The sequence below is a fragment of the Pan paniscus genome, chromosome 9 (assembly GCF_029289425.2).
Source record: "Pan paniscus chromosome 9, NHGRI_mPanPan1-v2.0_pri, whole genome shotgun sequence".
Lineage (NCBI taxonomy): Eukaryota > Metazoa > Chordata > Mammalia > Primates > Hominidae > Pan > Pan paniscus.
This window is the reverse complement of record NC_073258.2, coordinates 58,776,191-59,061,991: the sequence shown is the minus strand read 5'-3', so window position 1 is coordinate 59,061,991 and position 285,801 is coordinate 58,776,191. Positions and strand designations below refer to the sequence as shown.

Here is a 285,801-nt window from a genome sequence, read left to right as displayed (position 1 = left end):
AAGTGATTCTCCTGTCTCAGCCTTCCAAGTAGCCGGGATTACAGGCGTGTACCACCACACCCAACTAATTTTATATTTTTAGTAGAGACAGAGTTTCACCATGTTGGTCAAGCTGGTCTTGAACTCCTGATGTCAGGTGATCCACCTGCCTCAGCCTCCCAAAGTGCTGGGATTACAGGCATGAGCCACCATGCCCCACTGGGAGTTTGACCTTTTTTTTTTTTTTTTTTTTAATTATTATTATTTTTTTTTATTATACTTTAAGTTTTAGGGTACATGTGCACATTGTGCAGGTTAGTTACATATGTATACATGTGCCATGCTGGTGCGCTGCACCCACTAACTCGTCATCTAGCATTAGGTATATCTCCCAGTGCTATCCCTCCCCACTCCCCCCTCCCCACCACGGAGTTTGACCTTTTAACCACACAGCAGTACTTTATTTTGGTCTCCATCTTCAGGAAACAGGAATTTTAGGGTTCATGTCATAATTAGCTCTAACGATCATATTAAATAGTTAAAAAGCCTTTTCAAGCTCAAAATTAACTACTGTAGACTCTTTCTGGGAAGGGAAATGATGACTGCTCTGTGCTCTAGCTCAGTAGCAGAGGTTTTGCACTTTCACAGTGGTGGTCAGGGTTTGATTCCCCACCTAGGAAGTAAGTCGTTTCTGGTTTAATATCTGTGTGACTTTGTCTATTCTCTTCTCCTCCACGGACTGTCTCAAATTTTCCTTTCTCTAAGCACCTGGGAGATTACCTTTGGTAAAGTTCAAAAGCCAGAAATATCAACCATTTGGCCTAAGAAATTCTAAAATTAAAGAGTGCTATGGTTAGAATAAGTTTAATTAAAAGTGGATATTCAAGCTCTAACAGCCTGGACTCCTTGGAGGAAAAAACAGGAGGTACCAAAGACCCCTTTCCTGGCCCTGTTCTTCCAAGGGCTCCAGCTTAACCCAGTAGTCCAATTAAAAAACTTAAAAACTGGCAAATGAAAAACCTTACAACTACTGTAGTCATCTTCTTCTGTCTTTCTATGTAGCTATATATGTGTTGTATGTAATGTTTATATAAAAGAACTCTAATTAATTGGCTTAAACAAAAATATGCACTTAAATATTTTGAAAGCAAAATAAAAACTGTAATGCCTTTTAGTTCATGTGGCTTTAGTAATCTTTAAGAAACAATAACAGCTTTGAAAATTATTGATAAAATAAAAACATTCAGTCTATATTAGGCAGGTCAGATAAGTTTGCTAAATGCTTTAAGGTCATAAACTACTTCTTTAACTTTTAAAAATTGTTCAATTTACCTACTTTGAAGCCATTAGATTCTAGATAAGGCCTGGAAACGTGGAATTAGCCATGCCCCCTGGCTATACAAAGAAGATTATAAAGAAGGAGATTTTATATAAGAAAGGATCTTGTATGATAAATTCTTGTCCTAAAGTAAAATAACTGGTTATTTAAAAGGAGGGATGTTTAGGGCAAGTCAGAAAGTCAAAGAATGTCTCAGATGGTCTGTGTAAGTCGTGAAAGGATTTGTGAAAGGGAATTTATGCAAGAAACGTTGTACAATTCAAAGGTTGTTAGGCCTCCTAAATGCTTCATAAAATGCCACTATGACTCTTACTGTACAACTTGGTTGCTTAAGTAAGGTAAGGCCTGAGGACATGTGGAGTTAGCCACACCCCCTAACTATGATGGAGAGTCAGCCCTTATCTGCCTTTCTGCCTGGTATATCCTGGGTAAGGCTCCACACCTAGTACACAATTAAAATTACTTACTAACCAGGGTTTTCACCAAAGTAAGTTGCTAAAAGTTTAACATTGTCACATATAATTGAGACTACTGAAGAAACAATTTTACATGTAAGGTGTGTAAGGAAAGTAGAATGTACATTTGGTAAAAGATTATAAGAAGGCATAGGAATGTGGATTTTTTTGCCTAAAGAGTTGAAGAATTGTTTTAAGTTAGAATAAAGCTAAGGTTTAAACAAGTTGTGGAAGGTTTAAACAAGTTGTGGAAGGTTTATAAAAATTAATTGTAAGAGATTCTGTGTGTGAACACATTGGCTAAAGTTAAAGGGGTATTATTCAGTTTTTCTGTAAATTAAATAGAATAAAAGCACAACAGGTTTTTCTTAGAGTACTAATCTGCTCTTTCACAAAAAAAATGTAAAGGGTTATAAAGGTTTATAAGAATCTTACCTTATAGTTAAACATTAAAATTGGGTAAATATGTCTAAGGTTTTATTAAAAATTGGGTTTAACATTAATAATACATTAATACAATAATAATAATAATGCAATAATATACAGTCTGAAAAGGGGAGGCATGAATAATCCACCTCTTGTTTAGCTTATCATCAAAAAATAACCATAAAAATGAGCAATCAGCAGCCCTCGGGGCTGCCCATCTATGGAGTAGCCATTCTTTTATTCCTTTACTTTCTTAATAAACTTGCTTTCACTTTGTGCTGCAGACTCACCCTGAATTCTTTCTTGGCATGAGATCCACCAACCCTCTTGGGGTCTGGATCAGGACCCCTTTCCTGTAACACTTCCTTTGTTGGCCTGACAAATCTGTTTTGTCGTTGTTGTTGTGTTTTTTGTTTGTTTTTTGAGACCGCCTCGTTCTGTTGCCCAGGCTGGAGTGCAGTGGTGTAGTCACAGCTCACTGAAGCCTCCACCTCCCAGGCTCAAGCAATCCTACCACCCGGCCTCCTGAGTATCTGAAACTGCAGAGGTGCACTACCATGCCCAATTAATTTTTATATTTTTTGTAGAGATAGGGTTTCATCATGCTGCCCAAGCCAAGAATTCCTGGCCTCGAGCGATCCACCCGCCTCAGCCTCCCAGAGTGCTGGGATTATAAGCGTGAGCCACCACGCCCAGCCCAAATCTCTTTATTATTCTAGTTCCAGCCTAAAGGTAACTTTTTCTGGGAAAACTTCTTCCTCTCTTACAGATAGAGTTCATTTGTGCTCTGGTTTGCCTTTGTTAAAGAAAAAACAAAAAGTTATCAGAAACCAAAGATTGAATGCTGAATGAAAACAAATTTTTTTACTTTCATGCACGAAGCCTGATTCGGCACAGAGTCTAGGAAAGCCACAGATCTGAGGATGCAGGAGGAGAAACAAGGCAATTTTCTAAAGCTAGAAGACCATAAATTGTCTCCTTCCCATGTTAGCAAACCAAAGTCTCTGGGTGTTACTGACTGGCTGCCAACACTTGGGTTTTTAATTAGACCAGATCTGGCTCTGTTACAGGTGGTCTTCTGCAGACACATGAGGTGGTTGGCCCAGGGTTGTGGCATCCGGCAGCCTCAGCTGAGTACGTGCAGTGCCCGAACCAGGGTGGAGTCACCCAGTTAGCCATGTGCAGTGTGCCTCGCGCGACAGCAGCCTAGGAGACCAGACAGGTCGATGACTCATGCTACCTCCATGCTAACACTCACCACGCTGCACTACAAATGCCAGTTTTATGTTCTCTCCCAGTAGACATGAGTGACTAGAGCGTTTCTTTGTCAATGTTATGTCTCCAGTCACCCAGCCCCTGGCCCACTGTTGGAAACAGAAAGTATAAACCAAAAATAAAATTCTAAGCCCTCCAATTGACTGAATAGACGCCCCCTTCTTAGCCTGGGGACCCAAAGAAACCTGAAAAACTAGTTCAGGCCACGATGGGAAGGTGGAGTCAGACATGCCGTATCCTCTTCTCCCTTTGGAGTTCAGGCGCAACTGACCAACATTAACATTAAAACAGAGATCCTCAGACTGACAAAACAGGCTCTCTGTGGCAATAAGATACCAAATTCCAACCCAACTCTAGTATAACATCACATGACAGATAAAAAAGGAAATCACAGTATTTTACCCCAGAATATGTTTTTTACCATATTTTGAGAAATGACCCTACACAGCTATCTTTTGTGGGGGAAAATTTGCATCTGTAAAGAATCTCTGTTAACATAACTAGATCTATTCCCTTCCAGGCCCTTCCCATCCTGAAGAGATTAACTGAGAGTCTAGCACCTTTTAAAGGTCTAAATAGGAAACATTTGCCATCAATTGTCACTAAGGATAGCCACCTAAATACTTTCTCTGGATAATAAGAACCTTGATCCCCACAACCCCTCATCTTAATCCAGACACTCCTCTCTCTTGATTCCAGGTCTTTAGATAATAACTTAACTCTTTTGACCAACTGCCAATTAAAAAAATCTTTAAATCCACCTATGACCTGTAAGCTCCCCAACTCCCACCTCCCCCCACCCCACTTCAAGTTGTTCTGCCTTTCTGGACCCAACTAATGTATATGTCACATGTATTAATTGATGTCTTAATTGTTGCTTGACTAAAATGAGATGACGCAGCGAAGGGTCTGGCATAATGTGTCTGGCACATAAGAGCTGCTCAGCAAATTACAGCTCTCATCCTAGGGTCACATAAGGCTGAATAGTAGGCAGGAATCTTTCTCCCAAGAACAGGGACAGATGCCTCTTCATAAAGCCCAATATAACTGATATAACTGCTACAAAGTGTGCCAGGGCTGCATCTTTCCAGCAAGGAGCTGATACCCCACACCTCCTAATCAGCAAGCTGCACTCATAGCCTTTTTCCCATAGAGACAGCAATCTGGGAGTACCCACTGCCTTGCACCCAGCAGTTCTCCATGGGACAAGCTGTACCTAACTGTGTATGGGCAGTGGGAGCAGGCAGCAGTTCACAGTCTCATCTAATCCTAGGTTTTATTGTTGCCTTTGTTTCCCAGAGGAGGTTGCACAGATAGGAAATTGTAACATCAGGATGCAGCCAGAGCCGGTGGGATCCAGAATACAGGCTCTTTCTCCAGCTCTGGGCAACCCCACTCATCACTCTGAGCCCTAGCTGTCTGTTCCTTTGAAGCCTCACTGCCACTGACTCCTCTTTAAAGCCCATTTTTATTTGTTGTGAGTGTTTGGGTTTTGCACCCCTAGCTAGACTATAAATGCTATGAAGGCAGAGAGTGTGCCTTACAGAGCTGGGGTTTATAATCAGGGCTCAATGAAATCTGGTCAAGGAATTATAGAATGGACCTGTCTAAACACCAACAGTGCTGCTCCCCAGAGACCCGGGTTTCTGCAAGAAATTCAGAGGCAAGTTTTTATTCCCTCTGAGAAAACCCTAGCGGCTCCCACCGGCTTCCTCCCTCAGGTGCTCAACATCTGCTCAACAATCCTGGTTCTGGCCAGGAGCTTCTGGTGAGCTCCAGGACAGCTGCAGAGGGAGGAGGGAGCAAGAAGAAAAGTAGATGGGCAAGGTAAGAGAATAGGGAGGCCCATCCCCTCTGGGCAAATCTCCAAAGAGCCTATCTCCAGCCGGGAGAGGTCTCCGCCAGGGGCGTGGGGCAAGTGATTCACACCTGGGAAGAAATGCTCCGTTTATCTCCACCAGCATGAGTTTAGGCAGGCTCAGGAGCACAGGGGAAGGACCATGAGTCACTGACAATCAAGAAAGAATGGGGGAATGGGACAGGACGGAACAGGTCTCCCCTATTGTGTCAGCATCTCCAGCCTCCCTCCTGACCCCTGTTCAGAGGCAACCAAAGGCCCAAGACCCTTTCTAGACCTCGGTCAGGGTCTCTCAGCCTTGACACTACTGACATATGGGGCCAGATAATTATTTGTGTAGGGCACTGTCCCGTGCACTGTAGAATGTTTAGCAGCATACATGGCCTCTACCCAAGAAGTCAGTAGCACCCTCCCACCAGCTGTGGCAACCAAGCAAGTCTCCAGGCTTTGCCAAATGTCCCCTGGAGATTGGGAGAAATCAGCTGGCTCATTCTTCTTCCCTTCCTTATTCAGAATGTGTGGTGGGGTCTCAGCCTTATCTCCTCTCCTCTAGCTGCCTCTTCTGAGAAATCCCTGAAGATGATCTGTCAGGCCCTTATCACAAAAGGCCTTTGCTGCTGCTTCTTCCAGGGCAGTTGGCAAGAAGTAAATAATGATCATGTAGAAGTAAAAATTTCCAGAACTTAGAGAGGGAAGGAAGAGCCAGGAAGGGAGACAGGAGTCCCCATCTTACGGAAACTGAAAGTCCAGATGGACTGAGGCAGCACTGTCCAACAGAAACATAATGCAGGCCACAAATATGGGCCACATGTGTTCATTTTAAATGTTTTGAGTAGCTGCATTCAAAAAATAGAAACAAGTGAAATTATTTTTGATAATGTATTTAACCCAATATATCCAAAATATTGTCAACATGTAATCAATATTTTAAAATGAGTAATCAAGTATTTACATTCTTATTTTTCCATACTAAGTCTTCAACATCCAAAGTGCATCTTCCATTTACAACTTATCTCAATTTGAACCAGCCACTTTTCTAGTGCTCAAAAGCCACATGCAGCTAGTGGCTACTATATTGGGCAGCACAGGACTGAGGTTTCCTTACAAAAGGTGAAGATCACCCCCACACTTCTCCTAGCACCAAGGGGCTTCCAAAGGCCAAGACCTTAACTACACAGTGGAGCAATCTAGTCTCCAAGTTGATACAGTATTTGTAACTCAGAGAACAAGATACCCATTTCAAGTGCCCACTTCCTCAAACACCATGTCCCCTCCTGGGCAGATAAGGCAGCCTGCAGGTTGTCTCTCTGGTCCTTTTCAGAGACTTGGACCTCAACCATTGTTCCACTTCACACCTCTTGTCAGGAAGAAAGTTATAAATCCCTAGGTTGTAAATTACCCTAACTCCATGCTATACACAGACTGTTGCCTAGGAGTCAAGTACCTCCAACCACCCTGTACACACCCAGTATTTCCCCTGGAGCTGAGTTTGCTCACCACTTCTGTGGATCCTGCCCTGTGTACCATTAACAATTCCCTAACCATTTACTCATATCTACTTCCTGGTAGACAGATAATGTCCTCGATTGAGCTGAGCACCTCTCATAAATTGATAAATCCCTAAGCCTTGCTGACAAATTCTTTAGTTAAGGCACAAGACCTGGGATTGAGACTCTTGATGGAGATTTATAGCCTCTGGTTATGAGAGGGATTCTCTGCTTTCCAATAGTTACTTTTTTGTCAATCATCTTCTTTTCTTCTTTTTTTTTTTTTTTTTTTAAACACAGGGTCTTGCTCAGTTTCCCAGGATGGAGTGCACTGGCTCAATTATGGCTCAATGCAGCCTCAACCTCCTGGGCTCAGGGGATCCTCCCACCTCAGCCTTTCAGTAGCTGGGACTACAGGTGCACAGCACCACCCCTGGCTAATTTTTTTTTTTGTATTTTCGGTAGAGATGGGGTTTCACCATGTTGCCCAAGCTGGTCTCAAACTCCTAAGCTCAAGTGATCCACCCACCTCAGCATCCCAAAATGCTGGGATTACAGGTGTGAGCCACCATGCCTGGCCCACCTTCTTTTCTTGTTCTGCTAGGATGTGCATCTTGAAATCAACTCACCCTGCCTAAAGGGAAGAAATTCCAAAATCTTCCAAAATTTTTCCACTTGTTATGTTTTCAGATAATCATTCAGCAGCTTTTTAAAAAAAATCTTGATACCCCTAGTACATGATGGTGGGCCTATAGCAGGATCTCAATAAATATGTGTATGAATTTGCTGCAGATGGCAAATACAGCTGATACCCTGGGTTGGCAGGGAGATCTCTGAGAGATCTCCATGTTTGAAGCTCAGGAAGGAATGACTCTTTATCTGCACAGTTTCCCAATGCCCTACCCTTTATCCACAGAGGTGTGGGCGGACAGCGAGGTTTATGACTGAAGTCAGTTCCAGCATTCTGCCTGCACCAAGCTGGCAGTCCAGAATCCCCTCCCTTTGTGGATATCAAAGCCACAAGCCCCAGCTGCAAAAACTTACCCATTCCCCTTCTCCTTGGGACCACTGCTTCAAGTTTCACTTACTTTTCTGGCTTTTAAGAGCCTCTTCAGTTCTGGATCTTGGGGACTTTCTTAAGTTTTAAGATCAGTCTATCTTTTGAGTTACTTTTGAATTATTTTGTTATTATTCTTCTGTATTTCTGTGTTTGAAATGGGGAAGGAGTTTCTGTTTCTGCTAAGTTTCCCACACTGACTGAAAGTGCCAAGCTGATGTACTAATGCAAATCTGATCATCTAAATAGGCTTAAATGATTCCCCATTTCCTCAGGGTAGAGTTCCAAGAGCAAAACCTAAACACGTGAAGTCATTCAGGATCTGCCCCAGATTGGTTTCCTGAGTTGTTTCTTGGGCAATCCCACACTCACACCCTTTACTCCAATGTCACTAAAATATTTGCTGTGCCCCCAAATTAGCCATGGTCTCTCACACCTCCTGGCATTTAAATATACTGCCTGTCTGCCTGGAACTTTCTTCCTTCTCCTCACTACTCAACCTTTATAATTTACTGGAGATGTTGTTCTCCACAACCAGCCTCCCTGACATCTACCCTGCAAGCCTAAATTAATCCCCCATTTCCACTTTTGTGTTCTCTTAGTCTGCTCAAATCTCCTCCCACGGTGTGTTAGTTCATTTTCACACTGCTATAAAGATCCAGAGACTGGGTAATTTATAAACAAGAAGTTTAATTGACTCACAGTTCCACGTGGCTGGGGAGGCCTCAGGAAACTTACAATAATGGCAGAAGGTGAAGGGAAAGTAGGCACCTTCTTCACAAGGCATCAGGAGAGTGAGAGAGTGAAGGGGCAGTGCCATACTTTTAAGCCATCAGATCTTGTGAGCACTCACTCACTATCATGAGAACAGCATGGGGAAAATCCACCCCCATGATCCAATCACCTCCCACCAGGTCCCCCTCTTGATGTGTGAGGATTACAATTCGAGATGAGATTTGGGTGGGGACACAGAGCCAAACCATATCACACAGTACACAGTATTATAATTGTCTTTCGCTGTAGGATTTTGTTTTGTTTTGTTTTCTCAGGAAACACCCACGTCATCCACCAGGTGAAGTTTCCAGCAACCATTTTGTTCCACAAGACTCTACCTAGAGGCAAATTTTCCATGAAGCTGACAAACCAAAGGCTTCAAGGCTCCTCACTTGCCCAGACTCCAGGCCCAAGGAAGGCAACAGCTATGTGTTTACATGGCTATTTTTTTTTTTTTTTGTAAAAATTTGTAAAAGAAGCTATCTTAACCACAATTGGTTAAAATAAACCCCTGTATCTTTCTACCTTGATTTCCCCTCCTGAAGCTTTAGAGTGGCTGGAGGCAACAGGAGGTCCAGCTAAGGGGGAGTTGAGGTGTAGATACACTACTTTTGGGGAGATCACCTGAGGTCAGGAGTTCAAGACCCACCTGGACAACATGGCAAAACCCTGTCTCTCCTAAAAATACAAAAATTAGCCAGGTGTGGTGGTGGGCGCCTGCCCACCTACTTGGGAGGCTGAGGCAGGAGAATTGCTTGAACCCGAGAGGCGGCTGTGGCAGTGCGCTGAGATCACGCCACTGCACTCTAGCCTAGGCGACAGAGTGAGACCATTCTCAAAAAAAAAAGAAAAAAAGTGTAGATACACTACTTTTTTTGTATTTATATGGTTTGTAGACACTTTCATATTTAGTTAAATTATTGATAGTCCCCTCAGTGTAGAATGGCTTCCAGGAGCACTGGTATCACCCACTGTACCTGGCATCTTGTTAGAAGTACAAAGCCAGAGTTCAGATCACCATACTCATGTTGCCTGACTCACCTACATGCATATCAGTGGTAGAGGGAAGACAAGGTCTGAAATGCAGTTTGAAGATCGTCTATGGAAACCTCCTCCAACTATCAGAGTTAACTAATACAAACGTTACATCCTTTTTAAAATGTTGTAATGTCTTTGATATTTGTCGGCTTTAGAACATTTTTAATTTGTTGTGATTTATCTTCTCATTCATTCCAAGAAATGATTTTTTGTGAGTAATCTTGTTTTCTTAAAGAAGGATTTCCAAATGGTATAACATTCAAGCCCCACAAAAATTGCACTTGTCCCTGATCCTATCCCCTTATTACAGCTGACCCAGGTTGGAGCCCATATTCTTTCACACTGAAATTTAGATTCCACTCAGAAACTGAAGTTTCTGTGTGGCTAGAACTGTAACACATAAACTTTAAAGCCACAAGGTGACCATGTTTCTGCCTGTGGGTGAAATACTAGAGAAAGCTGGGAGGCAGAGAGGCCAGAGGAAGGGAGTTCTGTCTTCTTCCCAGACTCTGGTTCCTGCCTTCCTTCTTCCCAAGGGGCCTGTTTTAGTTATCTATTGCTGAAAAATAAACTATCCCAAAACTTAGTGTGGCTTATAACAACAAACACTCATTACCTCACAGTATTCTGCAAGTCAGGAATCTGGGAGCAGCTGAGCTGAGTGGTTCTACTCAGGGTCTCTCAGGAGGTTGCAGACAAGTTATCAACCACAACTGTAGTCAGCCTAAGACTCCACCGGGGCTGGAGGAGCAACCTTCAATGTAGCTCGTTCACGTGCCTGTTAGCAGGATACATCAGTTCCCTGCCAAGTGGACTTTGCCACAGGTCAGCTTGAGTGTTCTTGCAACATGGCAGCTGGATTCCCTCAAAGAAGGTGGTCTAAGAAAGAGAGTAAGGAAAAAGCCAAAAGGGCATTTACGACCATAATGCATTGGATTGTGTATTCTCAAAAATCTATATTGAAGTTCTAACCCCCAGTACCTCAGAATGTGACCTTATTTGGAGATAAGGTCTTTAAAGAGGTAATCAAGTCAAAATTAGGTCATTATGGTGGGCACTAATCCAATATTACTAGTGTCCTTATAAAAAGGGGAAGTTTGAACACAAAGACAGACATAAACATGCATACAGGGACAAGATCATGTTAAGATGAAGGCAGAGATCCAGGTGATGCTTCTATAAGCCAAGAAACACCCAAAACTGCCAGCAAACCACAAGAAGCTAGGAAAAAGGAACAGAATAGATTCTCCCTCACAGCCTTTAGAAGGAACGAAGCCTGCCAACACCTTGGTCTTGGATTTCTAACCTCAGGAACGGCGACAATAAATTTCTGTTGTTTAAGCCACCCAGTCTACGGTACCTTGTTACAGCAGCCCTAGCAAACTAATACAATGACCGAGTCTCAGAAGTCACACATCATCACTACTTCCATGTTCTATTTGTTACAAGTGAGCTGCTAAGTTCAGTCCATACTCAAGGGGAGGGGAATTACACTCTATCTCTTTCAAAAAATTTGTGGGCGTATTTTAAAACCACGAACAAGTTCATAAGATACATTTGAAACCTTATGATAAACTCTTCTCTTGTTTAAGCTAACTCCAATTGGATGCAGTAGTTCTTCATTTAAAAGCCTTGTTTTGTTTTGTTTTGTTTTTTGAAAAGTCTTTATTAAGAATTTATCGGGGCCAAGCACTGTGACTCATGCCTGTAATCCCAGCACTTTGGGAGGCTGAGGTGGGGAGATCACATGAGGTCAGGAGTTTGAGACCAACCTGGTCAACATGGCGAAACCCCTTCCCTCCTAAAAATACAAACATTAGCCAGGCAAGGTGGCAGGTGCCTGTAATCCCACCTACTTGGGAGGCTGAGGCAGAATTGCTTGAACCCAGGAGGCGGCAGTGGCAATGAGCTGAGATTGCACCACTGCACTCCAGCCTAGGCTACAGAGTGAGACTCCTTCTCAAAAAAAAAAAAAAAAAAAAGATTTTATTTTTATCGGCCAGGCATGGTGGCTCATGCCTGTAATCCCAGCACTTTGGGAGGCAGAAGTGGATAGATCACTTGACGCTAGGAGTTAGAGACCAGTCTGGCCAACATGGCAAAACCCCCTCTCTACTAAAAATACAAAAATTAGCTGGGCGTGGTGGTGCGTAACTGTGGAACCAACAATTCGAGAGGCTGAGATAAAAGGATCACTTGAGTCTGGAGGTGCAGGTTGCAGTGAGCTGAGATTGCACCACTGCACTCCAGCCTGGGTGATCTGGGTGACAGAGTGAGACCCTGTCTCAAAAAGAAAAAAACAAAACAAAACAAAGAATTTATCATAGACTAAAAATGAAGGCACAGAAAAATATATTCCATGCAAATGGAAACCAAAAAGCAAGATAGAGTAGCTCCACTTATACCAGATAGAATGAACTTTAAGTCAAAAACTCTAAAAAGAGAAAAAGCATCATTATATAATGATAAAGGGATCAATTCAGCAAGAGGATATAACAATTATAAACATATATGCACCCAACACTGGAGGACCAAAATACATAAAGTAAATACTGTTAAATTCAAAGGGAGAGATTATAATACAACAATAATGAGGGACTTCAATGCCCCCATTTTCAGCAAAGGACAGATCGTCCAGTCAGAAAATCAACAAGGAAACATCGTATTTAAAATGCATTCTAGACCAAAGGGACCTAACATACATTTACAAAACATTACATCAAACAGCTGCATAATACACATTCTTCTCAACTGCACATAAAACATTCTTCAGGAGAGATCATATGTTAGGCCACAAAACAAGTCTTAAGAAATTTGAGGCCAGGTGTGGTGGCTCATACCTGTAATCCCAACACTTTGGGAGGCCATGGCAGGTGGATCACTTGAGCTCGTGAGTTCAAGGCTAGCTGGGGCAACTTGGTGAGAATTTATCTCTACAAAAAGTACAAAAATTAGCCAGGCATGGTGGTGCACATCTGTACTCTCAATGATATAGTTTGGCTCTGTGTCCCCACCCGAACCTCATGTAAAATTGTAATCACCACGTTTCAGGGAGGAACCTGGTGGGAGGTGATTGGATCACGGGGGCAGTTTCCCCTATGCTGTTCTCATGACAGTGAGTGTGTTCTCACGAAATCTGATGGTTTAAATGTGTGTGGCACTTTCCCCTCTCCCGCTGTGCCATGGTAAGATGTGCTTGCTTTCTGCCATGATTGTAAGTTTCCCAAGGCCTCCCAGTCATGCTTCCTGGGAAGCCTGCAGAACTGTGAGTCAACTAACCCACTTTCTTCATAAATTACCCAGTCTCAAATAGTTCTTTATAAGCAGTGTAAAATGGACAAATACACCCAGCTACTTGGGAGGCTGAGGCAGGAGGATCACTTGAGCCTGAAGGGTTGAGGCTGCAGTGAACTGTGTTTGAGCCACTGCACTCCAGCCTAGGCAACAAAGTGAAACCTTGTCTCAAAGTAAAAAAGAAATTTAAGAAGAGAGGTCACATCAAGTGTCCTTTCTGAGCACAATGTTATTTAAAAAAAAAAACTGAGTTACAGGAGGAACTTCAGAAATTTTACAAATACACGTAAATTAAACAACATAGTCCTGAATAATCAATGGGTCAATGAAAAAATTAAAAGGGAAGTTTTAAAATGTTTTGAGGCAATCAAAAATGGAAACATACCAAAACCTACAGAACACAGCAAAAGCAGTTCTGAGAGGAATGTTTATAGGAATAGATGCTTACATCAAAAAAGAAGAAAGATCTCAAGTAAACAACCCAATATTGCACCTCAAGTAACTAGGAAAAAAAGAACAAACTAAACTCAAAATTGATAGAAGAAAAAGAAATAATAAAAATCAGAACAGAAATAAATAAAACTGAGGCTAGAGAAGCAATACAAAAGATCCATGAGACAGAGAGTAGGTTTTTTTGAAAATATAAACAAGAAAATATAAACAAAATCAACAAACCCTCAGCTAGACTAAGTAAAAAAGAAAGAAGACTCGAAATCAAAGGTGAAAAAGAAAACATCACAACTGATACCATAGAAATACAAAGAATCATATGAGACTATTGTATTAGTCCGTTTCATGCTGCTGATAAACACACACCTAAGACTGGGCAATTTACAAAAGAAAGAGGTTTAATTAAACTTACAGTTCCATGTGTCTGGGGAAGCCTCACAGTCATGGCAGAAGGCAAGGAGGAGCAAGTCACATATTACATGGTAGCAGCAGGCAAAGAGAAAGAACTTGTGCAGGGGAATTCCCCTTTTTAAAACCATCATATCTCATGAGACTTATTCACTATCACGAGAACAGCATGGGAAAGACTTGCCCCATGATTCAGTTACTTCCCACCAGGTCCCTCCCACAACACGTAGGAAATCAAGGTGAGATTTGAGTGGGGACATGGTCAAACTATATCAACTATTATAAACAATTATATGCTAACAAATTGGATAAAATGGGAATAAATTCCTGGACACACACAATCTACCAAAATTGAATTATAAAGAAATAGAAAATCTGAACAGACCAATAACAAGTGAGAAAATTGAATCAGTAATAAAAAGTCTCCTATTAAAGAAAAACTCAGAACCTGATAGCTGTACTACTAAAATCTACCAAACATATAGAGAACTAATACCAATTATTCTCAAACTATTCCAGAAAATTGGAAAGAAAGAAATACTTTCAAACTCATTCTATGAAGCCAGCATTGCCCTGACACCAAAACCAGACAAGGAAAAAACAAAAAACAAAACAAAACAACAAAAAAAAAACTATAGGCCACTATTCCTGATTAACATAGATGCAAAAATCCTCAACATAATACTAGCAAACTGAATTTAACAGCACATTTAAAAGGTCATTCACTATGTACGTGGGATTCATCCCAGGGATGCAAGGATGGTTCAATATATGCAAATCAATAAATGTGATACATCACATTAGCAGAAAGAAGGACAAAAACCATATGATCATTTCAATAGATGCAGAAAAAGCATTTGATAAAATTCAGCATCCCTTCATGATAAAAATCTCAGCAAACTGAGTACAGAAGAAACATACCTCAAAACAATAAAGGCCATATATGACAAACCCACAGTTAACATCAAATTGGGGAAAAGTTGAAAGCTTTTTCTCTAAGATCTGGAACTAAACAAGAATACCACTTCTATTCAACATAGTACTAGAACTCCTAGCCAGAGCAATTGGACAAAAGAAAGAAATAAAAGGCATCCAAATTGGAAAGGAGAAAGTCAAATTGCCCTTGTTTGCAGATGACATGATCTCATGTATATAAGACCCTAAAGACTTTACCAAAGAACTGTTAGAACTAACAAATGAATTCAGTATAGTTGCAGGATACGAACATATAAAAATCAGTAGTGTTTCTTATGCTGATAGTAAACTACCTGAAAAATAAGCCAAGAAAACAATCCCATTTTTAATAGCCACACAGATAATAAAGTACCTAGGAATAAATTTAACCAAAGAGGTGAGAGATCTCTACACTGAATATTATAAGACATTGATGAAAAAAATTGAAGAGGACACAGATAAATGGAAAGGTATCCTGCATTAATGAACTGGAAGAATTACTATTTTTAAAATGTTCATGCTACCCAAAACAATTTACAAATTCAATGCAATTCTTTTTTTTTTTTTTTTTGGTGGGGCAGGTGTGGGTTGGGGGAGGGAAGCAGAACAGAGACTCACTCTGTTTCCCAGACCGAAGTACTGGAGTACAGTGGAACAGTCTTGGTTCACTGCAACTTCTGCCTCCCAGGTTCAAGTGATTCTCATGCCTCAGCCTCCTGAGTAGCTGGGATTACAGGCATGTGCCACCATGCCCAGCTAAATTTTGTATTTTTAGTAGAGACGGGGTTTCGCCATGTTGGCCAGGCTGGTCTTAAACCCCTGACCTCAGGTGATCTGCCCACCTTGGCCTCTCAAAGTGCTGGGATTACAAGTGTGAGCCACCATGCCCAGCCCGATTCAATGCAATTGTTTTTGAAATACCAATAACATTCTTCCCAGAAATAGAAAAACAAATCCCAAAATGTGTATGGAACTATAAAAAATGACAAATAGACAAAGCTGGAGGCATCACACTACCTGACTTAAAAATGCACTAATAACCAAAACAGCGTGGTGTTGACATAAAAACAGACACATAGACCAAAGAACAGAACAGAGCCCAGAAATAAATTCACACACTTAACAGCCAACTACGTTTGGCAAAGTTGCCAACAACACACAGTGGGAAAGGACAGTCTTGAATAAATGGTGCTGGGAAAACTGGACATCCATATGCAGAAGAATGAAACTAGACCACTTTCTCTCACCATATACAAAAATCAACTCAAAATGGGTTAAAGATTTAAACATAAGATGCAAAACTATGAAATTACTAGAAGAAACCATAGGGGAAACACTTTATGACATTGGACTGGGCAAGCATTTTTTTAATAAGACCTCAAAAGTACAGGCAACAAAAGCAAAAAATAGTCAAATAGGATTAGGTCAAACTAAAACACTTCTACATCACAAAGGAAACAATCAACAAAGTGAAGAGACAACCTGTAGAATGAGAGAAAATATTTGCAAACTACTCATCTGACAAAAAGTTAATATCCAGAATATGTAAGGAACTCAAACCACTCAATAGCAAAAAATAAATAAATAAATGAATACAATTTTAAAGTGGGCAAAAGATCTTAACAGACATTTATCAAAAGAAAACCTACAAATGACTGACAAGTATTTGAAAAAATGCTCAACATCACTAGTCATCAGGAAAAAGCAGATGGAAATCACAAATAGATATCACTCCGCTCCAGTCAGAAGGCTACTATTAGCAAAAAGACAAAAGATAACAAGTGTTGACAAGAATGTGGAGAAAAAGGGAACAATTACATGCTGTTGGAGGGAATGCAAATTAGTACAACCATTATGGAAAACAGTATGGAGGTTCCTGAAAGAACTAAAAATAGGACTACCATACAATCCAGCAATTCCACTACTGGGTGTATATCCAAAGGAAATGAAATCAGTATGTCTAAGAGATATCTGTACTCCCATGTCTATTGCAGCACTATTCACAATAGCCAAGATATGAAGTCAACCTAAGTGTCCAACAGCAGATGAATGGATAATATAACAGATGAATGGATGAATGTGATATATATATGTATATATATACACACACACACATATACATATATATATACGTATATATGTATATATGTATACATATACGTATATGTGTATATATACGTATATATACGTATACATATGTACATATATACGTATCTACACATATACATATATACGTATATATACATATACATATATATACGTATATATACATATACATATATATACGTATATATACATATACATATATATACGTATATATATATACACACACACACACACAATGGAATCTATTAAAAAGTCCTGTCATTTGTGACAACATTGAGAGGACATCATGTTAAGTGAAATAAACCTGACACAGAAAGACAAATACAGCATGTTCTCATCATGAGGAATTTTGAAAAGTTGTTCTCATAGAAGTAGAGAGTAGAACAGTGGTTACCAGAGACTGGAAAGGGTAACAGAAGGGGAGGAATAGGGAGAGGTTGGTCAACAGTCACAATTTGATAAGAGTCACAATTTGATAAGAGTTGGTCAACAGTCACAATTTGATAAGAGTCACAATTTGATACTCTATTGATACACAATTTGATACTCACATGAGGAATTTTGAAAAGTTGTTCTCATAGAAGTAGAGAGTAGAACAGTGGTTACCAGAGACTGGAAAGGGTAACAGAAGGGGAGGAATAGGGAGAGGATGGTCAACAGTCACAATTTGATACTCTATTACATACAGAGTAATTACCATTAGCCATAATGTATTATATATTTCAAAATAGCTAGAACAGTTTGAATGCTCTCACCACAAAGAAATAATAAATGTTTAAGATGATGTATGTCCTAATTACTCTGATTTGATAATTATACAATGTATACATGTATCAAAATATTGCATTGTACACCATAAATATGTGCAATTATTATGTTTTAATTTTTTTTTAATTGAGACAGCGTCTCACTCTGTCAACCAGGCTGGAGTGCAGTTGCACAATCATGGCTCATTGCAATCCCTGCCTCCTGGGCCCAGGTGATCCTCCCACCTCAGCCTCCCGAGTAGCTGGGACTACAAATGCACATCACCACACCCAGATAACTTTTGTTTTTGTTTTTGTTTGTTCATTGGTTTGTAGAGACAAGGTTTCAGCTTGTTGCCCAGGCTGGTCTCGAACTTCTGGGCTCAAGCAATCTGCCCGCCTCTGCCTCCCAAAGTGCTGGGATTACAGGTGTGAGCCACTGTGCCCAGCTAAAAAAAATTTTTAAGAATTTATTTATATGTCACTCTACTCTAATAGGTTCTGGAAGACACTCCAGATTATCTGGAATCTAACCTAGGGCTGGTAACGTTTGTTGTAAACATGAACACATCGATTAATTATGTCAATAAATAACATATTCCATTGGTATATTTTTTTTTTTAATTGGAGTCTCGCTCTGTCGCCCAGGCTGGAGTGCAGTGGCACGATCTCAGTTCGCTGCAACCTCCGCCTCCTGGGTTCAAGCAATTCTCCTGCCTCAGTCTACTGAGTAGCTGGGATTATGGGTGTGCACCACCAAACCCGGCTAATTTTTGTATTTTTAGTAGAGACAGGGTTTCACCATGTTGGCCAGGCTGGTCTCGAACTCCTGACCTCATGATCTGCCTGTCTTGGCTTCCCAAAGTGCTGGGATTGTAGGAGTGAGCCACCACACCCAGCCTCTGCTATCACTTTTTAGACATCATGTAGTGCTTTCCCAGTAGATGTTTGACTTTTGGACCCTTACATAAAGGTATAAAAGTTTTCATACAACTTCATACATTCACGCTTCGAACAAGTATGTATGGAGGGCCCACTATGTCTGCTGGACTAAGCGCAGGAGATATAGTGTGATAATTAAGAAAGTCTGTGCCCTCAGGTAATGTCTAGTCTTGCATTAAAATTCTGTCAGACCATGTGTCCCAAGTTGGCATTCAAAAAACATCTCCGGTGGCTCTGCCTATATCGGCCTCTGCAACCTGGGCCTTACTTGCCAAGCATTTCCATTTTCTGGGCACTGGATGGCACATTGAGGCTAAGAGCCCCTGCCTTTGAGGAGTGGCTGTTTTAACAGGAACCAGATGGTGAGAGAAACACAGTTGCCTGAAGTTTAATTTTAATGTTCTGTGAATACTTTTTTTTTCCCTTTCATGCTGCAGGGGATCTGGGCCAAGGACTGTGAGTGGTGAAGAGGAAGAGAGAAATGAAAAACTAAAAATGACAAACAAGGGAAGCAATGATACATTCTCACTTGAGAAGTAACTGAGAAGACATTGCTGGGGGTTGCTGGGGGTGTATGCAAATGAGATGTAAATGTGACATCCACGCCAGCTCAAAATTTTAGGGCCTTTTTATTTTAAATACTTGGATGTGGGACATTGGGAATATTCTCCTGGAGTCTACTGTGCGAAGTTACTGACTGCTAACCTCATGCACCCTCACTATGTATTTGATCTTGGCTGAAATGTTTCCCCATTCTGGCCCTTTGTACCTCCTCTCACATGACAGAGTTGGATACATAGTCTTTAAGTTTTCATCCAGCTTTTACATAGGTTCCTAGAGAGTAATAATTTCCTTTGCCATCAGTATTTTCAAGAAATCAGCCCCAGAAGTTGAACACTCCTACAAGGCCTAATCATGGTGAAGATTTGTGGCGTGGGGGGGGCGGAGGGTGGGGTGGGAGATGGAGGAAACAGGAAAAGATTGTTTTGGGAAAGAATTAACTACACAGGTCAGAATAGGAGAGACTAGAAAAGATGGGGCTTGCCAGGCGCAGTGGCTCATGCCTGTAATCCCAGCACTTTGGAAGGCCAAGACAGGCAGATCACTTGAGGTCAGGAGTTCAAGACCAGCCTGGGCAACATAGTGAAACCCTGTCTCTACTGAAAATATATATATATATATATTAGCTGGGTGTGGTGGCACATGCCCATAATCCCAGCTACTCAGGAGGCTGACGCAGGAGAATCACTTCAACCCAGGAGGTGGAAGTTGCAGTGAGCCAAAATCAGGCCACTGCACTCCAGCCTGGGCAACAGAGCAAGACTATGTCTCAAAAAAGAAAAGAAAAGAAAAGGCAGGGCTGTGCCCAACACAAAGTTGTGAGAAAGTCCCCATGATTTTTTAGGATCCACAGAGATACAGAAACCATAGGTTATCTGTGTCTTCTTGGCAGGTGCACCTAACACAATGCTCTGTACATATTAGGTTATAAAATTTGTTTAATTTTTGAACTGAGAAAATTTCATAGAATTTATTTTCTTTGTAGCTAGTAAATTCTCTAGTATTAACGGTGTCTGAGCAGAGACTTGATGCCCACCTATGAAGGTTGTTGAAAAAGGTGAATCATGCATTAGTCAATGCCTTTTAGAGTGGTCCTCAATGTCACTTGAAGCCCTGTGATCCTACATTTCTATAAAGTTTAATCAGATTAGATTGAATTGAATCCTCTCAAACTCTCAAATTTTAGGCCTAGCTGCCCCTAAGCCTAATTTTTTTTTTAAGATGGAGTTTTGCTCTTGTTGCCCAGGCTGGCATGCAATGGCATGATCTCTGTTCACTGCAACTTCCGCCTCCCGGGTTCAAGCGATTTTCCTGCCTCAGCCTCCCAAGTAGCTAGGATTACAGGCATGTGTCACCACGCCTGGCTAATTTTGTATTTGTAGTAGAGATGGGGTTTCACCATGTTGGCAAGGCTGGTCTCGAACTCCTGACCTCAGGTGATCTGCCCACCTTGGCCTCCCAAAGTGCTGGGATTACAGGCATAAGCCAACGCACCTGGCCCTGAGACCTAAGTCTAAGTCCTCTTGTAGCCTTCTCTTGCACCAGCACCAACCAATGTTTGGTTATCCCTCCCATCTCTAATCCCCAATCTTTCATTTGGAGCCTAATCTGGGAAAAAATAACAACCTATCAGATTCTCTTATCCTATACCCTTCCTGAGACACCATCAGTCAACTTTCAATTCACTTGTTGGTTCCTTTCATTTCTCCCGAAGTCATTTCCTTCAGCTAGTTATTTATTGGTTATTACTTCAGCCACATATTTATTCAACAAATAAAAATTTATTGAGCACCACTGTGTATCCTGTTACATGTTTGGAGCTATCTAGAATACTGAACATGCAAACAGGCCGGGCACAGTGGCTCACGCCTGTAATCTCAGCACTTTGGGAGGCCAAGGCAGGTAGATCTCTTGAGGTCAGGAGTTCGAGACCAAACTGGCCAACATGGAAAAACCCCATCTCTACTAAAAATACAAAAAATTAGCCAGGTGTGGTGGTTCACACCTGTAATCCAAGCTACTTGGATGGCTGAGGCAGGAGAATTGCTTGAATCCAGGAGGTGGAGGCTGCAATGATCCAAGATCATGCCACTGCACTCCAGCCTGGGTGAAGGAGTGAGACTCTTTCTCAAAAAAAAAAAAAAAAAAGAACGTGTAAACAGCAAACACTTTGGTCCCTGCCCTCCATAGAGGCTAAACTGCCTCATGTTTAGTAATTTTCAAAATGAGCTTAAGGCAGTTTATTACCAAGAGCTAAGTGGCATATCCAGTGTGAAAATGCTGTAGGATTTCAGAAGAAAGAAATACTACTTTCAGTTAGGGTGGTCTGGAGCAAAGGAAGTTTAAATTAGACATTTAAATATGGGAAAGATAAATCTTGATGGGGAGGAACAAGAAGAAGACAGGAATTAGAGCAGTGTGTTACATGCAATGGTCTGACTGGATGGAGCACAGGGGAAACCTACGCTGACAGACATGGGAGATAAGACTGATATTTTTTATACAGAGTAGGAGGCAGCTATAACCATGTTTCTGAAAGCTGTCATCCTCAGCATTACAGTCCTGGAGGCTGTGACCCAGCCCTATTAACACTAGGGGCTATTTACAACTGAAGTAGGAAATGTGAAGTCATCAACCCTGAAAGCCTCATTCCAGCTACTTCCTACACGCAGAACCTTCCTAGGAATGAAGCATGTGTTGGCAGCAGCAAGCATCATTTGCAGGAAGGTCAGCAATCAGCCAGCTGGAAGGGAAGATGGGGTGGGATGTGGAGATTTGAGTGAGAGGGTAGATGTAGGTGGAAGGTTGAGGTGACAGACTGTGAGAAGGGTGGAGAAGAGGAGGTGTACCTGAGATATTGTTAGGAAGCACAGACATGTTGAGATAAAATTACTTGCAACTTTGTCTGCAGCACTGTGCTATTTCAGCACCCTTGTGACTGGACAGCACTTTCCCCCTTTGGCCACTCTGAGTCTGTTATGTGATATCTTCTTCCAATTCTACTTCTGATTCACCTTTTCCCTATTCTTTCCAATGGCCATCTCCACTGCCCTTTACCATCCTCAGCAGGCTGCCTGAATGAATTACTGTCATCTCCTTGGAGATGCCTGCATTCAGCAACCCAAGAAAAATCTATTCTACTAGGATGCAATCAAATGGGTTGATTTTTTTGTCTTTGTTTCCTGGAAGACAAAACTACATTTGGCAATTTTAGTGAATCTAAATTGCAACCCATAATCAGTATAAGCTATCATTCACTGGGAGCTTACTAGGTGCCAGGCACTATGCTGATCTACATACTGTGCATGCTATTTCTTGTTTGATTCTCACAACATTCCTTGTGAGGTAGGAATTTTCAACTCCTCTTTACATAGATGAGGAACCTGGCAATTACAGATATTATGTAGCTTATCCAACACTATACCACCAATAAATATCAGAACCAGGATTTATACCTGGTTTAAGTGATTTCTAAGGCCAAAGTGTGGACGACAGGATTTTAGGTGAAACACAAGTTAACAAATGTATTTCAATAGTTATTGTATTAGTCTGTTTTCACACTGCTATAAAGAACTGCCTGAGACTGGATAATTTATAAAGGAAAGAGGTTTTAATTGACTCATAGTTCAGCATGGCTGGGGAGGCCTCAGGAAACTTACAATCATGGCAGAAGGCAAAGGGGAAGCAAGGCGCCTTCTTCACAAGGCAGCAGGAATGAGAACAAATGCAGGAGAAACTACCAAACACTTATAAAACCATCGGATCTTGGCCGGGTGCAGCAGCTTATTCCTGTAATCCCAGTATTTTGGGAGGCCGAGGCAGGTGGATCACTTGAGGTCAGGAGTTCAAGACCAGCATGGCCAACATGGTGAAACCCCTTCTCTACTAAAACCACAAAAATTAACCAGGCTGGTGTGTGCCTGTAGTCCCAGCTACTCAGGAGGCTGAGACGGGAGAATCGCTTGAACCCGGGTTGTAGTGAGCCGAACTCATGCCACTGCACTCCAGCCTGGGCAACAGAGCAAGGCTCTGTCTTAAAAAAAAAAAAAAAAAAAAAAAAAAAAAAAAAAAAAAAAGATCTCATGAGAACTTACTCACTCACCATCATGAGAACAGCATGGGGGAAACCACCCTTATGATTCAATTACCTCCACCTCGTCTCTCTATTGGGGATTATGGGGATTACAATTCAAGATGAGATTTTGGGTGGGGACATAGCCAAACCATATCAGTTATACATTTATTTTAGTATGCATTAAAGATACAACTGTTGCATTACATCCATGGATTTTAATGAAATTGGCAGGTCTAGACTTAGCTTATTTTTAAATAAGTTGGATTTTTTAAATATTAAGTAAATATTACAACTAGAATGAAAATTGGCAAAAAATATGACTGACTTTTGGAAAACACTGCACTAGGCTAGACTTTGCATATTATTGAGTGATATTTCTGAGAATTTACCCAATCCCCAATCTTGCAAATGCCACTATAGCATATAATTTCCCTATAAAATGCATAGTCAACAAAGGCACACTGATATGCAAATGCTAGGGGTTCTGCTAAATGGACTCACTAGGAAAGTGACTCATTGCAAACACCAGTGGGGCAGTGCAGGTGGTTGAAATTCATAGCTCAGCAAAATTGCAAGTTTTCTTTCTGAAAAATCTTCAAGGTTAATTCGGTGAGTTCCTAGAGTCCCTTGTAATCAGCTCTCACCAAGTACCTATTCCTACTTCATCTATATTGATGTCTCCCAACCTGGAATTTTGGAACTTCTGGAGATCCATAAAGATCACAAGAGAGGTATCTTAGATCTAATATTAATATCTCCAAAAGCTGATGAAAGTGACACTTTAGTAAAGCAACACAGGCTAATTAAAAACATCAAGTGTTGCTGTTTATAATTGGAATAGCATAAACTCTATGCAGTAATTCTAATTATTTTTTTCTTTTTTAGAGATGGAGTCTTGCTCTGTCACCCAGGCTGGAGTGCAGTGGGGCAATCTTGGCTCACTGCAAGCTCCACCTCCCGGGTTCACGCCATTCTCCTGCCTCAGCCTCCTGAGTAGCTGGGACTACAGGCGCCCGCCACCATGCCCAGCTAATTTTTGTACTTTTAGTAGAGACGGGGTTTCACCATGTTAGCCAGGATGGTCTTGATCTCCTGACCTTGTGATCCACCCACCTCAGCCTCCCAAAGTGCTGGGATTACAGGCGTGAGCCACTGCACCCGGCCTAGTAATTCTAATTTTTTAATTTTTATTCAAAACCTGGTTGGTAGTTAGTCTTTAATTTATAAAAATGAGAACTGCTCAGGTAAGGTGGCTCATGCCTGTAATCCCAGCACTTTGGGAGGCCAAGACTGGAGGATCACTTGAGACCAAGAGTTCGAGACCAGCCTGGGCAACGTGGTGAGACCTCATCTCTACAAAAAAATTTTTAAAGTTAGCTGGGCATGGCGATGCATGCCTATAGTCTCAGCTACTGGGGAGGCTGAGGTGGGAAGATCACTTGAAGCTGGGAGTTAGAGGCGATAGTGAGTTGTGATTGCATCACTGCACTACAGCCTGGACAACAAAGCGAGACCCTGTCTCAACAACAACAAAAAATGAGAGCTGCATTACATTAATAAGTGTTTTCGGAGGCAGCCACAATATTTCAGTATATGAAGTTTACAGAATATACTGCTTTGAGGTGAAAGGAGAGAGCCACTCTTGTAAATGATTCCAGGTTTGTTACCTGTTAATGTCCTATTTTGTGCTGCACTTTGCTCTATCCAAGGATTTTTTTGTATGTAAGAAACAGAAAACTATTCAAGTTGAGCTCAAATAAAGAGGAGGTGTACTGCAAAGGCAGCACAATCTTTCAGATGCTAAACACATCAGGCTTCCTAGGACTTGGATCTGGCTTGTATCTGGGAGGCTGTCAGGGATGGAGCCTCCATGCATCTCCCTCTTACTGGAGGTGAATGATGTTGTATCTCTGCTTCTTCTCATATGCCTTTCCCCATCTCTTCACTGCAGTGTGGCCCCCTCTGCTTAGCCATGTTTTCTGCTCCCCACTAATGCAGCTTACACATGGTTCTGGTTGCCATGGTGCCAGCCCCTAGCCTGATTGAAATGGGCTTCTGAGTTTAGCCACCACAAGCACATTTGTTCCCCAGATTCCTGGGAAAGACCAGTTTGGAGATGTCCATTCCTGGTCCAATAAGCCATGCCCAGAGAGGGAGCCATGACATCGTACCCTAGACTATACCTAAGTGGCAGCCTAGACTACATCTCAAACTGAAATGAAAGAGCAGTTCCCAGAGAAAGGGGCTATGGACAGGCAGGCATCCCAACACACATTCACTACATGCTTTTATTTGCAAAAGATATCAAGTCTTCTTGGAAATGGTCACTATATAAATCTTAAAGAATAGTAATTAATATTAACAAGGAACTCATCAGATATTTATTGAGAACCTGTTATGGGCAGCTGTGTGGATGCTACAGTCTGGTTAGGAGGGAAAAGGATATACACACACATAAATGAAAAGTATGTAATTATTGACGTAAGTGTGGCCCCACCAAAAAGCAAGACAGGAAGTCACTAAAGGGAGGAACCAGAGATCAGAATTGCTTGGCAAGCCCAGCACTTCCCCCTCTCAGCCTATTCCTACTGTTTCATCTCGCGGTGACCACCTTTCCTCTCCACCTCTCTTTAACCTGTATCAATGCAAACCCTACCTCCCTACACCACCCCCCAAAAAATCTTTCCTGATTAAACCAGCCAGAAGTAATTTCCGCATTCATAGAACCTTTCACAGCACTTCTAAGCACTTCTTATAGGGCACTTAAACCTTTGTGCTGTTCATTATATAATCATTGAAGTACAGTAATATCTCTTCTACCAGACTGTAACCTCCTTGATAATAAAAACCATGATAGTCAAAGGACCTAGGGCAGCTCCTTGCACATGGTAGACATTTAATTAATATCTATCACATTAATTAATGCATAAAATACCTGCATATAAGCATGAATAAGCGAACAGTAGGTATATGTAGGTAGGACTTGAACATGTGCTACAGAGAGGATATTCAAGGTAAGGTAAGAGAAAGTTTGTTTATTTATTTATTATTTATGGAGGCAGAGTCTCACTGTTGCCCAGGCTGGAGTATGGAGGGCAGTGGTGCGATCTCAGCTCACTGCAGCTTCCGCCTCCTGGGTTCAAGCGATTCTCATGCTTCAGCCTCCTGAGTAGCAGGGATTACAGGCATGCACCACCACCCCCGGCTAATTTTTGTATTTTTAGTAAAGACAGAGTTTCTCCATATTGGCCAGGTAGGTCTTGAACTCCTGGTCTCAAGTGATCCACCTGCCTCGGCCTCCCAAAGTGCTGGGATTACAGGTGTGAGTCACCACGCCCAGTCAGATAAGAGGAAGTTTTTGTTTTTCCTTCACAGTGACAGCAGTTTACATGTAGACACCAAATTCATCCAGGGCACATTTTTTTGAGCCTCACCTGGTATCAGTAGATTAAGTAACCATGCTTGTCTTTCTTACCAATCTAAGCCCACTGTTACAGACTCAACAAAAATGTCTACCCTTTCTCTCTTGACTGCATCAAACTATAGAGGCTTGATAAGCCAATTGCTCTTTCTCAGGCCCTTTGTGGCTAGAAGTGATCATATGATATACATCTGGCCAATGAGCTTTAGGAGAAATCAGCCAGCTGGTTCTTGGCTTCTGCAGAAGACATTTCCTGACAAGCCCACTGCAAAACTTCTTGTAAACAAAGAATAAATATTCTTATAGCTTAAGTCACCTTGCTTGAGTTTTCTGTCACTTGTAGCTGGACAAATGTAATAGACCCATCTAACAAATATTCCATTAATTCAGCAAGTTATTCTTCTAAGCTCCTACTAAAACCTAAGCCCTATTCTCTTCTCACCTTACACAAAGTTTGCCATCCTCGCACATACTCTATTCTTTTTTCTCTCTTTATCTATTGGGAAATGTTGGTCCTTTCTCTCCTCTACTTTACATTTTGTGGGTCCATGAGAAAACACCTGCTTAATTAATTCATTCTATTCCAAAATAGAGAAGGAAGGCAATTAGACTTAACCCATGCTTTACAAACTGACATACCTCTCAGGTGAATCTTTACAACCACACTTTGTGGTATTTTACGCTCATTTTGCAAACAGAAACCTTAGGCTAATTGTAACCGAGGTAAATGTGATGAAGCCAGATTGTCTTTACCTGTTTAATTGCAAAAGCCATGCTCTTTCGGCCTCCTTGGGCTCTCTCCCACCTACTCTCACTTCCATATAAATTGGCTTCTTTGGGCTTATGCTGTTTAAACAATCAACAAAGTCCACACATTCACCTCCATTTCTATGTCTGTATTTGTCCTTCACAGCCAGCACTTGGTTATCAGCATCCATGGGAAGACAGCAGTTGCACAGATACCCCAAACATAACTCAGTCTCAGAAACCCACAAGGTAATGTGTTTTGACAGCAGATTTTCCTTCTAAGTGCTTGTGGAGGCTAACACTAAGAAAAACTGGAGCTTTCTAAATACTCATCCAATGATGGCAAAGTAAAAAAGCCCAGGCTGAGAAAGGCAGCCACCTGGTAGGGTTAGAAATGACAGCAGGTGGGGGCCGGGCGCAGTGGCTCACACTTGTAATCCTAGCATTTTCGGAGGCCGAGGTGGGAGGATCACCTGACGTCAGGAGTTCAAGCCAGCCTGGCCAACATTGTGAAACCCCATCTCTACTAAAAATACAAAAATTAGCCAGGCATTTTGGAGCATGCTTGTAATCCCAGTGACTCGGGAGGCTGAGGCAGGAGAATCGCTTGAATCCAGGAGGCGGAGTTTGCAGCAAGCTGAGATCACACCACTGCACTCCAGCCTGGGCAACAGAGTAAGACTGTCCCAAAAAAAAAAAAAGAAAAAAGAAATGACAGTAGGTGGGGTAGTAGGCCCCATGTAGACAGTGGGAAGTTAGCTACACAATTGTATGTTCAGACTCTGAACTCAGAAATTAATACAGATCAAAAGAAAAGCCATGCTTTTTTGACTTTTTCTAAGGAAATGAGGGAGAAGAGGAGGAAGAAACTAGCAGCAGCTACAATTTACTGAGTATCTGCAATGTGTTCCTGTTCTCTCACAAGCAGTCTATCATTTAACTCTTACAGCAAGCCTGGAAGTCAGGAACCATCACATCCTCTCTTTTTAACATAGAGTTTATCATTTTAACCATTCAAATATACAATTTACAATCTAAGTATATTGCATACAATATAGATTGTACATATACAATTTAAGTGCATTCACAATACTGTGCGAGCATCAACACTGTCCCTTTTCAGAATCTTTCATCATCTCAAACAGAAACTCTGTACCTATTAACAACTTCCCATTCCCTCCCTTCTTCCTCCAGCCCCTCGTCTACTTTCTGTATCTATGAATTTGCCTATTCTAGTTATCTTGTATTTGTCTGTTCTTGCACTGCTATGAAGAAATACATGAGACTGGGTAATTTATAAAGAAAAGAGGTTTAATTTGCTTACAGTTCTGAAGACTGTACAGGTAGCATGGCTGAGAAGCCCTCAGGAAACTTTCAATCATGGCAGAAGGTGAAGGGGAAGCAGGGATGTCTTACATAGCTGGAGCAGGAAGAAGAGAGGTGCCACGCACTTTTTTTTTCTTTTTTTTGAAATGGAGTCTCATTCTGTCACCCAGAGTGCAGTGGCACTATCTCAGCTCACTGCAACATCTGCCTCCTGGGTGCAAGCGATTCTCATGCTTCAGCCTCCCGAGTAGCTGGGATTACAGGCGGGCACCACCACACCCAGCTAATGTTTGTATTTTTAGTAGAGACAGGGTTTCACCACGCTGGCCAGGCTGGCCTCGAACTCCTGATCTCAGGTGATCCACCTGCCTCAGCCTCCCAAAGTACTGGGATTACAGGTGTTAGCCACTGCGCCCAGCCAGATGCCACACACTTTTAAACAACCAGATATCATGAGAACTCACTCACTATCACAAGAACAGCAAGGCAGAAGTCCGCCCCCATGATCCAATCACCTCCCACTATGCCCCTCCTCCAACACTGGGGATTACAATTGGACATGAGATTTGAGTGGAACACAATTCCAAACCATATCATTGTATAAGTGAGATCATGCAACAGTTGTCCTTTTGAGTCTGGTTTACTTCATTTAACATAAAGTGACGGTTCACACATGTTGTATGTAACCAGATACATACTATATACAGTGGAATACTCTATGGTAAAATTATAGTTAAAATGAATGATGAACTATGTTATTAGCATTGGCTGGGCATGGTGGCTCATGCCAGCAATCCCAGCACTTTGGGAGGCCAAGGTGAGAGGATTGCTTGAGGCCAGGAGTTTAAGACCATCCTGGGCAACAAAGAGACACCCCATCTCTATTTTTTTTTAATAACTATATTAACATCCTGAAGAGTTCTTCAAAATATTATGTTGAGAGCAAAACAGCAAATGGCAAACTAATATGTAAACTCTGGGATTAAATCATAGTTCTTCCACTTTCTAACTGTATATAACTGTGGAATTTACTTCTCTGTGTCTGTTTTCCATCTGTAAAATAAGAATAATAATTTGACCTAATGTTGGTGTCGAGGGACTAAATGGACTTAATATGTGCCTTTGCCTTAAAAGAGTGCTGGCACCAATAAATGCTCATGATTATTATTATTACTTATAGATTCACATCAGTAGTAAAATATAGACTTGCTAAAAAAATTATTCTAAACGTGGAAATAATGGGAAAAGGTGTGGGATGTCCTTTCAATATCATATGGGGACATTATTTAATAGATTTAATAGGTCCACCAAGGGTAATTCAGGAGAATATACTTGATTTGACTCACTGCTTCCTATTGACTAAAAGTCTCAAATTTAGTGAAATTACATGCTAACTTACACATTCTTGTTCAGTAGAGATGCAAATAATTTCTGTCTTATAGAAAAGATAGCCCCAAAGTTTACAGTTTATTGCATATAGGACAAGAACCACTTGAATATCCAATCCAATATCTTATTGCTTTAATTTTTTTGAAAATTATGCTTTCCTGCACTGAAGGATGCAAGCCAAATTTATGATAACGGTTGTCTCTCTAGCAAGGGAGAGGCATAGGACTCGGGTAGAATACATAGGGATTTCAATGACCTGTAATGTGTTATCTGATTAAATATTTATGTAGGGCCGGGCACGGTGACTCATGCCTGTAATCCCAGCACTTTGAGAGGCTGAGGCAGGAGGATCACTTGAGGTCAGGAGTTTGAGACCAGCCTAGACAACATGGTGAAACTCCGTCTCTACTAAAAATACAAAAATTAGCTGGGCATAGTGGCACATGCCTGTAATCCCAGCTACTCAGGAGGTTGAGGCATGAGAATCACTTGAACCTGGGAAGTGGAGATTGCAGTAAGCCAAGGTCACACCACTGCACTCCAGCCTGGGCAACATAGTGTGACTCTGTCTCAAAAAAAAAAAAAAAAACAAACAAACAAAAAAAAAACACCTTGTAAACTGGGCACAGTGGCTCACGCCTATAATCCCAGCACTTTGGGAAACTGAGGTGGATGGATCACCTGAGGTCAGGAGTTCGAGACCAGCCTAGCCAATATGGTGAAACTCCCTCTCTACTAAAAATACAAATATTAGCCAGGCATGGTAGTGGGCACCTGTGATCCCAGCTACTCAGGAGGCTGAGGCAGGAGAATCGCTTGAACCTGAGAGGCGGAGCTCGCAGTGGGCCAAGATCGCCCCACTGCACTCTGCTTGGGTGATAAAGCGAGCCTCCATCTCAAATAAATAAATATGTATGTAGGCCAGGCATGGTGGCATGTGCCTGAAGTCCCAGCTATTCAAGACGGTGAGGAGGCAGGAGGATCGCTTGAGCCCAGGAGTTTGAGGCCAGTCTGGGCAACAGAATGAGACCCCATCTCTGAAAAAATTTTTTAATACAAATAAAAAATAAACATATTTGAAACGTATAACAAAAATATTCATGTTTATTAAGTCGAGTGGTAGACACATCTAAATCTTTGTGTTTTCAATTAAAAAAAAATTACCCAAAAAATCAAAGTAACAAAGTACTGAAGCTTCTTGTTAGGGTAAGACAAAAAGCTCTGTGCATTCATTTATGCCAAATTATTGACCAGGCACTCTTCGACAGGATGATGCGACCACGTAAAGATTTGTAGACTGGAATCCAGGAGACACGGGTTACAATTTTGAGTCTAGAACTAATTAGTTGTATGACCCTGGGTAAGTCACTTCTCTTTGAACACCAGCTTTATTTCCTGTTGAGTGCTGAGCTGGGCATGGTGGCTCACGTCTATAATTCCAGCAGCACTGAAAAATTATGTGCATACCACTCCACTTATGAATTTTCTTTTCTTTTTTTTTTTTTTTTAGTCAGGGTCTCCCTATGTCACCCAGACTAGAGTGCAGTGGCACAATCTCAGCTCACTGCAACCTCCACCTCCTGGGTTCAAGAGATTCTCTCACCTCAGACTCCCAAGTAGCTGGGTCTACAGGTGTGCACCACCAAACCCGGTTAATTTTTTTGTGTTTTTAGTAGAGATGGTGTTTCGCCATGTTGGCCAGACTGGTCTCGAACTCCTGGCCTCCAGTGATCTGCCCGCCTTGGTCTCCCAAAGTGCTGGGATTACAGGCTTGAGCCAGTGAGCCCAGCCTCACTTAGGAATTTTCTTTAACCCAGTTCCAAACTGAAAAAAAACTTCAGTATAAGGAATTGCAACAAAGTTTTAATTTTTCTATGATGCTTCGATGTTTTTAAAAATTACCATTAAAAGGTTCAAATATATACCAAAGCAGACAGTATAATAAACTGACTTCCATGTACCTATCACTCAGCCTCAACATTTATCATTTTATAATCAGTTCTTGCTTTATCTTTCCACTCTTCCCAGCCAGATTATTTTAAAGCAAATTCCAACGTTCTATCATTTCCTGGTGCTTTTTTTAAAAATGTCCAAATGAGTTTTTTTTTTTTTTTTTTTTTTTTTTTGATGCGTCTACTTTGCTGGTGCCCCAAGCATGTTCTTGGTCTTCCCATGTTCGGGACTCCAATCCTGCCTCAGGCACTGCTGTACCGTCACATCTCAGCTGAGAGCCCGCCGGACTGGATACTGTGTAATTCCCTTTAGCTGGAACAATCCATTATTCACAGAACCACAACCACCAGCACTCCAGTAGCCTCAGCTGAGCTCGAGACGCAGTCTCAGGACAGCAGAGTCAGCTGACACAGGCGTAAGGAGGAACCCACCCTCCCACCACAAAGCGCCGTCAGAGAGGGAGGAAAGGAGGAGAGAAGCAACAACTGGGAGATGATCAGTCTGTGTGTTCGCTCCTGGTAACAAATCCCTTGGCTCCTCCTTATGCCCATCAGCATTTCCTGTGCTTAGAAGTTAGCTTCATTTCTGGAAGTATCATCTTTTTATTTTTTTATTTTTTGTCTTGTTTTTCCCTTGGATTTTTTTTTTTTTTTTTTTTTTGAGATGGAGTTTCGCTATTGTTGCCCAGGCTGGAGTGCAACGGCGCGATCTCGGCTCACCGCAACCTGTGCCTCCTGGGTGAAAATGATTCTCCTGCCTCAGCCTCCCGAGTAGCTGAGATTACAGGCATGGGCCACCACACCCAGCTAATTTTGTATTTTCAGTAGAGACGGGGTTTCTCCGTGTTGGTCAGGCTGGTCTCAAGCTCCTGACCTCAGGTGATCTGCCCGCCTCAGCATCTCAAAGTGCTGGGACCACAGAAGTGAGCCACTGCACCCAGCAGCATTTTTTTTTAAATATCATATTTTTTAATTGCTAATATAAACTACCCATTCCATTAACAAGTCCCCTAGTGCCTCCTCCGATGAGTCCCCAGTGGGTGAAGCCTAGAGAGCTTCCTGGAAGGGCCCCAGAGTCCCTGCCCTAGTGTGCTCCCAGCTCCCCTCAGTGCTCCGTCACTGCTGGGACCCAGTCTTGAGCAACAGTGACGGAAGTTTATGACGCGAAAAGGGACTTACCTCTAGCCCTGGCCCTAACCCTAGACCACGCTCAGCTCCTCACCAACCTCTGAACTCAGTGTCCCCGATTTGTTTGATCAGTATTGAGGCCCACAACAGACCCTCAATGTTCAGCAAAGAAGGCCCCTTGGGTCATTTAGTCAAAAACCGCATAGACTGTCCCCCAGGTTCCTGTAAGCTCCCAAGGGACAAGATGACTTTTCCTCGTTCAGACTTCAGAATCCAAGGAGGAGGCAGGAAGTCTCCTACCGGCTCGTGCTAAGACTTTCTACTGCCAAGAACGGAGTGACAATGGCTAGGCATCATGGCTCAAGCCTGTAATCCCAGCACTTTGGGAGAATGAGGCAGGGGAATAGCTTGAGCCCAGGAGTTCGAAACCAGCCTGGGGGGCAACATAGGGAAATCCTACCTTAAAAAAAACTAGAACGACAAACTCCATCTCCTCAAGGAGATCCTAACCCCCCTATCCCCGCTGTGCCTCAAGAACAAAACAAATGCCCGAAATCTAGAAGGAGGGATAATCTCTTCTTCCCTGAGGCCTGAACCTCCCAGGTAGGGAGGTGGTGTGTTTCAAGGACCTTCCAGAGCTCTAAGCCTCCAGAGCCACCAGAGATCAAGAGGAGATGAAGCCAGCTTTATAAGCTCTGGGCAGGACCAAGATGCAACCGTAGCTTCAGTCCTGAATGCCACATCCTGTTTGCCTGAGCTGTGTGTCTTATCAAGCCTGAATGTGTGGCTACCCCAGGAACAGCTTTAGAGAGGAGAAATTGAAGATACAGGCTGGAGTGGAAGGGAGTCCCAGAACTACCCCCACGTGGCTGGCCTGGGAGGATCTTGAGTCCCCCCCGCCATTTTGAGGTATATCGGGCTGGGAAGCACCATCTGCTAAGGTTGGTATTTTTCTATTGCAGATTTTACTGCGTTCCACCAGAGCTGATTCAGAAGGCTGAGGTTGCCTGTTCTCTTCCCCTTCCCTTCAAAATCCACACCCACATCATCCCTTACTCTGTCAGCCTTTAAGCATTTCCTGAGATCCCATGGTATTCAACGGTCTTGAGCAATGTTTTCCAGCTCCCCATTCATCAGGTACGCATAATCTAACTTGGTGGAAGTTAATGTACATCAGGTACCTACCTTGTTTCCAGAAGTGTGCTGAGTACAACATTGACACGCATTGTCTTTCAATCCTCACAGAAACTGAGGCTCAGAGAGGTTAAGTAACTCTGCCAAGTTTCCTGACCCCTTCCAATGCACCTTTTGCCCGGTAAATGTTTACTGAGGTTAATTCCCAGTTCCAGGTGATCGCACTTCCCCATCTCCTCCAACTAGCAACACCTTTCTCATTCCTCAAGGCTCAGCCCCGTGCCTCCTGGTCCTGAAGTCTCCCCAGAGCACTCCAAGCTGCAATCACCCTTCCCTCAATGGGTTCCTGCTGGCAGTGGGCTCCACCCAACTTCACTCGTTTTCATGGAAGCAAGTGTGTCTCTTAACAAAATTTTAAGATCTTAAGTGGCCACAGCCGTGTCTTATGCTATTGTTTAAATACTTTGAACAACTATGATGGTTTAAATACTTTGAACAACCATAATTGTTTAAACCCTTTTGAACAACTGCAATTGTTCAAATATTTTCAGATTATAGTAGTTGTTCAAATAGTCACTGACAGCTTCTTATATAGCTTAAAACAGCCTCTGCTCTCAGAAGTTATGTGATAGGGAAGCAAAGCAACACCATGCAGGAGGGAAGAAAGACTTAGAAACATTGACAGACCCTGTTACACAATTCTAAATATGTGTGTGAGTAAAAATCAACTGCCAGATGACAACAGCACACAAAACAAGGACTCACTGGGGAAAGGGAAGTCTTACTAGAGGGACTGAGGGATGGCATTGCAGGATTATAGAGGAAGCCGGAAGGGATGATAGAGGAGACCTGGAGGGATGATAGAGGAGACCTGGAGGGATGCTAGAGGAGACCTGGAGGGATGATAGAGGAGACCTGGAGGGATGCTAGAGGAGACCTGGAGGGATGATTGAGGAGACCTGGAGGGATGATAGAGGAAACCTGGAAATACTCTGCACTTGGGAACCTCAAAGTACACCTGGAAGGCTGTTGCCGAGGTCACAACAATTGAGAATTATTAATAGGTGTGTCTCTGAAGGAATCAAATGGCCATATGGAAGTTGAGATGGGAGCAGTGGAGGATTAGGAGGGGATGCAGTACTGGGCCATGGGAAGATGGTGGAAGAGAGGGATTGGGAAGGTAAACAAGAAACATTATTTGCTGGATTCCAGGAATTCAGCCTAAATATATGGCTGGGCATGGTGGCTCATGCCTGTTATCCCAACACTTTGGGAGGCCAAGGTGGGCAGACCACCTGAGGTCAGGAGTTCAAGACCAGACTGACCAACATGGTGAAACCCTGTCTCTACTAAAAATACAAAAATTAGCCAGGCATAGTGGCAGGTGCCTGTAATTCCAGCTACTCAGGAGGCTGAGGCAGGAGAATTGCTTGAACCCGGGAGGCAGAGGTTGCAGTGAGTCGAGATCATGCTGCTGCACTCCAGTCTGGGTGACAGAGCGAGACTGTCTCAAAAAAAAATTGTTTTAAATAATAATAATGCTGAGTATGACTTTGTGAATGTGTGTGCCTAAGGGACTGGTCTGTCATCCTATCAGAGAAAAATGAAAGCAATAATACTCATTGTAGATCAGAGACTCATGGACATTTAGATTTGAACAGAAGGAAACCCCTAAGAAAGGTAGAAAAGAATAAGCGTAAATGATACATGGGGCATCTGGGTGGAGAAACTGGGGCACAGGCCAGGAGGCTGACTGTGCTAGGTTGAACATCAAGGCTGAATCACAGATAGGATTCTGCCACACCACCAGGACCCTGACTTTTGAGATCACATATTCTGACCTTTCCAGTAAATAGACGGTCATTCTGCGAAGGGCATGGAATGTTTCTTGAATTTTCCTACAGTCACATAATCACAGGCCCATCTCTGGGAGGGAGGGAGGAGAAGCAGCAAGGGCGGAGGCAGGGTCTTGGAGGTTTCAGTAGCCGGCTAGTTCTTCTAAGGCCACAGTCTTCAAATGAGGGTTGGTAGCCCTGAGGGTAAGTGAAGACTCTTCAAAGGGTTCACAGGCAAGACCTTCTAAGGGCACCGGTTTCCAGAACCTCAATGTCCATATCTATGCTTTCCTAAAATGACATGCTTGAGAACACCTCTGTGATGAGAATACTGGACTGCCTCTCATCTCCCCCTTCACAATTGCCCTTCTCCCACTTTTGAAAAGAAATGCATGCTTTTTTTTTTTTTTTTTTTTTTTGAGATGGAGTCTTGCTTGGTCCCCCAGGCTGGAGAGCAGTGGCTTGCTCTCAGCTCACTGCAACCTTCACCTCCCGGGTTCAAGCGATTCTCCTGCCTCAGCCTCTTGAGTAGCTGGGATTATAGGCACACACCACCACGCCCAGCTAATTTTTGTATTTTTAGTAGAAACAGGGTTTCACTATGTTGGCCAGGCTGGTCTCCAACTCCTGACCTCAAGTTATCCACCCTCCTTGGCCTCTCAAAGTGCTGGGATTACAGGCATGAGCCACCACACCCAGCCAAGAAATATATGCTTCTAACCCATGCTGAATCTTATGAGAAGGCATCTCACCAGCATATGCAAATTTCCAGAATACCACACGAAGATATAATTTGATAACTAAGTATTGAAAAAGTAAATAGAGATACTGCTTAGTCCAGAGCCTATTAGCTAGGCTTGTTCTCTCCTTTCGAATCAGAGGTTTCTGCTGCAGACATGCCCCACCAGACCCTTAGTCAGACCAAGAAGAATCCGAGTTTGATATCCTGCTTCATATTTATTGGAGCTGGGAGTACTGGAGCAGCATGGTATGTCTTGTGTCTGGCATCTTTCAGTCCAGATGTTAGTTGGGCCAGAAACAATAACCCAGAACCCTGGAACAAACTGAGTCCCAATGATCAATACAAGTCCTACTCAGTGAATGTAGATTACAGCAAACTGAAGAAAGAAGGCCCAGATTTCTAAATGAAATGCTTCACTGTAAAGCTGCTTAGAATTAGGATCTTCTAGACGCCATCCACACACTTTTCCACTTAACCAGGAAATATTTCTCCTCCACAAACATGAAATCATGCTGGTGTACTGCGTTGGACATTACACTGATGAATAAATAACTGAAACGTGAAAAAAAGGAAAGAAAAAGCAACTAACTTTAGAATGCCTACAAAATCCCTTTTTTGGCTTCTTGTAGAAGGAGCCTTATACTTAACTTGGTGTTTGATATAGTTTGGATGTTTGTCCCCACCAAATCTCATGTTGAAATGTGGTCCCCAGTGTTGGAGGTGGAGGCTGGTGGGAGGTGTTTGGGTCATAGGGGCTGATCCCTCATGAACGTCTTGGTGCCATCCCCACGGTAATGAGTGAGTTCCTGCTCTGTTCACACAAGAGCTGGTTGTTTAAAGGAGCCTGGCACCTCCTCCCCATTCTCTCTTGCTCCCTTTCTTGCTGTGTAACACACCTGCTCCCCCTTCCCCTTCCTCCATGAGTAAAAGCTTCCTGAAGTCCTGACCAGAACAGATGCTGGGGCTATGCTTTTCAACCTGCAGAATCATGAGCCAAATAAATCACTTTTGTTTATAAATTACCTGGTCTCAGATATTCCTTTATAGCAACGCAAAATAGACTCGCAGAAAATTCGTACTGAGAAGTGGGGTGCCGCTATAAAGATACCTGAAAATGTGGAAGTGGCTTTGGAACTGGGTAATGAGCAGAGGCTAGAAGAGTTGGCAGGGCTCAGAAGAAGACAGGAAGACGAGGGAGAGTTTGGAACTTCTTAGAGACTGGTTAATGGTTGTGATCAAAATGCTAATAGAAATATGGACAGTAAAGGCCAGACTGACAAGGTCTCAGAGGGAAATGAGAAATTTATTGGAAACTGGAGTAAAGGTCACCCTTGTTATGCCTTTGCAAAGAGCTTGGCTGCCTTGTGTTCATGCCCTAGAGATTTGTGGAAGGTTGAACTTAAGAATGATGACCTAGGGAGCTGGGTGCAGTGGCTCACATCTGTAATCCCAGCACTTTGGGAGGCCAACGCAGGAGGTTTGCTTGAGTGCAAGAGTTTGAGAATAGCCTGGGCACCCTAGTGAGACCCTGTCTCTAGAAAAAATTTAAAAATTAGCTAGGCATGGTGGCACATGCCTGTAGTCCCAACAACTTAGGAGGCTGAGGTGGGAGGATCTCTTGAGCCTAAGGGGTCGAGGCTGCAGTGAGCCATGATCGGTGCCACTGCACTCCAGCCTGAGTAACAGAGTGAGACCCTGTCTCAAAAAAAAAAAAAAAAATGATGATGACTTAGAGTATCAGGTAGAAAAAATTTCTAAGTAGCAAAGCATTCAAGATGTGGAATGGCTGCTTCTAACACCTATGATCACATACTGAAACTTACTAAAATGTTAGTGCAGTGTAAAAATTTGGAAAATCACAACCTGGCCATGTGGCAGAGAAGAAAAAAGCATTTTCAGGAGAATCCAAGAGGGCTGTGGAGCAACCACTTGCTAGAGAGATTTGCATGAGTATAAGGGAGGCAGCTGCTAATATCCAAGACAATGGGAAAAAGGCTTTGAAGCCATTTCAGAAATCTTTGAGGCAGCCTCTTCTACCACAGGCCCAGAGGCCTGGAGGGGTGGGGGAATGGTTTCAGGAGCAGGGCCCCAGTCCATGCTGCCCTGCTCAGCCTCAGGACACTGCTCCCCTAATCCCAGATGCTACGGCTACAGCTACAGCTGTGTTTCAGAGGGCCCCAGGTTCAGCTCAGGCCACCATTCTAGAGGGCACAAGCCGTAAGCCTTGGTGGTTTCCATGTGGTGTTAAGCCTGCAGGTGTGCAGAGTGCAAGAGTGAAGGAGGCTTGGAAGCTTCTATCTAGATTTCAAAGGATGTATGGAAAAGCCTGGGTGCCCAGGCAGATGCCCCCTGCAGGGGAAATGCCCCCACAGAGAGCCTTTACAAGGGCAGTGTTGAGGGGAAAGATGGTGTTGGAGCCCCCATACAAAGTCTCCACCAGGGCACTGCCCAGTGGAGCTGCAGGAACAGAGCCACTGCCCTCCAGATCCCAGGATGAGCCACTAGCAGCTTGCAAACTCAGCATGGAAAAGCCACTTTAACCCATGAGAACAGCCATGTGGGCCACACCCAGCAAAGCCACAGGGGTGGAGCTTCCCAAGGCTTTGGGAGGCCACCCCTTTCACCAGGATGCAGGACATGGAGTCAAGGATGACTGTGGAGCTTTAAGATTTAATATCTGCCTTGCTGGGTTTTGGACTTGTGTGAGGCCTGTTGCCCCTTTCTTTTCAACAGTTTCTCCCTTGTGGAATGAAATATTTACCCAATGCCTGTACCACTAATGTGTCTTAGAAGTAAGTTACATGATTTTTTATTTTACAGGCTCATAGGTGGAAGGAACTGGCCTGGAGTCTCAGATGACACTTTGGACTTTGGACTTTTCAGCTGATGCTGGTACAAGTTAAGACTTTGGGGGACTATTGGGAAGGCATGATTGTGTTTTGCAAGGGGAAAAGAACATGAGATTTGGGGGGCCAGGGGAAGAATGCTATAGTTTAGATGTTTTCCCCTCCAAATCTCCCCAGCGTTGGAGGTGGGGCCTGGTGGGAGGTATTTGGGTCATGGGGGAAGATCCCTTGTGAATGTCTTACTGCCCCCTCCATGGTAATGAGTGAGTTCTTGCTCTGTTAGTTCATGCAATAGCTGGTTGTTTAAAGGAGCCTGGCACCTCCTGCCCTCTCTTGTGCTCCCTTTCTCACCATGTGTCATGCCTGCTCCCCCTTCGCCTTCCACCATGAGTAAAAGCCTGCTGAGTTCCTGACCAGAACAGATGCTGATGCCATGCTTGCACAGCCTGCAGAACCAGGAGCCAAATAAATCTCTTTTCTTTATAAATTTACCCAGCTTCAGATATTCCTTAATAGCAACACAAAACAGATTGAAATTCTTCCTCATTGTACCTTGCACAGATGTAGACATGCTCAAGTAATACTGTTTGAGTGATTGCCAACTGTAACCTCTGCAGATGACACCTGGAGAACTAGCCCTTGCCAGTGGCAACCACACCCCAGTCACCAAGTTCATCTTACAGGGATTCTCCAATTATCCAGACTTCCAGGAGCTTCTCTTCAGAGCCATCCTGCTCATCTATGCCATAACAGTGGTGGGCAACTTGGGAATGATGGCACTCATCTTCACAGACTCCCATCTCCAAAGCCCAATGTATTTCTTCCTCAATGTCCTCTCGTTTCTTGATATTTGTTACTCTTCTGTGGTCACACCTAAGCTCTTGGTCAACTTCCTGGTCTCTGACAAGTCCATCTCTTTTGAGGGCTGTGTGGTCCAGCTCGCCTTCTTTGTAGTGCATGTGACAGCTGAGAGCTTCCTGCTGGCCTCCATGGCCTATGACCGCTTCCTAGCCATCTGTCAACCCCTCCATTATGGTTCTATCATGACCAGGGGGACCTGTCTCCAGCTGGTAGCTGCGTCCTATGCATTTGGTGGAGCCAACTCCGCTATCCAGACTGGAAATGTCTTTGCCCTGCCTTTCTGTGGGCCCAACCAGCTAACACACTACTACTGTGACATACCACCCCTTCTCCACCTGGCTTGTGCCAACACAGCCACAGCAAGAGTGGTCCTCTATGTCTTTTCTGCTCTGGTCACCCTTCTGCCTGCTGCAATCATTCTCACCTCCTACTGCTTGGTCTTGGTGGCCATTGGGAGGATGCGCTCAGTAGCAGGGAGGGAGAAGGCCCTCTCCACTTGTGCCTCCCACTTTCTGGCCATTGCCATTTTCTATGGCACCGTGGTTTTCACCTATGTTCAGCCCCATGGATCTACTAACAATACCAATGGCCAAGTAGTGTCTGTCTTCTACACCATCATAATTCCCATGCTCAATCCCTTCATCTATAGCCTCCGCAACAAGGAGGTGAAGGGCGCTCTGCAGAGGAAGCTTCAGGTCAACATCTTTCCCGGCTGAGCCCTGCAAGGTGACTTGTTGGAATGAGGAAGGTATAACATCTTCCAAAGCACACTATGAATTAACCTAACCAATCAAGAGCAGCCCTGGTTTTGGAGGAGATAGAAAAAGTAAATGAGAAACAGCAAATATATCTTGTACAGACCATTACAGTTTATAAAGCATCTTCTTACCCATTATCATATCAAATTCTCACCACCATATTGTGAGGCACCCTTTGTTACAATGATCCCATTTTACAAATGAAAGATACATGACTCAGAAAAAATAAATTAATTACCTAAAGTCATGCCATGAGTGAGAGGGTGAGTATCTAAAATCAGGGATTTCACATCACGACCAGAGATAGTTCAATTACACCACGACCACAAGTTGAGTCTTTATTGGCAGCTTATTTTAACTTCCAAGAAACATCAGACAAGGTGCAACACAGTCATTTCTGTTTTGCCACTGATTTCATGAACTGGGAATGGGCAACAAGTGACTTAGTTCTTTTTTCTTGCTCTAAAAGGAGAGATAACCAGGATAGAGATGTCCTTATTTCTTATTGCAACCACATTTTGCTGAACTGTTCCATGATAACCTCCGGATCCAGACAGATCTTTTCTTGTACGTCTGTATCTTAGCCAAATGTGTGTGTGTGTGTATCTCATAATTCTCAAGGGTTTGGTGGCAGGGGGACGTGTATGATGATTAGGCAGTTATTACATCATTATATTAGATACTGTGCTTTGGGAAACTGATGTTTTAAATGTTTATATTTGGCCTATTTTTAAGTGTACATGTCATATGGTGAGCACATGTGTTTTATAGAATCACACAAATGATGAAGCTGACCTTGAAGACCTAATTCAGGGTTGAGCACTGGATTAGAAAGCATACTCTTAAACCAATGCAAAGTCCTAATCTGAATGGAGTTGGTTTCAGCCTGAGATTTTTGGATTACTAAAAAGCTTTTTTTTTTCAGATATACCTCAAGACAATTATTCTAAATACAGAAAATCTTACTATACAAATAGGTCTATCATAGCAGCACACGTGAAAATGAAAAATTGGTAATGACCTAAATGTTCAAAAGAGAAAAGGATTAAATAACTTATTCCCTAGATGTATTATAACATCAACCATTACAAATTATGCTTGTGAAGACTATGTAATAACAGAAAACAGCAGGCCAGAACATCTAGAGTGCAATCACAATAATCTAACAGAAACAAGAAGCCTAAAAATACAAAAAATGTACATTATAGTATTAAAGGAGGAAAAATGTTTTTCTATTTTTCTCAAACATTTTCCAAAACTTTTTTAATGAGTTTTTTGTTTGTTTGTTTGTTTGAGACGGAGTTTTGCTCTTTTTGCCCAGGCTGAAGTGCAATGGCGTGATCTCAGTTCACTGCAACCTCCGCCTCCTAGGTTCAAGTGATTCTCCTGCATCAGCCTCCCAAGTAGCTGAGATTACAGGTGCATGCCACCACACCTGGCTAATTTTGTATTTTTAGTAGAGATGGGGTTTCACCATGTTGGCCAGGCTGGTCTTGAACTCCTGACCTCGGATGATCCACCCACCTCGGCCTCCCAAAGTGCTGGGATTACAGGCATGAGCCATGGCGCCCAGCCTAATAAGCATGTTTAATTTTGATACTTTGTTCTTGTTACTAGTGGTGAATCCATACAGCTCTGTAGCAAATTTGATCCTTGCCTCCTTGGAGGGAAAGAATTCAGCTGAGGGGCAGATGTAGGGTTAAGGAAGAGAGAGAGACTGAGGCAAGTTTTAGAGCAGGAGTGAAAGTTTATGAAAAACTTTTAGAGCAGGAATGAAAGGAAGTAAACTTCGAAGAGGGCCAAGTGGGCAACTTGAGAGATCCAGGTGCCTTGATCAACTCTTGACTTGGGGTTTTATTACATTGGCATGGTTCTGGGTCTTCTTTTCTCCTCCTTTGATTCTTCCCTTGGGGTGGGTCGTGCACATGCTCAGTGGGCCGCCAGCACTTTGCGCAGTGTGTTTACTGAAGCTGTAGGCATGCTCACTTGAGGCATTTTTCCCTTGCCAGTTAAGTGTTCCTGGAAGAAAACCACACAGGCCGGGCACAGTGGCTCACGCCTGTAATCCCAGCACTTCGGGAGGCCAAGGCAGGCGGATCACAAGGTCAGGAGATCGAGACCATCCTGGCTAACACGGTGAAACCCCGTCTCTACTAAAAATGCAAAAATTAGCCGGGTGCGGTGGTGGGGGCCTGTAGTCCCAGCTACTCGAGAGGCTGAGGCAGGAGCATGGCGTGAACCTGGGAGGCGGAGCTTGCAGTGAGCCGAGATAACGCCACTGCAGTCCGGCCTGGGCGAAAGAGCGAGACTCCGTCTCAAAAAAAAAAAAAAAAAGACCACACAGCAATTAAACTTCACCATTTTACCTCTTAGCATGCATGCATGAGCCCACTCACCCAACTCCTGACATCTTATGGGGAAGCTGCTGATCATCAGCTTCAGGTGTTTTTTGAGGGGTTAGGGGTTTAGGTTGTTTTGTTTTGTTTTGTTTTGAGATGGAGTCTCACTCTGTCACCCAGGCTGGAGTGCAGTGGCACAATCTCGGCTCACTGCAACCTCCACCTCTTGGATTCAAGCGATTCTCTTGCCTCAGCCTCCTGAGTAGCTGGGATTACAAGTGCACACCACCACACCTAGCCAATTTTTGTATTTTTAGTAGAGAAGGTGTTTCGCCATGTTGGCCAGGCTGGTCTCAGACTCCTGACCTCAAATGATCAACCCACCTCGGCCTCCCAAAATGTTGGGACTATAGGTGTAAACCACGGTGCCGGGCCCACGTGTTTTCTATCTATTGGAAGACTGTCTCTCCCTGGCACTGGCTGCAACCAGTTATTACTTTAGAGAGACAGTTTAACAACCCCCTGACCATCACTTGATGCTTGCCTGACATTCCTGGAGGGGGGACCTGTCTTGCCCTGATCATGTCTGCCTAACTACCTACCTACCTACTACCTACATTCTAAAAATGAACAATTTAAAAATCCCTTCCAGGAAGCTGAGGGTGAAAATTTCTCATTTTTGTCTTCTTTCATTCAGCAAATCTTTACTAAATTCCTCCTATGCTCCACCTACTTTTAACTTATAAACTAAATTTTTAGTACATTCAGTTGAAGTCAGGACTAGAATCTTATGGTAAAGAGATTTAGTAAAAATTAATCTAATTCATTCATCTCGAAAATATTTATGTGGCAATTAGGTGTAACACAATGTGGTAGGCCCTAGCTTGACAGTCAGAACACCTATTAGGCAGATTGCTTATGCCATAGTAACAAACAAACCCCAAATGTCAGTGACTTCATACCACAAAGCTTTCCACCTATGCTAAATTTGAGACACATCAGGTGACTCTCAGGGAAATTTATCCATCCAGTGTCTCCATATCTGAGCCCCTCTCATCTTGCAATCCTGCCATCTCACCCTTTGACCTCCAAGATCTTAATGGTGGGGGAAATGGTCAAGGTCACACAGCATTTTTAAGCACCTGGCCTGAGGTTGGCTCACATCACTTTGACCCGTGTATCATTGGCCTGAAACCAGTCTTACAGCTAATATATGGCAAAGAAGGCTGGGAAATGCAGTCCTTTTTTCACCCAGAGGAGGAAAAAGAAATGAGATTTAGTAAATACATAGCTTTGTGTGTCACTGGCCAACTGGACATTTGATTAGACCATCATCTGTAAGAAGTAGTAAAACATCACTGGAATAAATCAGAAATAAGGTACTGGTTAACTCATGTTTCTACATAATTGAGGTAGACTGTTTCTTTGGGTGGACATTTTAAAACACTCCTTGCCTGGACTGACCTATCTCTGTTCAGCATTTTTTGAATCACATGCCCAAGTTGTATGGTGCCACTAACAGGCAGTAAAACTAATGATGAGACCAGTCATTTGATGGCTGCCTGAAGCTTCAGGTCACAGTTACCTCCTTGAATTATAAAACTAAATAATGTACAACATAGTGGTATCTACTAAGAGTGATTTTATCTAAGTTTAACCCTGTAATCTATCACCCAAGAAGTGGTACACACACAAACACATACTCTCATGAAGAAAGAAGAAACTACAAAACAAAAACGCATTGGAAAGCATGAAAGTCAGATAAAAATACAAAAGTTGAATGTGCATATCATGTGGCTCAACTGTACAATTTTAACTAGTAGACTATAAGTTGCTATCCACCTCAACTATATAAATATTGAATAAATACTTACAGGCTTTCAATCTGAGAGTGATAAATTATTATCCTGCCCCATCCACTGTTATATCTTCTATGTCTAGAATAATACCTGGCACATGGCAGGCACTCAATAAACATCTGTTCAATAAATGAGTGAATGGGTATCCACATGATTGTTTTCCTTGGACTAGCAGCACTGTCATCACCTGGGAACTTTCAGATGTAGAATCTGGGGCCCCACTCCTGACCTGCTGAATAAGAATCTGCATTTTGGCTGGGCACAGTGGCTCACGCCTGTTATCCCAGCACTTCGGGAGGCCGTGGCGGGCGGATCACCAGAGGTCAGGAGTTCGAGACCAGCCTGTCCAACATGATGAAAGCCCGTCTCTACTAAAAATACAAAAAAAAAAAAAAATTATCCAGGCATGGTGGCAGGTGCCTGTAATCTCAGCTACTTGGAAGTCTGAGGAAGGAGAATAGCTTGAACCCAGGAGGCAGAGGTTGCAGTGAGCCAAGATCTCGCCACTGCACTCCAGTCTGGGCGACAGAGTGAGACTCTGCCTCAAAAAAAAAAAAAAAAGAATTTGCATTTTAACATGATCCCCATATAATTCGCATGCACGTGAAAGTTTGAGAAGCACTGAAACATATGACTCAATCTAGCCCTAAATTTGTGAACAAAGTATGCAATTCTTCTCCTTCCAGAGCTCACAGTTTAGGCCGGGAGAGTGTTCTTAGCAGAGGGAAAAGCATAGCAAAGACCAAGAAGTGAGAAAAGAACAATGTGTCCTCTTCCCTGATCCTCTTTCACCATTGCATGTGACCTACATTAAAATGAGCATTAGGAGGAGAATCAGCATTAACAAAGTCATCATGTTACCTAATGTGGGAAGTGGGATGATAGGAAGGAATAGGTCACTATGGGAATAGTGACCTCTCCCCAGCAAAACTGGCCAAAGTGATATCTAAAAGTAAACTAAGTAATTTTGATAATGGCAAAAAAGTTAAGCAGTTCATATGAGTTCTCACAGCTAGTAAAGATATGAAGGACCTGGTTAGCTAATAAACATGAAAATCTCATTTTTTGAAGTAGCAATTAAAAATCTCAAGATACACTTTCTTGGCTTTTGGTAAGCAATGTGGTTTGTTTTTGTTTAATTTTTTAATTGACGAATAACAATTGTACATATTAATGGGGGCACATACTGATGTTTCGATACACATAATGTACATTGATCAGATCAGGGTAATTAGCTTATCCATCACCTCAAACATTTATCAATTGTTTGTGTTGAGAATGTTCAATATCCTCCCTCTAGCTATTTGAAACTATATATTATTGTTAACTATAGTCATCCTATAGTGGTATAGGACACTAGAATTTATTCCTCCTAACTAGCTGTAATTTTGTAGCCTTTAATCTCTCCCTATTCCTCCCTTTTCCCTACCCATCCCAGCCTCTAGTACCCTCTGTTCTACTTTTTACTCCTATGAGATCAACTTTTTTTAGCTTCTACATATGAGTAAGAACATATGGTTTTTAACTCTCTGTGCCTGGCTTATTTCACTTAACATAATGTCCTCCAGTTCCATCCATGTTGCCAGGAATAACAGGGTTTCATCCTTTTTTTATGGCTGAATAATATTCCATTGTGTATACATACCAATTTTCTTTATCCATTCACCTGTTGTAGAACACCCAGGTTGATTCCATACCAAAATACACTTTTACAGCCACCTAATCTCCAAAAAAATCTGACCAGCCCAGTGTTAGTGGATGTGGAATGTGGGGTGGGGTGTGAATTGGATTGACCACTTTCAACAACAATTTAGCATCAAAATAAACATTGAAGATATATATACGCTATGATCCTGCAGTTCTATTCGTAGGCATATAATCTAGAGAAGTTCTGGCACATTTGCACTGTAAAACATGTACCAGAAATTTGTTTGTCATAGCAAAAAAGTGAAAGCAACCAAATGTCCATCAACAATAGAAATTCATGCATAAGATAGGCCCTATTCATGGCCGAGCGCGGTGGCTCATGCCTGTAATCTCAGCACTTTGGGAGGCTGAGGCGGGTGGATCACCTGAGGTCAGGAGTTCGATACCAGCCTGGCCAACATGGCGAAACCCCATCTCTACTAAAAATACAAAAATTAGCCAGGCATGGTGGCAGGCACCTGTAATCTCAGCTACTAGGGGGGTGCTGAGACAGGAGAATTGCTCGAACCTGGGAGGCGGAGGTTGCAGTGAGCCAAGATCGCGCCATTGCACTCCAGCCTGGGCAATAGCATGAAACTCAGTCTCAAAAAAAAAAAAAAAAAAAAAAAAAGAGGCTATTCATACATCAGAAACTAACAAGTGGCAAAAATTAATGAACTACAGGTCTCTGCATCAACATGAATGTGGCTGTAAAACACAAGATTGAATAAAATAAGCAAGTCACAGAGAATGTACAACTTACTTTTTCATTTGTATAAAATTTTAAAATAGGCAAAACTAAACAGTTATAATGTTTAAAAATGTATTACAGATAAACTATTTAAAATAAAACAAGGAATAATTGATGCAAAATTTAAGAAAGTGTCTACCTCTTATGGAGAGAAAAGGGATAGAATTAGGAGAAGCACACGGGAGCCATCTCAGATCATGCTACTCCACGCGTGATCCTTGGCCCACTGGTATCTGGGTCACTTGGTAGCCTGTTAGAAATACAGAATCTCAGACTCTTTCACACACCTACTGAATCAGAATCCACACTTTAAAATGATCCCCAGGTGATTCATAAGCTATTAAAGATATTTGTAAAGTTCTATTTCTAAGGTGGATGGTACAAAAATGGGTGTTTATTTTAGCAATATTCTTTAAATGCCAGAGGTTTTAATACACCTTTGTATGTATCATATATTTTATAATTAATAATATTTTGAGGCCAGGCACGGTGGCTCACGCCTGTAATCCCAACACTTTGGGAGACCGAGGCAAGTGGATCACTTGAGCCCAGGAGTTCAAGACTAGCCTGGGCAACATGGTGAAACCCCGTCTCTATTATAAATTTTTTAAAAAGAAAAATAATATTTTTGAACTATATAGTTTTAATGATGTTTTATTTTAAAATATGTATAAAGACAGAAACAAAAATGAAGACCACAAAGATGACAAAGAACTGAAACCATTTAGACTCAAAATCCAGGGCTATTCTCACTATAATGATATAATAATGCCCACTATCTTTTTTTTTTTTTTTTTTTTACATCTCTTGTGCTGCATCAGTAAACAGAACTTTGATTAGTTTTATGAAATGCAACATCTAACCCCTTGTTTTCTGGGAAAAAGAAACTGCAATGACTTGGAGATAAGAATGGCCGGGCGCAGTGTTGGCTCAGGCGGGGCACGGTGGTGGCTCATGCCTGTAATCTCAGCACTTTGGGAGGCCAAGGCAGATGGATCACCTGAGGTCAGGAGATCGAGACCAGCCTGGCCAAAATGGTGAAACCCCGTATCTACTGAAAATACAAAAACTAGCCGGGGGTGGTGGCAGGCGCCTGTTATCCCGGCTACTCAGGAGGCTGAGGCAGGAGAATTGCTTGCACCTGCGAGGTGGATGTTGCGGTGAGTGGAGATCGCGCCACTGCACTCCAGCCTGGGCAACAGAGCGAGACTCTGTCTCAAAAACAAAACAAAACAAAAAAAGAATGTAAGAATGTGGATACCACCTCACTCACACACACTCATTCTCAGGCTGTAAAAAAATCCCTCACCCTCCTTCTAGCCGGCAAGCATACAGTACCATTTGGCAAAGGTACAGCAAAGGTGGGCTTGAGACCCAGGCTCCATCTTTCTCCTCAGTAGCAAAGGAATAAGGCCCACTAACTGAGTGTTTGCCCCAAGACAGTAAATGAACAGACTGCAATGAATTTATCCATTTCTTTTCTTTTCTTTTCTTTTTTGAGATGGAGTTGCACTCTTGTTGCCCAAGCTGGAGTGCAATGGCACGATCTTGGCTCCCTGCAACCTCCACGTCCCAGGTTCAAGCGATTCTCCTGTCTCAGCCTCCAGAGTAGCTGGGACTACAGGTGCCTGCCACCACATCCGGCTAATTTTTGTATTTTTTTAGTAGAGGCGGCGTTTCACCAATTTGGCCAGGCTAGTTTTGAACTCCTGACGTCAGGGGATCCGCCCACCTCAGCCTCCCAAAGTGCTAGGATTACAGGTGTAAGCCACCGGGTGCCCCGCCGAATTTATCTATTTCTAATGGTCATGCTGCAACTGGATGGACAAAAGCCCATGATAAAAATCGATAAACTACTAGAAGCTTCAGTGGTTTGATCATTTTCATTGCAATATCCTGGAATGGGGGGTGGGTAGGAAAGCTATTTTCCCATTCAGACGGTCCCTACCTTTAATAATACATAATGCTTTCCTGGAAAATGTTTTGGAAAGTAGAATGCCTGAAATTTGAACTTTATACTTAAATGTTTTATTTGGTGGGGGAAGGAGGAGGAAAGGAGGAAAGGAAGGAATTCAATCCATAGAGCTAGAGAAAAAAATTATGACGTCTCAAACATGATATAAATGCTTAACTTGATTTTACATCTGAATGTTATACACCATATGCAGATAAACTATTAAAAACAGATTGTATTTAATTTTATTTATTTATTTATTTATTTATTTATTTATTTATTTATTTATTGAGACGGGGTCTCGCTCTGTCACCCAGGCTGGAATGTAGTGGCACAATCTTGGCTCACTGCAACCTCTGCCTCCTGGGTTCAAGCGATTCTCCTGCCTCAGCCTCCTGAGTAGCTGGCACTACAGGCGTGTGCCACTACACCCAACTAATTTTTGTATTTTTAGTAGAGACGGAGTTTCACCATGTTGGTTGGGCAGGATGGTCTCCATCTCTTGACCTCGTGATCCGCCCATCTCAGCCTCCCAAAGTGTTGGGATTACAGGCATGTATCCTTGCAACTCAAAATCCTTCTGGTGTATCCTTGCAACTCAAAATCCTTCTGGTGTATCCTTGCAACTCAAAATCCTTGTTCATTCAGTTTACTTGAAATGATATTTGGCATATTCCTTCTCTCAGGGTTCATAAAGTACCAAGGAATAAGAATGGGACAGAGAGGGATACCTGCATATTGGCATTTACCATAACATCTTTATTCCCATTTGGTTTCCAACTGCCAAACCACGTTGATCATATTTATGACTCCATGTCCCAAAAGGAAAGCCTCTCCAGGCTCTCAGCTACTCCTTTTTCCCTCTCAGAGGGCAGTGGACACATCCATCCACTGTCCCATGCCACTCTGGGTTCATAGGAATATTGTCTCAGACCCTCTCTGCCTGGCCCTGCCACACGAACATTTCTTCTCAATGTCTACACTTCAAAAGGCACAGAAGCGGCCGAACGTGGTGGCTCACGCCTGTAATCCCAACGGTTTGGAAGGCCGAGGCGGGTGGATCACAAGGTCAAGAGATCGAGACCATCCTGGCCAACATGGTGAAATCCCATCTCTGCTAAAAGTACAAAAAAAATTAGCTGGGCGTGGTGGTGCATGCCTGTAGTCTCAGCTACTCGGGAGGCTGAGGCAGGAGAATCACTTGAACCCGGGAGGCAGAGGTTGCAGTGAGCCGAGATCGCGCCACTGCACTCAAGCCTGGGTGACAGAGCGAGACTCTTATCTCAAAAAAAAAAAGAAAAACGGAAAAAGGTGCAGAAGCTCTAGCAAGTTGGGCCACTGGATAGATTCCTCCTTAAAGATTCACCAGACTTAGAGCTCACTTCTCCTCTGACTGTCTTCACTTTACAAGTCTAAGGAATTTTTTTCTAGTCTTTAAGAGAAAAGAAGGCACTGGAAAAACTGGCTCTGACTGATCACATATTCTCATGTGCCTGTGGTTAAGGCCTGAGTTTATTCTCTGGGTTATTCTCTGAATTTATTCTCAGGATGGTTCTAGCTTTTGAAGTTCAAAAGCTTTTTAATCACAAAGGTTTTTATCTCTGCCTTGAGTTTCCAAAACATATTTTAAACCTCAAAGGCCAAGGATTGACTTCTTTGGTATCTGCACTATGCTGCAACAACCCTATCCCGAGGCATGGCTGCCAAGAGGTCAAGTTTGAACTGGGAAGGACCCCCAGCTTAAAAAATATATATATTATCTGGAAAAAAACCTGATACATCAAAATAATATTCTGCTACACGTAGTTGTAAAGATCTACACATTTGTTCCATGACTGCACCTTATTTTTAGCCACAAGCTTTGCCAACATACTTATAACATTTTGTACATGTGTTTTAAGTTTGACTGTTTTCTTTTATAATTGAACACAGTTGTCAGATCTGCTTAAATTTGATAAGCATCAAAATTTACTGTTTCTGGCATACTAAATAATAGCTTCCTTTGACACAATTGGAAAATCATTAACATCAGCACTTTATTTTTCCAATTCCACTATACTTTTATAAATAAGGGCAAATATGCAACAAAATCTTCAAATCACTGCACAGACATTGCCATATTTAGATGGCAACACTGCTAAAATGAAACTATTGGCTGGCAGACAACAGTAACATAATGTAACTTGAAATAGTTATTTGTCTACTAAAATAAGAAAGTCAAAATTTGGTATAGAAAAGTTTAGAAGTGTTTATGTGTAATATATGGAAATGATAGTCATGTAAAAGCTAATGACTACCTGAATTTTGATTCATTAATTTTTGTTCATCTTCACCTAGCTCCATATCTCTTAAATATAAACAATTATTTTAAAAAATTATTTGTAACAGCTTTATTTAGATACAATTCACATACCATACATTTCACCCATTTAAAGTATATAATTCAGAGGCCGAGGTGGGTGGATCACTTGAGGTCAGGAGTTCGAGACCAGCCTGGCCAACATGGTGAAACCTCATCTCTACTAAAAATACAAAAATTAGCTGGGCGTGTTGGCGGGTGCCTGTAATCCCAGCTACTCAGGAGGCTGAGCCACGAGAATCGCTTGAACCCAGGAGGTGGAGGTTGCCGTGAGCCGAGATCTGCCATTGCTCTGCAGCCTGGGCAACAAGAGCGAAACTCCGTCTCAAAAAATAAAATAAAATAAAACTAAAGCATACAATTCAATGAATTTTAGTGTATTTACAGAACTGTACAACCATCACCACAATCAATTTTAGAAAATTTTCATTATCCCAAAAAGAAGCCCTGTACTCTTTAGCCACCATCTGCCAATCCCTCTATACCCTGCAGTTCTTTGCAATAATTAGTCTACTTTCTGCCACAATAATTTGCCTATTTTGACATTTTATATAAATGGAATCACAAAAAAATGTGTTAGAGATGGGTTTCTTTCACTTAACAAAATGTTCCTAAGTTTATCCATGAAGTACCTTGTATCAGTACTTCATTCCTTTTTATGGCTGAATAATATTCCATTGTATGGGTATATGGCTAGACTACTCTTTATTTATGTATCAGTTAATAGATATTTGGATTGTTTCTACCTTTCAGCGATTGTGAACAATACCGCTATTAACATTCATGTACAAATTTTTGCATGAACATATATTTTCAATTCTCTTGGTTATATATCTAGGAGAGGAATTTCTAGGCTATAGGGAAACTCTATGTTTAACCTTTTGAGGAATTGTCAGACTGTTCCAAAGTGGCTGCATCATTTTACATTTTCACCAACAGTGCATGAGAGTTTCAATTTCCCCACATCCTCACCAACACTTATTATTTGTCTTTTATTATTATAGCCATCCTAATGAATATGAAGCAGTAGCTCATTGTGGTTTTGATTTGCATGTTCCTGATAACTAAAATCTTGAGCACCTTTTCATGTGCTTACTGGCCATTTTGATATCTTCTTTGGAAACAACTGTCTATTCAGATCCTGTGCTCATTATTAGTTGGGTTATTTGTCTTTTTATTATTGACTTGTAAGAGTTCTTACACAATCTAGATAAAAATCCTTTAACAAATAACATGATTTTCAAATATTCCTCCCATTGAATAGCTTTTCTTTTCATTCTCTCATAATGTCCTTTAATTTTTTTAAGTTTTTCTAGGTTTTCTTTTTATTATTATACTTTAAGTTATAGGGTACATGTGCACAATGTGCAGGTTTGTTACACATGTATACATATGTCGTGTTGGTTTGCTGCACCCATTAACTCGTCAATTACATTAGGTATTCCTCCTAATGCTATCCCTCCCCCGTCCCCCCACCACACGACAGGCCCCGGTGTGTGATGTTCCCTGCCCCGTGTCCAAGTTTTCTCATTGTTCAATTCCCACTTCTGAGTGAGAACATGCGGTGTTTGGTTTTCTGTCCTTGCGATAGTTTGCTCAGAATTATGGTTTCCAGCTTCATCCATGTCCCTACAAAGGACATGAACTCATCCTTTTTATGGCTGCATAGTATTCCATGGTGTACATATGCCACATTTTCTTAATCCATTCTATCATTGATGGACATTTGGGTTGGTTCCAAGTCTTTGCTATTGTGAATATTGCTGCAATAAACATACATGTGCATGTGTCTTTATAGTAGCATGATTTATAATCCTTTGGGTATATACCCAGTAATGGGATCGCTGGATCAAATGGTATTTCTAGTTCTAGATCCTTGAGGAATTGCCACACTGTCTTCCACAATGGTTGAACTAGTTTACACTCCCACCAACAGTGTAAAAGCGTTCCTATTTCTCCACATCCTCTCCAGCACCTGTTGTTTCCTGACTTTTAAATGATCACCATTCTAACTGGTGTGAGATGGTATCTCATTGTGGTTTTGATTTGCATTTCTCTGATGACCAGTGATGATGAGCATTTTTTCATGTGTCTTTTGGTTGCATAAATGTCTTCTTTTGAGAAGTGTCTGTTCATATCCTTTGCCCACTTTTTGATGGGGTTGTTTGATTTTTTCTTGTATATTTGTTTAAGTTCTTTGTAGATTCTGGATATTAGCCCTTTAGATGGGTAGATTGCAAAAATTTTCTCCCATTCTGTTGGTTGCCAGTTCACTCTGATGGTAGTTTCTTTTGCTGGCCAGAAGCTCTTTAGTTTAATTAGACCCCATTTGTCAATTTTGGCTTTTGTTGCCATTGCTTTTGGTGTTTTAGTCATGAAGTCCTTGCCCATGCCTGTGTCCTGAATGGTATTGCCTAGGTTTTCTTCTAGGGTTTTTATGGTTTTAGGTCTAATATTTAAGTCTTTAATCCATCTTGAATTAATTTTTGTATAAGGTGTAAGGAAGGGATCCAGTTTCAGCTTTATACATATGGCTAGCCAGTTTTCCCAGCACCATTTATTAAATAGGAAATCCTTTCCCCATTTCTTGTTTTTGTCAGGTTTGTCAAAGATCAGATGGTTGTAGATGTGTGGTGTTATATCTGAGGCCTCTGTTCTGTTCCATTGGTCTATATCTCTGTTTTTGGTACTAGTACCATGCTGTTTTGGTTACTGTAGCCTTTAGTATATTTGAAGTCAGGTAGCGTGATGCCTCCAGCTTTGTTCTTTTTGCTAAGGATTGTCTTGGCAATGCAGGCTCTTTTTTGGTTCCATATGAACTTTAAAGTAGTTTTTCCAGTTCTGTGAAGAAAGTCATTGGTAGCTTGGTGGAGACGGCATTGAATCTATAAATTACCTTGGGCAGTATGGCCATTTTCATGATATTGATTCTTCCTATCCATGAGTATGGAATGTTCTTCCATTTGTTTGTATCCTCTTTTATTTCCTTGAGCAGTGGTTTGTAGTTCTCCTTGAAGAGGTCCTTCACATCCCTTGTAAGTTGGATTCCTAGGTATTTTATTCCCTTTGTAGCTATTGTGAATGGGAGTTCACTCATGATTTGGCTCTCTGTTTGTCTGTTATTGGTCTATAAGTATGCTTGTGATTTTTGCACATTGATTTTGTATGCTGAGACTTTGCTGAAGTTGGTTATCAGCTTAAGGAGATTTTGGGCTGAGATGATGGGGTTTTCTAAATATATAATCATGTCTTCTGCAAACAGGGACAATTTGACTTCCTCTTTTCCTAATTGAATACGCTTTATTTATTTATCTTGCTTGATTGCCCTGCCAGAACTTCCAACACTATGTTGAATAGGAGTGGTGAGAGAGGGCATCCCTGTCTTGTGCCAGTTTTCAAAGGGAATGCTTCCAGTTTTCACCCATTTGGTATGATACTGGCTGTGGGTTTGTCATAGATAGCTCTTATTATTTTGAGATATGTTCCATCAATACCTAGTTTATTGAGAGTTTTTAGCATGAAGGGCTGTTGGATTTTGTCAAAGGCCTTTTCTGCATCTATTGAGATAATCATGTGGTTTTTCTCTTTGGTTTTGTTTATGTGATGGATTACGTTTATTGATTTGCGTATGTTGAACCAGCCTTGCATCCCAGGGATGAAGCCAATTTGATCTTGGTGGATAAGCTTTTTGATGTGCTGCTGGATTCGGTTTGCCAGTATTTTATTGAGGATTTTCGCTTCGATGTTCATCAGGGATATTGGTCTAAAATTCCTTTTTTTGCTGTGTTTCTGCCAGGCTTTGGTATCAGGATGATGCTGGCCTCATAAAATGAGTTCGGGAGGATTCCCTCTTTTTCTATTGATTGGAATAGTTTCAGAAAGAATGGTACCAGCTCCTCCTTGTACCGCTGGTAGAATTCAGCTGTGAATCCATCTGGCCCTGGATTTTTTTTTGGTTGGCAGGCTATTAAGTATTGCCTCAATTTCAGAACTTGTTACTGGTCTATTCAGGGATTCGACTTCTTCCTGGTTTAGTCTTGGGAGGGTGTATGTGTCGAGCAATTTATCCATTTCTTCTAGATTTTCTAGTTTATTTGCATAGAGGTGTTCATAGTATTCTCTTATGATAGCTTGTATTTCTGTGGGATCAGTGGTGATATCCCCTTTATCATTTTTTATTGCGTCTGTTTGATTCTTCTCTCTTTTCTTCTTTATTAGTCTTGCTAGCAGTCTATCAATTTTGTTGATCTTTTCAAAAACCCAGCTCCTGGATTCATTTATTTTTTGAAGGGTTTTTTTATGTCTCTATTACCTTCAGTTCTGCTCTGATCTTAGTTATCTCTTGCCTTCTGATAGCTTTTGAATTTGTTTGCTCTTGCTTCTCTAGTTCTTTTAATTGTGATGTTAGGGTGTCGATTTTAGATCTTTCCTGCTTTCTCTTGTGGGCATTTAGTGCTATAAATTTCCCTCTACAGACTGCTTTAAATGTGTCCCAGAGATTCTGGTACGTTGTGTCTTTGTTGTCATTGGTTTCAAAGAACATCTTTATTTCTGCCTTCATTTCGTTATTTACCCAGTAGTCATTCAGGAGCAGGTTGTTCAGTTTCCATGTAGTTGAGCGGTTTCGAGTGAGTTTCTTAATCTTGAGTTCTAATTTGATTGCACTGTGGTCTGAGAGACAGTTTGTTGTGATTTCTGTACTTTTATATTTGCTGAGGAGTGCTTTACTTCCAACTATGTGGTCAATTTTGGAATAAGTACAATGTGGTGCTGAGAAGAATGTATATTCTGTTGATTTGGGGGTTGAGTTCTGTAGATGTCTATTAGGTCTGCTTGGTGCAGAGCTGAGTTCAATTCCTGGATATCCTTGTTAACCTTCTGTCTCATTGATCTGTCTAATATTGACAGTGGGGTGTTAAATTCTCCCACTATTATTGTGTGGGAGTCTAAGTCTGTTTGTAGGTCTCTAAGGACTTGCTTTATGAATCTGGGTGCTCCTGTATTGGGTGCATATATATTTAGGATAATTAGCTCTTCTTGTTGAATTGATCCCTTTACCGTTATGTAATGGCCTTCTTTGTCTCTTTTGATCTTTGTTAGTTTAAAGTCTGTTTTATCAGAGACTAGGATTGCAACCCCTGCTTTTTTTTTGCTTTCCGTTTGCTTGGTAGATCTTCCTCCATCCCTTTATTTTGAGGCTATGTATGTCTCTGCACGTGAGATGGGTCTGCTGAATACAGCACACTGATGGGTCTTGACTCTTTATCCAATTTGCCAGTCTGTGTCTTTTAATTGGGGCATTTAGCACATTTACATTTAAGGTTAATATTGTTATGTGTGAATTTGATCCTGTCATTATGATGTTAGCTGGTTATTTTGCCCGTTAGTTGATGCAGTTTCTTCCTAGCATCAATGGTCTTTACAATTTGGTATGTTTTTGCAGTGGCTGGTACCAGCTTTTCCTTTCCAAGTTTAGTGCTTCCTTCAGGAGCTCTTTTAGGGCAGGCCTGGTGGTGACAAAATCTGTCAGCATTTGCTTGTCTGTGAAGGATTTTATTTCTCTTTCACTTATGAAGCTTAGTTTGGCTGGATATGAAATTTGGGGTTGAAAATTCTTTTCCTTAAGAATGTTGAATATTGGCCCCCACTCTCTTCTGGCTTGTAGAGTTTCTTCTGAGAGATCTGCTGTTAGTCTGATGGGCTTCCCTATGCGGGTAACCTGACCTTTCTCTCTGGCTGCCCTTAAAATTTTTTCCTTCATTTCAACCTTGGTGAATCTGACAATTATGTGTCTTGGAGTTGCTCTTCTTGAGGAGTATCTTTGTGGTGTTCTCTGTATTTCCTGAATTTGAATGTTGGCCTGCCTTGCTGAGCTGGGGAAGTTCTCCTGGATAATATCCTGAAGCGTGTTTTCCAGCTTGGTTCCATTCTCTCCATCACTTTCAGGTACACCAATCAAATGTAGATTTGGTCTTTTCACATAGTCTCATATTTCTTGGAGGCTTTGTTTTTTTTAATTCTTTTTTCTCTAAACTTCTCTTCTCACTTTATTTCATTAATTTGATCTTCAATCTCTGATACCCTTTCTTCCACTTGATTGAATCAGCTACTGAAGCTTGTGCATGCGTCACGTAGTTCTTGTGCCATGGTTTTCAGCTCCATCGGGTCATTTAAGGTCTTCTCTACACTGTTTATTCTAGCTAGCTATTCATCTAATCTTTTTTCAACGTCTTTAGCTTCCTTGCGATGGGTTCGAACATCCTCCTTTGGCTCGGAGAAGTTTGTTATTACTGACCTTCTGAAGCCTACTTCTGTTAGCTCTTCAAAGTCATTCTCCATCCAGCTTTGTTCCATTGCTGGCGAGGAACTGCAATCCTTTGGAGGAGAAGAGGCTCTCTGGTTTTTAGAATTTTCAGCTTTTCTGCTCTGGTTTCTCCCCATCTTTGTGGTTTTATCTACCTTTGGTCTTTGATGATGGTGACCTACAGATGGGGTTTTGGTGTGGATGGCCTTTTAGTTGATATTGATGCTATTCCTTTCTGTTTGTTAGTTTTTCTTCTAACAGTCAGGTCCCTCAGCTGCAGCTCTGTTGGAGTTTGCTGGAGGTCCACTCCAGACCCTGTTTGCCTGGGTATCACCAGTGGAGGTTGCAGAACAGCAAATATTGCTGCCTGATCCTTCCTCTGGAAGCTTCATCTCAGAGGGGCACCCATATGTATGAGGTGTCAGTCAGCCCCTACTGGGAGGTGTCTCCAAGTTAGTCTACACAGGGGTCAGGGACCCACTTGAGGAGGCAGTCTGTCCGTTCTCAGAGCTCAAACACCATGCTGGGAGAACCACTGCTCTCTTCAGAGCTGTCAGACAGGGACGTTTAAGTCTGCAGAAGTTTCTGCTGCCTTTTGTTCAGCTATGCCCTGCCCCCAGAGGTGGAGTCTACAGAGGCAGGGGTCCTCATTGAGCTGGGATGGGCTCCACTCAGTTCAAGCTTCCTGGCCACTTTGTTTACCTACTCCAGCCTCAGCAATGGTGGATGCCCCTCCCCCAGCCAGGCTTGCCATCTCGCAGTTCGATCTTGGACTGCTGCATTAGCAGTGAGCAAGGTTCCGTGGGGATGGGACCCGCTGAGCCAGGTGCAGGATAAAATCTCTTGGTGTGCTGTTTGCTAAGACCATTGGAAAAGTGCAGTATTTGGGCGGGAGTGTCCCAATTTTCCTGGTACAGTCTGTCACAGCTTCCCTTGGCTAGGAAAGGGAAATCCCCCAACCCCTTGAGCTTCCCCAGTGAGGCAATGCCCCGCCCTGTTTCAGCTCGCCCTCCATGGGCTGTACCCACTGTCCAACCAGTCCCAATTAGATGAACCAGGTACCTCAGTTGGAAATGCAGAAATCACCCATCTTCTGCATCAATCACACTAGGAGCTGCAGACCGGAGCTGTTCCTATTCGGCCATATTGGAATGCTGCAATGTCTTTTAATTTTTATCTATAAAAATCATCACAATTTATCTACTGCCATGGACTGAATTGTGTCCCCTGCCTCCAAAATGCATGCGTTGAAACCCTAATCCCCAGCATAATGGTATTTGGAGATGGGGCCTTGGGAGATAATTAGATTTAGATGAGGTCATGAGGGTGGAGCCCTCATGATGGAATTAGTGCCTTTATAAGAAGAGACACCAGAGAACTTGCTCGCTCTCTCTCACTCTCTTCACTGTGTGAGGACACAGTGAGAAGGTAGCTGTTTGCAAGCCAGGAAGAAGCCTTCACAAGAACGCGATCATGCTGACACCTGATCTCAGATTTCTAGCCTCCAGAACTAGAAGCCAATACATTTCTGTTACTTAGGCCACCCAGCCTATGGTATTTTGTCATAGCAGCTCACACTAAGACATCTGTTTTTTTCTTTTGTTTCTAATGCTTTTGATGTCATATCCAAAAAGCCATTGCCAAATCTAAGGTCATAAAGATTTACCCCCTGTATTTTCTTCTAACAGTTGTATGGTTTCAGGTCTTACATTTAAGTCTTTGATCCATTTTGAGTTAATGTTTATATACAGTATGAGGTAGGAATCAAATTTCATTATTTTGCATGTGGATATCCAGGTGTCTCAACACAGTTTGTGGAAGAGATTGTTCTCTCTTCATATCAAAAATCAATTGGGGCCGAGTGTGGTGGCTCCCACCTGTAATCCCAGCACTTTGGGAGGCTGAGGCAGGTGGATCACTTGAGGGCAGGAGTCTGAGACCAGCCTGGCCAATATGGTGAAACCGTGTCTCTACAGAAAATGCAAAAATTAGCTGGGAGTCATGGAACACACCTGTAATCCCAACTACTTGGAAGGCGGAAGCAGGAGAACCACTTGAACCTGGGAGGTGGAGATTGCAGTGAGCTGAGGTCATGCCACTGCACTCCAGCCTGGGAGACAGAACAAGACTCCATCTCAAAAAAAAAAAAAAAATGAAGAAAAGAAAAGAAAAAAAATCAATTGGCTGTAAATATATGGGCTTATTTTTTGACTCTTAATTGTATTCCATTCTATATATCTATTCTTATGCCACTTCCAAATTGTCCTAATTACTATAGCTTTGTAGTAAGTTCTGAAATTGGGAAGCATGAGTCCTCCAACTTTCTTTTTCTTTTTCAAGAATGTTGTGGTTACTCTGGATCCTTTGAATTCCCATATGATTTTAGGATTACCTTCTCCATTTCTGCTAAGAAGCCAGCTTGAATTTTGACAGGGACTGTGTTGATCTGAAGATCAGTTTGGGGAGTATTGCCATCTTAAAAATATTAAGCCGGGCATGGTGGCTCACACCTGTAATCCCAGCACTTTGGGAGGCCAAGGCAGGCAGATTGCCTGAGCTCAGGAGTTCAAGACCAGCCTGGGCAACACAGTGAAACCCTGTCTCTACTAAAATACAAAAACTTAGCCAGGCACCACAGGGTGATGGCATGCACCTGTAATCCCAGCTACTTGGGAGGCTGAGGCAGTAGAATCTCTTGAAACTGGGAGCAGAGGTTGCAGTGAGCCGAGATGATGTATGATGTTAGCTGTGGGGTTTTTTGTAGATGTCCTTTATCAGGTTAAGAAAATTATCTTCTATTTCTAGTTTGTTGAGTGTTTTTATCATGAGAGCATGTTAGATTTCTGCAAATTTTTTTTCCTGCATCTATGGGAACACACCTATTATTTTTTGTCCTATTGGTTGATTTTTGGATGTTAAACCAATCTTATAATAGATCGCTAGGGCCAGGTGTGGTGGCTCACGCCTGTAATCCCAACACTTTGGGAGGCCGAGGCAGGCAGATGACCTGAGTTCAGGAGTTTGAGACAAGCCTGGCCAACATGGCAAAACCTGGTCTCTACTGAAAATACAAAACTTAGCTGGGTGCCTGTAATCCCAGCTACTCGGGAGGCTGAGGCATGAGAATCGCTTGAACCCAAGAGGCGGAGGTTGCAGCGAGCCAAGATCATGCCACTGACCTCCAGACTTGGGGATAGAGCAAGGCTTTGTCTCCAAATAAGTAAATCACTGGGATACGTTTAACATGCTCATGGTGTACAAGCATTTTTATATGTTGATATACCCTGTTTGCTAGTATTTTTTTGAGGATTTGGGAGTCTGTCTTCTCATTTGGGTTTTTTTGTTTGTCTGTCTTGGAGAGGGTCTTGAGACAGGGTCTTGCTCTGTCACCCAGGCTGGAGTGCAGTGGTGTGATAACAGCTCACTGCAGCCCCTACCTCCCAGGATCAAAAGATCTTTCCACTTCAGCCTCCCAAGTAGCTGGGACTACTGGTGTTCACCACCACACCCAGCTAATTTTTAATTTTTTTTTGTAGAGATGGGGGTCTCACTATGTTGTGCAGGCTGGCCTTGAACTCCTAGGCTCAAAACCATTCTCTCACCTCAACTTCTAAAAGGGCTGGGATTATAGGTGTGAGCCACCATACCCAGCCAGGGTCTATATTCATAAAGATATTGGTCTGCAGTTTTATTTTTATGTCCTTGTCTGGTTTTGGTATCAGGATAATACTGACCTCATAGAATACACTGAAAAGTATTCATCCTTCTTTTTTTTTTGGATAAGTTTGTAAATATTTCTATTAATTCTTCTTTAAATGTTTGCTACAATTTGCCAGAGAAGAAATCTAGGCCTGAATTTTTGTTGTTGTTTTTGTTGTTGTTGTTGTTGTTGTTGGCAATTTTATATTACTTGTCCAATATTTTTACTTGATAAAGATCTATTCAAACTTTCTATATCTTCTTGAGTCACCTTTGGTAATTTGTCTCTTTCCAGGGATTTATTCACTTTATCTAAATTATCTAATTTATTGGCATACTATTGTTCATAGTATTATTTTATAATACTTTTTATTTCTATTAGGTCAGTAGTGATGTCCCTTTTTCATTTCTGATTTTAGCAACTTGAGTCTTCTCTTTTTCTCTTGTTCAGTCTAGCTAAAATGTTTGTTGATTTTGTTGATCTTTTCAAGGAATTGGCTTTTGGGTTTGATTTTTTTTCTCTATTTTTTAAATTATCTATTTCATTAATTTTCACTCTAGCCTTTATTACTTCCTTTATTCTACTTGCCTGAGGTTTGGTTTGCTCTTCTTTTTCCTTAAGTGTCAGGGTGGAAGTTTAGTTTATTGATTTGAGATTATTCTTCTTTTATAATATAGATGTTTATAGCTAAAAATTTCCTTTAAGTACAGCTTTAGTTGTATACCATAAGTTATTTTTTTTCATTCTTTTTTTTTTTTTTTTTTTCAGACAGGGTCTTACTCTGTTGCCTAGGCTGGAGTGCAGTGGCACAATCATAGCTGCAGCCTCGATCTCCTGGGCTCAAGCAATTCTCCCACCTCAGCCCCCTGAGTAGCTGGGACTACAGGCATGCCCCACCACTGCCCAGCTAAATTTTTTTTTATTTCTGGTGGAAATAAGGTCTTGCTATGTCACCTAGGCTGGTCTTAAACTCCTGAACTCAAGCAATTCTCCCACCTTGGCTTCCCAAAGTGCTAGGATTACAGGCATGAGCCACCACACCTGGCTATTTTTTCTTAGTTTTTATACATCTCAATGAATTTTCTCTTGTATTTTGTGTGTTTTTTGTTGTTGTTGTTTGTTTTGTGTTTGTTTTTAAGACAGGGTCTCATTATGTTACCCTGGCTGACCTCAAACTCCTCAGCTCCAGTGATTCTCCCAACTCAGCCCCCCGAGTAGCTGGGACTACAGGCACACACTGCACTCAGCTTCTCTTGATACTCTTCTTTAACCCATTGCTTTTCAGTGTGTTAATTTCCATGTATTTGTGAATTTCTCTTATTCAGTTGTTGATTTCTCATTTCATTCCATGTAGTTGAAGAACATACTTTGAAGCATTTCAATCCTTTTAAATGTATTGAGGTTTGTTTTATGGTCTAGCATATGGTCTATCCTGAAGAATGTTTCATACGCACTTGAGAAGAATTTATATTCTGCTACTCCTGGAGTATCTGTTAGGATTAGTTTGTTTATAATGGTCAAGTCTTCTGTTTCCTACCGATCTTCCACCTATTTGTTCTATCTATTGCTGAAGGTATTGAAGTCTCCAAGGACTATTATCAAATTGTCATCTCTCCTTTCATTTCTGTCAGTTTTTGTTTCATGTATTTTGGGATGCTGTTAATAGGTGCATATATGTTTATAATTGTTATGTCTTCCTGATAGATTGGCCCCTTTATTATTATAAAATGTCCTTCTTTATCTCTAGTAACATTTTTATTTTAAATTTTATTTTGTCTGACATTGTTATAGCCGCTTCAGATACCTCTGAGGTTCTGTTCATTTTTCTTCATTCTTCTGTCTTTGGATTTCATAATCTCTGCTGATCTATCTTCAAGTTCAATTCTCTCTTCTGCCAGTTCAAATCTACTGTTGAGCCTCTCTAGTGATTTTATTTCAGTTACTGAACTTTTTAACTTCACAAAGTCTACTTGATTCTTTTTTATAGTTTCTACCACTTTACTGATATTCTCTACATAATAAAATATTGTCATCCTATCTTCTTTTACTTCCTTAAGCATGGTTTCCTTACTTTCATAATGGCTACTTTGAAGTCTTTGTTAAGTCTGACATCTGTCCCTCTCACAAGTAGTTTCTGTTGACTGATTTTTATCCTGTGTATAGGTCACACTTTCCTGTTTCCTTGACGTTAGCATAATTTCTGTTGAAAACAAATGCTTCGGATGATATATTGTAGAAGTTCTGGATATCACTCCTCTCCCTCTGATGCCAAGGCTTGTTATTGTTGTATGCCTGTTTGTATATTGTCTGGGTGGATTATTTTAGTGAAGTCTATTTCCTTCACACTGTAAAGCCTCTGATGTTGTTCCTCAGAGGGTGCAACATTGGGCATATGCACGGCCACCCTAGGATGTCAGTAATGTTATTTTAGCAGGGCTCTCTTCTACTGCCTCTTCCCTTGATCACTCCCAGCTCTTATGCTTCACTAATTGTCAGCTGATTGCTCTATTGTTTGTGACAATGTCCTGAGACATAAATTGCTCCACAGCTAATCCAATTAAATTAGGACTCCCTTGCAGGGTTCATTTTTGAGATGCATGTTTAAGGTTTGCTATGTCCCCAGGAGGGCTCTTCTTAGCAATCCTTTTCCCTGATGCTCTCTGGTAAACTAGTTGGTAAGTGGGTTCGCTTGTATCTATCATAAAGCCACCAGCTGCCTCTTAATTGCTTTCTAATGAAACTGCCATTGTTTGAGAGAACCCTTAGACTTGAACTTCCCTACATCCTGTATCTAACGCCATTCCTTATGGGAAGACTTTACATTTATTTGTTTAGAGTCCGCCTCTCCCCCTAGGAAAAATACCAGAGCCACAGTTCCAGAGCTGAGGAGTGGGGATAGAAATCACTGGTGTGCTTCTCTCTAGGTAACAGCTCTGCTTTAGGCAAACTAATTTTTCCATCCTCTGACCTCCCTCACTCTGCTCCTTGACTATAAGTCCCCATTTGTCCTTGTTGTATTCAGAATTGAGCTCAGTTCTACACTGAAGTCTCTTTCCCCTATTGCAGTAGTACTGAATACAATCTGTCCTTACCACCTCTAGTGTCCTGCTCCATTTAACACTCCTCACATTAATATTCCTCACACAGAAGTGAAACCCCACAAAACAATTTTTTGAACACTCTGTCATATATAGTTTCTAAGTTCATAAATCATGGAATTAAAAATTTAGAAATTGTCAAATGTGTTACTTATCACATTGTATTACCAGTATACTTCTAGGGCATTACATAATGTATTACATTCATTCCAAATCCTCATCCTGAGCCCATCTCTCACAAAAGCTTTTCCCTGCGAGTTTTGTTTTTGGGTTTTTTTTGAGATGGAGTCTCACTCTGTTGCCCAGGCTGGAGTGCAGTGGAACGATCTCAGCTCACTGCAACATCTGCCTCCCAGGTTCAAGCAGTTCTCTTGCCTCAGACTCCCAAGTAGCTGGGAGCAATTTATGTCCCAGGACATTGTCACAATGCACCACCATGCCTGGCTAATTTTTTGTATTTTTTTTAGTAGAGACAGGGTTTCACCATGTTGGCCAGGGTAGTCTAGAACTCCTGACCTCAAGTGATCTGTCTGCCTTGGCCTCCCAAAGTGCTGAGATTAGAGGCATGAGCCACTGTGCCTGGCCGTGATTTTAAAGTCCCTGGAATTTTACATGTCTGCTATTATTATCTCTAAAACTTTTCTGTGGGTCTCTTACCTCTCTTCTCAGCACACTATCAGCTATTAGAGGCATAGACATGCAGTTCAACTCATGTTAGTGGTTGGCTCAGCAGCACAACAGTGTCGAGTAAATGAAAACACAGCAAGTATCTCAGACTTACCAATGTGCATGGCATAATCCTGCTCAAAGACAACATTCTAGACCCCCTAACTGAGCTCTGCATTCTTCAATAAATGCTAATAATCCTAGGTAAGCACAGAGAATAAAAATGGAAGCATTACCCCATATAACTCATCACAACTAAAAAAAATGCTACTGTGCTTCTCCCACATATATGCAAAATATAGGCAAAATTATTTTCAATGAAACATTATTTGATGGAGCAGAAATCAGAAACAGCAAAAACATCCATCAATAGGGGAAAGATCAAATAAATTTAGTGTGGCCATATAATAGAGTGCTCTGCACAGGGACTGATATGGGCAGATGTTCAAATCATACTGTTGAGTTGCAGAACAATGCACACAGAATCATCATTCTTTATTTAAAGAAGGAAGGAAAGGAGGGAGGAAGGGATGGAGGCAGGGAGGAAGGAAGAAAGGGAGGGAATGAGGAAAGAAAGAAGAGAGAAAGGGAAGAAGGGAACTGTGCATGTAAAAGTATCTATTTTTATGCCTATAAATATATAGGAGGGGTTTTGAATAAAACTCTTAACAGCAAATATTTTTCTGTGAAAAATGAAAATGGAAGTGGAGATGCAGAGGGAAAGGGAAGGCTTTGATGCTTTATTTACTTCTACGTTGTTTGAATTTCCTATTCATTAAAAAAAAGACTAAATAGCAAAGAAAAGCACTGATATCAGGAAGAACTGTGTTGGAAATTCAGCTCTGCCACCATGTGTCCATTACTCTTACAAGTGCTTTACAGGCTTTCTCTCATTTAAACCAGACAATAACCTTATGAGATAGGCAGCATTATTATCCCTATATTATGGATAAAAATAGAGTCAGAATTTATAATCAAGTTTTCTTTTTTTTTTTTTTTTTTTCTGAGACAAGGTTTCACTCTGTCGCCCAGGCTGGAGTGCACTGGTGTGATCTTGGCTCACTGCAACCTCTGCCACCCGGGTTCAAGTGATTCTCATGCCTCAGCCTCCCCAGTAGCTGGGATTATAGGTATGTGCCACCATGCCCAGCTAATTTTTGTATTTTTAGTAGAGACGAGGTTTCACCATGTTGGCCAGGCTGGTTCGAACTCCTGACCTCAAGTGATCCGCCCTCCTTGACCTCCCAAAGTGTTGGGATTACAGGCGTAAGCCACTGTGCCTGGCCTATAATAAAGTTTTCATGACTCCAAAATTTGCATTCTTAACAACTATGCTTCATTCATTGACATTTTTAAAGACCTTGGCTGGGCACAGTGGTTCATGCCTGTGATCCCAGAACTTTGGGAGGCAGAGGTGGAAGGTTCACTTGAGCCGGGGAGTTCAAGACCAGCCTGGGCAACATAGTGAGACCTGTTTCTACAAAATATAAAAATTAAAAAAATTAGCTGGGCATGGTGGCTCCCACCTGTGGTCTCAGATACTCAGAAGACTGAAGCAGAAAGATTGCTTGGGCCCATGAGGTTGAGGTGGCAGTGAGACACGATTGCACCACTGCTCTCCAGCCTGGGTGACACAGCGAGACCCTTTCTCAAAAAATTTAAAAAATAAATAAAAATAATTTAAAAGACCTCCTGTATCAGCGAATTGCTTTGCCAATTTAGACTCCTCTCAGCCATGTATAAGTAGCTTTTCCAACACATTATTAGACAATAGCATTGAAAATTTTTTGGCTAACTTGATAAGCCCAAAAAGTGGAAATACTTTATTGTTTTATTTGCACTTATTTTATTACTAGCAAGAGTAAACAATTTTCCACATATTTATTTGTTATATAACCACTTTTATTAATTATCTGTTCAAGTCTTCTGGCTATATATATGTATATATATGACATATGTATATGTATATATCAGCTTTTCATATAATGAACACATTTAATGATTTGTCATATCTGCTGAAAATATTTTGCCATTTTTTGAATATCTTATTTTGTTTATGTAGGTAACTTTTAATGCCTGTGTACTCTATCTTTTCCTTCTTGATTTACTCAATCATTTAGAAGTTTGTAAGTTACAAAAATACAAGCCACAGACCGAAAGAAAATATTTGTAGAACACTTATCTGATGGGCCAGGTGCTGTGGCTCATGCCCATAATCCTAGCACTTTGTGTTTGTTTTTTTGTTTTGTTTTGTTTTTTCTAAATGAGCATTGAGTTTATTTATTTATTGACATTTTTCCCTTTCCAACTTTTATTTTAGGTTTAGGGGATACATGTGCAGGTCTGTTGCATGGGTAAATTGTGTGTTGCAGGGGTTTGGTATATAAATAATCTTGTCACCCATTTAATCAGCATAGTACCCAATAGGTAGTTTTTCAGTCCTCACCCTCCTCTCACTCTCCACCCTCAAGTAGGCTCTGGTGTCTATTGTTCCCTTCTTTGTGTCCACAGGTACTCAGTGTTTGGCTTCCACTTGTAAGTAAGGACATGCAGTATTTGGTTTTCTGTTCCTGCATTAATTCTCTCAGGATAATGGCCTCTAGCTCCAGCCATGTTGTCGCAAAAGACATGATTTTGTTCTTTTTTATGGCTGTGTAGTATTCCACAGTGTATATGTACCACATTTTCTTTTTCAAGTCCACTGTTGATGGGCATCTAGATTGATTGTGGCACTATTCACAATAGCAAAGACTTGGAACCAACCCAAATGTCCAACAATGATAGACTGGATTAAGAAAATGTGGCACATATACACCATGGAATACTATGCCGCCATAAAAAATGATGAGTTCATGTCCTTTGTAGGGACATGGATGAAGCTGGAAACCATCATTCTCAGCAAAGTATCGCAAGGTCAAAAAACCAAACACCACATGTTCTCACTCATAGGTGGGAATTGAACAATGAGAACACATGGACACAGGAAGGGGAACATCACACACCCGGGACTGTTGTGTGGTGGGGGTATGGGGGAGGGATAGCATTAGGAGATATACCTAATGCTAAATGACGAGTTAATGGGTGCAGCACAGTATACATATGTAACAAACCTGCACATTATGCACATGTACCCTAAAACTTAAAGTATAATAATAATAAAATAAAAAACTACCATTCAATCCAGCAATCCCGTTACTGGGTACATACCCAAAGGAATAAAAATCATTCTATCATAAAGACACATGCACATGTATGTTCATCTCAGCACTATTCACAATAGCAAAGACATGGAATCCTAGCACTTTGAGAAGCTGAGGCAGCATGATCGCTCAAGCCCAGGAATTCAAGACTAGCCTGGGCAACATAGTGAGACTATAGTCCCAGCTACTCAGGAGGCTGAGACGAGAGGATCCCTTAAGTCCAGGAGGTCAAGGCTGCACTCCAGACTGGTTGACAGAGTGAGACCCTGTCTGGAAAACAGCCGGCCACATTGGCTCACGCCTCTAATCCCAGCACTTTGGGAGGTCAACGTGGGCAAATCACCTGAGGTCAGGAGTTTGAGACCAGCCTGGACAACATGGTGAAATCCCATCTCTACTACAAATACAAGTTAGCCAGTCATGGTGGCACATACCTGTAATCCCAGCTACTCAGGAGGCTGAGGCATGAGAATTGCTGGAACCTAGGAGGCAGAGGTTGCAGTGAGCCGAGATCACGCCACTGCACTCCAGCCTGGGCAATAGAGCGAGACTCTGTTTAAAAAAAAAAAAAAAAAAAATTCCACTTATCTGATAAAGGATTGGTATCCAAAATATATGAACTCTTAAAACTTAATTTAAAAAAATTTAAAAAGGGCAAAAGATCTGAAAACTTTACCAAAGAAGATATAAAGATGATAGATATGCAGATGAAAAGATGCTCAGCACCATGCATAATTAGGAGACTGCAAATCAAGGCAATGATGAGAGAGAAAACAACAAGAACGAGATACCACTACATACCTATTAGAACGACTGAAATCCAAAACACAAACATTTACACCAAGTGCTGGAGAGGATGGGAAACGGCAGGAACTCTTCCTCACTGCTGGAGGAAAAGGCAATTTCAGTTTACAAAGCTAAGCACAGGCTTACCATATGATTCAGGAATTGTGCTCTGTACTAGTCTGTTCTCACACTGCTATAAAGAAATACCTGAAACTGGGTAGTTTATAAAGAAAAGAGGTTTAATTGTCTCATGGTTCTGCAGGCTGTACAGGTTTCTGCTTCTGGGAGGCCTCGGGCAACTTAGAATCATGGCAGAAGGCAAAGGGGAAGCTGGCACATGTTACATGGCTGGAGCAGAAGGAAGACAGTGAAGGAAGAGGTGCTACACATTTTTAAACAACGAGATCTCATGAGAACTCACTCATTTTCATGAGAACAGCAAGGGGGAACTCTACCCCCATGAGCCAATCACCATCCACCGAGCCCCTCCTCCAACACTGGGGATTACAATTCGACATGAGATTTGGGTAGGAACACAAATCCATACCATATCATGCTCCTTGGTATTTACTCAAATTAATTGAAAACTTACATGCTTACAAAAACCTGCACGTGAATGTTTACAGCAGCTTTATTCATAATTGCTAAAATTTAGAAGTACCCAAGATGTTTTTGGATTTGTTTATCCAGGTAAATGGATAAACTGTGGTACAGCCATACAATGGAATATTATTGAGCAATAAGAAGAAATGAGCTATCAAACCATAACATGACAGGAAAGAGCCTTAAATGCTATTTCTAAGTAAAAGAACCCAATCTGAAAAGGCTACATACTCTAATCTTTCTGGAAAATAATTTAGTACTGTATATCAAGAGTCTTAAAAATGTTCATAATTTCTAACCCAGCAATTCCTCTTCTAAGGAAAAAATCCAGAAGAAAAAGTTTAGGTACAAAGATGTTTATTACAGCATATTTATAATACTATACATAGGTATTACACTTAAGTATCCAACAATTGAGCAAAAGTTACATAATGGTATATTTATTTAATTAAATATCATGCAGCCATGAAAAGAAAATACGATTTTGAAGAATTAATTGGGAAATGTTATAAAACAAGGTTAGGCAAAGAAAAGCAGGTAACTGTGTTGTATATATTGTATAATTTCTATTTTTTAAAAAATAGAAAAACACTAGATGGAAGGATGCCAGAATGTTAATAATGGTTGCCTCTGGATGGCAGGAACTAGGATTATAATTGACTTAGCCTCTACTTAAAAAACTAGGATTATAATTGACTTAGCCTCTACTTAAAAAAAAAAAAAAAATTTGCTGTACTTTCTTATCTATTTATTTAAAGATGGGGTCTCACTCTGTCACCCTAGCTATGCAGCAGGTTCAACCTCCTGGGTTCAAGGGAGCCTCCTGCCTCAGTCTGCCAAGTAGCTGGGAGTACAGGTACATGCCACCACACCTGACTAATTTATTTTTTTGTAGAGAAAGGGATCTCACTATGTTGCCCAGGCTGGTCTTGAACTCCTAGGCTCAAGTAATCCTCCCACCTCAGCCTCCCAAAGTGCTGAGATAACAGACATGACCCACTGTGCCTGGCCCCTTCTGAACTTTCTAAATTATTTTCAATTATTACATTTTTTAAATTGTTTATAGCTAGTAAAAATAATAAATTAAGTTACTCAATATGACCTTCTCTGCTCTGTCATCAGTTTGTTGTTTGTTTGTTTGTTTTTGAGACAGAGTCTCACTCACTCTGTCACTCAAGTTGGAGTGCAGTGACATAATCTTGGCTCACTGCAACCTCCACCTCCTGAGCCATTCTTCTGCCTCAGCCTCCCAAGTAGCTGGAAATACAAGCATGCACCACCACACCCAGCTAATTTTTGTATTTTTAGTAGAGATGGGATTTCACCATGTTGGCCAGGCTGGTCTCAAACTCCTAACTTCAAGTAATCTGCTCACCTCGGCCTCCCAAAGTGCTGGAATTGTAGGCGTGAGCCACTGCGCCCAGCCCTGTCATCAGTTTTGTACCTCAAAGAAGTACCTGGACCTGCTGGGATGTAAGCTTAACTCTGCAAACCTTTTTACTATATCCTACTTAGAGGCACTTACAAGGCACTCTAAGTCTGCACCACTGGCTACCACACAGGAATAATAATACACCTGGATGCCAACATGCAGAAGCACAAGACATCTTGTATGGTGGAAAGCAACAACTCCAGAAGAGGGAAAGTTCCAGTCTGAACTGGGGGAAGGTGAGTACAGAAATAATTGATGAGAGATGGACAGAAAGAAGGAGGGAAGTGCAGCTCTCTGGGACATGACTTGGCTTTCTGAATTCAGAACTATACCTGAAAATGAAGAAGACCTGGGCCCACTGTCAGACTCTAGTGCTTCTCCATGAAGGGGCTTCACTTTAGCCCTACAGGAAGGCAGTTGTTCCCTTTAGATAGCAACCAGGACTCCAGAGTTTGAACCCCTGTAGCAGGAGTTAAGTGGCTGGGAGCGGAAGATGAGATAGACTATGAAGATAAGCTGAGTCTTTAGGGCAGAACTTCTCAAATCTTAGTGAACTTTAGAATTACCAGTGAGATTGTTTAAATTGGTGATACTGGCACCAGAAATGCTAGGGTAGGACAAGAAATATCACATATTTTTAAACCAACCAAACAAGCAGCAATAAAGGAATACTGCATTTTTATCAAGAAACTCTCTGCTGTCAAGTCTTCCTGATGCATTTAAATTGCAACGGCTTTAAAATTCAAGAGACTCTCAAATTGTAGGCAAAATACTATGTGTGTGCATTTCTCTGGAGCAGGTCCGTAACAATCATCAGATTCTCAAGGAGTTCCATAATTCAAGAAGGCTAAGATCTTAATGAGCACAAAAAGTAAGAACTAAAGAGGCTTCACTCAAGCATCAAGTCAGAGGGGCAAAGGCAAAGTTAAGAAATATGCGTCCCGCCCACCAGGACATTGTAGACTGAAAGCCAGAGGGATAAAGACACATAAAGATGTACCTAAATGATTTTCACCAAGTCTGGAATGTTTTTTATTTTTAGACAAGATCTAAATGTTATTTTTATTTTTAGACAAGGTCTCACTTTGTCACCCAGGCTGGAGTGCAGTGGCATGATCATAGCTCACTGCAGCCTCAACCTTCCATGTTCAAATGATCCTTCTCCCTCAGCCTCCTGAGTAGCTGGGACTACAGGCATGTGATCCCACACCCGGCTAATTTTTGGGTTTTTTGTAGAGATGGGGCCTCACTGTGTTGCCCAGGCTGGTCTCAAACTCCTGGGCTCAAGCGATCCTCCCACCTCAGCTTCCCAAAGTGTTAGGATTACAGGCACCTAGCAGAGTCTGGAATGTTAATAGTTCATTTTTATTAGCTGTAAGCAGCTTGATGCATGAGTATGTGTCCATGTGTTTTAAAGGCGCAGGGCTCAGTGAGACATTACATTTGAGGGAGATTACTAGGAGGGAAAGTCAGTGGATTTGCCTAGTCAGAGAGACTCTAAGATTTCACAGAAAAGGGAAGAAGAGATGGCTAGTTGTTGGGATCTTACACTCTGGAGTTTAAGCTGCTATAAGAAGGTAGAGTACTGTCAAGTAGATGTGGTGGTGCATACTGAAAGCAGCTATAGTTGAAACAGGAGCAACAATAATAGAAGTGGTCACTGTAAACCCAAACAGCTGGCATCACTCCCTACCTCACCAAATTATCAGTTACGGTGCACAGGAGGACAGACTGGAGACTCTGATCAAAGAAGATGCTGAGACAGTTGTAAGGGAGACGAGTTCTCCGTGTGCTCTGTCAAGAGCCAGATAGAAGAGAAAGGAGCAGGGTTCCAGCCTATTCCCCAGTGGGTGCTAAGAAGGACTGGCTTTCTTGTTACAAGGAGTAAGCATATTTCCACACCCTCTTTGTTTTCTTCCCTAGGAGTATGGCCTGGGAAATAATAATTACAAATATTGTCTTAAAAGGTTTACCTCCTGGGACCAAATCTTCACTGGCTAAATTCCTCTCAAAACAAATGCTTTATTCATTTGCCTCCCAGCTATATTAAAATAGCCTCCCAGCTGATTTCCCTACCTCCAATCTTCTGCACTATGGCTCAAGTGACGGTCTTTAAAATATTCAACCGTTCTCTCAATGGCTATAGAGAAATTTTTTGAAGCCTCAGAATCCCGTTTTTAAACAAAATATTACCTGGAAGCCCAATTTAATAAAAGTTAGAAGCAAAGCTGTTCTTGTTAAAATATCCTAGTATCCCCTCTGTTCAGCTCCTGTCCCCCATCCTTGCTCCAGAGGCTCCACCTCAGAACGCTAGGTCTCCAGGGTGGTGTGAAACTCATTTGCCTGCATGAAAAGAACTTTATAGCCCAAGCACCACCCCTGAGACCCCAACTCCCTTCATAGTCCCATATCCTGCTGCCCTGTATGTCCCTGTGCCTCAGCCACATGGAGCTACTAGATCCCAAATATACCATTTTTTAAAAACTTATTACAGGGAATTCTAATTTTAAATTTTAAATAATATACAGAAAAATCAAACAGAATACTATAATGAAACTTGGTGTACCCATACCCCAGCTTGAATTACCCATAGCCAATTGTGTCACTTATAGCCTCATCTACTCTTCTCCCATACTACTTAGAAGCAAATTTCCTCATCATAACATTTTATCCATTAAAATTTCAGTACATTGCTCGAATTTACAATGAATTAATCATAACCCATGATACCACTGTCATATCTAAAAATAATAATCCCTGAGTAACATCAAATATCCAGTATTCGAATTTCCAATTGTCTCATAAAATGTCCTCTTTATGTTAGAATCCAAATAAGACGCATGCATTGAGACTGATATTTTTTAATTTATAGGTCTGTCTCCACTTTTTTTCTTCTTGCAATTAATTTATTAAAGAAATTGGGTCATTTGTAATTCCTCCCATGTTGCTAGTTACATCCTTATGGTATAGTTAAACATTGCCCCCATCTTCTGTGTTTCCTATAAAATAGTATTTGGATCTACAAGTTTGATCAGACTCAGGCTTGATATTTTTTTAAACTACTTCATAGGTGATACAGATCTCTTTTTGTGATGTTAGCAGCTGTTGATGCTCAATGCCTAAGATCCCTTTATTAGGGATTGCAAAATGATAATATTATATTTCAATCACACCTTCAATTATGAGATGAAATGTTTCTAAAAAGAGAAACTTCCTCTTGCCTATGTGGACACCTAATGAACCGCATTCTTTTTATACCTCTGTACTTTTGCACATTATTCTATCTGACTTGAATGACTTCACACCTTCTCCAACTGATGGAATCCTAATTATCCTTTCAAACGAACCAAAATGTCACCTCAGTGAAGCCTTGCCCTCCTTCCTGGCAGAATTCAACCATCTTCTAAATGTTAAAAAGAAATCATTATAGTAATGCTTACCTCATTAATGAATTTACTGCCTTCATCCCTGGGATCAGAGCTCCTCAAAGACAGGAATAGCCTTAGGCCCTAGCATCTGTATGAAGTAGTTTCCCATCACTAGTGGCATCATAACGGTTGTAGTATCATAACACAATGCATTACTCATGTATTTGTGGTGATACTGGTGTAAACAAACCTACGGCACTGTCAGCCATATAAAAGTATAGCACATACAATTATGTACAGTACATAATACTTGATAATAATGAACGATTATGTTATTGGTTTATGTATTTACTATATTTTATTATTTTAGAGTATATTCCTCCTACTTATTAAAAAAAGTTAAGTATGCCAGGCAGGGTGGCTCACGCTTGAAATGCCAGCATTTTGGGAGGCCAAGGCAGGAGGATTGCTTGAGCCCAGGAGTTCAAGACCAGCCTGAGCCTGGGCAACATGGTGAGACCCCGTCTCTCCAAAAAAAATACAAAACTTAGCCTGGCATGGTGGCATGCACCTGTAGTCCAGCTACTTAGGAGGCTGAGATGAGAGGATCGCCTGAGCCTGAGGAGTTCAAGGCTGCGGTGAGCCAAAATCGTGCCATTGCACTCCAGCCTGGGCGAGACAGCAAGACACTGTTTCAAAAATAAAAAAAGGTTAACTGTAAAATAGCCCCAGGCAGGTCTCTTCAGCAGATCTTCCAGAAGAAAGCATTATTACCATAGATGATAGCTCCATGCACGTTATTGCCCCTGAAGACCTAGTAAGACACAATATGGAGGTGAAAGACAGTGATGATCCTGACCCCTTGTAAGCCTAAGCTAACACGTGTGTGTGTGTCTTAGTTTTTGGCTTCTTTGTGTGATTGATTCATTTTGAGAGACAGGGTCTTATTCTGTCATCCAGGCTGGAGTGCAGTAGCTCACTGTAACCTGGAACTCCTGGGCTCAAGGGACCCTCCTGCCTCAGCCTCCCAAGAAGCTAGGACTACAGGAGTGCATCATTGCTCCCAGCTAATTTTTTCATTTTTTTTGTAGAGACAGGGTTTGCTATGTTTCCCAACCTTGTCTTGAACTCCTGATCTCAAGCTATCCTGCCACCTTGGCCTCCCAAAGTGCTGGAATTATGTCTTAGTTTTTAACCAAAAAAAAAAAAAAATTTAAAGTAAAATAACAAAATGTAAATAGAAAATAGCTATAGAATAAGGATATGGAAGAAGAAAATATTTTTGTACAGCTGTACAATGTGTTTGTCTTAAGCTGTTATTACAAAAGAGTCAAAAGTTTTTTTTAAATTTTTAAAGTTTGTGAAGAAAAGCTATAGTAAGCTAAGGCTAATTTATTACTGAAGAAAAATGGTTTATAAATTTAGTGTAGCCCAAGCGTACAGTAATGTCCTACGCCTTCACATCCACTCACCACTCACTCCCTGACTCACCCAGAGCAATTTTCAGTTCTCAAGCTTCATTCACGTAAGTACCCTATGCAGGTAAACATTCTATGTTTAGACGTGCAAATACTTACCATATTACAATTGCCTACAGTATTCATTATTACTATAATAATGGTACACACATGCTGTACAGGTTTGTAGCCTAGGAGTAGTGGGCTATACCACATAGCCCAGGAGTGTAGTAAATGATACCGTCTAGATTTGCATAAGGACACTCTATGATGTTCCCACAACAATGAAATTGCCTAACGATGCATTTCTTAGAACATATCCTTGTGATTAAGTGATGAGTGACAGTACTGATGGGGTCAGGGTTTCACTTTTTAAGTCAGTTTCGTGTAAGCAACACTATGGAATGCAGGTTACAAAGCAACTGGCAATGAGGTACCATCACAAGAATATGAGTTACCAGAATTCAAGTCACTCTACAGGAAGTAAAAGCGAAGTCAGAGTTGAGATACTGAATGTCCACAGTCAGACATTAGAGAGGCCCAGAAAGGAGAGTTTGGGACCTGATTTCTCCAAAGTACAGAGAAGACATGATGAGAATCAGGTTGAGCCAGGGTCATTCCTGGGAATTCCATCAGAAACAAGTTAGAAGCAGGCTGTAGCCTTCAAATGGCTGGCTAGGACTCAAAGCCAACTGCATTCCACCTCCTTCCTCTGCACTCATTTCACAGTGTCAGGACTGTAGGCTTTGGGATGGCAGGCAGAGCAATCCCTACCTTCAGATAAGATGTAGGTTTAAAAAGCCAAAAATCCTCTGTGTTATGTTCCGAAGGAAGGGGTGGACAGGATACTTAGCATCTCTGCCCAGGGGCACAGAGCAGTAGGAAGCATATTTCCAAATCCTCTGGGGAAGTGAGTTGGAGGCTGATAAGGCTGAATTGTCCAGAGAGGGGGCAAAGCGGCCATACTGTCTGCTCATCCTAACCACAGGATCATGGGCTCTGGACTGAGGTTCCATACTGGGAAAAATGTCTCCTAAGTGGGCTATGGACTTCCATGTTGGCCACAAAAATATTGCCCAGAAGCAGGAAGATACCAGGTCTAAAATGGCATAGACTTATAATGGTAAAATAGGCAATCACGAGGAAAACAAGGAAGACTAACATGCACTATGGTAGAAAGATGTCCATGACATGCTTTATGGGAAAAAAACAAAATTGCAGAATATGTACATCATACATTCCATTAGAAATAAATGTTTGTGGCTGGGCGTGGTGGCTCACACCTGTAATCCCAACATTTTGGGAGGCTGAGGCAGGTGGATCACTTGAGGTCAGGAGTTCGAGACCAGTCTGGCCAACATGGAGAAACCCCATCTCTACTAAAAACAAACATTAGCCGGGCATGGTGGCCCACACCTGTAATCCCACCTACTTGGGAGGCTGAGGCAGGAAAATCACTTGAACCTGGGAGGCAGAAGTTGTAGTGAGCGGAAATCAGCCTGGGCGACAGAGCGAGACTCTGTCTCAAAATAAAAAATAAAAAAGAAGTCTTTGTTGCATAAGCACTTGGAGAAAGATATCTGAAAGGATATGTAACAAATGGTTAAAAGTAGTTATTCCTGGGGAGTGACATAAAAGAGAGGCAAGAATTTTAATTCCGTAATCTGCTGTGTTAAATCATGTTATTTTAAAAAGTCATATAGGGTCTTTTAATTTAAACCAAAATATTAAAAATAATCGATCTATGAGGCAGAATGGGGTCAGGATGAGGCAAGGTGGGGTTGGGGTGTGTGCTGAAGGTCCACTCCACTGTTGCTGGAGGTGGAGACTCCTGGCTGGTGATGGGCTCTGCCAGCAAAGGACACTCATTCATTATCTCAACTATCACTAGTGGTTACTATGTACGCCTATGTTCAGCACCTACTATGCTCTGTTCTTGGCATTTTACTGGCCTTATAGGTAGAGAGCTGCTCAATAAGGACAAATCCCCAGCCCGCACTGGTCCCATCTGACCCCTGAAAGCCTGGGTTTATGTGGCAATGAGTCTGTTGGAATCAGAGTAAGGGACAAAAGCAGACAGAGTAAAGGAGTATATGGGTTCTTAGTCAGTCCTGTCAGTCCTCCAGGACTCAGGACTACCCTAAGTAAGCTGGCAATCTCTGCTCTGCAGGAAGGACTCACCAAGGGGGACCACCTCACATGAAGTAGCTTCCTCCTATAAGTCACAGGGTGGAATATGGCTGTGCCCTATTGGCTATGCTAACCACTCTTTGAGGGACAAACTTTTGAGCAGGAGAAATAAAACCAGATTTGTAATTCTTGATAGGCTGCCTGGTCGTAGAGGTCTGGAGTGGAAGCAACTAGAGAACTAGTGGAAATAAATGAAGAGGAAAGCAAAGAAAGAGAGGGATCAAGGGACAAGCAAGAGAGGAGTAGGGAGAACAGGATGAGGCAGGACAGTCAGACACAGGCCTGATGGTGGGAAGAACTGGAACTATTGCCCATTTTGCCCAATCGGTAAGGTGGCCTTTCTGGATTCTGAATCCTGGTTTTATACCAGAGGGAAGGAGAATTAAATGGAAGACTGACTCCATGCTCTCTAGGGTTCCAGACCCCAAAGATCCAAATATTGTAGGAAGATTGGAAGAAAAATTAAATATCCTCCAACGATGAAACATATCAAAGCAAACCCTACTTTTTTGTTAGTTACTTTGCAATGGGAAGCAGCATTGGCTTCTTAAAAAAAACAAACAGGCCGGGTGTGGTGGTTCAAGCCTCACTTTGGGAGGCCACAGTGGGCGGATCACCTGAGGCCAGGAATTCAAGACCAGCCTGGCCAACATGGCGAAACCCCGTCTCTACTAAAAATACAAAAATTAGCCAGGTTTGTTGGCACGCACTTGTAATCCCAGCTACTTGGGAGGCCAAGGCAGGAGAATTGTTTGAACCCAGGAGGAGGTTGCAGTGAGTTGAGATCGCGCCACTGCACTCCAGCCTGGGCAACAGAGTGAGACTCTCTCTCAAAAAAGAAAAAAAAAAAAGAAAAAAAAGAAAATTTAAAAACAAACAAAAATATTCTCCTAAATCAGACTAGTTCCCTAGTTTTTCAGGGTCTCCTTTCCCTTCTTAAATATTTATGTACCAACAGGGTTCAAATCTAAACTCTCCACTCTTCTCATACTTACACTCCCTGGGCCATCTCATATACTCTTATAGCTTAAAGTACATTGCTTAAAGTAGACCGTCAAATCTTTATTCAGAATCCAGGCCTCTTTTGAGCCCTAGTGTCACATATCCAGCTGCCTATTGGATACTTCCACTTCAGTGTTCCTCAATCACTTCGAAATTTACTTGTAACTAAACTTTTCTCTTCCAACATATCCTTCCACTTGCCACTGTTTCCTGTCTCAATCAGTGGCTGATATCACCCAGATATCAGAAAATCATGCTTTTTTTGTCTTACTTTTTTTAGATGGGGTCTCACTCTGTCACCCAGGCTGGAGTGTAGTGGCATGATCTTGGCTCACTCTAACCTCTGCCTCCCAGGCTTAAGCCATCCTCCCACCTCAGCCTCCCAAGTAGCTGGGACCAGAAGCCCCATGACACCACACCCAGCTAATTTTTTGTATTTTTAGTAGAGAGAGGGTTTCACCATGTTGCCCAGGCAACTCTTCTCCTCACCCTATGTTCTTCTCAACTCTTCTCCTCACCCTATGTTCTACCAATTCTACCTTCTGAAGCAATTTATGTTAGTAGTAAAAGAAAAACCCACAGCATTTCTAATCAAACAAATCTGATCAAAAACAAAAAAATGTTTAACCTTTGTCACTGAGTGTAACCTAAGGCAAGTTACTTAACTGCTGTAAGATGGGGAGAATCACAGAGTTGTGGAAAATATTAAACAAGAATAATGCATATATGGCTGGGCGTGGTGGCTAACGCCTGTAATCCCAGCACTTTGGGAGGCCGAGGGAGGCAGATCACCTGAAGTCAGGAGTTCAAGACCAGCCTGGCCAACATGGTGAAACCCCATTTCTACTAAAAATAGAAAAATTAAGCAGATGTGGTGGTACATGCCTGTAATCCCAGCTACTTGGGAGGCTGAGGCAGGAACTGTTTGAATCTGGGAGGTGGAGGTTGCTGTGAGCCAAGATCACAGTCTCTGCACTCCAGCCTGGGTGACAGAGCATGTGAAGCCTAGCACGAAGGTTAGCCCCAAAATATTTGCTACTATTATATATGTTCATGTCATTCCCCTACGTATAGGGTTCGTGTGATTAAATGTCAATATATTCAAAGTACTTAGAAAGTTTCACACAGCGCTAAATATTACCTGTTAACATTACTGAACTGGAAATATTCTTTTCTTTCTATACTATATGACCTAGTCTAAGCCACCATTATCCCTTGCCTAGAATCTTGCAGCTTCCTCTGATCATCCAGTCTTTTCTTCTCCATACTCTTATCTATAGCTAGTGATCTAAGGACTTCACTACTTGAAACCCTTTGCCCTTGGAGTAATTTACCAAATGTTCCTTGAGGACATGTGCTCACTACATGTCTGTCTATCATAACAAAATACTTAATAAATGTATGTAGCTTTTTATTCATTCTTTCATTCAATTAAATCCCTTCATATCTCTCATGGGTTCTCATGCCCAAAGATTACTCCTTTATCTCTTGGGGTTTCAGACACACAGAAAAACCTTGATATCTTGTGAGGATGTCTTTTCTCATCTTGGTTCTGAGAAGTCTATGTGTTGTCACAAGCACTACCAGAATAAACAGATGCTTCCATGTGGGCGTGCCATAGTAATCTCTAAGCCTTTAACATTCACTTTTGCAAGAATCATTCCTAAAGGTCCTAACACTTAAGCACCTACAACAGAGCCTGGACAAAAGAGGTCTAAGTACCCACCAAAAGACTAAGGCTATCTTTTCCTAATCTAGGGTGTGGACATGTATACCACTTGCTTGTCATTTTGAGTTCCCCTTGAAATCATCCCTGAAGTAGTTGGACATAATAACTGAGCAATCGCATAGCTAATTATATGCATATATATGTAAAAGCACCTGGTGACAAATACAATAGTAATAATACACTATGTGCCAGGTACTGTTTTAAGTCCAATTACATTCATTATCTCATTACATCTTCATAATATGTAGATATTATTCTTCCCATGATGAAGGGTACCAAATGCTTTAGAAATTTGCTCAAGGTCACACAGCTAAAGTAGCACAGCAAGGACTTGAACTCAGACAATTTGGTTCCAGAGCCTGAATTTTGTGCTGAGTAGTTTAATATAAATGATCATTCTAAATCATCTCAAAAATCTGAGCTAGATTTCAGAGTCACTAACCTCGATAAAAAGAAATAAAAAGCCAGGCACAGTGGCTCACACCTGTAATCCTAGCACTTTGGGAGGCCAAGGCGGGAAGATCACCTGAGGTCAGGAGTTCCAGACCAGCCTGGCCAACATGGTGAAACCTCATCTCCACTAAAATACAAAAATTAGAGAGGCATGGTGGCGGGCAACTGTAATCCCAGCTACTCGGGAGGCTAAGGCAGGAGAATCGCTTGAACCCAGGAGGTAGAGGTGGCAGTGAGCAGAGATTGCACCGCTGCACTCCAGCCTGGGTGACAGAGCAAGACTCCGTCTCAAAAGATAAAAATGATAAATAATAAATAAAAGATTAAAGCAAAAGGCATTTGAATAAGACAGTAGATAGTACATCTTGATCCCACATATAAATCTAAGCTTGTTTCACTAGTATAGATATGCTTTAAGTGCACCATAAGGGACAGAGAAATGTCTGTTGCAAATGTGTGACATTGTAATGCACTACCAATTCAAAATTGAATCAATGTCCCTGAGTAAGCCCTTCTTAGTGCCCAGGAAATGATGACCCAGAGATGAGCTTGAATAGCCCAATGCTTCCCTGTGACCTCTCCTACTCTAAAGCCAGTGGTACCTAAAAATGATAACATCTTCATGTCAAAGGGTAGCCTCCAGCTTCAGTCCAGCCCTACTCTGGGTCAAACCCTTTTAGGATATGGGGAGGATACTCAGACAAGTAAGACTTTGCAATTTTTTTTTTTTTTTTTTTTTTTTTTTTTTTTTTTTTTTTTTTTTTTTGAGACAGAGTCTTGCTCTGTCGCCCACGCTGGAGTGCAGTGGTGCGATCTCGGCTCACTGCAACTTCCGCCTCCCGGGTTCACGCCATTCTCCTGCCTCAGCCTCCCGAGTAGCTGGGACTACAGGCGCCCACCACCACGCCCAGCTAATTTTTTGTATTTTTAGTAGAGATGGGGTTTCACTGCATTAGCCAGGATGGTCTCGATCTCCTGACCTCGTGATCCGCCCACCTCGGCCTGCCAAAGTGCTGGGATTACAGAAGACTTTGCAATTTCATCAGCAAAATATGAAAGCATTTGTACTGACTGTGTCTTTAAGCCAGGCTGACCAACTCACTTACCAGCCAATTTTTAACTTTGCTTTTATAGAAATTGTCTTGGAGCTATTCCCTTTGTCCCTATTCTTGTTCTTCACTCTGCTCTTTGCTGCACACATCTACTTAACTTGCCACACGCTATACCCAGTGCTGTGATATAAAGGTGGGGGCTCCACCACTACCTACCACCACTGCCCTGCAGGCTCAGCTTGTTCCATCAGATGCAGCACCAGTACTAACCTTGCCCATACTCCTTTTGCTTTCTTCCCTCTCTACTTGTTTGGAAGTTATATGTCCTATATTCATTCTTTAGTGGTTATTCCAGCTAATATGTATTAGGTTGGTGCAAAAGTCATTGCAGTTCTTGCCATTTCAATGCAATTACTTCTGTACCAATCTAATATATTTAGTTTTTCAAGTCTTATCAGTATCTTTACTTTCCTCCTGAAGAACCCGAAAATTAGTGTTGTAATTGCTCCCTCAACTTTACATGCTATTGTTGTCCAGCATTTTAATTCTAGTCTGTATTTCTCTCCCATAAATTACACACTCCTCTTACAGTGAAGGCTTTAGCAATTTCGTTCAGTGTTCCTTCTTGCATCTGATTCTCCATCTGAGATCATTTTCCTTCCACCTCAAGGACATCCTTTTGTAAGTGGAAACTCTGCTTTTGTCGGAAAATGTTTTTAGTAGCTTTTTAAAAAGTGTCACCTCAGGTAAGCTTTCATAATAAGTTCCTTTTTCTCAACATGATGAAGATAAATTTCACTGTTTCCTGGCTTTCATTGTTGACACAGAAGTCACCATCTGGCTGGTTTTCTACAGGTAGTCTGTATTTTCTCTCCAGATGCCCACAATCTTTTCTTTGGTTTTCTGCATCTCACCCTGATGTACTAGGTAAGTTGGTTTATCTTGCTTGAGATTCACTGGGCTCCCTAAGTCTGAGGTTTGGTGCCTTTCATCCAACCCTAAAAAATTTCTCTTTGAATATTGCCTCCTCCTATCTCCTGATGTTCCAAATAATGTATATTAGATCTTATTCCATTGTTGTCTCAACCTCTTGCCTATTTTCCATTCTCTATCTGGGGTGCATTCTGTATAATTTCTTATCTTCCAATTCACAAATCCTCCTTCAATTTGTCTAATCTATTTAATCCATCCATTGACTTCTTACCTCAAATTTGTATTTTTCACTTCTAATTCAAAAAGTTCATTAATCGTTATTTCATTATAGTCTGTGCAACAATGCCAACATCTGAAGTATTTAAAAGATCAGCTTCTGTGTCTGTCTTTTCACTCATTGTGCCTTATTTCTTTGTTCAGTTTATAATTTTTGGGCAAGAGCACTCATTTGCCTTGAAAGTATATCTATGGGAATTGTTCTGAGGCCTTAGAGGAATTGCATTTGCTTCTGAAAATCACCTGGAAGCATAAACAAATGAGTACCACTTTAAATTCCCCAGTTAAGCTTTTTGGACCACACAGGTAGCCTAAGTTTGGACTGAAAGCCCATAGAAGGCCATTTGTGGTTATAAATCATCAGGGAAAATATTCTGTAGTTTCCATGTGGCACTAAGGTTGAGACAAATGAGTTCCTTGCTGCGCCCTTCTATGGAGTGTTTATTTCTTGTTCACCTTTACACTGAGGGTGTCCAGCTTTATGAGGGAACCTACTAGATTTCTCATTTCCTGTTGCCCATACTTTGTGTAATCACTAAAATAGAAGGTTATGGGCTGCTGAATTTGGCAAAAATTCTGAGGAAAAGCTGGCTTTGGCAGTTACTTCCTAGGATTCCAGCTTTTGCTTCATTTTGAAGAGCCGTAGGCTCCTCACTTTTGTGCCTGCTCAGCAATATGTTTAAAAGTATTTTTTATAAATATATTTACCCAGTATCGTGGTTGCTTCTGCTGAAAGGACTTTTCAGAATTATCTAATCCAGCATACTGCCAAAAACAGAGCCCTGAATTAGTTTCAAATACGCACACCAATGCACTCCCCCTGCCCCGATTCTGCCAACAGCGTGAACTGTAAGACCAAAGCTAAGCCTGCCTTTAAGGTGGAAGGAAAAGAAGAATTGAGGTGAGCCAGGCATGGTGGCTCACGCCTGTAATCACTACACTTTGGGAGGCCGAGGCAGGCAGATCACCTGAGGTTGGAAGTTCGAGACCAACCTGACCAACCTGGAGAAACCCCGTCTCTACTACAAATACAAAATTAGCCAGGCGTGGTGGCGCATGCCTGTAATCCCAGCTACTCCAGAGGCTGAGGCAGGAGAATTGCTTGAACCTAAGAGGCGGAGGTTGCAGTGAGCCAAGATTATGCCATTGCACTCCAGCCTGGGCAACAAGAGCGAAACTTCACCTCAAAAAAAAAAAAAAAAAAAGAATTGAGGTGAAGACAAAAATTGGGTAATTGACTGGAACATCACCACAAATATCCCATATTTCTTTTTCCTCAGGCATAAATGTCTTATGGCACTGTCCATTAGCACTAGAGATACTGGGGGAAAAGACAGCAGGGTAGTAATACTTTTGTGTCCTCAATAAAAGTGGAATAACCTGTCTTTTTTTAAAAATAAAGTAGTATATGGAGATAAGTATAGCACTTTTTCTCAGGTAAAAAAAAATTTTAAAGCTAGTTGCCACATGCTTATAGCTCCTACAATTATAACAAGTGTAAAGCTCTTAGTCCATTCATGGATAGCTATCCATGGTCATTTTACACTGCATAAAAGGAGAAAAATGTCAGGTTAAAATGATGCAGACCAATCAACCTATCTTACCTCCTCCAGCTTTCTCTTCATCCATGTCTGTCTCTAAATCCTGGATGGATCAGTTGAAGAACTAATGCTTTAAGTGACACAGGCAACAGAACAGTCTTAAAGCTGTGTGAACAAAAATTGTTCCTAGCAATTATCTTGTTTCTTTTTTGAGCTTTCCTGAGGTAGCTCTCTCTGGAAGCTACCAGAGTGATTTAAGTTTCCAGATGTGGTCTCCTTGGCTTTAGCCAATGGGGCCACTTGCTCGCCAGTTGAGATACCCTTTGTAGCTAGAAGTGACATTTAAGTCAAAGTCGGCAATTCCAGGGGATTCTCTGTGACCTACAGGACCCCAAATTAAGGGCTAGCTTCCTGCCTCAGCAACCTGAGCATTACCTACATATGATTTTCAGGATGAGAAGCTTCTCCTACCCAGATACCACACACCAACCTATCACTTACCATTATCTCAAACTCTATTGAAAGCAATGCATTCCTTTGAGATAAAGTTTCCTCTATGAATGCTCTCTTAAAATGGTGATCACCACATCATATTGTCTACATTCACCATACTAGTATTACTGCCAGTGGAGTTGAAGCCAGTAATCCTGGGTTCCACTTTGAGGCTATAACCTTAAGCAAGTCACTAGATCAGTCCCTTAAGTCACAGTTAACTGACCACATACATCAGAATAACCTGGATGGGCCAGGCATGGTGGCTTATGCCTGTAATCCCAGCACTTTGGGAGGCCTAGGTGGGTGGATCACCTGAGGTCAGGAGTTCAAGACCAGCCTGGCCAACATGGTGAAACCCTGTCTCTACTAAAAATACAAGTATTAACTGGATGTGGTGGCGGGTGCCTGTAGTCCCAGCTCATCAAGAGGCTGAGGCAGGAGAATCGCTTTAATCCGGGAGGCGGAGGTTGCACTGAGCTGAGATCGTGGCATTGCACTCCAGCCCGGGTGACAAGAGTGAAATTCCGTCTCAAAAAAAAAACAAAAACAAAAACAAAAAAAGGAGGATAACCTGGATGACTTACCATGATTTTAGATTCCTCAGTCCCACCTACTGAATCGATTTTTGGAAATGGAACATGGGACTCTGCATTTTCAACAAGCATACAGGGAATTCTTATGTAACTTGCTCAGATATACAGGGCTAGGTCTAGTCAATTCCATCTATGAAAATATTAAGAACCTTTGCTTCAGATATAAAAATAGACAAAATGAGAAAAAAATGATATGGAAAGACTGGTTCTTAGTTCTTCCTGGGTGAGGTGTTTCCAGTTTGTAGCAAAGAATATTAGTTCAGCAAGAAAAACAAGTGGCCGGCCATGCGCAGTGTCTCACGCCTGTAATGCCAGCACTTTGGGAGGCCAAGAAGGGTGGATCACTTGAGGTCAGGAGTTTGAGACCAGCCTGGCCAACATGGTGAAATCCTGTCTCTACTAAAAATACAAAATTAGCCAGGCGTGGTGGTACACACTTGTAATCCCAGCTACTCGGGAGGCTGAGGCAGAAGAATCGCTTGAATCCAGGAGGCTGAGGTTGCAGTGAGCCGAGATTGTGCCCCTGGGTGACAGAGCAAGACTCTGTCTAAAAAAAAGGTGGCCAAGTGAGGTCCCAGCTTTGACCTCTGTCACAAAGTACATCAGTGTCAAGAAACTTGTGAGATAGGGCCTTTACACATCATTCTGTGTAACATCTCATTGTATTTAGATATGGCACAGAGAGAAGTGTTTTTAAGATCATAGATCTTGTCTATGGCCATATCACCCTGAACGCACACGATCTCGTCTGATCATAGATCTTAGCTATAGAGGATTCTCATGGATTGCAATCTATGAGAAAAGATCCATCTGTTTCACTCTCTAATCTAAACCTAACCTTGACACAACGCTTAGCATATAGGAGGTGCTTGGCAAATATTTATTGAATGAGATAAACAAATGGACCAATCCAGAAGGAAGAGAGAAGAGTAGTAGGGTTTGTATCTAGCTCAATGCCAAAGGATAAGAACATAACAGGGAAATAAAGTGTTGCTGACAAGCAGCCAGGCTTTTCTATATAGATAAAAATCATCTCAAGCAGGGCTATCAAAACTCTTTGGAAAGTAAACTCTTAATAGCTTTTTGGCTTTGTACTTCAACCTCTAATCTAACACTACAATTGTTAGACACAAATCAAGCTTTAAAAGCTAGTTGATTTCCTGGTCTCGCTAGCCCATGAAAGTTTTCATACCCAAGTCCTAGTTCAATAAAACAAGACAGGACCATCATCAGGAGCAGCTATATAATTTTAATCTAAAGATTTGGGCATACAGAAAGCATTTCACATAAATTCTCTTGAGTCTTTAATTATATGACAGGACATAAGGACCTCAGAAAAATAAGTATCTTCCCATAGATCTTAACCCTTGATCTCTGCAGCAGATAGTCCCTGGTAATCCAGGTAATATGGTCTGTAAAATATTAATAAATAGGCCTATTGACTTCTGACTAAAGGACTGCATATAGCCTGAGAAGCAACATTATGGCCCAGTGGTCAGTACTTATATACATGGGCCTTTTGATCCTATATTTTCCTATTAGGTAGTTGGGATTGGTAGTTTCTAATCTTCTAGTCCTAAGTGTTATATTTAAGAGAGCTACGTATTACAGTGGGCCTTATTCAAGGTTAGTTTTGTCAAATGTTGCAGAAGAATTCCAGTAATTAAAGTAAGTCATTAATTCTTTATGCTTCAGTTTCCTATCTCTAAATTAGCAATAAGCTCCCATGTTCAACTTCAGCCACATTCAATTTTTAAGAATCTTCAGAAGAAAAAATGTTTCACATATAGTTAACAAGAATGTTGCTTGATAAAGAGTTGGGGCTGAGCTCAAAATAAATCCTGGTATAACCTCCTTCTGGTTGCTCTGGAAAGGACACTGATACATAAGGAAGTAACAAAGATGCAAAGCAGGGAAGAAATAACAGCTTGAAGTGAAGAAATGACACAGACCCCCCACATACACACTTTAAAAACTTTATTTATATAAAAAACTCATTTGTTTTTAAAAGCATTAACAAGACAGAAAGAAAAGAGAAAAGGTATGGAGCAGAACACAAGCCCCTTAGTAGTGTTCGGTGGGAAGGTGGGATTTTTGGTTCTCTGGAATTGAATGTTTAGTGTTTTTTATAAACGAAAGAGAAAAAAAAAGTTAAAGGTCCCCAAAAGCCCATGGCTGTTCTATTACCCACACCCCACCGAGAAAAAAGAGCACCAGGAAAAGAGCAGAAGAGAACAAGAGAAATCAAGAGTGGAGCCAGGTCTGGATGGGGCAATTTTCCCTGTGCAGTGTGCTCTTAGGGTCACAGAGAGCAAAAGGCTCCTTTTTGCCAGAAAAGGTAGATGAAAGTGGGAAGAAATGGGAAGGGGGAAAAGGGTAAATAAGAAATTTTAATGCACGAGTAAAGGGGGTGGTGGGTTGTGCACTTTTCTCCTACCCCATAGCCTCAATATATAAGGGAAGGGGAAGAGAGGGATAAGGAACTCCAGTTGCATGGAACAGAGCTTTTAGATTAGATTAAGGGGAGTAGAAGGCAAATAAGGAAAAGGATTAGAAATAATAATAATAATCAACCCGCATAGCAGCTGATTTCTCTAGCCCAACCTGCTAATTAATATATGCTAAAGTGAGAGGGGGCAATACTGGAGGGAGGGGAGAATTGGGGAGACCACTTCCCTGTAACTCCTTCAGAGATGATGGTAAATTCTGGGCACCTAAGGAGTAAGAGTCACACCACTCACTTCTCTTACCAGCCTTACTTTGAGATTCATTGGAATAGGATTTTTGCAAAATCCCACCCATATGCTGTTGAGCAAAAGCTTGCTATGACTGAAATCATGGCTATACCAATCCTCAATGAAGAATCTGAGGTTCTCTCGGTCACTTCTCTTCTTTCTGCTATTTAGGGCCAATAGTAGGTAAGAAAGCAACAAAATATAATTTGCAAAATTATGAGAAATGAGACTGCAGAGGCAAAGAAAGGCACATGGAAGGGCGGGAGGAGATGCACCCCAGGCCAAAGGCACAAAGAAGAGGCAAAGCCAGGGGCAATCCCCACCTTGTAAGGGTAAAAGGGACAGGAGTTATGTACATCAAGTCCTTTAGTTTGCCAACCAATCCAGGGCAGAGGCAAGGGACAGGCCTATAAGGATAGGAAAAGGAGAAACGGGCGAGTGGGGAAGCCAGTTTCAGACTAATTGCTTCATGTACATTCCTACTAGCTCCTCCTAGAGGTCTTCTTCTTCCCAAAAACACATCTTTCTGCTCCTTCTCTACCAAAAGTCTTCCTTGACATTCTCCCCTTTCTACAGCCTCTTGGAAATGGCCAGGCCAACTCAGCAGACATATCACAGGGCAGGAGAGGTGGGTTAAGGACAGCCTGTGTTTAAGGGGCAGCAGCAATAGCCCAGGGTTGGCATGAGGCTTGCAGAAGAGATGGAGTCTGTAGGTTCTTGATGGTCCCTGCCTTGGAGATGAGGAGAGCAAGGTTTCTTAATCCCAGTTTTAGGAGACCTTCACTTACTCAAGGGTCCTTTGCCAGGTGGCATGTGCCAATGTTGCCGGCCTTCTTTGCTTCAAAAATAGCCATTAGGAATAAGGGAAGAGCTCACACTTTCCCCTCTCTAAAAGAAAATAAAAGTCCCTTCCCCACCAGGAAAAAAATCTTGATTAAGAATCGTCAGTTTATCAGACTGCTGGACATTGCATATACAGCATGTAACTTCCAATTCTTCCCACGGCTTCTAGTGAAGATTCCTATTCTCTCCATCCCTCCCCTCCACAAAAGGCCAGGAGTTCCAGGGAAAACTGGCAAAAAGAACTAATCTGCAGCAGTTTCTCAAAATATGCAAATAATTGAGTCAGGTTTCTTGGGAGAAAAATGGAGGGAATGGGGGAGGGGGAGGCGTTGAGACAATTAAACTTCACAGGAAGAAGTTGGGAGTTGATGGAAAGAAGGCAGCCACTTAGGGCTGTAAGGGCAGGAGGCAGCCTGGCAGTTGGCACAATAGTCCAGCGAAGAAAAAGGAAAATCATCAGTCAATTTCACCACCAAAAAATAAAAGTACATATAAGCCCAGATGGAACGGAGATAGTGGTGCTAAATCTTCTGCTGTGGAGAAAAAAGAGAAAGAGAGAATGTTAATGGGGTTGGGATTAAGGAGACCCCCCCAAAAAAGTTGAGCAAATCTGGAGAAAGGAAAGCAGCACATAATGGAGAATCAGATCACCAGCTGCATGTCCCAGACTCGTAAGAGGTAATAATCACAAAAGCAGAACCCCTCGAGCCCCATGTGGCTGAGACTACTTAGTCTCTGGCCTGATCAGATTAGCGTGATTGACAAGTTGCTGGCACTCAGGAGCCTCCTTCCTCAAGGACAATCTTGGGGGTGACTGAAGGACATACCATGGAGGGGTAAGACACTTGGCCCCCCTCATCATCCAAAACCAACACATCCAACTCTTCCTCCAGAGATTCCTGCCCCTCGTCCTGCTGTGAACACATGCAATTTGTTAGTATGAGTAGAGACAGGAACCTCATGAGTGTGTGCCAGAGCTAGGGAAACTCTGAAAATTTGTAAACTCAAACAAAACAAGATATAATAGTAAGAGAAGGGAAAAACATGCATAAACAGGGAGGGAGAGGAAAAAGGCAATGTTTGAAAGTAGATCAGTTAGTGTTAGTCATATCAGTAACACTTTTACAGACATGCTTCCCCCATTTTGACCACTGCAGAATAACGGCCCAAGAAATCCCAACATGAGTCAGAACTCTTACTTTTTCCTGAAAACCCCTACCAGAAAAGGATGCGATCTTTCTCTGTACTTTTTTTTGTGTTTCACAAAACACATAGGCTTCAAAATAGAACTAGCCTTAGACAGATAGCAGTATATAAAGAGAATTTACCATCAAGGGTGTTGTTCCCTTCAATGGCTCCATGTCGCCTAGATCCCCCGATCGATCCAGTGTTCTATTGTGGTCTCCTCTCTCATTTGGTGTGGAATAGTTGTTATCTGGTTTAAAAAAAAAAAAAGTACACAGAAATATGACATTCCCCTCTAATGTAAAACGTATATCAAGCAGATAGGTGTAATTAGGCATCACTGTTGGGAACTGAGCTTGTCAAATGCTCCACAAAGGCATTAAGTCTGATGGTCCCCGACTTAAAGAACTTGAATCTGGCTGACCGTGGTGGCTCATGCCTGTAATCCCAGCACTTTGGGAAGCTGAGACGGGCAGATCACTTAAGGCCAGGAGTTCAAGATCAGCCTAGCCAACATGGTGAAACCCCATCTCTACTAAAAATATAAGAATAAGCCAGGTGTGATGGTGTACACTTGTAGTCCCAGCTACTCGGGAGGCTGAGGTATGAGAATCACGCCACTGCACTCCAGCCCAGGTGAACGAGTGAGACTCTGTCTCAAAAAAAGAACTTGAATCTAAGATGGAAGACAATATGTATAAAATACCCAGAATATGACATAATAAAGCTAAACAAGAGGTTTGTCTGAAAAGGTTATGGGAATTAAAAGAAGAGCGAGTGAAATATGCTGCAATTGTTAGGAAGGACCTGACAAGGGAAAACAGGACTTGAGTTAAGCCTTTGGAGATAAAGAGAATTTAGAAAGACAAAAGGGAAGGACATACCAGTAAGAGGTATTACATGAGCAGAATCAAACTATAGAGTGAAAAGATAGAATAGCAAGCAGAATAGTTGGGCAGAAACAGATGTATCCATTCACTCCAGAGAAGGAGACTGGGGTAGGAATATAATGGGCTACAAACTTGAATGTGTAGTAATAGGAGAGGCATAGAAAGATTTCTGAAAACCTTTGAGCATGTAAGAATGTAGAAAAAGTAGACGGATCAGATTTTATTAAATTTCCTTACATCCTTCAAAATGGAAATGATCAGCCAATGCTCTCCCAGGATGGTAAATGGTAAGGGTATTAGAAAAAAAACTATAGAGCTAGACAGCTCTCCTTAGCCCAGTGAAATATTACTCCACATCCTTAGGCAAGAATTAATCACCTACCTAGTGATTTTGTGTTTGATCCCATATTGCTCATCTGAATTTCTTCCCGATCAGGTTTCTTATCTGTATGAAGTCAGAAAGTTATCCATGTCAAAAACAATTCTTCAAAATCTGTACACATCATGAAAATTGCTCTCTGGTCCTCCTTCCTTCCCTTCATTCACACTTCTACTTAGCACCAACTATGTGCACCACAATGCCTGGATAATTTTTAAGCTTTTTGTAGAGATGAGGTCTCACTATGTTGCTCAGGCTGGTCTGAAACTCCTGGGCTCAAGTGATTCTCCCACCTCAGTCTCCCAAAGTACTGGGATTACAGGTGTGAGCCATCACACCTGGCCCCTACAGACTCTTAAATCAAAAAACAATTCCATCTAAACTAGCAGTTTTCAAATTATTTGGTCTCAAGGCCCTTTTACAGTCTTAAAAATTATAAGGATCTAAAGAACCTTCATTGGTGTGAGTTTTATGTATTAATTGTTACCATACTGACAAGTTTAAAGTATCTATTTCACTTAATGGTAAACTTCTTACATGTTATCATAAATAATCTTTAATAACATCCTTTTCATTTTTGTATATCTCTTTGAAATTTGGCTTACATTCTCATACCTGCTTCTGCATTCAATCTTTTGTGATATGTTATTGTAGTTAATGTATATCAAGAAAATCCAGCCTCACACAGATAAAAAGTTGGAAAAGAGGATGATTTTAATAGTCTTTTCAGATAATTGTGGTTATTCTTCTTTAATAGTATACTAATTAGTAGTAGTTTCTTAAAGGTTGACAGTAATGTGGAATCTATAATTAACAATCACTTCATATTCTGTTTAGTTAAAATCCATTGGTCCATCTTGCACTTTTAACGGATCAATTACCTATGTACGATTTTGACATATGTATTTGTCACTTGCAAAATACTGCTTCAAGTTATCCAGATATTCAAAATGCTAACACATAGCATTACACAATATTTTGAAATCACATTCGTTAACATCACTGTTTATTTCATTAGAAAAGTCTTTTTTCATTTTAATCATGTATTTTTTGAGACAGGGTCTTGCTCTGTTGCCCAGGCTGGAATGCAGTAGCACAATCACAGCTCACTGCAGCCTTGACCACCTGGGCTCAAGTGATCTCCCTGCCTCAGCCTCCCAAAGTAATTGGGACTACAGGAATGTGCCACCATGCCTGGCTAATTTTTTTGTACAGATATGGTCTCATTATGTTGCTCAGGCTGGTCTCAAACTCCTGGGCTCAAATGATCCTCCTGCCTCAGTCTCCCAAAGTACTGAGATTATAAGCATGAGACACTACACTCAGCCTAGAAAAGTCCTTTCAGTATTGGGAAGTTACCAGGCTCACAGTGGCAAATAAAAGTTTTTCAAAACTACAATTTCCACTTGAAAGCTCAGGCAGCAAACACTGTGTTATTTTCCTCAAAGCAACAAGCTTATCGCATTCATTTTTGAGAAAATGTCTGCCAAATGCGCACATCTGAATAATCCCTTTGTCTACCACACATTTTTTTCCAAGTAAAAACAGTGTTCCATTAAACAAAGTGGCTAGTGTGGCTGAGCGCCGGATGTAATCCTAACACTTGGCCAAGGCAGGAGGATCGCTTGACCCCAGGAGTTCAAGACCAGCCTGGGTAACACAGGGAGACCCCATCTCAAAATAAATAAATAAACAATTAAAAAGTGGCTAGTCTAACTAGTAACTGAAACAATAACATAAGTACATTTCCTTAAGACAACCATCATGCTTTAATATGCTATTTCATCAGCACAGAATATTAAAAAGATGTATACTCAAGGGTAGAAAAACAATAAAAGTGATTTTTTTTTTCTTTTGATATGGAGTCTCAACTCTGTCGCCCTGGCTGGAATGCAATGGTGCAATCTCGGCTCACTGCAACCTCCGCCTCCTGGGTTCAAGCGATTCTCCTGCCTCAGCCTCCTGAGTAGCTGGGAATACAGGCGTCTGCCACCACACCTGGCTAATTTTTGTATTTTTAGTAGAGACGGGGTTTCACCATGTTGGCCAGGCTGATCTTGAACTCCTGACCTCAGGTGATCTGCCCACCTCAGCCTCCCAAAGTGCTAGGATTACAGGCGTGAGCTACCACACCTGGCCTGATGTTTTTTCTTCTCCAGTTAAGTGAAAATGGCTCTCTGCTTCTACCTATGTGAGTGGCAATGAAGACTACAATGACTCATTCAGCTTTATGTCACTGCCCTGGTTTGTGCTAAGCCACCAGCAAGAAGCATCACTGCTTTCTGTGCCATCAGTACAAATTGTAACAATCTTGGGACTCTCAGACCACACTTTAAGAACCAATAATCAAGGAAAAAGCCAAGTGTGATTAAGATAATAATGGTCACAATATACACTTTATGTGAAAAAGAAAAAATTTACAAAACAAAATATATAATTCATCTCAGAGGAAAAATGTGTTTACTCACATGATAAAAATGTTTTAAAAGATACAAGTGGTTTTCTCTGAATAAAAGAAACAAGTGATTTTTTGTTATTTTTCTGATTGTTTATATTTTGTAATTTTAAAATAGTAACTATCTATTACAATATTAGGTATTAAATGGAAATTTAAAAGGAGAAAAAATAGACAAAACAGACTAGAGTTCACTTTCCAGTGTTTTAAGTTCACAAGCAATGATAAAGGAATCACATTCAGGCTAATTACCTGTTTTGTTTTGATTTCTAATGCTTAAGACCTACCCATTTCTGCGTTAGGATCCTGGAGTGGAAAATTATTCCCCTCCCACAAAAGGCTAGCTAATTCAGAAATAATATATATCCTATTTCTTAGTAAGCCACCTAGAACAGCAAGAGTGGCTAAAAGGAGAGGGTGTGCCTTCTGGATACTGCACCTGATTTTTGGTTCCGGTCAATGAGAGGGAGAGTACTATCATCATATGAATGACTGCTCTGGCTTCGGGAAGCATTGTTTAGATTCACCTAGAGGCAAACACAAATGCGACAATGTGACAGAATACTGAATTCACCCTATCTTATGCTCTAATGGGCATAAACCTCTAGGTTCCTATTCCCAAATAGAATCATGAAAAAGCAACTTATAAGAGTTGAATAAATACCCTAGACAGTGAGACAAACTAGGATATTATGGCTTCTATTTGTGTTCCAGAACAGGAGATTACAAAGGATCCAAATATTGACACTATCAGAAGAAAATACAGTTTCAGAGAATAGTAAAAATTTCCTCAAAGGGCTATGGTAGATTTGGGCAAAAGTCAAAAAGGCCATCATCCTTCATCATCACCTGCACCTAAAGTATGTTATGACATAGAGGGATACCTGAGCTGTGTCGGCAACAAATGAATTGTAGACACATCATCCTTTTGAGGAGTAAACCAAATCTTTTTTTTTTTCTTTTTTTTTTGAGACAGGGTTTAGCTATGTTGCCCAGGCTGGAGTGCAGCAGTGTGATGTCGGCTCACTGCAACCTCCACCTCCTGGGCTCAAGCAATCCTCCCACCTCAGCCTCCTGAGTTGCTGGGACTACTGGCAAACGACACCACGCCTGGCTACTTTTATTTTTATTTTTGGTAGAGACGGGTTTCGCCATGTTTCCCAGGCTGGTCTCACACTCCTAGGCTCAGGCAATCCACCTGCCTCAGCCTCCCAAAGTGTTGGAATTACAGGCGTGAGCCACCACACCTGGCCAAATAATTCCTAATTAAGAAATATGGGTCAAAAATAGATTTAACATGAGGCCAGGTGTGATGGCTCATGCCTGTAATCCTAGCACTTTGGGAGGCCGAGGCAGGTTGCCTAAGCTCAGAGTTCAAGATTAGCCTGGCCAACATGGTGAAACCTCATCTCTACTAAAAATATAAAAAATTAGCTGGGCGTGGTGGCATGCGCCTGTAGTCCCAGCTACTGGGGAGGCTGAGGCACAAGAATCACTTGAACCCTGGAGGCAGAGGTTGCACTGAGCCGAGATTGCGCCACTTCACTCTAGCCTGGGCAACAGAGTGAGACTCTGTCTCCGAAAAAGAAAAAAAAAAAATAGGTTTAGCATGATGGTGAAATGGAAGAAACGAAAGAAAACAGAAGCATTATCCTGGGACCAAGAAAAAAAAAGTAAAAGTCTTGGTCTCAAAAGTTACTATACCTGAAAGTCTGATTTCTTCCATCCTTCTTTTTCCAGTGGCTTCCGCAGTTCCTTATATCCCCAGATTGTCTGTAATACAAGTGCTGCTGCTCGAACTTCTTTTTCTGAGCGGTTCCTTTGGAGGAAAGTAACACCATACGGAATTTGGATATAAAATCAGGAAAAAAGCTTAGATCCTATATCCTCTAATAACATAAGAATATAAATGCCAGGGGCAGGGCACAGTGGCTCCTGCCTGTAATCCCAGCACTTTGGGAGGCCGAGGCAGGTGGATCACCTGAGGTCAGGAGATGGAGACCATCTTGGCTAACACGGTGAAACCCCATCTCCACTAAAAGTACAAAAAATTAGCTGGGCATGGTGGCACGCACCTGTAGTCCCAGCTACTCAGGAGGCTGAGCCAGGAGAATCACTTGAACCCGGGAGGTGGAGGTTGCAGAGACTGCGCCACTGCACTCCAGCCTGGGTGACAGAGCGAGACTCTGCCTCAAACAAACAAAAAAGAATATAAATGCCAAAATGGGTTAAATCAAATTTTTACCAAATCCTGTATTCTATCCCAAATAGCGACACAAGAAAAGTTTGACATGAATCTATTATCAATTTATGGATCAACATTAAGACAGATAATAGAGCAATAGCTCTTCACACATTACATGTAAATAAGGGGAAATTTCCTTTTTCTTAGTAACCAAAAGAGGAAAACAACTCTCCACTCACTCAAATTCTTTTGACTGTAATTTTAGGTGGTAAGCTCACCCTGATTTGTTGATCAACACCAGCTTCTCAATACCCTGTGTCTCTCGAAGCTTTTTGGCAGCCTCCAAGTTCTCAGCAATAACCTCGTTGATAGTGTTCAAAATAGAGATGACAGTGTCCTCAGAGAAATTCCAAGAGGAGTTCTGCTGTCCTCCTGGCAGATTCTTTACCAAGTTAGGAATAGCATGTTTACCTAGTAAGAAAGAATGTATGCAGGGAGAAAAGATCAAGTCAGGTCATGAAGAGCCTTACATTATACTTAATTGCATTAATCATATCAAGTGTAGGTGCTGTCCACATGAATCAACTTCATTATCCTATAGGATTATCATATCAAAAGGGCTAAGGACCTGAAATAGCCATGGATGTACTGTCCTACCTATTCCTTTATTTCTTTTCTACTTCAACCACATTGAAAGTGTAAATACTGTATATTAAATAAGCTACACAGTCCTTTCAGATACTCTAATGAAAATATCTTGAATATTATAATAATGTAATAGAAGAGTTATTATGAATTTAAAATATAAATAAATAACTGCACTCTGCTACTAACTAGCTACATTAACTCTGGGCAATTTACTTAACTTCCATGAGTTATTTCCTTATCCTATTAAAAAAAATGGACCTTTGTAAAGTGGTGAGGATTAAATGGAAACACAGAAGTGTTTAACAACGCTTAGTAACAAAGTAAGTGCTCAATAAATAATAGCAATTATTATTTTATTTTTGAAGAGTTGTCACTTGTTTTCTTTCCAAGAACCATTAAACTAAAACCCTTACCAACTCTTGCATTCATAAACTATGAAGGGGGGGAGGGTCCTTCCCTTCAGTCATTTCAATAAATTCAATAAATTATTAGGCACCTGCTGGACTACAAACACTGTACTAAATTTTGAGGTAACAGTTAGCATTCAACTCCTCACCAATTAATTCTTTGTTGCGAGCATCCACAGCCAGGTTTCTCAGTGCTCCAGATGCAGCTTTCACCACCCGTTCATGTTCATTAGTCAGGAGGTCAGCTATGGCAGAAAGAGCCTTCTCTTGACGCAGAGCAGAGCGGATGTATCGACCATACTAGAACAGCAAATAGAAAGGGGTGGAACAAATTACAAATGGCAGCAAACTAGTTATCTAAGTTTTCCCATCTCCAAATCCCTTTTCTAAAAGGTACCGTCCAGCGCCCAGCACACAAGTTCTGGATAGCTCCAGCTGAGGCTTCTAGGATGGCAGGAGTCTTGCTCTCCTTAAGAAGTGAGATGTATATCCGAACCACCTCTGGCTGAAATAAGAGCTCATAGCCTGCACAAAAGAGAAATAGAAGGCAGAGGGTGCTAATCAGTACCAATAAACCAGGCTCTAGCTGGCTGGAGTCCAGCCTTAGTACTCTCAGTTGATGGATTTATGCTTCTATACCATCAGGTTCCCTAAACTCTCTCACACTCTCTACAGCAAACTTAGAGGCCAAATTCCATGTCTTAAGAATAATGAATCCATGGTAAGAGTAGAACAAATATCAACTCATTATACTCAACTCCTCTCTTTCCTTCCTTCTTGCCTCCTCTCCCATAGCTTTGCCTTTGGTTCTACCATGAGCGCTCAGGGGCTCCATTTAGCTCATTGACAGCACTCAAGGTTAAAAATTCCTCATCTCAAATCAATTATTTCTAACTTAACCCAGTCATTCTTCCCACCTCTGTGATTACTACAAGGGTCCATTATAGATTAAACGTTTACAGTTTTTATATCCATGGAGAGCTGTGAACTTTGGACTCACTGTATTGATGAATATAAAGATCCAAATTTCTTTTAGTAAAGTACAAAAAGTATCTTTTCTTTTCTTTTTTTTTTTTTTTTTTTTGAGACGGAGTCTCTATCTGTCGCCCAGGCTGGAGTGCAGTGGCGCGATCTTGGCTCACTGCAACCTCTGCTTCCCAGATTCAAGCAATTCTCCTGCCTCAGCCTCCAGAGTAGCTGGGATTACAGGCACCCACCATCATGCCCAGCTAATTTTTGCATTTTTAGTAGAGACAGGGTTTCACCATGTTGGCCAGGCTGGTCTCAAACTCCTGATCTCAGGTGATCTGCCCGCCTCGGCCTCCCAAAGTGCTGGGATTGCAGGCATGAGCCACTGTGCCCAGCCTAAAAAGTATCTTTCTTGGTAAAGAAGCTTCTTTTAATAGTGAGGTTTAAGTCTCAGGCACTACAGTGGCCATTTATGGTTCCTAAATTTCTGCTCTATACTACCATCAGGACCTTATTCTATCCTCAAGTAACCTGAATAACTGCCTTAACAAGCAGTCCTTTTTAAGTTACTGCTATAATACTATGCAGCTTCCCAATACTTTCACAATCATTTCAAATCTGTAAGTTGGAAAAGAGAGGACAATAAACGTTATCACATAAAGTCTGCTGTTAGGTTACTAAATATCTTATCTTTGTACTATGTTTATAAGACCTTTGGAGACTGAGAAGATAACTTACCTCGAGCTGGACTCGTTCTTTTAGGGAAATCCACTGTATCGTTTGCTGGATCCTCTATAGGTTTTTTCCCTACAAAAATGAAAAAGGGCGGGAAAAGGGGTAAGCCAGTTTAAAAAAGAAAAGATTCCACCTGGCACATTTTTCATCCTTCAGTCAGAACCTTTTGATCACAGATGCACCACGAGGGGAAAAGGGGCAGGTGAGGGCAACTTGTTCCAGCAGGGGACTATTCAGAAACAAGGATAGAAAACAGGCAGCAGATAGGTAAGATGAGGATGACCACTGTTGATGCTATTGTCCTGAGTTCTGATAATGGGGACTGCTGCCCAGAAACAGCATGCCGTGAGCTATTAGCTCCAAAGAGCTAAACTTGTTTCAGTGTCTTCCTCAACTGAACTTTCCTACATGCATAGACAGGGAAAGGTTAGGCAAGGACATACTAGGGAAGCTAAAATCAAAACATGCAAATTAGAAGTAGATAAGCACCTTAAAAGACTCCACTCACCTCTGGAGAACCACTCATCTTCCAGTGCATCACCCAAGGTAGAAAGCAGAGAAGAGAAATGAAATAAGAAAAATGCAGGAGAAAGATGTCAGCAGAATCATGGGCAAATAAGCAGGGAAGCACAGAGAAGAAAAGAAAAACACAGAAAATGCAAAGGACGTATGGGGAAGAAGGTCCCAGATTAGTTGAGTTCTCATTTTCCACTGCCCCACTCATTGATACCACCACCACCACCACCAACACATCACAACCACCATCCCATCACCACACCTTGAATGAAGCACACAACACAGGGAAAGCAGCAAACCAAAAAGACATCCATAACCAGGCAGACTCCCATACTGTTGCCAAGTATTTTGTACCTTAAGCTAAAGTGTTCCTTCCTTTCCCTATCCCACATTAAAGACTAAGAAACAGGAACCAAGACTCACCTTTGCCCTTCTTGGCCCCAAAGCAACTGGCAGCATGTGGCCCAGTATTGTTGGCAACATTGGGAGCTGCCTCTTGGTAACGCTCTGCCTGTGGGATCTCCCGGTGAACTTGATATGATAAGTTCCGAAGGAGGCAAACACAGTTCTCTACAAGCTTAGGGACATAAAAGGGCCAATGAGAAAAAAGAATGTCTATTGTGATTTCTCCACAAGTACAGGTTTCCATGACTCAGGTATTAAAATGTTGATCTTCAAATGCATAACCCAATCCATAACTTCTCAGGATGCCTCTTAAGTGCTCCAGGCTTCTTGAAATCCCTGTAGCCTCAGGCTAATGGAAGGTCCAACTATGGACTTATTGGCTTCTGCCACTATTTGGTGTGTGACTGAAACTGGATCATCATTCTTACTACTTAGACAATGTACAATTTTGGAAGACAGCTAAGCAGCTTTAAAATACATAGGTGACAGATTTAAAAAAAAGAAAAAAAAGCCGGGCACAGTGGCTCACACCTGTAATCCCAGCACTTTGGGAGGCCGAGGCGGGTGGATCACCTGAGGTCAGGAGTTCAAAACCAGCCTGACCAACCTGGTGAAACCCTGTCTCTACTAAAACACAAAAATTAGCCGGGCATGGTGGCAGGTGCCTGTAATCCCAGCTACTCAGGAGCTGAGGCAGAGAATTGCTTGAACCCAGGAGGGAGAGGTTGCAATGAGCCGAGATCACGGGACTGTACTCCAGCCTGGGACAGAGCCAGACTCCATCTCAAAAAAACAAACAAACAAACAAAAAACATGTTTTAAGTTGAATACCCACTTTAAGGAGTAAGGGCTTGGCTGGGCACAGTGGCTCACGCCTGTAATTCCAATGCTTTGGGAGGCTGAGGCGGGGGGATCACGTGAGGTCAAGAGTTTGAGACCAGCCAGGCCAACATGGTGAAACCCCGTCTCTATTAAAAATACAAAAATTAGCTGGGTGTGGTGGTGCACGCCTGTAATCCCATCTACTTGGAAGGCTGAGGCACGAGAATCGCTTGAACCCAGGAAGCAGAAGTTGCAGTGAGCTGAGATCACATCACTGCACCCCAGGCTGGGCAACAGAGCAAGACTCTGTCTCAAAAATAAGGGGTAGGGGACAGTATAAATATTTAATGTTACTTGAAAGCCTGAGATGATAGGTCTCTGACCTACAGATACTTCATAGTTGTGGTGAATGAAATTCACTCAGCCATTAAAGGTAAGACAGCACTTACCTTGCTGTCTGAATCCTTCTGCCCAATCTCAGCCTGAACAGTGAAAATGAGGGCATCAACTAAACCATCACATTCCCGAAGTTTCCGGCGAGCTTCACTCCTCTCTGAGCTTACATTCCTGAGGGGAAACCAGAAGCTTCAAGATGACTCAAATCCAGAAATCCTCCCTTAAATATCCCTCAACACCTACAAGATTCCTGAATATTTTTTTCTACTCACTGTAATAGTAAATACCTATTATAAGCAAGGTACTGCAGTTGAGAGAAAGTTGATTAACAGTCCCTGCCTTCTGAATGTTTATATCACTGTGGGGTAGGGATTAATGATATGTACCAGATGCAGTAATTCAAGATGGAATATATACTTCTTGTATGGAAGTATAATACATATGTAGAATGGAACACAGCACACAGAGGTGTATTCCAAAGAGAGAAAGATTATATAGCAGCATTTATAGGATATAAAAAGAATTCAGGAAAACTTTAATAAAATAAAGGCACTTGCGTTTAACCACAAAAAGATAAATAAGAAGAGAAAGGCATCACAGAAAGAACAGACCTTCCTCACCCATGCCCTAACCTCCTAGTACTCTGTACCCCTTTTGCTGAATTTATCACAGCCTGACTTGAAATACAAATAACTAGGGCAAGGACATAGACACACACAAGTCCAGGACTAGACCACCTTACATGTGGTAGATGCTGAACAAAAGCTTACCAAAGTAGATGAACAAAGTCAAAGAGGCATAAAAGTGAAGAGGATGTGTGGGGAACAGCAAGAAAACTGATATAGGTACATGTGGTATACATGAGAGAATAGCAAGAAAGAAAGACAGGTTGGAGTTACAGTATGCAATACAGATAGGAATGGAGGCTAAAGAATAGGCTAAAGAATTTTAATTTTTTTTTTTTTTAGGAAATTTAAGTCAGTCCTCAAAAATTCATCTTCATATTCTCAAAGTCCCTACTGTTACCTAAGGCAGCCAGCTGTGTTGGTGAGCACCGATTCCCACTCAATATGGCGTGGCTTACAGTCTTCATTAGGTTCCCGCTCCCAACCAGAATGAGGAATGATCACTTCATCTGTCAAGGCATGCAGTGCATGGTCCACAATCTCCATTTTGATTGAGTCATGGGATGAAAGATTCCACAGGGTTCCTGGAAGAGACAATTCATCAGATGGCTCTTGAGCATTCAAGACAATATGTCTGAAGAACGTCAAAGAGAATCCCCCTATCGTATCACTTCTCAGTCTTCCCCAGTGACCAAATACCTTATAGTAATATTCAAGCTTTGTTTGCGACCCTCACCAAGAAACATATTCTACATTATAGCTCAAAATAAACATACAGATCATGAAACAAACAATGTTTAACTATAAGCAACACTCAGGCTGGGTGTGGTGGCTCACGCCTGTAATCCCAGCACTTTGGGAGGCCAAGGCGGGCGGATCACAAGGTTGGGAGATCAAGACCATCCTGGCTAACACGGTGAAACCCCGTCTCTACTAAAAATACAAAAAATTAGCCGGGCGTGGTGGCGGGCACCTGTAGTCCCAGCTACTCGGGAAGCTGAGGCAGGAGAATGGCGTGAACCCATGAGGCGGAGCTTGCGGTGAGCTGAGATTGTGCCACTGCACTCCAGCCTGGGCGACAGAGCGAGACTCCATCTCAAAAAAAACAAACAAAACAAAACTATAAGCAATGCTCAATGCTCTCCGATCTGTCTATACCAGAGTTTTTCAACCTCAGCACCACTGACATTTTCGGCCAGATGATTCTTTGTTATGAGGAGCTGTCTTGTCTATTGTTGGATGTTTACCAGTACCCCTGGCCTTTACTCACTAGATGCCAGTAGCACTCCCTCTCCCCTGTTCCAAGTTATAACAACCAAAAATATCTCCAACACTGCAAATGTCCAAATGTCCTCAGGGCAGGGCAGGCAAAATGGCCCACAACTGAGAAACAATGGTCTATACTACTTTTTCTTTATTTCTTTCCCTTGGAATGCTGATTATGCTCCACAAAATTTTGTTTTATTCACTAACGGATCACGCAAATAGATCACAACCCGCAATCTGAAAAACTACTGCTCTAAATAAAGCAAGAACCACAAGCTTAAATGTCTATATGGGTCAAGCAGGTGAGTCAAGAGAGGAAGATACTTAAAAGAAATTACAAGCATGTGAAAAAATAGCAGTTGACAGCTCCATGTTTGGGAAACAACTTCCTAAACAGCTGTAGTTGGTCAGATAATAGAATGTGTTGGAGATTAGTGTAAATTAGAGAGCACATGCTCCAATCAGTTCAGACCAAATACTGCTAAGGAAGAAAAGAGATCCATTGTTAACAACTCTTCCACGTTTTTAATAGAAGCCAAGAATCTGGAATTTTAAGTGAAATCTTCTGAATTTTAAACATCAGCAACCAGTTCTTTAAAATTTCAAAAATGCTGTGTGATCCAAACAAATCTGTGAGATGGATTTGACCCACAGCCACCAGTTCACAACCTTTCATCAAAAGTAAAAGGTCTGGAAATCCCTCTAGTTCTCAACATCACTAGAGAGTAACACTGACTTAGCAATTTTCCTTAGGCCTAGAACTCACCGGTAATAACTTCAGTAAGGTCCATATCACGAGCCTTTCGAAGCAATCGCACAAGGGCAGGCACACCATCACAGTTTTTTATGGCAATCTTGTTATCCTGGTCACGTCCAAAAGAGATATTCTTGAGAGCTCCACAGGCTCCAAGGTGCACTTCCTTTTTGGGATGGTCTAACAATCCCACCAGTACTGGGATGCCCTTGAGCTTCCGCACGTCAGTCTTCACCTTGTCATTGCGGTAGCATAAGTGTTGCAGGTATGCAGCTGCATTGGACTTGACAGCATCCAAGCGGAATCCAAGCATGGCGATCACCTCTGGCAGCTCTGGCTGTCTCCAATTAGGAGGTGGAGGCCCTCCTTTGCGCAGGCTATCCAAGCTTGCTAAACTTCCTCGCTCATGCTGGGCCAAAGGAGCCCAATAGTATTGATCCGATGGCACCTCCTCACCAATCATGTCTTCATAGCTCCTGAGAAGTTTTGGAAGAACCAAGAGAATACATCAAGTCATTATGGCTAGCTTCCTGGACATTCCCATTACCCTCATCTGCAAAGGAGGATTAACTGGAGTTTCAGTGTGCTCATCTTATCTCTCCTTTGCATGAATAATATACTGATCAATTTTCCTCAATGGGTTAGTAAAAATAAAAGGTAATAATTTTAAAAACACCTGCAATTTAATTAAAACTACATTTTTTTCTTTGAAGTCTGCAGGCTTAGAAAGTAACAAGCATTCAGGAAAGGCTAATCAAAAAGAAAGAACCAAATCCCTACTACTTATCATTTATTTGAATGATATCTGACAGTTATTAACTTTTCTAGGTAGAGATCAGGATAAACTCTCAGAGAACAGAATTAACCAAAGCAACTGACTCAATGCCACAGAAGTCTGAGAACAGTTCCTTAACCAAACAGGAAATTAGGCATTTACACACAGGAAACAACTGGTAGGATAAGACCTTTAAATACATTTCATATTTAAGCTTCTCCTTATCCTATTTTGGAAATTATAAAAGATGGATTGATAGAGAAAAACTAATAAAGGGCTTCCTGCTACATCACAGGAGGATCTGGCTTTGGTACTGATGAGGTATAAACTTGAAAAGTAATTTTCACAGTCATTCCAAGGTCATGTCTGCTACTCAACAAATGTGTTAAGAGGTAAGATTCCATCCTCCAATTTCTAAAGACAATACCTCCAGCTCTTTCAAAATGAAGGCTATTCACCAACATCACATTTGGGAAGCCCAGCCACTAGGAACAGAGAAAGCAATTGAAAGTAAGAAAAATCAAACCAGGAGACAATTCTTCCTGTTTCAGTACTACCAACAACCACTAGAGGGTGAGTCTGTCACACTATTATTTATTCGTAACTACCAGGAAGGAAGAAACCCATTATCTGTGAGCTCATCTCTTTCTGGCTCCCACAGGAGAGGATAATCTATTGTGTGGAGCTCTCCAAATAAGCCATTGTTTGTTCTACAAAACCACTCCCACTGTCACCAAATACTCAAGGTTGCCCTGAGCAGAAGGCCTGCCTCACAGGTATCAACATCAACTATGCAACAGTGATTCAGATGGACAAAGCATTTAGTAAACCATGACCAAGATGGTCTTAAAATAACACGGAAACAGGACCAGGCATGGTGGCTCACATCTGTAATCCCAGCACTTCGGGAGGCTGCAGTGGGTGGATTACCTGAGGTCAGAAGTTCGAGACCAGCATGGCCAACATGGAAAAATCCCATCTCTACTAAAAATACAAAAATTAGCAGGGCATGGTGGTGGGCACCTGTAATCCCAGCTACTTGGGAGGCAGAGGCAAGAGAATCGCTTGAACCCAAGAGGTGGAGGTTGCAGTGAACTGAGATTGTGCCACTGCACTCCAGCCTAAGTGACAGAGCGAGACTCTATTTCGAAGAAAAAAAAAAAAAGGTCAAGATTAAACCCTTCAAATCAAGAAGGGGGTACTAAAAATGCCCAAACAGCTGGTAAAACAAAATTGGTTGTCTTCTAAACTATTATGCATCACTTTTGCATCCACCCCAACCATAAAAATTTTCTGCTTACTATAAAATTAAGGAAAAGTATTTACTAACATTATAAAATACCATGGAACAAAAAGCCTCCTGGGTATAATACCAGATCGCACCACTGCTCTCCAGCCTGGGTGACAGAGCAAGACTCCATCTCAAAAAAAAAAAAAACACACGGAAACAAAATGAATAGCTTAGATAGCTTAAAAGTAGGCTATTGAGCAGTATGTTAAGATTCCATTTTAGTAGAGGGAAAATAGGATATAGTTACATGTATAATTAAAAAAACTCAAAGGATATGCACCAAAATGTTAACAGTGGTTCTTTATCAATAGGTGGTAATGCTTTTCTGGGTTTTTCAGGCTCCGTATTGAACATGTTTAACCTCTATTATTAATATACAAAATTATATGAACAATTACCATAACCAAAATTTCCAGATAACTCTATCTTATATCCTTTTCTATACAAAGGCAGTGGATTGGACATTCTTTCCTTTGTTTTACAAGAAACAAAGCTGTGCCTGGGAAGACCAAATGACTTGCTTGAGGCTACTTAGCTAGTGGCAAAGGCACAACTAGAACCAAGGTCTCAGGGTTCAGTGCTTTTTCCACTAATCACTGCCTCACTGTTTAAGTTTGACCTTGTATTACTCTTCTAGCCTGGAACAGGAAGCAGCAAATATGCTTGCTAGTCAAGCAGGTTTCCAAGTCCAGTGCTACCCTGGAACAAACCCAAGAACCAGGCCCAAAACTCTATGTGAACTAGCACAACTAGGGACGGCAGAGAATGACCTGGCCACCCACACCCATCTGGGTCCAATCACTCTTTACTAATGAGGAAGTCAGAAAAAGCAGACTTGCAGTAGAGCCAACACCCTGGACAGACTGCTTCAATGAAGGCTGTTATCTACCACTGCTCTAAGTTGCACCAGCCGAGGTCTGGTGCTCCTGTAGGAATAAAAATGAGTCACATGGGAGCTGGATTAGCTATCCAAGACACCTGAAAGGTGAGTGACTCAGTCTTAGATAATGGGGCCTCTACCCCTGGGCCCAGCCCTGTTCACTCTTAACCAAAGCTACCTAATATATGAGGAAAATAAGCACCAAGGCATTTGCTTTAAAAGGTCATGACCCCATATAGAGAAATTCAGCAACAGCTGCTAGGATATCCTTACCATCAAGACAACCGTAAATCATCCCTTGTTTCTTATCATTTCTCTTTACCTGGAAAACACTGTTTCTAATTTATTCTGAAGCAGCATTGGCAGCCCATGGGCCAAACCTGTTTTTGTACACCCCCATAATGCTATTTTTAAAAGATTGTTTGAAAAAAAGAACAACATACGACAATGATACACGGCCTGCAAAGCCTAAAATAGTTCTACGTGGTCCTTTTCAGGGGTCTGTCGACCCCATTCTAAAGCATTCTCTCAAGGCAACAAGGCAAACCATATACCAGTCCAAACATCAATCACTCCTTTTTTCACATCACCAAAGAATCTCCAGGAACAAGTAGTAAAGTCAGAGTAGGCAGGTGCTTAGTGACCTTTCAGAGTGTTGCTAATGTATCCCCTGACCCCCACCCAAGGATGCCACCACAATTTCACTTTACAATCAAATAATAAGACCCTAAGCACAGAATGTCAAGGCCCTTGTGAGGTCAAAGTTTGTTTTTAACTTTGGGATTAAAAACACAAGAAAGTTCTTATACACGTCCTCAACTGTCTCTTTTGGTTCTGAATTCCTAAAACCCTCAACTCTGTTTTGTTTTGGGGTTTTTTTGGCTTTTTTTTTTTTTTTTGAGACAGTCTCATTACGTCACCCAGGCTGGAGTGCAGTGGCAGGATCTCGGCTCACTACAGCCTCTGCCACCCGGGTTCAAGTGATTCTCCTGCCTCAGCCTCCTGAGTAGCTGAGACTACAGGCACGAGCCACCACACCCGGCTAATTTTTGTATTTTTAGTAGAGACAGGGTTTCACTGTGTTAAGCCAGGATGATCTCGATCTCCTGACCTCGTGATCCGCCCAACTCGGCCTCCCAAAGTGCTGGGATTACAAGCGTGAGACACCGTGCCCAACCGACTCTGTTCTTAATACCAAATCAGAAGCTAAAGAAATTCCCAGGAAGAAGTGAGCAAGAATTCCATGGCCCCAGACATCAGAATCCTCTGCCTAACACACCAAAAGGGGGTCACATCTTAGCCAGAAACAGCAAAAACTTCAGCATAGAAGCAGAAGCAAAGTTCACTCTTCAGGACACAGACTAATAACAATCACAAGTTGTTTTCTTTTTTTTCTTTTTTTTTTTTTTTTTGAGGTGGAGTTTCGCTCTTGTTGCCCAGGCTGGAGTGCAATGGCATGATCTTGGCTCACGACAACCTCTGCCTCCCGGGTTCATATGATTCTCCTGCCTCAGCCTCCCGAGTAGCTGAGATTACAGGCATGCACCACTACGCCCAGCTAATTTTGTATTTTTAGTAGAGGCGGGGTTTCTCCATGTTGGTCAGGCTGGTCTTGAACTCCGGACCTCAGGTGATCCACCCACCTCAGTCTCCAAAAGCGCTGGGATTACAGGCGTGAGCCACCGCGCCTGGCCCATATATTCAAATTATAGAAAACAATTTGTGGGCCAGGCGCGGTGGCTCACGCCTGTAATCCCAGCGCTTTTGGAGGCCAAGGCGGGTGGATCACCAGAGGTCGGGAGTTTGAGACCAGCCTGGCCAACATGGTGAAACCCCATCTCTACTAAAAATATAAAAATTAGCCAGGCGTGATGGTGCTTGCCTGTAGTCCCAGCTACTAGGGAGGCTGAGGCACGAGAATCACTTGAACCCGGGAGGCGGAGGTGGCAGTGAGCCAAGATGGCACCCCTGTACTCCAGCATGGGTGAAAGAGCAAGACTCTGTCTCAAAAAAATAAAAAATAAAATTATATTATTTTCATTTAAAAAATTATATATATATTTGTATTATATATATATAGCAAGTCAATACTAAGCCAAGTCAGAAAAGGGAAAAACAGGGTAGCTTTTCACCCCAAAAAAAAGCAGAGGGGAGGAGGCCACGAGTATCTCTGATCCCAAAAAGCTCCTAGAAGTTGAAGGAAAAGCTACCCCTTGTCCCTGGTCTTGGAAAGACCCTTTTCTCTTCCCCTATTCTTGCCTACCTGAGGCGCCGACGAGGGTCAGAGGGTGTCCCAGTCCGACGGGCAGTGCCATAATCAGACATCATACCATAATCCAGGTCATCATAGCCCATACTACGCTGGTCATCCTCTAGCCCATAAGGCTCTGGATGAAAGCGATGCAGATCCACGCTGCTCCCACCTACCCGAACCTGGGGTTGGGGCCCATACACATCCTGTCTACTAGGTGCCCGGTAGCCTTCCATGCTGGGCCTATACCGCTCCTCAATGCGGGTCACCCGGGACAGACTGCCATAGTTATCACTGCCACCTGGATAACCATCTTCATAGTGGCGACTATAACCATCAGGAGGGTAGTGGAAGTTCCTAGGAAGGGTAGCAGTGCCAGCTTGCCCCACATAGGGACCAGGTCCCCCATTGCCATTCTTGCGGAAATCACGACCCAAAGTCTGGATATAGTTGTTAGAAACTGATGAAGCATCCACAGGCAACCCGTCTGGTCCCATAGTGACTGGCTGTACTGTCCGTGTTGTCACAGTCTTCACTACTTTCTTGACCTGCAAGTAGGAAACAAGAAAAAGAAAAACTAATTAAGGAAGTGAGCAATTAAATTCTTTTTTTTTTTTTTTGAGATGGAGTCTTGCACTGTTGCCCTGGCTGGAGTGCAATGGCGTGATCTCGGCTCACCTGCAACCTCTGCCTCCCAGGTTCACGCAATTCTCCTGCCTCAGCCTCCCGAGTAGCTGGTATTACAGGCACACACCACCACACCTGGCTAATTTTTTGTATTTTTAGTAGAGACGGGGTTTCACTATGTTGCCCAGACTGGTCTCAAACTCCTGACCTCGTGATCCGCCCACCTCAGCCTCCCACAGGGCTGGGATTACAAGCGTGACCCACCGCGCCCAGCCATGAACAATTAAATTCTATACCACTCCAAAAGAAACAAACCTTTATATCCCTAGGTCACTTTACCTAGAAATGCCTTAAGGCCTACCATCTATCTTTCTTTCCATCCTATAGGAAGTCCCCAAGCAGGAAAATTGCCCTGACAGTAACTATGCTTATAAGGGAAGCTACTATAGACCTTGATATACCTTCTGTCTTCCCTATCCCATAACATTTTCCCATCTCTTCATCCTTTCTATCTGGCCAGAGATCACTTCATGCAATCAGATCAATAATGGCATATCAGTCCTCCATCTTAATGAAGGGCTTAACCCCTCCCCTAATAGAGAAGAAAAGACCTCTTATCACTTCCAGATCTTACACACGTCTTAGTTTACCGTGGTCTCTGTGCGCCGAGTGGTCCCATCATCTGAGGTCTCCACAGAGACTACAGACATGGCTCCCTCAGGATCCTCCTCCGTGTAGGTCTCCACGATCTGCCCCGGCTCCTGCATCCTGGGGATGGTGCTATATAGAAGGTGACTGTGATCCTATATGCAAAAGAGAAAAGAGAAGAAACTACTATTAAGTGCTATGTATAACAAGCCATCCTAATAAGAAGCATAAGTGGTAACCCTGGAGACAGGGACTCCTCATGCATCTTCTATAGGCCTCAGGATTTTTAGATGGGTGGCTGTCATCTTTTGAACTTGTACAAAAGGACAGTAGACATAATTTCCCAGTTGTAGTCATTTAACAAACATGAACTAACTATAGCCACATCAACATCCAAGTGACAGACAGTAGATTTAACTTCCCAGCTGTGGTCATCTAAGTGAACATGAACTGTGTTAACTGCAGTTTCATCTATATCTGAGTGATCCCTCAAAAGAGCAGCTCACCCAATAAATAAATAACTTTTATTTATTTACTTGAGATAGGGTCTCACTCTATCACCCAAGCTAGAGTGCAGTGGCATGATCATAGCTCACTGGAGTCCCAACCTCCCAGGCTCAAGCAATCTTGCCATTTCAGCCTCCTGAGTAGCTAGAACTACAGGCTCACGCCACCATGCCTGGCTAATTTTATTTTTTTTGTAGAGACAGGGTCTATGTTGCCCAGGCTGGTCTTGAACTCCTGGGCTCAAGCAATCCTCCAGCCTCAGCCTCCCAAAGTGCTGGAATTACAGGAATGAGCAAACCACGCCTGGCCAAAATAAAGAACTTTGTTTTTTTTTTTTTTTTTGAGACAGAGTTTTGCTCTGCCTTGGCCTCCCAAAGTGTTAGATTACAGGCATGAGACACCGTGCCCAGTCTAAAATAAAGAACTTTTTTTTTTTTTTTTTTTTGAGACAGAGTTTTGCTCTTGTTGCCCAGGCTGGAGTACAATGGCATGATCTCAGCTCACCACAATCTCCGCCACCTGGGTTCAAGCAATTCTCCTGCCTCAGCCTCCCGAGTAGCTGGGATTACAGGCATGTGCCACCACGCCTGACTAATTTTGTATTTTCAGTAGAGACGGGGTTTCTCCATGTTGGTCAGGCTGGTCTCCAACTCCCGACCTGAGGTGATCTGCCCACCTCAGCCTCCCAAAGTGCTGGGATTACAGGCATGAGCCACCATGCCTGGCCAAAAATAAAGAACTTTTAAGACAAACCTGAAAATCCCAGTAAGAGCCATCTTTTGACTGGCTTTATGTTACTCTTCAGTTACCGTCTAAAAGGCTCAAGACCAGCCAGATTTTAGGTAGGGTTTTTTGCTGCAAAGTAGAAGCCTACTGTCTCTAGAAAAGAAACTCAGTACTTAGGGATCAAATGGGGTGGCAGTGGGGAGGAGGAATAGTCATAAAGATCAATGGTCATTAAAATTCATTCCAAAACAAAACTGCATATATACTTTGGAGCTCCACTTCTTTGTTTTCGTAAATAAAAGAAACTAATTGACGAGTATGTACAATGTGCCAGGCACCTTACAAGACACAAATATGCTCTTATAGGCTGGGGAAATAAGAAAATATGAATGAAGCAACCCAGGTCTTGAGCCAAAGAATTACCTGGGGTCCGTTGAGTTTCAAATCTGAAAATTTCTGTCTTTCAAGGTCAGCATCGCCCACAAACCGGCCGTTCTGAAACACAGCCCACAAGAAGACAATTCATTTTGTGGCCTTCTTTTGCTCTATCAAATACAAATGATCTTTTTTTCAAACAGGAAAAGGGCTTTCAAGAAGATATGTGTGGCCTGGAGGCCTTGTGTCAGTACTCATAAAAGAACCGTTCACTCTTTAGTCTTAGCACTTTCCTCAAAATTGAAAATCAGGCCTGGAACTCTGGCAGACAGGGTCTCTGGAACATAAGAACGTAAACTCCACGAGGGCAGAGGGTTTTTTGGGATAAGTTTAGTTTAGTCTAGTGCCTTGAACAGTGCCTGGCACATAACAGGTGCTCAAAAACTATTTGCTGAATAAACAGCACAGACCTAGATAATTTCCCTTACATGCAACCTTTTTGGAAAGCCATAAAAATGTAAGGAAAGTTGGAAGGGCTAAGTTGGGGGGTTTCCAAAGAGCTTTATAGTCTCATGAATCTTCATGCAGTACTACCACTGGAAACTCCCATTCCCGGCAGCTTTTTAAAGAAAGAAGCAAGATGGCTATCATGTCCTAATGTAAATAATAGAAATTTAATTAAAGAAAAAAGCAAGAGATACGAGTCTCCCTTTCCAAGTACAAAAACAAGCACCCCAACTCCCCTCAAGAAAACAGAAGGCTCAATATCTTTACCAACAATTATTAGAGCCACAGAATACATTCCAAAATGTCATCCAGAAGTTGCTCTGTCTTAAGCAGCAGGAAATAATCTAATGACATTATACCACATAAAAATGTATTTGCCTGCTCCTCTTCCAGTAGAATAGTGAGATCCAACCACCTTGGGAGACTCTTCCTCCACCCCACTCCCATTACATACAGTGTAATGCTGCAGGGAGAGGAAGTTAAACATTACTTTCAGGAAGAAGGAAGGGTGTGGTTTTACTGCTAAGCAGAAGTTAAAAATAAGAGAGCAACCGCATACTGAATCCTGGAATTCCCCATGACCTCCAAACCTGAGCAGTCCAGCTTTCCCCTTTCAATATAATTTCATCCCTAACTTTCTATTGTAGTTCCTGTAAAAATCCTAGGAACACTGCAAGCATGCTGCCTCCCTCAAATTCCTTGATCCTCCAACTGGAATTCTGTTCTCTCTCAACTGCAAGGCTCCTCAGTATGAGGGACTTTCTCTATCTTAAAAAAAAAAAAAAAAAATTACTCAGCCGGGTGCGGTAGCTCACGCCTGTAATCCCAGCACTTTGGGAGGCCGAGGCAGGTGGATCACGAGGTCAAGAGATCGAGACCATCCTGGCCAACATGGTGAAACCCCATTTCTACTAAAACTACAAAAATTGGCTGGGTGTGGTGGCACACGCCTGTAGTCCCAGCTACTCAGGAGGCTGAGGCAGGAGAATTGCTTGAACCCGGGAGGCGAATGTTGCAGTGAGCCAAGATTGCACCACTGCACTCCTATTTAAATAAATAAATAAAAATTACTCAATGAAAAGGACTATCAGGGCATGAGCACTGTTCTGGTTCCCACTCAGAGATCTCTCGTAAGATGCAATCTATCAGGCAATGTCTACCACACACACACATGCGCGAGTGCGCGTGCACACACACACACACACACACAGAGGAAGACAGACAAAACCTCAGACAGATTACATCACAGCAAAGTCAGACTAGAAAAACCAGAGGAAACACAAGATACTTCTCATTTCTAACACCAACTCTCCCAAGTCACATCACAGAGTCAGCCAACCCAGAGACCACTGGCTCCTGTGGTTATTTGGGTTAAACAGCAGCATGATGCTCCCTCTCCAACTCTAACCAACAGAATTAACAATGACCCCTTCCTCCAACACATGATTTACACAGCCAACAAAAAGAGCACACAAGGACAATATGGAGCAGGAGTACACAATTTATGGATACTGCCACACCTGGGTACAGACTGTTCCCTCAGGGAGACTGAACTAGGGCTGAGAGCACAAGATGCCCAACCATTAAGTGGGCATTTACTTTCCTAATTTTCTGATACCAAGAAAAAAAAATCAGAAAAGAAAAGTAACTTGAGTACAGCTGCAAACTAATCTACCATTACTAGAATTGTAGCCCACCCCAAAAAACCTACTCCAGCAGAACAGGAAGTCAGATGGATGCTTCTAGAGATAGTAACTGCACCCAGCTCAGTCCAGCAGCAATATTCCTTGTCTCTTATCAGCATTTAACACCCCTGGAAAAAAATCCCTGGAAGAACGGGCACTGGACAGCCCATCACCAAAAGGAGAGTAGCTTCCCAAAAAGGATCATAGCCTCTCTGTGACCACGCCAAAGTCCTACCTGCACGTCTGATGGAGAGGGGGGTTACCTGATGCCGGCGGGTGAGTGTGCCGTTGGCCATGAGTGGGTTGGCATCTTGTGGTGAGACCCGGACGCGTTCCAGCTGCGCCGAGACGTGGCGCCGTTCCTCCTCCAGCGCCCGGGTCAGCTTCTCAAACTGGGCCTCTTGTTCCTTCACAGAGGCCAAGATGCTGGCGGTCGACTCCACCTCTGAGTCGTCCATGAAGGTAAGGGGCGGAGCCGCCGCAGGGCAGGGTAAAAAGGAAGGTGAATCACAGAGGAAGGAGAAGGAGGGAGAGAGACCGCCTCACTTCACACTACCGGGAAAGGGTAAGAGAAAGGAGAGAAAAGGTCACAGGTCAGAGAAGACAGATGAATTATTAATCCCAGAGCCAAAGATGCCCTCTCGTGGTTTTACTGCAGTGCAGAAAGCAAGCCACCGCCAAGCCTGGGAGCCCATCACCAGTGTCTGTTCAAGCGGAATCCTTTGCCCACTACGCTTTCTTCAACATCCCACCAGAAATAACTATTGAAAGGAAAGGTGCAATTAAATCTAAGTCTCTACACTGTTAGGAGAGGGAGAATGTGGTGAGGTGCTGTAGTTATGAGATTGGATTCCCTGAAAAAAATCTGCTGGTATCAACTCAATGAAATGTGTAACTCCAATGGTACAGGCAAGCATTCACTATTCTGCAGGGACAAGCCACTTTTAGAGATAATAGGGCAATACAGATCTTACTTAACCTCTCCCACATCTAAACACTAAAACTGCTGAAGTGGCAGCAAATTAAAAAAAAAAAAATTACTATGCTAAACTAAATGCCAATTAAGAAATGAAAAGGCCGGGCGCTGTGGCTTACACCTGTAATCCCAGCACTTTGGGAGGCCGAGGCAGGCGGATCACGAGGTCAGAAGTTCGAGACCAGTCTGGCCAACATAGTGAAACCCTGTCTCTACTAAAAAAATACAAAAAAAGGCCGGGCGTGGTGGCGGGAGCCTGTAATTCCAGCTACTCGGGAGGCTGAGACAGGAGAATGGCGTGAACACGGGAAGTGGAGCTTACAGTGAGCCAAGATCGCGCTATTGCACTCCAGCCTAGGCGACAGTGCAAGACTCCGTCTCAAAAAAAAAAAACAAAACAAAAAAACAACACACACACACACAAAATTAGCCGGGTGTGGTGGCGTACTCCTATAATCCCAGCAACTCGGGAGGCTGAGGCAGGAGAATAGCGCAAATCAGGGAGGCGGAGGTTGCAGTGAGCCAAGATCGCGCCATTGCACTCCAGCTGGGGCGACAGTGCAAGACTCCGTCTCAAAAAAAAAAAAAAAAAAGAAAGAAATGAAGGTAGGTGGCTCACACCTGTAATCCCAGCACTTTACGAGGCCGAGGTCGGTGGATCACTTGAGGTCAGGTTCAGTTGGTCAAGACCAGCCTGGCCAACATGGGGAAACCTTATCTCTACTAAAAACACAAAAATTAGCCAGGCATGGTGGTAGGCACCTGTAATCCCAGCCGAGGCATGAGAATTGCGTGAACCCAGGAGACGGAGGGTGTAGTGAGCCGAGATGGCACCGCTGCACTCCAGGCTGGACAACAGAGTGAGGCTCTGCCTCCAAAACTATAATAATACATTCATAAAAGGGCGTTTCTACTTTCCAAACTATACTACTATAGTTTGTTAAATATTATATTGATGGCAAAACGTGTTCCTTGACTAATGGAGACAACAGAGTAACAGAACCACAAAAAACTCTACGTGTAAAAAAGCACTGTCTTCAGGAAACTTCACCTCCTTGGGAAGTAGGAAAAGGAGTATTAGCCTCAACCTCTGAAAGTGCACCTCACAGTAGTTCATATCCTAACCTCCACACGTCAATGGCTGGAAGTTCCCACATCTCTGTAATCCTGCAGAAACCTCTAACTCAAGCTTGTCCAACCCTTGGCCCGCGGGACGCATGCAGCCCAGGACAGCTTTGAATGCGGCCCAACACAAATTTGTAAACTTTCTTGAAACATTATGAGATTTTTTTTTTTTTGCAATTCTTTTTTAGCTCATTGGCTATCCTTAGTGTACATTATGTATGGCCCAACACAATTCTTCTTCCACTGTAGCCCAGGGAAGCCAAAAGATTGGACGCTCTTGTTTTAAATAGACTATCTTTTTACCCTTTTATTTGTTCTAACTCAGGATAAATATCCAAGTATCTAGAGGGTCTATGTGTGCTATCTATACAATAAAAGATAGTTATATAAAAATGAAGAGTTCTCCATACCATTATATAAACAGGAGGTTTTACAGGCATTAGTGATACTCTGTTGGACTCAATGGGTTTTTTTCTCTCTTATAGCTATGAAAGACTTTATGCCAGTCCAAAATATACAATGTTGAAAGACAGGTTTTGAAATAAATATTCTCCCCAATTCCCACCCTCTCACCAACCCATAAAGAAAAAAGGTATTTAAAAAGATTTTTTTCTGCTATGACATGAAAGGAATAAAAATACATATTTCTTAAAAAGTAAGATTTTTCATTCTTAATAAACATATTTCCATACACACCTGTTAAGAGAAGGTCGCAACTGATTGGTTTAACACAGAGAACAGCCCAGTCTAGATTCAAAAAATCATGGAAGAAGCATCCCAGCCACCACAGCAAGGAGGAAGCAGAAGGAGAGAGCTGCAGAAATATTTGAAGGAAAAATGGGAATGAGAGGAAAATAAAATATACCCAATACATAAAAACCAGAAGAGCAAGGGGCAATATTAGGAATGAAAGGAAGTAATTTAAAATATGACTTGGAATTGCTTAATGTGACAAGTGCCCTTTAGACCTTGTTGTGTTCAGATACCTAGGCCTTGGGTGTCGTTTTCATTAAAACCTGGATTCTACTGTCAAGTGAGAGCTCCTCTACTTGTATTTCCATATATAACCAGGAACAGGTTATAATATGTATAAAAATCCATTTACCCTGTTTCCAGCAACCAAATTGGGGAAAAAGAAAAAAACTGCTGTTGGAATGCCCTTCCCCCTCCCTTCCCACCCCTAAGGCAGAAACCTCAAAGCCCAGTCCCAGCATGCCCACAAAGACATTGAGAAACCAATGCAAAAGTTGTGTGGGGAAGACATGTGGGGACTAGCCTAGGCTGAGCCTTTTGCTTCAGTTCCCTTTCCCACGCTCCCCAGAGCCCCACCAAGCACAAATGCTCGGGCCTGTTTGCCTTAGAGTGTATGCAGAAGTCAGCAAGCAACAGTACCCAAAGGAACTGATAAATAAGTGTCCAATAAACTCCTGAATCAATCCAGTCCCTAAGTTTAAAGAACGTGGTCGCCCTTCCCTAAATTCCTCCTACCCCAGCTCGAAGTTCCCATAATCGCCTATCAACTCTTCTTCCTTTCAGTCCAAAACCCATTGCCACTTTCTCATATTCCCACCCTACATTCCAACAGGCCACTCAAAGGTCTTTCTTGAATAAGCACCCTTATTTAAAAAAAAAAAAAAAAAAAAAGGTGCTCCCCTTTCATCTCTATTTCTTAAGTACTTGCCCTTATCCACTATGTACAATGACCTATGAACCTTCCACACCAAGAGGACTCTGAGCTCAAAAAGAGATTCTTCCAGTTACTGAATTTCAACAGGGTCTGAAGTGCAATTACCACTCCAGCAGCATCCACCCTATAATCTTCTTTGCTAATAAAAGCCCAAATTACTGCTACCACGGGGGATACAGTGACATTCCCTGCTGCAAAGAGAAAGTGTATAGATGGCCATAAATGGCCCTGCAACTTAAATTCAGTGAAGAAGGTTAGGAAGGGAGATAGGAAAAATACTCAGGGCTCTAGGTCAGAAAGCAGTATCTGGAGAAACATTAGCTTCCACCATCTTCACAGCTTTAAAGCTGACCACCTGGCTCTAATTTGGAAAAGAAGACAGCACAATTACACAAAAAGATCAGATTCCTAGGTCTAAAAGCATGGGGAGATACTCTGCCTGAAAAAGGACAGAAGCAGAGGCCATATGGGATAGAACACAACTCAAGAAGACTGGTCCCAGTTCTGGCTCTACTACTACCCAACAATGGCAGTAAACCCTGTCATATTCTCACTTGTAAGATGCCAAATCCATTTGCCCCGTTTCCAGGAACCAAATTGGGGAAAAAGAAAAAAAATTGCTGCTTCCCAGGAGTTAGGAAATTAGCCCGGTCTAACTCAGAGTTGTTGTGAGGATTAGGTGAGACAATGTATGTTATATACAAATGTCAGGTATTAAGTTGTTTCAAAAGTTGGTTTAACACTTCCAATTACATTACTTCACCGTAATGTCTCAGCCTCAAACTATTTTGTGAACTAGTAGATGAAATCAACTGGATCAAAAACATAACTAGGTTCTAAGGAGTGAATGGGCTGGTTTCCCTACTCCTAATCTATTTACTAGAACGTCCCACCTATACCAGTGTTTCTGGGACAAAGGACACTTCTCTAGTGCCTGGAAGTCATCACATCATTACACATCTGTCATAATAAGTTCTTGATTCTGTATTTGAGGCCTTAACAATTTATTACCTTGGAGAAAGGGAATGTGAAACTAATGATTACTGAATGTTTTACATTTACTATCTTGGCAATCCTTACAACAACCCTAAGGAAGTTTTATTGCAAATAAGACTCATGGGTGAAGAAACTACCCAAGGTCTCACAGTTAATAGCAAATTTTGAATTTAAACCCAGGTCTATGCCATTCCAAAGCCTGTGTTCTCTTTCTATGCCATGGTGTCAAGTCCAAATAGAAGTGCAGTCAGTACCAGATGGATGGTCCAGAGCCTCTCCTCTACAACCTTTGAGAGCTTTCTTCTCAACTATCACAGGAAAACAGGGAAAGAAAAGGGTTCTACTTTGTTTTTTTAGGCTCAAGAGTTACCCATAATATCTACATATAAGTGAGAAAACAGAAAAAAAATGGGAGGAAAAGGTATGTATGAGTGGGGAAAGAATGAAGCTGTTAGGCAGGCTACAGTAAATGGTCTCATCGCTTGGAGACTTAAGGAAAAAAGATTCTTCTCCATGCCATATGCATCAAAAAGATCACACTACAAACCTTCAGCTGACTTTGGCAGACAGTCAGGAGTCGTAATTACAAGTCCAGCCCAATACCTTTCCAGCTTTGCCACTTACATTTTTTATTTATTTATTTATTTTTTTTTTTGAGATAGAGTCTCGCTTAGTGGCCCAGGCTGGAGTGCTGTGGTGCAATCTCAGCTCACTGCAACCTCCACCTCCTGGGTTCAGGCGATTCTCCTGCCTCAGCCTCCCGAATAGCTGGGATTACAGGTGCATGACACCACACCGGGCTAATTTTTTGTATTTTTAGTGGAGACGGGGTTTCACCGTGTCAGCCAGGATGGTCTCGATCTCCTGACCTCATGATCCGCCTGCCTCAGCCTCCCATAGTGCTGGGATTACAGGCGTGAGCCACGGCAGCCGGCCTCCACTTACTTAGATTTTTAAATAGACTACATTTCCTCTCACAAAAAAAAAAAATCAAAGAATTCCTAAAGTCAGGGGGTTGAGGAAACATAAAGTGAAACTTGTTATTCCCCCTTAAGACTAGATTTTCTGAGAATACCTAGTTTTACTCTCAATAAGCCATTAAGTCCTACATTACTGGATCCCACCCACACTAGAAAGATATTCCTGCTATTACCCAGAGTCCATAGTCCATAGTAAAGATCCTTCATCCAAGCAATGATAATGATAAAAACTCAGTCTCTTCTGTAAGAACTCCAGACCAAAAGAAGTTAAATTAAATCAAATACCCAGAAGGACCAAACAACTAGACAGTGCTAACCAGATAGGAGGTCCAAAAAACAAAAAAATCACTTACCGGCCGGGCATGGTGGCTCAAGCCTGTAATCCCAGCACTTTGGGAGGCCGAGGTGAGCGGATCACAAGGTCAGGGGTTTGAGACCGGCCTGACCAACATGGTGAAACCCCGTCTCTACTAAAAATAAAAAATTAGCCAGGCTTGGTGGTGCACACCTGTAATCCCAGCTACTCAGGAGGCTGAGGCAGGAGAATCACTTGAACCGGGGAGGCGGAGGTTGCAGTGAGCCGAGATCATGCCGCTGCACTCCAGCATGGGTGACAGAGCTAGACTCAGTACCCACCACACACACACACAAAAAAAATCACCTACCAATAGCACAGTCCCTGGAATGATTTCTTCTACTGTAAACTGACTAAAGAAATACAATTTGGAATTATGATTCTTAAGAGGTTAAGTGTATAGGCTTTGTTATCTGCCTGGGTTTAAGTATAAGATCTATCCTTATTAGCTATATGACTTTGGGCAAAGTATAAACCACTCGAAACTGCAGCTTCCTTTTTTGTAAAATGGAGGAATAAAAATACATAGGGTGGTTGTGAAGATTAAATGAGGCATTTCATGTAAAGTGTTTAGAAAAATGTCTTGACGCACAGAAAGCCAGTAATATTGTTACTACTACAGGGACTAGAGCTTGGGTGTGGTTGGTGGTTTTTGAAGTTTGTAAACCAGCCTCCCCAGGCTCCCCTCTTTCATTTGCAGCAGACCTGAAAACTACAGGAATTATTCACTTTTAGAGGGAAAAACAAAATAAAACTCCAGATTAGGGGTCAAAAGACTGGGGGTCCAAGTCTTGGCTCCTCCAAAAACTAGCTAGGAGACCTTGGAAAAGTTATAACCCCTGTAAACTTCCATTTCTATTACTCTTCATGGTTTAGTTTTAATGAGCTAATATATATAAAACCATAGCCCATAGCCTATGTGAACTCTGAAGTTCACCAATCTTTGGGTTTTTGCAAAAATAATTTTGTCTTCAGAGCCAGTCTCAAAGGCAGCTCTCCTCCTTTCTTCCTATTTATTCATTATAAAATCAAAACCAATGTCACGGCCGGGCACCACGGCTCATGCCTGTAATCACAGCACTTTAGGAGGCTGAGATAGGAGGATCACTTGAGTTCAGGAGTTCGAAACCAGCCTGGTCAACATGGTGAAACCCCATCTCTACTTAAAATACAAAAAAATTAGCCGGGCATGTTGGCACACACCTGTAATCCCAGCTATTCAGGAGGCTGAAGCAGGAGAATCACTTGAACTCAAGAGACAAAAGTTTCAGTGTGCCGAGATTGTGCCACTGCACTCCAGCCTGGATGACAGAGTGAGACTCTGTCTCAAAAACAACAACAACAACAAAACGAGTGTCACAAATTTATGCTCTCCATCTAAAAACAATGACAGGCAAAACTCCATTTCCATGTCGTTCTAGGGAATTTTTTTTTTTTTTTTTTTTGAGACAGGATCTAGCTCTTGTCGCCCTGACTAGAGTGCAGTGGTGTGATCACAGCTCACTACAGCATGGACCTCGTGGGCTCAAGCAATCCTCTTGCCTTGGCCTCCCAAAGTGCAGGGATTGCTGGCATGAGCCACTGTGCCCAGCCATTCTAGGGAATGCAAAGGGCTTTTTTCAAAAGCACACTGGGCTGGGCAAAGTGGCTCACACCTGTAATCCCAGCACTTTGGGAGGCCAAGGTGGGCAGATCACTTGAGCCCAGGAGTTTAAAGATCAGCCTGGGCAACATGGCAAAACCCCACCTCTACAAAAAAATTACAAAAATTAGCTGGGCATGGTGGTGCACACTGTAGTCCCAGCTACTCAGGAGGCTGAGGTGGGAGAATTGCTTGAGTCTAGGAGGTCCAGACCACAGTGAGCCACAATCACTACATTGCCACCTGGGCGACAGAGTAAGACCCTGTCTCAAAAATAGATAAGTAAATAAATAAATAAATAGCATACCAAGCCTCCTACTGCAGAATACTAATCAACAAAATATAGCACCTGTAACACTACAGAACTGTATTACATAACATTCAAGCCAGAAAGGGGCCCTTCAGATACCTAAAAGGCATTTATTTGCCTTAACTGGCACCTGACCCCAAATTTGAAGAAATATTCCGGTTCGACCACAAACAAACTTGCCATTTTGTTTCTAAATCAAAGAAATATATTTTGTCAAGATTTTCTATGGCTTTTTTTTTTTTTTTGAGACGGAGTCTCGCTCTGTCGCCCAGGATGGAGTGCAGTGGCGCGATCTCGGCTCACTGCAAGCTCCGCCTCCCGGGTTCACACCATTCTCCTGCCTCAGCCTCCCCAGTAGCTGGGACCACAGGCGCCCGCCAACACGCCTGGCTAATTTTTTGTATTTTTAGTAGAGACGGGGTTTCACCGTGTTAGCCAGGATGGTCTCGATCTCCTGACCTCGTGATCCACCCGCCGCGGCCTTCCAAAGTGCTGGGATTACAGGCGTGAGCCCGGCCTTTCTATGGCTTCTTATCAGTGCTTGTACCAGAGTCCAAAGTCTAAGTACCCTGCCCTACCTCCACTTGATGTTCCACGTTTTTTTTTGTTTGTTTGTTTTTGAGATGGAGTCTTGCTCTGTCGCCGAGGTGCAATGCCGTCATCTCGGCTCACTGCAACCTCCACCTCCCAGGTTCAAGCAATTCTCCTGCCTCAGCCTCCCAAGTAGCTGGGACTATAGGCATGTGCCACTATGCCTGGCTAATTTTTGTATTTTTAGTAGAGACACGGTTTCACCACGTTGGCCAGGCTGGTCTCGAACTCCTGACCTCAAGTGACCCACCAGCCTTGGCCTCCCAAAGTGCTGGGATTACAGGCGTGAGCCACCATGCCCAACCATGTTCCACCTTCATGCTCAGTCAGAACAGTTCTAGTATTTCTCACTTCACTGGGAAGACTCATCTTCTGTTAATTCCAAGTCCCTGAAGCTGATTTGCATTAAGATTAAAAGGACTGTGCTCACTTCACAATCTCAACTGAGCACTACTCAAGTCACAAAACCTGTATTATTCTGGATATGGCCTTCTCCTAGTGTTCACTCTTTCTATGCTTCCTCATGGATCTGCTTCCTGCTAGGCCCAACTTCTCCATTTAGAAGTGTTAAATCAAGTTTAGCCTAGGCAAGTTTATGCCTCCTTACATCTTTTAAGTTTGGCCTAAAGATTTATCTGTACATAATGAACTATAACCTAAATGGTGGTAGAAATAGACTGTAACCTACTCTTGTGCCAATCACTGAGTTTTGGCCACTCAAAGGGGGCCAACTGTTCAAACCATGATCAAATAAGGCAACTGCCAGCTGAGCCATAACCAATCCAGCTGTTTCTGTACCTCACTTCCATTTTTTGTTCATCACTTTCCTTTTTCTGTCCATAAATCTTCTACCACGTCTGCACTGGAGTCTCTGAGCCTACTCTGGCTCAGAAGGCTCCCCAATTAGTGAACTGTTCTTTGTTCAATTAAACACTGTTAAATTTAATTTAGTTAAGGATTTTATTTTAAAAGAGGGTAAAAGGCTGACCAAAGAAGTCTTATTTTCATGAGGAAAAACTAGGTGTCCACCAGGATCTCTCTGATGAATTAAGGAAGGCTCTGGGCAGACCACCCTCCTCTTAGGAAAGAGTGATACATTCTCTCTGATTGGAACATCAGAGAAAAGAATTTTTTAAAAAACAAAGATATAAACAAGATAATACTCCTTGTTAAAAGGAATTTGAGCTGGCAACCTCTATACATCAACAGGGTACCTTAAACTCCCTTTAGTCTTATAATCCTTACCCAAAGCTACCTGTCAATATTTAAAGTTTTTACTGCAACTTAAAAAAAAAAAAAAAAATCACCTCCACCATCATGACCTCCTAAATTCTGAGACCAAATAAAACATTCTTCTTTTTCTCTCTTTTCCCCTCCCAAGTATTCTGAGAACCCCCTCTAAACCATAACATACTAAAATGGCTTAGTGCTGGGCTGGCTTTGAAGCCAAGGAAGGGTGTGGCTCTCAGCTAGTGAGGGGGCCCAGGACTGAAAGGGTACAGAAAGAAAAAAACCTGCTTCTCTGTGGAGCGTGCATGACGCACACACAGGACTGGTCTAACAAGTCCTGATCTCTCAGGCCAGGCTGCCTCCTTCTCCTCCCCCATTATCCATGTGCCTCTCCAAGGCCCTCCACTGGGACAGTTCACACTGAGTTTTCTCTAATCCTGAGAAGAGACTGAGTTACTTACCTGGATCCCTGTGCAACCTTGCCAAAGACACCTCACCTAGCCTTAAAAGGAGAAAGCAGGGCTTTAGGGAGAGGCCGATAAGGAAACAAAGATAAGAGGGAGGGGCAAAAAAACAGAGGAAGGTGTTAGACTAAAGGAAGGGGAGAGGCCAAATGCCTTTCTCCTTCCTACAAGAGGAGAGAGATCAGGTACACTATGAAAAATAAGAAAAAGCCTCATTGAAATGCAAAGGTATTGTTTAGGTCTCATGTCATAAAAGAGAAATTCTAAAATTAACTAAGACACCTTATATCCTTCCATACCCTAGACTCGGAAAAAAAAAAATATTCATGGAAAAGCTTAACCTTAGAGTTTACTAGGGGTCACCCAACTGTTTGAGCTCACATTCCTTTTTTAAAATAGCAGCTTCTGGCCAGGTGCGGTTGCTCACGCCTGTAATCCCAGCACTTTGGGAGGCTGAGGCGGGTGGATCACCAGGTCAGGAGTTTGAGACTAGCCTGGTCAACATGGTGAAACGCTGTCTCTGCTGAAAATACAAAAATTAGCCTGGCGTGGTGGCAGATGCCTGTAATCTTAGCTACCCGGGAGGCTGAGGCAGGAGAATCACTTGAACCCAGGAGGTGGAGGTTGCAGTGAGCAGAGATTGCGCCATTGCACTCCAGCCTGGGCAATAAGAGTGAAACTCCATCTTGAAAAAGAAAGAAAGAAAGAAAATAGCAGCTTCTCACCAAACTTTCAATCTATGGCATTCCCCCACCTCTTTGCCCATCATTTGAAAATAACTTGGAAAAGGTGGAAGCATGTAATTGAGCCAGATTTACACAGTCCCAATTCCTCAAAACCCTGAAAAGACCAATAAGGCATTCTTTTCATCAAGTTTGGAGTATGTCTTCCTTTTGAGATAAGCAACAGGGAGACAGAGCATGTCAATCTATAAATAAATCAATCAGAAGTGTTAAGGTCCTTTCTTGGCTTTAGGACAGATAGCAGGAGGAAATGTTTCTCCTTATCTGAAAGAAGAAAATCCCACCTTGAAGGGGAAGAAAGTTGTGCATTATTGCTCTTCCCCTTGAAGTCATCATATAATCCTTTCAACACCTGCTGAGGTAATGGCCTCTTTTTATAAATAAGTATACTACCTATATACCAGAAGTATTTAGTATCTTGCCCAAGCTCATCAACTAGTAGTAAGTAGTGAAAACTCCTATTTTATTCCAAGTCCATGCTCCTTCTTGATAAAGTGGAAAGAGTATGAATTTTCTATGCTTCCTGTGGTTAAAAGTCATTCTTCGGGCCAGGAGAGGTGGTTCAAGCCTGTAATCCCAGCACTTTGGGAGGCTGAGGCAGGCAGACTGCTTGAGCTCAAGAGTTTGAGACCAGCCTGGGCAAAATGGCAAGACACCATCTCTACAAAAAATAGAAAAAATTAGCTGGGTGTGGTGGCATGTGCCTGTAGTTCCAGCTACTCGGGAGGCTGAGGTGGGAGGATCACTTGAGCCTGGTGGTTCCAGGCTGCAGTCAGCCAAGATTGTGCCACTGTACTCCAGCCTCAGTGACAGAGTAAGACCCTGTCTCCAAAAAAAAAAAAAAAAAAAAAAAAAGTCATTCTAGTTCCAATTAAGAAGTTAACCCAAAGTTGACATTTTTTTTACGGAGAGGGGAAGGAGGCAAGAGAAGGTGGAATGGAGCCAGCTAGACTTTTGGGTCTTATCTTCACTTTAAAGAACAAAACCTTACTCAATTTGGGAAGAGTAGCTTGCAACCTACTTCAGATTTACCTTCCCTTTTATAAGAACCTAGTACTCAGGAGGAAAGGTGCTAAGAACAAAAGAGGCACTACTCTGTAAAAATCACCTACCTTACCACTGGCAAGCCTGCTCTAGAAAGCTGGCTACATGTCACATTCTCTGATCACCCCCTCAACCCTACCACAAGAAAAAAAATCCAATCCCTACTCTCATTTTTAATGTGACATCTCACTAAGCCAAAAGCAAAGATCAGAGATGGGGTGGGAAACAGAAGGAACTAGAGGCAGTAAAGATTGTGCTAGCCAGCATAAGAACAGAGAAGAAGGATTGTTCTAGTGGTATGTTAGCAATCTGCCTCTAGGGCAGCTGTCCTCCTGGACAATCAAAGGCGGGTTTGTGTGTGTGCTCAGGAACCAGCCAGCTTGGCTCAAAGTTAAGGACTCAGCCACCCAATCCACAAAGTGAGAAAAGATGCCTGTTTCACAGCTGGAATGGAAGGCAGGGAAAACACAAAACAAAGGAGAAAAGAGGGCAGAAAAGAGAGAGGGTATTACAGGTGCTATTTCAGTCTAGACATAGGGAAGAAAAATCCCAGGAAACTACCAACCATTCTCTAGTTATGATCAAACATTAGAGAATTTCTAGTAACTCTTAATACTAAGCGGGTAGGTTTCTCCTGATCTGTATGCAGTAGGGTGCCAATTGGAAGGATGAGATCTAAAATGTAAAGGACCTCAGCATTACCTGTTTCCTTCTGTCCCTTTTAAACCCAACAAGGTACCTGCAACATATACAGCAAATGAACATTACTTAACATCTATTTCCTTCTAGAATTCCTTTCTTAATTAAATCCTAGAGATCCACAAAGAATAGCAGCACACACAAAACTCAGTAAGCTTCCCAGTGCTAAGAGATCAGGGCCATTTATATAACTTAAGTGCTAAAACGCAAAAGGCCACAGTCAGAATTCACACTCTCTAATCCCTCGGAGTAGCTAGATGCTCCGAGACCCATTAGACACACAAAGGCTGCTCTCTTCTCAGCAGAGCTCTGTAGCAGAGCTGCTCTCCAGGGACAAAGAGATTTCACAGGAGAACCACAAAGACATCGACCCTCTCTGTTCCCCCACTCCCAGCTTTCTCACTTCCTGTCACAGTAGCACCAGACCACAGTCTCCCAGAAACAAACAAATACAAAGTGCTGGATTCTGGGCTGCAGGCCAACTGCATTCCAGGGCATCCTGTCTACCAATCACGGGCCAGAGCCCCCACTTTGCCCTGCTCAGCTCCTTATCATGTTCAGGGAAAACAACCCTCCTCTCTGCCCCAAGCCAACACTACGTAGGACAAAGCTCAGGCCTTTAAGAATCAGCAGAAAGACTGTGTGTGGATCTAAAAGTTTGGAGGGGGTGAGGGAATTTTTAAGATTCCTACTTGGCAAGTTTCTTCACTTTGGAGGCACTGCATTAGGGGTTTTAAAGCTACTGATGCTGTTAATTCAGCTCAGCTACATGTGACACATCCCATTATGGCAATTTGATTACCAATCTGGATTCAGTCAATGGAATATTCCCATTTGGAGAACTACTTTAGGAACTTCACCTTCCCTATCATCCACCTCTGTTTTCAGCCTTTCAAACTTTTTCCCTACAAGCATAGAGTTGATTACTAAGACAGGCTCCACAGAGAACAAACAAAGGCAGCGGACTCCACCCTACAAAGAGGCAGTTTAATCAGGTGCTGGGAGCAAAGTTCCCCGTTTCCCTAGAGAATGAGAGGACAACCACTAGGAATTGCACAGAAGCCAAATCCTGGCGGCAAAGAGGTCAAGACAGCAACATCAGCTTTTCCTGCTCACAACCCCCTGAAGTGGGTCAGGGGCTGTAAATTTGGAGCCTAGTCAGAAAAGAAAGGCTCCTCTCCTAATAAAGGTCCTCCACTAACTGCAAGAATGAGATAAATGATACATTTTTCTATTATCTTGTACAACCCATTGGAAATTAGCCCTAAATCACAGAAGCAAAAATGCAAACAGAGGTGAAGCTCTATTAGCTAGAGATTCTTGAAATCCAAAGAAGCAACACCCTTTGCCCAAAGGGCTCAATTCCCTTTGCATAAAATGAGCAAGATGCTCAGCAGAGTCCTCCAACCAGAGGGGCACACCAGGAACTAACTGGTAATATGCTATCACTTCTTGTCTTTTCTTCTCCCTTTATTTTTCCTAGATTCCTTTCATCTTCTTAGATCTGCTAGAAGTAGTATGGGCCGAACCCTGGTCTAAAGCAGCACATGATACAAAGGAACTAAGTCTAAACAGACAACTTAGAAGGATTTAGTCCTTGGCCTGGCACAGTGGCTCAAGCCTGTAGTCCCAGCACTTTGGGAGGCCGAAGCAGGCAAACCACTGGAGGTCAGGAGTTTGAGACCAGGCTGGCCAACATGGTGAAACCCCATCTCTACTAAAAATAAAAAAATTTGCCGGGCATGGTGGAGCACACCTGTAATCCCAGCTACTCCAGGTGGCTAAGGCAGGGGAATCACTTGAACCCGGGAGGCAGAGGTTGCAGTGAGCTGAGATCATGCCACTACACTCCAGCCTGGGTGACCAAAAAAAGAAGGATTTAGACCTTATCTGGATCTGGTATGACCAAGTGGCAAGGGTAGGGCAGTAATATACACAATAGCCATTCTAGGGTTGAATAGAAAAGAATATTTAGCAACACTATGGAACTTCAGCAGCAGAGCCCAGCCATTGCAAACTCTATCACTGAAGCATACACAAAAAAAGTTAACAGTCTCTTACTTGGCATGGAATCAGACTAACTCCCTTTATCTCTCAAGAATACTGAACAATTAGTTATGACTGTTAGTATTCTTATCCAATTCTTCCTTATGCATAGCCCAGGCCAAATAAATGAGTTAATTAAGTACCACGGTGTGAAGTAGATATACTAAAGTAGATAAAAATAGTAGCTTTTAGTAGGGGAGAGTTTTCTGAGATACCAAAAAAAAAGTTGTAAAAGACACACCCCAAGCAGAGAACTGAACACACCCACATCAATGCTGCTAATCCAAAAGGATGCTTGGCAAGTTCTCTGCATCAAATTGAGCAGGTGAGACAGAAAAGGAGTGCTGACTCAGAAATACAGTAATCCTGGGGTGTGAGGGAGGGAAGACGACAAGTATAGCCAACTGATTACAATTCAACTTAACTTCACCAGAGGTCCCAGTTCTAATTGTATCTCAGACTCTTTGCAGACATATTTAGAAAGCCCAACTAAAGGAATAATGAATGGATATGAAGAGAGCCTCTGGAGGGCCCAAGACCTAAGCTGAATACTCAATGGGTAGGAAGGATGAATCTGTTTTGCTGTCTAACTTCCCACACCCCTCTCTCTCCAAAGCAGGCCCAATGCTGAAAGAATTACAGGGAGGCGAGGCACAAGAATGTGACTGGGAAAGGTTTAGCTACATTCCAACTAGCCAACATCCCACATAGCATTAAGAGTGCCTGAGAATTCAAACCCACTACATAAGAGTTGCTGAGACTCTGCTAACACACGTCTAATTCCTGTGCCACCAACCCCCACCCCCAAACACTCTGAAGAGTAATTGAGATAGCTTGATGAAGGCACCAGCTGTTTCCACCACCACCCTCCCTCGCTCCCTCCCCTCCTGAGACCTCAGTTCAAACTCACATCAAACACTTAATACAATTGACTGGTCAGTAGGAAGGAGAAGCCTGAACTAAAATAGCAGTAACAGTGCCAACTGGCCCCACTTAGAAGGAATGCTTTCTTGGCTCAATTCAAAAATAAGAAACCTCTGTCATCCACTCCCCTCTGCCCAATTATGTTCTCCTTTCCACAACTTACCCCGCTCCGTGTCAAATGAGTTTCAGTTTCTTCCCTCCAACTCTTTGGTGTATTTTCAAATGTCAGAAAATACAAGGGAGGTGTATATAAGGTTGAATGTAAAAGTAACGTCTGAGAGATTAGGCTTCCCAGACTAAACTCAAACCTAGTACAGGGCTCCCATATAAGAACAAGGAAACAGGAGCACACACAGCACCCATCTACATGTTTCAAGTAAGGAAAAGAGTAAACCTTAAGCGGCTATACACGAACATTAGTGGTAACACGATTACTAACATAACCAGCCCCTCCCCCACCCATATTCCAAGTTGGCCAGAGTTAACCAAGGAGGAAGGGAAGGAAGCCAGCACTTCCTTTTCAGACAGGAAGTAACATTGGCCCTTCCTGTCCAGTTTTAAACAAATTGTCCAGCTAAATTTCAATGCTAACATCCTCTCCTGAATTTGTTCCACAATTTAAAACCACAGATACAGTCTAAAGTTTTCCCTTCCTCCCAATAGGCGAGTCCTCCATACCATGCTAAGTGTTGGCATAACCCCCAAATCAAGAGGTAACATCTTTAATTCCAAAACAATACAGGACACAGAGGTAAATCACTTCACTTCAAATTAACGACCTTCTCGTCATGTCTACTACAATAAACCATCTTCTGTACTTCTCTTGTTTTGTGTGTGTGTGTGTTTTTTTTTTTTTCGAGACGGGGTCTCCCTATATTGCCAAAGCTGGTGTCAAACTCCTGGGCTCAAGTCTCTCCTTAGCTTCCTAAGTAGCTGAGACCAAAGGCACAGGCCACCGTGCCTGGCTCTACTTCTCACCTTAACTAAATAACCATCCACCTGAGAAATAACATATACATGTAAGCTTAATTCAAATATTCAGGTTTTGTGATCCTCAAACGTGAATGATCAGAATCACCTAGGGAGCTTTTTGAAAAAATTAAATCCCCCCTCTACATCAGTTTCTATAGGGAAGTCTGGGAATTCATGTTTAAAAAAAAAAAAAAAAACCCTCATAGGCTGGGCACGGTGGCTCACACCTGTAATCCCAGCACTTTGGGAGGCTGAGGCAGGCAGATCACCTGAGGTCAGGAGTTTGAGACCAGCCTGGCCAACATGGCAAAACCCCACCTCTACTAAAAATACAAAAATTAAGCAGGTATGGTGGCGCATGCCTGTAATCCCAGCTACTCAGGAGGCTGAGGCACGAGAATCACTTGAACCTGGGAGGCGGAGGTTGCAGCGAGCCAAGATCACGCCACTGCACTCCAGCCTAGGCAACAGAGTAAGACTCCATCTCAAAATAAATAAATAAATAAATAAATAAACCCTCATAGACTCTTATGGCCTGTTGTGAACCACTGTAGTGGCCTATCCCTAACAACCCACTGACTTTCTTGCTAAAAGGGCACTGGTTATAAAATACATTATTTGGGCCAGTTTTACTGCTCACCAGACAGCTCAGATCATTATTCAGTCTAGATTAGAGGCTCTTTGAAAGCATGAATCTAAATATAAGGATGGCTGGAATGGCACAGTCCTAACTCCTGTACTGCAGACTTAGAACCTAGAAGGAAGAACTGTCTCACTTGCCAGCACCATCTTCTCTGGAATCCCGAGTTGCTACATTGTAGGATATCCCTCTGTACACTGCAGATTGGAGAACCCAATTATGTTTAAAACATCTTAGATGGCCTTCAAGGAACAAAGAGCTATGCCAAATTTTCAAAACCTGGTTGCATATTCTATCCCAAAAGAACTCCAAAGTCTTAAATCTACCATTAAAGACCCTAGATAATTCTAAACCACTTGACAACAGAGAGAGAACCAGAAACTCTGGATCCAAGTGGTTACCTCTGACACTTATGCAAGCCACTTTAACTTCTGGTTTGAGTAAGAGCAAGCGAATAGCAAAAGGTCTTTAAAAGAACTAAAAAGTGAAATATTCCCACAAGTAAACGTGTCACCGAAGACTCAGGAAAGAAGAATGGCATTAAAAGACATACTCTCTCCCAGATCCCAAAGTCAAACAATAAAGGTACATTTAAAACAAAACCAAAAAAAAAATTGTTTTGTTTTTTGAGACGGAGTCTCGCTCTGTTGCCCAGGCTGGAATGCAATAGTGCAATCTCAATGCAACCTCCGCCTCCAGGGTTCAAGCCATTCTCCTGCCTCGGCCTCCTGAGTATATGGAACTACAAGTACGCACCACCACGCCCGGCTAATTTTTATTTTTTTTTTAGTAGAGATGAGGTTTTGCTATGTTGGCCAGGCTGGTCTCTAACTCCTGACCTCAAGCGATCCGCCCACCTCAGCTTCCCAAAGTGCTGGGATTACAGATGTAAGCCACTGCACCCAGCCAAAAAAATTTTTTAATTAAAAAAAAAAAAAAAGACATAGCCAGGCGTGGTGGCATGCACCCATAATCCCAGCTACTCAGGAGGCTGAGACAGGAGAATCACTTGAACCCAGGAGGTGGAGGTTGCAGTGAGCCGAGGTCGTGCCATTGCACTCCAGCCTGGGCAACAAGAGCTTAAACTCCGTCTCAAAAAAAAAAAAACATAATCTCAGGTACTCTCAGGCTGGCCACAGTGACTCATGCCTGTAATTACTGCACTTTGGGAGGCCAAAGGAGGAGGATCACTTGAGCCCAGGAGTTCGAGACCAGCCTGGGCAACATATAGAGACCATGTCTCTACAAAAAACACAAAAATTAGCCAGATGTGATGGAGGCTGAGATGGGAGGATCATTTGAGCCTGGGAAGTCAAGGCTGCAATAAATTATGATCATGTCACTGCACTCCAGCCTGGATGACAGAGCAAAGCTCTATCTCAAAAAACTCTCAAGACAACCACAAACATCTCACACCATCTATATATGATGAAGTAATACATATAAACCAGTTGTTTAAAACAATTTCAAAATTTTGGGTAATCTCTGATTGCCTGGATTATTTCCCATGCAAGACGATACAGTTACCTGAACAAAGGAGGAGATGGGAAGAAAAAAAGTATCTTGGTTGAGGTCATCCCTAATATTAAGTAACCAGATGACAACCAGGTAAGCATAATTAAAGGAAAGAACAGAGGGTAACCAGGTTAAGAGCCAGGGCTAAAAACTCCAAAGAGAGAGGAGGAGAGGGGTGAGAGAAAGAGAGAGAAAGAGGGAGAGGGAGAGAGAGAGAGGAGACAGAGTGAGACATAGAAAGAGAGAACGAGACAGAGACTCTCACTGAGGGACAGACCAGCTAAACCAGAAATCTTAAGAGGGAAAGTAACAGTGTGTGATTCAAGACATAGGTATTCAATCAAATATCCTTTTACTTTCGTATATGCATGGAACATCAAATCACTAAATAGTTGGTGCTTCTTCCTCAACTCCAAAGTCAACTAGGTAAAGTGGCTCAGGATGTGCTTTAATAACCTCTCATGCCTAAACAAACATAAGGAAAGTTAGTTTCAGGGATAATCATCTCTCCCAATGTGCAAGACAGAAATACGGATATGGTGACCTATAAAGGGGTCCTCAAAGCCATGAATTCTCAACAATCAGGGCATGGGGAAACAGGAGCTTTTTGGTCAAATGAGCAAAAGGAGAAGCAGCAGACAAGTGGGGCAAGCCTATTTGGTCAAAAGCACATAAACCAAACCAATAAATTTTGTCCTCAAAAGGAAACTGTACAGGTCTAGGCTGTCACTCCTGCTTATAGAAAACTGACTAGTTAGATAAGAAGATGGAGAAATATACAGTATTTCTCTTGGAAAGAAAAATTTGGGGGCTGGGCACAGTAGCTCACACCTGTAATCCCAGCACTTTGGGAGGGCGAGGCAGGCAGATCACTTGAGCTCAGAAGTTTGAGACCAGCCTGGGCAACAGGGAAAAACCCTGTCTCTACCAAAAAAAAAAATATATATATATATATACAAAAATTAGCTGGGTGTAGTAGTGCATGCCTATAGTCCCAGCTACTCAGGAGGCTGAGGTGGGAGGATGGCTTGAGCGTGGGAGGCAGAGGCTGCACTGAGCTGAGATCGTTAACACTGCCGAGACAGACCTTGTATCAAAAAAGAAAAAAAAAAAAGAAAAAGAAAAATTTTGATCCCACTTCCCAAAAACATATCAGCTTATTCTAAGTAGCTGCCTTATTATCATTCTCTAAGACAAGGGTAATCAACCTATGCAAAATCTGCTACTATGCAAATTATCTGCTAACTATACTTTCATGGAGATTCCACAATGGGAGAAATATGGAGGTTGGGTCAGGTGCTACCTCAAGTTACAAGAAAGACACAAAAATTCGGTAACAGCCGTTGTCTCTGGGGTTTGAAGTGGAGATAATTTTTCTTTGTACAATATAGTATACAAGACCCTACATTATTCCCCTTCCCCCAAAATACATTCCCATTGGTCCTCTCTGGACAGGTCTCTTACTTCTCCTTCCCTCCCCTCAATCTCTTTTGTTCATTGGCAATAACCAGCCTCAGGGCCTTTGCACTTCCTACTCCTCATATCTACATGACTCCATCCTCCATTTCTCTTGGTCTCTCTCAAACATACCTTACACATGAGACCCTCCCTGACCACTCTATATAAAATAACCTCACCCCCACCCTGAGACTTCTTTTCCTCCATACTACTCATTCTACTTTACTTTTTTCTCAATAATATTATCACACTCTGACATACTACATATTTACTCGCTTATTATTTGTCTCTCACAACTAGAATGTAAGCTCTTTGAGAACAAACAGTAGGTCTATTTTGTTTATTGTTGTACTTCAGTGCATGGCATACAACAGACTCTCAAATTTCTTTTGAATGGAGATGTTTTACTTCCTTCTTCAATGAATACAAAAAGTTAAATTTTAGGAAAAAAAAACAACTTTCTTTTCTTTTTCTACACTTTTTTTTTTCCAACTGTGATCTTAGTTAGGCCTATGAAGAGGCCTAGGTAGTCTTACCTGCCTATTTGGCTGACCTTCAGCACGGTAGACATCCAAGAGGCCAACTGTGCCCCAGTTAACAAAGTAGTCAATAGACAGCAGAACAGCAATGAGGTTACAGAACTTCCCCCATTCCAACAAAGCAGGAAAGAAATCAGACTGGCACCAATTTCTCTTTTAAAATAGGCTATTTTAAAAGTGTACTGAATATACACCAGCTACTTTATTTCAATGAGATTTACTTCACTTGCAATGAAATGGGAACTGCAGGTGCTTTGATAAAGGTATTGAGAAGTTGACCTAGTTTCTATAACAATGTCTTATGTCCTCAACCATGAGAATATATTTTAGTTTCTTAAAATATGAGCTTCCTAAAGCAAAAATCTTTTCTTTTCTTTTTTTTTTATTTTTTTTTATTTGAGATGGAGTCTCACTCTCTCGCCAGGCTGGAGTGCAGTGGTGCGATTTCGGCTCATTGCAATCTCTGCCTCCTGGGTTCAAGGGATTCTTCTGCCTCAGCCTCCCAAGGAGCTGGGACTACAGGCATGTGCCACCACGCCCAGCTAATTTTTGAAATTTTAGTAGACACAGGGTTTCACCACGTTGGCCAGGATGGTCTCAATCTCTTGACCTCGTGATCCGCCTGCCTCGGCCTCCCAAAGTGCTAGGATTACAGGTGTGAGCCACCGAGCCCAACCGTGTAACAAAAATCTTTCTTTTTTTTTTTTATTTTTTATTTTTGAGACGGAGTCTCGCTCTGTTGCCCAGGCTGGAGTGCAGTGGTGCGATCTCCACTCACCACAACCTCCACCTCGCAGATTCAAGCAATTCTCCTGCCTCAGCTTCCCGAGTAGCTGGGATTACAGGCGCCTGCCACCACGCCCGGCTAATTTTTGTATTTTTAGTAGAGACAGGGTTTCACCATTTTGGCCAGGCTGGTCTCGAACTCCTGACCTCAGGTGATCCACCTGCCTTCGGCCTCCCAAAGTGCTGGGATTACAGGCATGAACCACCACCGCGCCCAGCCACAAAAATCTTTTCACTCCACAAAGATACCTCCTAATGTGCTACTGCACTACAACATAGAACAACATAGAAAGCATAAATAAAACAGATGATTTACTCCGGAGAAAGTAATTTTTTTTTGCTCAACTGTCAACTAAACCAAAATGAGTAATTAATCAAGAAATGCAGATGAAATCTAAAAATCAAAGATAAAACCAATCTGAATCACTAGAAGAGATCAGTCTTCTTGGATTACAATTGTATGCCTAAACTAGATCTAACTGAAATGAAGTGGTATCCTAACAGTTGTACCTTTAGCACATGGGTACAAGAAACAGAAATACTTCTTTATGTTAACTGTTAGTGAGGCAAAGCAACGCCCATGAAGACCTAAGGGAAAACCTAAAGGGAAAAAAAGGAAACCCAACCTAAAAGAAAAAAAAGATAGGGGAGGCAAGAGGAGGCAAAGAGAGACAAAGGAAGACACCACAGAGAACAGGAAAGCAAAAGAAAAGGAGAAAATACAGGAGAATTGGTAGAAGAAATTGTAGGTAAAATAAATGTGAGGAACTGAATGTGGGAGGCTACAGGGTGCCAAAAGAAATTAGCTTAAATAGCCAGGCAAGGTGGTGTGTGCCTGTAGTCCCAGCTACTCCAGGGGCTGAAGTAGGAGAATCACTTGAGCCCAGGAGTTGGAGACAGGGCAACATACCAAGACTCTGTCTCTCTTTTTTTTTTTTTTTTTGAGACGGAGTCTCGCCCTGTCCCCCAGGCTGGGGTGCAATGACATGATATCGGCTCACTGCAACCTCCACCTCCCGGGTCCCGGGTTCAAGCGATTCTCCTGCCTCAGCCTCCCAAGTAGCTCAGATTACAGGCATGCACCACCATGCCCAGCTAATTTTTTTTTTTTTTTTTGTATCTTTAGTAGAGACAGGTTTTCACCATGTTGGCCAGGCTGGTCTCAAACTCCTGACCTCAAGTGATGCGCCTGCCTCAGCCTCCCAAAGTGCTGGGATTACACGTGTGAGCCACCGCGCCCAGCCTCTGTCTCATTTTTAAAATAAAAATGTAAAAAAAAAAAAATTATTCAAAGAAATTGGCTTAAGTACTATTTAGAACACTAGTTTCATGGGTTCTTAAGTATGAAGAAAAGGGAGGAAAAGAGAAGGAAAATTCCTAGGCTGGAATAAACCTGCAAGTTTCTAGGCAAGGTTGTATCTAACACATATGTATTTCCCACAGACCACAGCTTGGCTTTTCCACATATAAAAGCTGACTCCTTTCTTAGAAGCACACTTCTCACAGGAAGCATTCATGAACTCATGTCAGTTTTATAAATGTCCACAAATAAGGGTTGCAAATACAGAATGATGTCTGGCTGGGCTTGGTGGCTCACGCCTGTAATCCCAGCACTTTGGGAGGTCGAGGTGGGCGGATCATGAGGTCAGGAGATCAAGATCATCCTGGCTAACACAGTGAAACCCCATCTCTACTAAAAATACAAAAAATTAGCCAGGCGTGGTGGCAGGCGCCTGTAGTCCCAGCTACTCGGGAGGCTGAGGCAGGAGAATGGCGTGAACCCGGGAGGCAGAGCTTGCAGTGAGCCGAGATCGCGCCACTGCACTCCAGCCTGGGCGACAGAGCAAGACTCTGTCTAAAAAAAAAAAAAAAAAAAAAAAAGAATGATGTCCACAAATCATACAAATCATTCTGTTTATCTTCCTCCCACTAACACTTCACTTTACTAAAGTTATCCATTCTCATACTACTGTTGTTTTGAACCTCACCCACACAACTCTCCAATATCACCTATTACTAATTTTTTCCCATTAAAAAAATTTAAAAGTTAGCTTTACCCACTCAGGAAGCCCATATATTCTGTAATGCAAGCACCTACATCTACCACAGATTCTCAGGTTTTAAGAGACCTTCGGACGGGCATGGTGGCTCACGCCTGTAATCCCAGCACTTTGGAAGGCCGAGGTGGGTGGATCATTTGAGGTCAGGAGTTCGAGACCAGCCTGGCCAATATGGTGAAACCCCCTCCTCTACTAAAAATACAAAAATCAGCCGGGCGTGGTGGCGGGCACCTGTAGTCCCAGCTACTCGGGAGGCTGAGGCAGGAGAATTGCTTGAACCCGGGAGGCAGAGGTTGCAGCAAGCAAAGATTGCACTACTACACTCCAGCCTGGGAGACAGAGCAAGACTCCGTCTCAAAAAAAAAAAAAAAAGACCTTCAAGGGCATTAGTTCAACAAACGAAATTTGAGTTCTTTGAAGCATCCATTCTAATAGCAAACACAAGACATTACTAGGAGCTGTGCATTACTCTATAAAGTTCACATACATTAAATAACTTAAGTGTCACAACAATCCTATAAGATGGTTAATATTATCCCCATTTTACAGACAAGGAGGCCAAGGCAGAGAGAGATTAAGCAATTTGCCCTAGGTTACATGGTTCCTCCGTGGCAGTCTAGCTCCCCATCCATACTCTTAATCATTATGTTATGCTGCCTTGCCTCACCATATTATGGAAGTCTCAGATTGGAAATTCCCTTTTTGGTTAGCATATTTACCAAAAAATATAGAATAAAGCATTTGTGGCAACATGTTAACAAATGATACCTAGGCAAATGAAGAGTATACCAGAGTTACTGTGCTAGAGCAACTTTCCTGCAAGTTTGAAATAAAAAGTTGAGAAGTGCTTTTGTCATCACATCACATCAACCAACCTGGGACATGTTTTGTGAAAGTCATGACCAAATTACCTACTGCTGACCAGCAAGGAAGGCTTTAAGATAAAATTCTGGCCGGGCGCAGTGGCTCAAGACTGTAATCTGGGAGGCCAAGGCAGGCGGATCATGAAGTCAGGAGTTTGAGACCAACCTGGCAAAAATGGTAAAACCCATCCCTACTAAATATACAAAAAATTAGCAGGGCGTGGTGGCGCGCACCTGTAGTCCCAGCTACTTGGGAGGCTGAGGCAGGATAATCGCTTGAAACCGGGAGGCGGAGGTTGCAGTGAGCTGAGATCGTGCCACTGTACTCCAGCCTGGACAACAGAGCAAGACTCCATCTCAAAAAAAAAAAAAAGATAAGAAAATTCTTTGCCTCTTTATAATTCCCCCACTATATGCCTGATCTAAATTGTCCACACCACACCAATCAAACTGAAGGGCTCACTGGAGAAGAAGTGGCCCTAAAAACAGGGAACACTATCCCTGAATAAAGTGGTAAATTCAGGCCCCATTCTCAATGCTTAATATTTAATAATAACATGCAATTCCAAGTAGAATTAGGGAAAAAAATTACTTCCGAAAAATACATTAAACAATTAAATACAAATCAATCCATACCCTAATTTCCCCCTCATTAGTTCTAACCAGAACAGTTGTTCTTGCCTTCTTACAATCTCCCTGCCAGGCTACATCAATGCTCTATTGGAAACCTTGGAGGCAGCTGCATAATTTAGGCAGAGCAATCCCTACTTCAGCTTTGTGTGGCATTTAACCCTTCTTTGAGGGAAGAGAACATGAAAGAATATTTGTAGTTAGTCACATCCTTATTACCTACAGTTCACTCCTGTAGGCAAGTTCCTTGTTAATACCTTTTAAATTACCCAAGAAAACTAATTTCGGTTCTTAAACTCATAAGCTTCCCAATACATGAACAAAATCTAAAGTTTTGTGGCTAAAACAGTGATTTAAAAAATACACTGATATCCAAACATACTTTCTTTGAAACACTGATGTTCAAAACTATCATCCCAAGCTCTTAACGTTTTTATTAACAAGCACAGAAACCATTCACCTCCAACCAGGGCTGAAAGCAGTACTTTTCTGCTGATGTCTTAATATACTCTCCCCTAGAAAATGGCAACATTTAAGGTTTTCAGTGTTGAAGTTCATTATGAAATGAACGGACTAGGATGCTTATTATTTATTTATTTATTTTTTTTTTTTTTGAGATAGGATCTGGCTCTGCAAGCCCAGTCTGGAGGGCAGTGGCATGATCTCGGCTTGCTGCAACCAGTAGCTGGGACTACAGGTACATGCCACCACGCCCAGCTAATTTTTGTATTTTTTGTAAAGAGGAGTCTTCACCATGTTGCCCAGCGATCCACCCACCTGGACCTCCCAAACTGCCGGGATCACAGGCGTGAGCCACCGCACCAGGCCAGATCCTTACTTTTTATACTATTCTTTGTACCACTTGCCAAGAAAGGAACAGGATTAAAGAAAAGCTAAAATTTTAAATCCTCCATTATCTCTAGAAACTTTGCTTAAAAATATAAGGGAGGGCCAGGTGTGGTGGGGCACACCTATAATCCCAGCACTTTAGGAGGCCGAGGTAGGAGGATGGCTTGAGCCCAGGTGTTTGAGACCAGCCTGGACTACATAGAGAGACCCCATCTCCACAAAAATACACAAAAATTAGCCAAGCATAGTGGTGTGCATCCATAGTCCTAGCTACTCAGAAGACTGAGGTGGGAGCACCACTTGAGCCCAGGAGTTTGAGGCTGCAGTGAGCCATGATTTCACCACTGCACTCCAGCCTGGATGACAAGAGCAAGACCCTGTCTCAAAAAAAAAAAAAAAAAAATTAAGGGAGGAGACGCATAAAAGGTTAAAACTACAGACTACAGTAAAAGTTGCAAAAGTACATTGCAATTTGATTAATCTATGTTGTTTTGCTTCCTTTCAAGCCTTCCCCACAAATCAGTCCCTCACTGATTCTCATCAAATGCCTTATTTAACCAAGGCTTACTGAGCACCTCAGCATGTACCAAACACTAAGACAGGTGCTAAAAAGATACAGAGATAAGACAGTACCTACACCCAAGCTGCTCATAGTCTAGAGGGAAAGACAAGAATATCTGAACTACCTCCTACAAGCCTGTCCCTGCAAGTTGATGATATCCTATCATTCCAAACCACATACCTAACAAATTCTCTGGAAGAAGAAATTTTACTGATAATCAAACAACGTGTGACACAATTCCAGGAAGTTTAAGAAATTAGGACAGCAATGGTGGGCATATGGATATGGAAAGATTCTCGTTCTAAAGATTAAAATAATATCCATTCTAGCACATCCAGCTCCCCATGGGCTCTATGGAAAATAGATCTTTTGCATACATTATCCCAACAAGGGTAGTGGGGAGTTGGAGGGAGTTGGAAATTTAAGTGAGTACTGCCCCTGTGCCAAGATGAAACACTCCTGCCTCTAGCAAGGGCTCGTTTTAGTTCGAGCTGTTGTTTCCATTCTCTCTGGAGAATGGCAGTATATTAGTGGTTAAGTCCATGGACTTTGTAGTTAGTCAGACCAGGGTTAATCCTGGCCTCAACCATTTACAGGCAGTGAGATTTTCACCAAACCTCAGCTTCTCTGAGGGTCAAATTCCTTAAAAAACAAAACAAACAAAAAAACCAGTGGTGGGAAATTAATAGTTTATGCAAAATGCTTAGAATACACTAAAAACAAGGTGTGGGGAGGTAGGGGGGAATGAGGGCCTTGGCAGTTACTAACAGGGTACCAAAATAGAAGGAGATAAATTATACAAAGCTAATCATTTTGTTATTCCAATTGATAGTGATCTATGCTTAATTTATTTGCATCCATCCTATCTCATTCATCCCTGGAGAGCAGCTACTTCATAAACCTAAGGCTGGATTGTAATTACTTAGTGCTTTTCTTTTTGTTAATATCTCCAATAGTCTCAATTTTACCCTAGCTCAGAGAACATGTTGGAGCTTCTCTGACTGTCCATGCTGGAACCCTGAGAAAGGTACTAGAACTCCAACCACCTAAAAGAGAACCGCCCCCCCGCCCCGCAATCTGGAACACAGACCACTACCTTACTCACATAACAAAGAAACCAACCGTACATAGGAGGCAAACAAGGAAAGAAATATCTGAACAGCTCATACTTACCTATCATCATTTTTTACCCCAAAACCAAGACAATGAGCAAAACAAAAAATTTAAAAAATAAAAGATTTACTTATCTGCATCCCTTATAATTCCTGAAAGAACCAGTGGAGGTGAGGTAAAAGACAAATCTTCCATCTTATCACCCCAAAGGCTCTGTACTACACACCAGTCAAAACAACCCTTAGTTCGTGGAAATAGTCCTGGACACTAGGTTAACTAGGATGCTCACTTCAGCTACACAAAGCCCACTATTTAAAGCTAGACCCAAATCACCACCACTCAGTCATCCAGAACCTATTTTCAAACTGCCTTTGTACTCCTCCTTCAGATTTCCTCATCCCTCCCCCTAAAGGTTGAGTGGGAAACAGACACTCTGGAAGCAACATGACCAACACTCTAAAGATCCAAGAAACCTCCCCAGGCTGGAGTCAAGGCAGAGAGAACATTTGAAAGAAAATTTGGAAAATATTAAACAAGAACTACAGTTCAACAGCCTATACACATTGTATTTTTTCTTTCTTTTTAACTGTACTTGTTATAATTATGAGATTCAGACATCAAAAATTTCCTGCAGCCTTTGCCTAGGTTATATTTGAAGGAGGAACAAAGTTCTGTTTCCTCCTGAAGCCACAACTTCACAAGGATGAAATCGTCTTTCAAGAAATACCCTCATTCTAGAAAAGAAATTCAAGGAAGTCTAGTCTTAAAAAAATTTGTGGCAGGGGGGTGAGGGGAGAACGAAATCAGATTATTAAAGATCCATACCAGTTTAAAGCTAATGAGCAGCTTACACACTAAAGCCCATCTTGTTACAATTAGGACAGCATCTATAATTTTCAGGCGGATTCGCATTTTCAAAAAGAGAATACCCTAGTTTTTCAGCTACTGATGAGTTGGCTATATAATTATCTAGAATCCGTACTTTTGCAAGAATGTATTTGCAAAAACAAAACAAATCTTAAGATTAAATATAAGATATGAAAGCACAGTCATGGGCCTTCAGCTCTAAGAGATTTCAGATTTCATGGTAAATTAACTAAACAATAAATTCAACTCCAAAAAACAACTTTCAGGTTGGTTTAAAAATAAAAATCTCCCTTGTTTTCCGAAATGTATTTTAAACACTAAACTTTGTATAAATGGTTTTTCTAAACCTAATTTTATTCCACCCTTGGCCCTTTCAGAGTGCAAAAAGCTGAAAATATTTTCAGGTATGTTGCCACTTTACTCAGGTGAAATAAAAAGCATGATTAGAATTTCCTTATCCCTTTAAACACATAAACCAAACGTTATCGTATTTGCAGATTTAACAAACACCTCCACAAATCTTTGCTATCAAAGGTAGTTTAGAAGGAAGAAGGAGATGGCAATTCAGTTAACATGGTTCCATTTGTTTTCTTTTATAAGCCAAAGCAGGGAGACTACATCTAGCAGGAGAATGAGGCTCCCACCCACCGCACCTGGAAAAGTAAGAGGGATCCACCCAGGAACAGCAGGGCTGAAACCGATACGGGCCGTTCAAACTCTCTGGGGGAAAAACAATACCATTTACACTGCAAAGCTCCCTGCAACTTTCCACTTCCACAAATCCAATGATAAAAGAAAAAAAAAAGTTTGAAACATATGAAGAACCATCGGTATAACTGGGTTCCGACACGGACAAATTTCTTTTCCAACCCACATGCAACATGCCAAAAAACCAACTTTTGATTTGGGCTCTGAAAACAGAAATATGTTAGCTTAATCCAGAAAAATAAATAAATAAAATCAAAGAACACACCAAAATGTAAATTTTCAAACCTGCTCTTACCCCTCTGGATCTATTCAGCTTCCTGTATTACAGAGACCTAGAAGTTTGTTTCTAGGTCTTGTATATTTTACCTTTTTAAATATAATAAAATACCAAAATCTCCCCCGCCAAAGTACTGAAAGTAGAAAAGAAAAATAATTGCTTAAAAGTTACTCATCAGCATAACAGACTCTCCCGTTTTTTAATTCCCTCCGGTTACCGTAAGACAAAAATTCGACTTGCTTATCCTCCTTTTCCCGTCAGTACATACATTTTCTTCAAAAGCCACACACCTCAAATGTGGAGTTCTAAAAACCAGTCCTTTAAGAAAGAAACCCAAGGCTTCGCCAAGGTGCTGAGAAAGACAAATCCAGCAGGGCAGTTGATTTTTCGCCACCTCTTCCTCCTTTCGGGATCTTTCCTGCTCTTCTTTCTCTCTCTCTCCCTCTCTCTTTTTTTTCCCCCTCAGATCCAACACCTAAAATGGAAGTTGCACCCAGCCAAAGGCAAGGGAGCCTGGGTGGTGACAAACTGATCTGGCAGCCCTACCCCCTTCGCTTTCCTAAGTGATGTCAGCCCCTGTGAGCTTCCAATAGGAACCAGGCATAAATCAGGGAGCTGACCTTATCCAATAGGAAACTTTATTATAGAAAATTAAAAAAAAGAGAGGAGAGAAAGACAGGGGGAAGTTTATACATATATATTTATATTTATATATTTATATTTAAAGTGGAGAGACTGTACAATCTCTGAGGAATTACTGCAGAGCTGAGGGAGGCGGGAGAGGCAAGGGAGACAAGGAACAAGGGCTTTTTAGAATGGTACGCCTAAGTCTCAGTTCTCTTTGATGATGAGTTCTTGCTCCCTCTTCCGTACTATCCCAGTGGGGAAATAGAAAAGAGCTGATTTTACTTGCCTGCTGCTGTTTGGTTTGTTGCTTCCTACCCCAAAGCATTTCCCTAAAGGAAGACGGGAAAGAAAGGAGAGAGAAATCCTAGAAACAGGACTACTATATGTTGACTGGGATGGTAGGGGATATCTGAGGTAAACTCAGTTTCACTGTTTTGGATTAATTGCATTAGAGCTATTTTTTTTTTTTTTTTTGAGATGGAGTTTCGAGCCCAGGCTGGAGTACAATGGTGTGATCTCAGCTCACCGCAACCTCCGCCTCCCAGGTTCAAGCGATTCTCCTGCCTCAGCCTCCCGAGTAGCTGGGATTACAGGCATGTGCCACCATGCCCAGCTAATTTTGTATTTTTAGTACAGACGGGGTTTCTCTATGTTGGTCAGGCTGGTCTCGAACTCCTGACCTCAGGTGATCCACCCGCCTCGGCCTCCCAAAGTGCTGGGATTACAGGCGTGAGCCACCACGCCCCATCTAGAGCTATTTTTTTTTTTGATGCCTAGACTTGTTAACAGTTTTAATCTCCATACTTTGAATTAGAAGGAAGCAGAATCCACTGGGCTGTTAAAGAAAATCACTGTCTTCCCAATTTGTCCCCAAATCAAAATAATGTGGGTTTGTTGGAAAGAGGAAATGAAATCCAATAAACAAGCAATATATTTAGAGGGAATAACAGCATAGGTAAAGAAAGTAAATCTCATGTCAAGAACATTTTATGCTGGGCGCGGTGGCTCACGCCTGTAATCCCAGCACTTTGGGAGGCCAAGGTGGGCGGATCACCTGAGGTCAGGAGTTCGAGACCAGCCTGATCAACATGGAGAAACCCTGTCTCTACTAAAAATACAAAATTAGCTGGGCGTGGTGGTGCATGCCTGTAATCCCAGCTACTCGGGAGGCTGAGGCAGGAGAATTGCTTGAACCCGGGAGGCAGAGGTTGCGGTGAGCTGAGATTGTGCCATTGCACTACAGCCTGGGCAACAAGAGCGAAACTCTTGTCTCAAAAAAAAAAAAAAAAAAAGAACATTTTATTTCTTTGTGAACTTCAAGCTTAAGATGATCTAGCTTATACATTCTCTTTTTACATTTGACCTAAATAAAGGATTATTGGGGTATTATTTTTCTGAGTTAGGACATATTTTTAAACTGTTAGACCATGATGGACAGAGGCTGGATTTTTTTTTTAACATGCTTGACAAAGATTAGCATTTTATGGTTATTCCCTGATTACTAAAACAAAGACAATGATGAATCAAAGATTTCCTTCTTCTTTCTTACTAATCTAAAACTTATCCTATAGACTGCTGCCAAATGAGTCTTCATGAAGTTATCAAAATCTAGAATAGAAATATGAAACCTTGGCTGGGCACAGTGGCTCACACCTATAATCCCAGAGCTTTGGGAGGCCGAGGTGGGTGGATCACCTGAGGTCAAAAGTTCGAGACCAGCCTGACCCAACATGGCGAAACCCCGTCTCTACAAAGAATACAAAAATTAGCCGAGTATGGTGGTGGGTGCCTGTAATCCCAACTACTCGGGAGGCTGAGGCAGGAGAATCGCTTGAACCCAGGAAGTGGAGGTTGCAGTGAGCCGAGATCATGCCATTGCACTCTAGTGTAGGTGACAAAGCAAAACTCCGTCTCAAAAAAAAAAAAAAAGAAAGAAATATGAAACTTTAAGAGTACAGGTTTTCACAAACTGCCTAGCTTCAAACGCCACCTCTGTAAGTAAGTACACTTACTCAAATATATGTACTATTATGTGACCTTGACCCAAATTAAATAATCTGAACCTCAGTTTCCTTAACTATAAAATGGAGATAACTATATCTCTCTCACAAGACTGTTGTGAGAATTAAAATACACAAAAAGTTCTTTGGGCCAGGCACCGTAGTTTAAGCCTGTAATCCTGGCACTTTAGGAGGCCGAGGCAGGCGGATCACCTGAGCTCCAGAGTTCCAGACCAGCCTAGCCAACAGGGCAAAATCCCGTCTCTACTAAAAATACAAAAATTAGCCAGGCGTGGTGGCGCACACCTGTAGTCCCAGCTACCCAGGATGCTGAGGTGGGAAAATCGCTTGAACCCGGGAGGCAGTGAGCTGAGCTCGTGTCACTGCACTACAGCCTGGGCAACAGAGTGAGACTCCGGTTCAAAACAAAAGTTCTTAATGTATGGCATATAGTATAAACTCACTAAGAATGCATTATCGTTATTTTTATTATTCAGTAACTACCCTGCCCAAAAACCTGCAGTGGTGAGCCACTGCCCAATAATAGCAACCAATGATGAAGTGTCTACCATGTAAGAGGTATTTTGAGCTCAGTACTTCAAACTTCTAAAACATGACCACAGAAATAGTACTACAACCATTCTACAGATGAGGAAATCAAGGTCCAATAAGGTGAAGAAATTTGCCTGATCTCATCTGGCTAAGTGAACCCTCACCAGTCTCACTCCACAGCCCATGCTCTTTCTATTACGTTACACTATGGTCAAGATAAAGGTCAAGAGAAATCCTAGAAACAGGACTACTGTATGTTGACTGGGATGGTAGGGGACTATCATCTGCTTTGAAGGCACCACATTTATTCATTCAGTACATTAAAGTAACACATTATCAACCATAATCTGACCTTTCTTTACCTAGATAAACTAGAATTCAACAACTCAGCATGAATGTGCTTTTAATCATGCTGATGTAGTCATTATCCACTCCCTTATATATACGGTCTATAGTCTCATAGACCTATATTTGGTCTATAGTGGCCAAAAAGGACTTTCCTCAGAAGTGTTGAAAAACCAAACATGCATTACAGCACTTGTTTGATGGGCTTTAAATAAACTACAGCTGAAAATGAATACATTATAACAAAGATATGAACAGCCTTTAAGCCTCATTACCTAAAAATCTTCTCCTTTTATTGTATCACATTTTCTACCTCTATTCCCCATCAATTCCTAGTCCTCCATAGCAAGTTCAAAAGCCAAAGATAATCACCAAAGGAAAACAATCAGCCCAAAAATGTTTGTTGATTCATTGATTCCGAGATCAAAGCCACATACTAGAATGTTACATGATTTTCTACAGACAGATTGGTCTTGTTTGTTGAAGACATCACTGCTCACAACTTGCAAGTATTTTGTCTTCCTTTTTCTTTTGTTTTCATTTGTGTGTATGTATACTTCTGTCTCCCCCATCAGAAGATAAGCTCCATGGGCCGGGCGCAGTGGCTCACGCCTGTAATCACAGCACTTTGGGAGGCCGAGGCAGGCAGATCACGAGTTCAGAAGTTCAAGACCAGCCTGGTCAACATGGTGAAACCCCGTCTCTACTAAAGATACAAAAAATTAGCCGGGCTTGGTGGCACACCACCTGTAATCCCAGCTACTCGGGAGCCTGAGGCAGGAGAATCGCTTGAACCCAGGAGGCAGAGGTTGCAGTGGGCTGAGATTGTGCCATTGCACTCCAACCTGGGTGACAGGGTGAGACTCTGTCTCAAAAAAAAAAAAGTTCCATGAAGAGTGTCTTTTTTGCTCATGGTCTATCCCCAGAGCTCAACCTTGTAACTCATATTTAGCAACAACTAAATGAGTGAATAAAGTCTCTTAGCTTGCTAGTTATATATGCCTGGTCAACGTATTTAAAATTAATGAACATTTAAAATAGGCCGGGTGTGATGGCTCATGCCTGTAATCCCAGCACTTTGGGAGGCCAAGGCAGGTGGATCACTTCAGGTCAGGAGTTCGAGACCAACATGACCAACATGGTGAAACCCCTTCTCTACTAAAAATACACGCGGGGCATAGTGGTGCATACCTGTGGTCCCAGCTAATTTGGGAGGCTGAGGTAGGAGGATTGCTTAAGCCCAGGAGTTCAAGGCTGCAGTGAGCTGTGTTTGTGCCACTGCACTCCAGCCTAGGTGACCACAAAGTGAGACCCTGTCTCAAAAATAAAATAAGGCTGGGTGCAGTAGCTCACACCTCTAATCCTAGCACTTTGGGAGGTCAAGGCAGGTGGATCACCAGAGGTCAGGAGTTCCCAACCAGCCTGACCAACATGCTGAAACTTCATCTCTACTAAAAAAACGAAAATTAGCCAGGTGTGGTGTTGCACCTGTAGTCCCAGCTACTCGGGAGGCTGAGACAGGAGAATTGCTTGAACCCAGGAGGTGGAGGTTGCAGTGAGCCAAGATTGCGCCTGCACTCCAGCCTGGGCGACAGAGTGAGACTCTGTCTCAAAAATAAATAAAATAATAAATAATAAAATAAAATAGGCTAAAACTATAAATGCCAAGAAGAAATTTTAAAAATTCAACTCCAAAAACCCCACTGGTTATCCATACAAAGAAAAACAAAATATTTTTACTCCTTTCCACCCTCTGGTGGTTACACATTACAATCAAAGTTTGTCATTTTTGAAGCCCTGGATAGGATGGCCATTTATCAATCCCTTTAGAAGTTCTTTTTATCTTTTTTTTTTTTTTTTGCTCTGTTGCCTAGGCTGGAGTGCAGTGGTGTGATGTCAGCTCACTGCAACCTCCGCCTACTGGGCTCATGCCAATTCTCCTGCCTCAGCCTCCTGAGTAGCTGGGATTATAGGTGCCCACCACCATGTCTGGCTAATTTTTGTATTTTTAGTAAAGACAGGGTTTCGCCATGTTGGCCAGGCTGGTCCCAAACTCCTGACCTCAAGTGATCTGCCTGCCTCAGCCTCCCAAAGTGCTGGGATTACCAGCCTGAGCCACCTTGACTGCATTAAGAAATTCTACCAACACAAGATTTAACTAAAATGATGTTAGATTAAAAAAAATAAGAAGTCCTCTCCACTTCTTGAAAATTAATTTAATCATCATGGCAATATATTAATGAGAAGACATACATTTATAATTTCCTTACACCTCCACAGAATCATCTATACTGGTACTCTACCTGCCCAATCAAGTCCTGATTCTATAGTAACAGATGCCATAAACAAGGGTTGTTCTGCCTTCTCTTTTGTTTTCCTTGCTTGTTTACGTGTGTGTGTGTGTGTATGTGTGTGTGGTGCTGTTGTTGCTGCTACTGACAACATCTAAAATCTGTTCTCCTTCTGCTAAGTTTTATGTCTTTCACTAATTGCTTCTTCTTCAAAGTAAGACAACGGCAACCAAAAATGTTTTCTGTTCTTTGTTTCTTTCTCCATCTCAACATCACAGGCCTCAGCATAGGGGAAATAGTACTTGACTTGGAAATGCACTCCCCACGCCACCATTTCCACCAACAACCTCAAATCCTTTTTGAAAAGGTGTTAGATATCAATAAAGACATTTGGGCACACTGTGTTTTGTCCCTTTGCACGTTCCCCTTGTCTTAGGCATTTTTCTTCCTTTCTACCTCCAGTTGGCCTCAGTGGGAGCTGGTTCATTTCAATTCACCCCACTTTGTCACCAGCGGCTTTGGATTCAGCCATTCTCACCCAGAGCTAGACATCACAGAGCATCTACTGAGGGGCAATAACTGAAGCCACGGCCCAGGTCCTAACATACACAGGGGAAAGAACTGCTGTCCAGAATTATACCATGGGTTGGCATTCTCTGTAAATATTTAATCTTGAGATAATTAGGCCAGGCACAGTAGCTCATGCCTGTAATCCTAGCACTTTGGGAAGCCAAGGCGGACGGGTCACCTGATGTCAGGAGTTTGAGACCAGCCTGGCCAACATGGTGAAACCCTATCTCTACTAAAAATACAAAAATTAGCTGGGCATGGTGGTGAGTGCCTGTAATCCCAGCTACTTGGAGGCTGGAGAATTGCTTGAACCCAGGAGGCGGAAGTTGCAGTGAGCCAAGATGGTGCCACTGCACTCCGGCCCGGGCAACAGAGGGAGTCTCTGTCTCAAAAAAAAAAAAAAAAAAAATCTTGAGATAATTTAATTTTTAGTATCATCCCTGAAAACAGCTGATTCCAGTCAGGAACTGGGCTAAATAAATTGTGTCTGGTCTGGGCTCGGTGGCTTATGCCTGTAATGCCAGCAGTTTGGGAGGCCAAGGTGGGAGGATCGAGTGAGCCCAGGAGTTTGAGACCAGCCCGGGCAACATAGGGAGACCCTGTCTCTATTTTTTTTGTTTTTTTGAGACGGAGTCTTGCTCTGTCACCCAGGCTGGAGTGCAGTGGCATGATCTCAGCTCATTCCAACCTCTGCCTCCTGGGTTCAAGCCATTCTCCTGGCTCAGCCGCCCCAGTAGCCACCCCAATGTGTGCCACCATGCTCAGCTAATTTTTTTATTTTTAGTAGAGACAGGGTTTCATCATGTTGGCCAGGCTAGTCTCAAACCTCTGACCTCGTGATCCACCTGCCTCGGCCTCCCAAAGTGCTGGGATTACAGGCGTGAGCCACCGCGCCTGGCCGACCCTGTCTCTCTTTTAAAAAAGAAAAAAAAGAACAAAAACAGCTAAAGAATGAAAGAAAGAATGAACGAAAGAAAGAACACACAGAAGAAAGAAGAAAAAAAAGGAAGGGAGGGAGGGGGGGGGCAGAGGAGGGGAGGGAAGGGAGGGAAAAGAAAAAGAAAGGAAAGAAAGCGAACAAGAGAAAGAAAGAAGGAAGGAAGGGAGGGAGGGGGAGGGGAGGGGAAGGGAGGGAGGGAAAAGAAAAAAGGAAAGAAAGCGAACAAGAGAAAGAAGGAAGGGAGGGAGGGAGGGAGGAGGAGGGGAGGGGAAGGGAGGGAGGGAAAAGAAAAAAAAGGAAAGAAAGCGAACAAGAGAAAGACGGAAGGAAGGGAGGGAGGGAGGGGGAGGGGAGGGGAAGGGAGGGAGGAAAAAGAAAGGAAACAAAGCAAACAAGAGAAAGACAGAAAGAAGGAAGGGAGGAAGGGAGGAAGGGAGGGAGGGAAGGGAAAAGAAAAGAAAGAGAAGAGAACAAGAGAAAGACAGAAAGGAGGAAGGAAACAAGGGAGGGAGGGAGGGAAGGGGAAAAAGAAAGAGAAGAAGAAAAAGAAAATCAGTCCAAGTGCGGTAGCTCACGCCTGTAATGCCAGCACTTTGGGAGGCCAGGGTGGGTGGATCACCTGAGGTCAGGAGTTCGAGACCAGCCTGGCCAACATGGTGTAACCCTGTCTCTACTAAAAATACAAAACTTAGCTGGGCATGGTGGCGCATGCCTGTAATCCCAGCTACTCAGGAGGCTGAGGCAGGAGAATTGCTTGAACCCTAAGGTGGAGGTTGCAGTGAGCCAAGATCACGCCTTGCACTCCAGCGTGGACAAGAAGAGCGGAACTCTGTTTCCAAAAAATAAATAAATAAATAAATAAATAAATAAATAAAAGAAAAACAATTAAATCAGCCAGGCATGGTGGCACTTGCCTATAGCCCCAGCTACTTGGGAGGCTGAGGTGGAAGGATTGCTGGAGCTCCAGAGGTCGAGGCTGCAGTGAGCCGGGATCGCGTCACATCCTGGGCAACATTAATTACCTTCTTTTTTTTTTTCTGAGACTGAGTCTTGCTCTGTCACCCAGGCTGGAGTGCAGTGGCATCATCTCGGCTCACTGAAACCTCTGCCTCCCGGGTTCAAACGATTCTCCTGCCTCAGCCTCCCGAGTTGCTGGGATTACAGCACGCGCCACCAGGCCCGGCTAATTTTTTGTATTTTTGTAGAGACGGGGTTTCACCATGTTGGCCAGGCTGGTCTCGAACTCCTGACCTCGTGATCCGCCCCCCTCAGCCTCCCAAAGTCCTGGGATTACAGGCGTGAACCACCGCGCCAGGCCTAATTAACATTTTTTAAAAAAATCATCTCTGTAACGATAATGGAGACCGTTCGCGGGGGCGGGGGGGGGGAATTTCTGCAAAACCCCTGGGTCATTAGTTCTCCAAGATTTGGGGTTGGAGTGGAATCAGTGAAGAAACTGAATTCAGAAACTGCCCAAGGACCTTATTCCATAACATCTCCGGTCTTAGGAGATTTCTAAATTAGCCATATGGGGGACCCGGTGTTACCAGAGCCATCCAGAGACTTCCTCCACGAAGCATGGAGCGCTCCAGGCAGAGCCAAGGGCATCTACTGCCTCTTCAAGGGGAAGACGGACATGACCCTTAACAGCCTTGGTGCCTGCTCTACTACAGCATCCCTACCCTCTTTTTCGGTGTGTTTTCATCGAGTGCTGAGGCAGACGACGGCTTTCACAAGAATTCCTCCCTGACGGGCCCATCCCCCTGCCTCTTGCAGCCCAGCCATCTTCCCTCAGCCCTCAAGTCCCTCGAGACTTAGCCTCCCGCCCAAAGCGCTCCTCCTGCTCTGATTGGTTCTCCCGGGAGCCTTCGGCCAATGGGGATGACGTATGCCGGACGACGTAGGCCCGAGGACTCGGGAGGAGGAGGGGCGTAGGGCTCTGCGACGCGCAGCGCGCTAGGACGGTGGCACGAGGTGTGTGGCGCTGGCCGCGTGGCCTTACAACCCTCGCTATCACTACCACCCAGTGCATGTGGGTGCCGAGGCCCGCAGGGATACAAGGGCGCCAGGGGCTGCCTGCAAAGTCTATGCTGGCGGAGGTGGCCGTGACGGGAAGTCCTGACTTTGGGCCTCCCGGATCCCCACGGTCCATTCCCAGAAACCCTCGCGCCTAGGAGTCTTTCTTCAAAGGAGTTGGGCCAGGGCGCCAAAGCGTGCGGGCCACCCCGCTTTGCAGGGCTCTCCCTGAAGCCCTGCTTTCTCCGCCAACACCGATTCCCTTGCTTCTGGATAGGGAGGTGAAGCACTCAGCCGTTGGCCCACCTGCGCATCTTTGCTCAGCCTCCTGACTCAACGCTGAACATTGAGAGGAAGCAAGGCAGGCTGGACAGAGGACAAGCACAGAGAAGGCAACAGGAGCAAAGTCTACCGAAAAGCTATTTCAGGTTGGGTCTGGAGGCAAGGCCAGGCGCTCGTGGATTGAGAAGCTTCCCCAGGGCCCTTGCAACAGCTGCCATCCTCCATCCACATCTCTCTCACTGGGATGGGAATTTTTTTTTTTTTTTTTTTTTTTTTTTTGAGACGGAGTCTCGCTCTGTCGCCCAGGCTGGAGTGCAGTGGCTCTATCTACAACCTCTGCCTCCCAGGTTCAAGCGATTCTCCCACCTCAGTCTCCCGAGTAGCTGGGATTACAGGCGCCTGCCACCACGCCCGGCTAATTTTCGTATTTTTGTAGAGACGGGGAGTCACCATGTTGGCCAGGCTGGTCTCAAACTCCTAACCTCAGGTGATCCACTCGCCTCGGCCTCCCAAAGTGCTGGGATTACAGGCGTGAGCCACCCCGCCCAGCCAAGCCTGCCTTCTCTTAATTTACCTTTTCATTCTTCTTTCCTGATAGTTTTGACGTGAACTGTTCGGACCCTCAGTGCTACCTGATAGAAAACTGCATTCCAGGAAAGGAACACAGCTGTGCAGTGAGTTGGGGGGTTTCGGAGCTAAAAAGCTGGACATAAGCCTGAAGTCAGAATACTCAGTTTGTTTTGGGAGGGGTAAAATGCTTTACTATCCTTGCTGCATTGTTAGCCTGGTAATTAACTATACAAACGTAAAGGCCAAATTCTTTGCCTACTACCAGGGTCAGTCAGGCTCGCTTTGGTCAAGTACACCCAGCCAAGGGTGGCAACGTCCTTGGTTCTGTGAGAGACCTTCCCGCAGAGTCAGAGGCTTCTCTTCTTTATTGTGCACCCTCTGCTGGTTAGTGTGATACAGTGAGCTCAGAGAAAAGGCGCATACGACTTACTAGAGATAATTTTATACCCAGTAATGTTTCCTTAAAAGTGTTAAATTGAAGATTATACCTATGGAGCTGGGATGTGGTGCTCAGGAAGAATATAAGTAGTCAGCATTGTAGCAGTTGAGTCTCAGTGGTAATGGAAATGAGGAAGGTTGAAGGATAATAATAGTTACCATTTGGGGCTTGGTAGTTATTTTGTGCCAGGCACTCACTGTGCTAAGCAACTTTACCTTCACTGACTCATTTAATCTTTAAAACAACCCTACAAGGTAAGTACTATTATTCTATTTCATGGATAGGAAAGTGAGACTCAGAGAAGTTAGGTCACCTGTGTGAGATTATACAGCCAGGCTAATAAATAGAGCCAAGACCCAAACCTAGGCTTATCTCTGAGCTCCCACATGTAACCACTATGATAATTTTCTTTCTTGAGATATCCTTGGCACAATTTCTGGGCTGATGTTTCCTCAACTCATACTATTATCTCTCACTTTCAAAATTCCCCTGCCATTTCAAAGACAAAAAACAAATTAGATGTAACCATGCCTCTGAAATGTATTATCTCACCTACAGGAGTCTGATCTGTGAAAACCTAGAAGGTTTGTTAAGACTCTTGCCAACATGTGCTCTCCTGCCAGTCCCAAAATCCTATACAGGAACCCCCGGTTCCTCAGGTTAGCTTTTCTGCAGCTTCATCACCAGCAGCAGAGTGATGTGTTCTGTGATGTCCTTCTGCAGGCAGAAGGTAAGAGAGTGGTCGGAATTCAACTGAAAACTCACCATAGAATAAGATAAAATGAGTTCAGGGCCAGAGGGTAAAGGACAAAATCAGCAAAATATTACTGCCTATGACCACTGTAAACTATTTGGTAAAGGGCTGTTTGTTTCTAGGACAATTACTACTGTTTTCAAGAGTGAAATTGTGACTTTGCTTCTTTCTCTTAAATAATGAATCTAATTGTAAAGTTTTATAAGCAGATACATTCTATATAACATGGATAATATTCCAATGGGATGGTTGTGAAGATTAAGAGTTAATGTGGGTAAGCACTTAGAATAGTGCTTTTAATATACTAACCACAATATGTGTTAGATGATACTATTATGTTTTCCTTTTTTTGAGAGTCTCACTCTCTTGCCCAGGCAGGAGTGTGGTGGCACAATCACAGCTACCTGCAACCTCCACCTCCTGGGTTCAAGTGATTCTCATGCCTTAGCCTTCTCAAGTAGCTGAGATTACAGGCATGCGCCACTACGCCCAGCTAATTTTTGTATTTTTAGTAGAGATGAGGTTTTGCCATGATGGCCAGGCTGGTCTCAAACTCCTGGCCTCAAGTGATCCACCCGCCTCGGCTTGCCAAAGTGCTGGGATTATAGGCGTGAGCCACCACGTCCGACCCTTTTCCCATTTTCTTTTTTGTTGTTGTTGTTTTGTTTTTGAGACAGAGTCTCACTCTGTCTCCCAGGCTGGAGTGCAATGGCACGGTCTCAGCTCACTGCAACCTCCACCTCCCACGTTCAAGCGATTCTGCCGCCTCAGCCTCCCGAGTAGCTGGGACTACAGGTGCGTGCCACCACACCCGGAAAATTTTTTGTATTTTTAGTAGAGATGGGGTTTCACTATGTTGGCCAGACTGGTCTTGAACTCCTGACCTCATGATTCACCTGCCTCAGCCTCCCAAAGTGCTGGGATTACAGGCGTGAGCCATGTTGCCCGGCCTGCTTAATTTCTTTAATATTCAAATTGATGACTTTTGTTGTTTGTTGCTAGAACTAAAAATGTATAGGTTATTTCCACCCCTTCACTTCACACTGGAAATGTTAATTCAGCATAAAGTAGACCCTGATATATAATGTACAAGGCCCAAGATTAGGAGTCAGAGTTACTAAGTAGATCCTGATATATAAAGGCCCAAGAAATGGGCAGGTAACTTCATCTCTCTGGGGCTCAATGTCTTCATTTATAAAAAATAATTATGATAACCAATATTGTATACCACTCTACAGTTTGTGGATTACATACAGTATAGTGTCTCATTTGATTTTTTTTTTTTTTTTTTTGAGATTCTTGCGCTGTCGCCCAGGCTGAAGTGCAATTGCGTGGTCTCAGCTCACTGCTGTCTCCGCCTTCTTCTGGGTTCAAGCGATTCTCCTCCCTCAGTCTCCTGAGTAGCTGGGATTACAGGGATATGCCACCACACCCGGCTAATTTTTGTATTTTTTAGTAGAGACCGGGTTTCACCATGTTGGCCAGGCTGGTCTTGAACTCCTGACCTCAGGTGATCCACCTGCCTTGGCCTCTCAAAGTGCTGGGATTACAGGTGTGAGCCACAGCACCCGGCCATGTCTCATCTGATTCTAACAGTCTTGTAAGAGAAGCCTTAGCTATATGGTTCCAATTCTACATATGAATGAGTTGAGGACTACAGTTAAGTGATTTGCCTGCTGCTTCTCTTAGTAAGTGCAGAGTTGAGATTGACTATTTAATTCCAAATAAAGAAAAAAGTATCAGTTGCCTGTTGTATGCTAAACACTGCTACCGTGGTCATACAAAAGTTCCTCTTCTTAAGGAAATCTTATAAGGGGAAGACATTCAAAAATCCAGTGCATTCAAGTAACTGTGCAATATATTAAAAATATAATTGGGTAAGTCATAGGCAGACTTAGGAGGATAAAAAAGGAACATCCTTCACAGACTTGAGGAGACTGGGAGACAAGGGTTAGGGAACTTTTCTTGGAATAACCCCTTAGGTGAGATCTGAAAGACAAACAAGTGGGAGGAAGCAGGGATTTTTCCTGGCAGACAGCAGCACGTATACAGGTTCAGAGATGTGACCACGGGTTTGTTCGTTATTATTAGAGCAGACTATAAAACATGTATTGACCAGAGAGGAAAAGAGAAATTAGTAAACATGTGAGGTCTGAAGTGTCATACAAAGGAAGTAGGTATCTCAGGACACTGGGAAACATACTGAACAGTTTTATGCAGGAGGTTATAATCTAATACCTGCTTTAGAAACAACATTCAGCTTGTTGTTTAGAAACAACATTCAGCCATTATTGGTTACTGAGCCTAGATAGGCAGCTGTTTCATAATCCAGGAGAGAGGGGATGATGATGACCTGAATTAAGGCATTGAGAAGATAAAAATATGAGCTATTAAAGAGAGTTTACAAAAGTTGCTGAAGTGGTTAAGGGCATAGACTCTGTAGCCAGACTTTCTGGCTCAAATTCTTTTTTTTTTTTTCTTTTTTTTCTTTTTAGAGACAAGGTCTCACTGTTTTGCCCAGGTTAGTCTCAAACTCTTGTGCTCAAGTGATCCTCCCGCCTCAGTCTCCCAAAGTGCTAGGATTACAGGTTTGAGCCACTGTGCCCGGCCTTGAATTCAAATCTTGTCCCTGCTACTTTGCAGTTGTAAGCATGTTACTTAACTATGCCTCAGTTTACTCATTTATAATAACAGTAGCTACTTTACAGAGTTACAGTGAAGATTAAATAAATTAATATTGGTAAAACACTTAGAACAATGCCTGATGGCACATAATGACTCAACAAATATTAGCTTTAAAAAAACCTGATATTTAATTAGAGGCTGGGCACAGTTGCTCATGCCTATAATCTCAGCACTTTGGGATGCCAAGGAAGGAGGATCACTTGAGGCAAGGAGTTCAAGACCAGCCTAGGCAATGTACTGAGACCTTGTCTCTAAAAAATAAAAACAGCCGGGTGCAGTTGCAATCCCAGCACTTTGGGAGGCCAAGGCAGACAGATTGTTTTAGCCCAGGAGTTTGAGACCAGCCTAGGCAATATGGTAAAACCCTGTTTCTATTAAAAAATACAATTAGCTGGCTGAGGTGGTATATGCTTGTAGTCCCAGCTACTCAAGAGGCTGAGGTAAGATAATCACCAGAGCCCGGGAGGTTGAGGTTGCAGTGAGCTATGATTGTGTCACTGTGCTCCAGCCTGGTTGGCAGAGCAAGACCCTGTCTCAAAAAACAAAACAACCCTGGCCAGGCGTGGTGGCTCATGCCTGTAATCCCAGCACTTTTGGAGGCCGAGGCGGGTGGATCACCTGAGGTCAGGAGTTCAAGATCAGCCTGGCCAACATGGTGAAACCCTGTCTCTACTAAAAATACAAAAATTAGCCAGGCGCGGTGGCAGGCACCTGGGAGGCTGAGGCAGGAGAATCACTTGAACCCAGGAGGCGGAGGTTGCAGTAAGCCAAGATCGCACCATTGCACTCCAGCCTGGGCCACAGAGTGAGACTCCGCCTCAAAAAACAAAAACAAAGACAAAAAACCCTGATACTTAATTAGATGTGATGGGTAAAGGAGGGAAAATTAAAAATGACTTCTGGTTTTCAAGCTCAGGCAACTGGGTGAATATGATGCCTTACTTTGAAGTAGAAAATGAGAGAGGTTTTTTGGGGTGGGGAATAAGTTCATTTTCTGGAAAAGTTGCATTGAAGGTGCTTGTGCGGCATATATGTAGACATGCCAGCTGTGGTATGTTTACTCCCTCAGGAAAGAGATCTAGGCAGAGGTATGGATCTGGGAATCATCAGCAAGCCTTTTGTAATTAAAGCCATGGAAGAAACAAAGTGAGATTGCCTGGGAAGTACCCATTAAATGAGGTGGCTCAGAACAGACCACTGACTAGTAGGCAGTGGGTAGAGCACAGCAGATCATCCACCTCCATAGCTCTTTCTGTTAGACCACAAGTTGCTTCTATAAAAGTTTTTGAACTCTTGTGTGAGTCAATAAAATTAAATTCAGCAAGAATGATGATCCTTTATTTTGTGTCAGGCACTGAATATATCTCAGTGAGAAAGACAGACGTGGTCCTTGTCCTCACAGTTACAGCCTAGTGAAGGAGATGGATAATTACAATACAGATAGCTAAGTGCCATGATAGCTACAGAGTACCTCTGCCCAGGAACACCTAACTCAGACTTGTGGTGGGGTGGAGGAAGGCTTTTTTTTTTTTTTTTTTTGGAGACAACGTATAACTGTGTTCCCCAGGCTAGCCTCAAAGCCCTGGACTCAAGCAATTCTCCTGCTTCAGCCTACCTAGCAGTTGGGATTTCAAGCATGTGGCACTGCACTCAGCCCCAGGAGGCTTTCTGAAGGAAGTGATGACAAAGGTAGATTTTGAGAATAAAGAAACAAGGTAGCGGGCTGGACACAGTGGCTCACGCCTGTAATCTCAGCACTCTGGGAGGCTGAGGCGGGTGGATCACCTGAGGTCAGGAGACCCGCCTGACCAACAAGGTGAAACCCCATCTCTACTAAAAATACAAAAATTAGCCGGGCGTGGCAGCATGCGCCTATAATCCCAGCTACTTGGGAGGCTAAGACAGGAGAATTGCTTGAACCCGGGAGGCAGAGGTTGCAGTGAGCTGAGATTGCACCACTGCACTCCAGCCTGGGCAACCAAGCGAGACTGTCTCAAAAAAAAAAAAAAAATAGCTAGGCAAAAAGTAATGGCAGAAGGTTCCAGGCAGGCAGAAGAATAATTTTTTTCTTTTACTTGAAGTCCCATGGAAGGAAAATAAAAGAAGGGGCAGTACATTTGGGTAGTAATGTCTATGCTTAGCCCATGAACATGCCAGTCTACCTGATAACAAAAGTATTTGGGTTTCCCTTCAGGTGAGGCAGTTCCAGCTCACTGCTGCATCCTGTCAGCTTGTAGCCCCTTCTTCACAGAGCGCCTGGAGCGGGAGAGGCCAGCTCAGGGTGGGAAGGTGGTGCTAGAGCTGGGTGGCCTGAAGATCAGCACACTTAGGAAGCTGGTGGACTTCTTGTATACCTCAGAAATGGAAGTATCTCAAGAAGAAGCCCAGGATGTGCTATCTGCTGCCCGTCAGCTCCGTGTGTCGGAGCTGGAATCCCTTCAGCTTGAGGGTGGAAAGTTGGTGAAGGCCCCACAGGGCCGAAGGCTGAACCGAGAGTGCTTACAACCAACAAGTGCTGCACCAATCTCTGCCAGAGTGGTGACACCCAGCCACCACCCTCACACCCCACTGCCCACTACTCAAGCTCCTTGTCCTCTTGGGGCAATAAGATTGAAGTCCTTGGGGAAGGAAGAGGGGCCCCAGGAGAACAACCGACAGAATGCAGACAATTTGTCTGGCACTCTTCTGCTCAAGAGGAAGGCCAGAGCCTGCCCAACTCCACAAGAAAAAAACTCTTCACCATCAAGCCATAGTCAAGAGCCTAGAGAGAACAAGAATGACACTGCCCTTGATCCTACAGTGCTCTCCCCACCCAGCTTGTACCCCTCTGTGGACAAACACCTGTTGCCCAGAAAGATCAGGCTCAGTCGCTCAAAGCCGTCTCCTGATATCTGTACATCAAAGCCTTCCAGCATTTTAAGTGGATCTAGCTCAGTGCCTGCAACCCCTGGCCGGCGTCTTTGGCGGCAGAGGAGTGTAAATAAAGAAGCACCAGAGGACAAGCCAAAACCAGGCAGAGCTAGTCCTCTGCAGAGCACCCCAAACCCATCTGGTCTGGGAAAGACAGGTGGGAGCAGGAAGCGGAGCCCTGAAGTCAGGGCACCTAACTCAGACTCTGCAGAGGAGGGGCAGGTTGGGAGAGTTAAACTTAGGAAGATTGTCAATGGGACTTGCTGGGAAGTGGTACAAGAGACTCCTCTCAAAAACACTCAAGATAGCCCCCAGATCCCAGATCCCGGAGGAGACTTCCAAGAGCCTTCAGGAACTCAGCCATTCTCCGGTAATGAGCAGGAAATGTCACCTACTAGAACAGAACTGTGTCAGGACTCCCCCATGTGCACTAAGCTACAAGACATTCTGGTCTCTGCTAGCCACTCCCCAGACCACCCAGTGGTGAAGTCAGAGTTTGAGTCCAGTCCAGAACTGGTAGAGAAGGAACCTATGTTGGCTATTGACTGCAGAGAACCCTATGCATTTGACACAGCTCTGCTGGAGCAGCCCTGTGAGGCTGAGGAGTACCGAATCACAAGTGCTGCTGCCACCAGTGAGCTGGAGGAGATCCTGGACTTCATGCTCTGTGGCTCAGACATTGAACCACCTATAGGGTCTCTGGAGAGTCCAGGGGCTGAGGGCTGCAGAACGCCTACCTACCATCTGACAGAAACAGGAAAGAACTGGATTGAAGGGGAAGAATGGTGTCTACCAGACATGGAACTCTGGCCCAGGGAGCTCACAGAATTGGAAAAGGAACCTGCTGGTGAGAACAGAGAGCCAACTGAGCTCCTTAGCCCCCTTGTCATGCCCTCTGAGGTGAGTGAAGTGCTTTCAGTAGGAGGCCGTTGGACACCAGACCTTGAAATTACCAGCTCCCAGCCACTGGATGGTCAGGAAGACAAACTTCTCCATGTCAGCTCCCTTGATACTCCCCAGAGGTCTTATGGGGAACTCTCACCTCCCTGCTCAAACTGGGTGGAGACTGGGCTGGAAGTCTCCTTGACTACAGATGAGTTATTATACCCTTCTCCCAAGGCAGGCAAGGAGGTATCTGGTCACTCTGAACTACTAGGCTCACTTCCTGCCAGCTCTGAAGAGGAAGAGATTGATGTGGTGGACTGGACAGCAGAGGGGAGGCTGGTACCCACTACTGTTCCCTCCGTGTGGCCTGACCCTTCCTCAGAGTCAGAAACAGAGGTAGATATACTAACATAGTGGAGGGAGGAGGGCAGGTTAGGGGCCTTGGGAGGGTGGGAAATGTTAGCTAGCAAAAGGCTTACTGGCAGAGAAGCTGGCACGTGCCCTCAGCACAAGAGGCAGGTGTACCCTGGCTCTTTGTAGGTCCCTTCCTCCCTTCCCTAAGCCTCAGAAGCCAGGCAGAAGCCAAGGGTACCATAGATAGAAAATTATGAACTTGTACCATCTTATTTGTAATCTATTTTCCGGTTAGTGACAACTGAAACAAACTGTGTGCTCCCCAATTCTGGTGGGTCATAGGTAACAGCCAAGGCCAGATCTCTCAGGTCATAAGGCATCCAGTCACTGGTAATTTAGGAAAAGCTGAGAAAGAACACCCTCCTCTGTGGTGGGGTATTGTTTAAGAAAATGTTCCAGAGGAAGGTGTGAAGCAGTGTTGGGTGGAATACTAAGTGGGTGGGAGTGATGGATGCTGTCCAGCACCCAACGTGGGGCTTATTCACTGCCAGTATTAGGAAGTCTAGCTAAAACCTCTGCAGGGGCCAAGAAGATGTACTTCCATCATTACTTCCAAAAAGTAAGTTGAAAAAGATACAGTTGCTTTTTTAAAAAATAAATTATTTACTTTGCTCCCATAATTTTTACAAGTATTTCTCATGTTTTACCAGAGATCGTAAAAGTTGCAGGTCAGGCCAGGTGTGGTGGCTCATCATGCCTGTAACCCCAGCACTTTGGGAGGTCAAGGCAGGCATATCACTTGAGGTCAGGAGTTTGAGACAAGCCTGGCCAACATGGTGAAACCCCGCCTTTACTAAAAATAAAAATAAAAAAATTAGCCAGGCGTGGTGGTGTGCACCTGTGATCCCAGCTACTCAGGAGACTGAGGCAGGAGTATCGCTTGAACCTGGGAGACAATGGTTGCAGTGAGCCGAGATAGCACCACTATACTCCAGCGTGGGTGACAAAGTGAGACTCTGGCTCTTAAAAAAAATTTTTTTTTTAAAAGTTCCAGGTCACATGGCTATCTTGGGCTATGAAAACACAAGGACTACCAACTCCACAAGGCTGGCTTTGTCCATCCCTTAAGATTAAGTTTTACTCTATTACTCAAATACTTTATTTCAACTTTTATTAAACCAAATCCAGTAACTTTTACAATGCCTTACTAGAGGGTTGCCTCATAACTGAACCTTCATTTCTGGCAGGGAAGAAACCATGGCTTCAGGATCATGACTGAAGTTTGGCCATGTTCCATCATTAATGTTCCAACATCACCAGGGACACAAAGCTGCAAAAATGAGAAGGGAAATAAGGTTAGAGAAAGGATCCGGGCAATCATAAGGACTGAGGAAGACATGTTCCCCAACCCTTGAACTCACAAACCCTGAAGCTCAAGGATTGCATCCTTCCTCCAAATCTCACTCAACATAATAAGTGCAGAACAACATGCCAAAGCACTGTATGAAGCACTAGGGACAAAGACAAGGTCAAAATCCTTGTAACCAAATTTAATGGTATTGTAGTGCAGTGTTAACACGGGACAGTAACAGAACACCCAAGAACCAAACAGAAGAGGGTAGGGATAAGCATAAATGAAGTAACATGAAATAAACTTCCAAATGGAAAACTTGTCCATACCCCCAGGGCAACAGTCAACTACAGTCTCCCAAAGGACATAAATTCCACTTATGGCACACTAGACAGAAAACAATATTGTGTCTTTTTTTTGTTTTTTGTTTTCAAATAGGGTCTCCCTGTGTTGGCCATCCACTCCTGCCTCGACCTCCCAGAGTGCTGGGATTGCAGGCGTGAGCTACCCACGCCAGGTGGGTACTTGTAGCCACACCAAGATCAATACCTTCTCTTCCTCAACAGCGGTCGCGCCCCCCACTTCCCATTTCAAACCTCAGCATGAGGGCTTCTACCCAAATCTCCCTACGACAGGTACTTCTTCAACTCTTCCACCACCTCTTGAGGCTCAGGGAATTTGAGTTTGCGTGGGGGCCCCTTCTTAATCCCAGTCCAGAGCTCCGCACCTGAAAGGCCAGAATGAAGCGAAGTTACAATACTTCGGAACCCACGAGCACGTCTCTGAAGTCATGACACTGCCGTGGTTTCTAAGAATAGCGCTTCCTGTCTTCGGAACCCACGTCCCTTTCCCCCACGTCCCTCTCCCCCACATCCAGGTCCCCACTCACTGCTGCCGTCCGGGCGCAGCAGCGTCACCTCGAAGCTGCCCCTCCGGGGCTTCGTCGGGTTCACCTTTACTGGAAGCTCTGGGGCCTCCAGGCGCAGCGCCTGGCTCAGGGCCGCGGCGTTGCGCCCATAGACGCGTCAGCTAGTGCTAGGGAGAGACGGAGAGGTTAGAAACCGGGGCCCCTGGCCCCGCGGCGCCACTGTTCCCTCTCTCCCGTTACTCTCCAGGCCCCTCACCAATGCTCGATAACAACGGTCGCCTCCTCCATTCCCTCCCCGCCGTTCGCCAGCTTCTCTCGCTTCTCGGCTACGGCGACCACCGCGGCCTCAGCCTTACGCTTCCTCCCGCGGGGAGACATGGCGCCTAGAGCCCGGCCGAGAATGCAGCGGGACTGGTGGGTGGGGGGCGGAGACGCGACCACTGAGCGGAAACTGGGCAACGAAGAGCGCAGCCCGGAAGCTCTGCTCCTACAGCGGAAACCTCTCTCAAAGGAAGGGAAAGCTTGGCCCGCAGCACCCACGTGGCCTGGAGGCGGACCTTGGGGCACAACCACTTTGCAAGCAGGGAGCGGGAAGGTGCGGGAAGCGCCTGACGGAACCCCCCATCGCTTCGGGTGGAGGGGACGGGACGCTGGGATGGTGAACACAGCAGGAAGGGGCGGAGACTAGGTCCGACTGCTAGCCTCGCTTCGCGCAATCTTTTCTGTACCTTTGCATGGCGCTAAATGTTGTGTGCCACCATCTGCCGCCAAACTCTCCTCCCTGGCAACCGCAGGCCAATCCCAAAGTAAACCCACCACCTAACAACATGTGGCCGCTATTCTAGATTTATGGAAACTAGACTTCTCCAACTCTTGCCAGTCCTGGGGATCAATGCCCGGCATTTGGTGAAACCAAATAGGATGGCCTTTGCCCTTAAGATGGGCAATTCCTCTGCAGTTGCCAGGCTTTTCTAATACAGAAACACACAAACGCGCAATCAAAAGGAAATCTCAATCTTTTTATTATGGAAAGCCATCAACTGGGTGTGGGGAGTAGGTCAGAGGGTTAGTGAAAGTCCAGGGGATTTCTCCTCCAAGTCCTACCACACAAAGGAGTCTCAAGCCTCTATTCACCCCTTCTCAATCCCCACAAAATAGGGGGTTGTTCAATATTGTCTTCAATGATAAAAACTTTGTGGTTAAAGGTTTCTCCTTAGGACTAGCGACAAAGTTAGGCTTATACTTTTAATGAAGACCATAAACGAAGCCAGAAGGGCTTAAAGAAGCAAGAGTCCTTGGGGGAAAATTCTTAGCGTTCTATACCCCAGCATCTTACCTTAGGGTTAAATCTAGGTCTAACCAAGCTGTGCAGGTCAACTAAGAAGGAATGATGAAACCACAGAGTTTCATGGAGAAACCATGGAGATGTCTGAATAGCTGATAAGCAGTTAACACACTGACCCAAGCTTGGAGGGAAACCATTTCCCCCTCCATCCTATGAGATCTCTTTCTTGCTCCAGTGAAACAGTTGGCCACAGCATGGCAGGCCTTCCTGTAGGGTGCCTGACAATTCCCTAGATGCCTCTTTAAAATCAGAAGCTGCATGCTGCCCCACCCAGTCACAGCCAAAGGGAAAACATAAATAAAAGGCTGTAGCCTCAGGCTTGTGGTTATGGAAAGAGCCTGGAATTGACAGGAGAGGAAGCACTGCCAAAGTGAGGATCTTATTTATCCTTCTTGTTTTCCCCATCTGACACTGTGGTGGGGGTTGAAGCCGCAGGCTGCTCCTCAGGGATATTGTCTCCAGCCTTTGACAGTTTCTTGGCCCGCTGGTATAGCTCATTTAAGTTAAATTCTCGGATCACATTCTCCTGCACAAAAGAGATGCACACGTCAGGATCTGGGTTGGAAGGGAGAGTAAAGAGCCTGGGAAGTAAGAGGTATTTTACACAAAGTCTGGGAAAGGAAGGAGTAAGCAAAGGACAAAAATCTTCCTTAACCTTCCTCTTTTTTAGGTACCCAGAAAAGTCAACTAATAGTTAAATACCCATTATGTGCCAATCACCGTGCCAAGAATTATACCTAAATTATTTAATGTAATCTGCAAAACAACCCTGTAAGCCAGGGGTTATTACCTCCAATTAACTGACAGGGAACCTAACACCTACAGACAATAGGTGCAGTGGCCTTCGAGACAGAATCTTTTTTTTTTTTTTTCTGATGGAGTCTCTTGTTGCCCAGGCTGGAGCGCAATGGTGCAATCTCAGCTCACTGCAACCTCCACCTCCCGGGTTCAAGCGATTCTCCTGCCTCAGCCTCCCAAATAGCTGGCATTATAGGCATGCGCCACCACACTCGGCTATTTTTGTATTTTTAGTAGACACGGGGTTTCTCCATGTTGGTCAGGCTGGTCTCAAACTCCTGACCTCAGGTGATCTGCCAGCCTCGGCCTCCCAAAGTGCTGGGATTACAGGCGTGAGCCACCGTGCCTGGCCTGAGACCAAATCTTAACTAATGATTGTTACCCAGTACTAGCAGGTCTGGCACATAATATATATTTGCTAAATGAATTAAAACATGAGGTCTAGTAACTAGTCCACACCCTCAAAGCTAATGGGCAAGTGGCGGAGCTGTGAATCAAACCTGGGTAGGGCTTGAAAGCCCACCTACTGTTCTACACCCTTCATGCACCTGCCCTTCCTTTCAGGTACCTCAGAGAAGGTCCATGAGACAGCCCGTCCTTTCTTGTCAATCTGTGGCCGCCGCATTACCTCCTTGCCACCTTGGAACAGGATCAGGGTAGGGAGTTGCTTGGTGAGGGGTGATGTGCTCACTTTGTACCTGCAGGGCCCAGAAAGTTCTCTAAATGTCCCTGTATGTATCACTCAAAGTGATTCCCTGCTCAGACCCTCTGCCCAGGTCTTTACATACCGCGTACTAACATCAGTATAGCGTCCAACATCCACCTTCCCAAAATTTAGCCCTGTACAGTTGTATCTGAAAAGAATATATTATTTAATATGCTGAAAAAAAATAATGGATCAAGGAAAGTGGAAGTATAGATATTTAAGAGGGGAGACGGAGATGCCTTTGGTTACCATGTGTGAAAATCAAGGCCAAAAGAAAAAGAAAAGCCAAAAACAGTGAGAGGGAAGGCACAGCATCTCCATTTCCACCATCCCTCCCTTTGCACTACTCACTTAAGGGAGAGGTCAGCATAGATAGGGGCAAATGATTGGCAGTCATTAGACCAATTGGCAAAGAACTCCACAATCCAAGTGACCCTCTTGTCCCGTTCTAGTTCCTCCTGCCAAATACAGGGAAGAAAAGTCAGCTGGATCCACATAGCCTCCTGGGAAGGTTCAGACTTTAGCATCTAATTCCTCATCCTGGTGTTCCCTCTCCCCCGGCTCTCATAATGAACCACAGTGCCCGTGACATCCATTTTGAAGCACTGTTGTTCCTCCTAGTGAATGGAGAGCACAACTACAAAATCACCCACAAGGGACCCAAGAAACAGAAAGGGGAAAGAGCACTCACATCAATGGTTTTATCATTGAAGTACTTGATATACTCAGGGCCCATATATAGGGGGGGTTTGCACGTCATCAGGAACACTAAATACAGAAAGAAGATGTCGAAGGAAACATAAAAAGCCTTACACAGGGAATTTACTTCCAAACCAACCCAAGGATTTCAGCCCCCAAATAATACACACTTGTGGATATATGTAGACCACCAACACATTCCCTACCTCTACAATAACAGTCTCTGTAACCTGTTATCATCTGAGCTACATATATAATTCATTAGGTATGAGATATGGAAGAAGGGTATGGAGAAACATGTTTGGGATTGCAACTGTTGGGACTGTGGTTTCCACAATCAAGTCTATCAACACTGTCTTACAAAAAAAAAAAAAAGAAAGAAAGAAAGGCAGTCTCCTCACCTATGCAGAGTGTGATGTAAAGTAGGCCCATGCGAATATCCAAGCGGAAGAAAAGAATTGTGTTGGCCACTTTACTAAACATGAAAATGTTGCCTATATGTTGCTCCACAGTGACTGAAACACAGAGATGTCACAGGTCAGGCTGGGCTGTGCACTCCTATATCCCATTCTTTGTCCCTCTTCATGGGGCACTTTGAAATAGGAGACAGGGAGGGGATAGAAGTCCAAGTTCAAATTCAGCCTTGGAATTAAACGTAGGACAAATTTACCAAATGATTGCCACTCTCTTAACATGAAGCAAAGCACCTCCAAAGGGCATTAGATCTAACCTTGAGTCTGAGAAGTGAACTAAACTTACTGGATCTGCGGTTCTTCATCATCACAATGGCACTGAGAAACATCAGGATCTCCACTTCTCTCTGGAACAGAATCGAATTATTATAACAGGAATGCAGTGACTAGAGCTAATTTAGGTGGGAAAGGGAACTAAATATGTAATAAAAACCAATAGCGATCCAAACTGGGAATGGGAACAATAAAGAACTGCAGTTAGGTAAGGTGTACGGGGATAAACATCAGTCAGAAGACCTGGATTCAGGTTCTACTCCTGCCACAAACTTGCTGGTGCTTTTCTTTTTGAGACGGAGTTTCACTCTTGTTGCCCAGGCTAGAGTGCAATGGCGCGATCTCGGCTCACTGCAACCTCCGCCTCCCGGGTTCAAGTGTTTCTCCTGTCTCAGCCTCCCGAGTAGCTGGGATTACAGACACGTGCCACCACACCCGGCTATTTTTTGTATTTTTAGTAGAGACAGGGTTTCACCATGTTGGCCAGGCTGGTCTCAAACTCCTGACCTCAGGTGATCCACCCACCTCGGCCTCCCAAAGTGCTGAGATTACAGGCGTGAGCCACCGTGCCAGGCCTGCGGTGCTTTTCAACAAAGCACTTAATCCCTTAGCTTTGGTTTCCTCAACTGAACAGTATCTATTTCAAAATGCTACTGGGGGATTAAATGAGATAATAGATTAAAAAGAGTTGTATAAAGCATGATATGGTATAAAATCGTAAGATTATTAAAATCAACTCAATGTGACGCTGGTAGAATAAAACTTTTCCAGGTAAGTTTTCTTGATAATAGCCCATTAATATAATATCTAGCTATTCCACGTTTAATTTTTTTTTTTTTTTTTGAGACAGTCTTGCTCCATCGCCCAGGCTAGAGTGCAATGGTGTGATCTCAGCTCACTGAAACCTCTGCCACCTGGGCTTGTGTTTCTCCTGACTCAACCTCCCAAGTAGCTGGGACTACAGGCGCACACTACTGTACCTGGCTAATTTTTGTATTTTTTGTAGAGACCAGGTCTCCCCATGTTGACCGGGCTGGTATGGAACTCCTGAGCTCAGATGATCCGCCCGCCTCGGCCTCCTAAAGTGCTGAGATTACAGGTGTGAGCCACCGAGCCCGGCCCCCATTACTTAATCATTTCTCCCCACCCAATATGCATCGTGATAATCCATGTACTTTTGATATAATTTGAGAGCTGAAAGGGGCTTTCAGAGCTCTCAAAAGCCCTTTTCAATACTCGTCTTACAGTTTTCTCACCTTCTAGAACAACCTTCTTGTCCAACCTGTGGCTCACATGCAGCCCAGGATGGCTTTGAATGGGGTCCAACACAAATTCATAGACTTTCTTAAAACATTATGAGATATTTTTGATTTTTTTTTTTTTTAGCTCATCAGCTATCATTAGGTGTTAGTGTATTTTATGTGTGCCCCAAGACAATTCTTCCAATGTGGCCCAGGGAAGCCAAAAGATTAGATAACCCTGTTGTAGAATGTAACCACCAAGTGAGCAAGTGAGACAGACAATAAACATGACAAAGACACTGAGAAGTAATAGAATTCTAAGCCCTGAAGTGACTGAACAGACTCCCTCTTGGCTAAGGGGACCCCAGAGAAACCTTGAAAACTGAGTTCTCGGCCATGACAGGGTGTGAGGTCAGACACACCTCTTTATACCCCCTCCTTCACTTACCAACATTAGGCTTTCTTAAACAGAAAGTTAAACAGAAACCAGCCCTCTGAAAAGACTTGCTCCACCTGACATCAACCAACTGCCTGACACTGCCCCTCCCTTTTGCAGTTAGGACAAAACAACTAACCAGCATTGCTTCCTGATAAGAGACCAGTGACCATGCAGTGGATCTGGCCAGGCTAAGGAGAATGCATAGTTTCTGTGTCCTCTGCTTCACCTTTTGACTTGAGAGGGCTGAAAACTCCACCTCAGATCATGGTTAACATTACCACTTTTGAACATGGGTCTTATGGACAGATATGAAGCTCAACTGAGCATGCACGTGTTTCTTTCATAAATATTCATGACTCTGCCGATAGCTTATTAAATATGTATATTTGGCCACCCTGCTTAGCATAAACTCCTGTTTCCTTTACCCCTCACTCCAAGTGTCTGTTTTTAGCTTCTGAGCGGAGGCTATGCTTCCCTGCCTGACAGGATAGCCAGCAGGTTGCAACTTTTTATGAGAAATAAAGCTCTCCTGGCCGGGTGCTGTGGCTCAAGCCTGTAATCCCAGCACTTTGGGAGGCTAAAGTGGGTGGATCACCTGAGATTAGAAGTTCAAGACCAGCCTGGTCAACATGGCAAAACCCCGTCTCTACTAAAAATACAAAAAAATTAGCCAGGCACGGTGGCATACGCCTGTAATCAAAGCTACTCAGGAGGCTGAGGCATAAGAATCGCTTGAACCCGGGAGGCGGAGGTTGCAGTGAGCTGAGATCGTGCCACTGCACTCCAGCCTGGGCAACAGAGTGAAACTCCGTCTCAAAAAAAAAAAAAAAAAAGAAAATAGGGGTGAGGGAGCATGACAGACTTTAGTAAATATTATACCTGAGGCAGAAATTAGGAAAGATTTTTTCTTTTTTTTGAGACGGACTCTTGCTCTGTTGTCCAGGCTGGAATGCAGGGGCATGATCTCGGCTCATTGCAACCTCCGCCTCCCAGGTTCAACCGATTCTCCTGCCTCAGCCTCCCGAGTAGCTAGGACTACAGGTGCCCACCACCACGCCCGGCTTTTGTATTTTTAGTAGAGATGGGGTTTCACCACGTTGGCCAGGATGGTCTTGATCTCTTGGCCTTGTGATCTGCCCGCCTCGGCCTCCCAAAGTGCTGGGATTACAGGCATGAGCCACCCTGCCCTGCCAGGAAAGATTTTCATGAATGAAACTAGGTGGGTTAGAATTGGGAATGAAAGTTGTGGAAAGATTAATTTTATTTATTTTTATTTTTTATTTTTTATTTTTTTTGAGACAGAGGAGTCTTGCTCTGTCGCCCAGGCTGGAGTGCAATGCCACAACCTCAGCTCAGTGCAACATTTGCCTCCTGGATTCAAGCAATTCTCCTGCCTCAGCCTCCGGAGTAGCTGGGATTACAGGCGCCTGCCCCCACGCCCGGTGAACTTTTGTATTTTTAGTAGAGATGGGGTTTCACCATGTTGGCCAGGCTGGTCTTGAACTCCTGGCCTCAAGTGATCCAGCTGCTTCGGCCTCCCAAAGTGCTGAGATTATAGGCGTGAGCCACTGTGCCTGGCTGAAAGATGAATTTTAAAAGAGAGTTGTAGTTAACCAGGGGACCAAAGGTAGGACCAAAAGAAATTCTCTAAGGACAGAAAATGGTCTATGGAGGGACTAGCTATTACTACTGCAAACTTCCATTTCTTTTCTTCCCAGGCATACTGCAGCTAGACTCTCTCCCTATCTCTTTGCATCCAGGTAGAACTGTGTGACTGGTACTTGAGAATGGAATGTGAATGAAAGTGATTTACCACTTCTGGGTTCAGGCAATTAAGAAAGTGTGTGCCCTTGCAGTACTTTTTTTTTTTTTTTTTCTTTTTTTGAGACAGGGTCTCTCTGTCACCCAGGCTGGAGTACAGTGGCGCGGTCTCCTCCGCCTCCCAGGTTCACGCCATTCTCCTGCCTCAGCTTCCCGAGTAGCTGGGACTACAGGCACTCGCCACCACGCCCAGCTAATTTTTTGTATTTTTTAGTAGAGACCGGGTTTCTATTATTTTAGCCAGGATGGTCTCGATCTACTGACCTTGTGATCCGCCCGCTTCAGCCTCCCAAAGTGCTGGGATTACAGGCGTGAGCCACCGCACCCGGCCCGCATTCCAGCTTTTTTTCATTTGCTGGCTGGATGATGCTGGGATGACCCAAGGCCACAGGTTGAAGACAGAATGAGCCTTGTGTTCTAGGATGACTCTATAATGCAGAGCCCTTGGTTGTTCTATTTAATTGTTTTAAAACTTTTTATTATGGATAATTTGAAGCATACAGAAGAGAGGATAATTGAATGAACCCCTATTACCCAGCTTCAACAGTAACCAACATTTTGCCACTGTGATTTCCAATTCATATATGCTACCCATTTTTTTTTCTTAGAGAAACTTTAAGCAAATTCCAGCTATATCGTTTCATCTGTAAATTCCTCACTATAGGCTGGGCGCGGTGACTCACGCCTGTAATCGCAGCACTTTGGGAGGCCGAGGCGGGTGGATCACCTGAGGTCAGGAATTCAAGACCAGCCTGGCCTACATGGTGAAACCCGTCTCTACTAAAAACACACAAAAAGTCAGCCAGGCGTGATGGCGGGCGCCTGTAGTTCCAGCTACTAGGAGGCTAAGGCAGGAGAATCACTTGAACCCGAGAGGCGGAGGTTGCAGAGAGCCGAGAAAGCGCTATTGCACTCCAGCCTGGGCGACAAGAGTGAAACTCCATCTCAAAAAAAAAAAAAAAAAAAAATTCCTCACTGTGTCTTACACATGAGGACTTAAAAAAAAAAACACAACCACAGTTACCACTGACACACTGTTATGCTGTGAAATATATAGTCATGTGCCGTATCATGACATTTTGGTCAGCAATAGACCACATATACAACAGTGGTCCCATAAGATTATAATACCATATTTTTATTGTACCTTTTCTGTGTTTAGATATATTTAGATACATAAATACTTACCATTGTGTTAAACTGCTTATTAGTACAGTAACATGTTGTGTAGGTTTGTGCCTGGGAGCAACAGGCTGTGCCATAAAGCCTAGGTGTGTAGTAGGCCATCTAAGTTTGTGTAAGTACACTCTATGATGCTCCCACAAGGACCATATGGCCTAAAGACACCGCATGATTAGCAGGTTAGGACTTTCAGCCCCACCCCACCCCCACCAGGCTGAAAGTTCAGCTGATCACCAATGGCCAATGATTTAATTAGTCACACCTATGTAATGAAGTTCCATAAAAACCCAAAAGGATATGTTCCAGGAACCTTCCTGTGTTTAGCTATCTAGAAGCTCTGAGAACCTAGTCCCAATCAGCAAGGTAAATAGGTGAACCATGAATTTTCCAGAAAAACAAAAATTGGCTATTAACCCTAAGCATTTTTTTAAAATTCTATCAGAGTAAGAATATAAAACTTCCAGCATTTTGCATATTAGATAAGAGTATACAGATAAATGAACTTTATAAAAGGTCTCCTATACTTATTAAAAATCTTTATTACTATCCACTTATATTTTGGGGTCCCATTTTCATTGAAGTGGCATCAAATATCAAATGAAAGATCCTTTGAAATAGCAAGGCTACATTTGAGCTAATTAATTATACAGTTTGGGAAAAAGGAAGCAGGAAAAGGAAGGAGGAAAAAAATAAGGGAGTGGGTTCTGGTAAAGGTAATGACTCATTTTGGGGGCTGGAAAAAGTACAAAAATTCTGGATGATGCGCCTTCATCTGAGCACAGATGTTGCTTATAGGGACAAAGGTAGCCTCCCCTCCACCTTCTAAAGTTTTGCTGAAAATGAGCTGACAAAAGGCAGATTGACATGAGAAAAGGAAAAATTTATCAACGCACATGGAAACACTAGTAAAAAGAAAAAGACACATGAAAAAAGAGACAAAAACCACTTTTGGTCTCCTTTTCCTTTCCAAATTTAAGATTAATGGGAAAAGAACATTTGTATGATTAGTCTTAGGTGTAGCAACTTTGATATGTTTTTGGTATGAATATTCACATTGTCTGATTCTTTTTCTCCCCAAAATAGTCATTTTCTCTTGTTATATCTTCCTGTGTTATTTTGTCATAGAGTAGGGTACCATAAAGTACAACATCAGAATAAAGCCCCTGTAAGCCTATTGGTCAAGCTGGCCCTCCAGACTGGTGGGTGAGTTTTAAAATTCTTATCAGAATGGCATACAAATTGTGCTGTGGGTCCCCAAAATAAAAACCAGATGAGGTTTCCTTCTCATCTTATGTCCTTGGAAGCTTGACTTGTGACCAAGTGGGAGCTTCTTGGTCTCCACCACTTGGAGGCCTTATTTTTGGGTGAAGTCCAGTGGCCAGTGTTGACGAAAAGAGTCAAACTCTGTAAAATATTTTAAGAGATTTATTCTGAGGCAAATATGAGTGACCATGGCCTGTGACACAGCCTTCTGGAGGTCCTGAGAATATGTGCCCAAGGTGCTCTACAGCTTGGTTTTATATATTTTAGGGAAGCATAAGACATCAAATACATTGATTTAATTTTTTTGGTCTCAAAAAAAAAAAAAAAAAAAAAAAAGGCTGGGTGCAGTGTCTCACCCTTGCAATCCCAGCACTTTGGGAGGCTGAGGCGGGCAGATCACCTGATGTCAGGAGTTCAAGACCAGCCTGGCCAACATGGCAAAACTCCGTCTCTACTAAAAATACAAAAATTAGCTGGGTGCAGTGGCGCATGCTTGTAATCCCAGCTACTCGGGAAGCTGAGGCAGGAGAATCGCTTGAACCAGGGAGGCAGATGTTGCAGTGAGTGGAAACTGCACCACTCCACTCCAGCCTGAGCGAGAGCGAAACTGGATCTCAAAAAAAAAAAAAAAAAAAAAAAAAAAAAACGGAAAGAGTGGCACTTTTAAGATATCAATCTGAAGAATGTTAAAGGAAACACATTACAGAATTTAAAAATTTATTGAATTAAAAATAACTCAATATTTGTAATAAAATCTTGTTTTAACTAATTTAAGTTTTGTGTTAGTGAATTTTTTAAATATTAAAGACTAATCTCTAGAAAGATATGATTTTCTTTAATCATAGCCAACCGAATTATACAACCCCTTTAAAAATTCCTTCTTACTAACCGTATTATGACTTACATAGATCATTCACAATGGTTAGGCTGTTTTACCCTAAATGTCTCTCTCTCTCTCAAGCAACCCAGTTATTTTATTTGAGGGCAAAAATTCACTCTACAAGATTCTTGGTTTTTTTGTTTTTGTTTTTCTTTGAGATGCAGTTTCACTCGTTGCCCAGGCTGGAGTGCAATGGTGCGATCTCGGCTCACTGCAACCTCCGCCTCCTGGGTTCAAGCGATTCTCCTGTGTCAGCCTCCCGAGTAGTTGGGATTACAGGCGCCCACCACCAATGCCTGGCTAATTTTTGTATTTTTAGTAGAGACGGAGTTTTGCCATGTTGGCCAGGCTGATCTTGAACTCCTGACCTCAGATGATCTGCCCGCCTCAGCCTCCCAAAGTGCTGGGATTACAGGCATGAGCCACCATGCCTGGACTTTTTTTTTTTTTTTTAAGACAGTTTCACTCTTGTTGCCCAGCCTGGAGTGCAATGATGTGATCTCGGCTCACTGCAACCTCCACCTCCCAGGTTCAAGCGATTCTCCTGCCTCAGCCTCCCAAGTACCTGGGATTATAGGCGCCCACCACCATGGCTGGCTAATTTTTGTATTTTTAGTAGAGAAGGGGTTTCACCATGTTGGCCAGGCTGGTCTCGAACTCCTGACATCAGGTGATCCACCCACCTCGGCCTCCCAAAGTACTGGGATTACAGGCGTGAGGCACCATGGCCACCACATGCATATATATATATATATATATATATATATATATAAATAAAATTATTTTTTTTTGGGGGGGGGGGACGGAGTCTTGCTCTGTTGCCCAGGCTGGAGTGCAGTGGTGTGATCTTGGCTCACCACAACCTCCATCTCCCGGGTTCAAGCGATACTCCTGCCTCAGTCTTAGTAGCTGGGACTACCAGTGCATGCCACCATGCCTGGCTAATTTTTGTATTTTTAGTAGAGACGGGGTTTCACCATGTTGGCCAGGCTGGTCTCAAACTCTTGACCTTGTGATCCAACCTGTCTCGGCCTCCCAAAAGTGCTGGGATTACAGGCGTGAGCCACTGCGCCCTACCCACTTTTATATATTTTTAAGCCAATTAATTAGAGCTCTTTATATATTTTCAGTAGTGAAAATATTGTATACACACACATAAATATATAGACTTATTAGGTATGCCGATAGAAGCACATGGCATAGACTCATAACAACCTCCTTTTTGTTCCGTTTTTTAAAAATCCTACCCTAGGCAGCTGTCAGCTAAACAGCCTTAAATTTGCATATTAAAGGCAACTCAGGTGAAAATCAGATAGCAAAATTTACATCATAAGGTAAGAAGAGAAAGTCTGGTGTGCTAGAGGGAAATTAAAAGGGTTTCAATTGCCAATTGAACGTAAAATTATATGTCTATTATAAAGGCCTTTAAATACACACACACACACAGTTCCCATAGCTATTAATTCAATACTTTTGCCATGAGACAAATACAACTTCACCGACTTGCAAAAAAACAGAGAACAGTGGTTTTTATCTCAGTCGAAAAGTAACAGCTGATCTAAAGCAGGCAGAAAAAAAACAGAACCTAGAACTCTATAGTTTTCAGTTTGACCTTAGGACTCTTTTTTCTTAATGCAAATGTGCACAAAGACCATATTACTTCCATTTTATATCAATTCTGGCAAGTAGAGGTGCCATAAAACCTATGAAGGACCCGAAAAGGGGACATTCTCCTCATTTTCTCCTTAGTCTTAGATTTGTTTCTCGCCTTATTTTTTTCTCCTTAGAGGAGCTGAGCTGTAGCCTAGGGTTCTTGTGTGGTGGATTGATGTGTGGTGGATTGATGCGTGCTGCTTGCAGGCAGGACTCCACAGTGTCACCACTGAGTCGTTTCTGCCCTCTTAAGTATCTCTCTCCAGAGGTCTGTGACCTCTGAGAGGGCTCAAAACGCTGGGTGATCAGCCCTCATGTGCGTTTCCTGGATGAGCCATTTTTTAAATTAATTGTTTTTGGGGATTAATCCCTAAAGGGATTTCCCTTTAGGGCCGCTGTACGTCTTGGGGGTCAACCCCTGGACACTCCCACAAAGCCCCCAGTCACCCAGGGGCACCTTTCAGCTGGGAAGAGCAAACACCCTTTCTCTTCAGAGCTGAAAAACTCAGTCTCTATGAAAGCAACAGTTCAGTTCCTCACACAAATGTACACAGATGAACCGAATCAAGATAAATTTTAGGAGAAAAAGCAATAGAGAATTCCCTTCAGAATGCATATCCAAACTACAATCAGGATCCTTAAACAACAACTTCCTAGCAAAAAACCAGCTCAGAAAAAATCAAGAACCATCAGCCCTTGAAGGGAGGTCCGGGGCTCAGGACGACTTAACAGTTCCACCGAAGGAGAAGCTCGAACTCAGTGGGGCTTCAGTGGGCCCCTGCTGGTACCTTACCTCCAGTTTCGGGCAACTCCTTTGGGGTTCTGAGTCTTCTCTGAGGCCAACGTTGGGAGCCATATTACTGTTGCCAAAAAGAGTCAAACTCACAGTGAAACCCCATCTCTACTAAAAATACAAAAAATGAGCCAGGCATGGTGGCGGGCGCCTGTAGTCCCAGCTACTCGGGAGGCTGAGGCAGGAGAATGGCGTGAACCCGGGAGGCGGAGCTTGCAGTGAGCCGAGATGGCGCCACTGCACTCCAGCCTGGGCGACACAGCGAGACTCTGTCTCAAAAAAAAAAGAGTGAAACTCTGTAAAATATTTTCAGAGATTTATTCTGAGCCAAATATGAGTGACCATGGCCCATGACACAGCCCTCAGGAGGTCCTGAGAACATGTGCCCAAGGTGGTCTGGGTAGAGCTTACTATTTTAGAGAGGCATGAGACATCAATCAAATACATTTAAGAAATACATTGGTTTCGTTCAGAAAGGCAGGACAACTCAAAGCGGGGCTGTAGGTAAATTTAAACATTTTCTGGCAGACAATTGGTTGAGTTTGTCTAAAGACCTGGGATTCACAGAAAGGAATGTTCAGGTTATGATAAAGGATTGAGGAGGCCAAGTTTTATTGTGCAGAGGAAGCTCTCAGCGGACTTCGGAGAGAGCAGGTTGTAAATCGTTTCTTATTGGACTTATAAGGGTGCCTAGCTCTTAGTTGATTATTTCCTGGATCTGAGAAGGAAGGAAAACAAAGGGAAAAGGGGATTCTTTACAGAATGTGGATTTTTCCCAGAAGAGACTTTGTAGGGCAATTTCAAAGTATGGGAAGGAAACAGATTTTGGGGTAAAACATTTTTAGTTTCTTCCTTGTTATGCCAGAGTCAGATAGGAAAGTAAGTCACAATAGATATCCAGGGTTAAATAAAACCCATCTGATGAGAATTTATGGTTTTTAGGGCATGATTACCCAGACCCCTTAGAAAGGAATTTGGGCAAGATAAAAAAAATCATAGCTTAGTCCTCAGTCCCCTCTCTTGGCCAAAAAGCATTCCATAGAATGTATGTGTAGACCAACAAACACCAGCAGGTCCCAACGTGCTAGGAAACTTCATTCCTAGAGTTGTCTGATTTGGCCATCTGGCAGGGTCCCACAGGACTAGGAAGGCTTGTTTCTAGAGTCCTTTGATTTGATGGTAATAGTTTTAAATATTAGCGATTTGGATAATGGGGGGAGGACATGGTCTGACCTGATGTAATAGCCAATTGTTTAAGGGGTGAAATGGAGTCAGGCTTAGTCTAAAAAAAAATCCCGGATCAGATCTATTTTCTGAGCTATTATGATCCGGGTCTTTAACTGTGCCTTTGCCTTTTGCTGTATCTGACATAATATTTACAAGAAATGCCTAATGCTAATATAATAACAAATATCATAAAGACAGTGAAGATTTGGGCACTCAGGGTTATAGGTAGAATCTGAGGGCAGTAAACAACCCAATCAGCCAGGAAAAACCCTGCATGCATCATCATATTCTTTGAATAGACTTACAGTGTGTTTGTACTCCTTAATAAGGGTTATTTGAACCCTGTGATAAATCTTATTTGAAAATTGTGTTACCAATATTAAATTAGAAAGTAATAAATTTAATCTCTCTTTCCACCAATTTATCTCCATAGGTATAGCATCCTGAGGGAGGATATAAATTAAATGGGAGAAATGCCTGGTCCTTGGTGTTTAAATTGTTACAGACTTATTAAAAGTAGAAACCTATTTTTCACACAACTTTTGTATTGCACCATATACTGGTATTTGGGAGAAAAGGTTTTGTCACAGGAGAAGTCATATAATTCTACAGTGTTTTTTCCTTGGCAGGACTCCCTATGGCTGAGGGCCTTAAGAGTCAAAAGACTTATAGTCAATTGTTTTAGGCCATATAGGAATGGATGGGGACAGGCATTCATTACTTCTTAAAATTATTAAGTAAAAAAAAAAGCCAACAATAAACCCAAAAAACAAAGTTACAAGACTGACTTTTTTTTTTTTTAATCTTATTTTTTATGGAGACGGAGTCTGGCTCTGTCGCCCAGGCCAGAGTGCAGTGGCGTGATCTCGGCTCACTGCAACCTCCGCCTCCCGGGTTCAAGCAATTCTCCTACCTCAGCCTCCTGAGTAGCTGGGACTACAGGCGCATGCCACCACGCCTGGCTGATTTTTTGTATTTTAGTAGAGATGGGGTTTCACCATGTTGCCCAGGGTGGTCTCGAACTCCTGACCTCAGGAAATCCGCCCACCCCAGCCTACCAAAGTGCTAGGATTACAGGAGTGAGCCACCACGCCCGGCAGACTGACTTATTTTTAACTTTTATGTGTTGAGCTACTGTAAGCTTGGTTTCTGTTACAGACTTATAGCAATTAGCTATACAAAACATAAGCATCATTCTGAGAAATAATTTAAAATATGTATATATACATATCTATATCTGTAGATATATTTATCTTCACGACTTATAATTTGGAGTATTATAACCAGAAGGCTTTGTTCCATGGTATTTTATAATGTTAGTAAATATTTTTCCTTAATTTTATAGTAAGCAGAAAATTTTTATGGTTGGGGTGGATGCAGAAGTAACACATAATAGTTTAGAAGGCAACCAATTTTGTTTTACCAGCTGTTTGGGCATTTTTAGTACCCCCTTCTTGATTTGGAGGGTTTAATCTTGACCTTTTTTTTTTTCTTCGAGATAAGAGTCTCACTCTGTCGCCCAGGCTGGAGTACAGTGGCACAATCTCAGTTCACTGCAACCTCCACCTCCTGGGTTCAAGCGATTCTCCTGCCTCAGCCTCCCAAGTAGCTGGGATTACAGGTATGTGCCACCACACCTGGCTAATTTTTGTATTTTTAGTAGAGACAGGGTTTCATTCTGTTAGCCAGGCTGGTCTCAAACTCCTGACCACAAGTGATCCACCCGCCTCGGTCTCCCAAAGTGGTGGGATTACAAGCGTGAGCCACCTCGACCAGCCAATCTTGACCTAATTTTATCCCTCAAAACCAGCCCTTATAACCTCATGTGCCCTGGCCCAAAGGGAGGCAGCTTGTATAGTTTTAGCAGCAGAGCATTAGCAGTGAAACAGATCCAGGGTCAGTGGGATACCAAATGAGGGAGATTCATGTTTCTAGTCTTCAGAATACCATGATTTCGGTTTCCTTGGAAGTAAAACAGGGAGAGATAAATAATGGCTTAATCTGCACTTAAAAAGTCAGGGCTTAGTTTTTGCCATCAGCCCCGATAAATGCTCCACACAAAAGGCTATGCAATGGAAGATTTACATGAGCAGATTTACATCTTCAGTTTCACAGTACTAGAAAGGGGAAAACATCCCCCAATAGATGTAGAACCCATTTTCTTTTCTTTTCTTTTTTTTTTTTTTTTTGAGACACAGTCTCACTCTATTGCCCAGGCTGGAGTGCAGTGGCGCGATCTTGGCTCACTGCAACCTCTGCCACCCGAGTTCAAAGTGATTCTCCTGCCCCAGCCTCCCGAGTAACTGGGATTACAGGCGCCTGCCACCACACCCAGCTAATTTTTGTATTTTTAGTAGAGACACGGTTTCACCACCTTGGCCAGGCTAATCTTGAACTCTTGACCTTGTGATCCACCCGCCTCAGCCTCCCAAAGTGCTGGGATTACAGGTGTGAGCCACCATGCCCAGCCTTATAGTACCCATTTTCATAAGACATTTAGGTAAAAGGCGTTACAACTACCTTAGATAAAGCTTGTTTAAACATCTTACATTTCACAGTTCTATTAACCTGTATGTTTTTATGTTCTGGTCCCAGGAAGCCTTTTTTTTTTTTTTTTTTAAATCCCCAGACCATTTTACCTTTTCTGGTACAAAAGGTTTGGGTTCCCAGCATGGGGTTGCATCTGTAAGACCTATGAGGGACAGGATATTTGGTAAGGCTTCTTAAACAGACCTATGATTCTGTAGGAGGGCACCCATGTAAAACGGGCCCTCTTAACCTCCAAATTTACCATGACCTGGGTAATAGACATATTTGGTGGGAGGATATCCCAGTTATCATAAAGCTATGCAACATGGCTTGTATATGAAACATACTAACTGCTTCATCTGGGGTACTTCACTTGGTATTTTAAAGGGAGAGTTGGGCAGTTCCCTTCTCAGGGCAAAGAGACCTTATAATGGCATTATCTGGCCCACTAGGCTGATTGCTTTTTCAAGAATAAACCCCCTTTGTGTTTGGATCATATATACTCAGTGACTGTTCAGTAATGAGTTCTGGGTCCTGCATTAATTCAAACAAGCTCTTAAATTCTGTAGCATTTAAAATTAAGAATTTTGTCCTTAAAGCAGTTATTTTCACAATCCACTAAAGTTTTTTTTTAAAAAAAGAAGCTGAATGATACCAATCTACAAAATGGAACAATTCCTTTACATTACACCCTTTGGTTTTAAATAGTTACTTGGTTTTGCCCTTCCCCTATATTGACTATTTTCTTGGTAACCATAGGGCTCAGAGTTTTGTTGCCCTGGCTTGTTTTGTTTTCCTTTTTTAAAAAAAAAAAATCCATTTAGTTTTATCTGTATAATTTTCTTCATTATAAAGCAACTCTTAGCTTATTATTATTATTATTATTATTATTATTATTATTATTATTTTTGAGACAGAGTCTTGCTCTGTCACCCAGGCTGGAGTGCAGTGGTGTGATCACAGCTCAATGCAACCTCTGCCTGCTGGGTTCAAGCAATTCTCCCATCTCAGCCTCCCGAGTAGCTGGGATTACAGGCACTCGCCACCATGCCCGGCTAATTTTTGTATTTTTTTTAGTAGGACAGGGTTTCACCATGTTGGCCAGGCTGGTCTCGAACTCCTGACCTTGTGATCCGCCTGCCTCAGTCTCCCAAAGTGCTGGGATTACAGGCGTGAGCCACTTAGTTTCTTTCTTTTTTTTTTTTTTTTTTGCGATGAATTTTTTTTTTTTGAGATGGAGTTTTGCTCTTGTTGCCCAGGCTGGAGTGCAATGGCACAATCCTGGCTCACTGCAACCTCCGCCTCCCGGGTTCAAGCAATTCTCCCGTCTCAGCCTCCCAAGTAGCTGGGATTACAGGTGCATGCCACCATACCCAGCTAGTTTTTTTTGTATTGTTAGTAGAGATGGGGTTTCATCACATTGGTCAGGCTGGTCTCGAACTCCTGACCTCAGGTGATCCATCCGCCCTGGCCTCCCAAAGTGCTGGGATTACAGGCGTGAGCCACTGTACCCAGCCCAAGCCACTTAGTTTCTTAACAAAAAAGAAACTTACATTTTTTTGAGAGTTGACATCCGTGTGTTTATTTATTTATTTATTTTCTTTGAGACGGAGTCTTGCTCTATCCTCCAGGGTGAAGTGCATTGGCACAATCTCAGCTCACTGCAACCTCTGCTTTCCGGGTTCAAGGGATTCTCCTGCCTCAGCCTCCCAAGTAGCTGTGATTACAGGAACACGCCACCACGCCCAGCTAATTTTGTATTTTTGTACAGATGGGGTTTTGCCACGTTGACCAGGCTGGTCCCAAACTCCTGAGTTCAGGTGATCCACCCGTCTCAGCCTCCCAAAGTGCTGGGATTATAGGCTTGTGCCACTGTACCCCAGCCAATAAAATTTTAATAAAAGCATATTTTATGTTTCTACTATCTTAACTTCTAGTAACCCAAATTTCCAGTGGGGGAAAAAAAAACTTGAGGGTTTAAACATGACTTTAAGATTTTCAAATCACTGGAGAGTTTTACCAAGGTTATGTAAATTAAAAGGCATCTGAGCTAGCTTTTACCAATGTGATGAGCACTTACATTTTTTAAATTACTTGATTAGAGCTCTTTCATGTAGTTTGGCAGTGAAGTATCACTTCTATATGACACATATAAAGATACAGATATAACAGGCATGCAGAATAAAAGCCATGTTCAAAAGATACTTTATTTGCCTGTTTTCAAAAACAATTTTTCTCCCTTACTTTAGATAATTAGTAAAAGTTACAGGACACAACAAAAGGTGAAGGAGAGAGCCATCTTTCAAGGCCTTTTCAAAAGAGAAAGAGGGCCGGGTGCAGTGACTCACACCTGATTTTACTGTCTCAACTCTTTTATCTTTTTCTTCTCCTTTTAAAAAAATTCCTTCACTGAAGCTGGGCGCGGTGGCTCACACCTGTAATCCTAGCACTTTGGGAGGCTGTGGTGGGAGGATCGCTTGAGCTCAGGAGTTTGAGACCAGCCTGGGCAACACAGTGAGACCTCCTCTCCACAAATGATTTTTAAAAATTAGCTGGGCATGTACATTGGCACGTGCCTGTACTCCCATCTGCTTGACAGGCTCAGGTGGGAGGATGGCTTAAGTGCAGCAGGTTGAGGCTATAGTGAACTGCGACCATGCCACTGCACTGTAGCGTGGGTAAGAGAACAAGACCCTGTCTCCCCCCTCAATTTTTAAAATTAATTTAAAAAATAAATAAATAAAATTACTTCAGTGAGAAGGAAGAAATCTCAACTCTTATTGCCTGGTTAGTCCTGGGCAAGTCCAATCCAGGGAGTGCCTAGCTGGTGTCTCAAATTAATAGGTCTATGATTAGCAGCCCCCCACGTATTGATGGGATACTACAGGAAACACACACATAAACACCATCCTTAACTGTCTATGAAAACAAGAGTCTTTCGCTATCTTAGCCTATTTTTGAAAGTAAATATTTTGGGGGAATGTGAGGGTTATATCATCTGGTATTCTGAACCTAGAAAATTACCTCTGAGACTTTCCATGAAAAAGGCTTATTGGCTTAAGTCACTAAGTAAATTGGCTTTATTTAAAAAACATTTTAGACCAGGCACAGTGGCTTATACCTGTAATCCCAGCACTTTGGGAGGCCGAGGCTGGTGGATCACCTGAGATTGGGAGCTTGAGAACAGCCTGACCAACATGGAAAAACCCCATGTCTACTAAAAATACAAAATTAGCTGGGCATGGTGGCACATGCCTGTAATCCCAGCTACTCAGGAGGCTGAGGTTGTGGTGAGCCGAGACTGAGCCATTGCACTCCAGCCTAGGCAACAAGAGCAAAACTCCATCTCAAAAAAAAAAAAACAAAAACAAAAAAAAAACAAAACCAAAAAAAAAACTTTATTTATTTATTTAAATAAAACATTGATGGATTGATTGATTGGAGATGGAGTCTCACTCTGTCACCTAGGCTGGAGTGCGGTGGCACGATCTCAGCTCACTGCAACCTCTGCCTCCCAGTTCAAGCAATTCTCCTGCCTCAACCTCCCAGGTAGCTGGGATTGCAGGCACACACCACCACACCCGGCTAATATTTTGTATTTTAGTAGAGACGGGGTTTCACTGTATTGCCCAGGCTGGTCTCGAACTCCTGAGTTCAGGCAATCCACACGCCTTGGCCTCTCAAAGTGCTAGGATTACAGGCATGAGCCACCGTACCCGGCCTGAGGGAAAAAAAAAAAAAAACAGCTATCTTTCTAGTACCCATAAAAAGATACAGAAAGAACACAGCCTTAAAAACTCCCTTGGCAAGATTTTTAAAAGACAGAAATCAGATTCAAAACACAAGTTAAAATTCTTTGTACACTCAAACTGCTTGTTTTGGATCCCCTGAAGGGCCTGCAAAAAGGCACTATGATCTGTGGTCTAGTGGCTGGCAATAAACTGGTTAGCTGCTGCAGCGTGGGTTCGATTCCTTGTAAGGTAACAGTCCATTGCAGATGCAAGTCTTTTAACTCAGAGGGAAAAAAAAGAAACACTTATAAAAATTAGTTTGAGGCCAGGCACGATGGCTCACGCCTGTAATCCCAGCACTGTGGGAGGCCAAAGCGGGCGGATGGCTTGAGGCCAGAAGTTCGAGATCAGCCTGACTAACGTGGCGAAACTCTGTCTCCACTAAAATACAAAAATTAGCCGTGTGTGATGGCACACGCCTGTGATCCCAGCTACTCAGGAGGTTGAGGTATGAGAATCGCTTAATCTGGAGGCAGAGGTTGCAGTGAGTAGAGATCATGCTAAAGCACTCCAGCCTGGGCGATAGAGCAAGACTCTGTTTCAAAAAAAAAAAAAAAGTTTTGTTTTGAATTTCCATTTGTTGACTCCTGACTTTTGGGGGTACTCATTCGTTATTGGTACCATATACACAATAAACACATGTATAGACATATACATACATACATAGACACATGTATCGATACAAAAGCCAAAGACTAGAGAGTTTAATTCAAAAGAGAGAAGAGTTTTAAACCTGACATGAACCCATTAGTGACTTTTGGGGCTCTATAAGGAAAACGAGAGGCCCCAAAAGAGAGGGTCAGTGGCACCTTTTTTTTTTTTTGTATTTTTAGTAGAGATGGGGTTTCACCACGTTGGCCAGGCTGGTTTTAAACTTCTGACCTCAGGTAATCCACCTGCTTCAGCTTCCCAAAGTGCTGGGATTATAGGCGTGAGCCACCGCGCCCAACCAGTGGCACCTTTTTTTTGTCTTCCTCAAGGGATCTCAGGGTTGTCAGAAGTCCCATCTAGACCCCTTTAAGGGTTATCAAAGGTGGCAAAAGGAAGAAGTAGAAGTACATGGAACAACCAGTTTTGGAGAAGCCAATTTGGAGAGATTTTAAGCTTCCCCAAAAGGCTAATGAAATTTTACATTTTCAAGGCAGGGTGCAGTAGTTCATGCCTGTAGTCCCAGCACTTTGGGAGGCTGAGGGAAAATGTACCACTTGAGCCCAGGAATTCAAGATCAGCCTGTGCAACATGGTGAAACCCCATCTCTACAAAAAATACAAAAATTAGCTGGGCATGGTGGTGTGCACCTGTAATCCCAGCTACTCAGAAGGCTGAGGTGGAATACTTGAGCCCAGGAGGTCAAGGTTGCAGTAAGGTGACATCTCACCATTGCACTCCAGCCTGGGCAACAGAGTGAGACCCTGTCTCAAAAAAAAAAAAAAAAAAGCCAAAGAAAAAAGAAATTTTACATTTTTCTCAGCAAAGATCATGCCAACAAGAAAGGAAGTGAACACAAGGACTAAACATAATTTTTTTTTAAAGGGGGTTTCAGTCAACTGAAAAAATTTCCCAGGGCATGAGATCCAAAAGATCCAAAAGAGAAAAAGCAAAAAGCCTTTAAAAAATAAAAAAATTGGCCAGGCACGGTAGCTCACGCCTGTAATCCCAGCACTTTGGGAGGCCGAGGCAGCTGGATCACGAGTTCAGGAGATCGAGACCATCCTGGCCAACATGGTGAAAACCCGTCTCTACTAAAAATACAAAAAATTAGCCGGGCGTGGTGGCATGCACCTGTAATCCCAGCTACTCAGGAGGCTGAGGCAGGAGAATCGCTTGAACCCAGGAGATGGAGGTTGCAGTGAGCCAAGATTGTACCACTGCACTCCAGCCTGGGTGACAGAGCGAGACTCTGTCTCAAAAAAAAAAAAAAAAGTATCCTGAATATCAGCTTTTAGTTAAGCCAACTTCTGACCAGAAAGCTCTTTTTAAAAATCCTTTGTGGCTGGGCGCGGCGGCTCACACCTGTAATCCCAGCACTTTGGGAGGCCAAGGCGGGCGGATCATGAGGTCAGGAGTTAGAGACCAGCCAGGCCAACATGGTGAAACCCCGTCTCTACTAAAAATACAAAATTTAGCCAGACGTGGTGGCAGGCACCTGTAGTCCCAGCTTCTCAGGAGGCTGAGGCAGGAGAATTACTTGAACCCAGGAGACGGAGGTTGCAGTGAGCCAAGATCACACCACTCAACTCCAGCCTGGGCAACAGAGTGAGACTCCATCTCAAAAAAAAAAAAAAAAAAGAGGGGGGGTTATTTCAGAATAAATGAATGGAGGAAAACAATGATATAGATAAAACTAAACAGATATAAAAAGTTGGGCAAAGAGGCTTTGCTGCCACCACCAGGAGCCTTCTACTATCAGCCATGGTCAACCCCACCGTGTTCTTCGACATCACCATGGATGGTGAGCCCCTGGGCCGCATCTCCTTCGAGCTGTTTGCAGACAAGGTTCCAAAGACAACAGAAAACTTTCGTGCTCTGAGCATTGGACAAAAAGGATTTGGTTGTAAGAGTTCCTGCTTTCACAGAATTATTCCAGGGTTTATGTATCAGGGTGGTGACTTCACATGCCATAATGGCACTGGTGGCAAGTCCATCTATGGGGAGAAATTTGATGATGAGAACTTCATCCTAAAGCATACAGGTCCTGGCACCTTGTCCATGGCAATTGCTGGACCCAACACAAAAGGTTCCCAGCTTTTCATCTACACTGCCAAGAGTGAGTGGTTGGATGGCAAGCATGTGGTCTTTGGCAAGGTGAAAGAAGGCATGAATATTGCAGAGGCCATGGAGCGCTTTGGGTCCAGGAATGGCAAGACCAGCAAGAAGATCACCATTGCTGACTGTGGATAAGTCTAGTAAGTTTGACTTGTTTTGTCTTAACCACCAGACCATTCCTTCTGTGCTCTCCTCTTAGGAGAGCACCCCTCTACCCCATTTGCTCGTAGTATCCTAGAATCTTTGTGCTCTCACTGCAGTTCCCTTTGGGTTCCGTGTTTTCCTTGTTCCTTTACATGCCTAGCTGGATTGCAGTTAAGTTTATGATTATGAAATAAAAACTAAATAACAACAACAATAAAAAGCTAGGGAAAGAAAATAAAGAATGAAAACAAATTCTAAGAGGTTATAAAAGGTTTATGGAAATTTTGTCTAGTCAAAGCTGATCAAGATTAGACAGATTTGTTTGTAAAGTTTATTAAAATCAGCTTTAGTATTAAAAGCACATTAATACATATATATTATATATAAAATATATTTTTTTAATTTTATTTATTTGTTTATTTTGAGACAGAACTTTGCTCTTGTTGCCCAGGCTGGAGTGCAATGGCACGATCCTGGCTCACTGCAACCTCTGCCTCTCAGGTTCAAGTGATTCTCCTGCCTCAGCCTCCAGAGTAGCTGGGATTACAGGCACCCACCACCACACCCAGCTAATTTTTTGTATTTTTAGTAGAGACGGGGTTACACCATGTTGGCCAGGCTGGTCTCGAACTCCTGAGCTCAGGAAATCCACCCGCCTCAGCCTCCCAAAGTGCTGGGATTACAGATGTGAGCCACCATGCCTGGCCAAGTGTCTTATTTTCAAGGAGGCTCATGGAAAGCATGGGAAGAATGCTGACAAATAAAGGTTTCTGATAACTTTGAAACTGTATCACCGGACTGGGTAAAAATTTCCAAAGTCTAATGAAAATAAAACTGGACTCATAAAATTGCTAACCTCCAGACTAATGTTTTCCGTTTTTCACCCACTCTTCTGACTTAGAATCACTAAAAATTAAAACGGCCTTTTTTAGCTTGGCGCAGTGGCTCACACCTGTAAATCCCAGCTCCTTAGGAAGCCAAGTCAGGAGGATCCCTTGAGCTCAGGAGTTCAAGACCAGCCTGGGCAACATCAAGAGACCCCACCTTGAAAAAAAATTTTTAAAAATTAGCCAGGTGTGTAGTGCATGCCTTTGGTTCCAGCTACCTGGAAAGCTGAGGTGGCAGGATGGCTTTGCCCAGGAGGTTAAGACTACAGTGAGCCATGATCACATCACTGCACTCCCGCTTGGATGACAGAGCAAGACCTTGTCTCAAAAAAAATCCAAAAAACTAAAAACCCTGCCTTTTTCCTAAGGCCTTACCAGCTAAAGCTAGTCAACGTGACTTTGAAAAAAAAAATCACCACAAAAGCTTATATTTGGACAAACTTTACACACAACCTACAATCTAGGAAAATAGATTGCTATTAATCCTCCCAATTGACTGCCCTCCAGACTCTAAAGAAACTAGTTTATAGACTATACCAGATATTAAGCTTTGTTTGTCTTGTTCCATAGAAATGTCTCTTTTATTAAATACCTGTTTGCCTACATCGTATACAGAGGCCTAGCTTTGAGAACTCATCTACAATGCCATCTTCTGAAATGAGACACAACAATTTAATTGAACTGGACTATCCCCCAAAATGAGAAGCTGGTTTAATGGGATCCTTTGCCGCTCAATTACTAGCCCGATTTCTCTCTCCACAGACACCAACTCAGCTTATAGTGAAACTTCTAAGGAAGTTTCAGACAAAGGAAATAAAGAAGACCAGGGACTCACACCCCAAAATATGGCATCCTGTATACTAATCATTTTAAATTAAAGGTCCCTGGATACCAGCAGATACTGGAAGCAGCTTTACTCTGATAACTACCTTATCTGCCTAAAGTCCAGACCCGTCAAAGAAGACAACAATTACTTCTGGTCTCTTCCCTGAGTTTTCATTAACTTACCTCAGTACAAGAAGAAAGATTGAAGCCTGTCAACACACCTGGACAGATTTTTGTCAGAAACCATTGTCTGCTCTGCAGGCCCAACAGTCATTGTCCCAGGCCACTGTATGTTCTCCAGGCCACTGAATCACCCTAAAAATCATTTACGATCCACCTTAAAATCACCCACATTTTCCCATCTCCCATATTCCTATGAAAAAGGGTATATAAGCATCTGTACCCCACTGGGTCATTCTCCTGCAATTCCCTCATGCTATGCACGTTAAAATAAAATTTCTATGCCTTTCTCCTATTAATGTGCCCTTTGTCGGTTGATTTTTCAACAAACCCTCAGAGAGCAAAGGGGAAGCTTTTCCTTGGCCCCTACATGCTATATGGCAGAAGGGAAAGTGCTTTAAGTTCATGTGCCGAGCAGTCCCTCCACCCATACCAAGGAAGCACAGCAAGGAGCTTGGGACACTTCCCAAAGAAATCCCAAAGATTTCTTTACAACGTATTTTTTACAATTCCTTTACAGTAGCCCCCAAATTTTATCCACTTTCGCATCTTCAGGATCAAGCAGAGTGCCTAGAGTGTACACTCTAGAAATGTTTATTGAATTAAAAAGCGGCTGACAGTGTTGTGCAGGTAGTGTGGCCAGAAGAGTAGTTTCAAGTCCCAGGCACTCATTAGTTGTATGACCTGGGGCAAGTCACCTAAATATACCGAGATCCATTTCTTCACCAATGAAACAGGAATATTACTACTTGCCTTGTCTACCTTACTGGCTCCTCAGGAGGTTTTACATAATGAGCGGCACTGTAAAACGTTATACACGTGTATGTACAGTTTTGATAGGGCTGTTTATTAGTCTCAATGGTGAAACAGAAAGAAACCTGGACTCAACAGTCAAAAGCTGTTGGGCCGTTGTGCAGGGGCTACGACTAACATGTTCCGTTTTCCCATCTTAAACACAAAGTTTAGACTCGATGATGGTTTGGACCCTGCACTTAATAGTCTCTAAGTCCGCTACAGGCTCGGAACCTCAGGTGTCCTCAGAGAGGTAAACCCCAGGGTTCCCAGATACACCTGCAAGGGCAGGGACAGTCAAGGTCGCGGGGTACTAACACGCGGGAGGCTCACCCAGTCAAAGTCACACGGGTTACCGTCTTCGCGTTGGGTGGGCAGACCGTGGCAGAGCGGCGGCAGTTTCCTCACGAGTAGGAAGGCAGCAGAGAGCAGGGCCGACAGAAGGTAGTAAGGTTGGGCGAGCCATCGTGAAAGTCGCGGCACCGAATACACGAGAGCAATTAGAGGTGCCAAGACCGCCATCTTTTCGGCCGTAACGGCCACTGCTCGCCGGCGTCGTAGGTCTCGCCCCGCCTCCCCCACCATAACGACTGCTATTGGGCTATATCGCAAACGTACGGCCTCTAAACCCGGATGTAGTTCTCTGAATGCTGTGGTAGGTCAGAACCCAAAAAAGAACTTAATATTTTATTGGTTAGTCTAGTTGTCGCTTTATCCGCCTAAGTCATTTTATTGGACTGTAGCAAGCAGAGCTAGCAGAAGACTCTAATAAGGTTAAATAGCACTTCCTGAACGTTCTCATAAGGCGACGGAAGTAGTTGTTGAAACAAGGTAGGCGGTGCCTGAGGCATCCAATGACAAGCGGCTCCTTGAGAAGGCGGGGGGGTACTTCTTGAAAGCATTGTCCAATGAAAATTACCAACGGCAGACACCGAGACAGCGCCGGGGCGGAGGGTACGATGGAGAATTTCACGGCACTGTTTGGGGCTCAGGCTGACCCACCACCGCCCCCAACCGCACTCGGCTTCGGACCAGGAAAGCCTCCACCCCCGCCACCGCCTCCTGCGGGCGGGGGACCCGGCACGGCCCCGCCTCCCGCCGCGGCCACGGCCCCTCCTGGCGCGGACAAGTCAGGAGCTGGCTGTGGCCCTTTTTACCTCATGAGGGAACTGCCAGGTGAGTACTCGGCCTTGCCAAAGCCAGCCAATCAAATCTTAGAGAGGAGGTGATGGGCGTGGCTCTCAGCCGGCTAGCGGAGGTGCGAGGTAACCTAGGCAACGCATACCCGGACTGTGGAGCCCTAAGTCGGAAGCGCTGTTAGGATTCACAAGCAGAGGGATGACTTGAATTCAACCAGGATGAGTTGAATTCAACCAAAGGGATGAATGGCGGGCAGGGGCGCAGTGCATCTCCGTTACTGTCTTTTGCACCATGTCCAGGCTCTGTCCCTGACATTGGTTTATGTCTCTCTAAAAAATGACCTAGGGCTGGGCGCGGTGGCTCACGCCTGTAATCCCAACACTCTGGGAGGCGGAGGCGGGCGAATCACCTAAGGTCAGGAGTTCGAGACCGGCCTGGCCAACATGATGAAACCCTGTCTCCACAAGAAACACAAAAATTACCTGGGCGTGGTGGCGTATACCTTTAATTCCAGCTACTCGGGAGGCTGAGGCGGGAGAATCGTTTGAACCCCGGGAGGCGGAGGTTGCAGAGAGCCGAGATTGCTCCACTGCACTCCAGCCTGGGCGAGCGAGACTCCGTCTCAAAACAAACAAAATCCAGGGTTTGAGTTTGGAGCTCGAGAGGCCTGATTTAATATCTTTGGGGACCCAAAGTTTTAGTTACAGGTCTCCCACAGACTTGCTATTGGTTTGGGGCAAGTTGCCATTCTTCCTTCTAAGGTTCCGGCATTTCCTGGTCTGATCAAAAAATGGATAAGAATCGAACCAAACTCTTTTCATTCAAAAAATTATTTTGTTGAGTACCTATGTACCAAGCACTTTTCTAAATGCTGGAGACAGTTGTGAACAAGACTGACAAGATGCTTGCCTTTTTTGGGATGTACATTTCAGTGGAGGAGGCATTGTAAACAAGATAATGTCAGAAAGTGGTTAATGCTAGGAAGAGAAAACATGATAAAAATTGAAGGTGGCCAGGTGCGTTGCTCACGCCTGTAATCCCAGCGCTTTGGGAGGCCGAGGCAGAATCCCTTGAGCCCAAGAGTTTGAGACCAGCCTGGGCAACGTGGCGAGACCCAGTCTCTACAAAATATACAAGATTAACCGGGCGTGGTAATGCATGCCTGTAGCCCCAGCTACTCAGGAGGCTAAGGAGGAGAATCGCTTGAACACAGGAGGTCGAGGCTGCAGTGAACCAAGATTGTGCCACTGCACTCCAGCCTGGGCAACAGATGAGACCCTGTCTCTTAAAAAAAAAAAATTGAGGGGCAGAACTACTTTAGCTAGAGTGGCCAGAGATGCTCTCTTCACATAGCTAACATTTGAACTAAAATGTAAGCATAGACAAAGGGCCAGCCATGTATGGACAGGAGGGAGAGACAATTGTAGATACAAGAAATGAGGTCAGAAACCCTGATGTGAGAAAAAGCTTAGAATATCTGAGGGACAGAAAATCAGTTGGACTCCAGTGAAGTGAACAAAAGGAAAGAGTGTTTAGGGAGAGAGATGAAGCTGGGAGAGTTAGGCAGAGGCTTTTATAAAGCAGTAAAGGCATTTAGATTGTAAATACAAAAGGAAGCCATTTAAAAATTTTTTTTATAGACACAAGGTCTCACTGTGTCACCCAGGCTGGACTGCAGTGGTATAATCATAGCTCACTGTAACCTCCAATTCCTAGGCTCATGCTGTCGTCCCACCTCAGCCTTCCAAGTAGCTAGGACTACAGGCATGCACCACCACAGTTGGCTAACTTAAAATTTTTTTGTAGAGACTGGGTCTTACTGTGTTGCCCAAGCTGGTCTTGAACTCCTGGCCAACAGCAGTCCTCCCGCCTTGGCCTCCCAAGTGCTAGGATTATAGGTCTGAGCCACTGTGCCCAGCCAAGGAAAGCCATTTTAACATAGGAAGTTGGTCAAATGTACTTATTTATAATCATTTAAGCAGCCACGTGACAAATAGAAAGTGGGGAAATTAGTCAGAAGTTACTGCTCAGTAGTCCAGGAAAGATAATGGTTTGAACCAGAGCATAGCAGGGCATAGAGAAGTAAATGGATACAGGATGTTAGAGGTAGAGCTGACAGGGTTGAAAAATTGAATACAGGGCCAGGCACTGTGGCTCACGCCAGTAATCCCAGCACTTTGGGAGGCTGAGGTGGGAGGATTGCTTGAGCCCAAAAGTTTGAGACCAGCCTGGGCAACATAATGAGACCCCATCTCTACAAAAAATAAAAATAAATTAGCTAGGGATAGCAGCATGCACCTGTAGTCTCAGCTACCTAGGAAGATGAGGTGGTAGAAATCACTTGAGCCCAGGAAGTTGAGGCTGCAGTGAGCCATGATTGTGCCACTGCACTCCAGCTTGGATGATAGAGGAAGACCCTGTCTCAGTTAAAAATATATATTGTATATAGAAGTGAAGGAAATAGAGGAATTGATGCCTTTTTAAGTTTTCGGCTTGAATAATTGGGTGTATGGGTACGGAGACTTGAGGAAGGAACAAGTTTGAAGAGGTGGAAATCAAGAGTTATTTTGGACATGTTTGGTCTCCAAGATGCCTCTTTTTTTTTTTTTTTTTTTTTTTTAAGCAGAGTTTTGCTCTTGTTACCCAGGCTGGAGTGCAATGGCACAATCTCAGCTCACCGCAACCTCCGCCTCCCAGGTTCAAGCGATTCTCCTGCCTCAGCCTCCCGAGTAGTTGGGATTACAGGCATGTGCCACCACACCCAGCTAATTTTTTATTTTTAGTAGAGACAGGTTTTCTCCCTGTTGGTCAGGCAGATCTCAAACTCCCAACCTCAGGTGATCCGCCCACCTTGGCCTCCCAGAGTGCCAGGATTACAGGCGTGAGCCACTGCGCCCAGCCTCCCAGATGCCTTTCATTGTCTCAAGTCTTATTTCCACATCATGACTTGAGGGAAATAGCAACAAATATTGGTATAGTACTTTGAAGTTCACAACACACTTACATGCAGTATTTAATATAAGTAGTATTTAATACTTAGAATAGCCCTTTGAGGTAGCATTACTGTCTACATTTTATAATTGAAAAAACTGAAACATGGAGAAGTTGACATCCCTTTGATTAGTTAGTGGTTGATGTCCACCAGCGGTTTCTTTTAATCTTTCTTTTGCCTTCCCTATTCTGATTGTAGCTATTTGTATCAGTCAGTTGACAGATATTGAATATATGTTCTGGGCAAATGCTGGGTGTATGAGGCAGGTGAGATGGAGAGAGAGATTAGTAATGCTTGTCATTGCTTTTCAAGGAGTTTAGTTAGGAATGTAAAATTTGTGGTTTAAGGATAGTGACTATATTTCCTGTCAACTCCATCTCATTTTGTGCTCATGCCTCACAACAGCAATTAACAATATCTTAGCCATCAATATTAAGAACTACCTAATGGTTTTCAAAGTATGTTGCTATCCAGAATGACAGTGAGAATAAGATGTCACTTGAGCTAGACCTTGAATAATTCATGTTGGTGAAGAAAAATTAGGAAGAATTTTCCTAAGATGAGATAATGTGAGGGGTGTTTTTTTGAGGCGATAAGGAGATCCATTTGGATGGATCAGAAATTTTCCATAGGAGAGTAGTGGTTGATGAGGCCCCAAAGCTAAGTTGGAGTAAGATGTAATTAGCCTTGAGTGCCAGTCAAAGGAATTTGAGCTTTCTCCTGAGGGCAAAAAGAAACCATTAAGATTTGTGAACTGAGGAGTACTGATTTCCAAAAATATCTGGAACATGTGGGTGCCATGGATTGAAATAGAGAAGCCCTGAGTGATGTTGGCAAGATTTGGAATTTCAAAACAAATTTTTTTTTTTTTTATCTTGTTGGGCAGGGTGGTTCACGCCTGTAATCCTAGCACTTTGGGAGGCTGAGGCAGGCAGATAGCTTGAGTCCAGGAGTTCAAGACCAGCCTGGGCAACATAGGGAGACCCCTGTCTCTACAAAAAATACAAAAAATAGCCTAGCATGGCAGTGTATGCATGTAGTCCCAGCTACCTGGGAGGCTGAGGCAGGAAAGTAGTTTGAGTCCAGGATGCAGAGATTGCAGTGAGCTAAGATTGTGCCATTACACTCCAGCCTGGATGACAGAGCGAGACTGTCTCAAAAAATAAATAAATATAAAAAGTAATCTTTGTAGAATAGTCAAAACTGGAATTTGAACTCTCAAGTTACAGTTTAGAAAAAGCACAGACTGCCTTCTCACCTGAGCCTTAAGGATAACCATCTGGACAGAGGAGAGCTGGCAGAGCAGGGGAAATTCAGAAGATTGTAATGGCAAGAGGCAGTGCCCAGAGTTATGAGGAGAGATACTGTGACATTGGGTCTCCTGCCATTACCCTCGCTCAGTCTTCTGAGTTGTTTGGTAGTAAAGGGAAGGAAAAGGATGAATAAGGCCTAGAGGTATAGAGGGAAAGTGCCTTGTTTATTTAATAAATATTTATTAAGCACCTAATGTGTGTACTGTGCTGGGCACTAGCGATACATGAATGAACAAGACATTGTCTGTGCCTCTAAGGAGCTTACAGTTCAGTACCTCAGTTTTCCCAAGTGAATGATTATAAACAAGCCATTTTTGTCATTTGTACCCTCTGTGTCTATCATAATTACAAATGAAGTTGTAGTTAGCTATTTCTACCCTTGCTACTAGGTCCTTATTAAGTTACTAATAAATGTATATTTTTTAAAAAAGAATCAGCCATGCAATATTTATATGGATAGTGCCTTGCATACATATAATACTTTTTTTTTTTTTTTTTTGAGATGGAATCTGACTCTCCCACCCAGGCTGGAGTGCAGTGTTGCAAACTCAGCTCACTGCAACTTCCACCTCCCGGGTTCAAGCAGTTCTTCTGCCTCAGCCTCCCAAGTAGCTGTGACTACAGGCGCATGCCACCACACCCAGCTAATTTTTGTATTTTTAGTAGAGATGGGGTTTCACCATATTGGCCAGGCTGGTCTCAAACTCCTGACCTCAGGTGATCTGCCTGCCTTGGCCTCCCAAAGTGCTGGGATTACAGGCATGAACCACTGTGCCAAGCCTGATACTTTATGCTTTTCAGCATATTTTCATTTGAACCTTGGGAGAAAATTATGTGTATGTAAGATAGCTATTATTCCATTCCACAGATAAGAGGAAACTGAGGCATGGAAGACAACCAGAATAATTCTAGTTGCCTGACTTGTTTTTTTGTTTTTGTTGTTTTGTTTTGTTTTGTTTTTTTTTGAGACAGGGTCTCACTCTCTTGCCCAGACTGGAGTGCAGTGGCCTGATCTCAGCTCACTGCAACCTCCGCCTCGCAGGGATTACAGGTGTGTGCCACTACTGTCTAGCTAATTTTTGTATTTTTAGTAGAGACAGGGTTTCACCATGTTGGCCAGGCTGGTCTTGAACTCCTGACCTCAAATGAGCTGCCCGCCTTGGCCTCCCGAAGTGCTGGGATTACAGGCGTGAGCCACCGCGCCTGGCCATTAGTTGACTGACTTCTAATCAAACATTCCTTCCTGGATGCGTGCTGTGGCTCACACCTGTAATCCCAGCACTTTGGAAAACCGAGGCGGCGGGGGGTGGCGGATCACTTGAGGTCAGAAGTTCAAGACCAGCCTACCCAACATGGTGAACCCCCTTCTCTACTAGAAAAAAATTAGCCAGGCATGGTGGTGTGTGCCTGTGATCCCAGCTACTTGGGAGGCTGAGGTGGGAGAATCACTTGAACCTGGGAGGCAGAGGTTGCAGTGAGCCAAGATCGTACCCTGCTGCACTCCAGCCTAGGCGACAGAGCAAAACTCCCGTCTCAAAAACAAAAACATTTATTCCTTTTAGGCAAGGCATCATACTCAGTATCACGAGGAAGAATAAAGATGTTGGTAACAAGTTAGGCAGTGGTAGCTAGAAAAAATCTCCCAGTTCTTTTCTTATGTAAAGGTGATTAGTGTTTCTTGCTAGTAAAAAAAAAAAAAGTCCTTGACAAGACCCGTAAGTCACTGGGTCATATTTGGCCCCCTGAGCATGGTTGTAGCTGAGCTGCAAGGTCGTATTTTCCTAGCTGTGTCAGAGAATACAATTTTTCACTAATACATTTTATGAGAAACACTCAGAACAGCATTTACCACGAAGCAAGCATCATGTAAATCAACTCCAGTTAATCTTAAGAGAGTGGAGTGTCTCCTTCATTGGGCTAGAGCAGTTCCTGTCTCTGCCCTATTGGATTTTTGCCTGTTTTTGCCCTTCCCATTGGAACCTACCATTGTGTTGTATTATACTTTTCATGTTATTTACTTTTGCTGTTTTTTTTTTTTTGAGACAGAGTCTCGCTGTTGTCCAGGCTGGAGTGCAGTGGCGCAATCTCAGCTCACTGCAACCTCCACCTCCCGGGTTCAAGTGATTGTCCTGCCCCAGCCTCCTGAATAGCTGGGACTACAGGCACGTGCTACCACGCCTGGCTAATTTTTTGTATTTTTAGTAGAGACGGAGTTTCACCGTGTTGTTAGCCAGGATGGTCTCGATCTCCTGACCTCGTGATCCACCCGCCTCAGCCTCCCAAAGTTCTGGGATTACAGGCATGAGCCACTGCATCCGGCCTGCTCTGTTTCTTTAAAAATAAATTTTAAATTTTAAAATCTGCACTTAAAAAATGTCTTATTTAGGTTAATATATAGTCCTTCACTCCCTGGGTCTACTTTGAAGACTGATCTTTTTTATTTTTATTCTGCGTTGTCTAGGTAGCACAGAGCTGACAGGCAGCACGAATCTGATCACACACTACAACTTGGAACAAGCCTATAATAAATTCTGTGGGAAGAAGGTGAAGGAGAAGCTAAGTAACTTCCTGCCTGACCTGCCAGGGATGATTGATCTGCCTGGTTCCCATGATAACAGCAGCCTCCGCTCTCTCATTGAGAAGCCCCCTATTCTCAGTAGCTCTTTTAATCCTATCACAGGGACCATGCTGGCCGGCTTCCGCCTCCACACTGGCCCGGTGAGTCCTGTTGGAGGAAGAAGGCAAATGGGGAGGCCTAAACATGGAGATGGTTTTTCTCTCCAAGTCTGTTCCTTCATAATGGAGCAGAATGGACGATAAGAGCAGGAGAGATTTCCTCCCTCTACTCACCTGGACCTTCCTTTGGTTCCTTCAGTTGCCGGAGCAGTGTCGTCTGATGCATATTCAGCCTCCCAAGAAGAAGAATAAGCACAAGCACAAACAGAGCCGTACCCAGGATCCTGTCCCCCCAGGTAAGAAGCAGTTCTATTCAAAGCAAAAAAAAAAAAAAAAAACCTGACCTTCTGAATCTGGTTTGAACTTCCATAGGTAAACCCAGTTAAGTTCCGTATGGAGCTCTGGACTCCTAAATTCCCCTGAAGAAGAAACCAATGTACTGTGGTCTCTTGGGACTTGGGACAGGGACTCTAGCAGCACCTCTGTATCCTTTCTGGCCATTTGGACAAAAGCAGTTGCCCCGACTTGGGATTTTCCTGTAGTCTTCAGTGGTTCATAACAGTAGAGGATTTTGAGCTTTACAGGTGATAGGTACCTAATGTCTCCTACAGAAACACCATCTGATTCAGATCACAAGAAGAAGAAAAAGAAAAAAGAAGAGGATCCTGAACGGAAAAGGAAGAAGAAAGAGAAGAAGAAAAAGAAGGTAGAGTAGAGGCCTATTGCCACAACCCAGTGAGTTTCCCCAGATCTCACCCCTGTCCTAAATACCCTAGAGTTCTTTGCCTCAAGTTGGACCCAAGATTGAAAACCCAAGGCAGGTTGCAGGTTTCTCCTGTACAGCCTGATCAAAGCCAAGGCTAGTTCCTAGTTGTTCTTACCCCTGCTTCTTTCTCCCCCAGAATCGACATAGTCCAGACCACCCAGGTATGGGCAGCTCCCAGGCCAGCAGCAGCAGCAGCCTACGCTAACAGGACCACTGGACTCTTTGCCAGGATGGCTTTTCCTGCTGTACTGAACCTGCTGATAAAAGCTGCCTTCCAGGCTCTTGGACACTGCCTTGGGAGCATCCTGCAGCTGGGACAGAGGCCAGCTCCTGTTAGGCTCAGTTGAGACTAAGTAAATTAGGAGAGAGAGGGACATGCTTTTGTAGGCTCATCCCAGTTGGTTTTCTCATGGACATCTCTTCCTCTCCGAGGAAGCTTACAATTTTCTTCTCTTTTGTGCAATTTGTCTGATTTAGGACTTGTTCTGTGTTTTCTTTAAAAAAAAAAAAAATTACATTTATCAAACTGGCTGAAGTGTGACTGCCTGTTAAGAGGTATGTGCCTTTCTGTGAATCAGGATTTAAGACAAGGCATTGCTAAGACTTGAGGGGATTTGGGTCTTGTCATTACATGATCTCACTAGCAGGCAGGGAACCAACCAAAATGAAAAGTGACGCAAGCTTACTAATACTCCACAGCAGACACGTAACACTCTGCCCATTATGTTGAGAACCAAGCGCCTCGGTGATCTCAGGCTCCATCTGAAGAGCTGATCCAGGTAGGGCTCAACAGTGTATTCTAGGTCAATTTTGTGTCGAAAGAGAATAGCCAACTGAAAACACATGGACAGTCACCCATGTGTTTCAACAAGATTGGTTCTTAGGTCAAGCCTGTGATCTTTTGAGATGAACTTCTGGCAAGCAAAGGTAAAGCTTCCCTTCTCTTTACAAGAACTTTTGACCTGCTTCGGTCCTTAGTTAAGACAATAAAGTTATTTAGCTGATGTGAAAACATTTCTAAAACAGCAACAAAATGTAGCCTAAACCATCAAAATGTGAAAAACAAAAACAAAAAACACTTTTAGTTTTTCCAGCTGGTTAGGTAACTGAAAACATCCATGAGAAAACCTGAATTAATGTAATCTGACTTTAAATTTAACACAGCTAAAATCTGTTGCCGTGAAAGCCAAGGTTGTTCCTGAATCAGTGGGTGGAAAACCACTCATTCAGCTGGTTTAAATCCAGGATTTCAGAATAAGAGTTTGCTGGGTTTTTTTTTTTTTTTTTTTTTTTGGAGACGGAGTCTTGCTCTGTTGCCCAGGAGTGCAGTGGCATGATCTCGGCTCATGGCAACCTCTGCCTCCTGGGTTCAAGTGATTCTTGTACCTCAGCCTCCCAAGTAGCTGGGACTACAAGTGCGTGTCACCACACCTGGCTAATTTTTGTCTATATATATATATATATATATATATTTTTTTTTTTTTTTTTTTTAATTTTGGAGAAAGAGTCTTGCTCTGTCGCCCATGCTGGAGTGTAGTAGTGCAATCTCAGCTCACTGCAACCTGCACCTCCTGGGTTCAGGTGATTCTCCCACCTCAGCTTCCCAAATAGCCAGGATTACAGGCACCCATAACCAACGCCCAGCTAATTTTTGCATTTTTAGTACAGACGGGGTTTCACCATTTTGGCCAGGCTGGTCTTGAACTCCTGACCTCAGGTGATCCACCTGCCTTAGCCTCCCAAGGTGCTGGGATTACAGGTGTGAGCTACTGCACCCAAATAAGAGTGTGTATATATATATATATATATATTTTTTTTTTTTTTTTCCCCTGAGACGGAGTCTTGCTCTGTCACCCAGGCTGGAGTGCAGTGGCGTGATCTCAGCTCACTGCAAGCTCCGCCTCCCAGTTCATGCCATTCTCCTGCCTCAGCCTCCCAAGTAGCTGGGACTACAGACGCCCGCACCACGCCAGGCTAGTTTTTTGTATTTTTAGTAGAGATGGGGTTTCACTGTGTTAGCCAGGATGGTCTCGATCTCCTGACATTGTGATCAGCCCGCTTCGGCCTCCCAAAGTGCTGGGACTACAGGCGTGAGCCACCGCTCCCGGCTAAGAGCTTATATTCTTAAATTTTGAGTAATTAAAGGGCTCTGGTCAACTGCTTGAGATTTAGTGTCTAAGGATACCTATTTAAAATTAGAGCACAGCTTTTGTCCAATAAAATGCAATATATCTAATTGAACTGACACCGGTATCTAGTTAACCTGCTTTCAACAGGCTTTCATACCTGTTACTATGTCACCTTTGGCTGTTTCCAAAATTAGCTTCACTTTCCAGAGACTAAATCCTGTATTAAAAAACAACTGTAGCTGGGCATGGTGGCTCATGCCTGTAATCCCAATGCTTTGGGAGGCCAAGGCAGGATTGCTCAAGGCCAGAAGTTCGAGATCAGTCTGGGCAAAATTGGTTGAGAGTCTATCTCTACCAAAAAAAAAAAAATTAGCTAAGCATGGTGGCATGCAACTGTAAGTCCTAGCTTCACAGAAGGCTGAGGTGGGAAGATCCCTTGAGCCCAGGAATTTGAGGATATAGTGATCTGATTGTGCCACTGCCCTCCAGCCTGGGCAACCAGAATGAGGCCCTGTCTCTTAAAAGAAGAAAGAAACAACTTTTAAGAGTTCTCTAAGCTTTCAAATAACAAGCGTTTTGGTGATTTCAAGAGACCTTTTTTCAGGAATTTTTGAATTAAATCACCCAAATAAAAACAGGACCTGTTGTTTTTAGAAATGGAGTCTCTATATTGCCCAGGTTGGTCTGGAACTCCTGGGCTCAAGTGATCCTCTTGCCTCAGCCTCCCTCAGTGCTGGGATTACAGGTATAAGCCACCGCACTGGGTCTCTTTTTTATTTTTTTAGTTGTTAAGTGGCTAATTTCATTATAGTCTTGCCTAAAGATGGGCTGGGACCAGAGAAGTTTATGAGGTTGTCACTGGTAACTTCCCACCAGAGATCGTTCACCCTGTCTCAACCAGACAAAATAACACAAGTCAGGGGGCGCTGGTTAGATCAGGATTTCTTTTTATTCCTCGTTGGTTTAAAATGGCTAATCAGAATAAAAAATAAAAGGGCCTCTTTGTGGAGGCTGGGATCTCCCCTATTTAGAGGTTAGAACCCAGGTATCCCCTCTACCCAGCACCATAGTGAGGTGGGCTGAGGGGTAACCCCCAAGGGACAATCGGAGGGGCCTAGGCCTGCCACTCCTTCTCTCTATCCCCCGTTTTTGGCATGTGATGAAAAATATTGCTTTTTGGATTCTTCTCTCCTGGCCTTGGATTTTAAAATCAAGTTAACTGTGTAAGCTAGGGGAGGCTCCAAGGGGCCAGTAGGAGCACACTCTAATCCCTCTCCCCCAAGGAGGGGATTATCCAATATTGTTTGAGCTAGGCCAAGTTATTTTCCTGATCTCCCACCACCACCAGTGTCTTGAAGTTTTGACCCCTTTCCTAGGGAAACTAAATGCCAATGAGCCTAGAAAACTAATTCTCCTCTCCAAGTCCTTCCCTCTTGTGACCAAAATTCCAGACTCGCCTCTCCCCAGGCTTCTTCCTAATCACACTTAGCACCAGCAGAGGATGCTATTTCCGTAGTTAGTAACTGGGACAAATGAGAGGGAACCACAGGAAAAAGACTGACGTCTCCCCTCTTTTCCTGCTGGTCTGAGGAATGGGAAGAGTAAGATCCCCCTCCGTATATGTATCCCTCCCTCATTTTCCCATCCCAGGATAGATATATAATTTCTTTGATATTTATAATATATATATATATATATTATATGTACACACACACCTGGTAACGCAGAAGAGGAAAAAAATAGAATCCGTAACAATAATAAAAAAAATTATTTCTGGTTTAAAAATGATCTGGTTCCCTCCAGGGCGAGCAATTGCACAAATGTCCACTGAGTCTGGTCCAGGGATCAAGGAAGGGAAGGTCTTAAAAGATAAAAGGGGGGGTTGCTACCCCAGTCTCAGGGCCCCAACTCTCCGACTCCCCAAGCCTACTGCATTTTAGAAAACACTCCTCATCCTCTTGGAATCGGTGGTTTAAAAAATGTCCATGCAGGGGAGGGGAGCCCCTTGAGGGAAGGAAGGTGGCCACCTGGGGCCCTTTGGTGTAGGCGCAGAGGCGTTGGGGAGGGGAGGCGCCGAAGGCTCACACCGAAATCTCATAGGTGGTACCACCAACCCCTGACACCTTCTTGACTCCTCCCCTCGTGGGGCTACTGAGAGGTGGCTGGCCTGGGCCAGGGGAGGCTGAGCCTAAGCTCTTGGGCTGCCCGTTGGATTTGCTGTAGGTGGTCTTCAGCTGTACTTCATCTCTGGAAAGAAGAGACAAGACATAGGTGTCAGGAAATGGGACAGAAAACATTGGAAAGGGAGACAGTTTCAAAGGTTCAGAGAAAAAAATGATGTTCTTTTCTATATCCATACTTTCTTAGCCAAACGTTCCCCTTTATTGCCCTGCTTAAAGTAAGCCTGATTCCCAATCTCTCCTATGTACTACTACTGTCTAGTAACAGCTATCACATGTACTTACTCCCAAGCAAATACTTTTAGGAAGATAGCATTATGGAAAAAGTATTAATCTTCAGTCTCCTAACAGGAATTGCCCATGAAGGCAGGTAGAGTCAAAGTGAAAATAAAGAGCTACCAGGATACCCCTGGGTCCACCTACATTAGGATGTACAACAGAAGTCCTGATAGCTTTTGCAGAGCAGTATGCTAATTTGAAATTGGCTAAGGGTCAGGATAGTACTAATACTTACTTGGGTGTCAGTAATGGCTGCAAGGCCACTTCTTCTGTCTCAGAGACACCAGGTTGGGCTTTTTGGCTGCTGTAAGACATCGATCGGCCCAGGTATGGGGCTGTTGGGCCTGGTTCAGGGGACCCTACTCCCCGGCCCCTTAGCCCATCTGGCTTGCCAAAACGGGGGACAGCTGGGCGTCCCAGTGGAGTCTTGCCCAAAGGTGATCTCTTTGAATCATCTGAGGAGGAACTAGTACGAGGGGCATGGCCTGAGCCTGGTGTTGACTGAATGCCTGAGTCCCCCAAGCCTGGTTCTTCCTCACGGACTGGGAGTGGGGGTGACTGGCGCAGCAACTTCTCTCGTTCCTGGAGAGAGGCCACAATGTGGCGCGACAGATTGTCGTAACGGACTGGTGAGGGCTCTCGGTGTGTTGGGCCAGTTGGCACCAAACGTGGGTGCCTCTCAGCTTCCCGTTGCTGGGCCAGCCTGGCTGACAGGAAGGGAGAGGTATAGCCTAAAGGTGGGTCTGGCTCAGGCCCTGCCTGCACTGACTCAAAATCAGGGCTGTCTGAAGGTGTGAGCAAACTGTCATAAGATAGGCTTCCATTGCGTGTCTGGTTGGCCAGGCTCTTATAGGAGGTGGAGGTGGTGCCCTCTGAACGAATGGATTGCAACTGGCCCAGCTCAAAGCCTGTGCCCTGGGCTGACTTGAGGCTGGAGGAGCGTGAGCCACTGGATAGTGGATCGAAGTGAAAACTTTTGCCAAAGGTAGGAGAACGGAAGCTCTCTGGTTCCAAGCTGGGCTCTGAGCGGTAGCTGGGGTGACGGCTGCTCTCTGCAATTGAGGTTGGCTCCTTCAAGCTGTCCCCACGACTCAACTGAGGAAGAAAGTAAAGCAGGCTCTTAGTGCTCCTTTTGTGACAGAAGCTAGACCCCAGAGCTCAAGGAGTTGGTCAAAAAGAGAATTATGTGCCAATAATATGCTTAGAACTCTTACATGCATTATCTGGGTTAATCCCTCAAGAAAAACTGAATTCAGGCAAACATCATCTCCTTTTCAGATACAGAAAGCAAGACGTAGAAAGGCTGAGTATCTCGCCCGTGGGCAGAACTGGGTTATAAACTCGGATCAAGCACTAATCTATTATGCTATATTGCCCAGTCTGATGAAGGACACAGTATCAAGGAGATTGAGTTCCACGAATGCCAACAATTAGTGAAATGTCCTTTCTTCTGCCTTTTCCTTCCCCTAATCTTCTTTTTTTCCCGTAACAGTTGGCATTTGTTTGTGTGTGTGTGTGTGTGTGTGTGTGTTTTAAGCCCAGGCTGGAGCGTGATGGTGCAATCTTGGCTCACTGCAACCTCAGCCTCCCAGGTTCAAACGATTCTCCTGCCTCAGCTTCCCAAGTAGCTGGGATTACAGGCGCCCCGCCACTACGCCCAGCTAATTTTTGTATTTTTAGTAGAGACAGGGTTTCACCAAGTTGGCCAGGCTGGTCTCAAACTCCTGACCTCGGGTGGTCCGTCTGCCTCAGCCTCCCCAAGTGCTGGGATTACAGGCTTGAGCCACTGTGCTTGGCCTTTTTTTTTTTTTTTTTTTTTTTGAGGTGTAGTCTCACTCTGTCACCAGACTGGAATACAGCAGTGGGAGCTCAGCTCACTGCAGCCTCCGCCTCCCAGGTTCAAGCAATTCTCCTCCCAGGTTCAAGCAATTCTCCTTGCCTCAGCCTGCCAAGTAGCTGGGACTACAGATGCATACCACTGTGCCCAGCTAATTTTTTTTTTTTTTTTTTTTTGAGATGGACTCTCACTCTGTCACCCAGACTGGAGTGCAGTGGTGCAATCTCGACTCACTGCCACCTCCACCTCCCAGATTCAAGTGATTCTCCTGCCTCAGCCTCCCGAATAGCTGGGATTACAGGTGCCCCCCCACCACACCCAGATTTTTTTTTTTTTTTTTTTTTTTTTTGAGATGAGGTCTCGCTCTGCTGCCCAGGCTGGAGTGCAGTGGCATGATCTCGGCTAACTGCAAGCTCCGCTTCCTGGGTTCACGCCATTCTCCTGGCTCAGCCTCCCGAGTAGCTGGGACTACAGGCACCTGCCACCACGCCTGGCTAATTTTTTTGTATTTTTAGTAGAGACGGGGTTTCACCATGTTAGCCAGGATGGTCTCAATCTCCTGACCTCATGATTCACCTGCCTCAGCCTCCCAAAGTGCTGGGATTACAGGCGTGAGCCACTGTGCCCGGCAATTTTTGTATTTTTAGTAGAGATGGGGTTTCACCATATTAGCCAGGCTGGTCTCGAACTCCTGACCTTGTGATCCACCAGTCTCGGCCTCCCAAAGTGCTGGGATTACAGGCGTGAGCCACCACGCCTGGCCTAATTTTTGTATTTTTAGTAGAGACGGGGTTTCACCATGTTGGCCAGGACGGTCTCAATCTCTTGACCTTGTGATCCACCCACCTTGGGCTCCCAAAGTGCTGGGATTACAGGAATGAGCCACTGTGCCCGGCCAGTTGGCATGTTATTACCCCACCTCTTAGAGTACTCAGTACCTTGGCGCTGGAGGAATGCGGCATGGCAGCTGACGTACTGCTGCTACTGTAACCCGGCCGATACTTGTACATGGTAGGTGTCGGGGGGCTGTCCTTGGCCAATAAGCTGCTATCTGCAAGAAAAAAGGCCAAGGGGGCACTATTTTACAAGCAGTTTTTTGGTTTAAGAGACAGGGTCTCACTCTACTGTCCAAGCTAGAGTGCAGTGGCACGATTATAGCTCACTGGAGCCTTGAACTCCTGGGCTCCCACCTCAGCCTCCTGAGTAGCTGGGACTGCAGGCATATGCCACCATGCCCAGCTAACTTTTTTAAATTTTTTGTAGAGACACAGTCTTGCTATGTTGCCCAGGGTGGTCTTGAACTCCTGGGCTCAAGCAATCCTCCTGCGTTGGCCTCCCAAAGTGCTGGGATCACAGGTGTGAGCCACTGCGTCTAGTCTATGAGTTGTTCACTTTATCTGCCTAGGGTTCCTTAAGTACAGGGAGAGGACAAGGTAGGAATAGATATACCCTTCGCTGAAATCAAGACTTTTAAAGACTCACACCAGCCCAGAATTCAGGGTAGGTAAATGCACCAAAAAGGTCCTGTGATGTTCTCTGGTCTGCCTAGAGGCTGACCATTTTCCCGGCAAAAGTCCCATTCACTGCCAATAGCTAAATGGCCTCTCTTCTCTTTCAGTTGCAAAGTAGCACAAGTACCAACTGTTGGGTGTTTAAAGTCACAACACGAGTAATATCTCCCAGCCCTTGCCTGTCTTCCACAGCTCATAAGCAACCTTCTCAATCCTGCCCCTAGTTCTAGTATCTTGCAAATCAAGGCAGCCCTTACCCTCATTAGTAGCCAGGCCAAGGTGTGTTCGCAACCCCGTGTAACGGCTCAGGTCTGGCTTAGGAGGAGGTGGAGGTTCAGCATCTGCAGACTGGCTCTCTGTTATCTCCAGGCTTCCCTTAGACTGGATTGATGGAGGGAAAATCAGATTTAGAAATTGAGCATTATGGCAACTCAAAGTATTAAATTGATATAAGAGGGAGGTATTTGGGAGTCAATTCTCATGTGTTGTTTTTTTTTTTTTTTTGAGACAAGGTCTTACTCTGTTGACCAGGCTGGAGTACAGTGGTACGCATGATCATGGTCACTGCAGCCTGCAACTCCTAGGCTCAAGTGCTCTTCCCACCTCAGCCTCCCAAGTAGCTGGGATTACAGGCACATGCCACCACACCCAGTTAATTTATTTTACTTTATTTTGTAGAGATGGGGGTCTCGCCATGTTGCCCAAGCTGGTCTTGAACCCCTGGCCTCAAGCAATATCACCCCACCTTGGCCACCCTAAATGTTGGGATTATAGACATGAGCCACTGACTATCATATATTTCTCAACTATACTGGAAGACAAGGCACAAGAATCAGTTTGGGTATAGCATTAGATGAAGAAAAGTTGGTTTTTTTTTTTTTTTGAAATGGAGTCTTGCTCAGTCACCCAGGCTGGAGTGCAGTGGCGTGATCACGGCTCATTGCAACCTCTGGTTCGCAGGTTCAAGCGATTCTCGTGCCTCAGCCTCCCAAGCAGCTAGGATTACAGGCATGTGCCACCACGCCTGGCTAATTTTTTTTTTTTTTTTTTGAGATGGAGTTTCACTCTTGTTGCCCAGGCTGGAGTGCAATGGCATGATCTCGGCTCACTGCAACCTCCGCCTCCCGGGTTCAAGCAATTCTCCTGCCTCAGCCTCCCAAGTAGCTAGGACTACAGGCATGCGCCACCATGCCCAGCTAATTTTGTATTTTTAATAGAGACAGGGCGTCTCCATGTTGGTCAGGCTGGTCTCGAGCTCCCAACCTCAGGTGATCCACCCACCTCAGCCTCCCAAAGTGTTGGGATTACAGGCATAAGCCACTACGCCCAGCCAGAAAATTTTTCTATTTTTTATTTTAGTCTATTTTAGAGATGGAGTCTCGCTATGTTGTCCAGGCTGGTCTTGAGCTCCTGAACTCAAGCGATCTTCCCACCTCAGCCTCGCTAAGTGCTGGGATTACAGGCATGAGTTACTGTACCTGGCAGAAGAAAGGGTTTAAAAAAGGTTTTAATTCTGTCACTTATTTGCCCATTTAAACCAACAACTACTTGTTTAGCTCCTACCATCTAGCTGTAAGCTGTTAAGTCCTATGAAGACATGGAAATGAATGAATTCATTTTCTATTGTTAATGAACTTAAAGTCTAATGTAGGGCCGGGTGCAGTGGCTCACACCTATAATCCTAGCACTTTGGGAGGCTGAGGGGGTTGGATCACTTCAGGTCAGGAGTTTGAGACCAGCCTAGCCAACATAGGAAAACCCTGCCTCTACTGAAAATACAAAAATTAGTCAGGCGTGGTGGCGCATGCCTGTAGTCCCAGCTACCCAGGTGGCTGAGGCACGAGAATCGCTTGAACCTGGGAGGCAGAGGTTGCAGTGAGCTGAGATCATACCACTGGAGTCCAGCCTAGGTAACAGAGCAAGACTCCCTCTCAAAAAAAAAAAAATCTAATGTAGAAAACAAGATTTGTATTTAAGTAATTTTAACACAAATTAGTAAGTGATAAACACTGTAAGAAATATGGGCCAGGCGTGGTGGCTCATGCTTGTAATCCTAGCACTTTGGGAGGCCGAGGTGGGCAGACCACCTGAGGTCAGAAGTTCGAGACCAGCCTGGCCAACATGGCAAAACCCCATCTCTACTAAAAATACAAAAATTAGCCAGGCAAGGTGACGGACACCTGTAATCCCAGCTACTCGGGAGGCTGAGGCAGGAGAATTGCTTGAACCTGGGAGGCAGAGTTTGCACTGAGCACCACTGCACTCCAGCCTGGGCAACAGAGCAAGACTGTCTCAAAAAAAAAAAAACCAAAAAAACAAAAAAACAAAGGAAACTAAAGCAAGCTTCCATCTCTTTGCCTTGGGTGAGACTTCCATGTTATCTAGCTTGACTTCTCTAAATTCCTCACCTTTGTTCTCCTCAGCTCTCCCTGGATGCCATTATCCATGATCTTCACAGTTATCTGCCCATCTGAAACTTCTGGTCGAAGGAAGGGAGGTCTGATTACAATTGTCTTCTCTTTCTTTGGTCTCCCCAAATATCTAAGTGTCGAGAGAGAGAGAGACAGAGCGAGAGAGCTTTCATTCATTTATATTTTAAAGTATCTACTGTTTGTGTAAAGCATTTTTATTAGGTTGGTAAAAAAGTAATTGCAGTTTTGGCCATCACTTACTTAGCAATAAACAGAATTGATTCTGTGAAGGACTGCAGCAGGACTAGGCCTTTGTGAGCAGATACCTAGCTCAAGGAAAGCACTTTAGAGTGTATCTTATTCACCCTCAATTCTCAAAGATTTACCTTAATACCTGAAGAATATCAATGGAATTCACAGTGTCCACTAAAGCAGGAGTCCCCAACCCTGGGCCGCAGACCAGTACCGGTTCATGGCCTGTTAGGAACTGGGCCACATAGCAGGAGGTAAGCAGTGGGCCAGCGAGCATTATCACCTGAGCTCCATCTCCTGTCAGATCAGCGGAGGCATTAGATTCTCTTAGGAGCGCAAACCCTAGAACCCTGTTGTAAACTACACATGCAAGCAGTCTAGGTTGTATGTGTGCTCTGAGCTCACTGCAACCTCTGCCTCCTGGGTTCAGGCAATTATCCTGCCTCAGCCTCCCAAGTAGCTGGGATTACAGGTGCCTGCCACCTTGCCCAGCTAATTTTTGTATTTTGAGTAGAGAAGGGGTTTCACCATATTGGCCAGGCTGGACTTGAACTTCTGACCTCAAGTGATTCGCCCACCTCGGCCTCCCGAAGTGCTGGGTGTGAGCCGCCACACCCAGCCATGAGAATCGAATGCCTCATGATCTGAGGTGGAACAGTTTCATCCTGAAACCACCCCACCCCAGCCCCCATCTGTGGAAAAAGTGTCTCCCATGAAACCGGTCCCTGCTGCCAAAAAGGTTAGGGACCACTGCACTAAAGGATGGGCATGTAGGTACTTACCATTCTAAGATAGAGTACTTACCATTCTAAGATAGAGTGGGTACTTAACATTCTAAGATAGAGAACCCTTCCTAAAGGCTCTCACCAGACCCCTCCTTTACCAGAACAAGCCCAAAGAAGATAAAAGTTCTGACCAATGGTAAACACTAGACCAAAGGGATAGGTGTACCTGGGTGCTGGAGAACTGCAGAGAACACGGCTGACATTGTTACAGCAGCCATTGGTGAAGGGGTTCACACCTCCCCGGAATTTACCCGTAACCTAGAGGGAGAAAAAAATTACCAGGTTAGAAGATGAGACCTTGACTTCCAAAGGCCAAAATACAAATCTATTACAAGTTATTGTGCACTCACTATCTGAGGGCTATGCAAATGAGTAAAACACAAGAAATTTATATATGTTATGGTTAAGAGCAGGGAATCTATAGTCAGGGTCCTTAGTTCAAATCCTAGGTCTACCTCATGGTTGCTGACGCAAAACCTCAGTTTCCTCATGTAAAATGGGATAGCTTTCTAAATATTGAAAACTAAGATAAAGAATAAGCAATTAAGGGCTGGGCATGGCAGCTCACACCTGTAATCCCAGCACTTTGGGAGGCTGAGGCAGGTGGATCACCTGAGGTCAGGAATTTGAGACCAAACTGGCCAACATGGCAAAACCCCATCTCTACTATAAAAATATATAAAAACTAGCCGGGCATGGTGTCAGGCACCTGCAATCCCAGCTACTTGGGTAGCTGAGGCAGGAGAATTGCTTGATGCCAGGAGGCAAAGGTTGCAGTGAGCCGAGATCGTGCCACTGCGCCCCAGCCAGTGGGCTCCAGCCACTGGGCTCCAGCCTGGGTGACAAAGCGATTCTCTGTCTCAAAAAAGAAAAAAAAAGCAATTAAGGTTAGCTACTATTATATGCACAAAAATCATTGCTTTCCTGTAAGCAGCACTATAAGCTTCTTGAGGGCTAGCCTAAGTCTTTCACTGTTTCTATAAACTCAGAGCCTAAATTCTCCAGTATCCAGTGGGCATATAGTAAATGTCTGTTAACTAAGAAGTGGCCTCTATTCTTTTTTTTTTTTAGGAAGATCTTAAATATTTATATGTATATGAACATATATGTACATATACATATGTCTTGCTACACTTTAAATTTAAAAATCTATTAATATGATTTTTGACAAACTAAAGAAAGAATATTATTATTTGGATACCAAGTTCTATGGTGAGTATTGTTTAAAAAACTATCATCTTATTCTTTATGCTATATTGTCTAGTTTCAGTTTGGTTTGGGTCTCTCAATTGATATTTCAGGTGATGATGCCAAACCATCCAAGACTTTCTTTGGAGATAGATATTATTTTGTTATAAAATATATTTTTAGGCCGGGCGCAGCGGCTCATGCCTGTAATCCCTGCACTTTGGGAGGCCGAGGTGGGCGGATCACGAGGTCAAGAGATCGAGACCATCCTGGCTAACATGGTGAAACCCCGTGTCTACTAAAATTACAATAAATAAATAAATAAAAGATATTTTAGCACTTTGGGAGGCTGAGGTGGGTGGATCACCTGAGGTCGGGAGTTCGAGACCAGCCTGGCCAACATGGTGAAACCCTGTCTCTACTAAAAATACAAAAATTAGTTGGGCGTGGTGATGCACATCTGTAATCTCAGCTACTTGGGAGCCTGAGGCAGGAGAATCGCTTGAACCCAGGAGGCAGAGGTTGCCGTGAGCCAAGATCACGCCACTGGATGCCAGCCTGGGCGACAGATCAAGACTCTGTCTCAAAAAAATAAAAAATAAAAAAAGATATTTTAGGGCAAAATTCAGCCTTTATCTCTATTGTCTTAGTATCTCTTTGAGAGTATCTTTATTATTATTATACTTACAGCTCTAGGGTACGTATGCACAACATGCAGGTTTGTTACATATGTATACATGTGCCATGTTGGTGTGCTGCACCCATTAACTCGTCACTTACATTAGGTATATCTCCTAATGCTATCCCTCCCCCCTCCCCCTGCCCCACAACAGGCCCCAGGGTGTTATGTTCCCCACCCCGTGACCAAGTGTTCTCATTGTTCAGTTCCCACCTATGAGTGAGAACATGCGGTGTTTGGTTTTCTGTCCTTGCGACAGTTTGCGCAGAATGATGGTTTCCAGATTCATCCATGTCCCTACAAAGGACAAGAACTCATCCTTTTTTATGGCTGCATAGTATTCCATGGTGTATATGTGAGAAATGGCTTCTATTCTTACATGGCCTCTACACTTACATAAGGAACTAGGACTACCTCACTCCCTACCATTAATCTCTACATAATCATGAAAAGTATTCATTAAGCATCTCTTTGTGGAAGCACTACACTGCACACTAATCAGAAGGCTAAAGAGACATGACCTGCTCTTCAGGGGTCTCTCATCACTTCTCTCCATACCTGTTCATTGGTTGTGCGTCCCCTGGCCACCAGCACCACGTGAAATCCCGTGAGGCCAGCTACAGGGATGAAGAATAAGCCAGCCACACACATTACTGCCATTCTGATGCCAAACAATCAAGGAGAACAGAGCAACATGACCTCACTTTCCCCAGCCCCTACTGCAGCCATTTTCCCTTTAGCCCTCATTCCTCCCCCTTCCAATCCCACAATCTAAAAGGCCTTGAAGGATACGTGACAGCCGTGCGGACCCCTGAGAGTTCCTCTATGTGGTAGAGGACATAAAGGAGGCCAAAGCCAAACACACCCATAATGTGGGCTGTCAGGGAAAGGAGGAAAAGGAAAAAATAACGGTAGTTCCGGCGACCAATACAGTTATTCACCCAGGGGCAGTGATGATCAAATTCCTAGGGACAAAGAGAGACAGATGAGAGGCATCCCTGGACCATAGCATTAAATTACTTCTGTCAAGAAGAGAAACAAATGGCAGCTAAGTTTTGGTTTTACTAATTTATGATCATGGTCACCAATTAGTTCAAAATTAAATCCAGTTTATTTTGCTCTATAAATCTGCAAGGGAGACCTTCCAGAGGTTGGTCAAAGGCCAAGGCCAAACCAGGCGTAGTGGTGCACACTTGTAGTCCCAGCTACTTGGGGGGCTGGGGCTTGAGCCCAGGAGTTCAAGGCTGTAGTGAACTATGATGACTGCCTGTGAATAGCCACTGTACTGGGCAACATAGCAAGACCCCATCTCTAAAAAAAAAAAAAAAATTGGCCGGGTGAGGTGGCTCACGCCTGTAATCCCAGCACTTTGAGAGGCCGAGGCGGGTAGATCACGAGGTCAGGAGTTCAAGACCAGCCTGACCAACATGGTGAAACCCCATCTCTACTAAAAATACAAAAATTAGCCAGGCGTGGTAGCGCGTGCCTGTAATCCCAGCTACTCAGGAGGCTGAGGCAGGAGAATCGGTTGAACCCGGGAGGCGGAGGATGCAGTGAGCCGAGATTGCGCCATTGCACTCCAGCCTGGGCAACAGAGCGAGACTCCATCTCGATAAATAAATAAATATATATATATAAAAAAGACCAAGGCCGGCTCTCAACGTTTATCCTATGTGACCAAGGAACTCTAAAAGTGATGAATGTCAGAGGTTTTGCAGAAACATCAAGATTCATAAGAAAAGAGAATTAGAAGGAAGATTTGGCAGGTAACTGCTTATAGCTAAGTGAAAATGGAATGGAAAAAGGACAAGGGATGCAGAAGGACAGGCAGGAAAGGAACTACAACAAATTGAAACACAACAGCATGATTTTCTGGAAGAGAAAATGCAAAGCCAGGATAAATAACCAAAACTGAGCCAATAGATAGAAGGCTAGAACTATAAATCTTGGTGTCAAGAAAGCCTACACCCTGCTGGTGCAATGGCTCATGTCTGTAATCCCAGCACTCAGCACTCTGGGAGGCCAGGGCATGAGGATCACTTGAAGCCAGGAATTTGAGACAGTCCAAGCAACACAGTGAGACCTCATCACTACAAAAAGTAAAAATAAATAAAAAAGAAAGCCTATGCCCATATCGAGTTAAAGCTTCCCTCCTGCAATAATATTTATGCTCTGCCTCTCATGCCATGTCATTATTAACACCATTTGACAGAGCTGGACCATGTGGCCAACGTAGTTAGACAGGACTATACCACATCCGAAGCTAAGAATCTATTATATGGTTAGGATGAAGACAATGAAGGTTAAGCATGAAGTCTTACCCCACCCAGGGTGCTTACCTCCACACAGTTGTCACAGACACTGCAGTGGGAACATCGAGGGGGACGGTAGAAGCGGCAGGTGGCACACCATTTCATGCGCACCTGGATGCCCTTGATCTCCACTGTTTTGTAAAGGGGAGCTCGGAAATCATCTTCCTTGTCTTCATCCTCCTCAGCTGTAGAGAGGAAAAGTCAATTAAAAACAACTATGCCAGAACTGTAGTAAGTGCTAGGGATTCAATGATGTTTAAAATATAGCTTCTGCCTTTGAGGAATTCACAGTCTAATGAGTGAGACTAGGAACTATAAGACTGTGAGGTCAGGTCTTTATACAACACTATGGGAACATGGATGAGGAAGCAATTTATTCTGCATTGGGAAGTGAGGTTCGAGATAAAATGACTCAAGAGGTAGCTCTCGTATGCATCTGCTGGTGTTATTTGGTTTAAGTATATGAATATATTTTAAAGAAATAGTTTACATATCAAAGCACATACATAATGAGTTTGCATAAGAGTTCAGTATCTACATTTATATGAGTGAACTATAGCAATCCAAGAGAGGAACTAACATCAACCTTTTTTTCCAGGCACAAATCCTTTGCCCAGCCAACCATGGTGGCTCACGCCTGTAATCCCAACACTTTGGGAGGCCGAGAAGGGCGGATTGCCTGAGCTCAGGAGTTCAAAACCAGCACGGCCAACATGGTGAAACCTCGTCTCTACTAAAAACACAAAAATTAGCCTGGTGTGATGGCATGCACCTGTAGTCCCAGCTACTCAGGAGGCTGAGGCAAGAGAATCGCTTGAACCCGGGAAGCGGAGGTTGCAGTGAGCTGAGATCACGCCACTGCACTCAAGCCTGGGCAACACAGCAAGACTTCATCTTCAACTTAAAAAAAAAAAAAAAAAAAATCCTTTCCCAAAATGTCTTCCCCTACTCTATGAATTTTCTCTACATATACGTATTTCAGTATTATTTGTTGCACAAGCATAAATGCCCTTTCTCTCAATTTTCAGCTATCAGAAACCCACCATCCCATTTCAAAACTTAAAAGACATTATTTGCCTTCTCATATACAGTTAGCAATTTTTTTTTTTTTTCTTGAGACGGAGTCTTGCTCTATTACCCAAGCTGGAGTGCAAGGGCGTGATCTTGGCTCACTGCAACCTCCGCCTGCCGGGTTCAAGTGATACTTCTGTCTCAGCCTCCCAAATAGCTGGGATTACAGGCACACGCCACTTCGGCAGCTAATTTTTTGTATTTTTAGTAGAGACGGGGTTTTACCGTGTTCCCCAGGCTGGTCTCAAACTCCTGAGCTCAGGCAATCCACCAGCCTCAGCTTCCCAAAGTATTAAGATTACAAGCATGGGCCACCGCACCCAGAGCAATTGTGGGAAGGAAATGTGGGAAGGAAAAATTAAATAGATGATAGTGTGGAATTAAAAATTAAGTTTTCAAATTTTACTGATTTCTTTACATAGCATTTTTTCATATTTACATCACAAGAAATGCTAGGTAAAGAACTGTACAGCCGGGTACGGTGGCTCATGCCTGTAATCCCAGCACTTTGGGAGGCCAAGGAGGGCAGATCACTTGAGGCCAGGAGTTCAAGACCAGCCTGGCCAAAATGGCGAAACCCCATCTCTACAAAAAATATAAAAATTAACCAGGGGTGGTGGCACACGCCTGTAATCCCAGCTACTTGGGAGGCTGAGGCAGGAGAATGGCTTGAATCTGGGAGGCAGAGGTTGCAGTAAGCCAAGATCATGCCACTGCACTCCAGCCTTGGTGACAGAGTAAGACACTGTCTGGAAAAAAACACACACACACACACACACACACAAATATATACTGCAGATACATGGTATACATAAATATACACATATATTTTTTAAGTCTTCAAAATATTGCAAGGATATATACCACAATATAACAGTAGTTAGCTCTGGTCTGTGAAATTATAGGTAATGTTTTGCCTTTTTTGTACTTCGTACATAATGAATGTGCACTACTTATTGAAATCTTTAAATAAAAGATTTTTTCTTTTGGTCAGGCACAGTGGCTCATGCCTGTAATCCCAGCACTCTGGGAGGGTGAGGCAGGTGGATCATTTGAGATCAGGAGTTCCAGAGTAGCTTGGCCAACATGGTGAGACCCCATCTCTACTAAAAATACAAAAATTAGCCAGGCACGGTGGCACGCTCCTGTAATTCCAGCGACTTGGGAGGCTGAGGTAGAATAATTGCTTGAACCCGAAAGGCAGAGGTTGCAGTGAGCCGAGATGGAGCCACTGCACTCCAGCCTGGGCAACAGAGAGTGAGACTCTGTCTCAAAAAAAAAGATTTTTTTCTTTTAAAGGGAAAAAATTCAAATGCTATTTTTCTTTTAAGAGAGTTTTGCTCTATCACCCAGGCTGGAGTGCTGTGCTGCGACCACAGCTCACTGCAGCCCTGAACTCCTGGGCTCAACTGATCCTCCAACCTCAGCCTCCCAAGTAGCTGGAACCGCAGGTGGGCACCAGCATGCCCAGTTGCAATGCTCCTTATTTTGAAATGTCTGATCCTTCTACATCATCATCTACCAGAAGTGATCTCTTTGATTACTCTTACACAATGTATTTGTTTTTTGTTTGTTTGTTTTGAGACGTAGTCTCACACTGTCGCTGGAGTGCAGTGGCGCAATCTCAGCTCACAGTAACCTCCACCTCCCGGGTTCAAGCGATTCTCCTGCCTCAGCCTCCCGAGTAGCTGGGATTACAGGCATGCGCCACCACGCCCGGCTAATTCTGTATTTTTAGTAGAGACAGGGTTTCTCCATGTTGGTCAGGTTTGTCTCGAACTCCCAACCTCAGGTGATCCACTCACCTGGGCCACCCAAAGAGTTGGGATTACAGGCGTGAGTCACCGCATCCGGCCCATGGTGTATTTGTTTATAGAGGTGTCTTCCTATCTTCCTTTCTAGTCTGAGCTATTTGAAAGGAATGACCTTTTTATTTTTTATTTACTTTTCTCCAGATGGAGTTTTGCTCTTATCGCCCAGGCTGGAGTGCAATGGGGCAATCTCGGCTCATCACAACCTCCACCTCCCAGGTTCAAGCAATTCTCCTGTCTCAGCCTTCCAAGGAGCTGGAGTTACAGGCACGTGCACCACCATGCCTGGCTAATTTTTATATTTTTAGTAGAGACGGGGTTTCGCCATGTTGGCCAGGCTGGTCTCGAACTCCTGACCTCAAGTGATCCGCCCTGGCCTCCCAAAGTGCTGGGATTACAGGCGTAAGCCACCACGCCCGGCCAGCAATGACCTTCTTAAAAACCCCAAATGACCATCATAGTGCCTTCCATATTACATCAATAAATATTTGATGAATGAACATTAAAGGCTCATTAAAATAGCCTTTCTTGGCTTTAGGGACACAAAGTTCTTTTCCCTCACCCAATCTTTGAAGGGAAGTCACAAACGAAGCACAATGATGTAGGCTTTGGGAGCACAATGAAGTTCTTTTTTTCTTTCTTTTTGAGACGGAGTCTTGCTGTTGCCCAGGCTGGAGTGCAATGGCACAATCTCGGCTCACTGCAAACTCTGCCTCGCCCACTCAAGCGATTCTCCTGCCTCAGCCTCCCAAGTAGCTGGGATCACAGGCACCCATCACCATGTCGGGCTAATTTTTGTATTTTTCAGTAAAGACAGGGTTTTACCATGTTGACCAGGCTGGTCTTGAACTCCTGACCTCAGGTGATCTGCCCACCTTGGCCTCCCAAAGTGCTGGGATTAAGATGTGAGCCACCACGCCAAGCCTACAGTGAATTTCAGAAAAACTTCATCTCACCAGAGTTGCCAGCCCGAAACTACTTGTCTCACTCTTGCAAAATAACCTCACATTTGAGAGGAAAACTACATGTCATCAGTGACAACCTTTGTCAACTTATTTTCTTTCTACCTTTTAGTCCACTGATGATGGTTCTCTCCCCTCCTATTCCAGAAAGAGCCTACTTCTTCTGCAAGCATAACCTTCAGAAAAGTACTGGAAAGCATCTCCTTCCTCTAAAAGTCCAATTTCAATTATCACCTTTCTTCAACCTCAGCTTCTCTCCTCTGGTTCCATCTCTGCACGCTATAAACAAGCTAAATTCTGTATCCTAAAAAACTCTCTCCTCCCGTAGCAATTCTCCTGCCTCACCCTCCCGAGTAGCTGGGATTACAGGCATGTGCCACCACACCCGGCTAATTTTTTGTATTTTTAGTAGAGATGGGTTTTCTCCATGTTGGTCAGGCTGGTCTCAAACTCCCGACCTCGGGTGATCTGCCCACCTCAGCCTCCCAAAGTGCTGGGATTACAGGCATGAACCACTGTGCCCAGCCAGCTTACTTCTTAAAAGAGTAATTTTGGGCCAGGCGCGGTGGCTCACGCCTATAATCCCAGCACATTGGGAAGCTGAGGCAGGCGAATCACAAGGTCAGGAGTTCAATACCAGCCTGGCCAATATGGAAACCCCATCTCTACCAAGAATAGGTATAGAAAAATTAGCTGTGTGTGGTGGCCCCCGCCTGTAGTCCCAGCAATTCTGGAGGCTGAGGTGGGAGATCACCTGAGCCAGGGGGGTCAAGGCTGCAGTGAGCCGTGACTGCGCCACTGCACTCCAGCCTGGGCAACAGAGTGAGACGCTGTCTCAAAAAAAAAAAAAAAAAAAAAAAATTAATTATTAGTTACCAAAAAAAATGGGAAATTTGAGTTTCCATACTATTGGAGCTCTCTAATTTCTAATACTGCCAACCATCGGCTACTTGATGAATTTTCCTTAGTTCCCACTTTGTTCTATTTCTCCTCCTCCTAACTCTTCTTACTCAATCCTTCTTCATGGCTCTTCCTCCTCCTCTGATCGTTACAAAAATGTCAGTGCTGATCAGGTCTAACCTCAGTTCTTTCATAATCTCACAGTATTTTCTCTGGACAATCTTACTCCTGTTGTTTGAAATACCACATGGATGAAGATTATTAAATCAAGGTCTTCAACACTGACTATTCAATTGCCCACTGGGTAACTCTATCTGGCTGACTCAAGTATATCAAATTCAACATGTCTAAGAGTATTTATTCTCTGTCTTCCCTCCAAACCCGTTTGACATTCTTGTATCTCATATTCAGGTTTATAAAAATCAGTATCCAACTTATCTCCCAGTTATGAACCTTGAAACTACTCTAGATAATTCCTCCACTTTCTCTCTCTTGCCCAATAAAATCATGAAAAGTCATGAAAAATTACTGAGTCTACTACTAAAAAATCTGTAAATCCAGCCTTGAATTCAAGTTCTCATCTGGTTTATTTCCACAGCCTCCCAAAAGGTAGCTGTAATTCTTACAAGAATTATTTTTCTAAAAGGAATTCTGATGTTGAGTCCTCCAATTAAAGACCTCTTCCTATCCAAAGGAAAATGTATGATCTAGTTAACTTAGTATGTAAAGTCCTTGACAATTTGGCTCTGGGTTTACCTCCCATCCCTCTGGTCACACCATGCATAACATCCTCTAGCCCCACTCAGTTTGCCATTTCATGGCTACAAGCTTCTGCATGTGCTGTTTCCTCTGCCTAAAAATGCCCTTCCCTCCTATATTCTACTTGGTAAAGTCTTTCCCACCTATTTTCAGCAGCATTTCCCCAATTTATTTGGGCAAAATATGTTCTCATATTTCTTTGTTCTCAATTTTTTGTATTCTCACAGAACCTTGCTCTTGCCTCCATTATAGTCTGCATCACACTGTCATAACTGTCTTAATTCACTGTGGGTATTACTGTACCTAAAAATAGCATCCAACCCATATGCTTTAAATAAATTTCTGCTGAACAAATCACTAAAACTCAAAGATTTGACCCAAAGTGAATCATAGGACTAGAAGTTATGACATATATTCCTAAAGACCCTGACCTGATTTTCATCATCAGAAAATGATAAAAGTATCCCAAAATCCCCGGACTTTAAGGCCCAAGATCAACTGCGTATGCCCAAATCATTATTTTTCATATCCCAAAATCCCAGGACTCTTAAGGCCCAAGATCAACTGCGTATGGCCAACTCATTATTTTTCAAAGGCAGTGTAAGGTGCTTCTAAGAGAGAAGCAGATCTTACCTCGAGGGAAAATCCCTGGGTCCATGAAGGTGGCCATGCTGAAGTTGGCCAACACAAAGAGAAACATAATTGCATTGTAGATGGGCACTGCAGGTGACACATACAGGCTTAGTCCTGGACACCTGCACAGACAATAAAGAAAATGAGGGGTTGCCTCTAATATTTTGGACACGAACCATACATACAAAAATCTGTAAAGACTTAGCCCCTTACCTATAGATAAATCTTGTGTGGTTTACCTTTGCCATCCCAAATTATTATCTTTATCTTTCCCACTAAGTGAGTCTAGTTTCCTATGGGAACTGCTCACTTTAGATAAAAGTACAAGACTCAGAATCTCTCCCATCTTAACCCGTTGCACTAAGGTCTTTGTGCTTCAGATTCATTCCTACCCTGTGGATCTTGCCACATGTTTTGAGATCTGTCCTTATCTCCTTTCTAACCAGACATGAGAACCAGGTACTGACTATGATATCAGCTACACTCCCTTCTCTGGAGCAGCCTGAGGTTTCTGGATCCCAGCTATGTCCCACTGACCTGCACATTGGCCCAAAGCATGGGATACCACCTACCTTTCTAGCCCCCGCCTCCCCCTTGCCAGGGGACTGAACCACATAAGTGCCTAAAGTATCTTCATTGCATTGGATATGCCTGAGAGTTTACTCAACTACAGGCCAGTTCTTAAGGTTGGGAAATTCTTTTAAAACACACAGATGAGAATGGATATCAAGACACAGAAGTAAACCCTTTGATGTCTAAAAATGAAGCAGGAATGGGGGAGGAGAGAGACTATCAGACCAAAGAAGCCCTCAATTTTGTAGGAAAAAGAAACTACCCAAACATACCCAGTATTCCACAGCAGTCAACTCAAGAGATATGCTTTAAGGTAACTTTTCTTGATCAAAAAAACAATTCTCTAGTCCAGAATTAAACTCAGTTTCTTTCAGGATTTGAATCTACGTAGGAATGCTTCAAGAGCTCTTCCTTTCTCTGCTGATTTCCTGGGAGCTGGAAGTTTTGGAAGAACCTGATGTGCTACTTTTTTGTCAGTAGTATCAAATACTCTCGTCTCAGCTCAGGGAGAACTTCCCACTACCAAGACAGTGGATAAATACTCTAATCTACTTTGTGGCTGAGAACTTAATCTCCAGAATGAGGACAGCATCTGTCCTTGCCCCCTTTATCTGAACCAGTCAAAGCAAAGGAAGAACTCACTGAAGGAAAGGAAGAAGAGGACAGGAGAACAAGACAGCGTATGATTCCAGAGAATTAAACCACAGCAGTCTGGGATTCTGTGAAGAAAAGGTATCTGCACCCACCAAAACAAAAAGCACAGCCCTGAGACTGACTCAGAGCAGTTTGGAGGAACTCAGTTCCTTAACGAGATACAAGCAAATCAAGGTAAGAGACAAAACTGTCACAAAGCATCTCACAAATCTTTACCACCACCATCTATTTATTCAAATTCCATTCAGCCATTCATTTTGAAAAGTTTTTCGTATTTATTATATGCCAGGCTTTTCAGATAGTAAATATCAATTTGCTGTTTGGTTCTCTTGATATGTCAGTACACAATTAGAAGACAAAATAATGAAGCTGGAGCGAGGGCATCAATTTTAGGGACTAAACAGACCTTCAGTCATAGTTCTATACTATCCTCAAAGAAAGCCCCCCATGGAAGCTTCTTCCTCTATGAGTTCTTTGGTTCAGAAAAGATGTCTCCATACATTGGCAGGGTTTGGAGTGGAATATAAGCAAAAAGAAGAGTTCCTGCACGGCCTCACCCCAAAGCCTGACCTCCTAGGTTCCTTAAGAGGGAGGGAGAGAAACTGAAAACCAGTCATCCAGGTCAGAGCCCCTCCCTAGTACTAAGTTGTCACTTCAATTTCCGCCTGGGGAAGAAGAGAAAGGGTGACTCACTTGACTCCTACAGCCTGGGAAGATAATTAGAAGGGAAAAAGAAATTAAATCCTTAGAACACTGAGGTGCCCATGATTTAAAAGTCTCATTCCTACAACTGGCCACTGTGGCCTCTTGAGCTTCTGAAAGAAATATTCACCTTAGTTTCCATCTCTGAGAGAAACTAATGAGAGTAAGAACAAGATATGAAACCTCCTGCAGGCCCATGTCAATCTTTCTGACTCGACTCTTTCTTCAGTTTTGTTTTTTGAGACAGGGTCTCGCTCTCTTGCCCAGGCTGGAGTGTAGTGGCAAGATCACAGCTCACTGCAGCCTCAAACTCCTGAGCTCCAGTGATCCTCCCACCACAGCCTCCTGAGTAGCTGTGACTACAGATGCACACCACCACGCCCGGCTAATTTTTTGTAGAGACAGGGTTTCACCATGTTGCCCAGGCTGGACTCAACTCCTGAGCTCAAAGCGATTTGCCCGCCTCAGCCTCCCAAAGTGCTGGGATTACAGACATGAGCCACCATGCCCAGCCAGTTTCATTTTTAAGCAAAGCAACTCAGTTTCTTGGGGATCCTGCCAACCTATCCCTGGATGATGAACTTTACCCTACAACCTTCTGGATATCAACTTGGTCCAGATAAAGTGTGTAATCCTGGAATGGAATTCCAGTATCTGTTGCCAAAATAAAGTCTGCCCCCACAGTGCCAGAATCTAGAAATGATGCAAATAACAACTTCATGGACAATATTTGCTCCTAGATTCACAGAACCATTGCTTCCAATCAGCACTATAAGGGAACACCCCACCAAGGAGAGGCATGTGTGAGCAGAGCCCGTTCTTGCCATATCCCAAATTCTGCTTGATTTAAGGAGAGGTTTTCCGTTGCTATGGTACTTTGCCAGATTCCTAGGTGACCACCCCAAGTGGCCAGTCTGAATCTGTTGCCTTTGATGGAAGATGAGGCCAGAGCTCAGAACAGGAGTTGTTGGGGCTCGTCCTTAGACTATGGCAATAATCATAAAGCTCTAAAAGCCTAGGGAGTGGCCACAGCCCAGAAGGCTGGCTGACTCATTGACAGGACTACCAGACCTATACCATCTCAGGTAGAACGGGTTCTTCTGCCCATCCATTCAGCACTCCTATTTTCAAGACCAAATAAAATTGGCAGAGTGGGGCCAGGTATGGTGGCTCACGCCTGTAACCCTAGCACTCTGGGACACCAAGGTAAGTGGATCACCTGAGGTCAGGAGTTCGAGACCAGCCTGGCCAACATGGTGAAACTCTGTCTCTACTAAAAATACAAAAATTATCCGGGCATGGTGGTGGGCACCAGTAATCCCAGCTACTCGGGAGGCGAAGCAAGAGAATCACTTGAACCCGGGGGGCAGAGGTTGCAGTGAGCCAAGATCGCGCCACTTCACGACAGCCTGGGCATAAAAGCCAAACTCCGTCTCAAAATATATATACAAAATAAAATAAAAAATAAAAATAAATAAAATTGGGAGAATGGATTCCAATATCCACACTCCTGAAACCCTGTTTCAGAGCACTCCCTAATGCATCCTGTTACAAAAAAATGGTTAAGTTCTTAGAAAGAAACACAAAGTAGGAGTCAAGAATCTTTGGATTTTAATCCTGCCTCAATTAATACTTCTCTATGCAAGGCCTTAGGTAATCCACATGAAACTCTCCAACCTTGTTACTTCAGCTACATAGTACAAACATGAGAATGAAGGAGAAAGATCTTCATTCAAAAGATATTAGAATTCATTTTTTTTGAGACAGGGTCTCGCTCTGTCACCCACGCTTGGCTCGCTAAAATTCCCTCCCAGACTCAAGCAACCCTTCAGCCTTACCCTCCCAAGTAGCTGGGACTACAGGTGCATGCCACCATGACCAGCTGACTTTGCTTATTTTTTGTAGAGACAGGTCTCACTATGTTGGCCAGGCTGGTCTCGAACTCCTGGGCTCAGCGATCCTCTTGCCTCAGCCTCCCAAAGTACTAGGATTACAGGTATGAGCCACTGCTCCCAGCCGCTAGAATTCTTTTTTTTTTTTTTTTTTGAGACAGAGTTTCGCTCTGTCACCCAGGCTGGAGTGCAGTGACGCGATCTCGGCTCACTGCAAGCTCCGCCTCCCGGGTTCACACCATTCTCCTGCCTCAGCCTCCCGAGTAGCTGGGACTACAGGCGCCCGCCACCACGCCTGGCTAATTTTTTTGTATTTTTAGTAGAGAACGGGTTTCACCATGTTAGCCAGGATGGTCTCGATCTCCTGACCTCCTGATCTGCCCGTCTCAGCCTCCCAAAGTGCTAGAATTCTTTTTAAACTAGCTGGTTTGATACTGAGCATTCAGTGGACAGAAGACAAAAGAAAACATTATTAACTATCACCATCATTATCATCATCATCAATTATTCCACCTCTACCTTCCCCTATCTGAAATACTAGGAATTCAAGGACACTTAAAACAGAGACACTAAGCTCCTAAAGAATAGGTCTATGCATTCTGCCCATGCCTAGCATATTGCTTGAGCATATGACTAGTGTTCCTTGTTGATGAGAGAAAGCTAAAATGAATGTTCCACTTCCTGCCCATGGGGATCCTCATTTAGAAATCCTTTCCTCAAGATTCCATGAGAAAACAATTTCTCCCTTTACAGGTGGGCAACCCAGTTTCTCTTAAAACACCTGATTTGTGGTACCCAGACTTTCAACCAGCTGAATGTGAGACGTAGGACCTGGGCACTTATTCCTGGATAAGAAAACAATGTGAGAAGGAAAAGGCACAACCACTGCTCCATTAATGTGCTAAATCACAAGGCTGCTCCCACTCAAATCAGGTGCTAATACCTCTGCAGTTACGGGGGAGGGGGGACCAGAGAGAACTCCATGGAGGTCGGCCAACTTCCTGTGGGTAAAAGGGTTGGAAGAGGACTGAGGCAGAAACTGAAAAGCCGCAAACTATATCATGGATGGGAGCCTGAAAAGACCATCATGGATTTCCATACAACTCTGACTTTATCCTTCCCTTAGATCACGTGAAGTGGCCAGGTGCGGTGGCTCACGACTGTAATCCCAGGACTTTGAGAGGCCGAGGTGGGTGGATCACCTGAAGTCAGGAGTTTGAGGCCAGCCTGGCCATTATGGTGAAACCCCAACTCTACTAAAAATACAAAAATTAGCTGGGCTTAGTGGCAGGCGCCTGTAATTCCAGCTACTCAGGAGGTTGAGGCAGGAGAATCGCTTGAACCCAGGAGGCAGAGGTTGCAGTGAGCCGAGATCACACCACCACACTCCAGCCTGGGCAACAGAGTAAGACTCCATCTCAAAAAAAAAAAAAAAAAAAAAAAAATCACATGAAGCAGAGATCTTATCCTGCCCCCTCCCCACCAGCTTTAGAAATGGATAAAATAGGGACCGGGCGTGGTGGCTCACGCTTGTAATCCCAGCACTTTGGGAGGCTGAGGCGGGCAGATCACGAGGCCAGGAGATCACGACCATCCTGGCTAACACGGTGAAACCCCTTCTCTACTAAAAATACAAAAAATTAGCCGGGTGTGGGGGTGGGTGCCTGTAGTCCCAGCTACTCCGGAGGCTGAGGCAGGAGAATGGCATGAACCCAGGAGGCAGAGCTTGCAGCGAGCCGAGATCGCGCCACTGCACTCCAGCCTGGGCGACAGAGTAAGACTCCATCTCAAAAAAAAAAAAAAAAAAAAAAAAATCACGTGAAGCAGAGATCTTATCCTGCCCCCTCCCACCAGCTTTAGAAATGGATAAAATAAGACCTTAACTGGACTAATTCACAGTTTGATGAGACTTTAAACAAGATACAATTCAAAGTGATTCGAAATGGTGTTACCAGGAGCACTAGGTCTCAGGAGATCCTACAGGGTAAAGAGGCGATACCAAGGGGCTGGGCTCTATATGCCAGCCTCACTTGAACCAGAGCAGCCCTAATTTTTATGTTGGTTTTTTTTTGTATATAAGATTTCATTTGAAAAAGGGTCATGTTGCTTAAACAAACTGCTGTAGGTCAACGTTCTCACTGTAAACAGGAAGAACTTAGGTCCACAAAGGTTAACAGACTTTACCAGAATCAATCTCCTGACCTCCCCCAAAGAGTGCTTATCCCACTTACCTAGGACTGCCCCTCTGCCAGTCAAAAAACAAGATTAAACTAAGATAGATAAGCATCCAAGTAGTTATCCTAAATGAAGTCTAGTAACTAACTGGGAGGTAGAAGGTTACTTCAGCAGACACTCTCCCTCCCAAATAGTGAAAACAGAGAAGAATTAAGACAGGATCCCCACCATTCCTTAGTTTTAGTGCTGGACAAATTCAGGGAATGAGAGGGATTAGAGTTCCAGGAGGAAGGCCTGAACTGTTCTGTTCAAGATTCTCTGGGGCAGATCACTATTTCTTTGATGCAAACTCAACTAGTAATTGCTGCTCATAGCTTTCCCCAACTTAACAAAGAAACATGGAAGGTAAATTGTTCCTAACTAGTTGAAGTCTACATGCCTCCACTAATTATGTCTGTTACCTGAAAGGGACTCTCCCTCCTACTCACATTCCTCTATATCCCAAAGTAATTCTCACCTGGGGCTTCTAATAATGTAGCTAGTTGTAGCCTAGTGAAGAGAATAGGAGGATGATAGAGTAGTTACAGATTTACAGCCCCACATAGGAGCTAGTTCAGAGAGTTTTCCTCTTGCCTCTCCATTTGAAACCCTGAACTCTTTTTTAGGTTGTATGGTTTTAAACAGGGGATTCTCCAGGGAACTGAACCTCGAAAGAGGTAAAATACATGAGAGGATAGTTTTTAAGAACAGTGGTGCCTCAGCCCAGATATATGCTTACAGAGGAAATACTCTAGTCAGATGGAGAAGAGGAGATGAGAATTTCAGAATTACCCGAGCTAGGTGCTAGAGTAAGATAAACAGGATGTTTATGCCCCCACAAGGTGAATACAGGAGATGCTTAGGAAAAGATGGAGCCCAGAAATTGGTCCTGTAGAAACTAGCGCCAGGGGGAAGGAACTCCAGCTACGACTTAGGGTTCTTCTAACTTTGGATGAGAGGCAATAATTCCAAATAAGGTCAATATTGTCCTCCAAAATCCTTTTTCTTAGAGCTAAGAGACCATGGAATAAGGAGGGCTCCTACTTTACTGGCACCAGGGAATGAGAAAGTAGGTTAAACAGCTTCAACTATCAGTTGAGAAAATGCCTATGTCAGGACAACTCTTTGTAGGCAAACTGGTATAACCAGTCAAACACTTCAATGGTTCCAGATTAGCAAATTAAAAACAAGGATTCTGCTTGCTCTATCTCAAGAAGAGGGAGCTTGAAAGACAGAAATCACTTAGTCCCCTCAATTTCCTTCTCCAAAGGCTTTGCCTCTTAAAGGAAAATAGACCCTCCCCAATTGAGCAGAGTTAAGGGTGTCAAACTGGTCTTGTACATACCCCTCTTGACCCAGAACCAAAATTGCTACAGGATACTAAGATATAATATAAATGTCCCTTAGTTAAAATTTTGATTCTACTTCCTGGCCATATTAGCAAAAACCAAAACAAGTTCTGACACCAAAGACTCACTCCTCTTTCTGGTAGTAAATGTATGAAGAAGGACAGAACACTGAACATGTTGAGTTTAAGCAAGAGGAAAAGGTTATGAAGAAAATATTAAGTCAGAGAAAAGCAGCACTGTCTCTAGATCCTTGAGAGACTCCAGCAGGTATGCTCAAGCTCAGAGCTGGGGACCAAAAAATCTACAACTTCTCTGCTTCAGAGGAGGTGAGAAGTAGGATGGTGTTCATGCCTTAGATAGTGATTCTTTCTCTCCTTCTTTAAAAACTAGAGAAATACATCAGTATTACTTTGCTGACTCTTTAGACAATGTGACCCACATTTTTCAGAATATCTTTCGGCTTCTAAAGCTAAATATGGGGAGTTTTCCTTCCCTCCTACCTCAGATTTAATTTCTGTGTATAATTGCCTCCACCCCAACAATCTCTACTTCAATGAGCCCAAGTGTTTTTATTCCCTACCACTTCAATTCACTTCTTCCTCTTTCCAGCAACCTCATGTTGCTCTGAATAACACTTCACAACTAGGTTTGAGCCTGAACCATGACAAAGTAACTTCCCAGAAGATCCAGCATGCTCTGATGATTCCAAGAGCTGCAACTAGAGCACTAAATCAATGACTCAACAGTATAAGGCTCAGAAGCCTGGTACATGTTAATTTATAAACAGGTAACAGCAAGGATGCCTTCCAGATGGTCAAGAGCTTAAAAAAAAAAAAAAAAAAAAAAACTGAGGAAAAAGGGAAGGTTTAAATCACTCAGTCTCTTCCAATAACAAGTAAATGAAGAAAGTCTGAAGATCAAAGCGAGAATGATGCAGATCCTAGATCCTAAATGGGAAATTTTTTCATACCAACTGCTTTTCCCAACAGAACCAAGTAATGGGAAAATTACTGTCATTCCCTCGGCAGAAACTAACATAAAGGAACTCTTTTAGGACTCTCTTCCCAAATACAACTTACCCTTTCCTTTCTCAGTGGCCTTCACTTCTCCAGGCTTCTGCTCTTAAGAGTACAAAGAAAACCATCTGGGTAGCACTAAAAGCCAAAACTCTCTCATTGGTGTATCTTATAAATCAATTCTGAAATTTTCCAGTACTCTCAGTTTCCACAATCTCAAACCTGTTTCAGACATCCTGGAAAAAAGCCATTAGCATTTAAAAAGGCTTTAGTCGGCCCAGCATGGTGGCTCACACCTGTAATCCCAGCACTTTGGGAGGCCAAGGTGGATGGATCACTTGAGGTCAGGAGTTTGAGACCAGCCTGGCCAATATGGTGAAACCCCATCTCTACTGAAAATAAAAAAATTAGCCGGGTGTGGTGGTTGGCACTTTTAATCCTAGCTACTAAGGAGGCTGAGGCAGGAGAATCGCTTGAACTCGGGAGGCGGACGTTGCAGTGAGCCGAGACCACGACATTGCACTCCAGCCTAAGTGACAGAGCAAGAGACGCTGTCTCCAAAAAAAAAAAAAAAAAAAGCCTTTAGTCTAGTCTAGTTCTCTTTCTCATAGAATTGACTGCTTAAACTGCTTTAAGCCTCTCTGGTGGTTTCCTCCCACTTCCTTCCTAGCTTAGGATCATCTAATGATGGAGCTGGGTAGAAAAATATGAAGACTTCTATGATTCCAAAATAAAGGAGGAAAGGGTAGGTAGAAGATTCAGCGAAGTAAAATTGATAACACGACTGAAAGGACAGGCTTTTTCTCATTTTTCTTACATGTCTCTGGGATTTGGATTTACCTGTACCAGACACTGAGCCCTCTCAGTCACTTGGCTTTGCAAAACTCAAGAGAAAGCGTTATCTCCTCACTTCCCATGGAGTATCCACCCACCCAAACACCCCTGCTGGGAGAAAACTCACGTAAAGGCAAAGAAGAGTGTCGTAGCTCCCACTAGGAAGATGGCGGCTGCAGAGACCGGGACATACTTGCTGGGTTTGAATCTCTTTCCAGACTCTGCGGGCATGTTGGAGCTCTGATGGGAAATCTGCCCTGCCGCATAGCCCAGGCCCACACAGCGGCAGAACAGACAAGAAAATGGGAGGAGGGAAGCAACAGAGAGGAGTACAAAAGAAAACCAGGGAAACAGAAAACTTTATCACCCTTCCCCCTCCCAAATAAAGCCAAAGGTCAAAAGATCTCAAATGAAGGAAAGCACATGGGAGGGGGAAAGGTGATTCCAAATGATAAATAACCACCTCCCCAGAACAAGGCAGAAGGGAAGATTAAGAAACACAACTTGTACAGTTTAAAAACTGGAGACAAACAGTAGGCTGTACACATGCAAATGGTTGCAGGTGGAAAACATGGACAGTCAGACAGATCAAGATACAGCTCATGGATGGAAGCAGGTCTTCAAAAGAAGGAGAGAATATCAGGGTATGGCAAAAAAACTTTGGGCAAAGAAAAATTCTTCTGAGATACTACAGTACCTCCACGACTACAGTTCCCATAAAATGTGAGCTGCACCTAAAAGAGGTGTGCCCTGTGTTTCTATTTCTATTTCAATCCAAGAAGGAACCTGAGGCCCCTTCCAACTTTAAAGAGGAGCTTTGTTTACTGCAGTCTTTGTCTCTTTTAGGTAGTCTTCTCAATGCCACCACTCCCACACCCTGACTTCACCAGGGCTTGTAGTCTGGCAATGGTGGTTTAATTTATTTCTCTCTTGATGGCTAAAGCTGGACAACAGCTGTTGTAAGTTTGAGCTGTAAATCCTTTTCTTTGAAGGGGCAAGGAAAACAGGGCAAGCTTCTCTGTCTTCAATCTCTTCTTGTTATTCCCAAGCCCTTTAAGGGCTCTGTTTCCTACAAAGTTCATGTAAAACTAAAGGGAAACTTAAAATCCTTGAAGCCATGTTCTTCCCAATAGGCAGAATAAGATGAAGAAATCAATTCCAATTGATGACACTTCAAAAGTTTACTGTGGATGAAAACGAAGTTCCAAAGATGTCCCTGTTTCCAGACTAGTCAATGTCTCTTATCTTTCTTCAGTCTTCAGCTTTCCAGATGCAGAGTTCAACCGGGTTACTGTGTCTCACCTGGAGAAAAACAAGTATCTTTATCAGAGAATTCTTTCAGGGTATTTCTTAGACACCAAGGCTAAAATTCCACAGGCTGCTGTTAAAAAGTACTTTCTGAAAGAAAGACTGTTTTCCATTTCACTTACATGTATGTGGGTAAGAAGGGACTCTGAATTCAGAGGAAAACTGACTTGAGAATCCTTTGCTCTGTTCAGATTGGAAGCAGAACATGGCTTCACCTGGCCAAAGGACATCAAAGGACTAGCTCTTGTAAGGGGCCCATCTCACCTGACATAGATGGTAGTAACAAATACCAAGAATATCAAAATCACAAACAAGGGCACAGCAGTGAAGGGCAGTCCTAGAACAAAGATTTCTCTTTGGACAAGAAGAGTGTTTATTGTTATAGTGAAAAAAGAAAAAAATTAACCTCGAAATTAGGAAAGCAAGTCTCATTTTCTTTCTCTGTGTGTTTCTTTTGCTCCTCTATGCTTTTTAGTTACAATCCTGAAGAGGTAGAAGCTGAATTTTTGGTCTTCTGGAATCACCCATTAGAACACTGGGTAAGAAATGTTCTTGCAGAGAAAGCCATGATGCCCTCTATGAGAAACTGAATAAGCATAGCATAGGGTTGGTTCTTTTTTCCCAACTCAACAGTTTATTATTCCTATATTGGCCTAAGGTAACTGAGCCCCACCTGCCCCAATATGATTAAAAGTAACAATTATTTCTGTTGATGACAATAACAAACTAACACCAGCACCTTGGGATTTTATAAGATGCTTTTCATCTGGTGATCTAAAAGCACTTTACTCACATTATCTGGTGACGCAGTCCCTTATCCCACTCTTTAAAATTGAAGGCTACAGAATGCCCGAGGACATTCCACTGAATCACCTCAGGTTCAGAACTCAAGAGGTCACATGCCCCTCTGGTGACACAAACCCTTTCTACCTTTTCATCCACTACCTGCCCAGAGATGATAACTTGGAATCTGCAAGCCAAAAATTTTAAGTTAGAATTTTAAAAGAAAGTAGTTTTATTCCCTTCTCTACTAAAAATACAAAAATTAGCCGGGCGGGCGCCTGTAGTCCCAGCTACTCAGGAGGCTGAGGCAGGAGAATCACTTGAACCCAGGAGGCGGAGGTTGCAGTGAGCCACTGCACTCCAGCCTGGGCAACAGAGCAAGACTCTGTCTCAAAAAAAAAAAAAAAAAATCAGAAGATTCAGATAACAAAATATAAATGTGCCCTATAATGTATCACTTCCTCTCTCACCTATGGCATGGAAGGCAAAGGTGCCTTCCCTTATGATTCATTTCTCTCTTTAAAATTAGGGTTTCAGAGGGCCAAACAGCAGTATTAGAATACAGTGAGCGCCAAAAGATTCTAAGAAACTGTTATAGTCCTAGAAAACATAAATCCTCTCTAGTCCCTGATTTAATGATTATTTAACTCTCAGTTTCCTACAGGAATGGAAGCCTAACTAACATTTGGAATGTAGGCCTCAGTAACTTTGTTAACAAAAGCAAATTCTTGATTTGTAGACAATATGTACTTTTTTTTTTTTTTTTTGAAACACAGTTTCCCTCTGTCACCCAGGCTGAAGTGCATGGTGTGATCTCAGCTCACTGCAACCTCCGAGTCCCGGATTCAAGCAATTCTCCTGTCTCAGCCTCCCGAGCAGCTGGGATTACAGGAGGGCACCACCACACCCAGCTAATTTTGTATTTTTAGTAGAGATGGGGTTTCACCATGTTGCCCAGGCTGGTCTCGAACTCCTGACCTCCAGGTGATCTGCCTCCTCACCCAAAGTGCTGGGATTACAGGTGTGAGACACTCTGCCCAGCCAATACGTACTATTAAAGCAAACTTTTCCCTCAAAATCCCAAAGACTAGAAAAGATGGAAAATTATACTACTTAAATTTTATCTAGAGTAGAATATCATTTAGATACTATATATTATTTCATATATTTTCCACAGGAAAAAAGTCACATGGACTAATACTGACATAGTAATACAGAGTCATGAAAGGCCATGCAATTTTGGGAGTATAATACTGGGAATACAAAAGAGAACAGCACCTGAGATGCTTGGGGGCTACACAGTAGAAGGGAAATCAAAAACCTAAGAATTTATTGGGTATAAATAAAGATGAACCAATTCTTAGCAAAATAATGTGCTGCAGATACTAGGATGAAACCACAAGGGTGAGTATGGTTCATCAGAGTCAACAGTTTGAATCCATACTAGTATCAAAAAAGTATACAAGACTATGTATGCCAGCTGGGCACGGGGGCTCACGCCTGTAATCCCAGCACTTTGGGAGGCCGAGGCGGGTGGATCATTTGAGGTCAGGAGTTCGAGACCAGCCTGGCCAACATACCAAAACCCTGTCTCTACTAAAAATACAAACAAATGAGCAGGGCGTGATGGGGCATGCCTGAAATCCCAGCTACTAGGGAGGCTGAGACACGAGAATCGCTTGAACCCGGGAGGTGGAAGTTGCAGTGAGCCAAGATAGCAGCCACAGCACTCCAGCCTGGGCGACAGAGCCAGACTCCGTCTCAAAAATGAGAAAAAAAGTAATATGTATGCCATATTGAGGCACAGAGTAAACTATTAAATGGAAATATGTATATGTAAAACAAACAATACAGGATATGTGGTTTGAAGGCTTTAATAAGGTTTAATACAGGTATTTCCTTAAATAGGTGGATACCAGCAGTACCACGGACAACACAACTATTTTTTGTTGAAATAAGCGGTGTAACAGTACAATAGAGTAAATCTAAATGCACAGTAATGGAGGTACCATGGAATAATTCACATGTCAAGGTATGGGAGAAAGAGCCAAGAAGTTTAATGTGGGTGTTATCATTATATACCGAGGTAGCAAAATACATGGCAATATAATTTTGTAAACATTAAGTTTATACAATGGGTGATAATGAGCATTCTGAAGATATTTGATCCAGGACAGAGGTATACTGAGATAGAAGGATGATATGCAAATGTTAGATCAGCTTGGTCAAGATGGCATTAACCAGGAAGTGAAGAATCCAAGGCAAAAAATAGTCTAGCGTATAACGTATATGTGATCCTACAACTGCCTTCATAACTTTTAGCAACTTTCTTACTTCTTATTTCAGTGTTTCATTTGGCCAAGTGGGTAAAACACTTTCCACCTGCCTGCCCCAAATATAGGTAAAATATTGACAAACGCATTCGGGCTCCACTTTAAAAAGTACAAAGTACTAAACGCATGGAGCACTCGGCTGGTGGCGGTAGGAGGAGGAAGCGGACGGGTGAGAGAGAACAGGTAACAGGATGAAGCTTGAGCCAAAATAAGTATCAGCAGAGTGGAGAGAGGGACTCGAACCGCAGAGCGGTAAAAGGGAAACAGCACCCGGTCCCCACCACGGGACTGGGGAAAGGAGAATCACCCGTTGGGGCAGGGCTGACGACCGCTGAAACCGAAAAGAAGGAATCCACGGCGGCCAGGCCCACCGAGGTTGAGAGAGCGGGCTGCGGGGACCGCAGAGCCCGAGGGCGCAGGGCCGGGGGCGGAAGGGGCGGCGGCTGGGCGCCAGGCACCGGGGACCGCGGTCTCGAGCTGAGTGGCCGTCTCTAACCCGTTCCGAGCCCTGGCGGTCGTGGATCCCCGGCCTCTACTCGTCGTCCGTTTCCAGGGCCCACGGGTCCCGCCGCGGTTGGAAGACCCGGCCCGGAGGAGAAATGGGGCCTTAATCCCCTCCCCGTCTTCGGTCCCCCTTCCCTAGAGGTCACCCTCCCCTCCCACCTCGCTGGTACGGCACTTCCGGTTCCGCAGGGACCGGTGTCCTCCGCACTCACCCGCGAGCCCGGTGCCCGTCACCACCGCCGTCGTTGTCACCGCCGCCTCCCGGCAGTGCCGTCCTGCCTCAGAGAAGCAGCGCGCGGCCCCCGCACGCTACACGCCCGCCCCGCTGCCGCGCGCTCCCGCCAGGCGTCGCTCGTCTCGGAGCCGGCGCGCGGCCGTTGCCCTCAGTGCCGGGTCTCGAACCCTTCCAGCGTTCCCATTGGCTCCCTAGTCCGGGCTCGCGCGACGTCTCGCGCGGCGCACGTTTGTCTCATTCATGCGGCTCGCGCTGCCGCGCCCACCCCCGCTCACTCTCCCATTCACCCATAGCCCCCACCCCGACTCCGATCTGGGGCGTGCGCGCGAACCCTGGCGACCGCGGCGACCTCGCGGCTTGATTGGCTGCAGCAACACAACGACGTACGCACGCGAGAAGACGAGAGCGCGCACGTAAGGCCGTGGGGTTGCGGGGACAACTAAGAGACAAGGATTGGCCTAATGCACAGGAGTCAGGAATGAGGAAATGGCCAGGCGAGTCTTCCCTTCTCCTGCGTCCTGTTGTATTCCCACTGAATCCAAGCAAAAACCCCCGGAAATAAGAAAAGAATTATGTGTGTGTACTACAAGTACTCAAAAGCAAGCAGCTACCTTCTCGAATTCAGCAACCCCTCTCCTACTGAGGTGGTACAGTCCAGACAGGCTTCCAGCGCAGCCAATTACCGACGACTATCGCCGCTTCCTGCTTCAGCCCCTTCGCGGCGGATTGGCCAACCATTTGGCGACTAGGCCTCCCTCTTCTCCTTCCCATCTCCTTTTTTTTTTTTTTTTTTTGATGGCAAAAACTTTATTTAAAACAATCTTGCTGGAGAAATCTTCAGTCCGGCGAGGTCGCTGGTCCGGGCAGAATCCAGGGCGATGGAATGGTCTGGGCTGTGTCTCCCACATGAAGGGGACGCCCGGACTTGAAGAGCCAATGTAGGGCGAGGCTCCTGCCAAGGGCCGGGGAGGGAGATGAAGAAGAGCAGGCGCCAGCCTTGGAGCCGTAGCGCTAACCGTGAGAGGGAAGCCTAAGGAGCGCGCGACCTGAGGCGGTGGCAGCACCCTCCCGCCCCCGGAGTGCGAGCCGGGAAGTGAACTCCCTGAATTCCATTAGTTTCCCACTGTCACACGTGGGATGGGCGCCCGCATCCCTCACCTCACCCAATCCTAGAATACAAAGCTAAAAGCAAAAGGTTCTCTAGAATAGCTACTGTCCCTGGCGAGCTAACTCTGCATAGGTCATAGTGCTACGCTTTGCCCTGATTAGCCCGAGACAGCTGTGAACCCAATAGCAATGCCCCGTGTTCTCTCCCCATTCAGCTCGAGGCTATTTCTTTTTTCGAAAGCAACTCTGGCTATTACATAATGGTCCCTCAAAAAGGTGTTTCACAAGCCACTTCCCTGAAGCCGAGGCCCCTCACCTGTAAAATCCTGAGGACTGTCCTCGGGTTTGGTCTCAAATGTTGCTGGCTTTACTGTGGTTCTGACACTAGCATTAGGCAGTAAGGTAAAAGAGAACTACCTTCTGTTTTCTGGAATCTAGTTCCTTCTCTGACATGGCATATATTATAAGTTCTAGTTTATTCTTGTTAACAGCGTCAATCCAGCATTTATTGCAACACACTTGAGAGTTCTTTATAACGACTTTATATTTTTAAAACAGACCTGGCCTGGCGTGGTGGTTCACGCCTGTAATCCCAGCACTTTGGGAGGCCAAGGCAGGCGGATCACGAGGTCAGGTGCTCAAGACCAGCCTGGCCAACATAGTGAAACTCCCTCTACTAAAAATACAAAAATTAGTCGGGCATGGTCGGGGGAGCCTGTAATCCCAGCTACTCGGGAGGCTGAGGCAGGAGAATTGCTTCAACCCGGGAGGCAGAGGTTGCAGTGAGCCGAGATCACACAACTTCACTCCAGCCTGGGCAACAGAGCAAGACTCCGTCTCAAAACAAAACAAAAACCTCTTTAGACCATATGAAAGGTAAATTATTGAAGATACAATATTGATATTTTATTTTTTACTTTTTGAGAGGGAGTCTCACACTGTCACCCAGGCTGGAGTGCAGTGGCGCGATCTCAGCTCATGGCAACCTCCTCCCGGGTTCAAGCAATTCTCATGCCTCAGCCTCCTGAGTAGCTGGGATCACAGGCATGTGCCACCACACCTGGCTAATATTTGTATTTTTAGTAGAGATGGGGTTTCACCATGATGGCCACACTGGTCTGGAACTCCTGACCTCAAATGATCCTCCCACCTCGGCCTCCCAAAGTGCTGGGATTACCGGCGTGAGCCACAGTGCCCGGCCTGATATTGGCATTTTCTACCTGTAAGCCATGTTTCTTTAAGATGAAGTCAGCTTTCATTTTTCTGTTGCAATATTTTTCTTGGATTTTTAGACTTCCTGATTTCCTCCACAAATTAGGCATTTTTATTTTCCTTTCAGCTGTCTAAGAACTTGTAAATAGTGGTATCTCTTGGCTAGACAGTGCTAAATGGAAAAAAAAAAAATCAGTCTTCCACCATCCAACCAAACTAAACTCCCCTGGGATACTAGCTTGGATTGCCAAGCTTTGTTAGGTGGATGAGCACTAACAGAGGTATAATCACTATCCCAAAGTTGAAAGACAGAGATTCCACTTGTCCAGTTTTCCTTGGGATCACTCAAGATATTTCTTGGAAAGAACGTTTAATAGAACATATGGTTTAAAGTGCCAGCTACTTCTGAAAAGTATCCAGAGTAAAATCTAGGCTAAAACAGTATGATATCCAGACCACCCAAACTTTAAATTACTTTAATATGTTAATGGCTTCTCTCATCTGCGCATCTTTGTTCATCTTGCTCACCACACTCTTCGGCTGCCCGGACTTAGACCCTCAGTAGCATGGGCACCTAAGCACACAGAAAGCTAGAACATGCATTTCCCAATTTTTGTGTTTTTAGGGTTTCACCATGTTGGCCAGGGTAGTCTCCAACTGCTGAGCTCAAGTGATCTGCCTGCCTCGACCTCCCAAAGTGCTGGGATTACAGGTCTGAGCCACTGCTCCTGGTCAACCTCTTTGTGTTTAAATACTGCTGTCTTTCCTCCTGTCCTTGTGAAATGTCTCTGTATGTGTTAAAGGGTAGTTCTTCCCTTTGTGCTGTGGATCCTATCTCCTTCGCTCCTGCATTTTTTCTGGTGCTGGGGGATGGAGTCTTGCTGTTACCCAGGCTGGAGTGCAGTGACGCGATCTCAGCTCACTGCAACCTCCGCCACCCATGGACAATTAATAGCTCATATTTAACACTGCCAAAAACCTCGAGTTTCCCTTGTCCCTGAGGGGGACAACTCCCTGAGTTTTCCCAATCTCATGTCTAACCTAGTGTGTCTTGTTAAAAAAAATCCAGGATGCATCCTTGATTCCATCGTTTTCCTCACCACTCCGTTATGAAGTCCTGCCTTCAGAATATCCTCTCACCAGCTCTACCTCTGCTGCCCTAGTATTTCATCCCCCACCATTTCTCACATTTGCACTCTTACAAAACTCTCCTAATTACTGTCCTTGCTTTTACACTTGCCCGATAACCCACTCTCCGCAAAGCAGTGATCTTTTCAAAATTTAAAGTAATCAGCCAGGCTAATCCCAGCACTTTGGGAGTCCGAGGCGAATGGATCACTTGAGGTCAGGAGTTCGAGACCAGCCTGGCCAACATGGCAAAACCCCATCTCTACTAAAAATACAAAAATTCACCAGGCATGGTGGTGCATGCTACTCAGCTACTCAGGAGGCTGAGGCAGGAGAATAACTTGAACCCAGGAGGCAGAGGTTGCAGTGCACCGAGGTCATGCCACAGCACTCTAGCCTGGGCAACATAGCAAAACTCAGAAGGAGGGAAGGAAAGGGGGAGGGAAGGGGAGGAGAGAGGAGAGGAGGTGAGGGATGGAAAGGAAAGAAAGGAATAGGAAGGAAGGGGAAAGAATGAAAAGAAAGAGAAGAAAAAAGAAAGAGAAGAAAAAGAGAGAGCAGGAAGGAGGGAGAGAGGAAAGAGGAAAGGAAAGGAAAGGAAAAGAAAGGAAAGGAAGAAAGAAAGAGGGAAGGGAGGGAGGAGATCAGCCGGGCGTGCTGGTTTACGCCTGTAATCCCACACTTTGGGAGGCCTAGGCGGGCGGATCACCTGAAGTCGGGAGTTGGAGACAAACCTGACCAACACGGAGAAACCCCATCTATACTAAAAACACAAAATTAGCCGGGCATGGTGGCGCATGCCTGTAATCCCAGCTACTCGGGAGGCTGAGGCAGGAGACTCGCTTGAACCTGGGAGGTGGAGGTTGCACTGAGCCAGATTGCGCCATTGCACTCCAGCCTGGGCAACAAGAATGAAACTCTGTCCCCCCCCAAAAAAAAAAAAAAAAAAAAAAAAAAGATCAAATAATTACTCTACTTAACTACCCCTCCCCTCTGGTTCCCATTGCTCTTAAGAGTAAAATCCATTCTTAAACCAGGTGCTGTGGCATAAGCTTGTAGTCCCAGCTACTCAGGAGACTAAGGTGGGCGGATCACTTAAGCCCAGAAGTTCAAAGCCAGCTTGGGCAACATAGTGAGACACCCCCCATCTCTTTTTTTTTTTTTTTTTTTTTGAGTCAGAGTTTCGCTCTTATTGCCTAGGCTGGAGTGCAGTGGCGTGATCTTGGCTCACGGCAACCTCCACCTCCCGGGTTCAAGCAATTCTCCTGCCTCAACCTCCCAAGTAACTGGGATTACAAGCATGTGCCACCATGCTCGACTAAATTTTTTTTGCATTTTTAGTAGAAATGGGGTTTCACCATGTTGGTCAGGCTGGTCTCGAACTCCTGACCCCAAGTGATCCACCCACCTCAGCCTCCCAAAGTGCTGGGATTACAGGCATGAGCCACCACGCCCGGCTGAGATCCCTATCTCTTAAAAAGAAATAAAAAATCCTTTTCTTTTTTTGAGACAGAGTGTCCTTCTGTCACCTAGACTGGAATGCAGTGATGCAATCTCGGCTTTCTGCACCTCCACCTCTTGGGTTCAAGGGATTCTCAGCCTCCTGAGTGGCTAGGGTTAAAGGCATGGCCACCACCCATGGCACCTGGGCCAAAAAATCCATTCTTCACCCTGGTTTACAAAAGCCCTACATTATCTGGTCTTTGCTGCCCCCTCCAGCCTCATCTTGTACAGTCTTTCTTGGTTCACTAAGCTTCAACCACACTGGCTTTTCTCTTCACCAAACTCATCAAGCTTGTTCCTTTATTAGGGTTTTGCAGTTTTTTTCTCACCAGGAAGGTTTTGCCCCAGACTTCACACAGCCATTCAAGTCTTAGCCCAAAATGTATGCTCAGGAAGGGCCTTTCCTGACCACCCAATCTAAAGTAGCCTCCAGTCACTCTGTCTCATATCCCCCAAATTTAAGTCTCTGCATAGCACTTGCCTTTTTAAATTTGTTTATTCTATAATGTAAGCTCCATAAAACTTTTGTCTATCTTGTTCCCCATCTACAGTGGCTCCTGACAAACAGTCGGTCCTCAGTAAACATTTATGAAAAGAAGGAATGGATGAATGGCATCAGATACTTAAGTAATCCAAGTGCAAACCAGGGACACCAAACAGTCATTTGCAAGAGATCAAAAAGAATGGGCTTTCCCAGTTTCTTACCACCTGAAAGCTTAAGTTACACTTTAACTTAGGGCCTAGTTCCAATCAAATAGACAAGGATAGCTGTACTGGAAGGAAAATGAGCTATCTCTGGAAAATGATTAGATATGAAATCTCATTCCAAGATTATCACCAGCCTCTAACTCCCCACAGTAAATCCAGCACTGACAGCAGATTTACCATCTACTTACCTAAGTGCAGAGGAAAGGTGAACTATCATAAGAACTCACAGCCGGGCACAGTGTCTCACACCTGTAATCCCAGCATTTTGGGAGGCCGAGGCAGGCAGATCATGAGGTCAGGAGTTTGAGACCAGCCTGGCCAACATAGTGAAACCCTGTCTCTACTAAAAAAAATACAAAAAATTAGCTGGGCGTGGTGGCAGGCACCTGTAACCCCAGCTATTTGGGAGGCTGAGGCAGGAGAGTCACTTGAACCTGGGAGGCAGAGGTTGCAGTGAGCCAAGATCACACCACTGCACTCCAGCCCAGGTGACAGTGTGAGACTCTTACAAAAAACAACAACAACAACAACCAAAAAAAAAACCTGACGTGGCTCACAGGTAGGTTTCTTGGTTTTCCCCTCCTCCAAGCATTTTAGCAATAAATCATTCCAATGATGTTTCTATAACGCTTAGGGGAAAAAAAATAAATTATACCAACTTCTATGATATGGCAAAAATATTTATTAAAATGATTTTTTTTAAGTTTGAACTTTATTGGAAGGAGTCCCTCTAATTCACACTTTCATCCTAGATAAATGGGTAAGAACCACATATGGAATATAAAGCATTGATTTTTTAAAAACCACATAGTAGCACAGTGAAATAAATGCAATTCTCCAGGGTCTTAGAGAATTCAAAGTGGCATCTTAGGTGGTCTAAGAAACCAATTACAGTCTCATGGTTTTCCTTTTGGTTCAAGATTAGAAGAGTCAGGTTACCACTACCTGTTTTTAGAGGTAGAATATGAACTACTAGTCCACAGTTTACTGGTCAGGTGGCCCCAACAGTCTTTTATCTCAGCCCATCTGCCTCTAGGGGTGGCCAGATGATCTCTATGTCCCAGGCAGCAAGGCTTCCTGCTGATCTCTACTTCAGATCCATGAACCGGATATCCATGATGAGAAGGAAGTTCTTAGGCAGCGGGCGGGGGGCTGGAGACAGAACAGTAAACACCTGATGCTCCAGGTCCACACTGGTCACCACAATGAAGCCAGCTACACTTGTCTCGGACAGGTTCTCCTCTGTACCCTCGGCAGTGCTAACACTCAGTAGGTGGTGCACCATATCTCGCCCAGGAGTGACAGGTACTAGCTTGAGCTGATTATCCTCTTGAGACATGCCCAAAGGTAAACAGGAGTCTGGGATGGTGGGTGCCCCAACTTTGTAGATTTTCACATCTGAAAATTTGACATTGAAGGCATGGGGATAGAAACAGCCTCGGAATCCATAAAAATACTCACGGATACGCTCATCCCTACATTCCCGCCGGAAGTCCTTGGAGCGCTCCACCACACCCCCAGATTTAGGGAGCAGCACAGTGCGTACAAAGTGGGGGAGGTCCCGTTTCAGTTCATTGTACAGTCGTTCTTGATCCAGAACAACAACGACATCCACCTCAAAAGCTGAGGCTGCATGCACCAGAGCCTGGTAACCAGAGCCCTTGACCCAGCCACAGGTGTTAATGACACAGCCACTCACAGATGCCCTTCGGTTCACCTCACACCTTTGGTTGAACACATCTGCTAAACGAGATGTAATCTGCAAAAGAGAGGATCGAGGTAAGAACAAAAACACCCAGACAAACCCATGGCTACTTTGTTCCTCTTTAGAATAAGTGCTATTAGATATAAGAAAAATGATTTTTTTTTTTGAAATGGAGTCTCACTCTGTTGCCCAGGATGGAGTGCAGTGGCACGATCTCAGCTCACTGCAACCTCCACCTCCCGCGTTCAAGTGATTCTCCTGCCTCAGTCTCTGAACAGCTGGGATTACAGGCACCAGCCACCATGCCCAGCTACTTTTTGTATTTTTAGTAGAGACGAGGTTTCACCATGTTGGCCAGGCTGCTCTCCAACTCCTGACCTCAGGTGATCCACCCGTCTCAGCCTCCCAAGTTGTGGGATTACAGGCATGAGCCACTGTACCCAGCCTGAAAAAATGACATTTTTAATGGCTGTAGTTTTGATACCATAACATGGATTTAATTTTTATGTTGCTGCTTCTGCCTCCTGTTTTATGCCCTAAGTGAAAATCTAACAAATTACTAAGAATAGATCCACAGAAATGTTTAACAATCTGAGACTGACATATTTGGAATTGCCTTTCTAAAGTAATGCAGCAGAAATACCAGCTGAGAAAATGCAGTGTTAACTAGTAAACTTCCCCAGTTTCCTACCCTGATAGCAGCCCTTCCCTCCACCCCACCTTTCTCTGGCTCTGACCTTATTATAAAGCTTGATGTTAGTGCCAGGAGTGGTGGAACCAAAATGATACACCAGAGGGGCCTGGATAGAGAAACCCTCTTCGACGTCTGCAGGCCGCTCGATGTAGAGGGCCCCCATGGTACCAGGGATGGACACAGAACCCTGGCCCACATCCAGCTCCACATAAGTGGGACGGCGGCCCAAACGCACTGCATAGTTGAGCAGAAGGCGACACACTGTAGACTTGCCCACATCAGTGGGGCCCACTACCATCACTCGGGGACCTCGCTCTTCTTCCTTTTCCGCTTGCCTCCGCATCTGTTCCAAGGCTGTGTGAGTGTTGAGGTAAAGCAACATAGGAGTGTCCTTGGAGACATAAGCCACCTCCGTGCGGCCGCTCAGTTGCACAGAACAGCCATGCCAAGTGAAAACAGCCACCTTGGCACCAGCATCAAAGGTGAATTTCTTGTTTCGGGTCAGCTCTGTGCCAAAGATCTCTGCCATGCCAGTCAACAACTCCAACTGAACTGACTGAGATGCCTCCACCTCAAAGCGAAGTTCTGTTTCTCGCTCTAGTTCAAATTTAGTGGTTGGCTTCTTGTCATCATTAGCCTCTTCTCCCATCTCTTCTGTGTAGCTGCTGTGCCTAGAACACAAATTAAATATCAGATCTAATTATAAGTCAGTCTTCTGTTACAAAAACATCCAATGGGGCCAGGCATGGTGGCTCACGCCTGTAATCCCAGCACTTTGGGAAGCCGAGGTGGCTGGATCACTTGAGGTCAGGAGTTCAAGACTAGCCTGGCCAACATGGTGAAACCCTGTCTCTACTAAACATACAAAAAAAAAAATTAGCCGGGCATGGTGGAGGGTACCTGTAATCCCAGCTCTTTGGGAGGCCAAGGCAGGAGAATCGCTTGAACCCAGGTGGCAGAGGCTGCAGTGACCCGAGATTGCGCCGCTGCATGCCAGCCTGGGCAACAGAGCAAGACTCCATCTCAAAAAAAAAAAAAAAATCATCCAATGGGCCAGGCACAGTGGCTTAGGCCTGTAATTTCAGCACTTTGGGGTGCTGAGTTGGGCAGATCCCCTGAGCTCAGGAGTGCAAGACCAGCCTGGGCAACATGGTGAAACCCCGTCTGTACAAAAAATGCAAATATTGGCCAGGCCTGGTGGCTCACGCCTGTAATCCCAGCACTTTGGGAGGCCAAGGCGGGTGGATCACCTGAGGTCAGGAGTTCAAGACCAGCTTGGCCAACATGGTGAAATCTCAGTATTTACTAAAAAATACAAAAATTAGCCAGGCATAATGGTGGGCGCCTGTAGTCCCAGCTACTCAGGAGACTGAGTCAGGAGAATCGCTTGAACCCAGGAGGTGGAGGTTGCAGGGTTGCAGTGAGGCGAGATCATGCCACTGTACTCCCGCCTGGGTGACAGACCAAGGCTCTGTCTCAAAATAAAATAAAATAAAATAAAATAAATAAATAAATAAATAATAAAAACATACAATGAATGTTTCCCCTTACCTTGCTTTAATTCTCTCCATATTTCTTATCACCATCTGTCTCACTATATATTGTGTCTTCCCCGCCTCCCCCACCCCAAAATGTTAAGACTTAGGCATTTTTGTTTGATACTGTATACTGCTTAGAATAGAGCTTGACAGACTGTAGACACCTCAATACATTGAGTGAATTAATGTCTCAGACATCAGAGAAAAACCATACCTACAGACTGACAGAAGATTTAATTATATCACCCTCCATCACTCTATTGGTAAACTCCAAACTTGAGAAGGTAACAGATGCCCTGACCCCAATCATCCTAGTCAACAGGAAAGGGCGTCTGAAATACGGATGCAAGGCAGAGCACACCGGATCTGAACTCAGAAAACAGCCTAATCCTCGTCTCTGTAACTACTAGTAGTGTCTTTAGACAATCACTTAACTTCTCTGAACCTTTGAAGCTGTCGACTGGAAGCACTTACACTTCCTCAAATACAGTGTTGTTCTTGGGGTTTACAGGAATTGTGGGAGGAAAAAAAAGCACTTCGTAAACTAGAAAACGGCAAGGAAACGATATGAATTATTTCTGATCCTGGACTGCAGCTCTAGCTTCAGCATTTGTCCCAACCTTCCCAGACACCAAAATCTCCCCAGACACCAAAATCTCCCCAGACCCCAAGGAGGCGACAGTTGTGTTCCTGCCCTTTTTTTAACTCACCTGCGCAGCCAGGAGCCCAACAGGTAAACTCAGAAGGTCCTCCCGTGCAGAACTTAAACCAAACTACAAGCGGTTCTTGCCCGGACCCACGCCGGAAACAAACGCAGTTTCGCACTTGCGCTGTGAAAGGACACGCGGTCGCGCGCTGCCCTTTGGGATGTGTAGTTTGCCGGAGCAGCCGAGAGCGGGTGCACTCGCTAAGCCGCTCGGCCTTCTGGGAGTTGTAGTCAAAGGATTGTTTTGAACGTGACGCCAAAGGTGGGAGGGGCGGCTGTTGTCATTATTCGTGCAGCCGGAGGGAGGGGTGAGGAGGCGTGGCGGTTGCGCCCCCGCGCTGGGCAGGGACAGGTCGAGGGACCAGGCTTCGGCAGTGCGCGTCCGCGGCGGGAATCTCGCCCCAGATTTCCTGCTCCCCTGCAGCCCAGGAAACAGAAGGGAGGCCCGGAAGAAAGAGAGACTGTCTCGGTCTAGGTCCCGCGACGGCCTGCTTGCCTGGACAAGCCACGAAGCACAAAATCCTTTTTAGGCAGGGGGAAACCCAGGGGTAGAGAAAGCGGAGGAAGACAGCCTGACAGAGGTTTCATCGAGCTGTCATCTCCCACCTGACACAGTGCTTGGCACATGGAAGGCATTTCAAATTTTTTTTCTTTAATAAAAGAATAAAAATCCGATGATTTCTTCCAGCTACAAGTCAGTCATTACCCAACAACCTCTCTCCCACTAAACGAGGGTTTTTGTTAGGCACTCATTTCCCTCCATAAATCCCTGACAGTTACAGGTCAGTCATTTGCCCCGCAGCCAACAGGTTCCACCACGTCTATAATCCTCTTTTTACTAACTTGGGCTTTGGAATCTTATATTATTTGATATACTGCTTACATCACTGTGTGACTTTGAGCAAATCACAGGCTTCATCTCTCTGAGATCGTTTTTTTTTCTTTTTGTTTTTGAGACAGGGTCTCACTCTCTCGCCCAGGTTGGAGTACAGTGCCGCGAACATGGCTCACTGCAGCCTCGACCTCCTGGGCTCAAGCGTGATATCGTTTTTTGTCTGCAAAGTTGGGATAATAACAGTGCCCAACCTCCTAATGTTGTTTTGACGATTGCAGGAATGTGCCTGTAAAGTACTAAGTACAATGCCTGTAACATAGAAAAAAATCTGATATCAGCTTTTACGTTTTTATTATAGGCTGGGGCGGAAGGGGCTATAATATCATTCATTCGTGCAATACTTAACATTTTTCAGATCCCTTTCAGGCATCTTCTTTCACAGCCACCCTGTAAAGACAGCTTTATTATATCCAATTTCAGATGGGGGAGGAGACTAAGACAGGTGCAGAGGTTTGCCCAAACATTAACAGCCATTGGTAGAGCTAGGACTCAAACCCAGAGTTTCTAAGTCTGAGTCCGGTTATAATAATAGTAAACATTTAGGCCAGGCGCGGTGGCTCACGCCTGCAGTCTCAGCACTTTGGGAGGCCGAGACGGGCGGATCACCTGAGGTCAGGAGTTCGAGACCAGCCTGACCAACATGGTGAAACCCCATCTATACTAAAAATACAAAAATTAGCTAGGCGTGGTGGCGGGCGCCTGTAATCCCGGCTACTTGGGAGGCTGAGGCAGGAGAATCGCTTGAACCGGGGAGGCGGAGGTTGCAGTGAACTGAGATCACGCCACTGCACACCAGCCTAGGCAACAGAGTGAGACTCTGTCTCAAAAAAAAAATCACATTTAAGGCAGGGCGTGGTGGCTCACGCCTGTAATCCCAGCACTTTGGGAGGCCGAGGTGGGTGGATCACGAGGTCAGGAGATCGAGACCATCCTGGCTAACACAGTGAAACCCGTCTCGACTAAAAATACAAAAAAATTAGCTGGGCGTGGTGGCAGGCGCCTGTAGTCCCAGCTACTAGGGAGGCTGAGGCAGGAGAATGGCCTGACCCCGGGAGGCGGAGCTTGCAGTGAGCCGAGATCGTGCCACTGCACTCTAGCCTGGGCGACAGCGCGAGACTCTGTCTCAAAAAAACAAAAACAAAAAACAAAAAACCACATTTATATACTGTTATATGCCAGATACTGGTCTATGGACTTTTCAGGTGTAAATTCATTTAATCGTAGCCAGAATCCTATGCAGTAGGTACTATAATTGTCATCTCCACTTTACAGGTGAGTACTTTTTTCAGTCCGGCTCACGTAGTTAATTCATATTGAGGAGACTGGGAAGATTTTCTGGTTCGCCAGAAAGATTTTCTCCTGCTGGCCCTACTTAGCAGCACTCCCCAAGCAGTGCCATCCTCACTTATCACTTCTGAGTTTTTCTTTGATGGTTTGCTTTAATTATTTCATTCATTGAACATATATGCATTAGCTTTTTTTTTTTTTTTTTTTTTTTGAGATGAGGTTTTGCTCTGTTGCCCAGGCTGGAGTGAAGTGGCGCAATTTCAGCTCACTGCAACCTCTGCCTCCCGGGTTCAAGTGATTCTCCTGCCTCAGCCTCCCAAGTAGCTTGGATTACAGGCGTGTGTCACCACACCCAGGTAATTTTTGTATTTTTAGTAGAGATGGGGTTTTCACCATGTTGGTCAGGCTGACCTCAAACTTCTCACCTCAAGTGATCTGCCCATCTCCGCCTCCCAAAGTGCTGAGAACACAGGCGTGAGCCACCACGCCCGGCCTATGCATTAGTTTTTCAATTAACTATTGTGTGTCCCGTAATCTTCTACTCTTCTTTAAAAATTCAGTTCCAGTCTTCCATTTGCAAATTTTCTCCCTGAGTGGGCTTATCCTCGCCTTTTTCCATGCAATCTATCTCCGAGATCTGTATCTTCACCTCTACTATCTCCCTTGAGGCAGTTTCTCCCAGTTACCTGAAAGTTGTTTTTATTTGGATATTGTATAACCATCTCAAGCTGAACTTAGGGAAAAGAACCCCTCCTTTCCTTTAGGCTGCTCTCCATTTTGCTTCTAAAATACAGAAAGAGTCAGGACACAACATTTAAAGCATCTGTGCTTGACTACACTCTCTTCTCTCACTTTTTTTTTTTTTTTTTTTTTTTTTTTTTAGATGGAGTCTTACTCTGTCTCCCAGACTGGATTGCAGTGGTGCGATCTCAGGTCACTGCAACCTCCATCTCCCGGGTTCAAGCGGTTCTCCTGCCTCAGCCTCCTGAGTAGCTGGGATTACAGGTTTCCACTGCCACACCCAGCTAATTTTTCTATTTTTAGCAGAGACAGGGTTTCACCATGTTGGTCAGGCTGGTCTCGAACTCCTAACCTCAGGTGATCCACCTGCCTCGGTCTCCCAAAATGTCGGGATTACAGGCGTGAGCCACGGCACCCAGCTCTTTTCTCAGTTTTAATCTTTCACCAAGCACTCCTGCCATCTCCACCCCACCTCCAAACAATACCGTCATCATATGTTCTTTTTCTCCTCTCCAGCTAGATCCTTGATCATTTTCTTTTTGCTTCCAAACTTTCTTTCTTTCTTTCTTTCTCTCTCTCTCTTTCTTTTTCTTGAGACATAGTTTCGTTCTTGTTGCCCAGGCTGGAGTGAAGTGGCGCAATCTCGGCTCACTGCAGCCTGCGCCTTCCGGGTTCAAGCAATTCTCCCGCCTCAGCCTCCCAAGTAGCTGAGATTACAGGCGCCCGCAGCCATGCCCAGCTAATTTTTGTATTTTTAGTAGAGAAGGAGTTTTGTCATGTTAGCCAGGATGGTCTTGAACCCCTGTCCTCAGGGTCATCTGCCCGCCTCAGCCTCCCAACGTGCTGGGATTACAGGTGCCTGGCCTGCTTCCAAACTTTCAATCCGAGCTGGGCCCAGTGACTCACGCCTGTAATCCCAGCACCTTGGGAGGCCAGGGTGGGTGGATCACTTGAGATCAGGAGTTCGAGACCGGCATGACCAACATGGTGAAATCCCGTCTCTACGAAAAATACAAAAATTAGCCAGGCATGGTGGCACATGCCTGTAATCCCAGCTACTCAGGAAGCTGAGGTGGGAGAATCACTTGAACCCGGGAGCCGGAGGTTGCAGTGATTCTCGGATCATGGCATTGCACTCCAGCCTGGGAAACAGAGGGATATTCCATTTCAAAGAACAAACAAACAAACAAACAAAACAAAAGAACTTTCAATCCATGCCCTGAAAACTAATCATTTGCCTTTTCCCACTTCTCATTGTTCTCAACAATTGCTTTTCAAAATCTTTTTTTCTTTTTTTTTTTAATTTTATTATTATTATACTTTAAGTTTTAGGGTACATGTGGTGCACAACGTGCAGGTTTGTTACATATGTATACATGTGCCATATTGGTGTACTGCACCTATTAACTCGTCATTTAGCATTAGGTATATCTCCTAATGCTATCCCTCTCCCCTCCCCCCACCCCTCAACAGGCCCCAGTGCGTGATGTTCCCCTTCCTGTGTCCATGTGTTCTACTTTTATTTCCCCTCTCTTCTGCTGCCCAAACAAAAGCACTTCTCTCTTCTTTCTTTACCTAGCTTTTTCTCTCAATTCCAAATCTCTAGTACTATCCCTCAAGACACCCACGTTGTCTTTTCAGAATTTACTTTAAACCCCAGAATCTTCCCTGATTAAATATTTAGAATCTCTTTTTATTTTCATGCTCAACTAGCAATGTCTCCCATTACCCACATTTCCCTGCCTTAACTTTTTTTTCCCTCTTTTCATGTGAGAAGAAAAACAAACCACCCCCAAGCACTGCTTTCTAGAAGTCCCTATCTTTGTCGTACTTCATTTGCTAAATGCTAGCCTCTGTTAGAAATCAGGGTTTTTGTCTTAGGGGATATGTTCTGTGTCACCTACTTTAGTAACATGCACAGGACAGCACCCCATGAGAAATGAATTCTAAGTCAAATGAAATTTAACTGGAAGCTGCTAGAAAAATAGCAACAAAAGATGTAATTTCTTCATAAGACAAAAATTTGGCATGTGTCTCTTGAGATATCAGAATTTAATAATAAATCCTCCCTGGGTTTTGGGGGTCATACATTGAGAATGCTGTTTTGGTTTCACTTTTGTTTTTTTGGTTTTGTTTTTTTTTTGAGACGGAGTCTCTCTTTGTTGCCCAGGCTAGAGTGCAGTGGTCCCATCTTGGCTCACTGCAACCTCCGCCTCCTGGGTTCAAGCGATTCTTCTGCCTCAGCCTCCCAAGTAGCTGTGATTACAGGCACACGCCATCACACCTGGCTAATTTTTTGTATTTTTAGTAGAGAGGGGGGTTTCACCACGTTGTCCAGGCTGGTCTCGAACTCCCAACCTCAGGTGATTCACCTACCTCGGCCTCCCAAAGTGCTGGGATTACAAGGTGTGAGCCACCTCACCCAGCCAAGAATGCTTTTTTTTTTTTTTTGAAACAGAGTCTCCCTCTGTCACCAGGCTGGCGCGATCGGCTCACTGCAACCTCTGTGAGTACAGTGGCGCCATCTCGGCTTACTGCAACCTCTGACTTCCTGTTCAAGCGATTCTCCTGCCTCAGGCTCTCGAGTAGCTGGGATTACAGGCACGTGCCACCATGTCCAGCTAATTTTTGTTATTTATTAGGGATGGGGGTTTCACCATGTTGGCCAGGAAGGTCTCGATCTCCTGACCTTGTGATCTGCCTGCCTCGGCCTCCCAAAGTGCTGGGATTACAGGCTTGAACCACCGCACCTGGCGAGAATGTTGTTTTGAAATGACACTACTGTTTACTGCCTATCATGTGCCAGGCACTTTTCAGGCATTTAAATGTTATCTCACTTTATTCTGCATCTCCATGAGCTAATAATAATAAATATTATTAGCTTCATTTAGCAGAAGAGTAAGACTAAGGCACAAAGAGTATCAGTAATTTGCCTAGTGGTTCCTGCCAAGTAATTGGCAGAGCTAAGAGTCTAATTCAGTCTCTTTGAGACCAAAGCCAGACACTTGGTTCATGTCTGAAGATGCAACTCAACTGCTCTATTAATCAGGGTTCTCTAGTGGCATAGAACTAATAGGATAGATGTATATATAAATCAGAGTTATTACGGAATATTGACTCAGATGATCACCAGATGAGGTCCCACAGTAGGCTGCCTGCAAGCTGAGGGGCAAGGAAGCCAGTCCGAATCCCAAAGTTGAAGACCTTGGAGTTCAATATTCGAGGGCAGGAAGCGTCCAGCATGGGAGAAAGATGTAGGCTCGGAGGCTAAACCAGTCTGGTCTTTCCACGTTCTTCTGTCTGCTTTTATTCTGGCCTAGCTGACAGTTGATTACATTGTGCCCATCCAGATTGAGGTGGGTCTGCCTTTCCTAGTCCATTGACTCAAATGTTAATCGCCTTTGGCAATACCCTCACAGACACACCCAGGAACAATACTTTGCATCTTTCAATCCAATCTAGTTGACAATATTAACCATCACCAGTCCACCCCTTGTCAACTTGAACCCATACACATCTCCTGAAATCATACATGATCTTCAAATAAGGACAATAATAAGGTCATAATTACGCTTAACATAATACAGCTATCCTTTGTACAACCGGAAACGCACCAATCCCCAACCCAAATGCTATTACATAGAGTTAACAACACTTAAGTGCTGATATCAAGTCAGTAAGTCTTATGTCACATGATAAAGGCAAAAGAAAGGAAATAAAATGAAGATATTTTCTTAATACAAGTGTATATATGCACAAACATGTTCCTAACAAAAGGAGGAGGAAATACTCATGACAATTACAGTCCTCATTTCTGCAACTGGTCACATGGTCATAGTTCGTATTGATGACTACCTTCTTTGACTACCCATTCTGAATTCCATTTGCCTTCAGCAAGCACCTCAGCAGATTATGTTTTTTTACCTGATGGAGTGACCCAAACCTTCATTCCTGAAGGGTCTGGGCCATTTGTCATCCTGCCTGGATTGGGCTGTTGCAGTTTCCCATTGACCTTAATCACAGGGCATGGTAATATTAAGAGACGCCCTACGTGATCTCCTGTATTCCACGCATCCTTCCTTACCTCCATTGTGGAGTAGTAGACTGATTTCATCTTGATAGTCTGGGTCAAACACTGTAACTCCCTTCTTAGCAAGTTGGCTTAAAAGTAAGAAGAGCCCAAAGTGGCCGGGTGGCAATCTTAACTTCCAGCTTAATGGAATCATTGTTGTGTCTCTTGGTGGCAGCATTCCTCCCTCTGGAACTAAGACCTCTAGGCCAGCAGAACATAATGCCGTGGAAACAACCGCTATTTTGGAAACATCTAAATGCACGGGTCTGCACTGGACATTGCAGTCCTGGGATATAGAGAGTAATTTCCCAGAAGGCCTGTCTCAGGAAGTTTACAGCCCAATAGAGAACTTCATATAATGTAGGTGTCTCCATTCATGAAGCACGCATAATTTGGAGGTAGCTGTTAAGGGGTTCCTCCATGCAAAATGTCACATTGGGTCTATTACTCCTTCAGGAGTATTAAACCAAGGCTTTGAGGCTTGGTACAAGTTTGGGGGCACAGTTTGCCATCCATGACAATTAGTACATCTGTCTTTTCCCTGCTTCAGGGCTGGTGTCCAAGCTGAAATGGGAAAGTGTATCATCTTAAATGTGTGTGTGCTCCCTCACTCTGCATCCATCTCTTCCTTCACCAGCCTTGCCACCTCCTTTCCTTCAGCCCTGCCACCCTCACTGCATCCTTGCCCAGCCCTGTCCTTCCCCCAGGTTCTTCGTATCTCCTTGGCCACACTGCCTTCCTCCTTAACAACCTGCCTCTCCCCTTGCCCACCATCGCCGCCTTGTCCCTCGGCCCCCACTCCTCTAGCCCCGTCCCTTGATGCCTACCCCCTCCCTTCCTTCCGACCCGCCTCCTGTGTCTCCCAGCCCTGCTCTGACGTGGGAGGTGAGGGGGGGTGGGGGGGATGGATGACTCACAGTGTTATGATGCAGTTCCACAACACACAGCCACATTCACCCACAGACCGAGGTACAGAACGAGAGACAACCTCTGCCCCCCCAGCAGCTGGCCAGCTTTGCAGCCCCAGTCTTGAGCCCCCAACTACCCTCCCCCCACCCACCCCCATCCCCTTCCCAATTGAAGGAGCGGAAAGAGAAGAGAGAAGAGTGAGCAGAGAGATTGAGAGATTGAGAGAGAGAGAGAGAGATAGACGGAGATCTCTGGAGCAGACCTCAAGGTGAGGGGGCAGCCCTTCTCCAAATGAATTTTTTTCTCTTTGCAAATTTCCTCCTCCTGCTGCGTGTTGCTTTCTCCCCTTTGCAAAAGCATTATTCATCCACCCTTTGTCCTCCCTTCCCCCTCCCCGCTGCCTCCGCTCCTCTCTCTCGGTTCCTCCATCCCTCTCCAAGCTCTGACGATTCCCGCACTTATTTCCCGGCAACTTTGGCTGCAGCATCAGGCATCACTGTTTATTGTTTTGCTGCTGGTGCAGACCCCCAAAGCCTGCCCTGGGAGCTGGCGGTGCTGCTAATTATTTGGACCATACCATACTGAGAATACCAGCCTGGGGGGTGCCAAAACCTCAGAGCAGATGAGAAAATCCATTGTGAGCAGGTGTCCCCCCCTTTCCTTTTCCCCCCTGAGAAGCACGAGATTCGCACCTGGTTCCTCCAGCCTCCGCCTCGGCGCCTCTGCTGTCAGCTGTCAGTTGCCCCCGCCAGCCCTCCCTCTCCCCTTTCTCCTACGGTCCAGCCCCGTCTCACTTCAGGGGAACATCTCTCCCCAGCACTCGGCTTGCCTTTGTTTTTTCTCCAGTCATTTGCCCAACTTGCTTCTCCCTGTGATCCGAGATGGGTGAAAAAATGACCCCTACTCCCCTTTGTGATTCTCTGGCCTTCTGTGCAGCCTTTCCTTGGCTTGACTGGGAATTAGGGGAGAGGGAGGGAGGCGTGACGGCCGGAGGCTGGAGAAGGAGCTCAGGATTGGGGACCCAAGCTGCCCCATTCCCCATGCCCCTTGAAGAAGGTGTTTCAAGGTGGTGCATGTCAGAGGGGAACTCGCTGGCAAAGTTGAAGGCAAACCTGTGAAGCAGAGACTGAAAGGTGGTCTCTTGGCGAGGAGGGCCCGTTTCCTGCAGCCGGAGCCCAATGTCACCCTGAACTCAGCCCAAGGTGTCTTCCTGGGGCCCAGCCCGGAGGAGAGGACCTGAAACTGAAGATAGTCTCTATGGAGGTTTTGCGGAGAGACTGCCTGGCGGCCTTCAGAGAGAGTGGAACAGCTGGGTGCTTGTGGCCACTGCGGAGGACAGGACGAGGAGAGCCTGTATGCCCTGGCTAACCAGAGCCAACACTGCCTCTTCTCTGCTTAGTGCTCTAGCATTGCCAGAGTGCCCAGCTGGCATCTCTGAACCAGACTTAGGCTAACCACCCACAGTGGGCTGGGAAGCCCTATGAAGGAGAAAGCAGCAGCTCACCTGCTTATCGGAGCCAACAGGGGCCACCTCCCTTCTTATCCTCTGCCTCCAGCACCTTCAGCCACTCGGAGGCTGGCGCGTGGGCAGAAGGCAATCTTCCTCTATTCCTAATCAGAACCCAGCAATTACTTCATCTTCAGTCACCCACAGAGTCACTGCTGTTTGTCCCTGCCCCTGGGAGAAGGTAGAAAGAAACATTTTCTGCCTTGTGCCCCAAAGCACAGCTGTTAAAAATAAGAGTCCCCCTTCTGCTGTTCGTTGTGGCCGTTGCTCTCACCCTACCACACAGCCCTGCCCAGCCCAGGAATCAGGCTCCTCTGACATGCTACTCATTTCCCATTGGCTCCAGCTGTCAGATTGCCTGAAGAAAATGTATTTTCTGCCTAAGTCTTTAACCAAGGGCTAAGGCAACAGTTAGTAAAGACTAGGAGAGAGAAAGACCAAGGGGCCCACAGGCTGGGAAGACAGGCAGGTGCTTATTCTGGGCCAGAATGAGTGAACCAAGGTGCGGGAATGGGCGGCCACATGTGAGGGCTTTGGTACTGTTGGAAACATCTATAAAGTTCTAGTGAAGAGTCCCAGAGCACAGGACCCTGACCTCAGGAGAGAACCGAATCGGGGTTTGTATACCTGCCTGCATGCTCTCCCTCCCCTCACCTTACACCTCCTGCCCCCCTCCCCAAAATGTATAAAGGACCAATTGTATTGCAAACAAAGACCATGTAAAAGAAAGACCTTCAGGCATCCCCAACTCTTAAAAGGCTCTGATCCCCTGAGACACAGTGCCTGTGCGATGCAGAGCCTCACGAAGAACTGAAAACCAAGGAGAGGGCACTTGCAGATGACGTTGCTCCCATGGCAGCGTCTGTGCCCGTGGGCTTCTCTCTGTGGAAAATGGTGGAGGCTGCTTCTGCCCCAGGAGGGAGAAACACCGACTCCCTGGCTTTGGCGCCAGAAGCCTGGATCGGCTGCCAGGTTTGCCAGAGCAGAATGGGGATCCAGGGGACAGGGCAACAATGCAACTGGATGCTGTGGGGGGGTCGATGGTGATGGGGGAAGTAGAGGTATGGGTGAGCTGATTCCCTTTTCCTCCATTCCCTCAGGAGGGGTCCTCCTGAGGTCGCAGCTCCCCTGATGTCCTTTCCCCTCTTCCCAGGTGACTTCTATTTCTATCTGGTTCTCGTCTGGGGGGGCCCTGGCCGGGCAGCCCCCCAACACTTCTCCTGCCCTGAAACACGGCTCTAGCCAACCTGCTCCGCTGCTTCACCTGCGACCGTCTCTGCGGGGGCTGCACGGCGCCAGCCCCTCCAGCCCGCCAGGGCATTGTCCTCCAGCCCGTCATGCCCAGCTGTGACCCCGGTCCGGGCCCTGCCTGCCTCCCCACCAAGACTTTCCGCAGCTATCTGCCCCGCTGTCACCGCACTTACAGCTGTGTCCACTGCCGTGCACACCTGGCCAAACACGATGAGCTTATTTCCAAGGTACGCGAAGCGGGGACCTGCCATTCCCCTCCTCTCGCGCACCAGGCTAGCCTGAACATCACCCAGGGGTGAGGCAGCAAAGCTCTTCCTCTCTCCTACACACCCCTGTGGGGATTCAGGCAGTGGGGCTGAAGGCTGCTTGGTAGTCATTGTCTGTCCTATGTCTCCACAGTCCTTCCAAGGGAGCCATGGCCGAGCCTACCTGTTTAACTCCGTGTGAGTCTACCTCTTTCCTTGTGCGTGTGCTTGTGCTTATGTGTGAGTGAGTAATTTTCCTCTGTGGAGAAAGGGGGGAATCCATCAGGTGATCTTGTGCCTTCAGTCTTTGCCTCCCCTTTTGCAAAGAGGGTCTCAGTCTGAAGTTCTCACATGGGGAGCCGGGGGAGAATTGAAATCATAACGGTGGAAAAAGAAGGCCCAGGCTCTAGTCTTAAAGGGGTGGATTATCAAAGGCAGGGGCTGTCCAGTTCTCTCCAGATGGAAGTTCCCTTGGGCTGTCTGGGGACTGGACTGACAGTGCAACCCCACTGGGTGCTGGGTCCTTCCTGTTTCCTGAGACAGGGTCAACGTGGGTTGCGGGCCAGCTGAACAGCGCCTCTTGCTCACGGGGCTCCACTCGGTAGCTGACATTTTCTGTGAGAGCTGCAAAACCACACTGGGCTGGAAATATGTAAGTACCTGAGGAAGAGGGTCACCCTCTAAAGTGGCAGTCCCCATGGCCCTTCAAGCCCCAGTGACCATGTCAGGTCCTTCCTTGTATGGTCCAAAGAGGAAAGAAAGAACTAGTCACTGGGTTGGGCTAGGTGGATGACCCTTGGGGTGGGGGCCATACAGGTGACAGTGGGGCCTGGAAGGAAACTGCTTTGTCCTACAATCACTGCTTTCTCCTTCACCAGGAACAAGCTTTTGAGACGAGCCAGAAGTACAAGGAAGGGAAATACATCATTGAAATGTCACACATGGTGAAGGACAACGGCTGGGACTGAGGGGCTCAGGCAGGGTGTGCCCTTCCTCCGCATGCCCCTCCCTCCCCACGGCCCTGCCAAGCAGTCTATACCAGCATGAGTACTGCCCCACCCCTGGGGGAAACCTGGCTCCAACCAACCCCTCCCCTGCCTCCACCATATCCACTACCAGGCACCCTTTGGAACAGGGGTCTGGGGGTACCCCAGGGGTGTTAAGGCTCAGGAGTGGGCAGCAGTCAGGGAGAGACAGAACTGGGGGAAAGGGATGGTTGTGGGTCTTTCTGTTCCCAAGATCCTGAACATGGAGGCGATGGCAGGGCGTAGACTCAGGCAGAGAGGATTGTGGGAGGAATCCGTTTTTGCTCCACCTCTTTTTGAGTGAACAGAGGACAAACCTTGGGTCACAGGGCAAGTAGATCGTGGACCACAGAACAGCAGATGAGAAAAGGCTTGGGTTGGAGTGAAATTCTGGTCTCAGACACCAGGAGACCAGAGTCTCTGAGGATGAAGTTTCCTACCCCTATTTGTAGGGAAAAGGACTTGAGTGCAGGGAAAACTCAAATCCCAGGCCCTGGGAAATAGTAAAGTAATCAAAGGGTTTTCCATTTCACTCCACTTGTTAGTTTATCTTGGCACTGAAGAGGCACTTTCGAGTATTTAACTTTTGCCATTGGGTGGGGTGGGGACAGCTGCTCGCGGAACAGCCTCTAGTCGGCTGCTTCCAGAGTAAGCAGTCTTTATGGGCTTTCTCTGAGGCCCAGTCACTGCTCCTGGGACCCAGTCCCCTGGAAGGGAGGTGGAAAATCAGTGCTACGGGGCCAGTCTTTCCCGTGGCTGCCACCAGCGAATGAAACTTTTGTATGATACATAAAGTGCTTGAGTCTATTTTTAATAAAAAGGGAAAAAGCAACTTGAGGCAACCTGTCCTCTGACTTTCTTTCCCTGTGCATGTACCCATAAACTGTCCCCGTCACACACACACACCCCCACCCACCCGGGCCTGTCCCTTTATACCACTAGGGGGCAGCAGTTGCCCTGTCTATGGCAAGACTACTGCTTGAGCTTTTACCGGGGAATAGGCGTTCAGGTGAAGTTTTGCCTTAGTAAGAGGGGTGGGTTTTGTTAGCTACTTGGCGAGAGCATCCAAAACTGCTTGTGTCTGCTGACACCCCTGACAGTAAGTCCATTTTACCTAGATCCAGGATCGGGCAACTGAAAGAGGCTCATCTCAGAATAAGGATTTTCTTGAGTCCCATGGCTTTTCAGCCTGGTTCTGTAATGCTCTGGTCAGTTCATGGGCACACTTAAGGCTAAAAGGAAAATCAATCAGCCAAAGTGCTGCTCTGGCAGTTGATGGGAAGTGAAACAAAATAGCTCAAAAATTAGGCCGGGCGCGATGGCTCACGCCTGCAGTTCCAGCACTTTGAGAGGCCGAGGCTGGTGGATCACCTGATGTCAGGAGTTTGAGACCAGCCTGACCAACATGGCAAAACCCCGTCTCTACTAAAAATTCAAAAATTAGCCAGGCATGATGGCACGTGCCTGTAATCCCAGCTACTCGGGAGGCTGAGGCAGGAGAATCGCTTGAACCCAGGAGGCAGAGGTTGCAGTGAGCCAAGATCGTGCTGCTGCACTCCAGCCTGGCGACAGGGCAAGACTCCGTCTCAAAAAAAAAAAAAAAAAAGCTCAAAATCGCAACATCAATGCCACCATATGACCCAAGGGACATTTTATTGGCAGTGGTATGAAATCCCTACTGTTGTTGGGTGCCCAACAGTTACAGGGGAGACCATATACATCATAAAGATCATTTTTTGGTAAGCTATAATATTCTTTCCAGATTCATTCATTAATATTCCAAATATTTATAAAGCATCTATTACTTGCCAGGCATTGTGTTAAGCACTAGATGTTAAGCACATGGTGAAGATAAGGCAGCTGTGGCCTGACTTCCTGGAGCTTTCTGTCCAGTAGGAGATGCAATAACCAGGAAATCCCAGTAGAAGATGATAATAAGGGATCTAAGCAGGGACGTAGAGGAAGCTTGGGAGCTCATAGGAAAGGAACTCAGCTTAGATTTAAGGAGTCAAGGAAGGCTTCACAAAAGCGATGACTACGATGGCATTTGAAAGATAAGAAGTTAGGTAGGCAAAGGCAAAAGTGATGGAAGTATTTCAGACAGAGTATGTGTCAAGTAACTTAAGTTTAGTTAGTTGAAGGAAATAAAAGTTGCTTGTGGGCTGAAAGCAGTGGCTCACGCCTTAATTCCAGTACTTTAGGAAGCCAAGGCTGGAGGCTTGCTTGAGGCCAAACTTTGAGGTTAGCCTGGGCAATATAGCAAGATCTTGTCTCAAAAAAAAAAAAAAAAAAAAAAGCCATACCTGCACCTGTAGTCTCGACTACTCAGGAGGCTGAGCAGGAGGATCACTTGAGCCCAGGAGGCTGAGGTTGCAGTGAGCCATGATCATGCCACTGCACTCCAGCCTGGGCTGGAGCAAAACTTTGTCTCCTTAAAAAGTGGGTGAGAGGACATGAAAGGAAAGAGAAGCAGGAGCCATAAACTATTTAGGGAATCTAGATTTAATCCCAATGGTATTAGGGAAATATGGGAAAATTATTGTTTTTTAGAGTGGAGTGGCAGTATCAAATGGCTATTTGTGCCCAGACAAGAGGCTCAAATAGAAGTTTTAATAGACTGGAGAAAGTAAGGAACATATGGTAGGGTGCGGTGGCTCACACCCGTAATCCCAGCACTTTGGGAGGCTGAGGTGGGCGATCACTTGAGGCTAAGAGTTTCAGACCAGCTTGGGCAACAAAAATTAGCCAGGCATGGTGGTGCACGCCTGTAATCCCAGCTACTCAGGAGGTTGAGGCAGGAGAATCACTTGAACCTGGTAGGCAGAGGTTGCAGTGGGCCGAGATCGCGCCACTGCACTCCAGCCTGGGCGACAGAGTGAGATTCTGTCTTAAAAAAAAAAAAAAAAAAGGGGGAAATAAAGCTAACTGTACTATCTCAAATACTGTTGTTGTGATCAGAACGGAGAGGCTGTCTGGGCAGGAGAAAGGAGGACTAGAACTGGAAGGCACAGAAGTAAAAGGGCAAGAGAAAAAGGCAAGCCATGGAGAGATGTCCAACATCCCTCAACTAAGGCCTCAGGGGAGTCTGACCCATCTTTCAGTTTCTACATGCCTCGTGATGCCAAGATCCCTCTCAGGGTCCAGCAGAGGACCTCAAAACCCTATTCCTCTTGGACCCATTTCTTGCACCAAAGTTTAGGGAAGATTTCTCAAGTCCCAAACTCTGCTGTTGAAAACCAGGCACAAACTAGCTGCCTTCTTCACTTGATCTTAGCCAAAAGACCAGGAATACTAGCTGCCTTCTTAAAGAAGCTCCCCAAATATTCCTCTCATTCAATTTATTTTAACAAGTTTTAATTAAGCCTACTAGGCACTGTGGGAGACAGAGAAGTAAATGGCCGAGTCATTGCTCTCAAATTTTTCTTTCTTTCTTTTTTTTTTTTGAGACGGAGTCTCGCTCTGTTGCCCAGGCTGGAGTGCAGTGGCGCAATCTCGGCTCACTTCAACTTCTGCCTCCAAGATTCATTCAAGAGTCTCCTGCCTCAGCCACCCAAGTAGCTGAGACTACAGGCGTGCATCACCACGCCTGGCTAATTTTTGTATTTTTAGTAGAGACGAGGTTTCACCATGTTGGTCAGGCTGGTCTTGAACCCCTGGCCTCAGGTGATCCGCCTGCCTCGGCCTCCCAAAGTGTTGGGATTACAGTCGTGAGCCACCGCACCCGGCCTCAATTTCCTTGTAATTGGTCCTGGGAGAATCATTCTGTGGGTTGATTCAAAGGATCCTATTAATCTTTAAGATTAAGTCATGGGCAACGCTGTCCAAATCTTGGATGCCCAGACAGGTGTGCCCTCAAGCAGCATTATTATCAAACACCCCGTGACCAAGAGGGAGTGGTGCTGAGAAAGGTAAGTGGATTCAGGGAAGGAGTGAGGTCTTTCCATGCCTCATGAGCCAGGGAAGGAGCTGTAGGTATGGGATGCCAGCAGCACACAGGTCCTTTTCCTTGGGGAGCAATCCTCTCGAGTTAACCCCCTTTCCTTTCTGGTGCATTCCTTTTTTTCTCAAGGAGGCCTACTCTGTACCTAATAGTGATTCTCCTAATCTTTTCCCACTCACTCTCCATTCCGGGCTGAGTCTGGGAATGCTTATCCTTCTTAGCCTAAGGAGTTGTCACCACTTCTGGTCCTTAAAGGTTTGAGGCTTTGGAAGATATCCTCATACAACCAGCAGATGGCACCAAAACCTTCCACCCCTCAGCTCAGGAAATCTCCCAGTTTGAAGAACCTATTCAGATCTCTCCAGATGGGTCTACAAAAAGATGAGTGAGCTGTCAAGACTTAACACAGGGTTGTATCTAGGCTTTGCAACCTAAGAGCTACACAATCTTAGCCAAACTGTTTAAACCTTTCTGACCCTCAGTTTTTCATCCATAAAATGGGGCTGTTACCTCCCAAGAAGTTATTAGGTTTCACAGTAACGGAGGCAGTGTCTATCACAAGCACTGCATACAGAAGTAGTTCCATAAATGTGAGCTATTAGTATAACTACCAAGTGAGGCTTCCCAGATTCCCACCAGGGTAGCTGACTGGTGCCCAGATGGGAGAGGAAATTGCAATGCTGAGGAGGCAGCCAGCGCTGGGTAGCACTACACGGCCAATGCCCTTTTAACATTGCACTGCTAGTGACAGGTGCAGACAGTAGCACAATGTGAAAAGAGCTCTGGCCAGCAGCAGAGGCATGCCGGCCCTGCCTCCTCACTCCTTCTCCCAGTCCCTGGCCCACTCAGCTCACGGGCTCCCTCTGCCCCTTCTTTGCTTCAATACAGCTTTTTTCCCTTTTATTCCATTCTTAGTGTTCATTCTATTTCTTCACCACTCTTCCTTTTGCCGCCTTCTTCACCAACCCCCCGACCCCCAGCACAGAGACCACCTTTTTTCTTGGAGGTTTTGGCATGGGAGGACAGGACCCACTAAAGCAGCTGCAGGGATACTTCGGGCTTGATGCTCAGTCCTCAAAGAAAACAGCTATTAGCAATCCCCAAAGTCTGGAGGTCACTCGTATGAGGCTGTGTTCATCTGGATTTGCATTTCTGCTAGCTTACCTTCTAGAGAGGAGCTTGCTGCCCAAGACTACAGAACCCTCTACTCTTCTCTAAGTTTCCATCTCCTTTTAAATTTAGATAAAGCAGAGCTCTAGGCCTCAAGGCAACACTCTCAGATGACCTTCCAGGACCAGAGAGGTGGGAGCCTGTAGTCACAGCTCCCCACGCAGCAGAGAGAAGCTTCCAGGCGGGGAGGTGAAAGCTGCTGGTGAAGCCCCACCCCTGCATCTCCTTTTGGAGGTCCTGAAAGCACTTTGCAGATTCAGCATTAAAATGGTGAGGGTGATTCGCTCACAGTTACTGAGAGTTAGGGATAGGCTTTCACTGGCAGTGGGATTCACACCTGAGTTATTTCCTGTCTTATCCAGGGACCCTTGGTTGGGGAGTCTTCAAGCTCATCCTAGCACTTCCCCATCCTATCCAACCCTAAGGGGGCTTAAATACAGGACAAACAGTCCCCGGAAGATTAACACCCAAAGCCAGAAAGCTGCCCTGGAAGGACACCTGGATATCTGGAGGCTCAGACCCAGGCAGGCTCTATTGTGGCACATTCCAGCTAGGGCCACAGCCCCGGAGCCCAGCTCCAGTTCTGACCCAGTGAACTTTGGGCAGCCCAGAGAAACAGAGGCTGGAGGGTGATTCCTCCAGTGCCCCGATCAACGAAGGCCTCCCAGGCGACGGTGTAGCCTCTGGGAGATGCCTTCTTCCCTAATCCACAGCCACCATAAGGAATAGAGGACAGAATTCCAGTTGGGAGCTCTTCCTCTGGGCTTCCCTCTAGCCTCGTCCCACCCCCTCAGGAAGCAGGAGACGTTCCCTCCCGCTCTCCCCGGCAGAATTTGTTCCTGTAATCTGCAAACATGGGGCCCTGCCCTACAGTTTTAATGGGCGGAAACCAAGACCCCTCGAGGGTCAGTGACCTCTCTGCTCCGGGGTTGGGCAAACCAGGCCCAGCTGGGAACTGGATCACACCAACAGGGGGCAGAGGGGCAAAGATAAGGCTGCACAGCAAGCTTCAGGGAGGCCAGGGGAAGATTCTTCCCCAAGAAGTTTCCAGGTCTCTCCTTAGGGAGTGCAGGGAGAAAGGGCCAAGAGCCCCTCAGCTCTCACACACCCAACTCATTCCTGAGGAGCAGGCCCAGCGACTCACCAGCCAGCAGGACCCCTCCCCCACCTTGGGCCCAGGAGCCAGCCCCCAGCTCCTTCCAGAAGCGAGTGTAGAGACCGAGGAGGAAATGGGGGAGGGGAGGCCCCGGCTCAAGTTCTCTCCTCTCCCCCTCCTCATTGGCCACCATCTTCCGGCCCCTGCCCCCAGAGCAGCAGGGGATGGGGCCCAGCCTGTGAAAGGGAGAGAAAGGGCAGGTGGGGGGTTAGCTGGAGCAGCAGGGGCAGGGGGCTGGCCCCAACTGTCTCCTCCCACCCCCTCCTCGCAGCTATGGCGACGGGAGGAGGAGACCAGGAGGGTCCTGAAAGCCATGTTCTGTGAATGGGATGAGAGAGGCAGCTGGGAAGTGGGGGGTGAGGGGCGCTCTCCTTCAACACCCAACTGTGCTCCCCCCGAACACACACACCTCGAGGCTGGACCACACAGGCGCACGTACACACCACACACACACACACACACACACACAAACTCTCAGCCATACTTCCTGCACAACTCAGCCCTCATTACACACCCAAACAACAAGAACTGGAGTGTGAGCGCACGCCCCCCACACACACACATCCCCGCACCCCTCAACACCCCACAACTATCAGCTCGAAAACCAGCCTCACACCCCCACACCGCCCCTGGCTCACCCTACAACTTCTGGAGGTGCAGAACTCCCTGCCCTGCTCCAGCCCTTCGGCCCCCGGTCCCCCTCGGAACACTCCACGCCCTCGCACACAGCCCAGGTGGAGACAGATGGCCCAGCTCGGCCGTGCCCAGCGGAGCCCCCCATCCCTACCCCACCACGCCCCCCACTGGAAAATGACAGTGAGGCCACCTCAGAAAGACACGCCTGGTGCTTCCCAATTACAGTGTTTCCAAAGGAAAAAATAGAAAAGATGCCCACGAGTGGAGAATGAGGAGGGAAAAAGGAAGACGAGAGAAAGAGCCCAGACCGTCCCCCTCCCTTCCCCAAGAGAGAATAAAACCGAAAATCGGTGTCGTTACCCTTCGGGAAGCTCTCGATACCTACACATTGCTCTTCGTTAGGATCCTCTGCCTGCCACCTCCTTCTTCCCGGGCTCTTTCTCTGCCCTTCCCTCCCTCTTGGCTCCCCTCCCTGGCCTCGCTCCCCCTCGCTCACGCCCTCTCGCACCCCGCCAGCCCCTCTCCCGGGCCGGGCTTGGATCCCCAGCGGCCGCCCCGCCACCCGCCGGCCGGGACCGAGGTTGCGAGGCCGGTGGGCCGCGGAGACCCTCTCCTCTGCCGATCTCGCTCTTCCCCCCTCGCCCCCTTTCTCCTTCCACACTCCCTGCCGTCCATCTTGAATACTTGGGATTCTTGAATGGAGTGAGCAGGATCCGCTCCCCCAGGCTCCCATTGGCTGTGGGTTAACCCTTTTGAAACGAGATCCTCCCTCCCATTGGCTGCCAGGCTCCCCTCTTCTCCCCCAACCCCCATCCCCTCCGCCTCCCAACAGTCCGCGAGGTCAGGGCGCTCCCGGAGCCCCCTCCCCTGGCTTCTCACCTCAACAACCCCCGCACCAGGATGCCCCTCTCCCCGCTCTTTCCGTCACGCCCCCCACAGGGCTGCAGGTGAAGGCAGATCCAGTTCCCGCCAAATGCGGCCCCAAGGTGGGGCTGGCAGAAACCCTGTTCCCAGATGCCCCTCGTGCTGGATTTGGAGACCTTGGAAGATACAAGGGGTGCAATTTCCTGCCCGTCTCCAACCCCTCCTTGACCAGAAGTACTTCTGCAACAGGGGATCCACTCAGCCTTTCAGCCTCACCCAAGGCGGTGGGAGAGCGTTCCTGAACGCCCGCGCTTCTTGGGCTGGCCAGGAAGAGGGCAGCTCTAGAAAGAAGATCTGGGGCTCTTCACCGAAGCTAATTCCCCGAGTGCCGCAGGGCAGGCCTGACCCGATCAGGAATGTGCAGCATCTGGAGCTCCGCTCCGTCAAAAACATCCCCTCAGACCAGCCCTGCCCCGCCTGGGCCAACGTGCTGTGCGCCCACAAGGGGCTCTGAGGTGGGGGAGCCCAGAGAGGAAGGCGGCAGCAAGGACGAGGGCGATATGTCAGGCCTTGGAGTAAGGTCCGGGGTTTTAGGCCTAGATCTGCCATTAAGATGCAGGGCGAGGCTGGGCGCGGTGGCTAACGCCTATAATCCAAGCACTTTGAGAGGCTGAGGTGGGAGGATTGCTTGGGCCCAGGAGTTCCAGACCACCCTGGGCAACACACTGAGACTCTATCTCTACGAAAAATAAAAAAATTAGCTGGGCGTCGTGGTGTGGCCTATGGTCCCAGCTACTAGGGAGGCTGAGATGGGAGGATCGCTTCAGCCTAGGAGTTCCAGGTTGCAGTGAGCTATGATCGGGCTCGGTGGCTCATGCCTGTAATCCCAGCATTCTGGGAGGCCGAGGCGGGTGGATCACCCGAGTTCAGGAGTTAAAGACCAGCCTGGCCAACATGGTGAAAACCCGTCTCTACTAAAAATACCAAAATTATCTGGGCGTGGTGGTGCTTGCCTGTAATCCCAGTTACTTGGGAGACTGAGGCAGGAGAATCGCTTGAACCCAGGAGGCAGAAGTTACAGTGAACCGAGATCAAATCATTGTACTCCAGTCTGGGTGAAAAGAGCGAAACTCTATCTCAAAAAAAAAGCTTGGCGAGGTCATGTTTCCTTTTTAGCTTCAGTTTCCTCGTTTGCAAAACGTTGGTCTAGGACAGCGCAGTCCTGATAGAAGTTTCTGTGAGAAGATGGAAATGTTCTATATCTGCATCATTGTAGAAAATTACATATATCGTGGTCCCTTTTCAAAATAAAATGTCTCAGATAGGCTTGGGTCCACAAACCACAGGAGAACAAGATCCACTAAGCCCCTACCTTAATAGCTGGCATCTGCTGGTTGGGGCCCCTTAGCTGCCCTCACCCGAACCAAACAGTTTAGTTTAGCTTGAAAGATAGCTAACTTTATCAGCTTGCCTTAACTACCTGGGTCATAAGTCAAACAGTTGAAGGACCCCCCAAGATGGCTGCAATGCATTATGGGCTGCAACAAAATGCAATGGGGCAACCCTAAAGAAAACACCTAAAGCCCCAACCCAACAACCAACAGGCGACGCTGGGGAAGATTGTGACCCCATAGTACTCAGCCTATGAGGAACGGGGGGAGGGATTTGTGCACTAGGGGATAAATTGCTTGCTGTAACTGTCCTGGGTGTGCCTGTCTACCAGACACCCGATCTTGCAAGACTGTCATTAAAAGTCTCACTTTCGCTGTTCCTCGTGCCTCTAGGTCCATTCTTTGGGTTTAGATGGGTGAGCATGTTTCTCTCAGTCATCAAACAATATGGTAGCCACTAGCTACGTGTGACTGTTGAGCCCTTAAATGTGCTACCGTGACTGAGGAAGTGGCTTTTTAATTTTATTTCATTTTAATTACTTTCATACAGCCACATGAGGCTAGTGGCTACTATATTAAACGGTCTAGAAAATCTTTGTGGTATTGCTAATAAGAATAAAATTCTATGACCCTTTTTTTTTTTTTTTGGAGACAAGGTCTTGATGTGTTGCCCAAGTTCAGTGGCGCCATCACAGCTCACTGCAGTCTAGACCTCTTGGGCTCAAGTGATTTTCCTGCCTCAGTCTCCCAAGTAGCTGAGACTTCAGGTACGTGCCATCACATCCAACTAAGTTTTTTTTTTTTTTTTTTAAGAAAGACTTGCTATGTTGCCCAGGCTGGTGTTGAACTCCTGGGCTCAAGCAATCCTCCCACCTTGGCCTCCCAAAGTGCTGGGATTACAGGCATGAGCCACCCCACCTACTGGCCCATTTTATGATCCTTTTCTTTTTTTGAGACAGAGTCTGGGTTTGTTGCCCAGGCTGGAGTGCAGTGGCGCGATCTGCAACCTCTGCCTCCTGGGTTCAAGTGATTCTCCTGCCTCAGCCTCCTAAGTAGCTGGGATTACAGGTGCGCACCACCAGGCCTGGCTAATTTTGTATTTTTAGTAGAGATGGGGTTTCACCATGTTGGTCAGGCTGGTCTCAAACTACTGACCTCGTGATCTGACCACCTTGGCCTCCCAAAATGCTGGGATTACAGGTGTGAGCCACCACGCCCGGCCATGAGACACCGCGCCCAGTTCATTCTATGATTCTTGCTGGGGGAAAAAAAAATCATTTCTTTTCATCCTCAGGCATGAATTCCTCCAGGTCCAAATCACAAATCATAAAGGGCATCAATTCCCCGGAAATGAGGTTCAAATTCCTGTCACCTTTGTCAGGAATCCTTTCCTTATGAATGTCAACCACTTCTCTGAGAAGGGAGCTGAGATACACCCACCCCACTACACAATGAAAGATTGTGGCTAAAAGGGAATTTGTAGGTTTGTCCAACCTTGTTTTTTCAAAAATAGAAACCAAGACGTTGACAGGGGTGGGGATAGGGGCTGTCACTTGCCCAAGGACAGTCAGGACAGCATGTTGATGTGTTCGCTCATGAGTTAACGTGCACCTGTAAACTTAGTCCATCTCTTTGGGGCTCCTGCGGGAGCACACACATACATGTACATCATTAACTTCATTCAAGAGATGTGCTTCTCTGAACTTGGCCAAATGAGAGCCGAGATTTAAGGGCCAGATGGGTCCTCCAACTGACATGTGGAAATCCAGAGCTCCTGGGTATGCCAGGATTACAAGAAGATGGACAGCCCAGAGCCCACTCCCTGAATATGGTTGAAGGACCCCCTTGTGGCATTGCCACCATGAGAAGAGGAAGCTGAGGGGCGGGAGAAGAAGGACTCTGAGTTTATCCTTGGACTGACCAAGAGACAGAATTAGCTGGGGGTTTTGGAGGATAAGGAGGGCAGGGTGCCCAGGATTTTGGTAGCTACAGGCTATGACTTGTGCATATAGGGCCCTAACCTAACAGAGAGACAACTGCTGCAGGGAGTTGATAAAGGAGATGGCTGCACTGGCCTGAGCTTATACAGTGTTTGTCCAGTCTTGCTTCTGGAGAGCCTTTGCCTGGGTAATGTGCATGAGGGGAAACACAGAGCTTCCTGGGAAATGGCTGCTATCTTGAATATTTCCTTACTACTAGGAGACATTGCTAAATGACTGCTCTGGTGAGAGATATAAGGAGTTCAGAGAAAAGAAGGATTGCTCCCAATGGGGAATGGAATCCAAGAAGGCTTCCTGGAGGAAGCAGCATCTGAGACTTGAAGAATAGAAAGTATTTAGACACAAGAAGATGGGAGAAAGGAAGACAAGGAAATGCCAAGGAGAGAGAACAACACAAAGGCTGAGAGGTGGGGAAATGGTGGGATTGGCTGGAGATTCAGTGGGAACCTGGGGTGTCTGAAGGGGAATAGAAAGGAAGAAAAGGCAGCTGGGACAGCTCATGGAGGGCTTGGACACATCTCTCCAGCCTCTACTCTGCTCCAAAGACATCATTTTCCTTGAACATACTTTTATCTTTTCCTCACCAAGACAAACCCCGCAACTATTCATTCAGCTGCCCCAGGGCCTCCATGCTCAGCTCTCTGCCTCTTCTGCCTTAGTCTACGGGCCCGTCTGTTGTCCACAAACATCCTTCCCTGGGCAAAATGGGCTCCAATTGCTCAGTAGAGAATGGACTCTCATTGGTGTCTCTCAGTTCAGTCTCCTATCTCTGGATTCCCAGTGTGTAGGTATGAGCTGCATGAAGGATCCTCCTTTTTCACTCACCACCTTCCAAACCCCCATATGGCCCCACCCCTTCTCAGGAGAGTCAAAAATGGAGGCCAGGAACAGCTAGACGTGGTCCAACCTGTTACAGAAGTGTAAAAAATGCACCCAGGAGCTACTTGGCTCCTAGCCACCCTACCCCACCTCCACATTCTTCACTCCTCTTATGGGAGTTTCAGAATGCACCTGGGCTTTGCAGGAACCTCCCTTTCCCACCACCCCCACAGCAATCCAAGACTATTCTGGAGGTGCTTCCTTTGCCTTCCTCCCTAACCTCCATTGTCATATACAGATATGGGTCCCTCCATGCCTATTTGGGTAAATCGCGTAGAAAATAAGGATTGCTCCCAATGGAGAATGGAATCCAAGAAGGCTTCCTGGAGGAAGCAGCATCTGAGTCTTGAAGAATAGAAAGTATCACGTAGAATACTATAAATGTGAGACAGGGAGACCATCTGCCCTAAACCTTTGCCTCTTGGAAGGACTGAATCTGAAACGCTGGAGAGAGTTGCCTCCTTGCTTAAACATCAGTGGAGGTAGGTAACTCAACTGCTAATAACACACGGCTTTTTTTTTTTTTTTTTTTTTGAGACAGAGTCCTGCTCTGTCACCCAGGTTGAAGTGCAGTGGTGCCATCATGGCTCACTGCAGCCTTGACCTCCAGAGATCAAGCAACACTCCTGCTGCAGCCAACTAGATGGGACTACAGGCACATGCTACCACACCTAGCTAATTTTTGTATTTTTTGTAGAGACAGGGTCTCCTTATGTTGCCCAGGCTGGTCTCAAACCCCTTGAGATAGGGGATAGGTGATGGCTATCCCTATAGGGGATAGGGGATGGCTCAAGCCATCCCCTTGCCTCAGGCTCCCAAAGTGCTGGGATTATAGGTGTGAGCCACCATGTCTGGCTAACACAGCTCCTAGTTCACTTGAGATGATGATAGAGGCTTTTCCATATGAGCCTCTTTCATTTCCCCTCCTTCCACTGTAAGGTGCCTCTTCACCTTTACCATCCTGCTTCTCTCAAATGCTGCTGTGTCTGAGCACTGCCTGTATGCAAGGCTCTGGAACCATCACTGGGAAACACTGCCAGCCCGGAAAGTGCTCACAGTTGAGGAGAATGCAAGGCAGACACATAAAGAGGAAGTCACGGCCGACTGCAGTGACTCACGCCTGTAATCCCAGCACTTTGGGAAGACAAAGATCACCTGAGGTTAGGAGTTCAAGACCAGTCTGACCAACATGGTGAAACCCCATCTCTACTAAAAATACAAAAATTAGCTGTGCCTGGTGGCACGTGCCTATAATCCCAGCTACTCCGGAGAATCGCTTGAACCCGGGAGGTGGAGGTTGCGGTGAGTTAAGATCGCACCATTGCTCTCCAACCTGGGCAACAAGAACGAAACTCCCTCTCAAAAAAAAAAAAAAAAAAAAAGAGAAAGTCACACAGGTGCCCAGGTAGACGTAAGTGCCTTCTTCCTGAGGTAAACCTCTTTCCTTGAGGTCTAGCTCTCATCCTTTACTCCATCAATTGCCCCATTTATTGCATCTCTAATCCCTTTCCATAAACCTAGGGCAAGGGTCAGCCAACTACAGCCCACAGGGCTAAATTCTGCCTCTGCCTGTTTTTTGGTAAATGAAGTTTATTGGAACACAGCCATGCTCACTTGTTTACACATTGTCTATGGCTGCTTTCTACAACCACGACAATGGCAGAGTTGAGTGGTTGCGACAGAGACCATACGACCAACGAAAGCCTGGCATATTTACTGCCCAGCTCTTTACAATAGAAGTTTGCCAACTCCTAAATTTATGGGCAGTTTTAGACCTTGCCATCTCAGAAAGATGTAATAGAACTCAAGAAACGCAACTGAAATTACTCCGAGATGGGAGTGGAAGGGTGAAGCCCAGACTTTTCATCTCAGTCTATACATATGCTCAAGTCTTCCCTCAACCTGTCGTGAAGCTTCTCGAAATGCTAGTCAGCTTTCTATATTATCTCTCCTTCATGGCTCACTCGTTCGTTTTTTTGTTTGTTTGTTTGTTTGTTTGTTTTGAGATAGAGTCTTACTCCAGGCTGGAGTGCAGTGGTGTGATCTCAGCTCACTGCAACCTCTGCTCCTGGATCCAAGTGATTCTCCTGCCTCAGCCTCCTGAGTGGCTGGGATTATAGGTGCCCACCATCATACCCAGCTAATTTTTGTATTTTTAGTAGAGTTGGGGTTTCACCATGTTGGCCAGGCTGCTCTAAACTCCTGATCTAAAGTGATCCTCCCACCTCTGCCTCCCAAAGTGCTGGGATTACAGGTGTGAGCCACCACATCCAGCCCATGTCTCTCTCATTCTTAAATCTGCGCAATCTGACTTCTGCCCCCCAATTTCCACTGAAATGTTTCCTACTAGGATGCCAATGACTTCCTTATTACTGATCCACAATTCTCCTCTCAATTCTCATCACATGCATCTTCTCTTTAGCACTTGCCAGTACTGACTATATCAGTCTTGAAATGCCCATGACTTCTGGCAGACTGACCTCTCCTGGATTCCCTCCTACCTCTCCAACTGTTCCTTCTCAGCTCCCTTCCTGTGAGTCCTCTTTACTCCCTTGTTGCCTAAATATACAGATTCTGTGTGGATTAGTCCTTGGTCTTCTTTTCCATCTATACTCTCTCGGTGAACAAAATCATCTACATGCCTGATTTCAACAGTCACTCATATAGACCCAGATTTCTAACAGAAGGTTGCAATTCCTCAGATGTATGTCTTACCAGCCAACTAAGCTGAATTTGGGCAACATCAAACATATGTCTTCCTACACCTCTGCCTTCACCTAATCACCTTTGTCTCTTTTTCCATCTGCCCCTTAATTGTTGCCATTCCTGAGAGATCTGTCCTTGACTCTCCTCTCTTTGGGGGAAATTTCATCCATTCTTACAGTTTTAACAATCACCCATACATGAATCACTGCCAAATCTATATCTCTAGTTGTATTGCCAGCTCCTTACATTCCCAAATAGATGTGTGAGGTGAGCAGCTGGTGCTTTTGCCTGCCCAGATATTCCATCCCCTTTCTGGTAACTACATCTTAGTTTTCCTTTGGGAAGACACCTATTCTCTGACCTCAGACCACATGGTTCACATGAGACTGGCCTCATCTGCCCCTTCAGGGACAGTCACACAATCCAGATATATTAGTTGTCTATTGCTGCATAACAAATTAGTCCAAAACGTAGTAGCTTAAAACAACACACATTTATTTTCTCTGTTTCTGTGGTTCAGGAATCTGGGCAGAGGTTAGCTGGGTCCCCTGATCATGGTCTCTCATGAGGCTGCAATCAAAGTATCATCCAGGGGTTGGGGTCTAATCTGAAGGTTCAATGGGGATCAGATCTGCTTCCAAGCTCAGTTTCATAGTTTTTTGGGAAGATCCAGTTCCTCAAGGGCTGTTGGAATGTGGACCTCCGTTCTTTGCTGTTGGCTGGCGGCCATGCTAGGTTCCTTGCAATGTGGGCCTCTCCAACATGAAAGCTTGCATTGTCAAAGCCGGCAAGAGAGAGAGAGTCCACTAGCAGGATGAAGTCACAATATTTTGTAACCTAATCACAGAAGTGACAATCTCTCCACATTGCCATATTCTACTGGTTAGAGGTAAGTTACTCAAGAGGAGAGGATTACACAAAGGCACGATTACTAGGAGGTAGGATCACTGGGGGCTGTCTTAGAGGCTATCACCCACACCAGACTTAGCCAATTAAGTCATAATAATTGGATCAAGGATATCCAATCAGAGTCAATCACAATTAGGCCTAAGATGTTTGCTGTAATCTTTGGGAAAGTGGTATTGCCATCCCTGTTACGCTGGTAGACAAAGCTTGAAACTGCTGATGGCCATAACTGCTGCCGAATGGGGGAAGATCTGCCTAAAATGCCAACATAACAGAGCAAAGCAGAGGCAAGAGATGGAGAGAGACAGGTGCCTGGGAACCTGCTAGAGGCATGTCTACAGGTGAACCTCTTGAGTTTTTATTTTTTTTATTTTATTTTTTATTTTTGAGACAGAGTTTTGCTCTTGTTGCCCAGGCTGGAGTACAGTGGCACGATCTCGGCTCACTGCAAGCTCCGCCTCCCAGGTTCATGCCGTTCTCCTGCCTCAGCCTCCCGAGTAGCTGGGACTACAGGCGCCCGCCACCACCCCCAGCTAATTTTTTTGTATTTTTAGTAGAGACGGGGTTTCACTGTGTTAGCCAGATGGTCTCAATCTCCTGACCTCATGGTCCGCCTCCCTCGGCCTCCCAAAGTGCTGGGATTACAGGCATGAGCCACTGTGCCTGGCCCTCTTGAGTTTTTAATTATGTAAACCACAACATTTCCTCTTCTCCTTATGTTAGTCTCAGTTGGCTTCTGTCACTCATAACCAAAAAAATTCCTGACTGATAAAATGTCACAGAGATGTCTTGGATGCAGTTTGCCCAAACCCAGTTTCATTGTCTTACCTTCACCTTCCCCATCCCCACAAACCTGCTTTTCTTCTTAGATTCTATTTCACAGTTAAAAGCCTACCACAGTTGTTTAGGCTGAAAACCATCACAGGATCATCTTTACCCTTCCTCATTGGCTGCGCCAGTAAGGAGGAGTAGCCCATGCAACATGGGTTGCAGATTGGAGTGTCCCATGAAACATGATCTTAAATACTGATAAACAAGTTACTCTAGGCTATTAGAATCTTACAGAATTTCTGGCTGTGGAGTCACATGATTTAGAGGATAATAGTGTATCTGACTCTCCTATCTGAATACACCACGTACTAAAATGAAATTCTGACAAACTGCCTGATGACCTTGTGGATCAGAAGACACCTGGGGTTTGATTTGTGAAACTTTCTATCTCCAGGCAGATTAAAAGAATTTGTGTTTCAAAGTCAATCAAAATTTCTTTTACATCTTTTATCTTAGGGTTGCAATCATAATTCTAATCCTTACTTTTCTTACTCTCTGCCACCTTCACCCAAATTGCCCTAAATCCTGTGCATTCTACCTCTTAGATGACTCCTTTTCTCTCCATTCCCCTGCCCCTTGAGGGTTTGTGTCATCCTCTGAATAACTTTCCTTTCAAGTCCCATTCCATCAGCGTGTAAGTCTAAAACACAAACCTCAGATCATTCGTGTGTCCCGAATTATGATGGCTCTCTAGTATTTATTTATTTTAATTTATTTTATTTTTTGAGACAGGGTCTCACTCTGTTGCCCAGGCTGGAGTGCAGTGATGCAATCTCAGCTCACTGCAACTTCTGCCTCCCGGGTTCAAGCGATTCTCCTGCCTCAGCCTCTGGAGTAGCTGGGACTATAGGCGCTTGCCACCACACCCAGCTAATTTTTGTATTTTTAGTGGAGATGGGATTTCGCCATGTTGACCAGGCTGGTCTCCAACTCCTGACCTCAAGTGATCCGCCCTCTTCGGCCTCCCGAAGTGCTGGGATTACAGGTGTGAGCGACCACACCTGGCCTAATTTTTGTATTTTTTTAGTAGAGACAGGGTTTTGCCATGTTGGCCAGGCTGGTCTCGAACTCCTGGCCTCAGGTGATTTGCCCTCCTCAGCCTCCCAAAGTGCTGGGATTACAGGTGTGAGCCACCATGCCTGGCCCCTAGTATTTAGATAATGCTTCCTAAACATTATTGGATCACGGACACTTAAAAAAAAAAAAGCTGATGAAACCTATGGGTGGCTCTTTCTAGAAAAATTTTTTTTTTTTTTTTGTATTACGGTATTGATATGGTTTGGCTCCCTGTCCCCATTGAAATCTCATGTTGAATTATAATTCCCAGTGTTGGGGGAGGAACCTGGTGGGAGGAGATTGGATCATGGGGGTGGATTTCCCCCTTGCTGTTCTGGTGATAGTGATTGAGTTCTCACAAGATCTGATGGTTTAAACCTGCGTAGCCTTTCTCCCCTTGCTCTCTCTCTCTCCTGCCACCATGTGAAGAAGGAGCTTGTTTCCCCTTCGACTTCCGCCATCATTGTACATTAACTAAGGCCTCACAGTCATGCTTCCTGTTAAGCCTGTGAAACTGTGAGTCAATTAAACCTCTTTTCTTCATAAATTACCGAGTCTTATGTAGTTCTTTATGGCAATGTGAGAATGGACTAATACAGGTATACATCTCAAGGGGATCGTGAACCCTCTGGAGTTCATTCACATACCACTGCCCCCAACACACGCTCTAATCTCCTCCAGGTCAGAACTTCTTCAAGAGGATACATTCCAAACTTCTTAGCATGGAACTCAAGGCCTTCCAAACTTATTCTGAGTTGCCTGTCTAGCTGCACCTACCACCTGTGCTGTTATGATTATTTTGTGTCTAATTCCTCATCAGACCAAGATGCTCCCTGAGAGCAGAGATTGTGCCCTTTCATTTTTCCTTTTTACATTTCCCCAGATCAAATGAAAGTTTCTCAGGAGGAGTAATCTGAACCCTTGGCCTAGCTAGAAAAATCGTTGATTGACTGCTAGACATGACTAATTTCCAGCCAGCCAGAGGGTTTTAGGGTCATGAGCCTGGTGAATATAACTACAATGTTCTATTCTCCAAATATATTTGGGGAGAGCTTTGATTCAAAATTTTCAGTTTTAGTGGATCCCATAAACATGGAGACTTCTCAGACCTTGTGCCATGATTTTAGTTTAGAAAATGTAGGTCCTCAGTGGTGAACTTACCACATTTGCCAGTTAATTAGTGCCAGGGATCTCTTTTTGGTAGCTACAGCTCTTTGGACCCTGGAGAAACTGAAAGAACTAGTCTGGTTTGTGGATTCTTAGGAGAATTTACTGATTTCATAATGTAGCCCTGACCTAATCCCAAACCCCAAGACAAGCCAGGGCAGGACTGTCTCCCACATTACTCCAAAGTGGACATTCTAAGGAAATCTTAGGCAAGAGAAAATCACTCTTCCATGGCCACATTTCAAAATTTTCCCCACATTTCAATTGTTTTCCCACATCCCCTACACACACCGGGACACTTCATATCACATGGAGAGAAGTGAAGGGAGACATTACCAGTCCATTAAAGTTCAGAGAACAAGAGTTCTGTCTTGTTGAACAGTTTGTCCGCTGCCACAACAGTGCCTAGCACAAGTAAGTACTCAATTAAAACTTGAATAAATGAATGGGAAAAGGGCAGAAGTCCTGACCTCAGAGGATCCACCCGCCTTGGCCTCCCAAAGTGCTGGGATTACAGGTGTGAGCCACCACACCTGGCCTCTTAAAAAAAAAAAATAGGACTTTAGGAGGCTGAGGCGTGCGGATCATAAGATTAGGAGTTCAAGACCAGCCTGGCCAATATGGTGAAAACCCGTCTCTACTAAAAATACGAAAATTAGCTGGGCGTGGTGGTGGGCGCCTGTAGTCCCAGCTATTCGGGAGGCTGAGGCAAGAGAATTGCTTGAATCCAGGAGGCGGAGGTTGCAGTGAGCCGAGATCGCAACACTGCACTCCAACCTGGGCGACAGAGCAAGATTCCATCTCAAAAAAAAAAAAAAAAATTAAAATAGCTGGGCATGGTGGTGCGGGCCTGTGGTCCCAGCTACTCAGGAAGCTGAGGTGGGACCTGAGCTTGAGCCCAGGACCTCAAGGCTGCAGTGATCTATGATTGAGGCAGGAGAATAGGGCCTGGAGGCAGAGAACCTAAGGACTTTCTAGAAATAAATCAAATGGAAACACTTCAGCTGTGACAGAAAATATCCTCTTGTTTACATAGGGTGTACACAGAGTAAATGACTTTGTAACTTTCCTTCATCCTCTTCATTTACATAAGGCGTACACCAAGTAACCAATGGAAACCTCGGCTCACTGCAACCTTGGCCTCCCAGGTTCTAGCGATTCTCCTGCTTCAGCCTCTTGAGTAGCTGGGATTACAGGTGTGCACCACCACACCTGACTAATATTTGTATTTTTAGTAGGGATGGGCTTTCTCCATGTTGGCCAGGCTGGTCTTGAACACATGACCTCAGGTGATCCACCCGCCTTGGCCTCCCAAAGTTCTGGGATTACAGGCGTGAGCCACCGCACCTGGCCAGTAGATAATATGTATAAATTAGTGGAAAGCAAGAAGGCCTCTAGGACGATAACAAAGTATAGATTCTCTTTAGATGGCCTATTTGAGTAGATAAGGCAATTCACAGGGCTGTGGCATTGTTTAATCCTAGAACAATTCCAGACTCCAGGTGCTTACTTACTTAAAGGGTAAGAATCATCTTCACCCCTTCTGACTAAAGCCATGGAGTCCTGATCCCAAGAATCAAAGACACGGGGCAGCAGGGAGGAGGAAAGAACATCCAAACACAGAGGTATAATTCCTCTAGTTGAAAGATAATTTGTAAGGCAAAACCCTAGCTGATAATGACTATGAGAAGCTATGCTTTGGTATTCCTAGCTCCACCGGTCTCCAGAGGAGATACATAAAATAAGAATAACATTAATGTCATCATTGTAAAATAAACTTTGCTTGACCATGTGCGGTGGCTCACACTTGTAATCCCAGCACTTTGGGAGGCTGAGGCGGGTGGATCATCTGAGGTCAGGAGTTTGAGAGCAGCCTGCCAACATAGTGAAACCCCATCTCTACTAAAAATACAAAAAATTAGCCGGGCATGGTGGCAGGTGCCTGTAATCCCAGCTACTTGGGAGGCTGAGGCAGGAGAATTGCTTGAACCCAGGAGGCGGAGCTTGCAGTGAGCCAAGATTGTGCCAACTCCAGCCTGGGCAATAAGTGCAAAACTTTGTCTCTAAACAAAACGAAACAAAACAAAACAAAACTTTGCTCAAATATAGACACTGCACACTTTGAATCAAAAGTGTTTGCTGACCATTTATAGGCATAGGTGGGACCAGAGATGTCCTGAATCAGATTCACAAGGAGTTTCCTAGTGGTTGGAGGGGAAAGCCAAATATTTGTGTACATGCTACTGATTTTACATGGCAGTGTAAGTTCAGCACTATGTCTAAAGATGGAGGAGGTGCTATTGGCTGGGAAAAGCAGAAAACACTGTTGGAGAATTGCACTGGGCTTAGAAGAATGTCAGCATTTAAATGAACAGGATCTGTAGAGACCAGGCTGGTGGCTCATGCCTGTAATCCCAGCACTTTGGGAGGCCAAGGCAGGCAGATCATTTGAGGTCAGGAGTTCGAGACCAGCCTGGCCAACGTGGTGAAACCCTGTCTCTACTAAAAATGCAAAAATTAGTTGGGCGTGGTGGCGTGTGCCTCTAATCCCAGCTACTTGGGAGGCTGAGGCAAGAGAATCACTTGAACCCAGGAGGCCAGAGGTTGCAGTGAGCTAAGATCGTGCCACTGCACTCCAGTCTGGGCAACAGAGCGAAACTCTGTCTCAATAAATAAATAAATAGGATCTGGAAATGCATTTTTGTTCTGTTTTGTTTTGCTTCATTTTATTTTAGCTAATATGTACTGAGTGTCAACTCTGTAGGTTCCAGGCTCCATGCTCAGAACAGAGGATAATGACAAAAAGATACGGTCCCTGCCTCCTAGGAGATTTTAAAAATTATTTCAGCAAGAGGGCAAGTGTTCTAGTGAGGTTCACTCTGGGCCCCAGAGGAATCGCCAGGAAACTCAGTTCTGATGAAGCAGAGCTAGATGGCCAGGGACTGGGGCTCCAGGCCTGACAGTCTGGCTGTAGCAGCAGAGTAGGAATCAGCTCTGATGCTGCTCCCTGAAGCCAGCCGGCAGACAGGCTCACTGTGACCATGACCACACCATCGTGGTCCATGGACAGGAACCATCCTCACCCTGGTGGTCCTGTTGCCATGCATTTTCTGCTAAGCCCCTAACCCATAGCCCTTGGGAATGGTATTTGGTCTACTATATTAGTCTACTCTGGGACTAATATAGACTTTGGTTCTTTTTATTTATTTATTTTTTGAGACAGGGTCTCACTCTGTCGCCCAGGCTGGAGTGCAGTGGTGTGATCTCGGCTCACTGCAATCTCCACCTCCCGGGACTCAGGTGATCTTCCCACCTCAGCCTCCTGAGTACCTGGGACCACAGAGTAGCTGGTACCACAGGTTTGCACGACCACACCCATCTAATTTTTGTACTTTCTGTGGAGATGGGTTTTTGCCATGTTGCCCAGGCTGGTCTCGAACTCCTGGGCTCAAGCAATCTGCCCACCTCAGCCTCCTGAAGTGCTGGGATTACAGGTGTGAGCCACCACACCTGGCCAACTTCGGCTTTTTAAAAAATTACTATTATAAGCAGACGCGTTCTGCCTTTGTTGCCCAGGCTGGAGTGCAGTAGCTATTCTTAGGCACAATCCTGCTACTGATCAGCAAGAAGGTTTTGAAAGACTTTGACTTTTAAGTTGACTTAGGAGACAAGATGAGGAAGATGTACTTGTGGGACTTCCAAGAGGAAATGCCCAGTCACAGAGCAGGCCCTTTAAACCTAAGATAGTGAATTGGGGCATCCTGGGGTAGGAGAAGGACTGGAGAAGACCCAGGGGTGGGGTATGCAATTAGCAGACCTTGGTTTGAATGTCACCTCTGCCCTTCCCAGCTGAATCATCCTGGGCAAATTTTTTCCTTCCTTCTTTCCTTCCTTCCTCCCTTCCGTCCTTCCTTCTTTCCTTTCTTCCTTCCTTCTTTCCTTCCTTCCTTCCTTCTTTCATTCCTTCCTTCCTTTCTCTCTTTCTCCCTCCCTCCCTCCCTTTCTTCCTTCCCTCCTACCTTCCTTCCTTCCTTCCTTCCTTCTCTCTCTCTCTCTTTCTCTCTTTCTTTCTTTCTTTTTTTGAGACAAGGTCTTTCTTTGTCATCCAGGCTGGAGTGCAGTGGTATGAATACAGCTCACTGCAACCTTGACCTCCCAGGCTCAGGTGATCCTCCCAACTGAGCCTCCTGAGTAGTTGGGCCCACAAGCACGTGCCACTACACCCAGCTAATTTTTGTATTATTTTGGTAGAAACAGGGTTTTGCCATGTTGCCCAGGCTGGTCTCAAACTCCTGGGCTTGAGCGATCCTTCTGCCTCAGCCTCTCAAAATGTTGGGATTACAGGCATGAACCACTGTCCCCAGCCCAAATTATTTCTTAGAAGCTCCTTTTCTTCATTTGCAAATCTGGCAAAACAATACCAATAACGGGATTATTGCAAAGTTTCAATGAAATACTGAAAATAAAGGCTAGAGTGGGGCACATGTAAAAGCCAACTGAACGTGGGCTCACACATGGGTAGAGGCTATTGGGGAGCTTCACAGGAGCTCTCAGGGTGTGTAGAGAGATGAGCAGAAGGTGTCCAGCTGAGCCTAGGCATGCCTATATTTATGTTTTTGGAGAGGATTGAATATTTGGCCAAAATGCTTTTCAGATCTGCAGTCACTCAAGGAGAAATGGAATGGAATGGGGGAGGGGGCTAGGAAGCCAAGAGGCAGGCTGCATGGCCAGCCTGTCACTCCAGGATGATGAATGAGCCTATTTCAAGGCTTGTAATTAGTGATGACTAGCTTGGAGATCCTTCCCGTGAAGACGCATGTATTCCCTGCTCCTCTGTGCCCAGGAGGCCCTCCTCAGGAATTGGGGCTGGGACTGGAATATAAAGTTTGTCCCCAAACTCTGGCACAGACTTCCAGAGGATGGTGTGCATGTGCTTTTGTACATGTGCATAAATACAAGTACGTGTATATTTTTGCTGCTTCTATCAGTGTGTGCCACTACGCCTAGCTAATTTTTGTATTATTTTGGTAGAGACAGGGTTTTGCCATGTTGCCCAGGCTGGTCTCAAACTCCTGGGCTCAAGTGACCCAGCCACGTCGGCCTCTCAAAGTGCTGGGATTACAGGCATCAGCCACTGTGTCTGGCCCAAGAGAAAGATTAAATAGGGTAAGAAATGGGAAGAATGGGTCAGATGCGGTGGCTCATGCCTGTAATCCCAGCACTTTGGGAGGCCAAGCCAGGTGGATCACAAGGTCAGGAGTTCGAGACCAGCATGGCCAATATGGTGAAACTCCATCTCTACTAAAAGTACAGAAGTTAGCCAGGCGTGGTGGTGTGCGCCTGTAGTCCCAGCTGTGTGGGAGGCTGAGGCAGGAGAATTGCTTGAACCCGGGAGGCAGAGGTTGCAGTAAGCCGAGATTGCCTCACTGCACTCCAGCCTGGGTGACAGAGCAAGACTCAGTCTCAAAAAAAAAAAAAAAAAAGAGAAAAAAGAAATTAGAAGAATGCTTAAAATCTATACTTTTTTCTGGGTCACGTGAAGCAGACTCTCAGTTTCAGAGAAGTTACTTGACTATGACTAGATCCTGTCAATATGCAAATGTGGTAGGCAGACCCTGCTCCAGTGGAGGAAATAATAGAAGCTTCTGTGCTTCTATGGAAGCTACCACTTGCTGCGGTCCCTGGTCGTCAAAGCAGGTCAGGAGAGAAGAGAGGTCCCAATTTGCAAAAGGAGTTTGTTTTTTTTTGGAATAAGGGGGATCCATATTTCCCCAACATTTCTTCCTAAGATTCAAAATTATGGAGAGCTTTGGGATGGATTGGTATAATTTCAACAAAAGCTCAGGACAAGGAATATCACTGAGTTCTCTAACATGAAATTACATTTTGAGAAATGAAAACTTGGTTACTGAGCACAAGTTCTAGAGTCAGATACTGGGGTCTATTCCTGCTTCCACTCTTTATCATTTCTGAGATCTTTTTTTTTGAGACGGAGTCTCACTGCATTGCCCAGGCTGGAGTGTAGTGGCATGATCTCAGTTCACTGCAACCTCTGCCTCCCAGATTTAAGTGATTCTCTTGCCTCAGCCTCCGGAGTAGCTGGGATTACAAATGCCCACCACCACCCCCGACTAATTTTTGGTAGAGATGTGGTTTCATCATGTTGGCCAGGCTGGTCTCGAACTCCTGACCTCAAGTGATCCACCCACCTTGGCATCCCAAAGTGCTAAGATTACAAGCATAAGCCACCACTTCTGGACTTCTGAGATCTTGAATGAGTAGATCAATTGCACTGTAAGGTTTCATTTTTCATCTATAAAAGAGGATAATAATGAGGTGGTACTACTGTATATTATATAAATTTGAATTATACAAACTTGAAAAATTGAAAATCTCCCTAAATTAAAAAAAATCATCAAGGGTTGCATAATTTCAAAATTGGTGGGCTGAGTGGATTGTAAACTATACTCATAACTATTGGTACATGATAGTGGCACTTGAGCTGGTGAAAGTAAATAACTGCCATCACTGCTCATAATTGTGTGAATCAGCTATTGTTTATGTGCATCATAAATTCTGACAGTGATATTTGTGACTAAGGTGCTGTTATTTTAACATTCAGCTTTATCATTTAAAATATTTCCTGTATTCTACAATGATGTCATCTCAGAGTTCATTCATTAAGTCATGGCACTAGTGCTAAAAACACCCTCCAAAATCAATAACTTTTTAATGAAAGTTAGATATGATAAGACACTATGAAAAAGCCCAAATAGCTGTCCTGACATGCCAAGCAGTTAATTTAAGAGTGCCTACTCTGAGAAATATTAGAGATTTTTGTATTTAGAAAATAAACAATAGTTTGAAGACAAGAAATTCTACAATGGTTGAAGATTCTCTCCCTACCTTTTACAGTTATTATTCTGGAAAACTTAGTATCAAATTATCTAAAGTTTGAATTATCTAATATATTCAGTAACATATCCTTTTCTTAAGTCGTGATCTCTCTTAAATGAAATAACATAATCCATGTAAAATTCTTAGCACAGTGCCTGACAGCATGGCAAATGGTTAATGCATGTTAGGTAGATACATGGCTAATGTGGTTATCAACCATGAGTCAAGACAATGTCCTAAGGGTTCATAGGGATGAGGCTGATTCTGACATAGCCTGTGGCTCATGTTGGAAGCCTTCTGCTATCCAGAGAGAACCAAAGGTATTGATCTTTGAGAAACAGTGGCTGAACAAGTGTAAAGTGTAAACTTTGGAATCAAAGTTTAAGTCCCCACATCAGCTGTTTAAGAATCTGGAACCGGCCAGGCACAGTGACTCACACCTGTAATTCTAACACTTTGGGAGGCCAAGATGGGTGGATCACTTGAGGTCAGGAGTTTGAGACCAGCCTGGC

General features: G+C 44.1%; 11 protein-coding genes and 1 non-coding gene across 57 annotated transcripts; 6 read left to right on the top strand and 6 right to left on the bottom strand.

The window, feature by feature from the left end:
• Window positions 1-37,052: 37,052 nt before the first annotated feature.
• Window positions 37,053-37,301, top strand: LOC112441207 (cytochrome c oxidase subunit NDUFA4). The gene has a single exon (XM_034934201.1). The coding sequence runs from the start codon at window positions 37,053-37,055 to the stop codon at window positions 37,299-37,301; it is 249 nt and encodes an 82-aa protein (XP_034790092.1).
• A 3,060-nt stretch (window positions 37,302-40,361) lies between these two features.
• LOC100986495 (olfactory receptor 5B21-like) lies at window positions 40,362-41,321 on the top strand. The gene has a single exon (XM_003826392.3). It carries the CDS (start codon window positions 40,362-40,364, stop codon window positions 41,319-41,321), a length of 960 nt encoding a protein of 319 aa, XP_003826440.3.
• Window positions 41,322-89,151: 47,830 nt separating this feature from the next.
• On the bottom strand, window positions 89,152-154,476 carry CTNND1 (catenin delta 1). 32 transcript variants are annotated; one of them, XM_008951817.5, is made up of 20 exons: window positions 145,619-145,869; window positions 118,475-118,592; window positions 115,941-116,229; window positions 113,534-113,605; window positions 111,880-112,032; window positions 110,615-111,150; window positions 105,418-105,881; window positions 103,786-103,969; window positions 102,813-102,930; window positions 101,560-101,713; window positions 101,129-101,146; window positions 100,624-100,692; window positions 99,314-99,441; window positions 99,066-99,216; window positions 98,140-98,332; window positions 97,381-97,495; window positions 96,116-96,203; window positions 93,225-93,287; window positions 92,096-92,202; window positions 89,152-91,297 (listed from the first exon to the last, which is right to left on the bottom strand). In XM_008951817.5, the coding sequence occupies exons 3-20, from the start codon at window positions 116,133-116,135 to the stop codon at window positions 91,289-91,291; spliced, it is 2,817 nt and encodes a 938-aa protein (XP_008950065.1). In that variant the 5' UTR covers window positions 116,136-116,229; window positions 118,475-118,592; window positions 145,619-145,869; the 3' UTR covers window positions 89,152-91,288. The 32 variants fall into 32 exon arrangements, with proteins under 32 accessions (XP_008950065.1, XP_003826454.1, XP_063464248.1 ...); XM_003826406.6 differs by having other exon boundaries at window positions 89,152-91,300; window positions 145,546-145,868; XM_063608178.1 differs by having other exon boundaries at window positions 89,152-91,300; window positions 145,597-145,868.
• Window positions 154,477-154,563: 87 nt separating this feature from the next.
• BTBD18 (BTB domain containing 18) lies at window positions 154,564-164,334 on the top strand. 2 transcript variants are annotated; one of them, XM_034932659.3, is made up of 5 exons: window positions 154,564-154,627; window positions 154,947-155,097; window positions 155,550-155,625; window positions 156,519-156,690; window positions 161,594-164,334. In XM_034932659.3, the coding sequence occupies exons 4-5, from the start codon at window positions 156,567-156,569 to the stop codon at window positions 163,606-163,608; spliced, it is 2,139 nt and encodes a 712-aa protein (XP_034788550.1). In that variant the 5' UTR covers window positions 154,564-154,627; window positions 154,947-155,097; window positions 155,550-155,625; window positions 156,519-156,566; the 3' UTR covers window positions 163,609-164,334. The 2 variants fall into 2 exon arrangements, with proteins under 2 accessions (XP_034788550.1, XP_063464252.1); XM_063608182.1 differs by having other exon boundaries at window positions 154,594-156,690.
• A 368-nt stretch (window positions 164,335-164,702) lies between these two features.
• On the bottom strand, window positions 164,703-166,431 carry SELENOH (selenoprotein H). 2 transcript variants are annotated; one of them, XM_008951827.6, is made up of 4 exons: window positions 166,024-166,431; window positions 165,789-165,934; window positions 165,496-165,626; window positions 164,703-164,878 (listed from the first exon to the last, which is right to left on the bottom strand). In XM_008951827.6, exons 1-3 carry the CDS (start codon window positions 166,143-166,145, stop codon window positions 165,526-165,528), a joined length of 369 nt encoding a protein of 122 aa, XP_008950075.2. In that variant the 5' UTR covers window positions 166,146-166,431; the 3' UTR covers window positions 164,703-164,878; window positions 165,496-165,525. The 2 variants fall into 2 exon arrangements, with proteins under 2 accessions (XP_008950075.2, XP_034788549.1); XM_034932658.3 differs by having other exon boundaries at window positions 165,516-165,626; window positions 166,024-166,391.
• A 334-nt stretch (window positions 166,432-166,765) lies between these two features.
• TMX2 (thioredoxin related transmembrane protein 2) lies at window positions 166,766-193,059 on the bottom strand. Of its 4 annotated transcripts, none has more exons than XM_014346821.3 (8): window positions 192,808-193,059; window positions 170,075-170,135; window positions 169,717-169,830; window positions 169,308-169,384; window positions 168,968-169,074; window positions 168,699-168,764; window positions 168,479-168,608; window positions 166,766-167,638 (listed from the first exon to the last, which is right to left on the bottom strand). In XM_014346821.3, the coding sequence occupies exons 1-8, from the start codon at window positions 193,057-193,059 to the stop codon at window positions 167,492-167,494; spliced, it is 954 nt and encodes a 317-aa protein (XP_014202307.3). In that variant the 3' UTR covers window positions 166,766-167,491. The 4 variants fall into 4 exon arrangements, with proteins under 4 accessions (XP_014202307.3, XP_063464253.1, XP_024786555.1 ...); XM_063608183.1 differs by lacking the exon at window positions 192,808-193,059 and adding an exon at window positions 191,686-191,707; XM_024930787.2 differs by lacking the exon at window positions 192,808-193,059 and having other exon boundaries at window positions 169,717-169,907.
• LOC100993535 (peptidyl-prolyl cis-trans isomerase A-like) lies at window positions 170,461-191,675 on the top strand. The gene has a single exon (XM_055094360.2). The coding sequence runs from the start codon at window positions 189,293-189,295 to the stop codon at window positions 189,779-189,781; it is 489 nt and encodes a 162-aa protein (XP_054950335.1). The 5' UTR covers window positions 170,461-189,292; the 3' UTR covers window positions 189,782-191,675.
• Window positions 193,060-193,382: 323 nt separating the features above from the next.
• MED19 (mediator complex subunit 19) lies at window positions 193,383-201,891 on the top strand. Its single transcript, XM_003826419.7, has 5 exons — window positions 193,383-193,650; window positions 200,381-200,637; window positions 200,795-200,891; window positions 201,207-201,301; window positions 201,498-201,891. The coding sequence occupies exons 1-5, from the start codon at window positions 193,383-193,385 to the stop codon at window positions 201,564-201,566; spliced, it is 786 nt and encodes a 261-aa protein (XP_003826467.2). The 3' UTR covers window positions 201,567-201,891.
• Window positions 201,892-204,420: 2,529 nt separating this feature from the next.
• On the bottom strand, window positions 204,421-237,815 carry ZDHHC5 (zinc finger DHHC-type palmitoyltransferase 5). Of its 4 annotated transcripts, none has more exons than XM_003826416.5 (12): window positions 237,435-237,815; window positions 232,422-233,596; window positions 223,061-223,182; window positions 216,952-217,109; window positions 215,405-215,577; window positions 215,171-215,273; window positions 212,912-213,003; window positions 211,706-211,838; window positions 209,555-209,678; window positions 208,725-208,837; window positions 206,185-207,044; window positions 204,421-205,737 (listed from the first exon to the last, which is right to left on the bottom strand). In XM_003826416.5, exons 2-12 carry the CDS (start codon window positions 232,523-232,525, stop codon window positions 205,572-205,574), a joined length of 2,148 nt encoding a protein of 715 aa, XP_003826464.1. In that variant the 5' UTR covers window positions 232,526-233,596; window positions 237,435-237,815; the 3' UTR covers window positions 204,421-205,571. The 4 variants fall into 4 exon arrangements, with proteins under 4 accessions (XP_003826464.1, XP_054950331.1, XP_008950078.1 ...); XM_055094356.2 differs by having other exon boundaries at window positions 237,382-237,730; XM_008951830.6 differs by lacking the exon at window positions 237,435-237,815 and adding an exon at window positions 237,215-237,393.
• A 5,962-nt stretch (window positions 237,816-243,777) lies between these two features.
• Window positions 243,778-267,274, bottom strand: CLP1 (cleavage factor polyribonucleotide kinase subunit 1). Of its 6 annotated transcripts, none has more exons than XM_063608176.1 (4): window positions 266,978-267,274; window positions 247,763-255,317; window positions 245,558-246,185; window positions 243,778-244,874 (listed from the first exon to the last, which is right to left on the bottom strand). In XM_063608176.1, the coding sequence occupies exons 3-4, from the start codon at window positions 246,161-246,163 to the stop codon at window positions 244,203-244,205; spliced, it is 1,278 nt and encodes a 425-aa protein (XP_063464246.1). In that variant the 5' UTR covers window positions 246,164-246,185; window positions 247,763-255,317; window positions 266,978-267,274; the 3' UTR covers window positions 243,778-244,202. The 6 variants fall into 6 exon arrangements, with proteins under 6 accessions (XP_063464246.1, XP_063464245.1, XP_054950308.1 ...); XM_063608175.1 differs by lacking the exon at window positions 266,978-267,274 and adding an exon at window positions 255,581-255,623; XM_055094333.2 differs by lacking the exon at window positions 266,978-267,274 and having other exon boundaries at window positions 247,763-248,254; window positions 254,766-255,603.
• YPEL4 (yippee like 4) lies at window positions 255,676-260,527 on the top strand. 2 transcript variants are annotated; one of them, XM_057299150.1, is made up of 6 exons: window positions 255,702-255,930; window positions 257,950-258,141; window positions 258,323-258,647; window positions 258,820-258,863; window positions 259,209-259,317; window positions 259,544-260,527. In XM_057299150.1, the coding sequence occupies exons 3-6, from the start codon at window positions 258,507-258,509 to the stop codon at window positions 259,631-259,633; spliced, it is 384 nt and encodes a 127-aa protein (XP_057155133.1). In that variant the 5' UTR covers window positions 255,702-255,930; window positions 257,950-258,141; window positions 258,323-258,506; the 3' UTR covers window positions 259,634-260,527. The 2 variants fall into 2 exon arrangements, with proteins under 2 accessions (XP_008950080.1, XP_057155133.1); XM_008951832.2 differs by lacking the exon at window positions 257,950-258,141 and having other exon boundaries at window positions 255,676-255,930.
• MIR130A (microRNA mir-130a) lies at window positions 264,337-264,425 on the bottom strand. The gene has a single exon (NR_106529.1). It is a non-coding gene; the product is annotated as a microRNA mir-130a (primary transcript).
• Window positions 267,275-285,801: the final 18,527 nt, after the last annotated feature.

Coding starts and splice junctions, on each gene's coding strand:
- YPEL4 (XM_008951832.2), top strand. CDS start 258,507: ATGCCCAGCTGTGACCCCGGTCCGGGCCCTGCCTGCCTCCCCACCAAG. Junction 258,864..259,208: donor GCCTACCTGTTTAACTCCGT/GTGAGTCTACCT, acceptor TTCCTGAGACAG/GGTCAACGTGGGTTGCGGGC. Junction 259,318..259,543: donor CCACACTGGGCTGGAAATAT/GTAAGTACCTGA, acceptor CTCCTTCACCAG/GAACAAGCTTTTGAGACGAG.
- BTBD18 (XM_034932659.3), top strand. CDS start 156,567: ATGTGCTCTCCTGCCAGTCCCAAAATCCTATACAGGAACCCCCGGTTC. Junction 156,691..161,593: donor TGTCCTTCTGCAGGCAGAAG/GTAAGAGAGTGG, acceptor GTTTCCCTTCAG/GTGAGGCAGTTCCAGCTCAC.
- ZDHHC5 (XM_003826416.5), bottom strand. CDS start 232,525: ATGCCCGCAGAGTCTGGAAAGAGATTCAAACCCAGCAAGTATGTCCCG. Junction 215,578..216,951: donor TCTGTGACAACTGTGTGGAG/GTAAGCACCCTG, acceptor CTTTGTCCCTAG/GAATTTGATCATCACTGCCC. Junction 213,004..215,170: donor GACGCACAACCAATGAACAG/GTATGGAGAGAA, acceptor TTCTCCCTCTAG/GTTACGGGTAAATTCCGGGG.
- LOC100993535 (XM_055094360.2), top strand. CDS start 189,293: ATGGTCAACCCCACCGTGTTCTTCGACATCACCATGGATGGTGAGCCC.
- LOC112441207 (XM_034934201.1), top strand. CDS start 37,053: ATGCCCCACCAGACCCTTAGTCAGACCAAGAAGAATCCGAGTTTGATA.
- LOC100986495 (XM_003826392.3), top strand. CDS start 40,362: ATGACACCTGGAGAACTAGCCCTTGCCAGTGGCAACCACACCCCAGTC.
- CLP1 (XM_063608176.1), bottom strand. CDS start 246,163: ATGGGAGAAGAGGCTAATGATGACAAGAAGCCAACCACTAAATTTGAA. Junction 244,875..245,557: donor ACATCAAGCTTTATAATAAG/GTCAGAGCCAGA, acceptor TCTCTTTTGCAG/ATTACATCTCGTTTAGCAGA.
- CTNND1 (XM_008951826.6), bottom strand. CDS start 116,135: ATGGACGACTCAGAGGTGGAGTCGACCGCCAGCATCTTGGCCTCTGTG. Junction 103,970..105,417: donor CCTTACTGAAGTTATTACCG/GTGAGTTCTAGG, acceptor TGTCTCTTCCAG/GAACCCTGTGGAATCTTTCA. Junction 101,714..102,812: donor AGAAGGATTCAGACAGCAAG/GTAAGTGCTGTC, acceptor TATGTCCCTAAG/CTTGTAGAGAACTGTGTTTG.
- MED19 (XM_003826419.7), top strand. CDS start 193,383: ATGAAAATTACCAACGGCAGACACCGAGACAGCGCCGGGGCGGAGGGT. Junction 200,892..201,206: donor CCAGGATCCTGTCCCCCCAG/GTAAGAAGCAGT, acceptor TGTCTCCTACAG/AAACACCATCTGATTCAGAT. Junction 201,302..201,497: donor AAGAGAAGAAGAAAAAGAAG/GTAGAGTAGAGG, acceptor TTTCTCCCCCAG/AATCGACATAGTCCAGACCA.
- TMX2 (XM_014346821.3), bottom strand. CDS start 193,059: ATGGTGGGGGAGGCGGGGCGAGACCTACGACGCCGGCGAGCAGTGGCC. Junction 169,075..169,307: donor TCAATGATAAAACCATTGAT/GTGAGTGCTCTT, acceptor TGTATTTGGCAG/GAGGAACTAGAACGGGACAA. Junction 168,609..168,698: donor TATACTGATGTTAGTACGCG/GTATGTAAAGAC, acceptor TGGGCCCTGCAG/GTACAAAGTGAGCACATCAC.